This window comes from Megalopta genalis, chromosome 15 (assembly GCF_051020955.1).
Source record: "Megalopta genalis isolate 19385.01 chromosome 15, iyMegGena1_principal, whole genome shotgun sequence".
NCBI classification, from domain to species: domain Eukaryota; kingdom Metazoa; phylum Arthropoda; class Insecta; order Hymenoptera; family Halictidae; genus Megalopta; species Megalopta genalis.
The window spans coordinates 1610236-1867931 of NC_135027.1; the positions used below are offsets into that span (position 1 = coordinate 1610236).

Genomic DNA, 257696 nt, shown 5'->3' on the forward strand with positions numbered 1-257696 from the left:
CGGTCCCGAACCTGCCAAGGACTCGGTTAGACCGTGAGCCCTAGAACGCCGATCATTGTAATAGATTCAAGGTCCGTTGATCGGCGATGTACCCGTGACAGCCCGGAGGAACCAGGAATCTTCTCGTACGATTCATTTGATCGTAATTAAAACACCCACGCTGATTTGATCGGCGGCCAGAGAGATTCCAGAGGTGCCCAAGCACCGTCGGGAATTGCGAGCTGACACCGCGGCGGTGACCTTTCGCATCAAGGCCAAGGGACATGTTGATGAGGCATTCCGCGCGATCGAATTGTCCGAAACATCGGGATAGCTTCTATCGGTATCCGGATCATCCAATCTTTCCGCGCCGGAAGAAATGTTGTTCTTCGAGTTCCAGGTGTTCACCGTGCTTCACGGATTCCGATTTTCTCCCATTCACGCTTCTCGTTTCGTTTCGATTGCAGTCGTCGACGCGAAACGTTCTGCGCGCCTCTGAATTTTAATCGATGCCCGATCTTTCACGGACGCTTACTCGTTTGACAGACTTCGGAGGAAATGCAGTTCGTTTAAATTTGTTTAATGATCGATTTGTATGTAAATTTGAAATTTATAAATGAAGTTACGGAACAGTTTGTAATGCGATTGTAGAAGCTTTTAATTTAAAATAACGTCTGTGTAATTATATATAGAAGTATGCAGAAAGGTAACTTTTTATTAAAACGATAAAATAAGTTGGATTTCATTCTCATGAATTTTCTGCACAATATTCTGTTAGAGTATAATAAATTCTCCCTAATTGACGCTCAGATTGTGCACAAAAAAAAAATGGACGATTTGGAAAGAGGAGATTCGATTATTCGAGATCGCGGTTAAGTATTTATAGTTATTAACAATCGTTAACTATAAAAACAGGATACAAATTCTTTTTCCAAATTGTCTATTTTTGTGTGTTGCAATCTGAGCGTCAATTAGGCAGAATTTACTCTATTGTTGAACTATATTTACTGTACAAAGTTGGACCACGTGTTCGCCACAATAATCAAAGGCTTTTCAAAACGAAATAATCGTCTCGAAATTGCAACAAATGAGATAAATCTTCTCCGAGATGATAGAGGGACTAGTTCAACAAATTTTTATTGCTAACGTTTTTCTTTTTATTTCCGACCGGGTGTTAAAATCTTCAGATTTCTTAGATTTATAGAAAAAAACCACGATTTTCAACGATTTTTCAATGCTCGTAAACGATGCTGTCACGTTCTATTCAGAGCTTGTAACGTCACCTAAAAACAGTTAATCACCGCAAACGATTTGCAGCAACGTGAGCGGCATTTAAATTCTTAAGAATCGTAGGACACAAAAACTATCGCAAAGAGTTTTTAGACCCATCGTCCAAATGTTATTTGTTCTATTGGATTTCGCGTGATTTATCGCCATCTGTATCAATACCCTTCTGACGTATAGATTACGGGACAATGAACGTGTTAGCACGGGGTTTTGTAAGTTCTGACGTTGATTTATCCTTGCCCATCTCCCCGTCCACCTCGACATCAATTTATTACTCTATACGGCAAATAGTTCCTTTCAATCGTTTATAAAGTCGCACCTGTAATGAACAATTTCAAGCATCGTCCGGTGAAAAATTACGCCGGGTATTGAAAAATACGTTCCACGACGGCGGCGCACGTTTTCTCAAAACGTTCGGATCTGTAGACTTATTCATAGTTGGGAACCGTTCGACAGATTGAATTTATGGATGTAATAATCCCTATTGCGAGCCGATACTTTTCGTCGCTCTTTCGTCGGGGAAACTTCTTACACAACGCGGTCCCGTCCCCGCGGAACGTGTCCGAAACCGTGATTCACCGAGGGAACAATAAACAGGCATACTAAGTTTAGCTTGCCCACGCAGTGTACACGAAAGACCTAAATTCGGGAGCAAGAGTCAACACCTGGTAATCTCCGAGACGACCCTTGTTCCTCGAACCGTTCGAGTTTTAATGGCAGTCTGGTAAGTGGAGTTGTTCTTATATTTTCAGATAGGAATGTATAATATACATGTATGTGAACATTTCGAACATTCATTGTTTTTTATTTGGAGTGAAACGTGGCGTAACGGTCAAGCTCGAATTAAGAATAAATTGCAATCGTGATTTATACTATTATTTCTTGGTTGGGTTGAGGCTAATGGACGCTTTTAAGACGAACATTTTTGTTGTTGTAAAATAACGAGATAAATAGACAATAATGCGATTATGCGAACGTGTGATGCTGAAGAATATAATCTACGATGACGGAATTGTGCAATTTATGTTACAAAAAATTGCAGTGCGAGGAGATGAAGTTTAATAATTGATATCACACCGAGAAATGAAATCGATAATAATAAAATTGATAGATAAATAATAGAATAGATAATAATGCGATTATGCGAACGTGTGATGCTGAAGAATATGATCTACGATGACAGAATCGTGCAATTTATGTTACAAAAAATTGCAGTGCGAGGAGATGAAGTTTAATAATTGACATCGCCGAGAAATGAAATCGACAATGATAAAATTGTATAATTTAGGTTGTAGAGAAATGTAATCGATGATGATAAAGTTGTTTAATTGATGACGTAGAGAAATGGTAAACGACGATGATAAGATTGTCTAATTTACCTTGGGGAAAAAAACGATTCTTTCTAACAATATAGATAATGTATTATAGAATTATTATAATATTATTATGATATTATTATATTAATCATTATCGTATAATAGTAAAATTACTATAAAATTATTATATTAATTATTATGATATAATATTCAAAATATTACAAAATTATTATAGAATTATTGTAGAATAATTATTATATTAATTATTTTGATATAATATTCAAAATATTACAAAATTATTATAGAATTATTATAGAATAATTATTATAGAATTATTATAGAATAATTATTATAGAATTATTATAGAATAATTATAGAGAACGTATGACCGAATCATCGCAGAACGATTACAGAATATTATCATTTAAATTATAAATTTAATAAATTACCAAACAATTCAGTCAAAAAGCGATTGAAAGTCGAGCAGAAAGCAACCGAATACTTTTCGCCAGAAAATTGTCGTCGCAGTTCGTTCTCGGTAAGCTGGGACAGTGGAAATTAAACGAAATTCGGTCGTGCCATTGAGCGCGATTTTCCATCGACCGTGGCGGCGATAAGTATCGCGGAAGAACTCGGCTGAAGAAGAAAGGGTCGAAGGGGTGCAGGCGAAGGGCGGTGTCGCGCTCAGGAAAGCAGCGTCACGGGGTCGTTGTGTGCGATGTGTGCTAATTCTTCGGAAGGCCCTCATAAGAGGCCGAATAAATCATCGGTAAATGGGTTAGGTTGTAATTGTTCCACCCACACGTCGGGCCACCGTGTCGGAGGATGTCAGGGACGCTCGCTGCGAGAACCACGGGACGCTGCAACTACATCGTGTAAAACACATGTGCCGCGATCTCTATTAGACCGCGGTAATTTTCATAAACATCCAGGATTTCCATTTACGGTTGGCCGAGTTTTTGCTATCGCGGGATGTTTGTTATTAAATGGAAACGCGCCGGCCAGGTCCGAGGCGACGTCTGTAATTTTTCATCGAGCTTCGCTCGCCCCGGGAACCGTGTTTCGCAGGTCTTATTTGCCGGTCAGCTGTTAGGTGTTTGACGAGTACACTCGCGTCACGGAGAAGCGGCAGTAGTTTCTGTCGCGACGAGTATACTCGTCGGACGTTAAAAGTGGCGACCATTGGCTATTTAATTTGTAATTCTAGTGAAAACAAATACATATTCTGAAATTTGGCTTTGTTTAGAATATCTTGAGGCCGATCCTACACGAAGGTGTTCACATTGTTATAAAAATATGATTAAAAAAAGATCACGAGATCGATTCTCTAAAGCAGCATTTTGAATTTTTAACTTTTACAAGTATTTGATTTTTCCTGTGTTTGTTCATGTTCTATTTTATTATGTATATAGTATATGTTAACGATAAGGGAATAAGTAAATGTTAGTAATAAAATTGTTAATTTTATGAAATGAATCTCCGTCTCTTTGATCCAATATATCGTCACCGCTTGATTCTCGCGACACATATAAATGCGCGCTCTAAAAAGTAGGCGCCACAGTTAACTGGTTAACGCGACGATTGACTAGATATTCAAGTAAAATAACGCAGAGTTTATATAAATTAATTAACCATAACACGTGTAAACTATTCGCGTATCTTAAATGCGCCTAAAACAATCGCATGCGATCGCTGACAGTGAAATGGATTCTTAATCGACTGCAATCGACCGAGGAATTGCTGCAATTCCCGCGTAATAACTTACCCGTGTAAGTTATTAACTTTCAAGAGTTAATTTAGACTGGAAGAAGCGGGGGAGACGCTCTTACACGATTGCTTGGCTTCCATCGTTTTAAGAACTCCGAAGTTTTTCTGCCCGGGCCGGGACCGCGCGCGGGCCAAAAAGTTTCGGAACCGGTGCCGGGTGGAACAGTTATGCGGAAAAAAGTCCGTGCTCTCTCGCCGGGATCGTCGTTCCTCGGATCGTAAATCATCTGCGAGGTGCAAGGGAAACGATATCGCCGAGGCGACATTCAACGCGGATATCACGGCGCGGCTAGTAATTGCGTAGAGATTGGATGCGAATGTGATTTATCGCGATCGATACGACGAAACGTTGAATGGGGAATACTTAAGCGTTCGAGAACTTTTTGACTCGGCGTTAAAGAGCAGTTCCGGTTATAAATTCGGCTGCCTCTGTTTCGACGTTGACGCGCGGCTGCGAAGAACTGCGCTCGTAAAATAAACAGCGTTTTATTCCCGCGTGTGTGTGTGTGTAAACGTTTTACTCGCGAAAGAATTCATTCGAATAAGATTTCGTTCGAACAACGATTTGTTCGTACAGGAATTCAGAAAATAATTGATTTCAATAAAAATGACGGAATATAAAGTGTTCTTTAAGAATTTGTCGATTTATTTCTTCCGTATTACCTTTTCGAATTGTTCGAATTATTCGAATAAAGAATTATTCGAATAAGGAATAATTCGAATAAAGAATTATTCGAATAAAGAATTGTTCGAGTAAAGAATTATTCGAGTCAAGAATTTATTCGAACAAAAAATTATTCGAATAAAGAATTATTGGAATAAAAAATTATTCGAATAAAGAATTATTGGAATAAAAAATTATTCGAATAAAGAATTATTGGAATAAAAAATTATTCGAATAAAGAATTATTGGAATAAAAAATTATTCGAATAAAGAATTATTGGAATAAAAAATTATTCGAATAAAGAATTATTGGAATAAAAAATTATTCGAATAAAGAATTATTCGAATTGTTCGAATTATTGGAATAAAAAATTATTCGAATAAAGAATTATTCGAATTGTTCGAATTATTGGAATAAAAAATTATTGGAATAAAGAATTATTCGAATAAAAAGTTATTATATATAGAATAAAGAATAATTCAATGAACAATTTATCACAATGGACTATTAAATAAGCTTCTGGCATTTAATGACCGGCCTGTGAATTTTGTGGATTCAACGTTGATTCGCTGTTGTCGTATTCTAAGTAAAAAAGACTCAATCAACAGGTAAGTCGGTCACAATGCGCAAATAATTTGCCTGTTGTCGGGGATGTTCCTTGCGGAATGGATCCGAAGCGGAGCGCGAGGAGACAAAAGACGGCTGTCCTTCGTGATAAAAGGAACGAAGATCCTTGAAAGGAAGAGGCAGTGACGAGGCAGAATGTATTTTCTGCGACCATTTGTTCCCTGAAGCCGCAGAAGGATGGATTAGGTGTTTAGAATGTCAAGATTGGGCTCACGTACGCGAGCTGGGGGGCGGTGCCGAGGACAATGAAATCGCTTACGTGTGCGCGACATGTGTAAATAATTGCACCCCGTCACGCCTCGTCCATGGGACGAGACGTCACCCTCATATTCGGAATTGTTTCCCCTGCCTTTTTCATTTATCTTGCCACTTGATTTTCTTACAGATTGATGGGGACGTGTCGGCGCTGTTTCCGCAGTATTATTTGTAAAAGCGTCGCTAATAAATATAATTGCTTTGGGAGTAATACTTTCGGGAGTAACATTGTCTGCAACGTGCTTTACGTATGAGACATATTTATGTTTAAAACGATCTTATTCGTTTAAAATAAATTCGTTAAAATTAAATTCATTAGAAAAATAAATATTCGTTTAACCAGTCAGCTGTTTCAAAATTAAAATATTGGATAAAAAAATATATTTTAAGACATGTTTTTGTTTTCACTAAAATTACAATTTAAATATGGTCATTCGGTTATGGTCATTTTATGGTTATTTGATAAATCCTGATTAATTGACGGATGAATATTTTCTATTCTGTTTGTTCCACCTGCTGCAAATCGGCGAGAGGGATGAAACCGCACAAGATAATCTGCTCGGACGATGGAACAATGAATGAACAACGAACCGGTAGAACCTTCAAATAATTTCTTCATTTTTCAGCGCAGAATATCCGACATAAACGAGACATCGACCATTCGAACCACTTCAAACTCGCAGCGTTCGAGTGATCGTGCCGTCGAGCATTATGAACGCATGCCTCAGTTCTCTTCCGAGAAACGGCGCAGCACTTTCGCGAAACTACAGCGCTCGGATAACAGGTTGAAGAACGTGTTCCAGCGGTTGGAACGGCCGTGGACAAATCGAATTATCGGACAGTTAATAAGAACGGCGCGAGGTGTCGACCGGTTTCAAAGGAGGACGATTAACGGGCGGCCTTGACCCTGAAGCCGGCATCCCCCGGGATTCCTGGCGACTGATATTGGTGAGCGATTGCACTTTCACGCAAAATCGTGGAAAGCGCGGGCCGGGGGCGGGGGTAGGGTACGGCCGGCGGAAGCGCGAGGGGACGAAAAGGAAGGGCGAAAAGGAGGGTGGAGCAGCTGATGGAAAAGTCGGAAGCCCGCCCTTGCTCCCGTCACGGAATAAGTAGCTAATATTTCACCGGAGTATTCGAATAACGGCCGGGGAAGACGGCATCTTGCAAACCGAGACGATGTCGTCGAACACGTGCCGCTTGAAGAAGGTTGCAACCTTCAATTTGATCTCGAAGACGCTCGAAATCCTCCGCGGCTTAATATCTCCGCTTCTCCTTGGGTTCGAGGAGATCGACTCGAACCGGGTCTGAAGAGCCCGTTGAATTTTTTATTGAGCCGCGTTCTTCCGCTCCATCGATCTTTCGACGACCACCGGAATTGATTCTAGCGTCGTCGACGTCCCCCGCGAAATCGCGGCGAGCTAATTGTTGATCGACGATAGGTCAACCGTTCTCGGAACGGCCGAGTACGTAACTCGAGCGCGCGCGCGGGGAAACGCGACACAGTAATGTCTCTCTAATTGACGCTCAAATTGTCCACAGAAATAGACGATTTGGGAAGAGGAGATACGATTATTCGAGCCTTGCAACTCGTTTTTATAGTTACCGATTTTCAACAATTATTAAAACGAGCCGCGAGGCTCGAATAATTTGGGAAGGGGAGATATGATCATTCGAGCCTTGCGACTCGTTTTTATAGTTACCGATTTTCAATTATTATAAAAACGAGCCGCGAAGCTCGAATAATTTGGGAAGGGGAGATACGATTATTCGAGCCTTGCGACTCGTTTTTATAGTTACCGATTTTCAACAATTATTAAAACGAGCCGCGAGGCTCGAATAATTTGGGAAGGGGGGATACGATTATTCTAGCCTTGCGACTCGTTTTTATAGTTACCGATTTTCAACAATTATAAAAACGAGCCGCGAGGCTCGAATAATTTGGGAGAGGGAGATATGATTATTCGAGCCTTGCGATTCGTTTCTATAGTTACCGATTTTCAACAATTATAAAAACGAGCCGCAATTTGTCCATTTTTGTGCACAATCTGAGCGTCAGTTAGGGAGACATTATTGTAATATGCCGCGTAAGAACGTCCCCTTCGCGCGACGGAAGCCGGTCGGGCTCGATGCTTCTCTCTCTCGGATGACAGCGTGCTTTTAGGAAATTGGCGACGCCAATGGGCTTTCGACGTTGTCCGATTTCCGAGGCAACAGCAGCGAGAAACGAATCGAGCGATCTCGACGTGCCGGCGAAGTGGACGTTGACCTTTACTACTTCGACGGAATGGACTAGATCGCAGATCGGGAAAGGTATTTGACATTTCATTGTGTTCAGAGGCTATTTGCGAACTGTATCATTAAGTGACACTTTAATCTGGCATTTAATTCCAGCCGAACGAAACGAGAGAGTTCGTGCACTTTTCAATGTTAATGTCTGCAGTAGCAAGGTGATCGTATACTTCATGGTTTACATGCACCGATATACTTGTGCAGGTGTGAACTGCACACGCATACGTGCACAGGGCTAAAGCTCGCCTACGAATCGATTTTGATCCCCGTTAAATCACCGCGAAGCTGTAGTGCTCTTTTCGATCATAAAATTGTATTCGATTCTGTGAAACGTGTAATTAATTTTTCAATTCTAACGAGACGCTTGGCTAAACGAAGAATATTAGTAATATTATTTACACGAATAATATTATTCGAAAAATATTGTATAATAATATTATATAATACGCATATTATTCGAATAATATTATATATGAATATTATATAATACGCATATTATTCGAATAATATTATATAATAATGTTATATAATACGCATATTATTCGAATAATATTATATACGAATAATATTGTATAATACGCATATTATTATACAATAAACTAACAATATTATAATTATAATTATATAATAAACGACTAATATTATTTACAGAGAGGGTAGATCAGAGGTTATGTCAAATATTAATCGAACTATGTGCTACACGTTTGAGGAAGCTGCGCCAATCGAGTACGATCGATTGGCTCGCGATTCATCGATACAAATCGGTAATCCTCTGTCGAACAATTTAGGAAACGTATGGAAAACTATTTCGTGCGTTTCCGGCACCTGTTGCGTTCGACGTTTGTGTGCTGTGATCAGTTTGATTAAAATTAAAAAAGAAGCGCGTCGTTTGTTCAGATATTGTGTCACCTTCCCGCTGTAAATGTAAGTACTGCTATTTCTGTTGTTATAAATTTACTTTCTGTTTAAATCGTTTTAGCGGCAATATTAGTATCAGTATTTTGCGGAAGAGGTTACGCCAAGAATATGTAATTAATTGTCAAGGATCAATCGATCAATTTATGAAGATTAAACGGGGTTTGTATCGCGTGAATATATTTCAACCATCGAATATTTAGAAAAATGAAAAACGAAGCGGATAGTTCAATCGGTTTTTAACAATTAAACGGTTTATAGCTCGAATATATTTTTCGAAGAATGAAGGACAAAGGTGGTTAAATCAATCTACAACAATTAAACGGTAGAAAAATGAAGAGAACGGAGCAAATATCGACGCGTTAGAGCGACAGAATGGGCAAATTTGTATCCGGCACAAAGGAATCCGCGTACAATGGTGCGCAGAAGTACGGAGACGTTGACAAAGTACAAATGGAATAAATAACAACAGGACTGCGAGAGGGACGAAGCGAACAGAGAGACAATGATGGCCGCGGCAGCGTAGGAAGTAGCGGCCATAAGATTAAAAATTGTTAGTAAGTCGTAACTTTCGAGGACAGCACACATCCGCAGCTGCGACCCCCCCGTAATAACCGGATCCCGGCGAAATTTTTAAAACGGGCCCGGAAACCAGGACAATGGACACCTATTACGGTGATCCTCCGGCTGCCATTATTTCACGGTGTCCTCGCCGGCAAACCTTAACCTTCGCCTCCCCGTTAAAACTGTACACGCTGTACCTTCTTTGCCCGCGAACTTCGCCGCAAAAAATTCCGTTTTCGAAGATTACGGGGATGACCCGCGGCGCGCCAAGGCTTCCTCTCCCGCGCGATGTTTGCAAAGTTTTCCGCCGTAATTCCGGAATGCGTTCCGCGGGGGCGCGAGCTGTTTCATTAGCGGAACAAGGGACGACAGTTCGCCGGGGCGACTAACAAAATTGTTTGATCCATTAAACCTTGCCGCGATAGTAAAAACTTTCCGTGTAACGTTTCTTTTTATTCGTCGGACCTTCGGGTGCATGGTTCTTGGCCTTAAACTATAAATGACCCTTCCGGAAAATATTCAAAATGCTCGAGTGGATGCTGAAAGAGTTGTTTCGCAATCGGCGCGTTAAAAAATCATTTTTGTCGTAATATATTGGAAGAAAATGCATTTTAGTGCGATTTTTGGGGGTTGATTTTCGCCACTTATTCCTTATTTTTATATCTGTAATTAATTATATCTGTATTACAATCGTAATCTTCGGAATTAAAGCAGCGGCAAGGTTACAGTGTAATTGAATTACATAATTTAAATCTTTCAGCTGATTCAGTTGTTAATTATTTTAATTACGAGTGGAGTTTAAATAGGAAGCAACTGAAAAATCCGTAATTAATGTTATTCAATTACTTGGTATCAATATACTTGCAATAAATTCGTGCTTCAAATGCAATTACGAATTACGTTGCAATTAAATTGAACCGAGTTCTGAATTACGAATTGCAACTTGATCGAATTCCAATATAATTGAATTACAATGCGATCGAATGAAATGCAACTGAACTACAATGCGATTGAATCGAACGCGATCGAATCGCGTCGCAATTATAATTCCCCGAGTAATTCAATTTGGTAATTCTTCTTAATTGTGAAGCTGGAACGATCGGTTTTCTCCCTCGCAGAGTCAAATTCGCCCGGGACGGAAATCGTTTCGAGAAACAATTTCTCCGGCATCGAATTATCACTCATTATTCTGCCCCGAAAGATTCTCCACATCGTAATCATCGGAATCGAATTATTTTCATACGGTGAATCTCGAACGCCCGGGCTATTAATAATCAGTCAATCACCGTGTACAACGGTAACGGGAGTGGGGGGAGGGGGTGCCGGTCAGGCGGAAACGGTATTCGAGGGATCGTAAAATTAAACGAAGTTAATTTTTAAAGATGTCAAGGATGCTCGAAGATCGCGGGACACTTTCTTTCTTCACTTCGGTTCATTCTTGGCCGTGGACCGGCGCGGGCGGCGCGGGAGAACCGGGTGAAAAGGCGCGAGGAGGTGCGGGGGATGGGGAATGGGGGGCGGCGGCGGCGAAATTGAAACCAGCGCAATCGAAACGAGATACCTCGCCGTCTAGTGTAAATCTATCTTCAAATGGAACAAGAGCGGAGACCAGGTTGTCGCGAACTCTCGATGTCCCCGAGGTAAAATCGAAGGCTGCAGCCTTGCCTCTGTATTAAAGCAAAACGATCCCGTTCGTTCGGCTCCGCCATCCTCAGATTATTCAAATATCCGCTATTATTTAGAAGTCTTTGGGCAACGGATTAGAGGCGAACCGGACCCGATTGTCGCGGCTCGAATCAATTTCGCCGGCCAGCTTTTCCCAGATCAATGTTTCACGGAGAAATGATTGCCCGGATTTTACGTTCGCTGCATTCGCTTCCGATTTTGCTTTCTTTCCATTTTGTAATCTACTTTTTGTCGCGATGGAAAAGGACAAAATCGGAAACGGTCTGCAGATTTTGTGCGTCTATTAGATGATCTTACTGTGAAATTCAGATCATTTTCCAAAGTATATTGTTCAAATGGAAGCAAAAGCTTGATCCCATAAAGCAGGGGTGTCAAACTCGCGGCCCGAGATGAACATTTCTGATGTCAAACATCAGGACGTAAACAATAATTCAACTTTATATATGTTTATTACAATGTACTAGTCAAAATAAAAATATTTGTTTCTATGAACATTGATTTCTTTTTTTTGCGGCCCAACTAAAGTTAAGCATTGTTTACTTGGCCCAAGTTAGCTTTTGAGTTTGACACCCCTGCCATAAAGTGTCCAATAATAGATCATTTTTTATTGCTCCCTTTATTACTGTTATAATAAAAACACCAGGGATCTTCGTGCAAAATAAAAGTATATTCCATATCAATTGCATCAAGTAAAAATATACAAAGTAATATTTCATCACGATTAATTCCATTCAATCTCCTCGCCATTTTGAATCGCACATGCTCGATTTTTTCATCAGTGCATAAAATCCGATTATTCTAAGAGAGATATATTGTTTGAAGATTTTTGTATCTGTATTAGTCGCACAGGTTTCTAGGAAAGCTTCTATAAGGCCCCGAGTTTCTATAAAAAACGAGCCGGTTTCAACTTCGACCTGCGAACATTTCTGGGAGAAATTACAGTGCTTCCAAAGTCGCGAATCCATTTTGCGATGGGCGCTGGCACGGGGTGCGCAAAGGAGAAAATCTAACCCGGTGAACTCTCGGTTCGGTCGAACGAGAAAATAATCGAACAGCGATCGCATCACCTTGAGACATACACGCGGCCTTCTCGCGAGACACAAAGCTCGTATAATTTTACTTAAGCACGCTATTTCCAGGGGCGTGTATTACCGTTCAAATAATAATGCCGGCAGAGATAGCTCGGATAGAGGACATCCATAATGCGCATAATGCAGAAGTCGCGGACGTTTACTTTCATCAGCGACCGTCCAGCGCGTTTCAGATAATTTTCTTATAGCAAGCTCATACTCGTTCGCGAGTTGCTCCACTTTCATCTCATGCCTTCTCTATGCCTGTTCCATTTTTCTTCAGGCACCCCGTGTAAACAATGAACGGGGCTACGAGAAAGAAATCGGCGCGGTGAAAACATTCTACGGTCAAAGTTCCGCGGCAAATAATTGTCGGTGATTTGCTGTGCTCTCGATTCATCTGCTACTTTCTCTTTTGTTATTATTATACGTATCGTTGCCTTCGTTGAATTAATTGATAACAGAACAATTGGTGGTTAAAAATGTATATCAAAAAGCATGTCGCTGGCTGCACGCGACAGAGATGATTTAGATGACTGTTGCGTTTAGGGGAGGCATCGTTCGACGATATTACACCGAATGATGTTCTATTAAGAAAAAAAAAGTGGTCGCTGCGTGGAGCAGAAGTTACCACTACAATTTTAACAATTGTTACCTCGCGACGGAATACAGGTCGTGAGTACGGTATGCGAAATTAAAGGTGTGCAGCGCACGGTACGATCAAACGTATTCCATGTATACTTTATCGTTCCGGATCTATGCACCTTGATAACCGACCTTCTCCGCGATCTACTCGTAAGTTGTTTTGCATTCGTGGAAACGAGCCATGGGGCATTAGTATTAAAAGATTTCCCATCGACCGCCGTCCTAATTGCTTCTTTACTTATTAACGTCCGAGCTTCGTTCACCGTTTTTTACGTAGTCGTGCACAGCGTCGCTGAGAAAAGCTCTTGGATGCTCTGCTCCATCAGTCTATTAAATAATCAAGATTTGTCAAGCATTAATAACTGATACTATTTCGCATAGAAGTTGCATAAAAGGTTTTCTCAATTAAAATCTCTAGTTGCTCTAGTTGCATTGATTGAAGGACAAAAATAAATTTTGTAAGTAATCAATCGTTCTTTTTAAACACTGTCTCGTCTTTTTTAATTGTTTTTTCATGCATTTGGTACTACTATGTTGTTTGTAAATTCTATATTTAATTATTATCGCTAGAGAGAAGTGTCAGATCAATGTAATGAGATTTTATATATGTTAGTGTAAAATGCAAATATACATTTGTTGAGATTCTAATTATATTTTATTGGAGTCTGTGAATGAATAAATGAATCGAATTGCATTCTCGCAGAAGCAATTTTATGTAATTAATGGATCGCGGCTCTTTGCGCGAAATAGAAATTGTTTGCAACAATTGCAAGGCGCAAGAGCCAAGTGCACCCTTCTTGTCTTTTCAAAATAATTTTGACGAGTTCGAATATTATATAATAATTTATATAATATTTATTTATATAATATATTTATTATATATTATTATTATATTTTTATATTTTATATATTATTATTATTATTATTATTATTATTATTATTATATAATATATATAATTTATATAATATTTATATATTTTATAATAATTATAATCAACATTTTTAGCATCTTCTAATCGGTTCGCTGCTTTATTTTTCACCTACCTAATTTTATCATAAATGCATAGAATCCGCAGTCTAATAACGAATAATCTAGTAACAATAATTAATAAGCGAAACAATCTCTCCAATAATGATCGTTTCGACATCTCCGGTGATTCATAGTGTTAGTTTTCGATTATGTAAAAAGACCGTTCGAAGATTATTTGCGCAACGAGCAAATTATTCTTCAATTATTCGGTTCATTATAATTTGCTATATTATAGTCGCGAGTTCTATTAATTCCTGCGACACAGTAATTAGTCGTTGAAATTCCATTTCCTCGTTCGAATAAAGCGAACCGGCACGGCCGTGACAAAGAAGTCCTTAGTCTCCTTGTCACCCCCTGTGACCTTGCACTCTCGCGCTTCTTCGTAAGTCCGCGATTAAAAGGCGATTAATTCGCGTCGGAAAGAATCGGCTGGCCGCAAGAAACGCTTATCCGCGAGGGCGGATTGTTGGAATCTCGGCGTAAAATTAAAATTGAAATTCTTCGCTGAAAGTTTGTGCTCTCGGGCTCCGGCTATGGCCAATTATTCGACGTTGCGGGGAGCTATTATTAGGATCATTAGGGCGTGCAACAGAGACATTAAATTAAATTGTTTCCTCGGGGGAAAAAACGTAATACCGTTCGAACATTGGGAATACCGGCGTTGTCCTCACGATGTACCGAGGTTCGCTGTTTTCTATCGGCGAAATAATTAATAAATTTAACAACGTGGCAAGATCATCAATCTCCCCTTGTACGATGATCACGGGTTGTCCTATCTCGTCACTATAGTCGTTTTATTGTTTCACGATTATAAACGAAATTCTTGCTGGTCGAGCTTTTCAGTCATATTGTTAATTTCTCCAGCAGTGATTGAATATTACACTTAAAAAAAGAATAAACGAACATAATGTTTTGAAAATTTTCACCATTTAACTTTATACACCTTACAGAATTTTATTAAATATGAGAAAAATATTAATTTTTAGTATTTAAGATCTTTTGCTTCGATAAATATTATATTATTATTACTATATTATTACTTATTATTACTTATAGTAGTATTATAGTATTAGTAGTATTAGTATTATAGTATTAGTAGTATTAGTATTATAGTATTAGTAGTATTAGTATTATAATATTAGTATAGTAGTATACTAGTATTATATTATTATTACTATATTATTACTTATTATTACTTACACTATTATTTAGATATTTAGTATCTAAATGTTTCTATACAATTTTGAATTCGCGGTTTAGTCTGCGAAAATTAATAGCACTAATTGATTTAATTTTAAATCGTGACTGTGCAACTGCAACTGCATCTGCTGCAAAAAGGAGACAGAAACAGATTTTTTTTTAAATAATTTCAAAGTACCTTCGTTTCTGTCACAAATGCGTCAAATCTGCAATCTATTTTCAAATAAATGGAAAACAATAAACATATAAAAATCTCCATCGCGTTTGAGAGCTTATGGCAACTGTGTCTATTGTAGTAAATGAAGGACCGTTAATTGCTCGTTCCGTAGCGAAGGACAGCCACGAACGGTAACATTGTCTGTCTCATTAACTCAAAAATCGAAGCTGTTGCGAGCCAATCGACGGGAAAGTTGCGGTCGTCCGGAGGCGTTCGTATTAGTCGATCGGAAGAATTCGATTGCTGGCAGAGGAGCCGGTCGACGATGCATCGACGGCTCTTCGAGATTTATGGTCTCGATCGAACTCTCTGTGCAACGTTTCTTGTCATCGTCGCCTTGAAGTGTCACGGCTGGGCTGTCGGCCACGCTTTGTAAAGCCCTCGCCGCTGCGACTTTCGGGTGTAAGCTTTCCCGCAAAAAATTGTCTAATGGTCCGTGTAACGTTACAGGTGGTTCTATACACCTGCTGGATCTGATCTCCGCCGATCCACGTTCTTTTTTCTTTATATTAGGACGTTGACTGAACAATTTGTTCATTTTTACAAATCATTGTCGTCCCCCGAACCTAATTTGATTAAATTTTATAAGACAGAGATAGATTGAAACGATGTGATGAATTTTATCGGCTTGAACAGCATTAAATAAATCTATTGTTAAATAATTTTTGTTATAATTGCATGCAAAATAAATTTTCGTGATTTTCTCATTCGGGTTTTGACTAATTTCTGTCATAATCGCGGAAGAAATAAATTCCTGTAATTTTGTCGCTCGATTTTGATTGATTTCTGTTATTATAAAAAATAAATTCTTTCGATTTTCCCAATCGTTTTTGACTAATCTTTGCCAAGAACCCATAAAATCCACAATTTATCCATATCATCTGATAAAATTCATTTTATTAAAATATGTATAAGAACATATAATAGATACAGATGTATTCATAACGCAAATACAATTCTTAAAAAGAACAATAGATGAACAAGTATCTACCTCGTCCATAGCTCGACTTTTGTCATAGTAAATTTTTCGCACCTGCAATGCTGCACTTTACTTAATTGCTAGCAGCACAACTAATTGATGCCGCAGCATAAGCATTTCAACGAGAGTTACACAAACTTTCGTCCGAACAATCCGTACGAAATTAGTTTAATAGAGTCCACATGGAGCTGCATCGGCAGCCATAATCCGGAGAATGGTGAAATCGAAGGGAAAATGGTGGCGCCGCGATCGTGGGCGCTAATTATTTGGTCAGAATCGATTGGGGGACCCCCGGTGTGTTCGCGCTGTTGAATATTAATTAGTCGACCGGTCGAATCGGTGCATTCATTTGAATGCCACCTACGTTAAGATACGCTAAATGCCTCGAGCCCGAGCATTTGCCAGAGATTCGTGGGAACGGAGGCGTCAGAAGAACAATCGAACAAAGCGCACAATTGTAATTGTAACTGTACTTAGGCGTTCCTTCGTGTCGCAGCGAAAGACAAGCGAATTTCAAAATCAGGTCCGCTAATTGATATCGAAATCCGATAGCTATCGAACGTCGTAAAACGTGCACACCGATCATAAACATATATTCATACGCTGCACATTGACTTGCAGCGAGAGGATGTTCCAGTTTTCAAAGTAAAAGTTTTTGCACTTCGAGATCAGACCCGTTCGAGTTTAATCTTATTAAATTTCCATCGTGGCGCTCACGTGTTGCATATAAAGTCGTTCCGATGCATCGCGGCTCCTCATAAAATGCAATCGCGATATTTATCTTCGGCGGGAGAGAACGATTTCATTAATTATTTCATTATCTCATTATCGAAATGCCTGAAGCTTTTCACTCGTTCCGGTAATGGTACAGTGCTTAATACGAAACCATAAAGCCAATAGGAGAGCTCAAGAACATTGCTTACGCTATCTTCGCCTGTAAATAAATGATAATAATAATAAAAATAGTAATAATAAAAATAATAGCAATAACATTATAATAGTAGTAGTAATAATAATATAATAATAGTAGTAATAATATATATACTAATATAATATAATAATATAATATAATAATATAATATATATACTAATATACTAATAATAGTAGTAATAATATTTGCATTATGATGATATATGCACTCGTGATGAAATGACAGACAAGCTCTATTTAAACGGAATAAAAATGTTTAAAGCGAGCTCGTTTTCTTATTTGATTCGAAACGTTTCGAACGATCGCACGCGATGAATTTTCGAGCGCCAAATATTTCTGCGCGGACGTTTCAATCGCTGAGAAAGTGAGAAGATCGCGGGGGCCGACGAAACGAGCAGAAACCAGCGACGTTGCACGATTAGGGAATTGGTTGGCAGACTGTCAAAATACCGGGGAACCAGCGTCCGCGATCGTTTAGCGATGCTCGGATGCGTATATCGCCGCGATGCATGGGTTCCGGACAATTTGATCGAAAGAAATTTAATGGATCGTATCGGGAATCCGCGTTTCCACCGGCAGACGTAACGGACGTACACCATTACCCAAGCAAATGCTGACAGCCGGCGAGAAATGAAGCATTTACAGTGACGTCGAGCGAAAGAACTGTTGCGAGCGAGATAAACCGTCCTTAACTTACTCCAAGGCTGGTCTCCAGTCGAAAGAAATCTGCTGACTGATGAGATCGCGCGGGAGAAACCCTAAAAGAAATTTATCTTATTACGGTTTATCGAATAAAAATTAGCCGGTCGTTGCCCAACATTCGTCTTCGCGATCTATCAAACTGCGAAAACAAATACTTGTCGGCGAACTTTTCTCTACTGTTACATTTTTCTCTACCGCAAGCTACTTTCACGTTGTAACCTCGCGACCGGACTTTCGGATTTTATGCATTCGAGAATGCATTTGTGATATTTGTGACGTTAGAAGAATTTTTTAACGATATTCTTGCATTGCTTTCAATTCATGAGAGTTATTAAAAGATGAAGAAAATAATTTCATCAATTTCGACACCATTTACTTTGCATAAAGATTGCATACACGATTGCACCGTATTTTTCGGATCGAAAATTGCATTATTACAATGTAGGATCCTCGATATGGATGCTTTTAGATCAATCACCCTGCACGATATGTCAGTATATGTGTATGAAATGCATATAACGTTCTATGATAAAATTTCATAAAACGTTTAAAAACCGTACGATACCTTCGAGCACAACGCTACGACATTTCTTTGTACGATTATAAAATAACAGGCCTTGGGCGATCCATTCTCCCCCGTGAACGTATTATAGGATAATAAAACGGCTTTCATCAGAGCGTTCGGTTTCATTGAATAACGCGAATTCAACTTACACGTATTTTTCTATCGGGCCGAATATTACCATTCGCATTCACTTACTATCGTTGAACGGATTTCTGATCGTTTCAGATTTAAGAAATCGCGACAAAGAAAAGGTTTTCACGACTGAGCGCGCGTCGGGTGGGAAGAACGACAAGGTCGAGGCCGAAAGGGGGTGCAAGCGAGAGAGAGAGAGAGAGAGAGAGAGAGAGAGAGAGAGAAATAGAGAGAGAAATAGAGAGAGAGAGAGAGAGAGAGAGAGAGAGAGTGGGAGAGTGAGAGAGAGAGAGAAATAGAGAGAGAGTGGGAGAGTGAGAGAGAGAGAGAGAGAAATAGAGCGAGTGGGTGAGTCAGAGGGTTGGGAGAGTGGGAGGCTGGGTGGGTGCAGGGGTGGCGAGGGTGTGAGAAACTAATCGAGATTCTAATTGAGTTGCCACTGTAATCGCATCTTCGTCGATAATTCCATACCAAATAGAATATGTCCACAATTTGGTATCTCATATCCGTTAATTAAACTGAAAACTTCCGAACGAGAGACGACGCGAGCGTGCTGGTCGCTTTTAGGCGATCAAGGCTGTCGCGGCCGACCGGTGGCGCGCGACGGGCGAACGCAAGAAAAAAAGAAAGAAAAATCACGGGAAATAGAATTATCTGCAAGCAGGAAATTGAAACAGAAATAATTGAGTGTATAGAGCGACGGGGGCGTTTGGGCGGACGTGCCGGGAGGAAAATATCAAGGGTGCGGGGATAAGTAAACGATGAGCGGAACTTTATCGAAAATTGTTGGGATCATCCCGAAGCAAATATGGTATTAAAACAATTTTCCCTGAACAGAAGTTTTAATGGGAAAGAGATAAAAAAAAGGGGGGGAAGAGAGTATTCGTGAAGTTGAACCGCAGGTTTTATTAAGCGTTTAATTGAGACTCGCCTGATTTTGGTGAACGTATGGGATGATTTTAAAACGCTGATAAACTGATGAACAGTCGGAAAATGTTGTGAAATATTCCGTCGAAAATTGTCCGCGTTTCTCGCTTGATATTAAGTGTTCAACGTTTTGTAAAGCAGTCCGCTGTTAGGGGACTACATTTTCTTCGATCTGCTTCGCTTCGCTCTCTCTCTCTCTCTCTTTCTCTGCATTTTTAAAATCCCGAGGAAGCTCTTGTTCTATCATTTTCTCAGTATCTCATTCGGATGTATGTTATCGATCTAAACGATCCTTTCACGACATATAATTTGTTTATTGAACAGATGTATTATTCAGTTGCAGTTGTACTCTGAACGACAGGTGTGGACGTACTGGATGCATTATTAACATTATCCTAATTATTACAATTCACAGAGGGCATTTAAAACGGACAAATATTTTTAGAGATACTTATATTATAATTTTAAAAAATATTTATATATAATTGCAGTGTCGATTAAAATTCATCGCGTACAGTTCTTTCATATTTCTCACTTCACGAAATTACCAGCAAAGAAAATACAATTTCACTTCAACTCTCGCGTTCGTTAAGACTTCCTATCTTACTTAATAGTCCATTAATTAGCAGTCGCTGAACCATTAAAATGCCTTTCGTTGAACGAATTGTTTTCGTAATTATTTGATTACAGTTTAAAGATGTACAATGGAACAGATGATGGACGTGATATCCGGGAGGTGGAAAAAATGAGCGAAGCATCACCTTTCACTTTCACCAGCCGAAAAAGAAACAGGTGATAAATCCAGAAGCCGGGAATAGCACTTTGTCAATACTTGACGGAGTTGTATCCACTCATTTGACGATTTATCCCCTGGATAAATCAGAAATTCTTGGACAGCTATCGGCGTTCGTTCTTACGTGACTGGGAGAAGTGGGTGCTTCCACGGGCCAAAGCGTGGGTGGCTCGGTAAGAAAAGTAGTAACAAAGTCGACCAACAACTCGGGGGAGGGAAAAACAACATTACGGTCGCGAGATATATCATGCGATCTCTCAGAACGTAGCGTATAATGTACGAGGTTCAAATGTAGAAGGTAAAACAGACTGTAATTATTAGTTGAACTGCTCAATAAATTTATACAATAATCTACTAGGACAATAAAACTCAACTTCAACGGTGGAACAAATAATCAACTTCTTAAAAAGCCATTAAAAAGCCCCTAAGAACCTTGACGTTTCACATTTAAGAAATTATAGAAAAACGACGATAAACATTTAAGAAATTATAGAAAATATAGAGAAAAATTGTTTTAAAAAACTGAATTAAAAGACGCCATCTTTTGTGCAGTTTAAATTACAAATGCGAACACAATTTTCTCTGAGAATAATTTAACCTTGTCACCCAGGGTTTTTTGCAATGTAATTTGCAAAAATCCCTGACGGAGCTGCTGTTATAAACAATGACTATAAAATCATATTTAATTATACGAAACGTAAACTTTCCAACGCTGAACATTTTCGACACGCAATTTGCAAAGATCCCTGCCAAAGATCGCGTTACAAACGACGAACACGAAAATCCTATTTAATTGCAAGAAAAATAGGAAGTCGCGTAATCGTTCGCCGGGGCATCGATACGCAAACTTTTAGCGATCCGTCTAAACGTTTGGTTTGCCAGTGAAACGAAACGCGGAGGTGGAAACACCGAATGATTCCGCTTTCCGATTCTTAGTCCACGGCCGCGCTTCTCTCTTTGCCGAACTTCCGACGAGTTTGTAATTCGTTTTGCACAACCCATCGCGGATACCTAACTCATTTTACTTGAGTCCTGAGTCGCAAGCTCGGAAAGATTTCGTTATAGTTTGACTGCCAGTGTCCGTGAAATATCCCGGCTTCCATACTTCCCGTCTCCACGAGCGAACTCCTTATTTTTCCGGGATCCCCGGCGAACATCGGAACGTGCTTTTCGTTTCCGGCTACCAGAATCCACTTTCCGGGCGTCCTAATTAATTGCTTTTATTGGCCGAACTTCTCGAGCATTTCCATTAACATTTCCATAGCGTATGACTTATTCATTTTTATTTTCGCCGAGTTTACTCCGCGGATAACAATTCCGGCTATCGTTCAACGGCACGGCGAGTAGCACCGCGAAACATGCATTGCAGATTTTGATTGCCTTGGAACTGAGAATACCTTGTATTTTACTATACATTCTTTTTTTTTACTTTATATTCTCTTATGTTACTCTCTATGAAACTTATTCTCATTTTTTTAAGGGACGACACGATTTTTACTGCCTCGGCGTTAAAACGTTTTGCAAGTATTTATGGCTACACATTACTTGTAATTTATATCGATCGATTTTCAAGTTGATCTTTTACTTCTTCGCTGCTAAAAAATGTTCGTTTATTCACACATTTAGTGAGAAAATATTCACGGATACATTCTACTTATGTATGATCTTCTACTTGTAATTTATGTCAATCAACTTCCAAGTTGCTTCCCACGAAACCGATACTCGCTGTCAGTCGCAACGATCGGGAGAATAATTTTACTTGTTCGCTGCCTGAAATATTTCTGTTTCACTCGCAAATTTGGCACTTTATAGCGAACGTCCAGCAACGTCGAAATATCCATGGATACACTTTGCTCGCAATTTATGCGAATCAGAATTGCGCTCAGTATTCGCGAAACGATGCTTGCTGTCAGCTCGAAGGGGTGAGAATACTTTTCCTGCACCACCGGCGAAGTATTTCTGCAATATCCACATATCTCAGGTTTTATAGAGGGACCGGGCCGCGTGTCGGAATAGTTGCGAAAGCCAGTGTATAAGCTCCGAGGAGCTGTCCATCGGTCAAGCACGGAATTCGATCGCGGCCAGAGACAAATCGGCCAGACTATGGCTTCGGGCGATTTCACGCGGCGTCAAACTTCCGAATCGAGTTGCTCGGGAATGTGGCCGAGTATGCGGGCCGTTGCACCTTCCAGACAATTCATTCAAAGGTGTAGAAGTTCCCCTGCATTGCGGGCTTTTATTTACAGTCGGCCGAACGTCCCGCGAGCACGTGCCTCCTGATCGATCTTGCGTATTTCCCAGGAATCACGAAACGCAGCCCGAGAGAGAGGGAGAGAGGGAGAGAGAGAGAGAGAGCTTCCTCCTTTCTGCGCCGGCAAAAACTTCTTCGTTTTGCCTCGGCCCGTCAAAAGAGAAGAGAGTATCCTCGAGCGAGCGAGACCGATCATGCTCGCCGATCGATCTCAAGCGCTACGCCAAATTCAATTCGAACCCTCCTGTCCGAGGAATCCGCCGATGTTCATTCCCGAATTTTTATTCGCCCCGGGGAAACTCTCCGCGCGTCGCTAACACACTTCGTTATCGAAATTTTCGAAATTTTCGAGCACCTTTCATAACGGAGTTCCTCATATATTCGGAAAATGGCGAAATATCGGGTGTTTTTTTTACGTTGAATAATGTCTTTTCGATTTTTACAGGAAGCATTTCATGTTTTGAACGTCTTCCTAATTTTTTAAACAGGTATTTCGTATCTTGAGTGTCTTTCTAATTTTTTAAAGATGTATTCTGAATATTTTCGAATATTTTTCTAATTTTTTTAAGGAATTATCTTATGTCTCGAATGTCCTGATTTTTCTAAAAAAATATCTCGTGTCATGAATGTCTTTCTAAGTTTTTAAAGATGTATTTCATGTCTTGAATATTTCCCTAATTTATTTAAAGTATTATTTTATTGCTCGAATGTCCTTTTGGTTTTTCTAAAACTGTATCTCCTATATTGAATATCTTTATAATTTTTTAAAGATGTACTGTGTGTCTTGAATATCTTTCTAATTTATTTAAAGCATTATTTTATTGCTCGACTGTCCGCATTTTTCTAAAAAGTGTCTCATATCTCGAAAGTCCGTGATCGTCTTTTTTAAAGACACGATTAAATCACAACAAATCACAAATAAATACAAGTCGGAATATCGCCCACAATCTACTCAGTCGCGTATTTTTTCAACGACGTCGATCGTTGTTTCGTTCTTAAATTCGCCGACAGAAAGACTCCGCTCGACCATGAGAGGAATAATGAAAAAATGATGATCCATTACGATTCCATCGAGAAGACCTGGTTTTTCAAACGAGCGAGCTCGGAATCTGTTTGCTTCCATGCACGATGAATTATGAATCGAAACGAATGTGCCTCTTTCACATTCGAGACGCGGCTAAATATTTGACTACTTGTTTCATATATTACAAAATCTATTAACGAGCGATGTAGCTACTGGGTGATCACGACACACGGAGTTGAATAAATATTTAATCAGGTGTGAGGGAAGTTGCGGGTGTACGTTTCGCGTGCAAATGTATGCGCCGCACAAAGCCGTGTTTCGGAACGGAATTTCATCGGCGCAAAGGCAACGGTTGCGGGGCGATTGATACGAATTTCTGCGTCGAATTGTCGACGATTCTTAACCTTTTAGGTACGACTGAATTCTGCGCGAGGCTATTTCTCTGGATGGCAGAGTCTGATGTGTACTGTACAGAGTCTGATACTGTATATACAGGGTGTCCCAAACATGTCTCGCAATCCGAAAGTGGAGGGTTCCTCAGGCCATTTGAAGCAACTTTTTCCTTTACAAAAATTTTCTCCGAGGCACCGTTAACGAGTTATTAACGAAAAATAGTGACCAATGAGAGGCGAGCTCAGCTGGCGCGAGGCGATCGAGCCAATGAGCGGAACTGGGCTTCGTGCGCTGGTTGGCTGGGCCGCCCGCGTCAGCCGTACTCGATTCTTATTGGTCACTGTTTTTCGTTGATAACTCGTTAACGGTGCCTCGGAGAAAATTTTTGTAAAGGAAGAAGTTGCTTCAAATGATCCGAGGAACCCGCCATTTCCGGATTGCGAGACATTTTTGGGACACCCAGTAGATTGTTGTAAATCGATGTGAAGACAAAAGAAGTGTGAAACAATGCATATGAAGACGATTATTTGGTTGGAATGATGAGCGAGTGAGCTACTAGAGCAAGCCACTATAGTGGCGCGTTGTCCAGAGAGATGACATCCGCGAAAGCTACTATAGTGGCGTGTCGTTCTGAAAGATGATATCCGCGGAAGCCACTATAGTGGCGCGTCGGGCCTAAAAGTTTAAACGTGATTCACGCGACGATAACGGACGCGGCCGTTTCGGCGTGGAACCGCCGATAATTATCGAAATAGGCCTCCGTTACCGTGTAATCCTCGGATTACCGGGAACTGTACCCCCCGCGAGCATAACTTGACTGTAATCCTGGGATTTCTTGCCGCCTCCCAGAGTACAAATCAACTGTAGCGGGTTCAGCAATCGTACGACCGGGATTCACGGTCCCGAAAGGGGTAGTTCTTTCGAAGTTCCGCGCCTTTGAAATTGTTCGGCCACCCTCGTTCTACTTTCTTTACAGAAGTTTAAAAATTATTGTTCCGGCGTGCCCGGTATGCTTTATTCAAGACCAACACCGTCATTCCTGCGCGCTCCCTTTGATTTAGTGTCCAAGAAACGATCATGGGTTTTGGACTCTAAATTAACCCATTTGTAGATTAGGTCGCCTTTTTTTATGCGAATCGTATCCTTTTTCAGTGATCACTTTCTTCTGACTCGAATTCTTTTCTATGTCATGATCACCTTTTTGTGACCATGTTTATTTATTTTTATTTTTGTTTTGTTACATAGTTAAATGTTTGTTCAAGATTCTGGCGAGAGTACCAATTAGTGGACAATTAAATTATACAATTAATTTAGTGGACAATGGACATCGTAATCGAGATCACGGTGAGGACTTTTCATAATTAAGATTATGAACATCGTAAATAATCAACAACGAATAAACGATGAGACGCGTTTCAAATGAAAACGTTTCACGTAAATGTTTCAACAAGAAAGGCTACATTTCGCGGCGTAGAACCTGAAAGAAGTCGGTATAGAAATTCTAATACTTCGGATGGCTCTGTTTGAATTAATTTAAAAAAAGCATGTGCCTACGTAGCTGCAGTGATTTGAAAAGAAAATACTCGTTAATAAGTGCACGTGCCTCGACTCGTATTTACTTACAAATTAGTATGTCCATGCAATCATATCGAATTAACATACTTACTGTAACATCTGCATCACAATGCATTCTATGCAGTTACGAACACATAGATGACAGCACACTCGTTTTTGCAGCTTTATTCTAACAATAAGGCCAGTCATTTTCTCGTTTCAAAAATGTAAAGCCGTTGGAATTTCAACGTTTCCGCGATACTTCAAATTGTTTCGTAGACACGAGCCACGCGTATTTTATGTATAATTAATAAATCGTATGTATATAATAATATTTATAAGTCGTTGTATATATAAATTGTTATTACTGAATCGTTATCATAATAAATCGTTATTATATGTCGTTACATATAAAAATTATTACGTTATTATTAAATTATCGTTATTTACGAATCGTTATATATCAATCGATATTTATAAAAATCGTTATTTACGAATCGTTATATATCAATCGATATTTAGAAAAATCGTTATTTACGAATCATTATATATCAATCGATATTTATGAATCGTTCTGTATAAATCATTATGTATAAATCGTTATATTTCAATCGTTATTTATAAACCGTTATTTATAAACCGTTAGATATAAATCGTTATATTTCAATCGTGATTTATAAACCGTCATTTATACACCGTTATGTATAAATCGTTAGGTATAAATCATTATGTATAAATCGTTATTTATAAATCATTATATATAAATCGTTACGTATAAATCGTTATACATATATAAATCATTATGTATAAATCGTTATACATAAATCGTTATATATAAATTGTTACGAATAAATCATTATGTATAAATCGTTGCGAATAAATCGTTACGAACGAATCGTTATTAACAAATTGTTACTTATAAATCAATGTGAACGGTGTCAACGGAATCATCGATCCAGCAAATGAAGTGGATACTCGAAGTCCGGCAAAGAGACTCGAAAACCAATGACGCGATCATCGACGAAGCGTACAGTGATCGACGGTCCTCGTTCGTCAGCTGCACGTGGACATCGGCGATCGAGTGGACGAAGGCATTTGGTTACCGGGATCCGAAACAGGATTTCGTGGAGGGAACGTCGGGCGATCTCGGGGGTTTCCCCGTTCTCCCTGGCTGGCAGTCTGCGTCGCCCCGATCTCGCTTCTCCATCGCACATCGCATGCGGGTGCATGTGCCGGTGGATGTTGCGCGTGCGCTCGTCCGTCGGCTCGCGGCAGACAGCCCGCCGCTACGGGTGCATCTCGCGGCAGTTCGCAGTCGTCTTCTAAAGCAAGCTCATTAGTCGCTCAGCATTCGGCCGGGACACATTTTCGTGGGTCCCACTCGTTGCTCGCAGAGAACCCAGTCGCTATCCACCGAACGACACCTACCTCTCTCTCCCTCCCTCCCTCTCTCTTTCTCTATCGCCACCCTCTGTTCAATCCCTCCACGTTCTATCGCACCATCCACTCATCGGGCACCGCACTATTTTCTACCTAAAACCACCCCGGAAACACAAACGTCACGAGTTAGAAAAACGTACGAAACTTCGCGCGAGAGAGCAAACGAGCGAGGAGCAGTTGATCGTGTCCAGCGAGAAGAAGGAAGAGGAGGCGGAGGAGGAGGAGGTGGTGGAGAAGGAGGTGGAGAAGGTGGCAGACGTCCCGCGAGACAGGGGATGCAACTGAACTCGATGGGCTCCTGTGCACGTGCCAGCTGACTCTCTCTCGAGGAGCGTCGAACTTGCAACGACCGCGCGGCTCCCACCCTTCTTCGTCCTCTCACGGTGGAAATCCCCGTGTGATTCATCGGCGACCTCGAGGCCAGTTCACCTAAACCAGAAAGCAGGAATAGAATCATCTCGGAGCGCGGGATGAGAACGAGTTCCGTCCGAGTTCTCCGGTTCGCGTGAAGATCGAACGATCGGGGCGCCGTTCCCCGACGAGGTTGTCCAGCAGATCCCGGCGAAGAGGATCCGAACGGAGGCCAGCCTGCAAGGTAGACCGCGAAGTCGGTCGTGCCCGGGGTCGTCGACACGACGACGCTGACGACGGAGACGGCGAGGAAGACGCCGTATAGCAAACGCGAAGTGGTCCCTATCGAGCGGCACGGCCCATGGTCGAAACCACTTCGATCCAGCGCGTCACGATCAAGCTCCCCATGCTGCAGCCACCGTCTCCCCTCCTGGAGATGGCATCGTTGCGTCTGCCGGACTCCGAAGAGTTCGACGTCGACCCACGTCGTCGCAGCAATAATGCCAACGTGCCGCCCACGACTGTCGCGGCCGTTCCACCGACCACTGGCACGCTCCTGCAGATGAGGGACTTCGGAAACATTCTGAACAACCTGATCGCCGAGGCCATCACCGTGAACCCGAGGACCACCATGGAGGAGCACAGCGGGCTGCTGAACGCCAGCAAAACCGTGAACCTCTCCACCGCCGAACAGATTCCCGATCGATTGTACAGGCACAGCATGGCGATGTCCGCGGTCTACTGTGTCGCCTACGTCCTCGTATTCGTCGTCGGCCTGATCGGCAACAGTTTCGTCATCGCCGTGGTGTACCGGTCACCACGTATGAGGACTGTCACGAACTTCTTCATCGTCAACCTCGCGGTCGCCGACGTCCTCGTCATCGTGTTCTGCCTGCCGGCCACCCTGATGAGCAACATCTTTGTCCGTGAGTACCCTGGACAAGTCTTCTTTCGATCTAGTCGAGCGGAAAGAAAGTCGAGCACAGCTTCTATTATTATAGAAGCGAGCAGGCGAATTTTCTCTTTCCAGTCGGCTAGCGTTCAATTAGCTTCTACGATCGCTTCGCGGGTATATCGGCCCTCCGAAAGATCCTCGGAGGCCGTGCAGAAAAGTCTGAACTTCCGCCGCGCGTTCGTTTCCGCCAGCAGCATCGTCTGTTTCCGATCGGGGGATTTGCGGGACTAACACCCTCGAACGGCACCGGTTACAGTGACACGCCGCGCGGTTCGATATCTTGCTCGCGCCCCGTCGCAGTTCCCATCGATTTTACGCTCGAATTCTGTCCCGTCCGTAATCTCGTATACTGACCGGCCGAATCGTGGCACCGACACAGTCCGCGGCGCGGCCATAAAACGTTTGATAGCGTCCGAAGCAGCGGACGATGCTGAACGGAAGCCAACTTTCACCTGGAGTTCGGCTGTTGTGAAAGAGAAGAGGAGAAAAAATATGACGGAGTCGGTCGGGATCGACGGAGCATTGTGAATAGCGAAAGAAACGAAAGGGTTCGCTTCTGCTTTTTTTGCGCGGGGCATCGAATTATCAATCTCTCCTCTTCCCGGAGGAAACGAATGGCGAAAGTTTTCGCGAGGGCCAAAAAAAACGGCGCAGACGACGGAATCGATCGGCCGTTATTGATCATGCGTGGCCGGCAGCGGCGGGGGGGACTTGAAAACAGGAAAATTGGATCGCGGACGATTAAACGGGCGCGCAGGCCGCGAGCGGGATCCGTTCGCCGTCGATTTTCGCCGTTGCAGGGCCTCCGTTCCAGTCCTCGGCCGACCTCGAAGGGAGGTCGGAGGCAGGGCCGGCCGGAGGGGCTCCCTTGGTACTACGGAATCGATCCCCTTTCGCGATTCTCTCTCTCCCCGGCTCGGCTCCGCTCGGCGCGGCGCGGCTCGCCGCTGCAACGCGCGCTGTTCACGCTCGATGCACCGGGCGTATCGCGATCCCGTTTTCAGGGGGGGCCCCGACAGCTTCATCTCGGCTAACTGCAGATAAATTATTCGATAATGGAATCGCGTGATACCTACCCTCCGCGGAAGTGCGGAAGAGCCCTGCCGCGGATTCTTTTCAATTTCTGAACGCGATTGCCACCGGGACCGACCCGGGACGATTCCGGGGGATTTCAATCGATCCGCGGCAACCGAACGCTCTCCAAGTTAAATTACTTTATCCTATTTACGGTACACGAGGATTTCACCAGCTTCGCGCTTTGTTGTTAACAGGCCGCGGATTTTTCCTGCGAAATAAAAGACGAGCGGGGAGCGGGGAGGGCAATGCTGTCCGCATTAATTGCTAGATCCAGCTGCTGCGTACACGCTTTTCGCTTTTTTTGTTTTTTTTTTCTTTTAATCAGTCGAAGGGATTGCGTTTGAACAGTAAATGGATTTACCGTTTTTCGCATTTGAACTGCCGGTTCTGCTTGTACACGCGTGAATATACCCGGTTTGGTTATATTAATCGTTTCCCGGTGTGAACGGAGTTACGTTTATCGTAAAAATTCTGCGGCTTTCACGAGGGAAATACGTTTTCCTTCGGTTAGTGCGATTTGGGATGCTTGTATTTGTCAGAACTGTGCGAAATCGCAAGTTTTTCGAGAGGTGTTTTGATGTACAGGGTGTTCGAATTCATGATGAAATGTTCGAAAATGCTTTATCGAAGAGTTATAAGCTCTCGAAGATATTTACGATTTATCGTAAAAGTTGTAAAAAAACGTTCGAAAATTCCTTCGCCTGCAGGAATGCAGGCTTTCGTTCGTCGAATTAGCGATTGTCGTACTCTTTCAAATGTTCAGTTTGCATTGGGAACAACGGTAAATGCATCTTCTATCGTATTTTCATAATTAATATTAACCCTTTGCACTCGAGTGGCGACTCTGAGGCATCACTAAAATTTGTTACATCACGTTTTAAGATAATTTTTACACTAACAAAGTTTAGCTTTAAAAAATTTGTTAAGAGCGTAACTGTTGTGTGGGTCCCAAGAGTCAATTTCATATGCGTAAAATGCATTTGAGCCGTTTATTTTGAAAGTGGCCTAAAAAAGTCCATTTATTCGAAAATCCAGATATTTAAGGTTTTTACGTTTTAATAAATTTAAAAATATTGCTAATTGATAACATGGTGGTATAATGTTTTTGTGTTCCTAAGGGTCACTGCGTTCTTTCAGCTTCGCTGACATGAAATCATATGTATAACGTAGAAATGTGAATATTAAAATAGCTAGCTCGGTGTTTTTGAAAAATGACTTAGGCCACTTTCAAAATAAACGGCTCATTTTGTCATATAAAATAAAAATACTATAAGTTAGAAAAACGAGTTTATATTTACAGTTAAAATAGCTTCGAGTGCAAAGGGTTAAGTGTTCATTTTGATCATAATTTTCTTGTCAACGAAGCGCGTAGGAAAAGCATCAGTTGAAACGTCCGGATTGGTTTAAACAAACGCCCGCACTCCGGAGAGAGTTTTAGGACGGCATCGAGTCGTTTAATTAGGTCTGGCAAGGCTATAAATTGTTACGAGAGGTCTGTGAAAGGTTCTTTCGAAGGGCGCTGGTATCGGTGATACCGATATCAGTCAGCGGCAGGGAAGAGACTATAATAAGTACAGGGATGTAAATGACCAATTCAATGACGATTAATTAAATGGGTCAGCTAATTCCGATAATACCAAAGGATAACGAGGTGTATGGCGGACAAATATGAATTTGTCGGCGGGAGGATGCGCAATTAAGCAGAGATCGTTACGTGTGCAGCGTGTACGCGATGTAACATCCATCTAATTACGATAGACGCGCCGCTATAGAGAGTGCAGCCGGTAAATCGAGTTTGGAAATTTCACGAGAATTTTACGCGACAATGCATTGTTTCCCTGTTTTCGCGTCGTAACGATTCCGGTTTCCGGGTTCCAAAGTTTCTGGGCCTTTTCGTTCGTCGCATTTTTTTATATTTCTCCAGCTTCTTCGAACAACTTTACGTTAGTTCGCTGTTTCGTCGTCGTCGGAGTTTGATCAAATTGCATGTTCGCCGTCGATGCGTTCGCAGCACTCGATCGAAAATCGAGAACCATCTCTTTCCGCTGTTGAAACGGCAGCGAACTAGCAAAGGGCTCGTCAGGACCGTTTTATGGGATCGCGTTCCGATACCGATTTCCATTTTTTTTTTCGTCTCCGTTGAACGAACGGACGCAAATTGCGGCTCAGAGGCATCTAAATAAAACCAACTCCGATATGGATCGCATACTTCCTGTCTTCCCCCTTCCAGGCGACTGCACCCATTTGTCTCGGTTGTTTTGACTTTAATGCTAGGCATTTGGCGAAATAAACGACGGTGCCTCGTCCCATCTTCCTTTTAACGATTCCCAATGCACTCGAGTTCGTGCTTCGACAAGAGCACAAATTCGATCCGACAGATTCACAGTTTCATTCCGTTCATTTCATTGAATAATAATAATTTCCCGAAATTCGTAAAATTTTCATTCTACTCGGAAGCGACGCGCGATTTCCTCGATAAGCAACAAAGCAACAAATTGCATTAAAATCGCACGGACAGTTGAACGTTTCTCGTAAATTACAAGAAAGTGGCAGCGATTATTAATACGAATTTTCCGCGATGTTTTCTTGCGTTCTCTTCGCGCACGCGCGCGCGCGCGTTAGAAAGAAAACTATGATTTTCTCATAAATAACACGCTCGACCCGCCAGAAAATTAATTCTCCTTCCTCAGGTGAAACTCTCGAGCTGAAATTTTACAAGCTGAATGTCATTATTTATGTAGAGTGAAATATCTCTCTTGAATTCGAAATCATTGGAAAATGTGTAGGTCAAGGACAATGGTGTTGAACAGGGATCTCTCTTCCACCAAGGTCATGTCTCCGGAGATGTCAAGGTCACCGGGGTATTTCTAAATATTTCTCTATCTTCGCCATCGCGCATTACAACCGCGAACGCGCATCAACGAGAGCCGCATCTAGGAATTAAATTTATTATCGACTTGCGAGAAAAAATGCCGCTCGAAGTGCAGCCGTCCGTCGAGAACAGATAGCGGGTTCGTAGGTGATTCTACGACATTGTAGACAGTGACGGAATACTTTCGTGCGATACATCGAAACTTTTTGTTTGATTCAGATTTTTCTGAAACGCGTTAATTGAAGACGTTTGCTTTTCATCGATCGCAATAATTGAACAGTTGGACGATTCGTGTGTTGTGGAATTGTGAATTTTTCGAAGCTTCCTAAAATTACAACGACGCCGTGTGATTTTTATTTTATTTGTGCGAGACAAGAAAAACTTGGTGTTGATGAAAAAATATGAAAAAAGAATATACGAAATAATGAAACTCATTATTTCTCCTAGTGTAACGTTAAATAACATTTTCTAATCCACTTGTAAACGAACCTAAAAGTGAGCCGTTTATTTTGAAAGTGGCACAAGTCACTTTACCGTAATGAAAAGTGGTGATTTTTTAATGTTTATACGAAATTATTTATATTGAGAAAAATATCAGTATCCTGAGATAACAAATACAGATAAATCTTCTCGAAAGTTAGCATCCATATTTTTAAACGTGTTAAAACGCAAACCCTTAAATATATCGACTTAAAAACAAAGTGACTTATGCCACTTTCAAAATAAACGGCTCATATATGTAACCAGCTTTCACTGTTGAATCGAAACTAAATAATCCGAACGTTAATTAGGACTGATTCAGTGCTCGACGATGTATTACAGGAATGGCACGTGAACGTTCCGTGAATCGGGTCAAAGTCGTCGTCGCGAATTAAAGGAATACAATACAATTAAAAAAGGAGAATTCACTTTTGGGTCAGATTGACATCTGGGTCATTTTCATATTCTGCCTAGGTGGCCATGAATCGCGCTCTATATGCATGAGATTCACGGCCCGCGACTATCGTTCTGTCTAATGAACGATCATTCGATCGGCGTTTAATAAACGATTTATTCAACCGGCCCGGGAATTGAAAAAGGTTGCCGCGGCCGCGTGGCAAGAAAAAAGAAAAACACAGAAGCACACGACCGTGAGACTCCAGACTCCTTCGAGCTGCCAATTGTCAACGGACGTCGCATGACTAACGACGTCATTAACACGCACTCGCACTCGTTTATGTTTTTCGTAAAGAACTCAAGTGGCCCAGACTCGTCTAGAGCCCACGAGCTCATTCCGCATGCAAAATATCGTCGGCGACGGCGACGCCGTCGCCGCCTCTGCTGCATTTTCATCTTGCGAAACGTTAGAATTTCTCTGGGTCTTAGCTGTCTCGGCGACACCCTCGTTTAGAATACTCGGACAATTAATATTTAGAATCAAACGATCGTCGAGCAAACTTTCAATTTAATATTGGAACCTTATTTCCGGGCTAAATCGAAATTTTTTTACGAAATCACTGATTCAAGCGATCTCGATGCGACATTTACAAAAATTATTTAACTATTTTCGTAACACTTGAAACAATGGGATGATCGAAATTTTTTCACAGTTTCAACAAAGGCTTTGCAACGTGTTTTGTATTTGATGTGAAAATTCAATTTTACATCTGGTACGTGGAAAATATGATACTTCGTAGAAAGTAGGTCAAAGGTTAACAGTTAAAATTGATCATCTGACTCGGTCAATGTTTCTTTGAATCGACAAAGTTCGCTTTCGCGTTTATCAAAAATTATATTTTCGACTAATCGTATGACAATTAACTCTCTCTCTTGCTGTACAATTTCATTTAATACTACAACGATTAATCGTTCCCTGCAAGAAAAATGTGAAAATTTATATTCGCATGCGTCGCACTGCCTAAAAATACGAATAACAGAAGAGCAAAATTTTGTTAGAAACTTGCAACACGATTAAACAGAGACGAATAAAACGAATGTTTAGTTGATACTGTTTGGAATTTTCGTCGCGGATCCGACTCGCGGTGTTACATGGCGAACGGTTAATTAAATGACACGCGTCTCTTTCGCGAAAGTGCAGCTATGATGTTGCGAGATAAAATTATGAAATATCGCTCGCATTGAAATTTACATTTATGACTTATTGAAAAATACAATTACACGTTTGTGCGCCTAATGATCGCTACGATTCGCGTGATAACATTTTCTCTTGAAACCAACATAAAACGTATTCCTCTAAAACGCGACAAATCATAATTAATCAACGTAAAATGTATTTCTTTAATAGACGACCGTATAAATCGGTCACAATTTATCAATTTAAAGCGCGAAGCAAGAATGAATGGAGTGCTACCCCCGAAATCAATTATGCAACTATTCCGCGAGGGTGAGGGTTAAGTATAGTTGAGAACTGTCACGCGTACAGCCCCGAAAAGGGGCGGCGTTCGTTCCCTTGAGAAGCGAATCCAAGCATAATTAAAGCCCGAAGAAGCACGTCGGTTAATTGCTTTGAAACTGGTTGCGAGCGACAGGACCTCGCCAGGTTTTACGTCGGCCAATCCACCCCGCTCTTTGTTCGCCTAATTACCGAAACAGGGTTCTAGATCGCCGCGGCATTGTCTCACACTATACCCGCCTAACTGTTTTACCACGCCGCGCGCGGCCACAACATTTCCGCTATTGTTTTTCCGCAGATGGATTATCGTCGCACGACGTCCGATCGACGTACAGTAATGTCTCTCTAATTGACGCACAGATTGTCCACGAAAATGGACAATTTCGGGAGAAGAGAGACGATTATTCGATCCTTGCGGTTCATTTTTATAGTCACGAGCTATATACTATATTATAGTATACTATTGTATATAGTATAGTAGTATAGTATAGTATAGTATATTACTATACTATAATATATATATATATTATTATATTATATTATATATTATATATACGTATTATTATATATATAATATATATAACTATACTATAATAGTATTGTATTATAGTATAGTATAGTATAGTATAGTATAGTATAGTATAGTATAGTATAGTATATTATAGTATATTACTATACTATAAAATACTATAAAATAAATACTATAATATAACGAACTATACTATATATTATACTATATACTATGTCAACAACTATAAAAACGAGCTGCAAGGCTCGAACAATGGTATCTCCTGTTCCGAAATTGTCCACTTTTTGTGGACAATCTGAGCGTCAGTTAGGGAGACATTACTGTATAGCGTGCTCCGTTCTCGCGCGTCCGATCCACGACGACGAACGGATTGTCTTCGACAAAATTGAAGTAGTCCGAGGTGTCGTCATGTGTCTGCTATCCTGTAAAGCAGAAAGAAGTGAAGAAAGAAGTCGCGCTGAGTGATTACTAGCAGGCAGGAAAGAGGTTCATCCCTTCTAGATTGACTTTTCCCCAGGGAATCCCGAGTGGTGTTTAATTAATTCCTCTTAGCTTTCGTCGCATTCCTTTTTTTACTTTTTTCTGTTTTTTTCTTCTTTTTTTTTTAATTAAAACCGCCCGTCGAACTTGTATTCGATTCGGTTGACACGGGGACAAGATTTTCCATGGAAGTCTGCTTCCAATATTATTCTGCTTCCTGATATTATGCTTAATTTTTTATATTTGTTCGATTGCCACGATATTTGAAATGGTATGGCAATTTATGAACAAATACGTAAACAAATGAACGCAAACATTACAAATGCTCATTTATTCAATTTTAAACTTTGATAGATAAAACAAAAGAAATGATTCATATAGAATAATCGCCAAATTATGGCGATTAATCATTAAGGCATAATTATTATGGCAAACGATTCATGGCAATTTTGCCCTCGATGTCATTTGAAGGTTATCACGTAGCAGGTCGTTGAATTCGTCCCGAGGTCGCCTGTAACGCTGTGAATTTAAAATTACCTAGTTTTATTTAAAAATATAACGGCGGCCTTGATTTTTTTGTCGAGAATCAATTTGTTTTTAGATTGAAATGACTGCAATTTCTTGTCGAGGTTAAGTACTAATTAACTCTGTGGTGGGAAACATTTTTCTATGAGACCATCGGAAGGGGCTGAAAAAAGGGACCAATTTTTTACTCACCCTGTACACATATATTAATTGATCTATTTTATTACCAATAATCGTAACGTATGTTTCCAACCGAATTTATCCCCGTTAAATCGACGATATGAAAAATCACTGTAATAAAACCAACACAATTTCGCAACTATTTCTGATACGACGCGAGGGGTAGCATCACGGCAACGAAATTCTGCGCATCGTTGGCGAACGATGAACCGGCAAACACTTTTTGCATTATAAACGAAATTGTTCAGTCACGTTGCCGCAAGGGACGAAGATTAAACTGCAAAATTTGATCGACCGGGGAACGCGAGGCATTTCTCCCGATCCCTTCCTCCGAGTACGTTTCATCGTGTAATTATGCACCGATCGCTAGTCAAAGGCATAAGATGGTCGGCGTGTCTGCAACGTAATCGCGCGGGCGCGCGCGCGCGCTCTCTCTCGCTTGCGCTCGCGCGGTTACTCTCGTTTTACGTTTCGGCATAACATCGTGCCGCGTCGGAACGCCGGTCTAACGTAATTACGCGAGTTCCCGAGAGTTTGCGTGATTTTCTGAAATCGGAGAGTTCAAGGGGAGCGACGGCGCGGCGGGCGGGAGGGAGGAGCGGGGATGGGAAGTTAGCCGAGGTTTAAAATTGCTCTTGAGCTACACTTCCGGCGACCGGTCACTCACCGGTTTGAAGAGCAGTTGCTGGAAGTCCTAACACTTTGTTCGGAACGTTCAGGAAATGTTTTGGAAAGCGGCCGAGGTTCCTTTCTGCGAGAGAGAGAGAGAGAAAGAGAGAGAGAGAGAGAGAGGGATCACGAGCGCCGCAAACGGGAAAGCTTTTATGAAGCGACCGAAAGCTTTCCCCAAAGAGTCGAGCGCGAAGCTGTCGTCTGACGACTGTCTCCGATTCGACGGTTCCCCTTGTTTCGGCAAATGGCCCGAACGGATTCTCCGCGGAGCCGGTTGTGCCTTCGGAAAAAAAAACGACGGGAAACAATCGCGGAATTGTTAACGGTCTGTCGGTCGTTTAATTGCCCTTTCAATGGCGGGTCTTGACGGATAACCGTTGTGATACACAGCCGTCTCGAAAAGTACGTTAACACCGTTTCAAACGGAATGATTTTTTTTTTTTTTGAAATTGCTCCGGATGACTCGAATTTGTTTCGAGATGTTAGACCGACTAGTTTTCTAGAGAATGAAGTGAAAACGAGTGTACAACAATTTGGGTGGAATAACGAAAATAGTCCTTTGAATCGCGTTTTCTAACATCTCAAAAATATTCAACTCGTTTGTGGTCCAGTTTCGATTAAAAAAGTTTCTTCGTCTGGAAACGGTGTGACTGAAAATAGAAATGTATTGCGTTATGGGTGGTTACTAATTTTTATGTAGCTTTTGCAATGCGTTTTTGTCGTGTTGAACAAACCGATTGCCAGCAGGATTTTGAATACAAGAATATAGCACCGAAAATATATAAATATATATAAATGTATTTAAATATATCAATATATAAATATACAGTACAAAAGAGACAAATAACATTTTCCCACGTGAAATTTTCATATTCCAGCTTCCAATTGATCGATTAAACGAGCTTCGATATCGCGGAAATTCGCGGATTTCTGTCGGACAGAAACGCGTCGTCGACGCTCCGAATCGCGCGCGCGCCGTATCGCAAAATCGAAAAGCCAGAACAGAAGATCCGCAGTCGAGCAATATTCTTTTGTAAATCGTGTCAAGGTGATTTTCTTCGGAGGATTTTTGAAATTTAGATTATCGCGGCGCGATTTTACATAACGCCGTCGCGAACAAAGAGCGGCGGGGTGGAGGGGGGGGGGAGGGGGTGAAGAAAAGGCGTTATTGACTTTCTCCTATCGTTATTAATCCGAAAGATAAAAAGTTTAATGAAGCTCCGAGAAGTTTCTATTTCATTTGGAACTTAACCGGATTCTTAATGCCGCGGCAAACTTTCTGTCTCGTTCTAATTAAAAGCGAATCCTCTATGGGTAACTCCGTTAGCTCGATCGTTTTTCAATTAGCCGATGCTCTTTTCCGAAATCTTAGTCTTCTTTCGAGCGTCGCTGCCTATTCGTCGCCTGTCGCTCCTTTGGTTTCGAGAGTAACGAGGTATCGTCCGAAGATGAGCAAATATTGAATTAGAAACGTTCTGGAGCTGCGAACACAGCGCACGATCGCTCGCCTGCACGCTCGAAGACGACATTAAACGTCTAGACAGGCTTGTTTACGTTCGCATTACGCTTCTTCCTTATTAAAGTCATCGTTCTCTCTCTCCCCCCGCCTCTCTCTCTCTCTCTCTCTCTCTCTCTCTCTCTCTCTCTCTCTGTGTATGTCTCTCTCTATCGAACCATCGCGTCTCCGCGCTCGCGAAACGGCAGATGATAACCAGACCTCCGCCGAGCGGAGGAAACCATCGCGACGGAAATTCTCCGGCTCGCCTGATACCTCTTTGACAGCGATTTTAGATCAACGGGGGCACATTCGACGCGCTGAAACAAAATTCTGCACGTAATATCCGCCGGAATTACCTGTCGATCTTCCTCCATCCTCTCGAACGAGATTTCTCCTCTTCCGAAATCGTCTCTCGCGGCGCTCCATTCTTCCGGGCAACGCGCAACCCTTCTTTCGTTATCTCTTTACCGTTGCGTGATTCGATCAAGCTTGTATCGATAGCTTGCGACAGCTCGCGTCCGTGCGAGATAAATTGTTACGTTTATTATTTCATACGTCTTCGTAACAAAAATCGTATTATTCCTCGTCGAGATTGAGTTCGGCCGCGGTGAATTCGCGCGGGGATCGCGAAACGAATAACTTCGAAGTCGAACGTGGACTAAAATTGCAGTTAAATTCGAGTTAAACTCGGTCGGCTCGTATGTCCGCAGCCTCTGGATCGAGTTGGTGACGTAATCGATACGTCGAAATTCGCGTTCAATAGGTCGGAGCAACGAAATTCGACGCCAGACGCGCGGCGTTCCAGCGAGAATCGCGGCGCGAGTTGGAATCCGTCCGCGTGCTATACGGAGCGGTACGAGGCGGACCCGCGGCCCGCCGCGGGTTCGCAGCTGTTCATGCGGGTAAATATTTGAAAAGCCTCTCGCGCGCGGCCATTAACGCGTCGCTGGAAATGGTTGGGCGCTGCTAAACGGACGCGAAACGATGGTATCAGCCCCGTTGCGGCGCCGCGGTCCGATGATCGACTTTGAACGCGAGTAATTTGATTTGCCGTGTCGTTAGTCTAGAATCCCGAGATCGCTGCCAATTTCCATTTCAAAGCAAACGAGGGACGCAAGCCGCGCGCCGCGCGGTCATGGGGCGCGCGGCCGCCGCGCACCCTGGAAAACAAGGACCTCGGGTCGCCTCGTGTTCAAGGATGAATAGTCCGAGAATAGTCCGGAGGGACCGTTTTCCTCCCTATTGGGAAAGTCGGCCTATTTTAGTCGCGCAGCCTATTTTACTTCCTCGATTTTGTTTCTCCGTCCAGCCGGGTTCCTGCGGATTTCGGACCCGCCGATCGGAAATCGCGTGGGCGAGCTTGCCGAATGCGTGTCGGTGGCCTAAATCGTGCCCCTTGAATTGATCCTTTGACAGGCGGAGACCTCGCCGGTCTCGTTTAGCCAAATATTTGCATTAAAAGGATTATTCAAGCGAATAATTCTTCGTCGTTTGGAAGTTTGAGTAAAAGGCAAGAACGATTACTTGTTATTTGTACTAGATCTTAGTAAATTATTTACAGTAATAAACTTGATTTGTTATTTATAAATACAGTTTCAATTGTTATTGATTATCATTAAATTGCTTGTTATTTATTATTTATTCGGCACGCGTCGCGGTCAGGAAACAATTCAATCGCTCTGAACGATATAATATTTATTACACCATAAAGAAAAAAACAACGAAATATGCTTTTCATTTGCTTATAAAATTGAATGAAAGGCAACGAAATATACTTTTCATTTGCTTCTAATGTTGAACAAAAGACAACAAAATATACTTTCCGTTTGCTTCTAAAATTGAATAAAAGACAACAAAATATACCTTTCATTTGCTTCTAAATTTGAATAAATTTGAATAATAAGGATTTCATTTGTGATACTAACGTATGAAATGTCCACGTATAATACGCAATTGACGAGAGGAATGATTTTTATATTGCATAAAAATTCGCAGTCTGAAAGTGAACGCGTCATACGACATTATATTCTTAATATTTTAATATTTTGATATTGAATTATGTACGTAGCGGGGCGAAAGAAGCGTTGAAACAGTGGAACGACCATTATCGGAAATAATTGAATGCGCTGGCAGCGTGTATGTAATTAGAATCCTCCGCGCTAAAACACATTTTCGCGTCGATAAGTTTTTATCGCCGTGGTTGATCGAGTTTTAATTGTGTCAGTGTTACACGGCGGTATTCGATAGAGTCGTCGCTTTTCAGCGAACACGGCGCAATTTGTCGCGGCTTATTCAAGAAGCACGTTTCAGTAATTGTTCGGGAAGAAGAAGAGGCGACATCCTTATTAATCAAAGTCACCTTCACGGTCGGTTGTCGCTTATCTTCCGGATTTACCGGGAGCCCTGTTCGGATAGGAGCGCCGCAGATCCGCAAGATTATTTGAAAATCCGGAATTGCATTTAAATAAGACCGTACCGCCGATTGCGGACATAAATAACTGCACAACAGGATTTTATAGAATTCTATTCAGCTTGATAAATAGCTTGATAAACTTAACAAGCTCCGAGATCGGTTCAGCAATCGTAAAATGTTCGCGAATATTCTTTTACCGTTTCTTAACACGGTTGTACGAGAATAAAATTGAAATTGGCAAGGTTGATAAATCATTGAAAAATCAATTTGCAATATTCAGCAGTTGCGTTACTTCGATACGTTTATGTCTGATTAATTTGAACGCGTGAATATATTTATACAGTCTCTTAGTGCTAAAATATTACACCGATAATCGTAAACAATTTTAACGTAGTTTCCAATAAACTCGAATCGAGTATTTCATTTCGAATTATTCACAATTTCATGCTAACCGTTATTTTAACATTTAAACGTAGCACTTATTTCCTAATTATTGAAATCGTAAAGCTGTTTCAACCGGACATTGTCGAATATATTTCTTCATTCGGGCACACGGTGTTACAAAAATTCTGTGGATAATTCGAATTTAAAATTCAATCTTATAATTTTTACGAGACATCGAGTCGCTCTTAGACCTCGCCGCGTTTACCGTTTTTCATCCGAAATACGGATGAACTTGCATTTCTCCCCATTAAAGTATCACTAGGATTTGCCGGCGATCCTCGAAACGCTCTCCAGGCCGCAGCCACTTTCAGATTACAAATCGTTTCAATAAAATGCAGCAAACAGCTCCACCGGCGGCTACTTTGCTTTCATTAATCAAGACCGTTTTTGCAGCTTCTTCGCTGACCACCAAATAGTCCTTCCAGGGTTGCCCGGCATTTCGCACGGATTTAAGGGTTGCCGATGAATCGCGGCGGCCGGTGCACGTTTGTTGGAAATTTCACGCGCAACAGTTATTGCAAATTCATTGTCAGCCTTACCTTATATCGGTCCTGCGTTACTGGGATTATTTCTATAGAGAAGAGAGAGGACTTTCCATTATGATAATACAACTTTAAATCGATTTTATACCTTGCATCTTATTTTTCCACTTGTTATTTTATTATTCGTTTGATTCTCTTACATTTAGATCATGAAAAATAACAATTAAAAAGAAATGCCACTTTGGCATGAATAGGGTTAATTATTAAGTATTTTAAAGTGCGCGTTGGTGTACATAATTTTACTTCATTGATTCGAGAAGCGGCGATTTTTCTCTCGCGACGGAACGATTCAAATCCTATTCTCCCTTGTTAATTAAAATTAAAATCTTGAGAAATCCAATTTACAAACGGGCGAATTCGCGTTTAATTGCCACTGCATTTGAAAGATTTCGCCTCCCTCCGGCCAGCCGGCATTGCGAATTGATGCTCGCCCAGAGAAATTCAGGGCACGGTAAATATATTTAAGGAGGAAGTTTAGAGGTCCAAGTCGCGAACCAATCAGAGCTTTTTGCACGTTCGCCAGAAGCGTTCGCCGTTCGAGGATTAAACGGTGAATATTTCATTAATTCCTGCCAGTCACCCGCAGACGCGGCCGGGGGTGTTTCGAGGGGTCCACGAGCCCGCCGGGAACTTCTTGGGAACCGTTTTTCGTACGACATTTTCTATCTAGAGCGGATATCTTTTAAGCTCAACCCCTTTTATTTCCGGCAGCGACGGGCCGCAAAAAAGCACGAAAAATCGGGACGGCAGATGGAAAAAGAACGCCGCGCCGGCCAGAGGTACTGGAAGACCGCGCGGGACTAATTGTTACGATCGATGCGCCGATAATTAGGTCGTGGGATCGCCGATGAACTGTCGCTGCGAACGAAACGCGAGAAGCGGGCCGGAACTACCGGCGATCATGCGAAATGGAAACGCGTCTTCGACGCGCTAAATATCTTTTTGTCTTTCGTTGCGCTCAGATTGTGCGGATCTTCGTGCATTTTTGTCAACAAAAGGACGATTCCTCTTTCGTACGATAATCTCGGTTGTATTAAAACGCGCTGGAACAGCGTTGAATTTGATTAAGTCTTTTGCTCGATCATTTTCCCGGCGGTTTTTGTTGCGCCGCGAACGCAGGAAGTTCCGCAGTCTAGCAATTAACGCCGCGACGCATTTGCATCTACAGTACTTTTTCTGGTCGTTGAAGGGACAATTAACGACATATAGAACAGAATAATTGCGTGGGAACACCGTTGAAAGTGTCTGATACCTTTTAGAACTCCCGTTCGAATAATCTCGTTCCTAAATGCCAGAAAATAATGAATCTGAGACACGTGAAATTCTAAAACCGGGCGGCACGAAATAATACGGGAAAAGAATTTAATATATCATTCGAACAAAGAGCTCTCTTTTACGGCATTTTACGTGACTGAATTTTTATCCCGGCCTCACAATTTTGCCTGAAAAAGACGATATAAATCGTGCGGACGTAAATTTTTGACGGACTCGCGATAGAAGAGGTTTGTTAAAATCGTTCATTCTTTTAATGAGCCTTCTGTAAACATTGATTAAATATTGTTTCAACAATGTTAAGGTCTTTCTCAGCTGGAGCTAGAAAACTTAAACAAAATACTTTATAAAATACCTGAAAGAAACCTTATAAAAAAAACCTTAAATACCCTAAAGATTACCTTTTCGGTATGAAATTAGCATTTACAAATTCGGGAACCGTGAATTAATTCCGCCTTGCGCCATATTTGCGAGCATAGATCCCAAAAATCTGAATTCCGATAAAAGTAAAGTTTGCAATAAAATTATTTAACGCGTTACGTGGCAAACATCGAGCCCAAAAATCGCTGCAAAGACGAGGTGATTTAAACCAACGAACGCGCTCGGGATTTCAAAACTTTCGCGTTCCGAAAGTCCAGCAAAGCAAATTCAGTTTGCGCGCGAACACATTCTAACGAAAGTTAATTTTGAGGGCTAGCCGAAAATTGATCGAGCCCTCGAAATACTTGTTCGACAACTTTTTCCGGCCGCGTATTTCGGAACATGCAGCGATCCGGTCGCTCGGACAATTTCGTTAGCGACCTCGCGTTACCGGAACGGGACGGTTAAAAAATCGTTGTTAGCTAAAGGGTGGACTCGTTAAATGGAACTGTGGTGCAAAAAAGAGAGGAAAAAAAAATATGCGAAATCAGCCCTCCGGTCAGCAGCCTCTATAGGTGCGGCCGCGCACGGCAGACTGTGGGTCGTCGGTTGCAGGCAGCGGGACGCCGTTCGAGTTCAACGTATACGTACGCCCCCGCACACGCAACAGAGGGTGAGTGTATCAAGTGCGCTGGCTGCACAGGGTGAACGGCCGGAGGTGACCGCATCCCGCACCCTCCAACCTGCATCGCTTCTGAGAGTCTCCTTCGGAAACTGGGGCTCGGTTCCACTATGCCAGGCAGCCGCTCTTCGATCCTTCCCTCCACCACCGAGATGACCTCACCTAGACGGTTCCTGACACCCACCGCGCCGGACTGTTAACGCTCGCTGTTTATCAACAATCCAAACGCCAGACCCTCCGACCGCGGTAATTTTCATCGAACGGCCCGATTTTTACGATCTTCCTCCGCCGTTGCGCATGCGACAAAAAGTTCGCGAGAAAATGATTCGACGCGTCGCGAGAAAATCGAGCCCAAAAATGGCTGCGAAGGCGATGCGATTTAACTAATTAATGTGGGCGGGATTTTGACACGTTTGCATTGCAAAAGTCCCAGTGGAATTCAGTTTGCACGAATATATTGTAACGAAAGTTTATTTTGAGGACTAAGTCGAAAATTAGCGTCGCACAGTTTTTGATGATTGGGTGGTAAAGTAATCTGATTAATAATTAACGATTGCGACTCGTTGGTTATTATAAATTGTTATAAATTGGTCGTGATAAATATCGAGTTGAAATTGGATTATTTTTTGCCCAACTCTGCATCCGAACTTAACGAATTTAATTTTTATAAAAATATTTAAGCAATTTAGATACAAATTATGCATATTAAAAAATAGATGTATTCTATGCTGAATATAAAAAAGTATAAAAAAATACATTATATATTTTGTTGAAGGGAGAAGTAAATGTTTACACAGCTTTTTTTGCAAACGTTGGAGAACTTTTTTATTCCATGTAGAAATCCGCAATCGGATAATGAGTAGACTGCGGATCTTCATGCAGATACTGATTTTTTTGTGTTGTAGAAACTCCAAAGTAGAATCTAGTTAAATGGCAATACTTACCTTGTATCATTTTGTATCATTTTGTATCATTTTGTATAGTCGAAATTTTTAAAAATGCACGAAAATAGGTTTTCCCGAGGATTAGTCAGAGCTTTGAATTTTGTATCGCGTTCAGTAATTTTTGGGACACAGTCGAAATACCCTAGCAGTTGCAGCCGAAAGTGGATGTACCCGAACGAAAGGATCGATACGTATGTGGCGAATCCACACAGGCCTAAAATATTCTCGCTTGTATAAACACGAAATCCTGTCGTTCGAGGTGCAACATTTCGCCAAATTTTTTATACTTTTAACACCGGATTCGCGGAGCACTAAAAACAGCTTCTCTCTGTTAATTCATAATAGTAACAATGAGACGTTCATCCAGATTTTTAACGAGTGTCGTTGCAATATTTCGTAATATTTTATTTTATTGTGTAATATTTTGTAAATTAAAAAAAGTACGCAAGCACACTGTTTGGTAATCGTGTTTATCGGCGGGGTTTGTTATTAATGTTATTAATAAATCTGTGAACTAGATTATAGAAAAAAAAGGATATTTCGATGACAGATCTACGGTCGTGTCAATGTGTAACATTGACAGCAACAATTTATTAAATACGAAAGCGAGAACGCTGCAGAAATATTACTTCACCTTGGACAATGCGTTCCATCGCGAAAAGATTATCAAAACCTAACACCGTGTAAAGGAGTTACAGCCTTTATACTTAATCGAACGGAAGCTTCACCTTGAATGGGAAAATGGGACAGAATCTAGGCCGCGTGTCATTTTGTACACCGGTGAATGTTTTTTTTGAGATCGAATCGTCTCGGCGCAAGGTGAATACATTTAATATTGACGGATAACATAATTTTCGAAAAATATAGATTGTGCTACAAGTTTGGGACATTTCGGTCACCGCAGCGGCAAGGTGTTTCTTCAAGTATAAAATTTCATTCCAAAACGTTCCACGATGAACAGTAAGCACCCCGCTGTTATTTTTCAATCTTATTTACCGCGATATTCCTCCAGCGATGAGTTTCCTTTCAAAGCGACCGCGGAGGATCGTTCATTCGAAAATCCGCATTGTCACATCATTCCGCAAGATTCGACGAATCCGGCTTTCCTGTTCTCACAAATGAATTCTAATTCTAATTACTAATTTCGCTGACGAACTATTCGAATATCAGACGAACACTGATACTATAAATATTCTGTGCGTGGTTGAACAATATTCTAATTTAATCAAGTTAAACATGTCGCTGAACGTGGACATTTCCAGTGCATCCAGTGCATGGAAATGTGTGCTGATCACTAGAGAGTGTCCCATAATTATGTTAACACCTGGAAGAGGGAGATTCCTGAGATCATTTGAAGTAACTTTTTCCTCAACGAAAATGCAATCCGCGGCTTCGTTTACGAGTTATTAGCGAAAAACGGTGACCAATGAGAGGCGAGCTCGGCTGGCTCGGTCGACGCCCAGTTCCGCTCATTGGCTCGGCCGCCTCGCGTCAGCTGATCTCGCGAGCCGAGCTCGCCTCTCATTGGTCACTGTTTTTCTTTAATAACTCGTAAACGAAGCCGCGGATTGCATTTTCGCTAAGGAAAAAGTTACTTCAAATCACCTCAGGAATCACCCCTTTCCGGGAGCAAACGTCATGGAACATCCTGTATACAAAACTCGCGATAATTATGAAGGACCCACGATCATGATATCGAACTCACGATCCAGAGTTAAACATTATCCGAATAAATTTTTCGAGTATAATTTTAGTCCGAATAAAATTGTATTCGAATAACATATATCGAATAAAAAATACTCCGAGTGAAGTCTTATTCGAACAATGCATCGAACGAATTCCACGAATAAAGTCTTATTCGAACAATACATCGAACGAATTCCACGAATAAAATTAGTAGTATTATTAGTAGTATTTATTGTTCGAACAAAAATACGCCACTCTATGCGTGTTCCGCGATCGCTACATATGCAAGAGTTAAAATTACTATACGGGATTCCCGATGCACTCGCGGGAATCGCGTCGACGGCATCCACGGGGCCGGGACATTATTTTTCAATCAGCCCCGCAATTAAAGGGAAAGGTTCTGCGCGCGGGTCGGCCGGCCCGCCAGCTAGAATCCCGTGATAAATCATCGACCCTGACACATATCGCGGCGACATACGGGAATATGTGTCAGCGCACATGAACGGGCACGGTCATGGATGCATTCGAATAGGTTTGCAATACAGGCACCGCGGCGCACGCACCCACACCGCCCCGCCGATCGCCTGTACCGGTTGAATATGTCTATTCAGTCTGCCTTTGTCACGGCGTTGCTAACCGTCACATGCTTTGTGCACACTTAATTACACGTTATTGCGCTCCGGAGGACGCCGCTAAGTTTTCCCTCTTGCGACCGCGCCGGGAGCCGATGCACGGCCACCACATTCGGCCACCGTGTTCACACCGTTGTCCCACCCATCGGTATTTTACGCCCTGACCCTGCCACCTGGGTCGCAACGCGCATTTTCGAAACATTTGACTCTATTTTTCCGCTTGAAAGAGCCGTTTATTTTGAAAGTGGCATAAGTCACTTTGTTTTTAAGTCGATGTATTTAAGGGTTTGCGTTTTAACACGTTTAAAAATATGGATGCTAACGTTCGAGAAGATTTACTTGTATTTGTTATCTCATGATACCAATATCTTTTCATTATGGTGAAGTGGCTTATGCCACTTTTAAAATAAACGGCTCAGATATCCGCGACAAATTCTCCCTAATTGTCGCTCAGCTTGGAAACGAAGGAGGACAATTTGGGAAGAGGAGATACGATTATTCGAGCCGCATAGCTCTTTTTTATAGTCTTTTATACTCTTTTATAGTCTTATATACTCTTATATACTTTTATATACTTTTCACAAATTGTCTATTTTTTGTACAAACCGAGCGTCAATTAGGGAGAATTGGCAGACCGATATTTGACAGGCCGATTCCACTTTCGACGCATCGTTCAAGTCATTTTTGCTCGGAAACGCGATCTTAAATAAAAAAATGTTACTCTTTTTCATCGACTTATTTTTACACGCAGAACATCCGCCGTTCCAATAGTACGATCAGTCAATAACTATCCTCTGTAACGTCGCCTTAGAATAACGTCTACTGCGAGACGTGCACAGACAACAGAAAACTGCGACAATCGGGGTTCTACTTTGCTAAATAAAATAAAGGCAGCGGCACTAAACAATGACTACCATATAGTACCAATGAAAATTTTACGAATCTCGGATGTACCTACCTTTGCCCGTGTATCGATCACGACAGCACGGATTATTCGATGGTTGATTAATTGATCAACTGTCCGTCTCGGTGCATTATTCAATAGAAGACGACGGCGAACGGAGCAAGTGATCAAATATTTTCGCGTTCGCGGAACCGAGACGCGTCGAGACGCCGAGTTGGTTTTCGCATCGGCGGTCCCGCGAGAGCATTGTCCCGTTAGTAACGCGTTTTCAATTATTTGTCGACGCGGATTCGCGCGTACATTTGTGTACACGCCTCGGTCGCACCTGACGAAACACGTCGTCGAGCAGTCGAGTCGGAGACGCGGCCGTCTGGCTGTGATAAACTGGTCGACGACGACGGAGAAACGGGGAAAAACCGAGAGAGAGAAAGAGAGAGAGAGAGCGAGAGAGCGGGAGATCCGGAGAGCGAGAGATCGGGAGAGCGAATGAGCGGGAGAGCGAGAGCGAGAGCGAGAGCGAGAGCGAGAGCGAGAGCGAGAGCGAGAGCGAGAGCGAGAGCGCGGGAGAGCGAGAGATCGGGAAAACGAGAGATCGGAGCGCGAGAGAGAGCGTGAGAGTGAGAGAGCGAGAGAGCGGGAGAGCGAGAGCGAGAGCGAGAGAGCAGGAGAGCGAGAGATCGGGAGAGCGAGAGATCGGAGCGCGAGAGAGAGAGCGGGAGAGCGAGAGAGCGAGAGCGGGAGCGGGAGAGTGAGACGTCGGGAGAGAGTGAGATGACGAGAGAGAGCGAGACGACGAGAGAGAGCGAGGGCGAGAGCGAAAGAGAGCGAGAGCGAGAAAGAGAAAAAGAGAACGAGAGTCGTCGTCTAATGAGAAAACTTGGTCGCTAGAAAACGAATTTGAACCGATCCGAATCGAAAGTAAAGCCCGAAGTTTCGGAGCATATTCACCGGAAGCGGCCGTAATGATGTCGTTCTTGACCATACACTCTCCGCGAAGTATCCGCCGTTCTCTTACCCGGGACAGGCCGGTAAACGAGAAAACTTGCTGCTCGATTAATTCGGGAATGATGACAACGATAAACTCGCTTCCTCCGTAATAACTTCCATTATTCTCTAAGCGGCTCGTAGTTGCTGCTGTATTTCGTTATCAGTCGTTCTGCCCCGCGTCGCATCTTATTTTCCCTCTTCCTGCAAGAGGTAATTGGAAACTCCTTCGACGCGATGTTTTCCGCAATTTTTAATGCGATGTTTTAGGCCGTTTGGAAAATTAGCTGGCTCGTGAACTTGGTAAACGTGCAGTGCAGGAGGAAGAAATGTGTTTAAATGCGGACTATTTCTGCAATAGCACTGATTTTTCCAACAATTCGTTTTCATCTTTTAAACGATTCACTGCTATTTATAATTATTATTGTTGTTGTTGTTAATATAGTTCTTTTATTATTATCAGCAATTTTTCTTTTTTCGTATTTCTCTTGTCTTGCCATTTTATTTAGGCTTATTATCATTGTTATTTTTACTTTTGCATTTCTTTTATACTGTATTTTTCGCTCCTCTGTCGTTCATTTGTAAATGTTCTTAAACATTTTGTTACAAAGGAGTTTTCTCCGTTCATGCATCACGATAAATATTTTTTTTATTATTATTGTTATAAGATGGTACAAGTTTAATTAAAGAAGTTTTCTTCTGTCCTCAAGAGAAGTCGATCTTTTTCAGCTGTCGGTCGAAGAGTCTTACCGCATCTTTCAAGATTCAACGAGAAATCATATTTCGTTGAACTCGGTTTTCTAGATTGTTCAGAATATTTTCCGACGAGGACGTTCTATTTTCTCCATCTGTCTTCGCCTGTCTAAAAATATACTTCTGAATAATTTCGAACCGGGAAGAAGCGAAAGGTCTCTCTCCCCCTATCTCTGACACACGTCCGAAGCCATTAAAATTTAGCAATCACTTGCAGCACACTACAACGAGAAAACTCCGAATCGACGTACATACACTAATCAGTGATTCCCCTCGTTTCTGTTTACTAGAATCCAATTCGCAATCAGCCGAGTAGATGCGAACTAAAATCCCAATGAAACGCATGGCTCGTTCGACGCCGAACCCGCCCACGCGTTCGTGTAATAGAAAACGTGATCGAACTCCCCCGAAATTTGCGATTCATGAAAGGGGGTGCCTGATATATAACCCTATGGAAACATTCTTCCAAAGACGTTTAATGAAATTCGGAGAATTTAGGCGATATATATCGTGCCTAGTTCGAATCTAATTCGATGCCCGCGAAAACTAGGTTAAGTTTCATTCGATTCTAAAATACGAGATAATTTTGTTGTATGAACTTTATGTGAATGTTTAGATTAAAGTCTTTAAAGTCTTAAAGTCATTAAGTCATTATTATCATTATATCATTATATCATATTATCATATCATATTATTATATCATATATATATTATATCATATATCATATTATATCATATTATTATATCATATATATATATATATATTATATCATATATCATATTATATCATATTATTATATCATTATTATCATTATATATTATCATCATTAAAGTCATTCGTCAGTTTTTGGATTGGATCTGATGTACTTAGAATAACCTGTGAATTGCTATGATGAGTCAAACGTTCGTTTAGGATAACGCTTCGCGAGAAAATAAAAATAAGAGAAAAGATAGTGCAATATCGTTTCTTTAAAATTGTACATATATCTTACACAAGATTTTTAACATCTCTTTTGCCGAGATCTAAAAAAAGACTGACGAGCGTTTTCCTATAAAAATCGTGATACTTAATTCATTAAAAAATTTCTCACAATTCTCGTAATAGTGAATGCCCGATTAAATAAAAATACAGTCACTCGTAACAACGTCAACCGATCGTCAAAATCTACAGAATACATTTTTTAAATTATCATTATAGCCTCTGATAAAAAATGTTTGAGAAACCAGAGTATCCCATTTTCTTCTGTCATTCCAAGTGTAATAGTAAAATTTCAAAAAAAGCATATTAGTCTCTCCATCATTCAAAAATATTCAATTCATTTACTGCAATTTTTAAAAAAGTGATGCCGTTTCAAAGGGTGTCAACATACATTACTCCCCGATGGTACATTCAATGTTCAATGACAGCAGTTCTTTACGATTTCGCTAACGATCATCGAATAAAAATTCCGGGACCGATTATTAGACCCGAAACGGCAGGTCTGTCGCTAAAATCCTGTCTCGGGCAGTTTTCGGTGCCGAGCACTCGACCGTGCGTGGTGCACGCATCGTCGGTAATAGCGCAGAGGGTGCACCCCGGTCAGGCCGCGAACTATTCGATTATTATCGATGCATTATTCGTCTCGCGGCGGAACGTCGGCGCAATATCATCCTTGGTGGCAGCGCGCCGGTAAAAAGTGGGAGAGGGGATCCCTGTTGATATAACCTTGACACGAGTCGCGCCAAAAATCAAGCGCGCCGCGGATCGTTAAAAGCGGGGCACGGGGGGGTGGCCGGTGGGCGGGCCTCGAAATGAAATTCAGCGGCGCGATCAAAGTTTTTTCTCGCGGGCAGGCGGGCAGGCGGGAGGGCGAGCAGGTGCGCGGCGCGGTGCGCAATCGATAGGCCGGCTCGTCAATTAATTAATCGGCTTTATTTAATTCCAGCCGAGCGGGCACGCAGCGGAGCCCCGATGTCCGGCGCGGGTTGTCGATATCGAATGCGGGGGGAGCGTGTGTTCGTGGGGGGGTTTAGGGGAGGTCAATATTAATCGGTTGTCGGCTCGCGATAGAAAATCGCCGAGGTCTGGGTTAGGTGCGGCTGCACGTATGGATGACCGCCTCGTAGAATTTCAAGAGTTCCGCGCGCATCGGTAACCTGACCCAAACCCGAGATCCATATAACCTGTGTTTGTGTCAAGGCGAAAGGGGCCAACACTCTCGACTGACCTACATCGGCCGATCACACTCCTGCCCCCAGGCTGCGACCCCGTTTGCGACCCGGCATCCCACCTGCACTCTTCGCCGAGCCTCCGCTCCGCGTTCCGCTGCGACCGGGATTTTCTTCCTGCATCTAGATGAAGATCAGAAAATCTGCCGCCCGCCTGTTGCTTGATCCCTCAATGCTCAGGCTTTGATCCGAGTAATTGTCGGAGGAACGAGCGCGTTTGTTAATCCTCCCTCAGTGTCGGAGCACAAACGGTTGACACCCATTGCGCACGCGTCACACCTCCGACACACGTAGCGACTCTCTTTTCTATTTTTTACTTCTTTTTTGGGGGGGTGGAGCTCCTTTCTCGTTCGTCACTCGACACAGGAACGATCTTTCGATGGTTCTGCGAGATCGGCTTATTAGGATTTAGGCTGATTTTTTGCGATTTCGACGGTGTTAGTTTGTCACGGCTCGCTTGGTGCTCGAAAATCGAACAAACTAGAATCGATGAATGTTGAACTTCGGGGGTGAGATCGAAGAGATATCGATCACCAGACTGCGGATCTTTATATGCAATTTTGACGCATTGACTTCATTAATTTCGGGAAAAGGGAATTGACTAAATCAAGTGATCACGAGTATACTTATCAAACACACTGTTAAAATATGGGATCAAAAAGATCCAATTATTAAAGATACAAGATTATTTTATAAAATTAAAATCTATTTTAAGATATGCCTTTGTGTTCATTAAAATTACAATTTAAACAGCCAATGGCCACCACTTTGAACTGCTTAATAGTTCCCGAACGCTTCTTCATTGCATCGTAAACATTTCTGAGAACCTTTTTAATCGTTTTCATAACCTCATAACCGCGTTTAAATTTACAATAAATAGTTACTGCTGCGCATGATAACCTGCTACCATAGTTTACTTAACTAAGAATCTTCAAAGCAGAATACAGTATAAATTCTGCCTAATTCGCGCACAGATTGCTCTCAAAAATAGACAATTTAAAAAGAGAAGATACGATCATCCTTGCGTCTCGTTTTCATAATTGTTGACAATCGATAATTATAAGAACGAGCCGCGAGGCTCGAATAATCGTATCTCCACTCCCCAAATTGTCCATCTTTGCGCGCAGTCTGTGCCCGAATTAGAGAAAAATTACTGCACATCGAGCATTCTCTTGTGCAGTAGTATTCTATTTGTGCATCAGAAAGTTCGGAAGGAATTAGGTGAATGGCACAGATTCGGTATCGAAAGGCCGAAGATGGAAACGCGACGTATAAATAGCAACAATGTCGAGTCCCAGCGGGTCCCGCAAAAATAACTTCCAGAGCATTATACAGTCGCAGCCTGTGTACACTTGCCGGTGAATTATGTTGTAGACCGTCTTTGCACAGCGGCGGCATAAAGCCGCGACGCGTCTTCTTATAGTCCCGAGTGAACTCTAAGAACGCGAAGGGGCTGCGCGCAGCATGTAAAACGTCTCCAGCCAGTTTGTCAAGCTTCTTTCGCCACTGGCAATCCTTTACGGTCGGAGTTCGCCGATTTGTCGTTCGATCGCCGTTCTCCGCTTACAACGATCGCGCAGGTTTCACCCTTTCTGTCAATTATGTTCGCGCGCGCATGGTATCGGTCGTGCCGAGAGAATCCGCGTAAACGTAGGAAGCCTCGCGACGTCGAGCTTTCAATTTCCGTTGGCCTTTCGGCAGAATTTGATCGATCTTTTTTCAAGAGGCGCCATCGTGCCCCGACGTTCGGCCGGCTTCCGAACAAGATTAATGCCTGCCCTCAAGAAAAATTCAATACATTTTAATCTTCTTACACGTGTAAATCTTCTTTAGCGAAATACTTAATTACCCGGGCTTACGGCCTCGTCGGTATTAAGTATTTGTATCGGTTATCGATGATTTTATCCCTTCTCGATATCCCAGTTGTCGACGCTCCGCGAACATAATCCCCGGGGAGGCTTTACCCTGTCTGGCAAACGTTTGCCACAGATATTCGGCGATCGGGCGAACTTTTACAAAAATTTACCGTCACGCGACTTTTTCTGTTCAACCGGGTCTTGGATCGAATTTACGCGAAATGTTTCTTCGTTGACTTCGCAAGCTCGCGCCTCGCTTCTCCTGCAATCGACGCGGAGAATTTTTGGCTAAACTTTTCCCTCGGGAATCTCTATTTTTTTTCGATTTTCCAGCGTTCGTACCGATGGTTCTCGTCGAGAAAAGGGCTGAACTTTTCCTTCGGGGGGGGTTATGCCAAGGTTATGTCAAGTTTATGTCAAGGTTGGAACCACGTCGAAAGGTTAACAAGGTTAAATCCGCGTCCGTGAACCGAGTACGCATCGAATGTGTCGCGCTCGGCTGTCGATAACGCTCCGCAAAATTCGTCAACTTTCGGCACGCGTAACTTTTTAACAAACGAATTCGCGACCCAGTTTAATTGCATTCCTAGTTCCGGGACTTCGATTCTTGGACTTTTCTCGACAAAATCCATTGAAATATACCTCAGAAAGTAAAAAGAAAAAAAGAAATATAAATCCCCAAGGAAAAGTTCAACCGAATTTTTATTTCGCCCAAAGTCTAGTCGTCCGAAAAAAAATATTGAAATCACTTAGTCCAATTATTTGAGCCGTTTATTTTGAAAGTGGCATAAGTCACTTTTTCAAAAAAATCGAGTTAATGGTAACACTAATTTTGAAAGTGGCATAAGTCACTTTTTCAAAAAAACCGAGTTAATGGTGACACTAATTTTGAAAGTGGCATAAGTCACTTTTTCAATAAAATCGAGTTAATGGTAACACTAATTACAATTGAACGGTATCTTTTCATTTAAAAAAAAAAGAAAAAATGACTTATGCCAGTTTCAAAATAAACGGCTCATTTACAAAAAGCTAGATCGTTTATAAAGAGCGTCCACGAATGTCCCGGACTGCACGGCAGCGTGAAAATCAATTTTCAAATTAAGAATTCGGTGGAAGCGCTAACGGATGCTACCGCAGACAGAAAAATAATGAACAGGGGTGGCGGAGCACTCGATCGTTTGCCGGTACGTAAACATCTGGTCGAGGCGAGCTTCCGATCGGACCACAATTGATCCGCTGAACTGGAGCAAGAGGATCAGCAATCAAGGTAACCAAACTACGCGGCGAGGCGAGGCGAGGCGAGGCGAGTCGCGGCGGGGTGAAACGGGGCGAGTCGGGTGCAGCAACGGCGTGTGCGTGACGGTGTCCTTAGTTCCGCGGGGTCCGATAAGGAATTATTCGAAAGGCGTCATTTACAAAGGGATTACGTTGCGTGTGCGATGGAATTGCGGCCCGTTCCGTGGATTGGATAGCTAGAGCGCGTCGTTCGTCGGCGCGGCATGGCGGCGCGGAGCGGCGTGGCCCGACGTCCGCGGACACGGGAGTGTTGGCACTGTTTCTACAGGTGTATTAACTGGGTCAGCGTTCCAGTTGTCGGGGGTGGCTTGGGGTCGCAGGGACGGTGGTCACCGGGGCGAGTTCACCTGAGCCGCGGACCGTGTGCGTCGGCCGGAGAGCGCGTATAACGTATAACGTTTTTCGATCGAGCGAACATCTTCCTGAAAGATGTCCGTTTCGAACGTCGTCGATGTACATCCGACGACCTACAAAATCGAGCTGCTGAAATCCTACTGCCGCGAACTTCCACCTAGAAATTCGATCGTTCGACGACGTTCACTTTCCTCGGCCGAGAAATTCGTCGCTTTCCTTCGTCGCGATTTTCGCGTCGCGGTTTATGGAACGCTCGAAGCAACTGTGTTGCATTCTTTGTGCACGGTGTACAGAATGATCGAGATCGGATTTATTCTATATGTCATTGTAGTGAGCCTTATACCGGGTGAAATAGACGAAAAATGTTCGTACGAATCTGGGTCCGGAAATGCCTCGTTGAAATGATATATAAGCGTTCGAAATTTATGTGAGGGTTGTTTGGGGAAAATATGATAGAGACGGAAGATCTATTTTGGAACAGAGATTGCATTTGAGGCAATTTGTATTTGATACAATTTTATTCGATTCAATTTTTTTTTCTACTCGAAATGCATTTATTATTATTTCCGATACAGATGGAATATTTGAAAGAGTTCGACAATTCACTAGTTCGCCTCGTTTCTTGGTTGCGAGCGACTTTTGGGACAGCCTGTACTTCGAGGAAATGTATATTTACGATCTCGATAATTACAAAATTTTTAACCATTGGTCATTTTATCGCTAAACCTATCATGCCGATTAAAACAACCGGTTTCGCATATTTTATCACCAAATCGTTGAAATTACAGCATTCGTTCCTCAAGAAACGATTTAATAAATTCCTTCATTCGAGCTCGCATTGTAATAAAAATGGCGAGAAGTCTGAATAAACGTTAGACTTCGATTTAATAAGTTGTATTTAATAACGAGTCGTTGCAAAATCAATTTCGCTTGTCCGAATAGAAACAAAAATACTCTTGGAACAATCAAATAAAAACCTATTCTTCGACTCTTCAGTCTTCACAGCTTCGCATTCGACTTAATTACATTTCCAAATCTTCGATCAAAAAATCTCAATCAAAATTGCACGGAATCCGCAGGCCATTTTATTTTAAATGGCGCTCTCGAAAGTGAGTCAGAATTTTCTCGGTTGCGAACTTCTTCGATTTTCTTCGTCTCGATTAATTCATCGACGATAAAAGGGGATGGGGGATGGGAGCTAGGCTAGGTGGCAGCTATCTCGCGAGGCTTGCCGGGACTTCGGCAACTGCATTAAAATCTCGGAGCCGGCAGACAGAGAACGAGAAAGAGAGAGAGAGAGAGAGAGAGAGAGAGGGACAGCACTCGGCATGTAATTAAAAAAGCGACGGCTGGGTATTTCGAATCTCCATTAAAGCGGATTAATTAAATTATCCCCCGGCGATCCTTGAAAATTATGACATATTATTCCCGGACAGATGACGCTTCCGAGTGTAACCGATCTCTTCCCTGCGGCCGGGACTTAAAAGATTCTTCAGAGAGTCTTAAAGCGGCTGCCCGAGAGGGCGAAGGAGGAACGAGGCTGGCAGAAAAGGGGTTGGGGGCGGTGGACGGGCAGGTAACTTTATGTACGAAGTAAAACTGGCAGACAGAGACATGGCCCAGTTCGGACTTGGCCCGTCCAAGGTCGTGCCTCGCGAAAAGATAATTACGTATTTAGGTCAGACAGACGGATATCTGCACGGTTCGGCCATGATACAGATAGTAGGCAGAGGCGGCTACGTGCATGTACCATTCGCCTATTAATTCTGATACTGAATATTTTCCGCCGGTTTCCTTCCAGGTCGTGCACTTCGGCCGCGATTGAAGCCGCGATTTATTAGCGAAATCACGCGAGTCGTTAGGTCGATGGAACCAGGCCTGAAAGGATACCGGCCATGAGTTATGAGAGCTGCGGAATCGCGAGCGATATCGCTGGATGGGTTAGCGGATTCTATTGTAGCCCAAACTGCCCCATTAATTGTCCCGCGATCTCCCCAAATAATTTCACGGTTCTCTCACCTGTTCTCCTTTCACCCTTTCGCCGTCTATTCGCATCTTAATCGTGCTCCCCAGTCGTTAGCTCGTGTTTTAATGTACGAAAGTTCGTACAATCACGGAGACGTGATTTTACGGGAACAGAAACTTCGCTGTTCGTATATTTCATTTTTCAGTCACGAACAAAAAACAAAAACTAATAGAAAAATCAACGCTTTCGGTGACATTTCACATTTTTATGAAGCGCGGAATGAGAGAAAAGATGTTCAGTCCGCGACGATGCTCGCAATTTTAGACGTTAAAATGAAATTAAATAGTCTGAGTTTTAAAGTGTTAGTTGAAAATAATAGGACCACGGTATTGTACCGATTTTCGCAGCGTTTTTGTTCAACGATCGTGTCGATAAATTTCGCCGACGCGGAATTTACCTTGAGACAGCGCGAGAGGGCCGGTTTAACTTTTCAGTTCCTTCCCATGACCCGTTTATTTGAAAAATTCTGCGGCCCGCTGTTCGGCAATTCGTCCGCGATAAGGAAAGTTGATAATCAGGCGCCGAATTGTCTGGAAAATGTCAAGGATAATGGTTACTTCGACGCGGATCTAACGGCATGCAAATTAGCTTCCATATGTATAACGTCGCCTCGTACGAAACGCGTTTGTTTGCCTCGCGTTTCTGCTCCGTTCGAAATTACAAGCTCGACACACCTGTTAGGTTTCCTGCGCGACTCAATGATTTCCAGTAGGTCATTATCACCGAGGGTTGCTCTCCCTCCGGCGCCCTCCGTCGCATTCATTGGCTATTCGTTTGTTCGGAATTTATGCTTGTCACGCGCGAATATTCGCGCGCGGTCCGAACATTAGTTGCTTCGAGTTTACGAATCCGATTAGTGTCGCCGGCCAGAGCGATTTATTTGCCAATTGTTTCTGCTGTAACTAGATCAATGAATTTTACGCGAGATAACAATTTCCTGCATCGATAGTAAAGAAAATAGTAACAGCATGAATATTTGAGCCGTTTATTTTGAAAGTGGCATAAGTCACTTTACCGTAATGAAAAGTGGTGATTTTTTAATGTTTATACGAAATTATTTATACTGAGAAAAATATCAGCATCCTGAGATAACGAATACAAGTAAATCTTCTCGAATGTTAGCATCCGTATTTTTAAACGTGTTAAAACGCAAACCCTTAAATATATCGACTTAAAAACAAAGTGACTTATGCCACTTTCAAAATAAACGGCTCATCTATTCTGCGAATTATTTTAATACGAATATATTGTTACGAATTTCCGGCATTTATATTCGGCGATAAAGTCTGCAATTTAAACGTAACAATTGCAGCTTAAATAGAAAGCTTCTCAATTAGGTTCTGCAATATCGATTTCACCGATTCTACAAATTGCCTGATTCTTCATTCGATTTTATTTCGACCCATAAATCCTTCCTCCGAAGTTCATGCTTTTTACTTGCGCCAATTGGCCGTCCATCGTTTTGTTCGGAAAAACAACGAATATTTGTCGAGATTCGAGAAGCAACGTTCGTCCTAATAGAACAATTCATAAATCTTTCGGTAGCGACACCCTCGCAAGATTGTTTTTTCGTACGAAGTCGTCACGGAATGACGAATTTGGCAATGTAATTTCAACATTCTAGAACATCTCGTTTTCTTTATTAGAACTCGATATCTCTTCTCCAAGTGTATTGAATTCATTGTTAAATTCAATCAACTCGCGACAGTGCCACTTTTTCAAAAAAAGAAATGAAATATGCCAGTGTTCGACCCAGGGCGACAGCGAAGGGTTAAGGACGTTCGATTTTGTGATATTTTCGGGAACATTGCTTACTGACCAAATTTATTGTTAAGATAATTCAGAGTTAAGTTAATTTAGAATTAAATGAATAATCGACTTCCCTTGTACATTTAGCATTTCGGCACGTATAGATCGCGTTTTCAGCAAAAATATTCGAACTCGTGATTACACAGTTATAATTCTAACTCAATTAGTAACATTTATAATAATAATAATTCCAATTCTGAAGGCGGAGAGTTAAGGACGTTCGAATTTGTGATATTTTCAAGAACATTGCTTATCGACCAAATTTATTTTTAAGGTAATTCAAAGTTAATTTAGAATTAAATGAATAATCGACTTCCCTTGTACATTTAACATTTCGGCACGTATAGATCGCGTTTTCAGCAAAAATATTCGAACTCGTGATTACACCGTTATAATCATAACTCAATCTATAACATTTATAATAATAATAATAATAATTCGATTCTGTTGTACCAAGTATCGCGAATTTATTGTTCTCGGCCGGTATCGATCCAACCGCCGGACGTTAATTTCGCCCCGAAGTAATCTCCTTCGAAGAATAATGATATTGATTAGGCCAGGTCCGCGCGGTTGATCTCTCATTACCGGGAACAAGGCGGGCCGGGACGCGGATTAACGAGCCTAATTTTCGCCGGCGAAAACGACAAGAGCGGCGGGTGAGAAAAGTATCATCGGGGGCGGCAGTTGCGACAGTTCCGGCTGTGGGAGCCGACTACGGCTCGAAACCGCAATGTAATTTCCCGTCGAAGCCTCCCCCGTTCGTCTTCGGTGGTTGCGTTCAAGGTCGGCCGGCGTTGTAGTTTCGTTGCTCGGCCGGAACCGGAGGTCGCTGGGCCGCACTTCCCCGGGAAAATTCACGGAAACCGTGTCGCGCCCGCGCCCCCCGCCTGCCCGCCCCGCGTTCGTTCCCATCGGCGATTTAAGTGGACAAACCATCGGCGATTTTCGCAGCCGGGTCAAGTGTCCGATTGGTCTACGGATCCACGCTGCGACCCGACAACGGGCCAACTCCATTGTTCCGGAATTCAACCCCCGATGCTCCCGCGCCGCCGACCGTCCAGGCTGTTGTTGGTCAAGGACGCGTATAAATCCGTTCAGGCCGGCACACCGGACTGCGCCAATAAACTAAATTTTCGGACTCATTGAAGACAGATGTATCAGTTTCCGCGTTGCTTGCCGCCTCCCGGGCAAACGGCGACCGATACATCGATTTACAGGATCGTCCTGTATCGGCCGCAGACATCGCTGCGACGATTTCCCCCGGCGTTCTCGTCGAACATCGATGTCCATTGGATGCTCCTTATTTTTCGATTTTCTGTGCTTGTTTCTAATTTTCTAATCTTATCCTATATCGCGACATTTCGCTGAGAAACGATGCGCGCAAAATTTGGAAGCAATGTAATTGAATCAACGATGCTTCATTTGCCATACGATTTTGCACTTGATCTAGCATGCCGGTCATTTTGACCGGTTCCATATTCTTTAGTTAGAGATTGTTCGCGTTACAAAAGATTTCAATTAAATATTTTTATCTTATTAGAGTTATTAAAGAAAGCTTGGAATTTTTAAGTAACTTTTGCTTCTTGGATTCTTGCTTGCGGATCATTTTTCTTTTGCATAAGGATGTAATTATTATTGTCATATTATTGCAGTCTAATTATTATCGTCATTTATTTAGTATTCGTGGGTCAAAATTCTATGTTACGATAATAAAGAAAATACAATGAATTCGTAATATTGCTGCTTAAACAAGAGTCAAATAAGAGTATGATACAATCATTCTTATTTTATTTTATAAATATTTATGACTTGAATTATTATTGTCATATTATTGCAGTCTAATTATTATTATCGTTTACTTAGTATTCGTGGCTCAAAACTCTATGTCACAATAATAAAGAAAATACAATGAATTTGTAATATTGCTGTTTAAACAAGTGTCAAATGAGAGTATGATACAATCATTCTTATTTTATTTTATAAATATTTATATGACTTGAACTATTATTGTCATATTATTGCAGTCTAATTATTATTGTCATTTACTTAGCATTCTTGGGTCAAAACTCTATGTCACAATAATAAAGAAAAAATACAATGAATTCGTAATTACTACTTAAACAAGAGTCAAATAAGAGTAAGATGCAATCATTTTTATCGTATTTTATTTTATAAATATTTATTTGACTCGATTGACTGATATTCGATGGAATAGCAGAACAATTTGCGTCAGTTATTTTTATTCCTTGTCGGGTTTAGCGTTAACCCATTAGAAGGGTAGCTCGTGACAGTGACGGAATAATAAAGAAAACGAAGCGCATGCAGTTGTCACAGCGGAAGTCGGCTTACTTCCTTGATAGGTTCACAGTCAAGGTTTGTTTCTGTAACACCTACCCGGCGTATTTGCCACGCTTTCCGCGGGAAGCGTTAATCAATTTTTAACAATCATCGAGCGACGTCCGAAGGCTTTTGAAGGTCGCTTAGGACGGTGACTTCGACGACAACTTCGAGAACGCTGGAACAACTTTGACAACACTGGAACGACTTTCCTTTTTTCGTGTCTGTTGTAAACAGATGCTGGACCAAATTCGGCTAGCCTTGGATGTAAAAGAAATATGCAACGAGAGAGCGAATTTCACGGTGTTAAGAAGAAATTACGATGGACGTCGAGAAAACATTATGCCGTTTAATTCTCGTACGGCGGGGCATTTTCAGAACAATGCATTAATTTTTCGTGTCATATTTTTTTAGAGATCTTCCATGGAGACTTATTAGTCTTTCTGTCGTTCCTAGTAAAAAAAAGCAATCGATTTAATCCAGCGAAAATTGAATAATTGCGCGACGATTTACGCGCTGGGTCAAAATATCAAAATAACCCTGCAATCGCAGTTCGAGAATTAATTAATATTGAAACGTGAAATGCCATGTCGTAAATCAGTGAAAATAAACACGTTATAAATCATTTGTTTGTGGTTACTATATGTGCACATATATGAGCCGTTTATTTTGAAAGTGGCTTAAGTCACTTTACCGTAATGAAAAGTGGTGATTTTTTAATGTTTATACGAAATTATTTATACTGAGAAAAATATCAGTATCCTGAGAGATAACGAATACAAATAAATCTTCTCGAAAGTTATCCATATTTTTAAACGTGTTAAAACGCAAATCCTTAAATATATCGACTTAAAAACAAAGTGACTTATGCCACTTTCAAAATAAACGGCTCATATATGCGAAAATAAGAGAAATTTTGTTAGAAATTTTGTTAGAATTGTCGAGAAATGTCTGTAAGAAATACTGGAACCTCGTACGTTCCTTTACGTTCATACCAAAACAGCGCATTTCGCTCATCGAAGGAAAAATTATGGCTCAACGAATCGCTCGATATTTCCGTCTACAGACTAATCAAATTACAGTACCATCGGCACCTCCAGGTATCCAAGCATCGCTCATTCAAAACAACGTCCAAAGGCGCCAAACATTATAGCGCGCTCCACATGTCGTCTTCCACCTGTGCCACGGCAAGTTCATTAATTGCGAGCGCCTAACGTGAATACGAAATCAGTCGAGAAGTCGCCGGCCAGTTTCCAGCATTTACTTCTGACATTCTTCTGGCCAACTAAGTTCGCGCGTTTGTTCGAGCGAATTACAACACCACTTAGCGATTCTTGTTTCGCAAGTCATTCCGCTCGAACTTCCCTTGTTAGAGCATCGCGGCGCGAGGTATCGCGGATCCCGGCAAAGAGTTCGTTCTAACTGGCGAAACTTCTGGAAGCCTATCCGGCGATCGGGGCGGAGGGGGGGGAGGCGTTCATTAATTTTCAATAACGCGTTCGGAGAAACGTCGGGCTCCGCGTTCTTAACACTTCTCTGAACGACGCAACAGGTAGACGAGTCACCGGCGACTCGGTTTTTCTTTCGATATCGCGAATTATTCTCGATCGGTCGACGGCAGCTGCACGCGGCGCGCTCATTCCCATCATCTAAATAGGCGAGCTTATTATTTATCGGCGAGTCCGGGGAACTCGTTCTCGTTCGACGACAGCGGGACAAGGATTCGTTCGGACCCGAAACGGTTCAACGTCGGCAAAACGCTTTTGCTTGTTTCCATGCTAAAAAGTGGTCTGAAAGGCGATTTTGGCTGAGCAACGTTATTATTGTTTTTATTAACACTGCTCGACGAAGTTACAGCATGGAAAAATTTTCGATAAAAATCGACGTATCTTCGAAGCGTTATTGAAAGTGAACAATGAAAGAACAGAAAAATTGATTTTGCCAAAGTTCTAAACCGGAACCTATCTTTAACACGTTCGCGACTGGTAAAAATTTGAATGAGCCGCAAAAATGGGCGAATGATCTAAAACTGATAGTGATATCCAAATTTTAATCAGCCACATTTTGTCCGAGCGCTTAGAATATCGCAGTTTAATATTTATGTTTTTTATACATAAAGATATATAAAAGAAATAATATATATAATATATAAATATAATATAAAGAAATATATAATATATAATAATTTCAAAAAATAAGTACTATATAGTAATATAGCGCATGATACATAATACATACAGTAATGTCTCTCTAATTGACGCTCAGATTGTCCACAAAAATGGACAATTTAGGAAGAGGAGATACGATATTATTCTATCCTTGTTTCTCATTTTAAAATAGTCACGAATTGTCAACAACTATTAAAACGAGCCGCAAGGCTCGAATAATCGTATCTGCTCTCCCCAAATTGTCCAACTTCGTGCACAATCTGAGCGTGAATTAGAGAGACATTTCTGTACATACATACGTATTATATATAATACATATAATACTAATATAGTTGCCCATAAATTTGAATAATATTTGATGAGACATTTCGCATCGGAATAAAACCGAATGCTACAGCGTTCAGGTCCGCGGGGGTGTTAAGGGAGCCGGCCCGGGATACTTAGCCCGGCCACACCGGGATTGTCTCTCATAATCGCGCGCTTCCAAGTAATCTGCTAAAGGCCTAGAGCACACCTTCGACCGGTCTACTTCGAACCGGTTCGCCATTACGTGGAGTTATCGTTGCATAACTGCGCGCGATCAGGTTACAGCCGGCCGACGACCCGGCGCCACCCCTGCACACTGGAATCCCCTTTGAAACGTAGCCCTGTTATCAGTCGCGTGTTCCTGTCCTGTATCGAGCGGCCGGGCAGGGGAGGCCACCCCGCCGATATCGAAAGATCGATGGCATTTCCGTTTTGTGCATCCCTCGGGACCACATAGCTCTTTCTCGACCGCCACCCCCGCCGCGAACGGCATCGTATTTGAAGCCACGGACTGCCTCGAAGAGGGTAGAGGCCAGTGGGACACACACCACACCTGTACAGCGCCGGTATTCGGGTCATGCATCTCGGCCACTTAGACTAGGTCACTACCTCCCTCGTTCGTCCCGACTCATCCCTCTCTCACCCCCTCTCTCTCTCGCGCCCTCTCTCTCTCTCTCTCACTCCCTCTCTTTCTCTTTCTCTTTCTCGCGCTCTCCCCCTCTGTCTCCCTCTGTCCCGCTCTGTCTCGCTCTTGCGCGCGCTTTCTCCTTCTCTTGTCCTCCCCCTACCCCTTCGACCTCCGCTCCCCTCCGCGCTCTTGCCGCCCCCAGGAAAATATTATATTCCTTCCTCACCCTCCTGCCCGACCCAACGCCTCCTTCTCCGACTAGCCCCTTTCTTCTTTTCTTTGTGCTGCTGCCAATACGCGAAGAAAGGAACGATCGTGGAGACACGCGATTGTCATTGATTCTACGGTTCCCGTCTTAAGCTGGGTCTGCACTTCGGAGGCCGGGGCTGAGTGATTGCGGAGGAACGAGGCGAGCGGAATCCGCCGGGTAGTTCAGGGCTGATTTGATGGTGTTCGATGATACTGCGGTTTGCTGGTGGGAATTGTTTGAGGACGTTGTAGGGGAGTTTCGGGGGAAATCGGGGTTGTTTGTGTATTTATTATGTATTTATGTATTTAGTTTGTGTTAATATGTGTTTATTGGTTTTTTAACGTTGATAGGCTTTGCACGAATAATACGGAACTGCGTTTTGTACGTTTTAAACGCGGAATGGAATCTGATACGGTTGAAGCACGGATTGGTATTCTGCACGTTTTTGATACAGAATTGTATTTTACACGTTTTAAATACAGAATTGTATCTTACATATTTTAAATACAGAATTGTATCTTAGATATTTTAAATACACAGAATTGTATCTTAGATATTTTAAATACAGAATTGTATCTTAGACATTTTAAATACAGAATTGTATCTTAGATATTTTAAATACAGAATTGTATCTTAGACATTTTAAATACAGAATTGTATCTTAGACAATTTAAATACAGAATAGTATCTTGCACATTTTAAATACAGAATTGTATCTTAGATATTTTAAATACAGAATTGTATCTTAGATATTTTAAATACAGAATTGTATCTTAGATATTTTAAATACAGAATTGTATCTTAGACATTTTAAATACAGAATTGTATCTTACATATTTTAAATACAGAATTGTATCTTAGACATTTTAAATACAGAATAGTATCTTGCACATTTTAAATACAGAATTGTGTATCTTACATATTTTAAATACAGAATTATATCTTAGACATTTTAAATACAGAATAGTATCTTGCACATTTTAAATACCAAATATATAGTATCTTAGACATCTTAAATAGAATATGACGCCTTACACATTTTAGATACAAACTGATATCTTACACATTTTAGATACAAACTGATATCTTACACATTTCAAATGCAGAACAGTATCTGAAACAGTTTAAATAGAAAATCTGAACGTTCTTGAATTGTTCTAATATCGTCGCAGTTTTATATTTCACCAACTCGGTTTTGTCACTTATTCCTTATCTCCCTAACCAAATATTTAAGAGCGTACTAAATTGTTAAAAAGTTAACATTGTTCGTTCAAATGTTCTCGATAAATTTTGATATCGTACTTCACAAAAATAGAAAATGGCTGAATGTTAAACAATATTTAAATAGCGTATTACAATTTGGAAATCGTTATGGAATAATTTTACATGCTAGAGAATAATTTTACACTATTTTATTAACATTCTATGAGAAGAACATAAAATATGTCGCACTTTCAACGAACAAGAGACTTCGTTTTCGGGAACAATGAGACAGAGATACAATAAGTAGAATCAGCCGTTCATAGTCAGACGCGGCAGCCAATTTCCAATCTAATATTCCGCGCAAACGAAGCCTCGAATGGAAAAGCTTTGTTCTATATTTTCGACTTATATTTTCACGCGGAATCGATCCGATCGGTTGCGCCAACAGTTGTCGATCACCCTGGCAATATTCCTGAACGAACGAATCGCCTTTAAAACACCAACAATATACATATTTCACGTTTCGTCGATTCTGAAATAATGAATCTCGTTGGCTCAAGAGTTCGAAGTTAAGTTTCAAAGAAACACTTGCATAAAAAACGACAAAATCAATTCCGGCTTGTCACTCCAATAAAGCAATTAATTCTTTCGAAATTACTGTAACTCTATAAACTTCATCAGAGGAAACGATACAATAAATTTCTCAATTCAAGCATAGATTCCGACGCAAACGTCGATAAGCCTAAACAAATTCATTTCGTTATTTCAACGGAGCAACGTAATCGTAGATTAATATCCGATTTGAATTATTTTCCGTCGCGTTGCGATCGACGTAGAACATTTTCATTTTGCATAAAGATCCGCAGCGTGCACACGAGCCGCCTCGTTTGCTGTAAGTTCGGCGCTGGGAGGGCTGGGAGCGGCGCGGGGCGGAGGAGTTTTCGCAGGAGCGAAGCGAACGCTTCCGGTGCATCGACGCACCTGGATGCACGCTACGCCGGGAAAAGAGGGTTTGCATGGTGGAGCCGCGGGACCTTGAAGGTACTCGAAACCGGGGCAGTGTCCCGAAGAGAGATCCACGCAGTCGCAGATCGTCGACCGTCTATACCGTGAGGTAAAGCCAGGTTGCCCTAGATCGGGGCTGCTCCACCGCTAAACACGGCGTTCACACCCGACGAATCTAGAACAGAAGCCGACCGGTTCAATTCCCCCAAGAGGTTCCCCGCCCGTTACACCGGCGACGACGTTTTCTATAAATCTTTATTAAACATGACTAACACTTATTGTCGCCGATACCGGCGCGCTCGTCCCGCACCGCGGCTAGAACCGCGAGCGGTTTTTTATTCGCTGCAAGGTCGAAGGATGCTATTTTATTTAGTCCGCTGCCGGCACCCCTCCCTCCCCCGCTCGGATGCCGTACCTACAAGCTGGTCGAGACATTTTCTGCGAAAATCATTTCTACTTCGCGCGTCCAATGCGACCGGCTCGCGAGCCTCGATACTTTCCGGATCGGTCGAATAAAATTGCAGCAGTTTGTTATCGAAGTTTTGTCACACTTTTAAAAACGCGATTTTATATAAATATATTTGTAGTAATTGGACGACTGACTTGACGCATTTGCGACAAGAATTAGTAATTCAAATGCTAAACAATAGATTTATGGATAGCTCGTTTTACATCGTATAGATAATTCATTTTAAATAATAATTTTAAGAAGATAATAGAAAGATATTTTTCAGTTGTTTTAACGTCTTCGCGGTTCTGTTCTTGACCTAGTTATTTTTGTCCGAAATACATGAAATTCGCAGTCTAATTTTTACAATTAGGAAGTTGTTTTATTTGAAATCGCACTCTTGGAAGTGAGCTGGAATTATTAGAAACAATCAAATTATATATAATATATACAGAAATATTCTATTTATTTGATTTGATTATCTTGTCGTTCTCAACGATCAAATATTGCTTATAATACATCAATATTTCTCTTTTAGGTAATCCAAATAATTTCTTACTTGTTGTATCGTATACAGAATGAAAATCTGTCTTCAACTTTTAATTCCAGCAGGATTGTACAGTTTAACGTCGTCGAAAGAGTGTCCCACGCAAACGACGAACGATTAACTTTATAACCGCAGTAAAACCGTGGAACATGTAAATGGAATCTGCATCGAGTTCAAGTTTAATTTTCATTTCATTAAACAGTTTGCTAACACAATTTCCGCCGGATTATGCTATCCAGTGAGTAACGTGAAACTTTCTACTTCGCAGGGCGTAAAGTAATTTCATGATAACACAATCAAAGAATCCAGTCCCGTGTTTCCTGAGATTTGGAACTGGCAATACGAGCGAATTTCTTGAACGAGGCAACGCTACGATTTTGCTTTCGAAAGATTTCCGTTTACGATTCTTCATTCTTTGCGTTTAGTAATAAAAGACAGTGAAAGAGGACAATTTTTATTGTCCTGTTATTAAGTTTAGGACAATTTTACTAGAATAATCGAAATCGTGTCCTTTTAATCTTTCATTGTCTCAATTGAATACATTAACCTGGCAAAGTAGAAATTAATAAAAATATAATATAACATAATTTTAGGAACGAATTTGTTTTTAAAAGGCAACTGAAAAAGAATAGATTCGATATGCATAGCTAAATTCGTTTACAGTCTCTTCCTATTATTTGTCTATTTATTTAAATACAATATTTATATTTATTTATTTTATTATTATTATATATATTATTATATTATTATTATATATATTATTATATTATTATTATATATTATTATATTATTATTATATATTATTATATTATTATTATATATTATTATATTATTTTATTAATTATTTTATATTTATATTTATATATCTGCAATTCTTCTCAAAACAAGCCACGCGATGTAAACGTTATCGCGTGACAATACGTCTAAAGAAGATTAAACACTCTACATTTCGCTTTACATTTCGCTCATTCCGTGATGCAAGCGTCATATTGGCAGACACAAAGACCCAATCGAGGAGAAAGTCGAGCGTTTAACGAAGCGTTTTCAGGGATGAAAAATCTGTTTACCGGCGGTGTTTAGTGAAATGCATTTCTTGACAGCGGTTGATGGATTAGTGCGGCGGAACAATGGCTTTTGTACATCCGGTGCATAGAAATAAATCGCCGGCGGCGGCCCAGCCCGGCCCGGCCCGGCCCGGCCCGGTCCGTGTCGCCGAGGACAAGTCTCTTAATTTCTTTCGAGCCTCGGACCGCGCCTCGGAGATCCGCGCGAGTGCATGACGAGACAAAAGCTATGACAGATGCGCCGGTCGACGTCGACGACGACGACGACGACGACGACGGTGAGAGACGAAACCGTCTGTTCTTATTCGGCCTGATAATCCGACGAATTCAAACGAGCGACGGGGCTGAAGGCATTCATCGAATAACGAGACGCGAAAGGAGAAAATTGGAGCGAGCCGACGATAATTCTCTCTCCCTTAGAAAAATCGAGACTCGCGGAGCTTAAAGAACACGGTTTAACCGAGGCTTATTAACGGAGTCTCTTCTCGGCCGAGAGAATCTTTTCTTCGCTCTTTCTTCCCCTCCGCATGATTAACGATCTCATGGAAATTACGCTCGGAACGGGAACCGGCGGAGGAAGGCGACTGTCGTGGACGTGGCACTCGGAATATTTCGATGGTGTATCACAAAAGACGTCTCGACGATCTTCGTGAAAGGGATGATTGCTCGTGGAAAAAGCACGACGAGACTCTCGAATGAAGTTTTTACGTGTTCGGCGTCTTTTCGATCGTCGAAATTAACTTCCACGAGGGATTATATTCTTCTCGGAATTTAATAATATATTATTAATAATGATAATATATATTATTCTATTATTTTTCGATAGAAAGGGGCTGGTTAATTTATTTAAGACAGTGAAGCCGATTAGTGTGACCAATTAACTTTATATTTATCAAATAACACGTAATAAATTTTTCTATTCTTCTATATTCTTTATTTCTGAATATAACCATTTTTTAATTCCTCTATTTTGTTCATTATAATGCCAAAATTGTTGTATTCTTTTACCTTGTTTATCTTTCAATACGACAATAATTTTATTCTTTTCTTTTATTCATCTTTTAACACCACAATATTCTTATTCTTTTATTGCGTTTACTTCTGAGTGAAAAAGTCATTCGATTCTTTCATTCTGTTTTTCTTTTAATCAAAAATATGTGACATACTCTTACTCGATAAATATATAGTCAAACTGCGCACAGTAACCGGCTCAGCTACCTGATTGCTTTCCATCGAAGTCCTATTTCGAAGATAGACTTATGCCAGTTCGCCGCACAATGGCCGATATTTTTGGGACGCTGTTAGTCCCGCGATCGCGACAAAATGGCGCGGGTCGCCGACGAATTTCGCCATTCACGCAGCACCGTATTGTGGTTCCCCGGCGAGTTTTTCGCGAACTGTCTGCGTATATATGTACGTATATATATCTATGTATATATACATATATACGTATCATTGTGCGGACCAAGGCCGACACTTTTCACCGTTAATCTCTTTCACGGTCCATCGATAATAATTCGAAAACCCGTTCCTTTGCTCGCAGCTGGTTGCCAGCTCGGTCGCCGGGCCATTATCACATTTCGCTCTTTTTAGCGGGGGAATCCGATACGGTAATTAATTGGAATAATAGCGACGAAGCGGGCAGGCCCTCGGCGGTGAAGTCTTCGGGCGAAAGAGAGACCCGCCGCGTCGCGATTCAATCGTCTGTGAATTGGCTCGTAGCTGCGACACATTGCTTCCAAATAAAATATTGATAGCGGCCGCTGGCCTTCAATCGCAGCTGTTTCAAAAATTCCTTCGAATTCCGCGACGGCGATAACAGCTTCATTGGCGCGTCGAGTGCTGAAGACGAATCCCGGAATTTCTTACAATATCGAAGTAATTTAATCGATGAAACCCAGAAAATTAAAATTTATTATGTAGGACGTTATTTAAACATTTTCGCATTCTAAAGGTCCTAGCAAGATTTCCTGATATTACCAAATTAATTTATCAAATACTTTACTGATTAAGAAAAATGATTTATTAAATTCTTCGATGATAGGATCGAAAGATTTAATCAATGAAACTAGAAAATTAAAATTTATCCCTATTATTCAGGGACGTTATTTAAACATTGTCGCATTCTAAACGTCCTAATAAAATTTCTTAACATTATCAAATCAATTTATCAAATACTTTACTGAGAACCTTGAAGAAAAATTATTTATTCTTTGATAATAAATTCGAAGGAAAGTTTTCGTTAAACGAAACAAAATTAAATAGTCTACTATCGCTTCAAAACAATTGGATAAAGTAAGAGTTCGAGCGTGAAATTCTACGAACACAAAAGTTCCCGCGACTCCATAACAGCTGCAGGCGGCAATGCAATCCAGCGCGCGATTACGCTCGCGCGTTTAAATTGAATTCTCATTGTTCGCGAAATAATTATGCGCATATTCGCGTTCCGATTACAGCGAGATCAGAGACGGCACCTTTTCCGCTGTAAATGATCCGCGTTCCGAAAGCTTCGCGAGGAGGAGATTGAGAAGCTCGAAGAGAGACGGCGGCGCCGGCACTCGTTTATGATCGTGCCGACAAAAGTCCGACCGAGGACCGAGATCCAAGAAGCGCAAACAGTCCTAACGGTTTATCCGGCGAGCTGGCCGCGATAAAGTTATCGAAACTTTCCATGCAGCTTTAAGTTAATCAGGAAACAACAAGTTCCATTGCAACTGCTACTGTTCGAGAAGTTGCGGGACTCGCAGCCCAGTAAAGGAATCGCCATCGAGCGATCGCGAGTGCAGACAGTGGAAGATGACTTTTCGCGAGCTAATAAGCCGCGGAATTGTTCGGGAATAAATTACGTCGCGTATTTATTACGAATTCATCGTGTCAGAAACGACGTTCCAGTGTTCATTCGAAATCGACGATTTCGATTTCGTATAAGAGTTTTGTGCTTTGCATGGCAGAAAAATAATTTCGGAAATGCTCTGACATAGTTTCAACTAAACATAGTTTAATCAGCATGATTTTCTTAAGAATATAGAAAACGTTCGAACATTCACGTGGCAGAAATTAATGCGAATTTTTATGGGATCGTTCGACTCGAGCGTTCGCGTCGCCGCTCGCGTTCGGCGTTCGCCGCGAGAGAAAAATTTCCCAGGAAGCATGGCTCTATTGTTGAAACGTTTAACAGATGAACGATACCGCCGACAATGAGTGGAGCACACGCGTGTAGATGGCTCGAGGTGGCCTTCGAACGTTTCGAGTACAAACGACACCGAAACACCGACCGTCAAACGCGCTGATAAAGCTGTTTGCAGAGCGTCATAATGGCATTCACGGTGTGCGCACGACGCCGATGGCGTCTGGCTGGGACGATTGTGAAGCCGTTCGCATCCTTTGCACTCTTTCGCCTCTCTTTGTGCCCTTCCCACCGAATTTTCCGGCGGCCATGACGGATCGCGATAAGAACAATATCGCGGATCGTTTTATCGGAAGCTGTCGACGTTACATAAATTCTGCATTTCGGCGGACCGACGGCAACTCTCAACGGTAGCGCCCTTTCTGCCATTCGCCATAAAAATCGGAAATCCTGTCTCTCCTCGAAGATAGCTTTTATTACCGGGTCGTTACGGCATTGTTTCAGCAACGAAAAGCTATGTGGCAACGCCTCGACGAAGCTTCGAGGATTTATTTTCAATAGGAGCGCAAAATGTCCGTTGATCTGCGCTGGAAAATAATGATAACTCAAATACGATATTTCATACTGAATTGAACAAAGTTCTAATTCGTAGCGTTTAGCATTCAAACGGCGGGTTTATTTGTTAACACTTCCACGGCCGCGCTAGAAACCTCAAAAATGTTCATAAAATTAAAATATTTCATTCGATTAAACAAAAATTATGAAGCAAACTTATATGGCATCAATTATTTCTTCAGCGTTCGTACTTCTTGCAAATCTTAATAAAATTAAGTAATCATTTTTAATTTTTCATTAATCATCAATTCGGTCGTCAATCGACTGAATTTAAAACGGGAAGATCTCCCCGTTCGGTTGGCTAAGTGTTAAATTGTGAAAATTCTTAGTTAAATATATCAAGTTTCTGGCAACGGATTTAAATCGTTACGCGTGTCTAAGATCTATAGAAAAAAAAAACGTTTCTAAGACTACATTAAAAATTGTATTGTATCGAATATTGTGTATTAAAAATTGTACTGGAATTTGCGAAACGAGCCTGAGCAAACTCGATTTCATACATTGCTCCGAAAGAACCTCCGACCGACTGAAGTTTTTTTACATCGCAAGTCCTTCCGTGCGTGTAGCAAGTTCCATAAAACTCGAATTCCATAGGAAACGTTGCAGATAAGCGTAAAGACAGGCTCACTCGCGGTCTGCAAACACGCTAATTGGACTGAATTCTTATCGGATTCCAGTTTTCCAGTTCCGATCGCCGAAACCGCAAATTTGCATGACCGCCGGGCTCTATTTATCACGCAACTAACAATCACCGGCGTGATTGCCGTTCACCAAGCCGTAACCAATAACCACGGTCATAATAACAACGGCAGGTTTCTGGTGAATTTTTTCGCGTCGCGAACGCGCCGAACTCTCTCGTAGTAATTATCTCTCGGAATAAATGTGATCAACACTTGATAAATACCCGCGTACGCATGACGGAATTTCTTGTATACTTAATCCAGTTGTGTAGGTTGATTCGATTGTGAAAAAGGACGGATCGAATTTTCTTGAAAAATATTCTACGTTTAATTGAACAGCGTCGCTTTCAAATACAAATGAAATCATTAATTACACGAAATTCTCGAGAATTCGTTGTGTCGCTCGAAATCGTCGAACTGTACGAATAAATTGTGAGTTAGGTGCTTCTTAAAGTCGCGATAATGAAATTAAAGTGTCACGCGGGTTTCAGTGGTTTAGAAAGACAAGTGACATAAATTATAAAGTTATTCGGACATCTAAAGAATTTCCTAAAATTAATTCTTGGACACGTTCGAAATTCTTCAATTTGTGATCATTGAAATGGTTGAAATTCGCTTGCTTTATTGGGCAATATTATAGTAGAATAAAAATCGCTGAAAATCTGAATAAATATATGCTTGTTATTTGAATAAAGTGACACAAAGTAGCTGCAATTGTCCCTCAGCTTGTTAACAAAAATTGGCAATTTCGAAGGATTATTCGATTATTCGATGCGATTATTCGAGCGTTGCGGCTCGTTTTTACGGTTCTTGACAATCGGCGACCATAAAAACGAGTCGCGAGGCTCGAACAATCGCATCACCTCTTCCCGAATTGTCCATTTTCGTTCTCAAGCAGAGGGACGATTGCAGAGAATTAAATTTGCTGGCACGCCGGGCGAAGCGTCAGGTATAAAGCGACGAGTTAAAAGGATTGATTTAATAATCGGGAGCCGGGCCAGCGCGCGCGACGCGAATATTCGGAGATCACCGTGATTTATTACGCCCGGCGAAGAACTTAATCTCTGCAAGTTTGATCCAGCGATGCTTCATGGGATTTCCGTCGAATTCGATTGGAAGGCAGCTCTCGTGGCCGGGCAGATAGCTCGTCGCTGATACTCCTCCGCTCGCAGTCGCTACACAGTGATTACCGGCGTCGTCTGTTTACACTGCTCTCTCCGTTCAGATTTTCAATGTCGGGAGGGTAATTCCTTCAATACCCGCAAACCGTTGCCTCTGTGAATACCGGTCGCCGGCGGAATACACGGCTGAAGAACTCGCCGTGGATGCAAACAGAAACTGTCAACAGGACTTTCGTTCTTAGTACACACGTCGCGGTATAGTTAGGGGAAAATCACCGAGCAGATCAGAACAATCCCTATTGACAGACTTTCTCGGCGTTAAACGCCGCTATTTAGAAAAGTTCCCAGCCCTCCCTCCGTGTCGAACGGTTGCAATACGCGCGGTACTCGCTGGTAAAACGATTCCGATAATGGAAGACGATAGCTGCGAATGCTTCGCGGATGTTCCGTTTACTCGAATCGTTTAGAACACTGGGGGATACGTTTGCACCGACCTTTCGAGAACGGATGTCGACGTATCGACGACATCGGGACCGTAGATCTCGTTCCAGAGGGTACAAGCACCGTACAGTCGGCGTAAAAAATATTCGACGCCTACTTTTTTTTTTAAACCGGCGTAACTTTTTTCACACTATCAAACCATTTTTTCTTTTATAATCCCAGAAAATGTAACAATGTTTTGTCAGAAATTTTTATATGCGTTTTTTCGTTTAAGTATATGTTATAATAAAAATCGCAGGAAGCTTAAATAAATTCGATCTCGTCGTTGTTATAAAGCAATGTACATCGATACAAATAAAAGTGGACGAAATGACAGGTTTAAGCAATGAGCCTGCATAACTTCAAATCTCAAGTCATCTCTGTCACATTTTTAAATAGGAGAAATGTAAATATGACATTTTTTAAAGTAATCATCTTTAATGTGAACTTTTCAATGACTATTATTGTATTAAACTTTTTTTATATAATATAAAATTGATGAAAGTATATTAAGTGCTAAATTTGTATTGTGCACAGTTATCGAGGCTCGGTATTCAGGAAGAGTGCACAGTAACTGAGGCACAGTAACTGATTTTTGTAGACCATAAGCACACAGTAACTGGTTCCAGAACGTTTGTTTCTTCCTCCCAATATTCGAAGAAGACTTGATACTTGTTTCATGGAAAAATTTACATCGATCAAAAAACTTTGAAATTGATTTTCAAGTCCAAGTTAAATCGCAATGTTGTTTTAAGCAGCGAAAACTCCCGGAGTCCGCAAACAGGGCACAGTAATTGGGCCCCACTACCCTGCTCCCCGAACATCGAAACAGAGAAACTCGTGCTTCCGTTCTTATCGAAGCGATCGGGAATTAACGGTCGTTGAGCGCGACCGGTGTTTTTGACGCGGCGGTCGCGATCGGATCGTGCAAATTGTATCGGCCAATCGACAATTCATTTGGACGGCAATTCGTACGCGATTTTCGCGGCGGAGAGGGAGCAGAACGGGACACGTCGATTATCTCCTAAGTCGGCCGTACCCTGGCCACGTGCATCGCGCGAAACGAACAGCTCCGGCACACGCTGCACTTTCGAGCAACCGGATCATATCGTGCGCATGGAAACAGCCTAACATGCACCGCGTAGCCCCTCCCCTCTGCACCCCTTTGTGCCCGTAATGCGAAAACTCCTGGGCGTCACGCGACGTTGCGCACCGATTTGCCTCTATTTTCCTTACCCTATATGTCCCTGCGCCTTTCGCAACCCTTCGGCCAATCGAACGGTGTCCGTTTATAGCGGCACCGATTTCACCGGGTATAATGACGTTCTTAACACTTTTTTAATGGCCGGTGTCACGTGTGCGCGGACACCCTTGACCGACGGCTATCGGCCGGTGTCACGCGAACGTGACTTCTCGTTAATCGCAGAGAAGCGTTATACGAAGTGCTCTAATCGATCGGAAATATTTGTTCAGCTCTATACGATGGGTGCTTTCGAAGATACATTTTTTTAACACATTTATCGTATGTAATTCCTCTAGTCTTGATTTTCTTATCGAATTTAATGGTTACGACGGGCTCCTGGAAAATCAGAGGTTTGTTCCAAAGGAATGATTTCGTAGATTCCGAACAAAAGTTTCATGATTTGGAAAATGCCATAACGCGATTCATCGTGATAGTATTTTCTAATTAAAAATAATGAAAATAGTAGAAATAAGGAATAGATTGAATTATTAGAGAAAAGAAGTGTAATTTGTGGAGCAAAGAAATGAAGAACAATTTAAATGACTAAAAAATTGAGGTACAGATCGAATAACTAGAAGAGTGAAGAATAATTCGATGCTAGAAAAATGAAGAACAATTTGAGCGACTAGAGAAACGAGGAGCAGTTTGAACGGCTGGAAAAATTACGAACATATTGAATGATCCGAGAAAGCGAAGACCGGTTTGCCAATCGCATCGAACTAATCTCGATAAATTCAGAGTGCCGCGTAATCGAGAAATATATGAATATTAATACCAGTAAATTGTAGTATCAGAAATGTCACTAAACACTCGATCGAGACGTCGCGTAGCGGGAATCGGGTTATGGAGGGCATGAAAAGTCGACTGTCCTTGCGTAGTGCAACTAGAAATTACACTTCACCGATCACTTCACACGGTCGGCGGCTCCGAAAGGGTGATCGCGGACCGAAAATCTGCAATGCACACATGCACACATACATACGTACACACATACACACACAGATAGACAGCCGGCTTGCGAAACGAATACATTCAAAGTACATGTTAAATCGAGTTTTTCTTGTCGACTTAGTCTTATTGCTGCCGTTTCAAGTATCCGGGTCGGCCGTTCAGTGCCGTAGAAAGACTACGCGGACCTACAAGTTCGCTGCTAATGACATCAAACTCCAGCCAAGTCCACTTGCTAATTGAGTCAGGCCGGTAATCAAACAGGATTTCCTCCGAATTCGATGCTCGACGGAAGGATCGAGCTGTGCGAGCACTTGATTCATTCGAATTCGTTGTGCCGCTCGAAATCGTCGAACTGTACGAATAAATTGTGAGTTAGGTGCTTCTAAAAGTCGCGATAATGAAATTAAAGTGTCACGCGGGTTTCAGTGGTTTAGAAAGACAAGTGACATAAATTATAAAGTTATTCGCGGACATCTAAAGAATTTCCTAAAATTAATTCTTGGACACGTTCGAAATTCTTCAATTTGTGATCATTGAAATGGTTGAAATTCGCTTGCTTTATTGGGCAATATTATAGTAGAATAAAAATCGCTGAAAGTCTGAGTAAATATATGCTTGTTATTTCAATAAAGTGACACAAAGTAGCTGTAATTGTCCCTCAGCTTGTTAACGAAAATTGACAATTTGGAAGGATTATTCGATTATTCGATGCGATGATTCGAGCGTTGCGGCTCGTTTTTATGGTTCTTGACAATCGGCGACCATAAAAACGAGCCGCGAGGCTCGAACAATCGCATCACCTCTTCTCGAATTGTCCATTTTCGTTCTCAAGCAGAGGGACGATTGCAGAGAATTTACTGTAGATGGGCAGTCGAAGCGTTAAGAAAGGAACGAGGTTCGAAACGGACATGCTGTAGGTGAGAAACGAGCTCTGTGATTGGAAGAAAGGGAGAGAGAGAGTGAGAGAGAGGAGCGGTGCCGAGGACAAAACATCGATGGCCCGTCGATCGTGAATCGGACCCGACGACGACGACGACGATTGAAAATACTTTCGGTGGAACCGGTGCCTGCGACTTGATCCGCAGCAATTGAAGTGTCCCTCAAGAGGACAGGAAAATGAACGGGCAGTCGTCGATTCTCGCCGTTAAATTGAAATTCAAACTAGCCGCGCTTGAACCTTTAAGGAGTCTCCGTGGAGTGGTCTTCGATCTCGCCGGAGGAAAAAGTGGCTTCGTCGGGGCTTTTTCTCCTTCTCGCATTTAGACCAGCCGCTTTTTCATCCTCCCGTTACCGCGGCGAATTTTCTGTTTTTACTGGCACTCGTTATTCGTCGCTTTCCCGTCGAAAAACGGTATCCCGTAAATTGCGTTTAATCTTTCGCCCGTGGAAGAAACGAACGGTTCACCTAACGGGAGCTTATTACCCCTCGACGGTGCCCTCGCGCCCATTTCGAATCGTAATTAGACGATTTTTCCCGGGATTAATGGGATTTTCATGGTAACTCGTGCTCGTAATTAACAGCCGACCTGTCGTGCCGGTCAAAATGACTAATTTCGCGTTGTTTCTTCGGAGATCGTTGCAACTATAACAACACTTTCGTAGCAAATGATTGCATAAATTTGTTTATTCGAGCGTACATTGTTGGACAGCGATTTTTATTGCACTGATCGGACAAATGAGTGAACATTTGCGAGGAAAATGTGCGAATATTTGTATGATTAAAAATACTATTATATTATTTTTATGTTAGTACATTTATTAATAAAGTATGTCTGTATTTCCATTCGATTTCTGTTTATTGCAATCGAGGGAGACTATTTTTATTTTGCATGAAGATCCGCTGTCCATACATTATGAAACAATCGATTTTAATATGGCTGTCCATACATTATAAAACAATCAATTTTAGTATGACTTTTTTTTAAAACTATTCATACATCAAGCGAGATATTTCATCTTAGAACGAAGACGTTATCATCGTCGGTGGAATCATTGTTGCCTTCGTTGACCGTATAAATGGAGAAACTGCAATATTCGCCATTTATGCTAATTTATTGACTGTAGGAATCGGAGAAACTCATTACTGTCGGCTGTTTATTTAGTATTATACAGTTGCTTAAGCGCGGTCGGCGTAATTATACCGAACAATCGATCGTTATCACGTTTAATGATTTGTGCGGCGTCAAAAGCGAAATAGAAAGTATAAATCAAACATTCGTAACGCCTGATATGGTAACGTGATAAATTCGGCTGTATGCGAAATTTATTTGCACGTGATTGCCAAACGCGGCGAACATATTATACAACAAAGGGTCGATAAAGGTAGCCTGCATTTAAAGAGTTCCATTAATTACACTGTATGCAACATAGTATGCAATTGAGTTGTCGAAGGGAATACAATAGCTCCGCGGATTAATTGATATCTTGCTGCGAGAATTCTATCCTCAACTGGTACAACGATTAAAAAAAAAAGAGAGTAAATAGTATATTGGAATCATGATAGACCGTAAATAAAAAGAGCAGAAACATACCGTGGATTTATTCCTAAACAAACGATCCATTGTATTCCATTTTTAGCAGTCGCATAAAATAACGTAACGTGGCAAATGAAACTCTGATTACAAAATAGAATAGAAATACGATGTTGGGGTCACTCGCGACCCTGGCGTAGTTCCACGCTTTTACGTTTAAAAGTTAATTACCGCGGTTAATTTCGTGAAATTTCCAATCGTTCGCAATTTCTTAAATAATTCCCGCTTCCAGCGACCGCTATCTTTCATTTCACGCCGCCGTTGAGGCCTCGTTGCACAATCGCGAGGCTAACATTATCTTTAATTGCTTCTTACGTTCACTGATATCGGATCCCGACGAACCCGTTACCGCGCGATATATATATATATATATATATATATATATATATATATATATATATATATATATATGTAGGTGGAAAAAACAATATTGCAACCGCCGAAATATTTTAATTAACACGCCACGGTATTCAATGGATATTACGTATAAAATTTCACTTAATTAATTCCCGGCCAGCGCCTACGTACACAATATCGTTGCGATTAAAAAAAATTCTGATGAAACACGAGACTGTACGAAGCGTGCCGTAAAATTAAACAGCATGAAATTTTTATCCAATTAAGGATACACGGCGCCGCACGAAAGTTTCGTACCATTCGGAACGAAGGTTTACAGGCGACAGTTTCCGTGTTAGTTCTGCAACGAGCACAATTTTTAATATCGAATCGCAGCGGCGGGCTCGAATTGATGCAAAAAGTTGTTCAACTTCGAGAACAATCGTGCACGCGAACGGGGACCTATCCTATTAGCATTCTATTAGCACTAGTTTTCTGGTTACTTTATGCATCGTTGGATGTCATTGTACCTATTATTAGGTATATATATAATAACAATAATAATAACAATAACAATAATAATAATAATAATAATAATAACAATAATAATAATATATAATATATATATATGATATATAATATATATAATAGAAAAATCGTGATTTTTGTTTTACATTCTTGACTAACACGTATACTTAGATTTTGTATTTTCAATGATGCCGCATTTGTCGCCATTTCTTCATCAGAGATTACACTTTCCTTTTCTTAATTTCTGCCGTCATCGTTTCAATAAAAGCAATTATGTTCGTTCCTTAATTTTTATTACATCTTTAAAGTACACTTATCACATTAAAGATTTAATAAAAATTAAGGCGTGCACGCCGCCCGAGGCTGTGTTTCGTCGCCGGAGGTACTATAATCAATTTTTTAGTAGCACTGACAATTTTACTTTTTGCTGTGACAGTCGTTGAGAAAGAAGTTGAAGCATTATATTATGTGATAAATGTACTTAATATAATGCTTCAACTTCTTTCTCAACGACTGTCACAGCAAAAAGTAAAATTGTCAGTGCTACTAAAAAATTGATTATAGTACCTCCGGCGACGAAACACAGCCTCGGGCGGCGTGCACGAATTATGCCAAGTTTTATTGGGAACAAATTGGATCAATTCGAGCCGTCCACGTGTGTACGGTCGGCGGCCATAATTTATCGGCGTATCGTGTACCCAATTAATCGAGATAATTTCTTTTCGGTAGACGGCATTAGCTAATTAAGCGGCAGTTGCGTAATGCGTAACGGTTCGGACAAACGTTAAGACTGAGATCGTACGTGGCGACCATCATTGACACGCGAAGCCCTTAAAAGCCCTGCCCGGTCCTCTGTAATCAGGGTCGAGAACTGGTCCACAACTACCCGACAGCCGTTCATTAAGTTTCTCTTAAAGCGGACACAGGCTTCGTTGGTCATTATGTCCGGCGACTATTTGTCTCAATTACCATGTAACGGGCTCGCAATTAAACTTACGGTTATGAGTGCGAGGATGTTTTCGACGAAATTCGAAATGACTGATATCGCTGCTACGAGTAACAATCACATTTCTACAAAAATCGGTCTGCCTTTGTTAATCGAAACGACGTACAGCTAATTCTCAGTAATTCTCTACAGTAATTTTTCTTCTGCTTGTAAATAAAACTGGTGAATTTTGGAAGAGTGGACACGGTTATTCGAGCCCTGCACCACATTTTTATAATTCTTGACGATCGGCAATTGTAAAAGCAACTGTAAAAGCAACTTTGAGTCGCGAAGCTCGAATAATCGTATCTCCTCTTTCCAAATTGCACATTTTTGTTCACAAGCTGAAGGAAAATTAGGGAGAATTTACTGTAATTCGAGATACTTGTCCGCCGAATTTCTTTTCGTAACGTTTAGGTCCAGTTAATAATTTTCCACTGACTTCAGAATCGCTGAAACCGTACAAATATTTTCACCAGAAACAGTCGTCAAATTGTTGGCTACGATTAAAATCGTAGAAGAATCTGATCAACTTAAACGTAACCATTTCTGCGAAACAATGTCCAGCAGACACGATATAAAACAATGTGTCCGACGTGGAACACGAGAATACATTGCCAATAAATGGACTCAATTTATCAATAAATCACTGTCTTGAATAGGTGCATAAAATCGGCAGTTCGTCGATCAATTTCGCAATACGGACTACATTATAATTAAACTGCAGATTGATGGATTTATGGCATCGGTGAACGGGCGAAAGAGAAAACGCTGGAAAAATTCCGAGACACTGCCACGTTCCGTTCTTTCGACGGAACTTTTATTAAGAAAACGAACAAATCTCTACGCGATCGTTGTTTAAAATTCTTCCACGAGAATTCTCGTTCTATTTGCGACGCGTGAATTGGGGATGCGATTACCTTCGACCGATTCCGAGCTCATCATTACACCGAGAATTCAATCGCAAAATAAATATTGCACCAATTTGCACTATATTTCTACTCTTTATAATTTGAACAGAGGTTCAGACTAATACAACAATACCGCTGAAATCGTAAAATGTGTCCATTGTTCCACGTGCAGTCTGCTAATTACTGCCACAAATACATGATATGCTAAAAAGCAGTGAATTTCGAAGATTCCCGTTCTATTTACAAACGCATAAATCGAAGATGCGTCACAATTACCTTCGACAGATTCCGAGTTCATCATTACACCGAGAATTCAATCGCAAAATAAAAATTGCACCAATTTGCACTATATTTCTACTCTCTATAATCTGAACAGAGTTTCAAAGTAATACAACAATACCGCTGAAATCGTATAATGTGTCCATTGTTCCACAGTCCGCTAATTACTGTCGCAAATGCGTGGCATGCTAAAAAGCCAACGAATTTCCAGATGTTCCCCAGTGGTCGCACGTTTGGTTCGGCACTGGTAAGGAACGTTCGATTCGGCCGACGGTCGTGAAAACGAGTTTCGACTGCGGCCAGATTGTCGATCCGTGGCGCAGCGGGACAGTGGCCGCCAATTCGAGCCCATTCTCTGTGGATTTTCCTTTATTCGAGCCGGGCTCTTTATTCATGCGGCTCGAGGAACAGTGCGTACGTTACGCGGCCACCGCCTGTCCGCCGGAGCGCGGATAGTGAAAGTAATATGCGAAACGTTCGAGAGAATCGTCCGTGAAGCCTGTGTGTGTACGTGAGAACGCGTACGAAACGTGGCCGGGTGTGTATAGACCGGCGATTGGAAAATTTTGACATTTAGCGGCGAACGTGACTCTGCCCTTTCGCTCCGGTCTGTTCGTTAGCGTTATACCGTGCCGAGAGCCGTTATTCTTCCTTCCTTCGGCTCTTTTTTCGATGAGTCGATAGGGGCCAGCTTGTTCCACGCGACCTGAAATCGTCACGTCCGCGATATTCCGCGCGCGCGGAACACGGCCCGTCGCGTTCGCTCTCGGCCCGCCGTCCCGACAATTCCGCGAATATTGCTCGGAGACTAGACAACGGGAGCTGTCCGTTAGATGCCCAAATCATTTCCGCCGACGCCGACTAATTGTGACAACGCGGTTGTCGTTTTATTGACTCGCGGCTCGGGCCGACTGACACGTGGCAACAAGTCGTTGGCGGGCGATCGCTTATAAATTGATTAACTCGACGACCGAAAATTGGCCAACCGAAACGGGAATTATTTAGGACTCGACGCGACACGGTGACCATGCTCGAATCGTCGACTTTTTCTTCTTTATGCGAAATAACACGGATCGCAATTGTGTTCGAAATGGAGGGCGAAGAGAAATTGAATTCGTTCCTTAATTGCAATTCGAATGCATCCGAAATGCAGTTCCGTTAATCGAGGTTCTGCTGTACATTCGTTCGTAGACGATAGCACGTTGACATTCTTAAATTCGATCAATTGATTCGCAGCTGTGATTTTTGCCTGCTCATTTTTGTCGTAAATACACAAAATTCACAGTCTAATAAAATTCTAGGACCGAAATGCGATATCAAAAAATAGCCAGTTTAATCTGGAACGTCTTCTTCGCACTTTATCGAAGTACACGAAGCTATAAATTAGAGTTTTTAATCAGGTAAAAAAGGATTTCCTGACATTAATAGGTTGTTTGTAATATTTAAATTTGTATAATTGTTTTACGTTCGCTATATGTCGATAAAAATGGATTAATTAATGACGTTGCGAACGGATGCGCGCATTTTGGAATCTACAGGCTGGAAAAACTGTGGTCGTTCATTTTTCAAGTTACTATTATCACGTAGCACGTGCGCATGTAAACGACTAGAAACGAGAAACAAAAACATCTTAGCATCTACGCGTTAATATGGCTGATTACGTTTCCTCGAAGCACGTAATAAGATCGATCAGTCGAACGAATCCAACTAATTGAGATCGAGCACTGGAACGAGTGTTACATGATTTAATAAATTCATGACTGATGGATCACGTTCGTAGCAGTTCTACATTATCCATGTTTTCGCAAAGAAACGCGACGAAACCGTTAACAATGTACAAATTGCTAATCCTATATTTTTACTTACCGATTTATTGAATTCTCGTCATTCAGTGTGCACAGAAATTCATTGTACACGTTCAATTTCATTTTTCGTGTTTGATTATGAATTTCAAGCTTATTATTGCTATATAATTTGTACACCCTGTATATATTTTATGTGTCCACTTTGCATTACGTTCATTTTGCAACGAGCTCACGCTATGCGTTAGGCTCAATGATACAGAAATGCTCGACGGAAAAATGACTAACGTCATCGAAAATATGCAGCGATGCATTCTATGTTGTGCATCATGAATAGACAGCGGATTTTTATGCGAAATAGAATATTTATTTATTTTCTAATTTTGCTGAGTTGCCGGTAATGCAATAATATTTAAAATCACCATTATTATTATTTATTAATTTACAGCAGATGCAAATCTTTATTTCATTCTTCTTTTTCTTCTCTAGCTTCGTTAACCAACTTACAATGTTTAACTTAGGGTACCCTTAATCTTCGTTCTCTAAACTATTTAAATTCGCATTTATCCAGTCTTCTAAAAAATAATAATATCTAATAAACATTTGTGTTTAATTTGCATTCGATCTACAAATTTCTGTCGCAAATGCATAAAATCTGATCAACGATCGCGTTTGCTTTATTATTTCCGGTCGAAACGAAAAAAAGTGTTGCCGAAGCGAACAAAGCGGTTTTAGCAGCGGCGTCGAGTTCAAGGAACCCTAATAGCGCGAGTCTGTAATAACGGGCTCTCCGAGATAAAGTAACACGGAACTTGAAACGGTAGCAAGGTTCGAGCACGAACGCTCGGGCTACTACGGCCTAGACTTACACGCGAAACTCTCTCGGAGCCCGTCAATACGAATCGGCGGGGCTGTCATTAAAATTTTCAAGAATACGTCCCCGTGCTGTTTCGCAAGAAGCCGCCGCGCGCCGGCGGTGTTCGCGGCGAGCCGGCAAGTACCATTCGCGAGGCGAGCGAGGCAGGGATTAATGCGGGTGTTGTAATAACCTTCTCTCCGATTGTATCTCGTAAAATGACCGTGGCTAGGAGGTTCGCTCCATTACTCGGCTATCCGCGCCTTTAACCGTGGCATTTAACATTAACGGCCGATAGTATTTCTCGTTAATCGACCGGCGAACGCGCAAAAAGCCGCGCCACCTCTCTTTCGCCGTTTACGCGCAAACAGACTAAACAAATTATCCGCTCCGTAAATTATGCCCTTCGCAGAAACCGCTCTGTAATTTACGACCTTGCCCACCCCGTTCGCTTTTATCCGTTCGCGCACCGCCGCCGTTGTTCCAACGTTTCCAAGTTGCCGTTGGATTCGAACGATCTCGTCGCGTGTCCCACGATTAATCGGATTCGACGATTAAGTTTAATCGCATGCGAGGCCTTTGTCGGAACGCCGAAGAAGCGCCCGGCGATTAATGCTCGCCACTCGCCTAAATGGGAAAACGTGTGGGATCCCAGAAATCGCTCGGATCGGGGATCAACGTTGCGGTTCCATCAGGCGAAATTGTCTAGTAAACAAAAACATTGACTCTCTTGAAAATAGCTGGAGGATCCCGGCAATAAGTGAAGTGTTCTCCGATAGAGTGCACGATACTTCAACTTCCTCAAAGGTCTGCACGCTCAGCGGAATATAGTTAACTCGTGTACGTGGTTTTTTACCCGGCTGCTTTGCCGCCCCCGTCCGCCGCAGCCGTGAATTCCTCCAGAATCTGAAGCAAATGAATTTCAGTTTAGACAATAATTGCTCTGATGTTTCGCTCGAAATAGTCTAGAATATTTAATTCTTCCTTTATTCATTAATTGACGGCGGATTTGTCTGTAAAACAGAAATTAACTGCATCGATTATCGCTTCTTTTGATAAACTCTTTAAAATTAAGAGTGATTTTAAACGTTTTTATTGTTTTACTGTTTATAGTATATGCCTAAAATCTGCTATTTATTGATGACATGTTTCTGAAATATTGTCTATTTAATAACATATTTAATAAAACATTTACTAAAACATATCGTCTTCAAACAGAAATTATTTAAAGATCTGTTTCCTTTTTTCTCCATTAAGTTTAATTATTCGAAAGCGATATGCCGAAGCAGTATCGACTAATCGAATCGAGAATGTCCGATCCATTTTACCAGCGTCGAATAATCGTCCCCCGTGCCTCGCTATCTTCAGCGTAAACATTTCCCGGGCCAAGAACTTCCTGCGCCTCGACTTTTTATTACGCTAACTTTAGAACTGCAGTTTTCTCCTCTCGCAATCGCGCGCGGTCGATCCCCTTGTAATGGCAGCGGCAACCCATCGTTTTATGGGTCTCTCGTTCCTAAAGATACGCTTATCACTATCCTTAGCCCCGTCGACAAGGCGAGCTTGGTCGGCCAATGTAACGATCGCTAAATCGAATCCACCGCTCTTTTATAACCGCTTCGATCTTCACGTATTTTTCGCGAACTTTCCAATCTATTTCCACCCTGCCTACCCTCCCCCCCTCGACCCTAGACGATTTCATCTTCACGGCTCTTCCGTGTCTTCAATTTTTCCACCTACACGAATCCCTGCAACCCTCCCCCTTTCTTCGGCCATTTCCTGTTTCCGATGTGCTCTCTGAAGAATCGCTTAAGCTTGTGTGTCTTGCTATCATTCCTGCTGATCGTGCCCTCACGTGTCCGCACTCTTCTTTTGTCGCTCGAATATTTTCGGTTCGATTATTTTTACGTAAACTGACATTCTATTCCATCGGTGGTATTGTCTGTTTAATTTTTATTGTAAACTTTGGTCATCACAGATTTTTATGGAAGCTTAAATTTTGGTAGATTCCTCATAGGAATTGATATGTTAATTTTTTTTGTAATCAATTTTCGACAGATATCTAAATTGAAATTAATTTTGTATAGAGGTGAAATTGATGGTTGTAGATGTTTTATGTAAATTTTAATGATTACGAATTTTTCTTGTAAATGTGAATTTAATGGATTTTTGATAGGAACCTAGATTGTAATTAATTTGAAGTAGGAGAGAAATGTAATATTGTAACATGTGTCTGAAATAAAATATTTATAACGTGTGAACTGCGATCCTGTATTAATTTTTCGCCCGCGTGGACCGGTCCTGATTTAATTTCGGCCAGATTAAGAGTCGAAATATCGAAAATTCGTTGACAAAAGCGACCGGCTTTAATTCCTTCACAATATATAGAATTCCCTGTTTCATTGATTTTCGACGCGGCGCCGTTTTAAAGTCTCCGAGGAGGCTTTCCAAACTTTCATCCGAAGTATCCTCGCCTCGCGTCTCCGTTCCCGAGACTTATTCAGCGGAAAACTCCCGAAATCTCCTATCGCGACTGATATAGAGTGACTTAGGTATTCCGACTGCTTTCGCGGCAGTTTCGAGCTTCGTTTCGATCCCGATTCCGCTCGAGGAGCACACGTCTCAGACGAAAATCATCGCGCGGCGTTGAATGAAAATTGTGTCGCCATCTTGTCGCCCAATATTCGCGAAAATCCTGTCGGTAGCCGCCTCGCGGATAAAAGAAATACGTGCGCCTTTGTCTGTCGTGCGAAATGCTCCTAGAAGACGCTGAAACAATTCGTGATTTATTATTTTTTGCAGGGCGTTTCGTCGATATCACTGCATTTGACTCCGAAGTTCGTTATAAATTTACTATAAGTTTATCGTAAATTTCTATGCCAATCTAAATTTTAATATAAATTTATTTAGTTTTAGTTCATTCCTATACTTTTATTTATAAATCTTAAATTTATATACTACTTTATTATAAATTTATAAATCTTAAATTTATATACTACTTTATTATAAATTTATAAATCTTAAATTTATATACTACTTTATTATAAATTTATAAATCTTAAATTTATATACTACTTTATTATAAATTTATACAAATAAATTTATAACTAGATTTGACTTTAAAGTTTATTATAAACTTATTGTAAATTTGTATGTCACAATCTAAATTTGATTATAAATTTATTTAATTTTAGTTAATTCCTGTACTTTTATTCATAAATCTCAATATTATTTTATTATAAATCTCTACAAATAAATTTATAAGTAGATTTGACTCTGAACTTCATTATAAATTTGTATGTCAATCTAAATTTTGTTATAAATTTATTTAATTTTAGTTCATTCCTATACTCTCTTATATTCATAAATCTCAAATTTATATATTATTTTATTCTAAATCTCTACAAATAAATTTATAACTAGATTTGACTCTGAAGTTCGTTATAAATTTATTATAAATTTGTATGTCAATCTAAATTTTATTATAAATTTATTTAATTTTAGTTCATTCCTATACTTTCGTTTATAAATCTCAAATTTATATATTATTTTATTCTACATCTCCATAAATAAATTTATAACAAATGCTAATCTACATAACTATTTAAGGAATCAACGGATACCTTTTTGCCGCGATTCCCGGTTCACTTAAATAAACTCACTTATATAAAATCCAACAGTTTCTTCGAGCGGATCGTGCAATTCCCACGTCCGCTCTAAATTATGAGATTACTCGTGGTCACAGTATTTTCGCAATTCCGCGAAGAATGTCGAAAAACGCGACGGAAAAATCAGTCGACCGACCTTGTACGTTGCACTGCGCTCCAGAGAACGACGCACTCTATTCTGACAAAATCGACTCGTTGTTTTTTCGTGTAAAAACACCGGTGCTTCACACTGAATGCTCGGGGTGGCGATCGGATTGATCGCGTCGCGCGTATCGTCCGGCGATGGCGCGATTGATTTTCCATAAATTGCGAGGCATGCCGGCATTCGTCACGGGGATCGGACACATTAGCGTCGGCTCGAAATCTACGAACACTGAAACGCACCCAAATTATCCAACCGAACCGATCAAAACGATCGTAAAGCGATTCCTGAACTTTCCACGACGCCGAGGGAGCGACCGTGCGCAAGCACGCCTTCGCGGCGGATTATTATTCCGTGGAAGTGGATTTTGACACACGCTACGCAACTTATCGGTGCCGGCCGCATACGTATTCGATCGAATAAATAATTATTCGCGCAACACTTGATCTACGGCCTACGGGAAGTTCCTTTCTAGTCGGTCGCGCGGGAACCCTTCACTTCACTTCGCACAATACTTTCGGTAATACGCTGACTGCCGATGCAAACGGCACCTATACAGGGTGGTTCGCCAGCAGCAACTTCCAGCCGGCTCTAGCCCTTGACTTTTCGAACGATTTTCCCCGATAAATATATTCCGCGACTTTCTAAAACGCGGACGAAATTATTTGTCCAGATCGAACGATGAATTCTCGTGCCAAAATTTGAGCAGTGTTGAAAAATGAAAAATTGATACGGTATTCGATGTCGCGTATCTTCGCGTCTCGTTCTTTATTTCATGATGAAGTTGCTTCGATTTTGTAGAATTTTTGTTGACAGATACTGTGATGTCTCTCTAATTGACGCTCAGATTGTCCACCGAACATGGACAATTTGGGAAAAGGAGATACGATTATTCGAGCCTTGCGGTTCGTTTTTATAGTCGTTGACAGTTATAGTATCTCCCTTTCCTAATTTGTCCATTTTTGTGGACAATCTGGGCGTCAATTAGAGAGACATTGCTGTAGAATCGTAGATATCGCGAACAGTTTTCCAGCTTTCGTAAAATTTGCTTCGAACTTCCATGCTCGAGAAAATGCGATTCGAAACGTTGAAGAAATATTTGTTAGTCAATTATGATAGAAATTATTGGAATATCGATTGTAATAATTATTTGCACGTTTCCGAAAATATTTGTCAATGGATTGTACGGTGTTATTAATCCTATTTGCGGAACAATTTTTATCGTTGCATTTTGAAAGTTCTGTTTCAGCAAATTTTCGATAAAAAGATTTTCGTACTTTTTCCAGTGTTTCAACGTATCTGCTAGTTGATTGATGTCGAAACGACGGGGACTGGTGTTAACCTGATTGGGCATGGTTCGATAAATATGCATGATGAAATATAAAACATAATTTCATCAACTGTTTTGTCTAGTTACGAGCGTAGAATGCCGTATGAATTTCTAAGTTGGCACCCCGAGCTTTTATAGAGGCACGAAAACATCGAAATTTAATATCGGAATTTGATCTGAGGTATTTTTGATACGAGCTATAACGATATTAGATATTGAAAAACCAATTTAGTTCATAAAGGCACACGTGCTGCCTGAATAGCTGACGGCTGACGCGTCTGTTCATGGCTTACCTTTTCTACTTCGTTCTTCGAAGCGAAGTCTCGCGAGGAAAAATGTTATTCTACGCTTCTCTGACATATTTTCGCGTAGAATCATTTCCGGCCTTGTTGCGCCGCGAATACTGGGACATCCTGTGTACATGATTCTATAAATTGTACGAAATCAGGCAAAAATTTGTAGATCGTTAATAGTTGTGATTATGCTCTGCGTATTTCAGCCTTTAATAATGTGAATTAAAATTCAGTAAAAAAAGTAGAAGTTCATCGAAAAATGAGAGAATGTTTATAAATTATAAATTATAAATTATAAATTAAATTAAATTAAATTAAATTAAATTAAATTAAATTAAATTAAATTAAATAAATAATTTACGAACGAATAATACGATCAAGTAATTATGTTACATTGCTGCTATGAATCTGAAGACATTTTTTGCTCCACGAAGTTAATCACAAAATGATTAGTTATGAAATTAAGTGCAATGACAGTCGATGGACTAAGAAATCACGTAATAAAGATTATGCTTGCGAGCCTAGCAAGGCGGTAAGTAGTGTGGTAATGAGCATTATTATCTCAGAAATTCGCAGCCTATCAATTGATGACTCACTAATGAATAAACGTGACTTTCTAACGCAACGCGCTCGAAGGATAGTAAATTGAAAGCGAAACGCTTTGATCAGGTTTGCGTGTGTGTGAACGGCACGATGTGTTCATAGTGCAATGACAATAAAAATACTACTGTTATGCAACTCGATCGACACGTGCCACGGGGTATTGTTTTATTGATCTGTTGTGTCAAGGGTACGGTACCACGTGGATGTTTGAAATTAATTGACACTAGATGACGATCATTTATTTGCGACATAATTACTACACCGAAAATCTTTGTGCAAAATAAAAATTCTCTGCTTCGATTTTAGAAGTCAAGCGCACAACTTTTTTCTTCTGATAAAAATTTTAATAATGGTACATCAGATAGTACATCAAGATTTTCTAATTTCTTTTAATATTTTTATTGTTTTAAATTATACCTGCTCATTTTTTTACCATAATTGCACAAAATCCGCAGTCCAATAATATATATATAATAATAATAATAATAATAATATATAATAATATATATATATATATATATATATAATATTTAGCTTTGGCTTTGTCTACAATAAAATACAAGAAACGCATATGTTTGTGATTTATGTCTTACAAAAATATTTGACGATTGATAAAAATGAATATTTTTAATAGGTAGCATGCTCATTAAGTACACTAACGAGTAAATTGATGTACTTTCAATGCAGTGTTGCTGAATGGAACATATTATTTCCATGGCAACGAATACTGAATTTTTGTCTGAAACTATATATAATAATTGTTTTTATACATACACATATTATCTACAAACAGTACACGTCCCTACAGAATGTTAATTGAATCATTTCGTCGTATGATTGCTTTGTGGCCGGAATTTCTATGTAAATATCCCGGGAGAAGCGATCCCCGTGTTACGAAACAATGATAAAACTAGCAACGCGGCTGAACAGAAGTTTTAATTCATACGCTGTACGAACATTGTATAATACACGCGGGTATTTGTTATTCATAAGACACTGTAAGTGCTTCAGCTACTTTTCCCATTTATATGCTCCAATCGAACTTCTCGGATAATCGATACTGACTGGGAAACAGATAAATATGTATATTGAAACATGATTTTTTCATCGCGTGCGAGTAACAAAAGCATGACTGGGAGAAGGTGTTTCGTACGTTGAAAAAAAAGATTGCAAAATATATTTAATAAAATTGTCTGCTTCCGTAGTAATTAATCGTCTTTAACGATCAAGAAGTTGCGAAGGAATTTTCTGAACGGTTGTATCCACGTTAAAAATTAATACTCGCGTGCTCTCAATAACACGTAAATTACTTTGAAATTACAATTAACACTAAACCTACCGCGGTCAAAGTGACCGCTTTCTTATTTTGCAATTCTGCTAAGTTCCGAGACACTTTCGTGGAAAACGCTTGAATAAGTTATATTATTGGAGCAAGTTTTATAATAAAAACTTTACAAATTCTAAATAAATTCGGTCTTCTCACTTTTGTGAAGCAGTACATGCCAGTTAGTATTGCTGCTTGGTAGATTTAGTGTTAACCTTTAATAACTTTAACATCATATTTACTCGAACCTTTTAATTTTGAATTAGGATTCAAATTGAATCCGAAAGCAAGCTATTGCTTTTCTGGACAAAAATGATCAGATTCCGCTCGTATGAAAGCGATACAATATTCTCAAAACGGAGGAGCAAGTTTGTACACGAATGCGTGAACACTATAGTCGAGAGTTAATTTATTTAAATAAAAAACGAGGCATGCCCTTTCGCAGATTTTCTACGTCGGACAGCCCGAAACACTATACCGTGGACTTCTGTTTCAGCATGGTTCCTGGGATGGTTCATGTGCAAAGCCGTCGCTTATATACAGGGCGTTTCCGTGGCGGCCTCTGTTTACAGCCTTGTTGCGGTTTCCTTGGACAGGTACGTGTGTCAGTGTGTGCATTGAACTTTTCAAAGAACCATTACGTCGGCCAGGCCTAGGTGGCGGCAATCACCCGAGACACGAATTCGTGCTCATTATCGAGAACACCGTGCGCGAACGATCACCGTGTCTCGCTTTCGACAATTTCGCTTGTCCGTCCATCCTGAATAAATTAGCTCGCTGATCGAGTCGAGAACCCTGGCGCATCATACGGAAATACAGTAACGTCTCCCTAATTGACGCTCAGATTGTCCACAAAAATAATGGACAATTTCGGAAAAGGAGATACAATTGTTCGAGCCTTGCGGCTCGTTTTTTTTATGGCTATCGATCGTCAACGACTATAAAAACGAGGTTGCAAGGCTCGAATAATCGTATCTCCTCTTCCCGAATTGTCCATTTTAGTGGACAATCTGAGCGTCAGTAAGGGAGACATTACTGTATTCCGATTCGGCCATTTGGGAAACCACGCGGCAGTCGAACGAAGGACAAAATCGAGACGCTGTAATCGACGAGTAGACGATTATCTTCAATTTTTGAAGGTCTACAGCAATGTCTCTCTAATTGACGCCCAGATCGACCACAAAAATGGACAATTTGGGAGGAGGAGGTACGATTATTCGAGCCTTGCGGTTTATTTTTGTAGTTATAAATTGTCCACAATTATAAAAACGAGCCGCAAGGCTCGAATAATCGTATCTCCTCTTCCCGAATTGTCCATTTTAGTGGACAATCTGAGCGTCAGTAAGGAAGACATTACTGTACTCGTCTCAATGTTCGTTGAAACTCGTTGAAAGTCGGTGAAATTCGTTGGCCGAAACGATTCCTCGCGACGAAAGTATTACATTTGCTTTCCTTAATATAGAAGTTCCTCCAAAAACTTCTCATTGCATAGTAAACCAGCCTCCCTAACGTCTCGAAAGAATTCAAATCGTTTCGGTGCAATTTTATAAAAGTTGTTCCATTTTAAAAGGTGTTCGTACACTTTTACTCAATTATTTTCATTAAGTATAAAAATTCGCTGTTTTGTTGTTCACGTCGCGGTTGATTTGATTTTTCCAGCAACAAACCGACAGAGAAAGTGGTACAACTACTTCTCCACATATTAAATAGTTTTAATTGATCTTCCAGTAATTTTCCGAAGACGATGTTCTTAAAAAGTGGAACAAGTCACGCTTTGTTAAGAAAAGAAAACAGAGCGTTCTTTGAAAGTATTCCCTTACAACGAGCGGTACTTTAATTAATTTGTCAACTTCAGCAATTTGTTCCGTTTCAAAAGCTACGAAAATTACAAGCATAATCGTTTCTAATGTTATTAAAACGCGATACAGAAGTGCTTCGACGACGACGACGATGACGGGGCACTTCGACGATTCAAAGTGCACAAGCTGCGCTCGAAACACGAAGTTCGAGCAAATCGGATGCGAAATCGGCCCGTGACATATTTATCAGCGGCTCCGTAGGAGCGCGCCTCGTTTCGACTCGACGTCTAACAATGGCTCAATCACGACAACAACAACTCAATTATCAAAATAGCCGTGGTTGCGCAACACCTTTCATCGTCCGCGGCCCATGAATCAATCGAACGTGAGAACCCGTTGATGCGATATGACTATAACAGCGAGCACCGGTCTACGGAATGCGTTGGAAACGAAGAAAACGGACAATTCATGCTGTATTACATGTTTTGCGAAATCACGGTGCGCCGGCTTGCGACACGCGATCGACGTATATTCCTCATCGGCGCGTACGTTTCGCATCTGCATACCGATCTTGCTCTCCGTCCCTCGTAACAATTACGAGAGTCGCGTTACACGAGCGTCTCCGTGTGTCCGCTTCACCGTCACGTTCCAGATGCGTCTAACGGACGCCTGCGTTGACAGATAATAGGAGCAAGGTGAGCACCGCATCGTCGAATCGGTAACCGGTTCACCGTAAACGGCGAAGAGACGTCGACGCGACGACGTCGGCGAACGAAACGTTCGCGACGTTCGCGCGAATTAAACGGAACGCTTGGATTGCGCGTCGACCTAATAATACCATCGCCTGCTGATTTACTTTAATTAGCGTCTCATTTTGCGACAGCTTTTTAATGGCTCTTTCAAAGTTAAACAGCTCCAGTCGGGAATTTTCTAAAAAATGCGTCTACACACCTTTTTGGTTTAATATAATTTATTATTATCTGAAAGAAAATTTCGAAGCTTCTTTTACAGCTCCATTATTAAAACGTTTATTGCAAACGTTTATTCATAATTAGAATGTTTGATATGCTGTTGAATTGTCGATTTTTCTGTACATTACATTTATTTTATACTTTATTTTATACTTTATTTTATACTTTATTTTATTTTATTTTATATCAATTTATTTTAATTTATTTTAATTTATTTTACTTTATTTTACTTTAACTTATCGACGGGAGAACGCGAGAAGAAATAATTCTAAGACGAGTTTTATCGACGCCACGTTGCCAGTAATATCGAGAGAAGCGACGTTGCCGTCGGAGCGATCCGATGCAGAGCTTGATAATGGTTCGCGGAGGTTTTACTTTTCGTCTTGACCCAGTAAAGAGATTCATCGAAGCAATAAGTTGCTATATAATCCCATTTATTTTCATGAATTATTCGAAGGGGACAAGAGCCGTCGCAACGACGAAAGCCGGGGCGCTCGGCGTTCAGTTTCCTTTATTTCATATTCCGCTTTAGAGCGCAACAATTACAATCGAGCTCCCTGGTTGTTCCCGAGCAGCTTGAAAATCGAGCGATCGGCGATGCCGATCGAAAAGCGCGGCCGCGAAATCGTTGCCGATCGAAGCGTAAAACTTCGCGACGCCGATGCAAATTTCTACTGACTCATCATATTGTTTGTTCTGCGTTTTCGCGTACCGACGAGTCGACGGTGTGTGTGTGTGTTTCTTTCGCGGCGCGATATCCCTGTCTTCCACGATTTCGTAAAGAACTGTACGCCGTCGGGGTGACGATACGGTTCGAACTTTCTAATTTATGAGCGCTAACCCACGGTCGGTTTGTTTGCGTTAATCGGCGGTAATCGAAGAGCGAACGCGAACGAAGAAACGCGGGCATCGTAAATGATTTTTATGGAACCGATGGAGAAATCCCGGCGGAAACTGGAGAGCGATGAGAACAAGACGAGAGGAATTTAGGTTTAAGTTCGAGAGAATGTCGATTAAAATGAGCAAAAAAATATAGCAGAAGATGTGTCTACTTTTTACTCATTAAATTTATACATTATTTTAATGATTTTATATCAGACTCGTATTTCGATCATATTTATATCATAAACTGTATGAAGATCGTGTCGAAAAAAAATCTTTGAAGACATTAGAAGAATTCGAGAATATTTTTGGATCATTTACTAAAATGATTAAAACAGGAAAGACATTTTTATCCGACAGAAATCTCTTACAATTAACTCGGACAATTTTTATTTCTTATAAAAATCCGCATCGTTTAGTCAAAACGATTAGACATTTTTCGATTGTAATTTCCTCGAAGAAAAAGACGATCCACATCTATCGGGCAAACGCAGAATTTTTTTAAGAGGTGTAACATTCATACATCAAAGAAAATTATTACCAAAAATCGCGATAACAACGTGAAACAAACATTGAAGAAACCGTCGAGAAAAGTTTCGGCTCCGAGATCGTGCGAACGCAGGAGCTTATCGGGCGAATAAACGGCACGATAATTATTTGCCACGGTCGCATTATCCGGCAAAAATTGTTTCCTCGATTATTATAATGATCCGGATGGCGCGTTGCCAGCGGAGAGGGTGCGCCCGCGAAAATCGTCCCGCGGAACTCGATCCTTTTTTCAGCCGGAGCCCTCGCATCCCGGATAACTTGGCATCGTTCGCAAATCCTGGCGTCGTTCGCAAACTATGACGGCGTGTCCCTCGAACGGCAACAAGGTCGCCCATCATCCCTTTGAAAGCCCGAAACTCCGGGACCATGTTTCAAGCAAGTGTCCCGGACAGAGTGGTCTCGGGCTCTCGGAGAGTCGGCCGTGCCCGAAACTGGTTACAGTCGTTTTTCCCGGCCGATATTTGTCTCGCAGTGTCGCAATAAAACTGACGTACGCGCGTAACCGATGCCAAGATTACCTAGAGTTTCACCTTCGCCGTATGTTCCCGCTTCGTTTTGCTGCTTCGATTTTCGCAACACACGCCGACTGTCGCTTTTCCATCGACCGATCGGTTGCGAAACGTTCGCCGAAAATCCGCGCGCGCGCAATCCGGACGCGATTTCGCGCGCTCATTTCGGGCCCCGTGGCCAGCGCGCTGCGATTCGTTCGTTCTGCTCGATAAACCCCAATAAAGTAGCGGGTGTACGTTCCGAAACGCGCGGACGCAACCGTTCTGTTCGGTAGAGTGAAAAGCTAATGAAAAGTTCGCGGGAACGCTTCTGGCATTCGGCGGCATTCCCGCGAGCCCATCAATCTGCTTAGAAATGAAATCGACGAGGTACCCGAGCTTTTACGTGCTGGACGTTACTACGTAGTCGTCGGTGGACTATTTTCAATTTGTTCGAGCTGTTAAACGACGAGGGACATGTTTATTTAATGTGTCGTTTGAATTTAATTTACAAGGGGATGCTTTATTATACTTGAGCATTGTAATACTTTGTTTGCATGAAATTGTAAGTGTGTCCTCGTAAAATTTTATTCAATTTGTATATAATTCTGTAGATACTGCGTAAAGTTGTAAATTTATTGCGACAAAATTGTTGGTATAATTTGTGTACATTTTATAAACTTGATATAAATTGTATAGTTGTATTAAACTAATTTGATAAAATTATTTTAGTATTTGTGTAAGTTTCATGGATTTTAGAACATTTTTTTATATACCGATACACTCGTAAATATATTTATGGATTGTATATAAATTCTATATAATTTTATGAAAATTTTCTTCTAATTTTATACAATTTATATAAAGTGTATACAATTTCTATAAAATTTGTACAATTTATATAAAACGTGTACAATTTATATACCAGCCAATTTATTATTTATACTTATCATACAATTCATATAAAATTTGTACAGTTTATATAAAACGAATTCAATTTATATAAAATTTGTACAATTTATATAAAATTTGTACAATTTATATAAAACGTGTACAATTTATATACCATCCAATTTATTATTTATACTAACCATACAATTTATATAAAATCTGTACAATTTATATAGCAGTCAATTTATTATTTATACTAACCATACAATTTATATAAAATTTGTACAATTTATATAAAATTTGTACAATTTATATAAAATCTCTTCTCACCCGAAATAAAATATCAAATTTGGTTAAAACACACGGTGTTTCACATCGCAAAAGCAGAGGGCAACCATCGGCCGCATAGTTGTAACATTCGGCGACATTAAACAGCCAATAACTGCGGCCTCGTTAGGGGTCGTAGAGGCCCGGTTGCGGCGCATATCGAGTGCCGCATTACTTGCAAGATGGCCGGCCAGATTATTCGCGGAAGAATACCACGCCAGATGGTATGGATGGAATCGGATGGTTACGATAGGACTGGATATCCTATCGATAAATGATTTCCTATGAATCTCGCGTTAGACGGTCTCCGGCTACCGTCTCCGCGGGCCAGCAAAATAGTTTTATAGGATGCTCGGAAGCGGTCGATCGATCTCGTTGAAATTGGCTGGCGAAAAGGGATCGCCGGGTGACTCGGAATTGTCTTAGCCACCGTCCGAGACGACGGATCGCTCTCTCTCTCTCTCTCTCTCTCTCTCTCTCTCTCTCTCTCTCTCTCTCTCTCTCTCTCTCGGATCGACACTTTTTCCGGCACGGCGTATTGCCGCCGCCGGAAATACATAGATCTTCCTCGTGTATTCTGGTCTCTCGGACACTTCGGGCCAAAGTTAACGCTGACCTAGCTCAACCGTCGTGCCGGATCGTTCGGAGTCCTTTGCGGACTTACCGGAGAGGGTCCGTAGCACACTCCTCGAGGACACATGTTTCGAGCATTGTTATGGCGATTCGATGCGCCGGTTCGCCGGGGGATGAAATTCAATTCAGCAGACTTTTCCGCGCCGCTGGGACTGCTTTTCTTTTTGGACCGGAGACTTTCGATGCCGAAACGTCTCTGCGAAGAACGACGATTCCGGCTGCCCCCTATCCCCCTTCCCCTCCCGCGCTTTGCCAACAGGATTTCACGGGCACGTGTCGCATTGTGGCCGGGGATTCGCGTTTCAATGCGCTCCTTTGCTCCGGGGCTCTTCGTAGATTTACGAGCAGATAATTGTATTTGGGAATAGCCGATTGATTCTTTTCGGGGATACATGTGCCGACACTGCGGACTTTTGTGCGATAGAAATGTTCTCGGTCGGTTGTCACTACGGACTGAAATCGAGAGAATCCGTCCGCGCGTGGTTGAAAAATATTGTACAATTTTTACAATGCGTGTTTATTCGGAACTTTGCGCACGCGTTATCGAAGAACCGGAACATTTGTAGAAATTTGTTCGGTGGACGAATGAGAAATAAGAATTACCGAAATAGAATTTCATTCGAATGATCACGATCTCGTTTACGATTCGATTACGATTTATTCGAATAAAAATACATCCAAATAAGAAGCCGATTTGAAGCGAAATTAAAGACTGTACTATTTTTCCATAGTTTTTCATTTGTGCATCGAATCTATAAAATTCGTAATTCGCTCATTTGGATTTGTGATCACCAAATTGCGGATTTTATGCATTTATGATAAAAACGAGTAGATCAAATTTGAAGCAACGAATTAAAAGAATTAAAGGTATATTACTTTACATTATATTACTTTCAAATTCACTACAATTTTGTAAAAGAAGGAACTTAATTGAAAGAAGAATACCTGACAATCGGTTACTGCAGTTCGCAAATACAATTTTCATTTTGCATAAAGATCTGCGGTTTAGCAATCACTATGACCAATTTCAATTTCTCTGTATCGATTTGATTCGAATTCTATGCGAGATATTTTTCAAAAATACAGATCTTATTTCTATGAAATGGACTGTGAACCTTAAAGTAGAACCTAAACGGATCCGCGATTAACTGTCTCGGGGCGAGTTTCGCCGTCGTAATGAAAAATGGACGATCGGGAATACACGGAGCTCGGGACCGACATGTTATCGTGACACATATACGAATTTGATAGCACCGAGCGGGTGAACAGCACCGTTTATTTTTACTCGCCGATACCAGCCCGTGATGTAAGAGCGTCGCCGGCTGCCACATATCAACCCACATTTTGCACCTATCGAAAGTCGTTTTCAGGACTTCCGTGTGGTCGATATACGATACCATGGTCGCCACTTGCTGCACGTCTCGGCGTTCCGCGGCTATTGTGATCTACGTTACAGCACCGCCCCGCGCTTCCTAATATGGCGTAATCTGACCGGTGCCGTGTCGAAGATTAAGAACGCGGATTGAATTACATAGGCCGACGGAAGCTGACATAACGTCAAACACCGATACATACTTTCTTCGCGAAACGTACGACTGTTGCGGACGAGGCTGGCTTTTTTCTGTATTCTGAAGTATACTGAAGAGAAGTATACTGAAGTATACTGAAGTATACTGAAGAGAAGTATACTGAATTATATTGAAGAGAAGTATACTGAATTATACTGAAGTATACTGAATTATACTGAAGTATACTGAATTATACTGAAGTATACTGAATTATACTGAAGTATACTGAACTATACTGAAGTATACTGAATTATACTGAAGTATACTGAATTATACTGAAGTATACTGAATTATACTGAAGTATACTGAATTATACTGAAGAGAAGTATACTGAATTATACTGAAGTATACTGAACTATACTGAAGTATACTGAATTATACTGAAGTATACTGAATTATACTGAAGTATACTGAATTATACTGAAGTATACTGAATTATACTGAAGAGAAGTATACTGAATTATACTGAAGTATACTGAACTATACTGAAGTATACTGAATTATACTGAAGAGAAGTATACTGAAGTATACTGGATTATACTGAAGAGAAGTATACTGAAGTATACTGAAGAGAAGTATACTGAAATATACTGAAGTATGATAGTGTCAGAAGTATAATAAAGTACGGTGGAGATAGTGGTACAACGAAGTACAGTAAATGAATCGAGCTTAGTTTTTAAATGTGAAAACTTGTCCTTCGAGTCCATTGTTCTGGAATTTGGACACTTGCACTTCGAGAATTAAATTGGACCACGATATTCGATTTAAAAAATAGTCGAATTCTTAATGTATGAATCGAATTCTTGTGTATTCTTAGGTATGTTTACTATGTAAGCAATTTACCCAAATTTATCGATGTTTAATTAACTTACGGCAAGCAGATTTTTCGAAAAGTTCGTCCCTTAGGACAGAGATTACCATTAAGAACACAATTTACGTTCGACATGATTAAAAATTTCTTATGTTAAAAATTATTATAAGAACTATTATAATTATATTATTATAATATATTATAATTAAGATTATAGTATAATATTATAAGTTCGTCTCTTAGGACAGAGATTACCATTAAGAACACAATTTACATTCGACACGATTACAAATTTCTTATGTTAAGAATTATTCTAAAAATTATTATAATTATTATACTATATTATAATTAAAATTATTTTAAGCATTTCGCAGATCTCTCAAACTTTCTTTTACAGAAAAAAGATATTCTTCGATGAAACTTGCGAAACGTTTTAAGTTAATAACTGCAACTCCTCGAGTATGTAGCTCTCTCTCTCTCTCTCTCTCTCTCTCTCTCTCTCGTTGAAAATGATACCGAGTATACATATATTTCTCGTCGCTGCGAATATGCACAGCAAGTGGCCACGACTTTCCTTTAACTCTTACTAGTCCTTGTATCGGTCGACGATTTTGCAAATCCTGGCAAGCACGATCTAGGTTGTTTTGCCAGGCATTAAGTTACTTGACGATTCTAATTGTACGTGACCGTGATCGATCGGGTTTTTAACTGGGCATTCTGTTGATTAAGCAATCGCTCACCGGTTTCTTATTGTTGAAAGCGTGAATGGAAAAGAAGAAAATCTTTCTTCCCCGCGTTTATCTCGAACACTATGAAACGCAGATTACTGTTCCGTGGCCAGCTTTAACTGGAAATAAATCGCTCGTTATAGAAACGGCTCCGCGAGGATCTGTGTTCAATAATAATCGAATTTTAACATGTACTTGTCACACAATTGTCATTAAATCTTAATCGAGCTGCTGACTGATGAACTACTGATTTTCATTCGGATGCGAATCGATGCTTCACTTTTTTCAATACCTCGATAATGAAATATACAATTATTTACAAAATAATACAAATTTCATAAAAAGAAACTAATTTCATTCAATTTTTAAATTTAATACGAATTTATACATTTATTTACAAAGTAATACAAATTTTATTACAAAGAACCGATCTGCAATAATTGTTAAAACTTTATTGAAGTTTCAAATTTAATACAAATTTGTACATTTATTTTGAAAATAATACAAATTTCATTGCAAGGAACCGATCTGCAATAATTATTAAAACTTTATCGAAGTTTTGAATTTAATACAAATTTATACATTTATTTCCGAAATAGTACAAATTTTATTACGAAGAACCGATCTGCAATAATTACTAAAACTTCATCGAAGTTTCAAATTTAATAAAAATTTGTACATTTATTTCCAAAATTATACAAATTTTATTGGAACCAACTAATCTGCCACAATTACAGATAAAACTCGACTCAACGTTTAAATTTAACACGAATTTCACCACGAACAATTTCTGCCTTTGAATAAGTCCCGCGAAAGGGTTAATTTCGCGCGGGGAAATAGATGAATACGATCCGCTGAATTTCCATTTTCGCGAAAACGAGCCCCGCGCCGCGCATTACGAAAATCAATCAATTTGCCCAACATTTCAATCCGACGCCCGTTAAAGGTGAAAACCCGCGGAAGGGCTTGAAAACAAAGGCGTCTCATCAAACAAAGGACCCACGGGTTGAAATTTAAAAATCGCCGAGAGTATCCTGGGCGAACAAAGCTCAGCAATCATCGCGGCTCTATCCTCGAAAGGTCCGACCAACGAAAGTGGTAAGATGGTTCCGGGGCATCGATCGTCGCCGGCATTAAGCCCGAGTGGAAGAGGAGGACGGAGGAAAGAAGAAGAAGAAAAAGATGGAGACGGAGAGAACGAAAGAAAAAAAGCGAGCCGGGGACGACGTTTCTGTTCTCGAGTTACGTCTCCGATCGTCGTGAAATCGGATTTAATAATCGTGTTTTCACCCCTGTTCGACGGCGGTCGGGCACCCTCTGCACGTCCCGCGGTTTCCCCGATTTCCACGGGTTTTCCGGCAAGAAATCTCCGCAAGTGCGAACGATTTTGTCGGCTTGTACAAACGGTACTGCCGGTATTCCGGTAATCAAGCTGTGCCGAAACCGATGCAATAGCGAAATCGTAGCAGTACCGAGACGTATATGAACAACGAAATCGTAATGAATATCTTATCGGTTTTTCTTTCGGCGACGCAGCAGATATTTTATTCATAAGATATTAGATAGATATTAAATAGATATTTTATATAATTTAATAATTATATAATATGATACTTATATAATTATATAATACAATATAATAATTATATAATTACATATATCATAATTTAATAATTAATATTAAATAATACGTTTGCAAACCTCTTCGATTTTAATCATAAAAATACATACTGGCATAATGTTGCACCCTCGTGTAAAAATATGAATACATTTTAGTATGATTGAATATAGGGTGAGATGGGCATAATATTTCTTGCGAAATTAGCCATTGTTATCCAATTATATGACAATATATTACCCAATTATATTATATTATATATTATATTATCCAATATTATCCAATTATCCATTATGGAGATGGGCATAATATTTCTTGTTCTCTACTGTAATTGTAACATTGTATTTTCGTGCGCACAGTATAGATAGAAGTTTCAGTGTAATTAATAATAAAATAATACTGGTAACTAGCGTATGTTGCTTTATAACGACTTAAACGTTATATATACATAATTATAAAAACCCTATCATATATATAGAAAATAATTGAAGAAACTTCTATGCATAAAAGTAAATAAAGTTCAATACATAGACCTTCTACATACATATTTGTATCTCTTTGCCATTTTTATTACAACCTGTGCTTATATGTTCATATATATTTGAAACTTGTTGCAGATTCTATTATAACCTGTGCTTTATGAAGAAGATTCTTCAATCATTTTCTATAACAAGGTTTTTATAATTATGGCAACCAAAAAATAAAAAATGTGAAATTTTGACTGTCTCAGTAAATATTAAAATTATGTAAGAAAGAGAAACAGTTGCACTTAGCAGCATTAATGCACCCAATCTTTATTACGCAGAAAAATCCGCAGCCTCGTTATATTATTATATTACAATTGGTAATCTGAAAAAAAACGGCCTCGTTATATTACAGTAGAACAAGAAAATCGAAAAAATAACCAATCAGTACGACTAAATATACCTCTATTTTTTTCTCGCAGCATGACGTCATATATATGCCAGTATTCTCGTGACTCGATTTTGATAAGGGTTTCGATGATACAGCCAAAAAAATACCGGTATTTTACATTTCGCTGGAGAAGTCCCTGTAGCGAAACACAAAAATTGAAAAAAAATTCCCAATAAACACCGACACTTACATACAACATATCCGGCGTCTCCAAGGGTTTCGGTACCACCGAGAAATACCGTGATAGCGGCGTTACAGTACCGGTATTCTCCATTTCGATAGAAATCCCTGATTCGCAGGCAGTCTCCCCGGGGCGGTCGGCGATCTTAAGAATCTCCGTGGAAAGATTCCCGTCGTTGTCCTGTCGCTGAAAAGGCTCCGTCGAGCCTACGTTGTTCGCCGTTCGTCGGACGAGCAAGGCCGTAACGGAAGGAAGACCTTGGCTGCGTTTTTACGAAATGAGTTTGCATTTAGAGCGTGTATGCCCGGTCGCCCGTTTATTTTTCACAGTTCCGCCCGTTCCACCTACCCCGGGTCCCCCGTTGTTTCAGCGCTGTGTGCGAGAGTATCACCCACACACGGACGGGCCGTCACCGGCGCACACCGGCGCGCGGCGAGCGATTGAACTATTTCCACATAAAGTGTCTTAACCCAATTCCCCGGAACCGATCATGAGGGGTTGAAAGCCCGCGATTGGCTGCCCCGGCGCTGTTTCCTCCCGTTGAAGCGCCGCGATTGGCCGAGCCGCGCCCCACTACGTCCTGCGAACGGCTGACTCAACCGGCGGTCGCATAACGTCATACTGTCAAACGGCGGGCCACGTGATCAAATTTATAGTGATTTTTTAAAATCGGCTTTTGTATAAAAGGCCGCCGGCTCGGACATGGAGCATAAGCTTTCTTACTTTCGAGTAGCAAACAAGCAACCCACAACCCACTCTCAACATGTTCAAGTTGGTAAGAAGAACTTGCTCACTTGCTGCTTACTTTTCGTTATTTCGTCTCGCCGCTCTTGTGCATTACTTGTGCTTTGCCGCGTGTCCGGTCTTTTGCCGGCTCGAATCGAACCAATTGACTTGCTAATATTTTATCGACACTCGCACAACTGGAAACCGTACGAACGTACGCCGCTCTCGTTTCAGTCCGACGTAACCGTATCGCTATCAACGTTTACATATGTTCGATCATTCAGTTCCGGTCGCTCGACTTTTCGCCGATCGGTCCTTGGCTTTTCCGCGTCGACTGCACCTTACAATTAGCTCGGGAACCACCGGATCAACGTTAATTTCGAGTTCGTTACGTCACGATCGCTCGGAACACGGCTTCGTCGTTGCTCGAGTCGGATACGGTGTCATCCGATACGCGCTTTTAACATCTGCGAGATGCATAAAATCTGTAATTTTACTGCTGCACTTACGTGTGCAGTCGTTGTTAACTCTTGATCGGCAAAAATCGTTGATTCGAAGTTCGATAGTTTACTAACATTTTGGAAATATTTGCACGGCATTGAAAATCGGTATTTACTAACTTATTGTTTGTTTATTTTGTAAGTACTGGACGAAGAGAAATTGTTTAATTTACGTGGACAACGATAACTGAGACAGTAACTGAGATTGTAACTGGTACAGTAATTGGGTCAGTAACTGAGACTGTAACTGGTACAGTAATTGGGTCAGTAACTGAGACTGTAACTGGTACAGTAATTGGGCCAGTAACTGAGACTGTAACTGGTACAGTAATTGGGTCAGTAACCGAAATTGTAACTGGTACAGTAATTGGGACAGTAACTGAGACTGTAACTGGTACAGTAATTAGGACAGTAACCGAGACTGTAACTGATACAGTAATTGGGACAGTAACTGAAGCAGTATCAAAATTGTAAACGTCGCCTTTTAGTATTGTTTGTTCATTATTGTTCGAGTAAATGATCCTCACCAAAACTGAAAGAACGTACTGTTACACGCAATCGGACTTAAATCGTCTCAGATCGAAGAGCTCTTAAAAGAATTTCAAAGAATTTCAAAGAATTTTGAACGAATTTGTGATTAATTTTGAACAAGTTTTCATCTGTCTACTTTCATCTACTAATTGTGCTAAAATCTACCCTTTAGAATTGATCATAAATCGGTACAGCTTGTAATATCCGCAGCTCACTCGTCTACACTTATAGTACATCAATTAATTAGTTCGCAAATTGCAACAAAAATCTCATCGAGCCTCGAGCTCGAACTAGCTGTTCAAAAATGTTCAAAATTCGAATCCGTAGAATACAAACTTTCTGATTTCAACGGATCGAAGCTCGACGGACATTTCATTCTTCCTTGAATAATTTCAATTAGTGTATCGATGCCCTTCAACGATCTTCCACTATCTGAAAACGAACCTATAAATGCACTGAAATCGGTACTGATCACTATAGATTCGTCTCCCGAGACTTTCTCGAGGTCGATTGAAATTCCCTTATCGTTAATCGGTTTTCTCGGCCGCGAACGCACGCGTCACACGCGGCCAATCTCCGAGCGATTCTCGGCGCGGTAATTGTCGGAATCGGCCAGTCGGATCGCTGGGAAAATTCCCGGAGCTGGTCGATCCGGCCGATCGATAAGCCGATATTCCCGGCTCGGCGCGGCTTGGCGCGGCTTGGCGCGGCTCGGCGCGGGAAAGACACGTAACGCGGTTCTCTCTTCGCGACGGTGACCTTTCCTTCGCGTCTACCATATGCACGCCCGTGCACGGACCCTTACGTTCACTCGAACGGACACCGAGTTTCCATCCGGTCACAAAAATCCTCGAGCGAGCGCGCGACCACTGAAGCATGCACATTGTTAGCCAACATCGGCTGCCGGCTAAAGCAGTCGTGAGTCAAACGGCGAACGCACGCCGCTAACACGGAATGCAGTCCGCTTTGCACACTTTTCTCTCGCCTCCTCTGTTCCCGGGTCCCGGGAACGAGCCCGAGTTTTCCGCCGGCCCGATTATTATGCCGGCCGAGGAACGCCACTTGCTTCGCGTCCTGTTCACGCGATACCAACACCGGTTCCCACCGCGGGGTCGCCTAACGCGTTCCATCGTTATTAACCGCTTCCGAAGATGACAGATTCGCCGGTCGACTCCGTTGCACGTGGCTGTGACATCGTTTCGAGTCTTTTTATCCTCGAGGTGGCTTCCCCAATCTCTGTCGCAACGACGTTAGGCGACCGTGTATGTTCCCCGCGATTATTTCTCGCCGCGTGCATAGGATGAAAGTGCATCGTTGCTAGGATCGATTAGGTTTAACACTGGAATTACACGCAGAATTACCGAGGCCTAAATTCAACTGATCTCTATTGCTTTATAGCATCGACGAGATTGTCTTTAATTAAATTTCGTACGATTCCTGTGATAACAGATGGCTGATTAAAGAAGTTCGTCTGAAAATTTCTCGTAGAAACATTTTCATTGTATCAGCAATCGTAAAAGAATAGGCCAGAGACCAGTCGTTTCGACTGATCTGGCAATTATAGTGTCACAAGCAGCTATATTAACTCATAAAAGCAAAAATACGACATTTATTCCGATCTTTGAAGAGTCTTATTGTAATATTTGCCGCAAATAAAGCACAGATAGAATAAATAACTCACAAATGCATCTTTACAGTCTGAATAATCGTAAAAGTGACCAGTCGTTTCGTCGGGTTCCGTAAAGCTGGTGCTAATATTTGCAGAGTTTTACAAACGATGCGCGTAAGAAGGGACAGCAAATCGATAGGAGAACGCTAAATAATCACACGTCGCGTCGATAATCATCCATCGAGAATCGAACGTCGATGCTCGGACGTTCTTCACAAAAGATCGGGCGCTTAGCTCCGGAGCTTCGGGCACACTTGGCCCAGAAAGACGAAGCTCCTCGGGTCCACGAAATAATACGAGTACACAGATGTCGGGGAACCGAGCTCGAGGACGCGTTAATATTCCGAAAGTTATTCGACCGTTCAAAGTGCATTATCCGGCGCTGAACGAAAGTTTCGGTGAAAAGATGTTGGTATGTTAATTCCGCGATTCCGCGATACCGGCAGCCTTATGAAGCTTCCGGCGGAAGCCGGACAGGCTGGACCGGCACTTAAGACTTTAATCGCTGAAAGATTAATACCGTCCGTGGGAAAATCTACGTGAGCCATCTTTCGAAGGCCGCGCGTTGCAAGCAGGAGGACGACGCGATACGATACGATACGAGACGCGACGAGAGGCGACGAGAGGCGACACGCCTGCGACGATTAACCGTGGGATCGGGACCGAGCGTGCACCACCGTTCTCTGCTAAGTTTGCAAATGCTGGTGTTCCCACAGGCTGTCCTCGCTGCCCTTTTGGCTGTCGCTGTTGCCGCTCCTGGTGGTCTCACCGGAATCGTCGCCGACCATGGAGTTGGCCCGATCACGGCTCCCCTGCTCGTCGGACACGCTGCGCCCTTGGTCTCCGCCCATGTGATTGCCCAGCCCGTCTCCCCCATTGTCCGCACCGCACCGATCGTCACCAAGTCCGTCCTGACCGCCGCTCCCCTGCCCCTTCTCTCCGTTCACGGCCATTAAATGACAGTCGATTCTACGTTACAACCAACAACTCACGACGAGACAACCCCCTAGAAAAAGTACCCCCCTTACTCCTCGTAAATCGTCCCCTCGAAACCATCCAAGAACAAGGGAAGGACTGTCGCCAGAAGACACAAGCTAAAAGTACCAAGAAGATCACATGGAACCACCACTTCACCCTGCCAATCTATCCATCAAGATGACGCCCGGACAACCGGTCACGGGCCACCAGGAATCGGCTGGTCCCACTCCTTTTTGTGCATTCGCAACTTTTTGATCATCAATGTAATTCGGACGTTCATTCATTTGCACCATCATCCAGGACCCCTCCCTTTCGGTCATATGGAATTTTAATAAAATTTTATTTAAAAAAAAAGCTTTCTTTCTCGTTGTTGTTGTTGTTGTTGTCACCTTGCCTGCCGGCTCGCAATTTCGCTCTATCGATTGCAGCATCTTCGAGGGCTCACCTTATTCGATCTCCTATCAGGAGCATAGCATAACTCGTTCATCAATGCAAAATATTTCGTCGATTTGTATAGCGTATACATTAATTGGAGCAGGACATTGAATCCGTGGGTGCAGATTGCATGTGCCTGGATTTTCGGAATGTAACATCTTTATAAAGGGTCGAAACTGCTCGATAAAAAGGAGATCGAAGACGAAGGACGCGCACGAGATGCAATCAACGATTCGTTGCAGCATTCGTTAACCTACACGCATCGATTGCACCGCATAAATTAATCGCGCCTCAGCCGTCGGATTCCAAGTCCGATCTGGTTTTATGTTAATGCTCTATTTACTGCGAGCCTATTAATAGAAGTCTCGGCGATCGCATCGCGCCAGCGCGACGAGCTCGGAAATATCCTTCTAAATAATAATCCTAAAAACGCGGCGCTCCTAGTAATCCTATACCGTATAGAAACTGCATAATCCTGCGATAAAGACCGTAAATGACTCCGCCGCAAGTTGGAACTCGTCGCCGATCGCTCGGTTCCATAAAACGGCCAACAAAATGATATATCCCAGGCTTTGTGATATCTTCGCGAAGCCTCCGAGGAAATTGTCCGACGTTTTCAAAGGCGCTCGAATGTCCGGCACATTCGGGACAGAGAGAACGTGTTTCCCCCGTTGGACCAGCCGAGTGGTTCGAGGATAACGAAAGCGCACTCGAAAAATAGCGTGCAATCCCGGTATTTTATGTGCGGCTGGAAGAGCCCGCTTTCATCGCAGCCGGCACGGCCGGGAAGCCAGAAAATATTACCGAACCCCCCCGCGTGTGATCCCTCTTCCGGCGAAGTTTCCGGCCCGATCGCCGAAGGAAAGAGTTGTTAACAGAGGCGGAGAGCACTCGAGGGTCCCGAGTCCGTTTGCGACTTTATCTCGGTACGTTCACCCCGAGAGCAGCGGCGTATCCATGCGTCTTCGAGGACAGCCGAAACTGTGGCACGTGTAACGATGGTATCCGTGACAGACGAACGTTCGCTGTCGGATATAACCGACCGTTCGCATACGGTCGCGTATAAGCGACGCGCATATTCGGCGACGTATCTTTTCCGTCGAGCACGAGTACGCCGGTCTTCGGAAAGATTCCGTTCGCTTTTACGCGGTAGCGGACGAAATGTACATTCGAATGGAACGAAAGAAGCCGGCACTCTGTTCGCAAATTGTCCGCGCGACGACGTCTTGCGTAGCGCAATGCGTCGGACGAAATACGATTGAACCTCGCGATTTGTCCGACGACGATATCTTTGCCTTTAGAACCCGACTTGATCGATGTTCAAGAGCCTTGGCAGGCGCGAGTTAAATTTTTGTAGACCTTTGGCACTCGGTGGTCCTTTCTTACAAAAGTCTTTTTGACAACGAATTTCTGTACTCTTTTTGACGGAAGTATAACCGAGCATGCATAGAATCGTGTATTATTATACTTATCATTGTTCTTCAACATATTTTATATAGCAATCCTTCTAAATTCGTCAATTTTTTAGTGCCCCCTTCCCCCCGCCATTAGAACGCCTTATTTCCTTTTCGAATTAATTTAATTTAATTGTATTGTATTGTATTATTGCATTATATTAATTTTAATAATATAATATAATATTATAAAATATATATAATATATTATATTATTATTATATTATATTATATTATATTATTATATATATTATAATATTATAATATATGTAATAAATATAATAATATATATATTACGTCTCTTTGTTAAAATTAATATAATGCAATAGTACAATATAGACGTTTCTATATTATTATCGATAATCGTCACTTCTTACTGGGAATCCATGAGCAGCCCACGTGGGAATTTTTTAAGAAGGCGAGGTTAAAAAAGTATACCATCCATCGACAGATTTCGAAACGAAATAAATAACTAGCGGCGTACAATTAGCGATTGAAACTCATCCTATTAAATCTATGACCGCTATTCTATCTTCGTCGAAATTATTCCACCCTTTCCCTCGATAGCGTTCCAAAAAGCCTGTCTTTTGCTGTACGAGGCTGGTCCCTTGTGTCGTTATCGCGCACTATTCTCGACCCCGTGGAAGACAACGTCGCGAGACTTTCTAACGGTTGGCAACCGTCTCGCGGATTTTACTGCCGGCATAAAGGACCGGTTCCTTTGGCGAAATTAACCGGGCAACGGGGAGCGAGGAACGATGAAGTCGACTCTCGACTGCAGTTAGCCGCGAGCTTTATTTTAAATGCATGTCATAACGGTACAAAATTGTTTGGCGAAAGAGCCTCGTTCAACTGGCTCTGCCTGTGGTATGCCCTGTGTGTGTGTGTGTGCGTGAGTTCCGGCGGAGGCGTCTGCGGTGTCAGTAGAGATACGAAGAACCTGGGTAGAACCATTTGTATCCGTATCCGTTGCTGTAGGACAGAGGGTAGGTCGCGGTGTGCAGCGGCAGCACCTTCACGTACGGCTGCGAATAGACCAACGGGTGGCTGATCAGTGGTGGCACCGGAGCTGGCTCAGCGGAAACCGCCACCAAGGCTACGGCCAGCAACACAATCTGTCGAAAATTCAGAATCGCATTTAGTCCTGATTTGTTAACCATCGTCCGTCCGTCCACCGTCGCCTGGACATCCGCTTTCTCTGGTCGAAATTCAATTTCTTTGGTTCAAAGTGTTTTTCCATAGTTTTCGATTTATTTATTCTATATTAACCTTCCGAATTGTTCGAATTATTTGAATTATTTGAACTATTTGGATTATTCGAATTATTTGAATTATTCGAATTATTCGGATTATTTGAATTACTTGAATTATTCGAATTATTAGGATTATTTGAATGATTCGAATTATTTGAATTATTTCAATTATTCGAAATATTCGAATTATTCGTATTATTTGAATGATTCGAATTATTTGAATTATTTGAATTATTCGAATTATTTCAATTATTCGAATTGTTCACAAATGAATAAATATAATGGAATAGATGGAACAATTTACGACGAATAATGAATGAATCGAATGAAATCTTTGGAAGAACGAGTTTGAAAGAACGACGAGAGAAACGTTTCGAGGAGGAATCTTTCGATTTTTGCGTCGATTTTGGATATTTCACAGACTCTGGAATTGGAAAAATTGCGTTTCGTTCGGTACGAATCGGTCGAGTGGATCTTGAGATATCGTGGCGACCAATTTAACAAACGCAGTATCGACAGAAATGCGATTGAAATATCGAAGCCATTGACCGAAATTCGAATACCGTACGTTCGTATTCAGAAATGAATAATAACCGTTTCTTTACGCAGATCTCTATTTTTACGAACATGTGTCATTGTATCTATTTACGCGAATCTCCGACATACCGGTCGTGTCAAAGGTTATTCCGTGATTGTCAATTGCTTTAGAAAAAAGACAAATGACGCGCGAACGAGCCTGATCACGGAGAACCGCGGTTTTGTACGGTTGTACGTCCATCGATCGTAATCCGTGACTGATCATACGAATCGAACGTTACGTGCCTATCGATTATTCAATTAACTCCGAGCTGATGGCAGATTTACGAGGCTGATTCTGCTACGCGAGCCGTTATTTGCGTATTTGACGATCTTCGCGCGATCGGTATGTAAATTGGCAAGGAGATCGAACGCGGTCGTCTGAGACACGATAATTACAGAATCTCCGCCGTGTGTTCCATATTCCAGAAACGTTACATAAAGTCTAATGGGCGATAAAGTACGCCGAGTTAGCGTAATAGCACTTCAGCGCGAATATACACGTTGTTAATTGCACAGTTCTATGTCTGCTTTGTCTATCTTGTCTAATGAGCACCGGAGAAACACATCATACCTTTCGAAATATGTGTATCTTTAATGAAATTCAACATTTCAACGAACATTAATAAACGACGAATTTAACGCACTCACGGCAACAGCGAGTAGTTTAAATATAAAATTGCGAGGACGCGAGAAGGATTTAATGACACTGTTACACCGTCCTCGGGTTAACGGAATTATTAGTAGAAACAATTTATTTTTATATCGTTTCTGCTCCTTGCGATCGATGTGGAATTAAACTGCGAACGTTTGCGCAACAGAAAGCAGAATCGAAGTTTCCAAATAAATTCAATCACTGCTAATGTAAGAACCGATATATTAATATTCACGAAATTTTCTACACCATCCATTGTTTCAAGTTTCACCGACACGTTACAAATGCATAAAATCCGCCGCCCACGCATAAAACGTACGGCGCACAGCGAACGAACGGCGGGTTAAAAAAATGTCAAAGACTAATCGATGTTATTCAGACAGGGAACAGGTTCTTAACAGCTGCACATTTAAAGCCGCAGATCCCGCTGAGATAATTTTTCAATCTGCAAGTCAATTACGTTTCGAGCTGCTGAACATTTCGCGTTAATACCGTACGTTACTTTACGTCCACTATGGAAATACCTCTGGTCGAAAAAAAACCTGGCAATCTGCAAGTTTCAGATTGCAAGCTGTTATCCAGCAGTCTTTGAAATAACAAAGTAAAACCCGAACGGTATATAACGCGGCGAATAATTGTTTAGAAAGGAATCACTCGATCGCCATGCTTCGATTAATTCAATCGCCGACTTCTCGACGATCGAATGCTTTTAATCGTTCCGCGCGTCACGCGACAGAATTTTCTACGGCCACAAATACGATCGCGGCTCGAAGCATCGAAACCGATTTATCAGATTTCTCGCGATTCAGTTCCCGGTCCACCGCGTTCCAGGATTCATGAAACATCCGTATGGACAACAAGCTTCGTTCTCGAACTTCTCCCGGTTTCGCGGCACCGCGCGCCCTCCTCGTGCACGCGCACAAAACGCGCGGAAACGCGCAGGACGAACGAACGTAAGTAATCGCGTACGACAGCTATACTTGCCAGCTTGAACATGTTAAACGTTTTATCGGCTTTTCCGTTCGCAAACACGAAGGGACGGTCGCAAATGGATACTGCAGTTGCCGCTACTGAAATCGAACTCTTTATATATACGGTCTGTGTCATCTTCATTGTTTGCCGGGGCTCTGCAGGGGAACCATGGTCAGCCTCGATCGTTCCGCGATAATCCGTGTCCGCGAGCCGACCGATTTTTTTCCGTCCTTCCCGGCAGCATCTTCGAGGTAACGCGCGCGGACAGGTGGTGCGGTTTGTTGTCATAAATATGCAACGACGCGGAGCGCGCGGACCACTAGGAAATCGTTCCCGCTAATGTTATCGTAGATCAGTATCGTTCCCATTGATTTATAGAAGGACTTTGCGCCGCCGACAATGTTCCCGCGACGGACGCGCGAATCGAAGGACAATCTCGTCCATTGCGGAGCTTCGATTCCGAAAGAAACGTACGGCGTGTTGCTAAAATGTGCCAATCGAACGGCGACGATTCCATGCGAAGACGGTTCTTCCTTGGCGAAAATAGTTCGTTAACTCGTTGCCCTGTAATACCGCGTCGTGCTGAAGATTTTGAGCGCGTTCTACAAAATATGGGTATTAACACTATGCCGTCCGGTGGCACCACGCTGGTGCCACGCAAAAACTATCTGTTGTGTGCCGGTGGCACCACTTTGGTGCCATTTTAAAAAACTGATACAACATTTGAACTATATTTCTTCGGCGTTAAAAGGCAGCGAACTAACTATTGCATTGTGCTTATTTAACTAAGAATTAAGTACGAAAATTCTTGGACGACGTGTCTTAATTTTAGGAATTTATATTACCGGCATCTTCGAAATCTTTTTTAAGATCTAAAATTTCCAAGCTGTCATGCCGGCGTCAAACAAAAGAATCATATCTAAGATCTGCGGACGGCATAGTGTTAAAATGATAATAATAATAATAATAATTTTATTCGCGCGCATGAATAAAGAGAGCCTTTGTTACCGAGAAATAGACGAAACAAAGATCAGACGAATAGAGTAAAAAATAAATATATGTGTTGATACAATAAAAAAGTAAGAAATAGTGTAGTCTACGCATATAATAAATATATACTAGATACAATAAACATGTATAGTAAAGAAAATGTAAACAAATGAAAGATTGTCAGACATGCAAGTAACACCTCTGTGAAAATAAGAGTACCAAAAAATGATTATCATAAACCTAGGAGAAATTAGGTTGCAGAATGGTGAACAGTAACCGAAACAATGGCGGAGTGTCTGAGCTTGGCGAACAATAACTATAAACAGACAAATATTAATAATAAATACAATATAATATCAGACAAATATTGATCAACGCAGCTGTGAAAAATATCCTAATGCAAAGGGTTAACAAGTTATTAACGAAAAGCACCGACCAATCAGCGGTCGAGTCTTGGAACGATTTCAGGAAATAGCCATAGATCACTTGATTCGAATAACTTTTGGGACACCCTGTGTAGAGGCGCAGGGAAAAAGGATTAACTTCCACGGGGGGGAAACGCGAAACCTTCGCAAGCCACGGAATGTATAAAAGACAAATCTGCTTGGTAATGGTCTTGGAACGTTCTCTTGATCGTCCGTCGGCCAATGGGAACGTGCTACACGAACTGGAGGACGAGCCGTGACGAAACGTTTAATTAACGAGCGGACCGGGGAAAGCGTCTTTAAGCTTTCGTTTCTTTGCTATGCATCCGCGACGCAGCTTCTTTTGCATCGTAAAGAGATATCTGCATGCTTGCCGGTACGCCCGAGTTCCCGGAGCCTTTACTTTAGAACTTTAAGAACTTTAAGAGAACTTTACGAGGTGGAAGGGAGGGCGAGCGATTATTTCGGAGTACAATCGCAGACGTTGTTAATCCTTCTAACGGTGTCTCGGATCACCGTGACCCATAACCGTGTATTAGCGTCGCTTTTTTTCAGGTACCATCTTACTCGAGTCATTGTCCAATCGTGCAAATAAATTTATACTTTCTTCTGCGTTGTCAAGGTTAAATTGTTATATATTGGGTTGGCAACTAAGTAATTGCCGATTTCAGTTATAGATGTCTCTCACTCCCATTTTTATGATATCCGTAAATGTTATATTATAAAATTATTATTATCATTATTATGTTATTTTTTATTATTCGTGAATGTTAGCAACTGGACAAATTGAATGTAGTGGTCAAGGAAAAGCGACCAAAATTAGTTAATCGTAAAGATGTCATTTTCCAGCAGGACAATGCTAGGCCGCACACGTCTTTGTTCACTCGGCAAAAATTGATGGATATTGGTTGGGAATTGATGTTACACCCACCATACAGCCCTGATCTCGCGCCATCGGATTTCCACTTATTTCGATCCCTGGACAACTCCCTTCGTGGTAAAATTTTTAATGATGATGACGCTGTAAAATCTCACTTAGTTTTTGGCCGAAAAGGATCAGACTTTCTACGAGCGTGGAATTTTCAAGTTGTCAGAGAGATGGCAAAAGGGCATCGAACAAAATGGAAAATACATTACAGATTAAACTTAATTCCAAGGAAAAAAAATTGTTTACTTCATTGAACAAATCGGCAATTACTTAGTTGCCAACCCAATAGATACTTTTATATCGTGTGGCCAAAAATATTGGAGGAATAAACAGGGGGGAAAAATGTGTCAAAGCAGTCGGAACAAGAGGAAAACCGTGTGGCCGGCTAACAAAGGAAATGATTAATAACGCGCAAAGCGTGCCGAGGAATAATCGTTGGGGCAACAAACAAAGGGTGGATAAACAGACGAAAACATTGGAAAACGCGGATTTTTAGAACTGCATCGTTTATTGAAATCATTGACGGTAGAAATGAAGTTTCATTTTTAACGATACCTGTGAATACTTTTTTCGACGTAGCAGTTTATCTCAACGAGATAGATATCCTCGTATCGAACAACTGGGACTTTCTGGAAAATCTGGTTTTTCAGAAAACCGTGTAACATACATTCTCGGTAATCATTTCCTTTTTATTACCTCTTTATACAGAGAAATCGTGCACAAGCAAGTCCGTGAAAACGTGTTCCGTAAAAGCGGCCGTCACTCGGCCACTGTACCAGATTTCGCGACAAAAAAATTACCATTAGCTACACAAATCACACATGCTTCTAAACAGAGTTGGGCAACGAATTAATCGACGGCCGAAGTAGAACTTTGATGGAATTACTATATCGACGTATCCTTTAAATTCCATTAGAAAGTCAACGATTATCGATTGTCTCCTTCGATCGGCGATCGACGATTTATTTCATCGGTCGATTAATTCCATTGTCCATTCTTTCGATGATTAATGCGTTTAATGAACAAGCGACGACCGCATCGATCAATCGGCTAATTCGATCGTCCATTCTTCTGATGATTAATAGCTTTAATCAACAAGCGACGACCGCATCGATCAATCGACTAATTCGATCGTCCTTTCTTTCGATGATTAATGCGTTTAATCAACGAGCGACGACCACATTAATCAATCGACTAATTCGATCGTCCTTTCTTTCGACGATTAATGGCTTTAATCAACAAGCGACGACCGCATCGATCAATCGGCTAATTCGATCATCCATTCTTTCGATGATTAATGGTTTTAATCAACAAGCGACGACCGCATCGATCAATCGGCTAATTCGATCGTCCATTCTTTCGATGATTAATGGCTTTAATCAACGAGCGACGACCGCATCGATCAATCGGCTAATTCGATCGTCCATTCTATCGATGATTAATGACTTTAATCAACGACCGACGATTGCATTCGTCGACCGGTTAATTGAATCGTCGATTGTTCGACGATCAATGCCTTTAATCGTTCCCATCGATCAAACTCGATCATAATCTCCCTCCGTAACGGTCCAGAAAAGATCCCGTTTTCCTACGCATTGTCAACTTAACCCTTTAACGAGCGTTGCTCAAGAAATTCGCCGCGATCGGCGCCTTATCGGGGCAAGTACGCGCGCACGTACGAAGCGAGCTCGCCTCGCGATACGTGAATGTCTGTCCGCCATCGCGTCGCTTTAAAAGAGACCTCGGCTGTGTTTGCAGTAACGCGGCTCCTGTGTCCGCCGATGCGGAACCGAGCCGAGTCTCTTTCGAAATCGCAGATAGAATACACGTTTACATAACGAAGGCATGCAAAGAAACGAGCGAACGTTTTATGCTGTACGGTTCCGCCGCGCCGTTGCGTAGGTGTTTACCCGTAACTCGTACCTTTATTCCACGATCGTAAAATCGCGGCCGCCTATGCATTCCCGATAAACAATATCGCTCTGCTCGCCGGCTCTACGCGCGCACACATTTACACGCGTGGGTGTACGTACGTGTACGTATACCAGAACGCAGAACAATCCGTGGTGTCTCTCTGGCGCCGATTTTTTTTTGTTTTCCGAACGTTCCACGCTTTCCCCGGTACGCGCTGTCCGATTTAAACGCGTTTTCCACTCGCTAATCTGTACCTTAACGCCTTGACGCGTTGATTACCTTACCACGTGTCGACCGTGTCAGTGATGCAACACATCGCTGCTACGATTTTGCAGGACATTAGCTCGAACTCTCCAAATTGAGTTCGCGAATTTACTGCAGCCGAAATTCGGCATCATTCGAATTCTTTATCTTGTCCAAGATCGTTATTTTTAGGCGAATATTTTATGTTCGAATCACGATTATTCATTATTCGCCGTAAATCGATGCTTCCATTTATTAAAGCATTATTCGAATATATAATCAAATATAATAAAGCATTATTCGGATAAATTATTCGAGTAACAATTATTATTCTTCTTATTATTATTCGTTACAAATCAATCTATCTGATAAAGAATTATTCGAATAATTTATATGACAAATAATAATAATAATAATAATAATGATAATAATTGTTATTCAAATAATTTATTCGAATAAGTAGGTAGAATAATTCATGACAAATAATAATAATAATAATGATAATAATTGTTATTCGAATAATTTTCGAAGAAGACAATGTATTCGACCGAATTACTCGAAAAGAGATTCTATAGTTATTCGATGCAAATAATACTCGACTGCTTCCATTTTTCTGCAATTTTATAAGAATGTCGAAATTTAGTCTAGCCTTTCGTTTGTCCGATGATTGTTAAACGGAATCGTATTCTCGGGCTTTCAACGATCGCGTTAAACGCGTGCGCGGAATATGTTCGATGCTTCGGACGAGGTTAGATTAAATCCGGCCGAAATTGAAATGCAATTTGTCGTAAATGGGTTTAATAACGGCCCCAGGAATCCTTAATCCGCGAGGAAATAATGGAAACGGCGCCCGACGAAAAATGCGAACCATCGATCAACCGAGTCGGGTTAATTAGCCACCGCGGGAGGGTTACGCTCGAATTTTATCGCGCCCTGTCGGTCGCTGTCGGTAATCGATCCGGCAAAACATTGTTATTTAGCTGCGTGTACCAGTTATCGGCGTTTCTCATTATACGTCGGTTTATCCGCGCTCCGGACGAGCATTCATCCGCACGTAAATGTCGATAACCGGCGAAACGATTTATCGCTTATTTATCGTCTCTGCTAATTGATTTTTCACAGGCTGTCTATTCGTGTATTCTAATCGACTGGTATGGCAGTTGTTTTATTATACATCTAGATCGCGGTGTTACGTAAAATTAAATTTACATAATATTTACAATGCACCGTTTTATCACGGTTTATACATCGACATTCTTCGAAGATCTTTATGCTTTCTAAAGAGAGTATTTTATTGTGTAAAGTATCTCACGATTCTGTCGAAATAGCCTTGACAACCAGGCCGTAACGCATCTAACTATAATTACGCCTCTACCGTAATTGCGCTTCGATGCCTCTAATTGCATGAAACGTCACAAGCTTTTTCTACGAATCCGCGGTAGACGTCGAAGTGATCTTCTTTTTACCGGCGTAGAACCGACATTTCTAGGACAACGTGTAAGATGACAAAAAGAGTGTCATAACAGTTTTCAATGACACAATGTATTAATAACTTCTTGCTGGAACAGCAATCATAATTACTTGTAACTTCTCTATTTAGCATCAACGATCGAGCGGCGGCTGTTTTCGACAAAAAATACAATTCGATAGGCTTAGGACAGTTTTCTTAGCTTAGGCATAACAGTTTTCAATGACACAATTTATTAATAACTTCTTGCTGGAACAACAATCATAATTACTTGTAACTTCTCTCTTTAGCATCAACGATCGAGCGGCGGCTGTTTTCGACAAAAGATACAATTCGATAGGCTTAGGATAATTTTCTTAGCTTAGGCATAACAGTTTTCAATGACACAATTTATTAATAACTTCTTGCTGGAACAACAATCATAATTACTTGTAACTTCTCTCTTTAGCATCAACATTTTCGACAAAAATACAATTCGATAGGCTTAGGATTATTATTCACAAATTCACGTAAATATAACAATACAACTATGCTATAAATCTGAAGGAAACACGTGAAAATGTAAATCAATGGTTAAAGATGCTTCACGCTATAATACGGCTCACCCTGTACATGCTTTCTTCTGCAGCCGTTATGGCGTCATAGAGGGTAAACGTCGTAACATAAATCACAGTAGATCCATCTAGATAAAGTGTATAAAGTTAAACTACTCCGCGCGTGGATGTGAACATGGTCGCGTCATTTCCACGTAATCCAACAGTTCGGTATACGATTACAATACGAGATAAAATAAAATAGTGAAAAGTTTCTGGAGAATTACAAAAAAACAGAAAAGAACAAGACCGTAATTCTACGTAAAAAAATATAACTGAACGAAATAATCGTACAACAAATCTGGACGAAATAACGAATACATTTTCTTCATTCGAGCCATATAATCGATACTACTCGACTGCCGCGTCTGATCATAACAAACCGGTTCTACTTACTTCGCGTAAATCTTCAAACTTCGTTTCCTCGCCAACTATTCTACATTCTCGACCTATTCTTTAACAGGTTAACTACCGTGTCACCTGTATATGGACGACGGAAGCATTTGCTCGGATTAGAAAATTAAATTTCACGCCAATCGATTACTATTTCTTTATTTGAAACGTAACTTAAAACAAAATTGATGTACGACTTGACTTTTCGATTACAATTTGATTAAATGAAACGCTTCGCCGAGTTCTATCATCTACGGTAAATTCTCCCTAATTGACGCTCAGGTTATATACAAAAATGGACAATTTGGGAAGAGGAGATACGATTATTAAATAACCTTGCAGCACGTTTTTATAGCTGTCGACAATCGGTAACTATAAAAAGGAGTCTCGAGGCTCGAACAATCGCGTCTCCTCTTCCCACATTGACGAGTATACTCGTCGAAACCAGCTTTAATTGCTTAAGAAAAATACATACTTATTAAATCACATATTTAATAAAAATCTATTTTACACAGTATAAATATAATAACAGTAAAAAGATAATAACACTTTCAAAGAATGCTGTTGCATTATTTCCAACCTATTAGACAAGCTATTAAAAAAGAAACCAAACTACCAATTAACCTTAGACTGTCGCACTCGATCTAGACAAACTCAATTTTGCCTAAAGATCCACAGTCTAACAATTACATCACTTGCACACCTCTCGAAAAGGTTGCAACAGCTTAATTAAACCAACCAGAGCTCCCTGAAATAACCCGAAAATTCTCGCTACCGTATACTAACACCCGTCCCTCGGTTTCCAGGTTCCTGGCAATCTGGTGGCCGCTGAAGTGTCAGATCACGAAGAAGCGAGCCCGCATGATGATCGTGGTGATCTGGTTCATCGCGTTGACGACGACCTCGCCGTGGCTGTTGTTCTTCGACCTGGTGGCGATCTACGACGACGATCCAGACCTGAGACTGTGCCTGGAGGTGTGGCCGCATCCGGCGGACGGCACCCTGTTCTTCCTGATCGGCAACCTGACCCTGTGCTACGTGCTGCCCACGATTCTGATCTCCGTCTGCTACATACTGATCTGGATCAAGGTGTGGCGGCGGAACATCCCGACGGACACGAAGGACGCGCAGATGGAGAGGATACAGCAGAAGTCGAAGGTGAAGGTGGTGAAGATGCTGGTGGTTGTCGTGATCCTGTTCGTTCTGTCCTGGCTGCCTCTGTACGTGATCTTCGCGGTGATCAAGCTCGGCGGGGACTCGGCTGACCGGGAGGACGAGATCCTGCCGATCGCCACGCCGATCGCGCAATGGCTGGGCGCCAGTAACTCCTGCATCAACCCGATCCTGTACGCGTTCTTCAACAAGAAGTACCGGCGCGGCTTCGTCGCGATCATGAAGAGCGGCCGCTGCTGCGGCAAGATCAGGTACTACGAGACGGTGGCGATCATGTCCTCCTCGACCAGCATGAGGAAGTCCTCCTACTACGTGAACAACAACAACTCGTCGACGAGGCGGGCCTGCCACGGGCCGCCGGTCCACCAGGACAGCAACGTCTCCTACATATTCAACCACACCGGCGTCTAGGCGATCCGTTGGTCCCACCGTACGGAGAAGAGATTTTGATGTTCGGCTATTTCCGAGGCTGGCTGCCCACCGGCGGCTTTCAAAACCGAGGCCGGTCCGAGGCTCATGGTCACGCCAAGATGTCGTGTTCGGCATCGCAACCGATTGTCGCTCGGACCGGAGGATGTCGCCGATTCGACGGAACACCGGAACGGAACGGCCGACGCCCGATTTTTTCAACACGAAAACGACCTGGCTATTTGTTCGCTCGGGGCCGGCGATCGGTCGGTGACCCTTGTTTGTCGACGACGCGATGGAAACAAACAAACAAAGAAACAAACCAACCAACAAACAAACAGACGGACACCTACTACACTGGAACACACGTACACGCAGTCCAGACAGCAGGAGAACAGCGACACACAGAGAGACATATGTACAGACACAGACACACGGACACACGAGTTTCACGATTTGGATCCGTCATTTTGTATTTTCACCGCGCGATAATGTATTTTGTTAAGCAGAACGGAAAACCGAGGCGGGAAAAAAAACGATGCCAGATCTGTAGGAGGGGGGGGGGGAGCAAGCTTCCGGCTCTTGTCTCGCCGTTGTCATGGATCCCTTGCTCCGACATATCCGGACGTCTCCCATGGACGCCGCCCGCCGACCGGACGGGGCTCCGAGGCTGCCGGATACTTTCGGAGGCTTCCTCCTTCTTTTCCACGATCGTCTTTTTAGATTTCTAAGGAATCCACAAGGGAACGAAGGGACCGAGTTCGCCAGCTTGTAATTAGCGTTGATGCGTGACAGCGGCGAGTTCGAGGCGCGATTCGGTCGGCAGCGGGGTAGGGTGCGCTGATCCAGGGTTTTGGGGATCGGCCGCGGGCGGCGGGTGGTCCCGTGCATCTTGTTGTCTCTCGACGGTACACGCACGCACACTGCCACGAGACGCAATTAAGCTGCGCCCGGCGACGCGCCGCGGGTGTAATTAATCCGGAGCAGCTGGCCGCGCGCGACGCCCGCGCGCCGATTCCAATGGGACGGGTGTCGCGCCCGAGATGAGGAACCGCCCGAAAGAAGATGAGGAGTCTCGCTCGAGAAGAGAGGAATCTCCGCCGATCAGCGAACGGCGATACGATCTCGAGCCGATCACGTTTTTCGGTCCTTAGGATTACCTAACACGCCGGCTAATCCCCGTGCGTTGCATGCTGCGAGTTCAGTGACAGTAATTGCATAACACCTAACCGTTACCTTCACACACTATCGGCGTAGCATGTTGCCAGCGTGTCGGAGAGCTAGCAGGCCAGAGAGCGTGGGAGCGAGAGAGAGATAGAGAGAGAGAGTGAGAGAGAGAGAGAGAGAACGACTGGGGGAGAGACAGAGTGCGCAAGACAGAGAGATCGAACCGTTCGATTAAACGTTACCTCCGCACACGAATGAAACAGGATTAAATAGGTATTCTACTTGTACTTATCTTAGCACGGTCGGCTCGAACAGGTATATATACACATATATATTTTCTTATCGGAACGTTAGACGATCTAGTCTTTTTGGGATTTCTTAAGGTGCCATACATATTACGTACGCCTATATAACAATTCTTATCGAGATTATTATATACTAAGACAACACCAGAGAACAATGGACGGTCCTATCGAGACCGATCCACCAAGCAAGACAGATTTAACGATTCTCGCGCTCTCGTCTTTGCCGCGTTATCAACGTTGCCTCCCTCGTCCTTCCAGTTCCCATCACCGTCCGTCCCTGATCACCCCAGTCTCCTCCCTCTCCTCCTCCTCCTCCTTCTCTTCTGGTCCCTTTCCTCCCACACCACGTCACCATCTCTAGCTTGCCCACCGTTCCCCGGAGAAAGGCGGAAGTGACCGACTTACCGTTTTGTCTCGAATTATACTCAATCGATTGCATGTGCGACGAATTAACGCGGTCACTGGCGACAATAACGACCTTTTACGCTCCGGGAGGGCAGACTCCTGTCACGAGCTAGTTCAGAGACCATGATTGTGTACTCGGTGGCCGCCTGGTCGACGACGAGACCGCCGTTTTACGCTCTCGGCTCGGCGAGGGCGACGGGGCCTCGATCCTCGTCCAACGCGAGCGTTTGCCACGACCCGTGCCTCAGCGCGCGGACCTTTTTTTAGAGCCGGAGCTCTTCGACCGAGTCGTAGGGCGAGACCACGCGGCGATCATTCCCGCGACAGTCGCCACCACGACCGACCCCTCGGCATGGAACAACCTCGCCTTGCATGACAATTGAGCGCGACACCGAGCGCCGCCGATCGGTCCTCGATCTTGGCCAGCCGGGGCCCTTGGGAACGGCGGACGCGTTCGCTTCGAAAGAGCAACGCGGGGCGTCTGGTTTGGTCCGCCAAGACTGGAAGCGGAATGTCCGAAGCGTGCTAAGAGTGGACATCAGCGGACAGAAGGTAGCGTTTCGTCCTGGGCCTGCCGGTGGACCCGTCAAAGGGCCTACCGAGCAGACTCTGCCTTAGACGCAGGGAAGGAATGCGTTCCTCCGCGATGCCGGAGCAAAGTCCGCGGGCCGAGAGGCCGGCGAAACAGTCGATACGCTTGCGCGAGACGAGGTCGCGCGACCCGAACAGCCACGCCCCGCGACGCGGCGCTCCGCCATTGGCCGCAGCGGCCGGCGGGGACGTTCCCACCCAACTGGATCCTCCTACCGTTCAGCCGTCGAGGTGCCAAGCACGCGACAGCTGACCAACGTCCACTCGACCCAGATCCACTCCGACTAAGATCCATCCTAGCTGGATTGCCCTCCGATTAAACTTGCCGAGCGTGACGCAGTCGCAGACTTGGTTGGCCAAACCTTCACCTTCCGCCGAGCCGTTCGACGACCGACCGGAGGCGAACGGGGCCCGACGCTCGTTCCGTTCCATGCTGACGGGACCGTCGAGAGTTCCGGCGACCTTCTACGAGACTTTTATCGGGAATTTTACGCAGCGCGCCCCCCTCGATTGCCAGAGGGCGGCGCTCCGTCGATCGGCAATGGATCGTTGTCCGCGAGAATCGCGCGCGCCACGGGACCGGCCGTCGGCGACGACCAAGCTGGGTCCCGTCCTCGCTCGATTTCCGGCGAAGTCGACGCGCCGGGTCAACGGCGACCCCGTTACGGGCGAGTCGCGACCGGTCGCGTGAACGCGAACGGAACGAGTCTCGCGGTGGACCGAGACACCGTGTGCAACAAGATGTGGCACGTTGCGTGGAGCCGCGGGATTTTATGATAGAGCAACTATTTTCGTAAGGTTTTTATACGTGGCGAGAGACAAGGATGTTAGATGTAACGAACAAAACACACGCGAGGCGTAACTGTGTAGAGAGACGGTCGCGAGGATACACCTTTATTCATATCTATTGTGGCTCAACGACGAGACGCCGGCGTGATTGTTGCGTGACGTTTTTCTTTTTTCTTTTTTTTTCGTAGGCGTGGACAAGGACACCGTTTAGGGCCACGCGAGAGCAACATTACGTATGTGAATTACATGTATCGTTGGCACGGGAAACTCGTCGAACGGAGGGCCCACGTTGAGGGGATATTACGAAATCTCGAGAAAAGAGCGACTGTATACGCACTAAACGTGACTAAGCATTTAAGATTACACGATTACGATTGCAATGTTTATATATATATCTATTATATGTATATATATATTTATAAATTATATATATATATGAAATATATATGTACATATAGATATTACACAGAAAACTAAACGTCTATCCGCTGTCTCTATGTAAACATGTAAACTTATTGTATATGTAAGTATGTATATCGTTGCGATGTTGTAATTATACATATATGTATATACATATATATACACCGCCGTTACCTCCAGTCTTTATTCGTTGTCTCAGCGGGAAACCTCACGTCTCATTGATTTGTCGTCGGTGCGAACGGAGCGTGATCGTTCGCCGTTCATCGTTCTCACCGATCATTTTCCTACGCACAGCCGAAAGAGAAAGAAAGGGGAACGAAAGAATCACTGTTGTTGGAAAGGCCCTCGCATTGTCCGGCAATAGAATGTACACGGCACGGTCGGTTTGTACAGAGTGGCACCGAACCGAGGGCCCCGGAAAATTGGAGGTCTGGATGATGCTCAGGAAGATCCACGAAAACGATTCGGTTAATACGCCTGGTGGCTCTCTAACGAGCGAACGGTCCTTTTTTTAACGGTGTATCAAGCGGGCGGGACGCGGACAAGTAGTTTTACGCATTTATGGGATAACCGAGTGAGTAGGGAAGAATTCGATCGGGATCTGGACAGCTCTTTTGTTCCGTTTCTTTTCGTTAATTGGCCGATCGGACGCGAAAGGAATTTCTTGCTTCTATTCTCGCGGCCATTTGTCGCGCGTCTGTTGAATACCGATTTCTAGAAATTATAGTAAAATTTGATGATATAGTCGGAGCACAGCTCTTTTGTTCCGTTTCTTTTTGTTAATTAGCCAGTCGGTCGGCGAAAGGAATTTTTTGTTTCTATTCGCGCGGAGATTTGTCGCGAGTTGTTGAATACCGATTTCTAGAAATTATAGTGATCGATTTATAATATAGTCGGAGCACAGCTCTTTTGTTCCGTTTCTTTTCGTTAATTCGCCGGTCGGCGAAAGGAATTTTTTGCTTCTATTCTCGCGACCATTTGTCGCGAGTTGTTGAATACCGATTTCTAGAAATTATAGTGATCGATTTATGATACAGTCGGAGCACAGCTTTTGTTCCGCTTCTTTTCGTTAATTCGTCGGTCGGTCGGCGAAAGGAATTTTTTGCTTCTGTTCTCGCGGCGATTTGTCGCGAGTTGTTGAATACCGATTTCTAGAAATTATAGTGATCGATTTATGATGTAGTCGTAGATACGATCGGTCACCATATTCCCAACTATCAGTCGCAAATGATGAAACTTATCTTATCGGTTCGTCTATTAAATTGAGATCCGCTATGATTTTCTAATTAACGCTGGCGCGTAGAATCGATCGGATCAAAACGAAATTAGTTCGGTTTCGATTAATCTCGAGATCCCGTATCGAGGGGGGAGCATAGTCTAAGGTGAAACTATAGGGGTTAGAATAACGAAATCGTTGAATGCATCTGTTCGATGATCAGAGTTTCTAGAGTCTAATCAATTTTGTTACTATTATACTGATTCTTATTAACTGACTGTTGTTAATTGATACTGTAACTTGTATAATCTTCGCTGTTACCACACGTAGCGGAGGGGGGGGGGGCTTCATCCCCCCCGGCCTCCTTGAACGGATGGCAAGCTCTGTTCCAATTTATCAGTTACATTTGTAATTGTTTTTACATAAAGTCTCTCTTTACCGGATATAAAGATTATATGGAAATATTACATTGTAAATACTATCTATAAAAAGAATATATATATAAATACATATAAATACATATACATATATATATACACGTAAATATATGTATGTATAAATATATGAATAATAAATATATATATATATATGTGTAATCTTAAGCATAATTTGTATGTTTATAAAATGGAACTTACGTATTGAGATACATTTATATTATAAGTATAATCTTTATTCTTGTATATTCAGAACGGATCGAATCGTGGTTTGTCTATTCGACACGACACGGCCGGTTCACGTTGACTTCTATTAACCTGAAAGACTTTTTGTACGTGTTTCTAATTATCATGCAGCTCTGAATTCTTTGGCTCCGTGTTCGGGTCGCTCTGTATGGAACGTCTACGTCGAACGAACCCCACGACCCCACGACCCCGCCCCTGCCCCGGTGTTTTAAAACGTAATCGATAAGATTTGTGAATAACTTAGGTAAGGATTTGTCGGTCATCTTGATACTTCGATACTTTGGCAAACAATATTATCAGTAGTAGATATCTCGAGCTATTTTGATATTTCAAATATTGTGAATATCACTTGGCAACGATGTTATTCACCGTTTACCCGGTACACAAGCGCTACGCGAATAATATCGTTGGCGTATGGAAATATTTTTGTATTTCGCGTGTTACCATTAAATACTCTTTACAAAACGACGGATACTTGGCACTGTTAGGACCTTTCTAACGCTCTCGTAATTACTCGTGTATAAAAAGAAAATAGGAACATTGTAAAACTCTCGTAGTTGTCGACTGTTGTCTCTGCGTGATGCTTAGAGTTCGCCAGGCCACTTTTTTTACAGCAACACACGCATACTATAATTGTACGAGAGAGGGATACTTTTGACAAATTATTTTCATACAGGTGTACAGAGTGATTCTAAAGTAGATTATTCGGCATTGGGACTGTATCGCGATCTCCTCTACGACCAGAGACCGCTTAATTATCTGCCCAGCGAACGCTTATAATTATTCACGTCGAAAATGATTCAACGATCTACGAAGCTCTCACGAAGAGGTTCTTGATGCGATTAAATATCGTTGTACTGTTCTGCGGTGATTTCTATTTTTATTTGATCGTTCGATCGTGGACGCGCGACAACGATTGCTCTCTCCCTCGCCGAACCCGTAACAGCTTGATTAGGCTCTCGAAAGCACCGTTATCGGCTCGCATGTGCAACAAACCTTCGGCGTTAGGTTAAATCTCATTACGCGAACGCACTCTGCTTTAACGCACGTTCGTTTCGAGTATTATCGGATCGCTCGTACTTATCGGGACACGCGTTATTGCACCGCTAAACCATCCTGATCACGACAAACGATCGCTGTCGTTAATTCGAGAACTCGCGAACCGAGTCCGAGTCGCGAAAGCTCGGGTCGCGCGCCTACGTTGATTCGCGCGCGATAGCAAATCGATTGGTTCGCATTGGAATGCCCGACGATCCAATTCGCTCGCGAGACGTCGTCTCTCGATCGCCGAGATGGCCGAGATACACTCCCAAATGTTAAATCCAAATGGTGTCCACGTGTCGAGCTAGATTTAGAGAAGAGTATGCGCGCGAACTATGAAGTTTGCGAAGCGACGTTGAGAGGGCGATTAATCATTTCGTATATCGTACTATACACACACACACGTATTTATTACGAACTCCGTAAAAAAGAAAGATCACTATGTTCGATTCTATCGCACACCACCACATCCGTTCGCATAATCTCTCACTTACTTTTCTCGCGGAGTCAAGCTGGGTCGAAGCTTTATTAAATATTGTAATAAGAAGACGCGTTGATCAACGACGAGAAACGTCGCGACTCTGCGGCGGTGATGCGCGTGCAATTCGATGGATGAACGATCGGATCGATCAATGTGATCCGGTGTTCTTCGATCTTACAACGTGGCCGGCGATTTCTTTTAGAATGCTCGTCCGTTCCTCTTCGCTATCAACGATAGGATAAGCGCATAAATCGGACGCCATTGCTGGACCAATCCGTCTGCCGGATTAGATCCGAATGATCCATAATGCGTTTCCGTGGCGGTGCGGTGTCCGTTTCGTGCGTTTCTCTCTCTCGTTGCAAACTGCGAAATATGAATTTCGTTGCGAATTTCTAAATCGAAAAAATTCGATTCTCGCAAGAAACGAAAATCGTCTCGTTTCATCGCGGATCGAGGACGAACGAGTGCTTAAATGAACGGAATTGTCGAAGAAATCGCGGCGCGATGGTTCGAAAGCGCGCGTTTACGAAACACGTCGTTTACAAGAATTTATTAGAAATTCGTAGCAGCAAATACAATTTGATTCGAAACGGGCGTAGAATTAAACAAAAAAAATCACGAGAATCGCGTGAATTCTCGGTGAACGCTCTCGTGTTCCGTTATAAATTGCAGTGCGACGAGCGTAAAATGTTAGATTAAGAAGCCACGTATCTGTTACCTGTGCAACCTGTTTTCTGCGAGAATTCTGACTAGTCGTTGCGATTGTTGAATTGTGTTTGAACCGAGTACAGTGATGTCTCCCTTACCGACGCTCAGAATGTCCACAAAAATGGATAATTTCGGAAGAGGAGACACGATTATTCGAGCCTTGCGGCTCGTTTCTATAATTGTTTATATATTATTATTATATATATATATATAATAATATAATAATAATAATATAATATAATATAATATAATACTAATTAGTATTATATATATATAATATATATAATACTAATAAATATAATTATTAATTATATATATTATATATATTATTTATATATAGTATATATATTAAGTTATATATTATAATTTATAACTATAAAAATAAACCGTGAGGCTCGAATAATCGAACCTCCTCTTCCCAAATCGACCACTTCTGTGCGCGATCTGGGCGTCAATTAGAGAGACATTACTGTCTACATATTGTTTATACGCGCCGCGCGTTAAGCACGCGGCGCAAAGGATTATCGAAGTGAGAACGTAGAAACGAAGTTGGCGAGAATGTTATCTCTTCGGGAAGAATATATACGTTAACGGGGAGAATGTCGGCGATTCTCGATTGGCTCGCAAATGAAACGTAAACACGAACGGATCGTTTACGATCCGACGACTCAGCATTCCGATCCTTGTTCTGTTACGCGCGCCGCACTTGGTATTGCCCACTCTGTTATTTATACGTGCACAATACACACACACACAACCGACAACATTGAAATATCGATTGTAAAAACAACAACAACAATAAGTTTAAGAGCCGAACGTTGATTTAACGAACTTCGTGTTTTTCATGTTTGTGATAATAACCGAGAGACCAACACGACGGTCTTTGTACAGTAAAGATAGTTGTTCACGCGGTTTACGTTTCGGTCCGACATTGTAAATATCATGTTCGTTTCCGTGATCACTTGGTTTATTCACGATTCTCGGGGGTGAGTGAAAATGCCGTATACAGGAACAACAAGCATCCGGGGAGAAAATTATGGTCGAAAGATTTATATCATTGTTCGACGTGTAACGCGTTCGTTGCGAGCAGGCTGCGGATTTTATGCACTTTACGACGAGAATTAGCGTCCGCAGCTCGAATCAGCGGCGAGGTTAAACACATTTAACCCTTTGTACTCGAAGCCATTTCAATTCTAAATGAGTTTCTCAGATCTTATTTCTATTTCGCACGCGTTAACGCAGTTTATGCATTTGAAATCGAGTCTTGTAACTCGTACAACAGGTATCGTTTTAACAGTCTCTCGAATATAAACGAACGTGACAATGTAAAAATTACTTTGTAACACTGTATAACGATTTCGTCGAACCACTCGAGTGCAAAGGTTAAATAACGACGCTGTGCTGCTTTCGACCTAGCAAAATGATTGCAGAAAGAATGCAAGCTTCCGAGTCACTTTCGCCGACAATTCTGACGTCGCATAAAGATCCGCGGCCTGGTCGCGACGGCTATTAATTTCGAAGAAGGGAGAAATCGTTGCTGGTATACGAGAAACAAAACTGTTCATTGTCCAAAGGGAACAGACACGGTCCTTGCATAGCAAGATACGAAAATGCTTGGTGAACTCGCTTGCTATTCAGATTATTTGCGCGTTCCAGCGAAAACTGAAGGTTCGGAGCACGAAAGCTCTTCGATGGCTGATACAACGAGGGCTGCGCTCGCAATGATTGTTACAGCTTACAAATGCCCTAGAATATGACAAACCGTATTTCGGTTCACGATGTTCACGTGCAACAACAGCGTCTCGACGCGTTGTTACATCTTCGGTCATCGAGGCAACCGACCTTCCGCGTGTAGACACGCCGCACACATCGATGACATCCGTTCGTCTGAAAGACACAAAAAAAAACGTTGCACAAAAGTCGACAAGCTCGTTGCAGTTATCGATACACGTTCAGAGATTTTCTAATCCGAGGCACCGCGGTGCCCCGCCGTTAATCTAGGCGATTCAGGATCTAAGGAGCCCGTATCATCGATCTTTGAATCTCTTCGCACATTGTACGCGGATTTCGGAACGGCACAAAATTCACGGCGTTCGCGAACTTGCCGGGAACGTAGCCGTTCCCGGATTATTGTACACAGCAATATAATACGTAATATTCGATAAAGATTTAAGGCGAACACTTTTAAGCGTAATTTATTATCGTTGTCGTCGGGAAAAGAGCAGAACGAACCGGCGGTTCGTTCGAACGCGTTACGTCTAAGTAGATGATTTCCGAATTGATTGATTAATAATCGAGGGCGCACACGTACACCGACTCACACCGACACGGACACACGGCGTACCACGCGTGAATTACGCTCTCTGAATTACGCGATTCTGTTCACGGTCTCTACGGACGATTAAGAGACATGTAACGCCGATCAGGATCGAACGGTGATTTGATCGATTACGTTGTTTTCCGAACGAAGTCGAATTTGTTGCTCGCGATCGGCCTTTACGAACTTTTATGGAAATCGATGCGTTGCTTTCGAACGGTTTGCCGGGTTTCCATTGTGCACACCTGCGAAATTCATACCTATTACGCCGGTACAATCTCGGCTAGATTGTTACAATGTAATTTATTGCGAACACCTGTTGTCAGCAGTCCGTTACTTTGCGGGAAAACTTTTACTTTGTCCTGTGCGATCGTCAAATATTTTTCTAATCGTTTGATAAAATACGCACGCGAATTTCTAAGGAAATTACAGTCACAAATCGAGTCTCTTTCTGGTTTTGTAAACTCAAGACGAATTCGCAGGATATTTGTTTCTATTCGTCGCGATGTAAAATTGCAGAATTTCGTGGACGGTTTTTTATTCATCGAGTAACGTTTCGAAGTAATTTGTTTTCAAATATTTATGATGTATGTTAAAGTTAATGTTTATGAAATTTCATTGTCTCGGTAGAACGGTTTTGAAGAAAGTGAACGATAACAGTGCAACTTAACAAAACAACTGAAAGAAGATTTCACAAATCAGGTTTATCTGTCAAACAAATCATTGATTCTTTGGAGAACATAGTTTCTTATAGTCTGGTACACTCCACCTGTTGCAGACGACTTGTGCACCACTTGTCTGACTAAAAACGGACCTTCTACTTGCCGAACTATAGCCGAGTTTCACTTATCAGACCAAAGCCGAACTGCAATTTGCTCGCAGCAGGTCGAGGGCGAATTAAAATCTGAAAGATACGAGTGCAATTAGAAACTTCGAAGTTCGTTCGAATAAGTCAAATGTTCATTTGAATGAAATATTTCAAATATTTTACTAATTTCTTACGTTCGTGTCCTGAAATATAAAAATATACATACTTTCAATAAATAATAAAGAAATCAATTGAAAGCGAAACGTGCCAGTTTCGATTTTACAGAACACGCCGACACTTTGGTGAATCATTTCTTGCAAAATTTGTTTAAATGTATCCGTCGATGTTTCTAGTAACATTTCAAAATCCGAGAATTTGAACGACAGCGACGAGTCAACAGCGATCACACAAAAAAACGCACCGAACACGACCGTTTCCAAAACAGCATAAACATAATTTTGCTCCGCGTTTTGGGCCTCCGGCATGGCAAAAGGTACGAGAACTGAGAACGACAGCACAAGGAGAAAAATACAATCCAAATGGAACGCATCACACACGAAAACTCAACTACCGCTCTCGTCTCTTCCTTTTTTTCCGAGTGCAATACATTCGATACACGCGCGCAAGCGTGCAAACCTGTAAAGTAGCGACACCCACAAATTTTAGAGCATAGTCGCAACGGGTCGCTTTCCAACAACTTAGACTAGACGATCGATCAACGATCCGCTGCAATGTGGCGATCGACGACGTCGTTCGAGCAACGATCGCCGAAGAGAGCCGAAGGAAATTGTAATTTGCATTGATTGCACTAGGCGCGCGCGCGTTTGCTTCCGGCGAAATCAGTTGTCAGAAATCGGGAGAAGAAAGGAGCCGCGTGAAGAAACGGGAAAGAAAAAACGTAATTGGCGCGAGAATACGATCGCGAGCTGCGAACAGAGGCCGGTTCAAGGATCGACAGAACGAGCCTGCCGATGTGGAAACGCTTCAGCTTCTAATTAGGCGGGAGGAAACTGTATCCGAGAATATCGATACCCCGTGTAATGACATTAATGTAAGAATCCTCGATAAAAAAAAACGAACCTTTAAAACTAGCGACCGAGATCGAAAGATGGGCCCGTGCCCGACTCACCGGCGAACACGGACACGTTTCAGTTAACGTTTTCTGTTGCTTTGATGGTTACACGTGTTATGTGGATAAACGGCATTATCCGACTAACAATGAAATAATAGAAACATACTAGGTAAGGACATGTATGCAAATGAAATTGATAAGTGTTTTACTATTGTATCAACGGTGTACGTACCAAAGCGGAGGAAGCCGGAAAAATGTGAACGCGTTACCAATGTCGACGCCTCTTGTCCCCGCCCCCCTCCTCCCCCGCCGCAAGAAAACTAAACCGCTCCCTACCCCCACCTCTCCCAATCACCACCCGATTTGATTCACTGTAAACGATAATGGTACACTTAAGGCTCCAATACGTAAGCACTGCGGGAGGTAGTTCTTCGTTTGTTGTACCACGTTTCGCGCGTAGAGCGCCAGAACAATTGTTGTGTGTCGGCAATTCAGTGTCGGTCGGCCTCCAACGTTTTCGTCCAACCGAATAAAAAGAAAAGAAAAACAAAAAAAAAAGATAAAAGAAAAGAAACGAACAAAGCGACTAAAAAAGTAAAATAAACAAGCAGAACGGGAGAAAATGAGAACACGAAGAAAACGGAGAAAAAGAAAACGAAACGTTCGCCTGTCTGTGGAAGTAGCAATAAATTATCATTTTCGATCATTCTCTGTCCCTCCACCCCCCACCCAACCCACCGCCCGGTACAACCATTGTCTGTTCGAGACTTTTACGATCGAGGCGACCGAAGCCCTGAATCGTGTCCCACGAGAATTAATGAGTTGCGAATAAGTATATGTATTTTCTCAAAGAAAATGATAAAGCCGATATACATATATATAGGGATATAAGTGAGACATATATTTATATATATGTATATTAATTATATATATAATAAAATACTTCCACTGTAAAATCCTGACTTCTTTGTTCCTTCATTCGTTCGTTTCTTCGCGCGTTCATTGCCCAGCAGAAGACGCGACGCTAAAACGGAAAGCACAGAAACATTTTCGAGTTGTGAATTTTGTTTTACAAAATTATACCTCACTCAGTATCGAAATGTTCGTTCTATTTGCATAAATTATTTCCATCGAAATGATCGTCTCATTCGAAAAGAATAATGTTCTATTCCTGCTCGATTATTAATTTCAAGGCGCAAATATCATTTATTAAGTATGGTACCGCTATACGAGTATAGTATTTATGGTGTTTATGGTACTTACGGTATTTATTTCACGTTTATTTGATATAATTAACCGGCGCACGTTATTTCGTCGCAAATTTATATAAACCGGACGATCATTCCGATGCGAAGGAAGTAATTAAAATGCAATTCGCGCTAATCATTTCGGCGCTGCACTCGACGCACTTGCCAAGAAAAACTTCGCAACTCTCTCCTTACCTTCGCGATGCAATCTCGATCTTCGGGCAACATTGTCGATCAGAATTCTATCGAGAGCTGACTACTACTCCCACATCGTTAGCACTCTGTTCCAATAGACACTGACAGTCGGCGGATCGGAAGGGGCCGAGGAATAGTCACACCCCTTAGACACCTTGCATAATAGATCAATGGAACGTTTGCTTCTTCATCTGGTTTTTATGCTATCACGCAGCCGTGCATATCGAAGCTCTCGCTGATACGCGGCTGTCCACGGTTGATCAAAGCAATGTCAGACGAAATAAGCACTCCTGGCCGATGCTCGACGGTCGATTGAAACTTTGCCGCAGCTCTGGTCTTCGCTTAGAAATCCCTATGAGGAAAAAAGACATTTCCATTCCCGTGTCGTGTTTCCTTATGAAGTGTTCAGGATGTTGGATGGCGAACACCGATTGGGAGAGGAGACTGAGAACGCTCACCGTGGCCTACACGTTCGTCATGCTGTTCTTCGGCGTGTACATCGACCTCTCCGACATTTATCACAGCTTGGACGACATCGACGTGAGTGCAACCGTTTCGCAAGTCGCGATCGTCGCCTATCGAAACAGGTCCCGAACGGTTCCGTGTTAGTTCCGCGTTCGTTTGGAAATCTTCGTGATTGGACACTTCCTGAAATTCAGAAATTTAATTTCTGCGGACCGATTTGTTTCCTCCGAACGAAAACTCTGAGCGAAATGCATTCGATGTCGACGAACATTTTCCGAGAACTGATCAGTATACTGCGATCATGCCCAAATTGAAAGTGCAACAAGATGAGATCTAATTTCGAATAAACGATCCATTGTGTTTTATTTTTATCGCGCAAAGTACCGGAAACGGGAAAAATTAAGCTTTTGCTGTGACACTGTTGGGGTCATGATCCCCGTGACCTCAGCACACCGGTCAAGGTTTAAGAGATTTTGAAAATTGCGTAACGCGATTTGATCCAGAAAAAGTGCCGAAATTATGCTGAATTTTGACGATAAAAGGAAACAAAGATGCACAGCTCCAGTTCACCAGAGATTCCGCGTTCGTTCACAAGCCAATGATCATTACCACTCTATTTAGTGATCGATTACATGAAAATTTAGGCAGCATTGCATTGTTAATATTTGTCCAATTCCAGTATGTCCTTTATATAACTGCTAGCTTTCTAATTACCTCCGTCGGGTGCTTGAAGCACGTCCTGTTGTGCCTGAACAAACCGAGATTTATGAAGTTAGCGATGTACATGAGAGCGAATTTCTGGGACATCGAGTACGACGAAGACGAGGAGGTGTACATAGAGTCGACCAGAAAATCTTTCACTTATGTCGTCGCGATCACGTGCAGCTGTATGGTATGCATTGTGCTTGGTTACACGTGTATACCAATTTATGGTGAGTGAACGGAATTAAACGCGAACGAGTAGGAATCGTAGTGTTCTGCGTCATTCTTTCTAGATGACGAAATTCAAGACGATCTCGCGATTTTTTTTAGGACGTTTACACTGCGAAATAGCACTCGTATCGATCGATTTACAATTGCTTATCGTCACCTATGCTGTATCATGCTTGTTGCACCTTTACGATCTTGATTCTTCTCACGTGCATTCTAGAGACCGTCTCGGGAAACGCATCAGTAAGAGCGCTTCCGATTAGGATGTGGCCGGTTCTGGGCCACAGTATGTACGACACGCCGTATTTTGAAATTCTATTCGTCATGCAGGTATTGCACGTATCCGTCTGTAGAAGAGGAACATTCGTTAGTAAAAATTAAGAGGAGAATGTTGAAACGTTCGCGTGAAATCCTAGGAGACGGTTGTCAAACGCGTTGCCGATCGCGATATAATTTTCAAAATCACCGAATTCGATCCAATTAATCCTATTCAATCAAGCTTACGTTGCAACAACGATGGCAAAAGGTCTAGACAAAATTCGATTCTATTATGCTTACATGGCAGCACATGTTAATCGCTTTTAGAGCTCGGTAGGTTTAGCGATAAAAATGTCTGAATTGTTCCTTGCACATTAGTGTAATACATTTATTGATCTAACAGCCTTCTTAAGCTAAGAAATCATCGCGTACATTCACAGGCATTGTGTTGTCTGCAAGTCGGCGTGACCTTTATATCTCTCGACAACTTTCTGATCCTCGTCAACACACACGTAGCCTGTCAGTTCCAAATACTGCAACACAGGTTTTCGAATTTGTTCGACACTAGCAGCAAACTGATCGGACAGTCTGATTACGCTGATAAATGTTACAAAGACCTGAAGGAATATATTCGACAGCATCAAGCGCTTATCGAGTACTGCAACAGATCGGAGGCTGTCTTTTCATTGAATATTTTATCGTATGTGTTGGTATTCAGTGTGGGAACTTGTTTGAGCTTGTATCAGGCGCTTCTAGTAAGTCGAAATATATATTAATTGTATATAATAATTCTTACAGTAAATCGTTTTGCATATGTCTCGCCTTAGATCGTGCAGATTTCATGACAAACTTGTACGAACCGTAAAGAATTCTAAATATTGGAGATCCGGAGAGTCGAGGTTCCACTGTACTAGTATTTGCGATGACCTAAAATTACGATATTTCCGGGAAATGATGGGTTCCTGAGGCGATTCGAAGCAACTTTTTCCTTTACAAAAATTTTCTCCGAGGCACCGTTAACGAATTATTAACGAAAAACACTGACCAATCAGGGGCGAACTCGCTTGGCGCTAGGCGGCCCAGCCAATAAAGCCGAACTGTGGTTCGCGCACTTGTTGGCATGGCCACCGCGCGCCTGCCGAGCTCGCCTCTGATAGGTCACTGTTTTTCGTTAATAACTCGTTAACGATGCCTCGGAGAAGATTTTTGTAAAGGAAAAAGTTGCTTCGAGTGACTTCAGGAATCTCTAATTTCCTGGAAATACCATAATTTTGGGACATCCTGTAGAATCTTCTGTGAAATATTACACGGATCACAGGATAACGAAATTGTTAGGAAATCTTGCACGAACTCTAACGAAACAATGAATTTTTCAAGGATAATCTAGCTACTCTGAATTCTAATTGATTTTCAATGCTCTGGTGGAAGGTAATAGTAACGTATTCGATGCAAACTGATGAAGTTCATACAGACGATTTGATGAATTCCCTAATCTCCATACCGAATGATCTTTTCAGGGTGATGTAACTATTGAACGACGGATGTGTTTCATGTGCTATGTAGGTGGTATTCTATTTCAATTGGTACTGATTACTCATTCCTGCGGCTCATTGATCACTGAAAGCATGAACATTGGACCGGTGGTATACGCAACTTTGTGGCCCGCTTTGTCGACGAATAGATCCGGCAGAATGCTGAGAAGAGACGTACACATGATCATACTGAGATCACAGAAACCCTGTCAGTTAACTGCTGGTGGATTCTTTCCTGTGTCCTTGGAGACCTCTACTAAGGTAGCTGATTATGGTTATTCGATTTGGAAACATCTATCCATGCGGATTTTTATGCATTCACGCCACGTGCGGATTTTTAAGATGGAAGAAATATAAATTAACGAGGTCTGATAGAATTTTTCTATTTTTGGAACGAGCAATCTTATCGTTGACTGAGGAAACCTTTCTCTATTTTTAATTTTCGTAAAGTGTCCTGTGAAAATGAAAATTTGCACGAGTATCCACGGTGTAGTAATGAAACGAATAGACTGTATTATGTTTACTTTTTCGAATGATGCAGTCAACTGCATAATGAAATAGTTATCGAGCTATGCCACATTTGTTAATAGAAGCATTTATTTCCGAGACAATTCGATCATGACAATATTGTGTTTTGCAGCTCGTCAGTACCGCAGTGTCTTACTTCACTCTGCTGAAGCAGTCATCGGAATCCTAATTACCCGTACGCACGTGAATTGCAATTCATTTCATGGAGCAGGAAGCTGCCATGAAAATTAGTATCCATGGGCATTGATAGAACTACCATAGAGGTAATAATTAGCAGAAGATCGTACATTTATTGATATATCGCGCGACATTAAAATTGCATTAAAATAATTTTTAAACAATCTTACAGAATGTAAAACGTTGATATCTACGCTGATAACTACCACGGAGTTACAACGATGTAACGATAAGACGACCTATGCAATGATGACTGAAGGGAAACGCTGATAACTCACGAAATCAACGAAATACCTAATAAATATAGTAAACGATATGTGACCCCTATCTTTCAATAGTATTCTACATGAACAAATAGATATTTTCGATACAAGTATTAACATCATGATAACTTTTATTATCACTGTATTTTCAAGATAAAAGTCCGGTGGAATGAAACAGATTTCTCGTCTCAATCATTTTCCCTCATGAAAACCAACAATTTGAATACATTCTGCTGCAATAATCGTGATCAGTTCAATCGTAAATGTGCGGAGTTGACAATTCATGAGTGACCAGAGGATTTTATGAATTTGGGAGAGCAATGCGACGATCATACTAAAAATGAGTGAGAATTTAAAAAGAAATTTAACAATATTATTATGTTCATTATTTCTACGTTCTGTTTAGAAACTTTTATTTACTACTATTCGTCCCCAAATGATTGCTCGCAGTATAATATTAATGGAAGACGTGCTGGAAAAAGAGAAGATGAAGATCACTTACTTGCGCGTTGCGTCATCAAATACAGATGAATATATTATTATATTATCAATTATAGCGCGATGACTTGTACGTGACATACTTGTACGATGAGAACTCGCATTGTTTTCCGGGCCAGGTATTTAGGCTATTCTCGGTATCTCAGTTCTCTGACTGAATAGCGTGTAATATTAACGGTAGAACGCGTTATAGTGACAATGATCCGTGCGAAAAAACCAAAGAGAGTACACTAACTTCACTGAAGACTTTCCAGGAACGACTGGGAAGCTCCCGGATATATTATCGACCCGGTTCGCAGCCGATGGAAAGAAAAATAAAATGTAAAATACTGTTCGGAACGTAACAGGTGTTTGGACCATGAATAATACACTTTCGACAGGTAACTTCGGGGCGCGTTTCATGCGTGACGGAAGGTGCGAAGAGCGGAAGATAACGTGTTTGAAGTTAAAAAGAATCGATAAGTGGACGGGTTGACAGGTAGAAATAGCGTTCGAGTGTCATCAGGGCCCAGCTGACACCGAGGAAATCAATAGAAAAGCTCCTGCCGAATACGGGAACAAATGTTTCTCGGTATTCGAAGTCAGTCATGCGGCTGATACAGAGTAGAGACATTTCGATCGACTGGACATGCCTGTTGATGAAATTTGTTGGCATATGGCTCGCGGCCGATCAGGCCGAACAACGACGAAGAAACGCGGCGCTTATCTACACGATCAACGCGATGTGCATCATCACGTGCGTCGCGTTCAGAGATATCTATTTCTCCTGGGGGAACGTTGGCGTGAGTATGCACTTCCGAAAACTTTTCTAAGCCGTTGTTATCGCATTATTGCGTTGCATCACCTATTCGTGAGTTTTGAGGCACTTAAGAAGTGGTCCTAAACTTCAGGCGACGGATTCTAATTTTAGTTAATCTTCGATTTGAAATAATTGCACCTGGGCTGTGCGCGTGCAGTTTTAACTGTGATTGTTGCATTTTTCTAGGACTGCGTTTTCATTATGTGCAACATTTCATACCTCATGATCGTGTTATTTAAGATCGCCGTTTTGTATACGAATCGAATGGAATTCTTTGAACTAGTCCGATACACGCAAAAGAATTTCTGGCATTCGAACTACGACTTTGAGGAATCCATGATTCTGGACAATTGCAGAAGGATATCCGGAATTTTCGTCATTACACTTAGCTTTTGCACCCAGGGCACTTGTGCTGGATACATGGTGACACCACTAGTAGGTAACTGGATCCAACTCTTACTAAAATTATCAATTTTTTTTTTAGTTTGATTCTAAATGTCATATCATGTATGCATCATTTGTTATAACATTTATCTTTTTCCTGGTCGCTATATTACTATACTATATTACTATACTATATTATCGTATTCTTGTATTGCATAACGAAAGGTTCATCCCATTAAAAGTATAAACATTACTATTATTGCCATTACGAACGTCTTAGTAAAAATTAATTTGCACGTTCGACCGTATTTCTGCGAAATGTAACTCCAATAATAAATATTACGTCGTTCGTAAAACAAACTGGGCAATAATTTCAATCAAAATTTAAATAGACGGTGTCTCTCCAGAAAATTATATTTTTCCATTTCTGCATGCTTGTCCGCGCTGCGAAAAACGCTGTAAAACTTCGCGCGCTCGTGATGTAATTTCGAAACACCTTCGATAAAACGACAAAAATTCAAGTAACACTTGCGGAAACGGTCCTCGAGATTAGATCGTGCGCCAATAAAAACGTGGTACCGACGTTCCAGAAAATATCGGAAAAAACGAAACCGACAGGATTTTACCGTTCAACATGTGGGTCAGTTTTCCCGTGGAGAAGTCGCCATACTTCGAGGCGCTGTTCACGATGCAGGTATTGTTTCTTGTATTTATCGAATGCAACATCGATGACAGCATTGACTTTCTCGCAGATCCTGTGCGTGTATCACGTCGGTATCTGTTATATTTCTTTCGATAATTTCTTCTGCCTCTTGAACCTGCAAGTAGCTAGTCAATTTCGCATACTGCAACACAGGCTGAATAATTTGAACAGCATCGTCGAGGTGGAAGCCGACAGCAACGAAAGCTTAACCAGATACGCGAGAACCTATCAAGCGATGTTGGCGAATTGCGTTCGACAACATCAGGCGCTTATCGAATACTGTAAACACATTGAGAATATATTTACAAGGATCATACTCGGGCAGATGCTGTTTCTGAGCTTGATTATGTGCCTCGTGGGATACCAGCTGTTTTTGGTAAGCAACCGCTTGTTAGTCGACGAAACTGAGCAAATCAAAGGAAGAACACTTTCAACTACTAAAAATGTCTACTTAAACTTGACGAATTCGTACGGTGGCAACTGGATATTATACTTCGCTTAACGACAATACGTTTTCGAATTTATTACGTTCTAAAACATTTTCCGAAATCGCTCTGGATGATTGTTTTTGCTATGCTGTATAAAATGATAGGTCACAATAATGTTTTATGGATAAGATTTCAAGTGTCAAAGCTGAGACAATTGCATTACGAACAATTGTTGTATCTCTGCAGATGTTAATTTACTAACTGCATCGATTTATAAATGTCTAACTCTGTGGAACGTCTAATCAAACGTTCCTAATGATCCCATAGTATTTATGCAAAGTAAGTGTCCCGAAAATGTCTCGCAATCCGGAAATGGGAGGTTCCTGAGGTCATTTGAAGCAACTTTTTCGTTTGCGAAAATTTTCTCCGAGGCTTCGTTTACGAGTTATTAACGAAAAGCACTGACCAATAAGAGGCGAGCTCGGCTGGCGCGCGGCGGCCCAGCCAACGAGTGCACGGAGCCCAGTTCCGCTCATTGGCTCGGCCGTCTCGCGCCGAATGATCTCGCCTCTGATTGGTCACTGTTTTTCGTTAATAACACGTAAACGAAGCCGCGAATTGCATTTTCGCTAAGGAAAAAGTTGCTTCAAATGACCTTAGGAATCCCCTACTTTCGGATTGCGAGACATTTCTGGGACACCCTGTATAATAGAACGATGACGAAACGGTAACTTACGAATGTCGTTTTCTGATTTGATTAAAATTTCTGCAGGCAGATACGCCTCCATCTCGTAGCGTCGGTCTGTTCCTAAATTTGTTCGGTACACTGGTGCAACTCTTGATGTTCACGTACAGTTGCGATGGCATAATACGTCAAAGCCTGAACGTCAGCAAAGCGATACTGTCCGGACCGTGGCCGAAGTTGCCAATGAACAGACTTGGCAGAATTCTGCGGAAGAACATATTATTCATGATTTTACGGGCGAACCAACATTGTTGCGTCACAGCTAGCGGTTTTTTCCCGGTATCGTTAGAAACGTTCACTCGGGTAAGAAAAATTGTCTTCACGCGCCGCTTTCAATATTATTTATGTAAAAGGCACAATGAGTGGACGCTATGTGGTCGCACGAGTAGCTACATCTTCGTTTATTTGTTCACCTGCATAATTTTAATAAGATTCCAGTAACGCGATTCCACTAAAAATAAATATATTTCATAATATGTTTCAACGTTTTCGAAATTTTACATTTGATCAATTAATTTCTCTCATAAATGCACAAAATTCGTGGGTTCAATGAGTCTCTCTAACGGTTGAATCATTTGTTTCAGGTTCTCAGCACCGCGATGTCATATTTTACCTTACTGAGACAACAAACTCTCGATAAAGTGTGAGTGTACCGGGAAAGTAATCACTGATGTATCTGCAAGCGAACATCGAAACTTCGTGTACCGTGCGTGCAAGTATCCCGTAACTGAGCGTGTAGAAAACCTCTATTAGTAATAACACATCGATGTAAAGCATTGAATCAAGTTTTATATCTTTAACCCTTTGCGAACTAATTCAGCGTGCGAGCGGAGGAGATCAATGACTTCTCTTTGTCCGTGACTTCGTTTTATTTGAAGCTGACGGGGCTTCGGTCAGCGATAAACCCGACCGAGGAACGCGAAGAAACGCGCATCGCGTTAGAAAAGCATTTTCGTGAGAAACGGGACTAAGAACGTGACTGTACGAGCATTTTCGACGATGTCGCGTACGTCATTTCTTCGCGAAGAATGTGATTTTTCAAATGACGCCTAGAAAAACGCCTAAAAAGCTACAGTCACGGCCTAAATTACGAGCGGAAACTATTATAATTTATGAAGCAGGATTCGATAATTGCCACGTCGGCTATCTGGCAGTGGATGCGACATTAAACCGGGCAACAGAAGAAGAGATTTCGATTTTTGAAAGCGTAAAATAGCGATTGTTATTACTATTATTATAATTATAATTATAATTAATAAGAACGACGGCAATTATCTAGCAGAAGTTGCGTCGCTAAATCGGAAATCGAAGGATCATTTTCGAGTTATCTAAGTGCCATCAAATATTGGAAATCCAGTTTGCGATAATGCTCCCGGTGCTGCGTTTGACGCACTTGCCAAGGAATAGTTTGCTCTCTCTCCTTACCTTATTGATGCCATTGCAACGTTTAGACCCCAGTGTCGAACAGGATATCTTCGGGAACTGACTGGTTCGGCTGACATCGCGAGCACTGTGTTGCAATCGACAATGACAGTCAGCGGATCGGAAGCGACCGAGCAATAGTCACACCCCTCAGACACCTTGCATAATAGATCAATGAAACGTTTGCTTCTACATCTGGTTTTTATGCTACCACGCAGCCGTGCATATCGAAACTCTCGCTGATACGCGGCTGTCCACGGTTGATCAAAGCAATGTCAGACGAAATAAGCACTCCTAGCCGATGCTCGACGGTCGGATGAAATTTTGTGACTCTGGTCATCGTTTTGCAATTCCTATGACGAAAAAAGACATTTCCATTACTCTGTCGGCTTTTTTCATGAAGTTGATAGGTTGTTGGCTGGTGAGAACCGATGGGGAACGAAGGTTGAGAACGCTCGCCGTGGTCTACACGTTCTTTATACTGTGTTTCAGCATATACATCTTCATAACTGACATGTACCATAGTTTGGACGACATCGACGTGAGTGAAACCATTTCACCAGTCTCGATCGTCGCCTATCGAAGCAGGTTCCGAACGGTTTGGTTTAGTTGCGCGTCAGTTTGGAAATCTTCGTGATTGGTCACTTCCTGAAATTCTGAAATTAACTATCCGTAGACCGATTTCTTTTTAAATCTGAACAAAATGCATTTAATATTAGCGAACATTTTCCGAAAATTGATCGGTACACCGCGGTCACGCCCAAATTGAAATTGCAACAAGATAAGATATTCTAATTCCGAATAAACGATCCATTGTGTTTTATCTTTAATTAGTGCGCGGGAAAAATTAAGCTTTTGCTACGACATTGTTGGGGTCATGGCGCCGGGACGCCAACAACCCGGTCAAGGTTCAAGAGTTTATGAAAAATGCGTAACGCGACTTAATTCCGAGAAACTGCCAAAACTATGTCAAATTCTGACGGCAGAATGAAGCAAAGTCGCTCACGTTTATAGAGGGTTAATCAGACATTAGGTGAACACGTTTACAAGACAATGACAATTAACAATTTATTTACCGATACATAATGAAAATTCAGCAAACATTGTAAATATTTGTCCAATTACAGAATTTTCTTTATGTAGCTGCACACTTTCTAATGTCCATCACATCATTGTTGAAGTGCAGCCTGTTGTACCGAAACAAACAAAGATTTTTAAAGTTGATGATCTACACGAGGACGCATTTCTGGGACATCGAGTACAACGAAGACGAGCAAGTATACGTAGAGTCCGCTCGAAAATATATCACTTTTGTCGTCATGATCACGTACGGCTGTGTGTCGTACATTGCGATAGGTTACATCTGTATACCAATTTATGGTGAGTGTACGAAATTAATCGCGGATGCGAGAACAGTGCCGTTCTACGGTACCGGCTCGTAGACGAAATTCTCGCGATTCTTAAGACACTTTACGGGATAGTATTCGTATCAACGATTTACAATTACTTATTTTTACCATCTCTGTTGCATCGTGCCTGTTGCACTTCCGCAATCTTGATTTTTTCCACACGCATTTCAGAGACCGTCTCGGGAAACGCAACAGTAATTGTGCTTCCATTCAGGATGTGGCCGGTTCTGGGCATACCAATTTACGACACGCCTTATTTCGAAATACTATTCATCGTCCAGGTATTGCACGTATCTATATGTATAGAGATCACATTTGTTAATAAATTGGGCGCAGAATATTGATAAAGAACTCAATGCAATTCAAACAATCCACCGATTTTACAGGCGTTCTGCTGTTTCCAAATCGGCCTGTCCTTCGTATCTCTCGACAACTTTCTCATTCTCATCAATACGCACACAGCCTGCCAATTCCAGATACTGCAACACAGATTTTCGAATTTGTTCGACACTAGCAGCAAATTGATCGAACAGCCTGATTATGCGGATAGATGTTACAAAAACCTCAAGGCGTGTATTCAACAGCATCAAGCGCTTATCGAATACTGCATCAGAGCGGAGGCTGTCTTTTCATTTAATATCTTAATTTATGTGGTGGTATTCGGCGTGGGAACCTGTTTGTGCATGTATCAGGCGCTTCTAGTAAGTTGAAATATTATCTACAGTGGAACGGCGATTTTCCGAATCAAGTAATCGTCCAGATAATCAATCAGTTTTTTAGTTAGCTACGGTGCAAGATTTGATAATCTCTATCAATTCGTATATTAAATCGTTTTGCATACGTGTTGCTTTAGATTGTGCAGATTTCATGTCAAATGTATACTGATCTTAGAGGATTCTAATATAGGAGAACCGGATAATCAAGGTTCCATTATACTATTAAAGATTCTTCTATGAAATATTGCAAGCATCAAAGCATAATGAATATGTTAGGGAATCTTGCACGAATACTGACGAAACAATTAAATTGGTAGACGCTGATAGTAATGTACGATGCGAACAGATGAAGTTCGTATCTATGATTTGACGAATTGCCGCTCTAATCTTCATACCAAATGATCTTTTACAGGGCGATATATCTGTTGAACGACGAGTGTGTTTCATATTGTACGTAGGTGGTATTATACTTCAATTGCTACTGATTACGCATTCTTGCGGTATATTGATAACTGAAAGCACGAACATTGGATCGGTTGTGTACGCAACTTTGTGGCCCGTTTTGTCAACGAATAGATCCGGCAGAATGCTGAGAAGACACATACATATGATCATACTGAGATCACAGAAACCCTGTCAGTTAACTGCTGGCGGATTCTTCCCTGTGTCCTTACAGACCTCTACTAAGGTAGCTGATTATGGTTATTCGATTTGGAAACATCTATACACGCGGATTTTTATGCATTCACGCCACGTGTGAATTTTTAAGATGGAAGAAGTATAAATTAACGAGGTCTGATAGAATTTTTCTATTTTTGGAACGAGCAATCTTATCGTTGACTGAGGAAACCTTTCTCTATTTTTAATTTTCGTAAAGTGTCCTGTGAAAATGAAAATTTGCACGAGTATCCACGGTGTAGTAATGAAACGAATAGACTGTATTATGTTTACTTTTTCGAATGATGCAGTCAATTGCATAATGAAATAGTTATCGAGCTGTGCGACATTTGATAATAGGAGCATTTATTTTCGAGACAATTCGATCATGACAATATTGTGTTTTACAGCTCGTCAGTACCGCAGTGTCTTACTTCACTCTGCTGAAGCAGTCATCGGAATCCTAATTACCCGTATGCACGTGAATTGCAATTCATTTCATGGAGCAGGAAGCTGCCATGAAAATTAATATCCATGGACATTGATAGAACTGTCATAGAGGTAATAATTAGCAGAAGATCGTACATTGATTGATCGTGCGATATTTAAATTGCGTTAAAATATTTTTCAAACAATCTTACAGAATGTAAAACGTTGATATCTACGCTGGTAACCACCGTAGAGTTACAACGATGCAACAATGAGATGACCTATGCAGTAATGGTTAAAGCGAAACGCTGATAACCCACGAAATTAACGAAATACCTAATAAATGTAGTAAACGATATATGATCCCTATCTTTCAATATTGTTCTACATGATTAAATAGATATTTTCTGTACGAATATTATGAATATAGAACATACGAACAATATACACTTGCCAAGGAACAGTTCGCACTCTCTCCTTACCTTATTGGTGCCATTGCAACGTTCAGACACCATTATCGGACAGAATCGCATCGGGAACTGGCTGGTTCGGCTGACATCGCGGGCACTGTGTTTCAATAGACACTGGCAGTCGGCAGATCGGAAGCGACCGAGCAATAGTCACACCCCTCAGACACCTTGCATAATAGATCAATGGAACGTTTGCTTCTACATCTGGTTTTTATGCTAGCACGCAGCCGTGCATATCGAAGCTCTCGCTGATGCGCGGCTGTCCCCGGTTGATCAAAGCAATGTCAGACGAAATAAGCACTCCTAGCCGATGCTCGACGGCGGCATGAAATTTCGCGACTCTGGTCATCGTTTAGCAATTCCTATGACGAAAAAAGATATTTCCATTACTCTGTCGACTCTTTTTATGAAGTTGATAGGTTGTTGGCTGGTGAGAACCGATGGGGAACGAAGGTTGAGGACTCTCGCCATGGTCTACACGATTGTCATGCTGTTTTTCAGCATATACGTTTACGTAACTGACATGTATCATAGTTTGGACGACATCGACGTGAGTGCAACCGTTTCGCCAGTCTCGATCGTCGGTTATACTATCAGGTTCTGTACGGTCCCGTTTAATTCCGCGTCAGTTTGGAAATTTTCGTGATTGGTCACTTTCTGAAATTCAGAAGTTAACAATTCGTACACCGATTTGTTTTCAAGTTTGAGCGAAATGCATTTGATATTAGCGAACATTTTCCGAAAATTGATTACTATACTGCGGTCATACTCAAGTTGAAAGTGCAACGAGATCAGATATTCTAATTCCGAGTAAACGATCCATTGTGTTTTATTTTCAACTAGTGCGCAAAATACTGGAAACTAAAATCTTTTACTACGATACTGCCGCGGTCATGAAACCGTGACTCCAGGGTATCGATTAAGGTTCAAGAGTTTTTGGAAAACACATAACGCGACTTGATTCCGAGAAACTGCCAAAACTATTTCAAATTCTGACGGCAGAATGAAGCAAAGTCGCTCACGTTTATAAAGGGTTAATCAGGCATTCGGGAAACGTTTACAAGTCAATGTTAAATTAACGATTTATTTACCGATACATTATGATAATTCAGCGAACATTGTAAATATTTGTCCAATTGCAGAATTTTCTTTATCTATCTGCTAACGTTCTAATGTCCATCACATCGTTGTTGAAGTGCAGCCTGTTGTACCGAATCAAACTGAGATTTTTAAAGTTGGTGATCTACACGAGAACGCATTTCTGGGACATCGAGTACAACGAAGACGAGCAAGTATACATAGAGTCCGCTCGAAAATATTTCACTTTTGTCGTCATGATCACGTACGGCTGTGTGTCGTACATTGTGTTAGGTTACATCTGTATACCAATTTATGGTGAGTGTACGAAATTAATCGCGGATGCGAGAACATGCCGTTCTACGGTACCGGCTGGTAGACGAAATTCTCGCGATTATTAAGGCACTTTACGGGATAGTATTCGTATCAACGATTTACAATTACTTATTTTTACCATCTCTGTTGCATCGTGCCTGTTGCACTTCTACGATCTTGATTTTTTTCCACGCGCATTCCAGAGACCGTCTCGGGAAACGCATCCGTAAGAGTGCTTCCATTGAGGATGTGGCCGATTCTGGGCATGCCAATTTACGACACGCCATATTTCGAAATTCTATTCATCGTTCAGGTATTGCACGTATCTTTGTAGAGGGCAGATTTGTTAGCAAAGTTGTGTGGAGAATATTCAAGCATCGGTACGATATCCCAGGGGACCGTAAACGATTCGATGCAATTAAAACGATACTCTGATTTCACAGGCATTCTGCTGTTTCCAAATCGGCCTGTCCTTCGTAGCACTCGACAACTTTCTCATTCTCATCAATACGCACGCAGCCTGCCAATTCCAAATACTGCAACTCAGGTTTACTAATTTGTTCGACGCTGACAGCAAATTGATCGAACAGCCTGATTATGCGGATAGATGTTACAAAAACCTCAAGGCGTGTATTCAACAGCATCAAGCGCTTATCGAATACTGCATCAGAGCGGAGGCTGTCTTTTCATTTAATATCTTAATTTATGTGGTGGTATTCGGCGTGGGAACCTGTTTGTGCATGTATCAGGCGCTTCTAGTAAGTTGAAATATTATATACAGTGGAATACGCGATTTTCCGGGTCAAGTAATCGTCCGGATAATCAATCAGTTTTTTAATTAACTGCGGTGCAAGATTTAATAATCTTTATCAATTCGTATAGTAAATCGTTTTGCATACGTGTCGCTTTAGATTGTGCAGATTTCATGTCAAATGTATACTGACCTTAGAGAATTCTAATATCGGAGAACCGGATAATCAAGGTTCCATTGTACTATTAAAGAATCTTCTGTGAAATATTGCAAGCATCAAAGCATAATGTATATGTTAGGGAATCTTGCACGAATACTGACGAAACAATTAATTTGGTAGACGCTGATAGTAATGTACGATGCAAACAGATGAAGTTTGTATCTATGATTTGACGAATTGCCTAATCTTCATACCGAATGATCTTTCACAGGGCGATATATCTGTTGAACGGCGAGTGTGTTTCATATTGTACGTAGGTGGTATTATACTTCAATTGCTACTGATTACGCATTCTTGCGGTATATTGATAACTGAAAGCACGAACATTGGATCGGTTGTGTACGCAACTTTGTGGCCCGTTTTGTCAACGAATAGATCCGGCAGAATGCTGAGAAGACACATACATATGATCATACTGAGATCACAGAAACCCTGTCAGTTAACTGCTGGCGGATTCTTCCCTGTGTCCTTACAGACCTCTACTAAGGTAGCTGATTATGGTTATTCGATTTGGAAACATCTATACACGCGGATTTTTATGCATTCACGCCACGTGTGAATTTTTAAGATGGAAGAAGTATAAATTAACGAGGTCTGATAGAATTTTTCTATTTTTGGAACGAGCAATCTTATCGTTGACTGAGGAAACCTTTCTCTATTTTTAATTTTTGTAAAGTGTCCTGTGAAAATGAAAATTTGCACGAGTATCCACGGTGTAGTAATGAAACGAATAGACTGTATTATGTTTACTTTTTCGAATGATGCAGTCAATTGCATAATGAAATAGTTATCGAGCTATGCGACATTTGATAATAGAAGCATTCATTTTCGAGTCAATTCGATGATAAAAATATTGTGTTTTGCAGCTCGTCAGTACCGCAGTGTCTTATTTCACCCTGCTGAAGCAATCATCGGAGTCGTAATTACCCGTGTGCACGTGAAATTAATTTATTAATTTCATGGAGCAGCAAGCAGTCACGGAAACTATTATTCATGGGCATCGATAGAATTATCATATAGGCAATAATAAGCAGAAGATCGTGCACATTTTTCGAACGTGCGATATTTAAATTGCATTAAAGATATTTGTGAAACAATCTTGCAGAATGTAAAACATTGATATCTGCACTGGTAACTACCACGGAGTTACAGCGATGTACCAACGAGTCGGTCTATGCAGTAGTGATTAAAACAAAACGCGTTAGTAATGAAATTAAGAAAATACGTAATAAATGTAGTAAGTCAAATGTAACCGCATTCTTTCGATGTGATTCTACACGATCGATTTGATACGTTCAATACAGGTAACAGTATGCTAATATTTATTGTCACTGTATTTGCAAGATAAAATGGTCCGATGGCGTAAAAACAATTTTTATCGTCTCTATCATTTTCCCGAGAAAAAAAACCCTCACTTCCAGCATACTCTGATGCAATAATTCTAAGCAGAGTGATCGCAAATTGCGCAGATTTTTGATAATTCATAAGTTGATATCGGATTTTATGTATTTAGAACAGTAACGCGACGACTGAATTGAAAACAGTGGGGACATTAAATGAATTTCAACAGTATCAACGTGTATATTATTTCTGAGTTCTATTTAGATATTTCTATTTACCCCCGTATGTACCATATGATCCTATATATATTATATATAGATATAATATAATAAACTATAATATACTATATAATATATTTATAATATAATTTAATAATTATATATATATATATATATAATTATTACTATTATATATATATAATGATATATAAAATCTGCAGTGTGCTCCCGAGAATATAGTATCTTCTTTTGGCAGTTCACATGAATGCAAGAAAATGACAAAGACGGTTCTCGGAATAAAGTCTTCCACCATTCGACAAACCATAGTCGAGACCATCAGATAACACTTGACATAAAATGGTTACGAATCCTAATCGAGACGAAGGTTTTCGCCTTTCGAATCCGAAAAGACTGAATACAAAATAGAGGTAAAAGTAAATACGAACAAAACATCGGAAAGTATTATACGATATCATTTGAAAAAAGAGAACAGTCCACTTAACGAACATTGTTGACCATCGGATAGCGCGTCCTTCGATGCGCCAGCAACGGTTGCCGCACGTGTTCTTCGGTGCAGCAAACAAGAGCAACTGAATAGCAGAGGTAGAACCATGAATAGACGCCCTTTCGTCTCGCATTTCTTGACGCGTTCGTTTCACGCGTGGCAGAAGGTGCGAGGGGCGAAAGATACGTATTTGAAGTTAAAGAGAATCGATAAGTGGACGAGTTGACAGGTGGAAAAAAGGCGCGAGTGCTATCGGGGCCCAGCTGACATCAAGGAAATCAATTGAAGTGTTCCTGCAGGCGGCGGGCACGAATGTTTCTCGGTATTCGAAGTTAGCCATGCGGCTGATGCAGAGTAGAGACATTTCGATCGACTGGACATGCCTGTTGATGAAATCCGTTGGCATATGGCACGCGGCCGACCAGACCGAGCAACGACGAAGAAACGCGGCGCTGATCTACACGATCAACGCGATCTCGATCGCCACGTGCATCGCGTTCAGAGATATCTATTTCTCCTGGGGGAACGTTAGCGTGAGTATGCACTCCCGAAAACTTTTCTAAACTGTTGTCATCGCATCGTCGCGTTGCATTACCTATCGGTGAGTTTCGAAGCACTTAAGAAGTGCTCCTGAACTTCAGGCGGCGGATTCTGATTTTAGTTAATCTTCGATTTGAAAAAACTGCAGCTGGTCTGTGCGCGTGCAATTTTAACTGTGACTGTTGCATTTTTCTAGAACTGCGTTTTCATTATGTGCAACATGTTATACCTCATGATCGTCCTCTTCAAGATCGCCGTCCTGTATGTGAACAGATCCGAATTCTTTGAACTAGTCCGATACACGCAACAGAATTTCTGGCATTCGAACTACGACTTTGAGGAATCCATGATTCTGGACAATTGCAGAAGGGTGTCTGGAATCTTCATCATTGTACTTAGCTTTTGCACTCAGGGCACTTGCGCTGGGTACATGGTGACGCCTCTAATAGGTAACTTGAACGAGATTAAAAATTTGTCATTGTAAAGTACAATCTTACTCCCGATTAAAATTATCAATGCTTTTCTTTATATATGTTTAATTCTAAATATAGAATTTAAAATTCTAATGATAGTAATTCTAAATGTAGAATTTGGAGTTCTAATAATAATAATTCTAAATATGGAATTTGGAATTCTAATAATATTAGTTCTAAATATAGCATTTAGAATTCTAATAATATTAATTCTAAATGTAGAATTTAGAATTCTAGTAACAGTAATTCTAAATATAGAATATAGAATTCTAATAATATTAATTCTAAATATAGAATATAGAATTCTAGTAATAATAATTCTAAATATAGAATTTAGAATTCTAATAATATTAATTCTAAATATAGAACATAGAATTCTAGTAATAATAATTCTAAATATAGAATTTAGAATTCTAATAATATTAGTTCTAAATATAGAATTTAGAATTCTAATAATATGAATTCTAAATATAGAACTTACAATTCTAATAATAACAATTCTAAATATAATACATCATTCGTTATAACATTTATCTTTTTCCTAGTCGCACTATTTGATCGTTATCGTATTCTTGTGTTGCATAATGGAAGGTTCATCCCATTAAAAGCATAAACATTACTATTATTGTTATTACGAACGTCTCAGTAAAAATTAATTTGTACGTTCGACCGTGTTTCTGCGAAATGTAATTCCAATAATAAATATTACGTCGTTCGTAAAACAAACTGGGCAATAATTTCAATCAAAATTCAAATAGACGGTGTCTCCTGAAAATGATATTTTTCCATTTCTGCATACTTGTCCGCGCTGCGAAGAACGCTGTAAAACTTCGCGTGCTCGTGATATAATTTCGAAACACCTCCGATAAAATGACAAAAATTCAAGTAACACTTGCGGAAACGGTCCTCGAGATTAGATCGTGCGCCAATAAGAACGTGGCACTGACGTTCCAGAAAATATCGGAAGAAACGAAACCGACAGGATTTTACCGTTCAACATGTGGGTCAGCTATCCCACAGGAAAGTCGCCGTACTTCGAGGCGTTGTTCACGATACAGGTACTGTTAGTTTCATTTAACAAATGCAACACCAATGACGGCAGTTACTCCTGTGCAGATCCTGTGCGTGTATCACGTTGGTATCTGTTACATTTGTTTCGATAATTTCTTGTGCCTCGTGAACTTACAAGTAGCTAGTCAATTTCGCATATTGCAAAACAGGCTGAATAATTTGAACAGCATCGCTGAGGCACAAGCCGATAACGAGGAAAGCCTGGCCAGATACGCGAGAATCTATCAAGCGAAGCTGGCGAGCTGCGTTCGACAGCATCAGGCGCTTGCCGAATACTGCAAGCACGTTGAGAATATATTTACGATGATCATACTCGGACAGGTGATGTTTCTGAGCTTGATAATGTGCCTCGTGGGCTACCAGCTGTTTTTGGTAAGCAAACATTTTTTTAGTGAACTTTATATTTTATAGATTCGTGACTAGACTGAGTGGATCAAATGAGAAACTCTTTCAACTATTAACCCTTTGCACTCGAGGCCATTTTAATTGTAAATCTAATTTAATTTTTCCGACTTATGGTATTTCCATTTTATATAACAAAGTGCATTTTATCCATATGAAATTTATAGTCTTGCGACTCGTACAACAGTTAGACTTTTAACAATTTTTCTACGTCTAGACTTTTATAATATAAAAATTATCTTGGAACGTGATGTAACAATTTTAGTGGTGCCTCAAAGTCACCACTCGAGTGCAAAGGGTTAAAAACGTCTGTTTTTAAGCTCGATGAAAACGTATGTTGGAAACTGCGTATTATACTTCAGTCGACAGTAATTCTTTTTGCAATTTATTATGATCTAAACAGATCTCGAAATTGCTCTGAACGTTTGCTCATTGTATGCTATAAAAAAAATTGTAGGTTTATCACTTATCCATACTTAATTAAATTATGGCAACCAGATCACAATGAATATTTTACTTGTTGTTGATAGCGTGTCTGGTTTTTTTGCTATTTCAAGATCAACGATGTCTGAACTCATTGTATTCTAGATCATGAATTAGATCTTCAGGTGCTAAGACAAAATAATAAAAATATAAATACATATTCTCATTTAAAAAATATAAATGTCATTAAAAGTAATATTAAAGTAATATTATCGAGAAGAAGTAAAACATTCAAAATGACTAAGTTACTTCGTTCACCCAGTATATGAATAAATTAATAATTCACGAGAATTAGATAACGAACAATTATTGTTTCTCTGAAGAAATTAATACATCGCGTACATCAATTTAAAAATGTCCACTCCTGAAACGTATAAATAAAAGTTCCCAACGATGATCCTACATATAGAATTTATGCAAAAGAATACAGAACTATGAAGAAACATCTAACTTACACATGTCATTTTCTCACGAGATTAACATTTCCGCAGGCAGATACACCTCCATCTCGTAACGTCAGTCTGATCCTGAATTTGATGGGCACACTGTGTCAACTCTTGATGATCACGTATAGTTGCGACGGCATAATACGTCAAAGCTCGAATGTCAGCAAAGCGATACTATTCGGACCGTGGCCGAAGCTGCCAATGAACGGAGTTGGCAGAATTCTGCGGAAGAACATATTATTCATGATTTTACGGTCGAGCCGACATTGTTGTCTGACGGCCAGCGGATTCTTTCCAGTGTCATTAGAAACGTACACTGGGGTAAGATATTGCCATTATGAGATATTTTAGCATTTTTTATTACCATTTTCAACATTAATTATGTATAAAAAAAGGCATAATATAATAATATAGGCATAATATAATATAATATTTTCAAACAGTGTTCCATCGTTTCTGAAAATTTCCATTCGATGTATTAATTGTGTCTCGTAAGCGCGTCAAATCCGCGGTTCAATAATTCCCTAATGATTAGAATAACTGTTTTAGGTTCTCAGCACTGCGATGTCATATTTTACCTTACTACGACAACAGACTCTCGACAAGGTGTGATTGAACGAGCAAAGTGATCGGGCAGATATCGAAACTTCATGTTTTCGTGCGTGAAAATTTTGCGTAAGCCAAGCCGTGTGTATAATCCTCCATCAGTATTATTACGTCGATGGGAAGCATAAAGTTTTATATCATTAAAAACGCTTTTGTCGAACGAAGTTCCATTTCACTCGTAATCAAGAAAACTTCCGCAACTTCCCTTCGCGTCGTACCTTCGTAAACAGAGCAGATTTCTCACTTGATTCGAAAGAACACTAGAACGTTCACGATGTTCGAAAACGTATTGCTGCAGTTAGGTCAGTCTGTCTCACATAGTTCTCAGCTAACATCGTCCAGTACATAGAACCCTTGTCACAGTGACAGCGAGCCGCGAATTGATTGACTATCCGTCCGCGGTGCTAAAGAATCACCCCCCTTTGAATCGTGCATATTGCATCAATGGAACGATCTATGCCCATTTTGCACCCCACGGGTGACAATTACGCAACAAGTAAACTCGAGGCGATGCAGCGACACTCGCCATCTCAACAAAGGCTAGAAGCAGATCAAAGCGATAGATCAAGCGAGGCCTCTCGGCTGTCATATTCTTGATTATACAGAAGCACAGGTTCCCAGACAAAGTTCGAATCCGATCGGTCTGTGCATTCGAAATTCAGCATGCGCGTGGAGGAGACCAATGACTTCTCACTGACAGTGACGTCGTTTTATTTGAAGCTGACAGGGCTTTGGACAGCGGAGAACCCGGCCGAGGAACGCGAAAGAAAAAAAGCGTTCGGTATAACGATCACAGTTATGTTGTTCGGCTTGTTCATCGAAGTGAGAGATGTGTACTACGCCTTGAGCAGATCGTTCGAAGTGAGTGTAGTATAGGCAAACTATATGAAATTGTCAGAATCCGTATCCGAATCCAAACTGAGAGACCGATTCGGTTTTCAATTGGAGTACAGCTAATTTCAGATTGGTAAGAGAACTCAGCGATCGATGATTGACTCGCAATGTTCGACAATTTCTTCTGTCTTCAATAAGTAATCGCATGTTGCGAGATGATTTTTTGAAATTAAATATCTATATTCTATTATTCTATATTATATCTAATATATAATAATATAATATATAATATATAATATATAATATATAATATATAATATATAATATATAATATATAATATATAATATATAATATATAATATATAATATATAATATATAATATATAATATATAATATATAATATATAATATATAATATATAATATATAATATATAATATATAATATATAATATATAATATAGAATATAGAATATATAATATAGAATATATAATATAGAATATAGAATATAGAATATACAATATACAATATATAATATATAATATACAATATATAATATATAATATATAATATAATATAATCTATATTATATAATATATAATATAATATAATCTATATTATATTCTATTATGTTGACTCAATGTTGTGTGCTGCCTAGTAACACTTTATCTACCGAAATTATTGACTGTAAATTGCAGATTTTCAAAGATCGTGAAATCATCGCCGGTAAACAATGCTTTAACGCTAGAGTTTCATTAAAACCATCGTTACTGATTTAAGCATCAAATATTTGGCATTTTTTTCACGGCGATTCCAGGACACCATCTTCACACTGTGCAATATCGTGACAGTGCTGATAATCGTGTGCAAGACGAGCATACTGTACGTTAAAAAGGAGCAGTTTACCGAGTTGCTCGCGTACTCGGAGAACAATTTTTGGCACACCAATTACGATGCCAGCGAGGCAGTTCTTGTGAAGAAGTGCAAAAAGCTGTGCACAATAATAATCTGTTTGTTCAATTTCTTCGCACAAACCACCTCGTTCAGCTACATAATAGAACCACTCGTCGGTAAGAGACAATCGACCGGTTCCCGTATTATTTTATCAGAGACAGTGGAACGATGCGACATTAAATTCTACAGAAATACTAATTCAACGTTTGCCATTGTTCGTAGAGTATTTCGATAAGAGCGTGTCGGTTCGAAAGCTGCCGCTTAACATGGACATGGATTTTCTTCTGGAACCGTACATTTATGAGCTAACATTTCTGTTTCAGGTACATTGCAAACGATTGGATCGTTGGCTAGATCGAAATATTCGCGATATTGTAACAAATTAACGCTAAACCTATCGCGGTTGAAATATTCGTTCTCTTATTTTGCAATACTGCTAACCTTTCGAATCACTTTCACGGAAAATGCGTGAACAAATTGAATATTATTGGAGCATGTTTAAACATGAAAACTTTACAAGATCTAAATAAATTCAATCTTCTCATTTTTATGCGGCGATGCACGCCAGTTACTATTACTGCTGCGTCGGTTTAGCGTTAATATCGGATAACACTCGAACGAAATTATTTCGAACGAATATAATTTTTTGCTGCTTCACGTTTTCGTAGGTAGGATGCTTGACTGCATACGGCATCGGCTACCTCTGCGTGGACAATGTCATGTACATCACGAACTATCATACTGCCGCACAGTTCCGTATATTACAGTACAGAATTTCGAACATAACAGGCCTGATCAACATTGAGGAACTCAGCGCTGCATCGGTATCGGTACCAGACTGTATTGCAGACCAATGTTATACAAAATTTAAGGAGTGCATTAAGCAACACCAGAAGCTTCTCACGTATTACCATAAGGTGGACAAAGTGTTCGCGATAATCGTATTTATACAAATATTACTATTCAGCATAATGTTATGCCTCGATGGCTATTTAATGCTTCTGGTTAGTATAGATCACTTTTTTCTAACATCTCAGTTAATAGTAGCACGGTCCATGTCATGAAACAATAATTTCGTAAATAAGTAGGCAAGAATCTATTCAAAATTGAAATTTAGTGGATTAGAAATATTACATTGGCATTTTTAAACTCTTTTAATCTTTGCACTATTTTAAATCGTTAGTACACAATTTCTTCATAAATACGATATGCAAATGAGTGATTATCTTCCGAATATAGCTTCAAATACGAATGGAAACCCTAAAGATATTATTTATTGTTCCAATTTATATATATATATATATATATATATATATATATATATATATATATATATATATATATGGTATAAATATTAGCTATTTTGCAGACGATGAATGAAATTTTATTTAATAAATAAGTAGATTGCGTCTTTGTTTGTCTGCTAAGCTTCTGATTCTGTGTGTCTCGTAGGACGACGCATCGCCCTACAGACGTATGGTTTTCACGATTCATTTATTCGGTTGCATTTTTCAACTACTGATGTTCACCTACAGCTGCGATTGCGTGCTCCAGGAGAGCATGCAAGTCGCTCAGTCCTTTTATTCCATTCAGTGGACAGTTCTACCGATGAATAACAGCGGGGAAATGTTGAGGACCGACATGCGGCTGGTCCTAATGAGGTCAAGCAAACCTTGTTGTCTGTCGGCTGGCGGATTTTTTACGGTGTCCCTAGAGACGTATACGAAGGTGCCAAACATTTATCAATTTACATGCAATGTACCAACTCTCCTATAATATTTCGGAAAAAATTTATTTATTACAGGTTCTGAGTACAGCCGTGTCGTACTTCACGCTTCTGAGAGACTACTAATGATCCAAAGAAGAAAAATTCAATTTTTTAAGTGCCATTTCAATGACGCAGATGGAAGTCTTATAATGCAACCCGCGTACGAGCATAGTATTTATGTACAGTAAGATATAGTTTACAATAAAAATATTAGATTTACGCCGTTGGTATTAACATCTATGTAACCGACATTCCGAATGGCGTTCAATAAGTTTGGAGTCTATACTTCGAACCATTATCATTAATTCTGTAGGATTCGATGGACGAGCCAGTGCGTGTATGCGTGTACATGCGTGATTACTACTTGAGTGCGAGAGTTTACATTTGTATTTTATTAGATCATGGCAACCTGATCGCTTCAAATATTTTACTTGCTTTTGATAGAGTAAAAAATGTCGAAGTAAAACATTTTTCAATTTGTACGAACACAAATCAACACAATAATTTCCTCGACATCGCATATTTTGTTACTTTCGGATCATACATGTCTACATATTTTGTATCGAAAGTCACGCGAAGTACACGATATTATAGATCATTGGTTAGATCTTGAGATATTGTGTCATAATAATAAAAATATTAGTGGAAAGAAGTAAAACATCTGTAATAGTTGAGTCGTTTTTTTCACTCGGTATGTGAACATTCGTAATTGAATATACAGATATTTCCACAATTAAATTACGAGGAATTGTTGTTTCTCTGCAGAAATTAATTTACCACGTACATCGATTTAAAAATGTCTACTCTGAAAGTTCCAATCGAATATTTCAAACGATCCCATAGAATTTATGCAAAATAATATAGAACGACGACGAAACAGTAACTTACACGTGTCATTTTCTCATGAGATTAACGTTTCTGCAGGTAGATACATCTCCATTTCGTAACATCAGTTTCATCACGAATTTAATGGGCACACTGCATCAACTCTTAATATGTTCACGTACAGTTGCGATGGCATAATACGTCGAAGCTCGGATGTCAACAAAGCGATACTATTCGGACCGTAGCCTAAGTTGCCAATGAACGGAGTTGGTAGAATTCTGTGGAAAAGAACATTGTTAATGATTTTACGGTCGAGACGACATTGTTGTATTGTTAGAAACGTATACTGCGGTAAGAAATTGCCATTATGCACCATTTTCAACATTAATTATGTATGAAAAAACCATAACGTAATATTTTCAAATTCTTTTAACGTTTCCGAAATTTTCCATTCGATCTATTAATTTTTATCGTAAATGTATAAAATCCGCGATTTAATCAGATTCTAACCTTTAGAATAATTATTTTAGGTTCTCAGCAAGCGGTGACATATTTTAATTTTTCCAAGACAACAAGCTCTCGATAAGGCGTGATTGAACGAGCGAAATTGATCACGACAATATCATCAGGCGAATATGCATTAGTATCAACAATCGATGTAAAGTATAAAGTTTTATATCTTTGAAACAGCTTTCGTTGAACGAAGTTCCATTTCACTCGTAATCAAGAAAACTTCCGCCGCTTCCCTTCGCGTAGTACTTTCGTAAACAGGGCAGATTTCTGAATCGATTCAAAAGAACACTAGAACGTTTGCGATGTTCGAAAGCGGATTGCGACTGCCAGTCCACTGTTCATCGCATAGTCCTGAGCTAACATCAAACAGTACAAAAAACTCCACTGACCGTGACAGCCAGCCGCGGGCTGATTGACGAACCGTCCGCGGTGCTGAATCATCGTCCCCTTTGAATCATGCATACTGTATCGATGCAACGATCTATGCCCATTTCGCGCCACAGAGTAACAATTACCAGCAAGTAGACTCGAGGCGATGCAGCGACACCCGCCATCTCAACAAAGGGTAGAAGCAGATCAAAGTCGTAGGTCAAGCGAGGCCCCTCGGTTGACATATTCTTAATTATTCAGAAGCAGGTTCTCAGACAAAGTTCGAATCCGATCGGTCCGTTCATTCGAAATTCAGCATGCGCGCGGAGGAGACCAATGACTTCTCTCTGACCGTGACATCGTTTTATTTGAAGCTGACAGGACTATGGCCAGCGGTGAACCTGGCCGAGCAACGCGAGAGAAGGATAGCGTTCGGTATAACGATCTCAGTTATGTTGTCCGGCTTGTTGATCGTATCGAGAGAATTGTACTTTAGCATAGGGATATCATTCGAAGTGAGTGTAGTATTCGCAAACTATGTGACATTGTCAGAATCCGTATGATTCAAACTATCAGACTGATTCGATTTTCAATTGGTGTACAGCTAATTTGAGATTGGTAAGAGAATCCAGCGATTAATCATTGACTCGCATCCGATGAAATTTCTTGCGCGGTTTTAATTAATAAATAATCGTATGTTCAGAGACGAATTTAAAGATGGTAATCTATTTTCTATCGTTCGGAATACGAAATTTTTATGTTGACACAATATTGCCGCGTACTGCAACGATAGCGTTAACGTATGATCAGCCGAAATAATTCACTCTAATGTGTAAACTCGTAATTGCAAATAGCGAATTTTCAAAAACTGCGAAATCATCGCCGGTAGACATTGTGCTAACGCCAGAGTTTTACTTAAATCGTCGTCGCTGATAAAACATCGAGTATTTTGCATTTCGTGTGGCTATTCCAGGACACTATGTTCGCAATGTGCAATATGGTGACAGTATTGATAGTCCTATGCAAGGCGTGCGTACTGCATATTAAAAAAAAGCAATTCACCGAGTTGCTCGCGTACTCGGAGAACCATTTCTGGCACACCAATTACGACGCTTGCGAGACAGTTTTCTTGGAGGAGTGCAAGAAGCTGTGCACAGCAATAATATGTTTATTCAATTTCCTCGCACAATCTACCTCGTTCAGCTATATAATAGAACCAATCGTTGGTAAGACAACAGACTCGATTCCGCATTATTTGATCAGTCGCGGAGCAACAATGTGACACTAAATTCTACATGGACTAATTCAATGTTTTTCATTCTTCGTAGTCTATTTTGATACGAATGCGTCGGTTCGAAAACTCCCGATCAACATGTACATGGATTTTTTACTGAAGCCGTACATTTATGAGCTAACATTTTTGTTTCAGGTACATTGCAAACTACTGGATCGTTGGCTAGTTCGCAATATTCGCGATATTGATACAAATTAACGCTACACCTACCGTGGTCGAAATAATCGTTCTCTTATTTTGCAATACTGCTAACCTTTCGAATCCCTTTCATGGAAAATGCGTGAACAAATTGAATTATTGGAGCATGTTTAAGAATGAAAACTTTACAAGATCTAAATAAATTCAATATTCTCATTTTTATGCGGCGATGCACGCCAGTTACTATTATTGCTGCGTAGGTTTAGCGTTAATATCGAATAACACTTGAACGAAATTATTTCGAACGAATATAATTTTTTGCTCCTTCACGTTTTCGCAGACAGTAAGCTTGGCTGCGTACGGCATCGGCTACCTCTGCGTGGACAATGTCATGTACATCACGAATTATCATGCTGCCGCACAGTTCCGTATATTACAATACAGAATTTCATGCATAACGGACCTGATAAACACTGAGAAATTCAGCGCTGCATCAGGATCAGTACCGGACTGTACCGCAGATCACTGTTATACAAAATTTAAAGAGTGTATTAGGCAACATCAGATGCTCATCGTGTATTACAATAAGGTGGACCAATTCTTCGCGATAATCGTATTTGTACAAATATTACTGTTCAGCTTAATGTTATGCCTCGACGGATATTTAATGCTTCAGGTTGGTGTACAAAGTATCGTAACAATTAATTTGTATGTAAGTAGACTTTATGCGAAATAACAATTCTGCTCATCGATTGGAAGAAAGTGAAACGCGATTGAAACTGCTTTCTTCCTTCAATCGTTAATCTTGCGATCATATTAATGGATTAAAAATAATACATTAATAGCTTCGAACACTTTTAATCTTTCTACTATTTTAAATTATTAGTACTAAATTTTATTATAAATGCGATACGCAAACGAGAATATTGCTTCAAACGGAGACCCAAAAACTGTACAAGATATTTATTGTGCCAATTTCTGGTAAATATGTTTGCTATTTTGCAGACGACTAAAAAAATGTTAATGAATAAATGAGTCGATGACATTTTTGTTCAGAAATTCTGGGTACTTATCTAAACGCAATATTCATAAATTCGTCGTCGGCATGCTTTTTGGAAGTCTACTCGAGCATCCGATTCTGTGTGTCTTGCAGGACGGCGGATCGCCGTACAGACGAATGGTTTTCACGATTCATATATCTGGTTGTATTTTTCAACTACTGATGTTCACCTACAGCTGCGATTGCGTGCTGCAGGAGAGCATGCAAGTCGCCGAGTCCTTTTATTCGATTCAGTGGCCAGTTCTACCGATGAATAACAGTGGGGAAATGTTGAGGACCGACATGCGGCTGGCCCTAATAAGGGCAAGGGTACCTTGTTGTCTGACAGCTGGCGGATTTTTTACGGTGTCCCTGGAGACGTATACGAAGGTGCCAAACATTTATCAATTTTTATGCAATGCCATCTCTCCTACTCGTTTCTACATAGACCTTTGTGATGGATGACTGAATACACCACGGATGGTTAAAGTTCCGGAAAAAAATTTGTTTATTACAGGTTCTGAGTACAGCCGTGTCGTACTTCACGCTTCTGAGAGACTATTAATGCGCCAACGAAGAGAAATTCTATTTTCTAAATGCCGTTTGAATGACACAGATGAAAGCCTTATTTTGCAACCAGCGTACGAGCATAGTATTTATGTACAGTAAGATATAGTTTACAATAAAAATATTAGATTTACGCTGTTGGTATTAACATCTATGTAACCGACATACCGAATGGCGTTCAATAAGTTCGGAGTCTATACTTCGAACCATTATCATTAATACTGTAAGATTCGATGGACGAGCGAGTGAGTGTATACGTGTACATACGTGATTACAACTTGAGCGCGAGAGTTTACATTTGTATTTTATTAGATTATGGCAAGCTGATTGCTTCAAATATTTTACTTGCTTTTGATAGTGTAAAAATGTCGAAGTGAAACATTTTTCAATTTGTACGAACAAATCAACACAACAATTTCCTCTACATAGCATATTTTGTTACTTTCGGATCATGCATGTCTACATATTTTGTATCGAAAGTCACGCGAAGTTAGATATTGTGTCATAATAATAAAAATATTAGTGAAAAGAAGTAAAACATCTGTAATAGCTGAGTTGTTTTGTTCACTCGGTATGTGAACATTCGTAATTGAATATACAGATATTTCCACAATTAAATTACGAAGAATTGTTGTTTCTCTGCAGAAATTAATTTACCACGTACATCGATTTAAAAATGTCTACTCTGAAACGTCTAATCGAATATTTCAAACGATCCCATAGAATTTATGCAAAATAATATAGAACGACGACGAAACAGTAACTTACACGTGTCATTTTCTCATGAGATTAACGTTTCTGCAGGCAGATACATCTCCATTTCGCAACATCAGTTTCATCACGAATTTAATGGGCACACTGCTTCAACTATTAATATGTTCACGTACAGTTGCGATGGCATAATACGTCGAAGCTCGGATGTCAACAAAGCGATACTATTCGGACCGTGGCCTAAGTTGCCAATGAACGGAGTTGGCAGAATTCTGTGGAAGAAAAATTGTTAATGATTTTACGGTCGAGACGACATTGTTGTATTGTTAGAAACGTATACTGCGGTAAGAAATTGCCATTATGCACCATTTTCAACATTAATTATGTATGAAAAAACCATAACGTAATATTTTCAAATTCTTTTAACGTTTCCGAAATTTTCCATTCGATCTATTAATTTTTATCGTAAATGTATAAAATCCGCGATTTAATCAGATTCTAACCTTTAGAATAATTATTTTAGGTTCTCAGCAAGCGGTGACATATTTTAATTTTTCCAAGACAACAAGCTCTCGATAAGGCGTGATTGAACGAGCGAAATTGATCACGACAATATCATCGGGCGAATATGCATTAGTATCAACAATCGATGTAAAGTATAAAGTTTTATATCTTTGAAACAGCTTTCGTGTTGAACGAAGTTCCATTTCACTCGTAATCAAGAAAACTTCCGCCGCTTCCCTTCGCGTAGTACTTTCGTAAACAGAGCAGATTTCTGAATCGATTCAAAAGAACACTAGAACGTTCGTGATGTTCGAAAGCGGATTGCGACTGCCAGTCCACTGTTCATCGCATAGTCCTGAGCTAACATCAAACAGTACAAAAAACTCCACTGACCGTGACAGCCAGCCGCGGGCTGATTGACGAACCGTCCGCGGTGCTGAACCATCGTCCCCTTTGAATCATGTATACTGTATCGATGCAACGATCTATGCCCATTTCGCGCCACAGAGTAACAATTACCAGCAAGTAGACTCGAGGCGATGCAGCGACACCCGCCATCTCAACAAAGGGTAGAAGCAGATCAAAGCGGTAGATCAAGCGAGGCCCCTCGGCTGTCATATCCTTGATAATTCAGAAGCAGATTCCCAGACAAAGTTCGAACCCGATCGGTCCGTTCATTCGAAATTCAGCATGCGCGCGGAGGAGACCAATGACTTCTCACTGACCGTGACTTCGTTTTATTTGAAGCTGACAGGACTTTGGTCAGCGGTGAACCCGACCGAGGAACGCGAAAGAAGGAAAGCGTTTAGTGTGACGATTGTAGTGATGTTGATCGGCTTGTTCATCGAAGTGAGAGATTTCTACCACTCCATTAGCACATCGTTCGAAGTGAGTGTAGTATTCGAAAACTATGTGAAATTGTCAGAATCCGTATAATTCGAACTATCAGATTGATTCGATTTTCAATTGGTGTACAGCTATTTTGAAATTGGTAAGAGAATCCAGCGATTAATCATTGACTCGCTTCCTATGAAATTTCTTGCGCGGTTTTAATTAATAAATAATCGTATGCTCAAAGACGAATTTAAAGATGGAAATCTATTTTCTATCGTTCGGAATACGAAATTTATGTTGACACAATGTTGCCGCGTACTGCAACGATAGCGTTAACGTATGATCAGCCGAAATAATTCACTCTAATGTGTAAACTCGTAATTGTAAATTGCGAATTTTCAAAAACTGCGAAATCATCGCCGGTAGACATTGTGTTAACGTCAGAGTTTTATTTAAATCGTCGTTACTGATAAAGCATCGAATATTTTGCATTTTGTGTGGCGATTCCAGGACACTATTTTCGCACTGTGCAATATCGTGACAGTGCTGATAGTCCTATGCAAGACGTGCGTACTGTACATTAAAAAGAGTCAATTCTCCGAGTTGCTCGTGTACTCGGAGAAACATTTTTGGCACACCAATTACGACGCCTGCGAGACAGTTTTGATAAAGGAGTGCAAAAGGCTGTGCATAATAATAACCTGTTTATTCAATCTCTTCGCACAATCCATCTCGTTCAGCTACATATTAGAACCACTCGTCGGTAAGACAATCGACTCGATTACACATTATTTGATCAGACACAGAGCAACAACGTGACACTAAATTCTACATTTACTAATTCAATGTTTTTCATTCCTCGTAGATTATTTTGATAAGAATGTGTCGGTTCGAAAACTCCCGTTCAACATGTACATGGATTTGCTTCTGAAGCCTTACTTTTATGAGCTAACATTTTTGATTCAGGTATATTGCAAACGATTGGCTCGTTGAAAACGTTTCGGCAATATTTGCGATACAGATAGAAATTAATATCTTGATAATACGTCGACGATACTTCGAGCGAATAGAATTTTCTGCTGTTTCTCACGTTTTCGCAGACAGTAAGCTTGGCTGCGTACGGCATCGGCTACCTCTGCGTGGACAATATCATGTACATCACGAACTATCATGCTGCCGCACAGTTTCGCATATTACAGTACAGAATTTCAAACATAACGAGCCTGATCAACATTAAGAAACGCAGCGCTGCCTCAGAATCAGTACCAAACTGTACCGCAGACCGCTGTTATACCAAGTTCAAGGAGTGCATTAGGCAACACCAGAAGCTTCTCGCTTATTACCGGAAGGTGGACGAATTGTTCGCGATAATCGTGTTTGAAGAAATATTGCTGTTCAGCATAATGTTATGCCTCGATGGCTATTTAATGCTTCTGGTTAGTACGAAACACATTGTCGAAGAAAAGTGCATTTTCCTTATTTTTTCTTCAGCTTTGCAAACAAAAATGTACAATTTGGTACGATGAGATGCGATTATTCGAGCCTTGGCAATCGTCAACTATAAAAACATGCCGTAAGGCTCGAATAATTACATCTCCTCTTCCCAAATGAGAGGTTCCTGGGGTCATTTGTAGCAACTTTTTCCTTAGCGAAAATGTTCTACGAGGCTTTGTTTACGAGTTATTAACGAAAAACGCTGACGAATCAAAGACGAGCTCGGTTAGCGCAAGGCAGCCGAGCCAATCAGCGAGTCTGGGCTTCGACCGCTCGTTGGCTCGGCTGCCTCGCGCTAATCGATTGGTCAGACGAGCTCGCCTCTCATTGGTCACTGTTTTTCGTTAATAACTCGTGAACGGAGCCTCGTAGAATATTTTCGCTAAGGAAACAGTTGCTTCAAATAATCTCACGAACCCCTCAGTTCCCGGAAATACCATAATTTTGGGACACTCTGCACATATGGATCGCACTTTTGTTTGCAAATTCAAAGATAAGCGGATGCTTATATCAACACAATGCACATAAATCCGACGTTGGCCCGCTTTTTCTCGAAACTTTTCAAGCTTCCGATTCTCGGTGCCCCGTAGGGTAACTCATCGCCCTACAGACGCGCGGTTTTCACGATTCATTTAGCTGGCTGCGTCTCCGAGCTGCTGATGTTCACCTACAGCTGCAATTGCGTGCTGCAGGAAAGCACGCAAGTCGCCGAGTCCTTTTACTCCATTCAGTGGCCAGTTCTGCCGATGAACAACAGCGGGAAAATGTTGAGGACCGACATGCGGCTGATCCTAATGCGGTCAAGAGTGCCTTGTTGCCTGACAGCTGGCGGATTTTTTACGGTGTCGCTGGAGACGTATACGAAGGTAGCAAACATTTGAGCCGTTTATTTTGAAAGTGGCATAAGTTACTTTACCGCAATGAAAAGTGGTGATTTTTTAATGTTTGTACAAAATTATTTATACTGAGAACAATATCAGTATCCTGAGATAACAAATACAAGTAAATCTTCTCGAAAGTTAGCATCCATATTTTTAAACGTGTTAAAACGCAAACCCTTAAATATATCGATTTAAAAACAAAGTGACTTATGCCACTTTCAAAATAAACGGCTCATTTATCAGTTTATATGCAACGTCAATTTTCTGCTCGTCCACGGGCACTGAATCTTTGTGATTAATGAACGAATGTATACACCGCGGACGGTTAATATTCCGAAAAAGAACTTGTTTATTACAGGTTCTGAGTACAGCTGTGTCGTACTTCACGCTTCTGAGAGAGTACTAGTTGATCCGACGAAGAGAAATTCTATTTTCTAATTGCCGTTCGAATGATGCGGACGAATGCCTTTGTATGCAACTCGCGTACTGGCATAGTATTTATGTACAGTGAGATTGTAGTTTCCAATAAAAGATATTATATTTACGCTGCTGTTGCTGGTAATTTCTATTTAAGCGACGTTTCGAGTGGCTGTAAAGTGATTCGACGCTATGATTTAAAACTATAGCAATGTCTCTCTAATTGACGCTTAGATTATCCACGATAAATGGACAATTTAGGAAGAGGAGATACGATTATTCGATTCTTGCGGTTCATTTTTATGATTATGAATTGTCAACAACTATAAAAACGAGCTGCAAGGCTCGAACAATCGTATCTCCTCTTCCCAAATTGTCCATTTTCGTTTCCAAGCTGAGGGTCAATCGGAGAGAATTTACTGCACAGTGAATTATTAACTTAAATATTATTATATTATTATATAATATTATTAACTTAAATTTACTCTGGACAACCTGAGCGCCAATTAGAGAGACATTACTGTATTGTGATTGAAAACTACAGTGATTTAAAATTTCTACTTTGCTTCAAATTTACGCGGACAGCGCATAATTTATAATATAGAACAAATTCTTATCGTCCCACAGCAGCAAATGAATGCACATAGGTATCGAGAGAAATGTTTCACCATGCTGTGGCACTTCGAGATCCCAGCTGCTTGGAAGCAAGCATGAAGACACCTTATGGAATTTTGTGCCTGACTGACGTACCGACTGGATTAGTTATTTAATTGTTAAATTATTTGTTTATAAGCGTATACTGCTTACGATAATTTCGTTTCTTGGATACTTTGGATTCTTTGGATACTTTGCCTCTCTGCTGATTTGTTATTAAAAATAAATAATGAAGCTCGAGATATCGAATAGCTTTTATTGCACGATTATGTTTTAAATTACTTTGGATTCTTTGGATACTTTGCCTGCCGAGATTTGTTATTAAAAATAAATAATGAAGCTCGAGATGTCGAATAGCTTTTATTGCATGATTATGTTATAAATTAAATTATGAATTTATTGTTCTTAGCTTTTTAGCATTTACAATCATTTCTGTAGTCAACGATGCTGTCAAAGGCTCGATTGAAAGATAATGTTTCGCGCATCGTTCATTTAACTTTTCATTTTTCAATTTAAGATTCATTTACGCTCTCGCGTGTGTCTTTCGATTTTGAATACAGAGTAACTTCGATGCATGATTCTGCAACTTATCGTTGTCCAGAAAAGATGGACTCTGCAGACAGGTGTAAAGTCGATAAAGCAGTCGGGACCGAGCCACGAGAAGACCGCAAGGTACAATGTGCTACAGTAAATTCTCCCTAATCGACGCTCAGCTTGGAAACAAAAATGTATTCGAGCCTCGATTATTCGATCCTCGCGGCTTATTTTTATAGTCGTTGACAATCGGCGACTTATAAAAACGAGTCATAAGGCTCGAATAATCGTATCTCCTCTTCTCAAAGTATTCAGTTTTCTTTATAAGCTGAAGGAAATTTGGTATTTCTAATTTACCGTACTTCTATACCTCGTCTGTGGCAATATTCATTTTTACAGCTATTTTTGTACTCATGCTACTATCATTTATCGAGTATCATCTGCGGGTACATTCATAAAACGACGAGGTTTCTCTACCAGCTTCGGCGTTTTATCACGGATGGTGCGACCTGCTTGAATTGCAGGCATTACTATTTAAATTATTGTTAAATGATAATCTATCTTTACCATAGAATCATTTAAACTTCGTTAACCAACTTCGTTAGACGACACTGTCTGAGGATATTTGCGTAGTCCTGATATCTAAGGATATCATTAAATAATAATATATTAACACGTTCCGTGCCGAGCTTTTTTTACTCGAATCTTCACACTTTGATATATTACTAAAACTTGATGTATTACGTGCAATTATTAATTCTCGTACACATAACAACGTAACAAAAACTTATCAACGCCCATTCTTGCGGTGGAAATTGATTCTTCGGTTCTAAATTTCTTGTAAACAATTTGTTCAGTTCACTAAGTAAACATGCAAGCGTGTACCATGGATGGTACACGTGGCACGGAACGTGTTAAATAATAACTTATTCATTATTCAATATCTAAATTTACTCAATATTTTCATTTCAAATTTATTGCCAACGATTTCCGGAATTTCTCGAGTGAATACAATGAAAATTATTCGCTCGATTCCGCGTTCTTCGAGTCCTCGATGAATTTCTTCAACAGCATCAACCCTTCGCCATTAGCTTTGCGATATCCCGGCGCGGACATCTTCATTTTCTCCATCCATCTAGTTACATTTGGGTAATCCACCGTGTCAAAGCCGAAAGCCTGCACGAAACGTATTCACATAGCTTTTAAAAATATGTTTTCTGCATTTTTAATCATTCGAGATTAAATTCGCTGTGTGTGCTTGAAATTTTGTTTACTTTACGTTCGTTTAATATTTTACCTCTGCCGTGGACACCGACGCAACCAATGCTAGATCGGCGATAGTAAAATACCGGCCTGCGGTGAAATCCTGCCCTTCGAGGAATATATTCAAAATTTCGAACGCTGCTTGTACTTTCGCGTGCAATTCTGGATCGTAATCGCCTGCTTTGCCGAATGCAACAGGGAACTGCAAACAAAATTGTTTATCATATCAAAATTATTATTTATATATTATTATTATTATTATTATTATTATTATTATTATTATTATTATTATTATTATTATACTAAGATCTTTTTAGACATGATTTCGTCAAACAGAAGCATTTAACAGCTCTTGACCAGTGAATGAATTTTATTCAAGAAGCGAGTCTGTCAACGAGTCTGCCATTTCCACCTCAAAAAATGCAATTAGTCACGCGAAAATACTGCGCGGAAATTGATGACACGATTATAATTATTACAAGAATATTACCGACATTATTTATAGGTGTATCGATGCAATTACAAACGCGAGGGATTGTCAAGCAATATTATTCGCGACGTGTAACAAATCGCGGAAAGAATTCGCAAGCCGTCAAAGCAGAGTCGTTTCGAGCCGTTAATTGAAGTCCGCTGGACACAGCAATTCGGAAAATTACAGAATGTTCTGAAAACGTTGGAATACTTGCGTAGTAGTCAACTATGCTCTGGTAGAGAGTGCCGAGATCGAAATGCAATCGGTGATTGACCAAAGCCCGGCCGTTCGGCGTTTGCGGGTTCAATCTAGGGTTTTTCCCGTACTCGTCCACCAAGTATGACATGATAGCCCGGCTGCAACATGAACAGACCGAGAAATGAACCCGCGGAGCCCCGCGATTTCTCATTCCGTTTGACATTGTTTACGCCAAATGATTAAATAGCGTGCGACCCGGGAATCATTTATCACGGACCTCTCGGTGAGCTTAAAGTCGCCGTCCACAAGGAAAGGAACCGTTTTCTGTGGATTCATCTGTAACAGATTATTTCGAAATTTAGTTAATTACACCGTCGGGCCGCGGATCTCGTTCGTAATCCGTGTAACCGACACAGAGAAACGAACCGGAAAATATGGGAGTTCGGTCCACGGATTTCGGATTACGATAAATTCTGCCTAATCGACGGGCAGCAAATTGTAGCCAAAAATGGGCAATTTTCGAAGAGGAGATACGATTATTAAATAACCTTGCAGCTCGTTTTTGTGATTACCGATTGTCAACAATTATAAGAAACGAAGCGCGAGGCTCGGATAACCGTATCTGCTCGTCCAAAATTATTCATTTTCGTGCACGAAAGCGCAAAAAGCGTCAATTAGGAAGAACGTGCCGAAATTCTTATCTCATCCGTTTTTCTAAAATTAATATTTGCCACCGGAGCTTATTAACAAATTGGCAACAGCGTTTACTGTGACATCGAATTCGCTTCTCTTCTCGCAAACAAATATTGTCCGCTGTAAAACCCTTCGCCATTCGCGCTCGGTCTGCGGCATCCTTCCCAGCGGAGACTTATTTGCAGAAACGTAGATTAAACAGAACGCGAGTGTCTGACATGAAAAAATTCTGTCAGGCGACACCGGAATGGCATCGCAACGTTTACGTTCGTCGTTAGCTCGCCGCGCAAATAATTGCCGAATTGAGGTGTCAATTTTAATTTGCCCGTACAAATACAAACACGAATTTCGCAATATTGCCGAGAAGAGGCGAGTCCTCCGGCGAATAAATTCTTCGTCGAACCGCGGATTTTATGCGTTTACGGGACAAATGGGTGAAGGAAGTGCGAAACTGTGAAAATAGCAGGAAGATTGGCGACTATTTTTGCTATTTTGCCGTTGTCGAAATCGTTGAGAAAGGTTATGTCAAGGTTATATTCATTTTATATAAAATGCGTTCACATTTTTATTGAGTCCGCACCTTTCGGAATCGATGTTAACAATATTGATAGATAATCGAACTTTTATTTCGCATAAAAATCTTCTATAAATCCTTTAAACGACGATAAATCGCGAGAAATCATCTTTTTATTAGTTCCTTTCATAGGAGACCCTTTGTCGCTAATAATGTTATAAATATATATAAATATATATAAATATATATAAATATATATAAATATATATAAATATATATAAATATATATAAATATATATAAATATATATAAATATATATAAATATATATAAATATAAATGTTATAAAAAAATGTTATAAATTCGTCGACTGCGAATCTTTCGTTCGACGTTCAAACGTTGAAGAGACGCGATTATTTATTTGAAAACCGGGAATACGTAACTTCGAGGTCCATATTCCGCAGATCATGCTGTGAACAACCATAACGAATCCGACAGAATTTTACAACGAGTTAATATTGAAAAGATTTAATCGGATCACGGTACGTTTTCGCTTCGCGGGGGAACGAACGAACGTCGTGAAACATTGAAAGCGGAAAGCATTCGCAGAGATCGGTAGAAGCGAATTCGTGCGTTACACGCGGGCATAACGTACGAGCGTATACGAACAACGGTTCGTTCCGAGAAAGGTTACAGCGACGGGAAACCACAATTATTTGTTCACCGAGCCGATATTTCGCCGAGTCTTTCAGCGTCTTCGAATGCCACAACCGCATAAACGTTCGCCGTTGATTCACGTTTAACTTGCAATTCAGCCGCGCGCTCCTTTCACGATGGAATCCCGATAGAAACGAAACCTACAAAAATCTCTGTTTATACCAACCTGCTCATATTCCGGCTTCAAATGGTCGCCGGCCGTCAAATCGATTTCCTTCAGGTTTAAAGGGAAACCAATCGCTTCCGCGGTTAGAAGGACCGCTCTGCAAGGCGAACTCATTGGTGTGTAATATAAATCCACCGCCATTATTAGGACGAGAGACCCGTGGTACGGTTTCGTGAAACAGTCGCCGGATGCCCTGTGATCCGGAACGGGAACCCGAACATCAACAATACACCTGGCGAACAGCGTTCGAACACCTTTCAACGGCGCGGTAACTTCTTCGAAACTGATCTGTCCGACTCGAATAATTTTTCAAATCTTTCTTTAATCTTTTAGGTACGGCTGAATTCTGCGCGAGGCTATTTCCCTGGACGGCAGAGTCTGATGTGTACTGTACAGGGTGTACCAAAATGTCTCGCAATTCGAAAGTGGCGGGTTCCTCAGGCCATGTGTTGGTATTCAGCGTGGGAACTTGTTTGAGCTTGTATCAGGCACTTCTAGTAAGTCGAAATATATAATAATTATATATAATAATTCCTACAGTAAATCGTTTTGCATATGTCTCGCCTTAGATCGTGCAGATTTCATGACAAACTTATACGAACCGTAAAGAATTTTAAATGTTGGAGGGCCGGAGAATCGAGGTTCCATTGTAGTAGTATACAGGTTGTCCCAAAATTATGGTATTTCCGGGAAATGGGTTCCTGAGGCGATTCGAAGCAACTTTTTCCTTTACAAAAATTTTCTCCGAGGCACCGTTAACGAGTTATTAACGAGAAACAGTGACAAATGAGAGGCGAGCTCGGCTGGCGCGAGGCGATCGAGCCAATGAGCGGAACTGGGCTTCGTGCGCTGGTTGGCTGGGCCGCCTCGCGTCAGCCGTACTCGATTCTTATTGGTCACTATTTTTCGCTAATAACTCGTTAACGGTGCCTCGGAGAAAATTTTTGTAAAGGAAGAAGTTGCTTCAAATGATCCGAGGAATCGGATTTACCGATTGCGAGACATTTTTGGGACACCCTGTAGACTGTTGTAAATCGATGTGAAGACAAAAGAAGTGTGAAACAACGCATATGAAGACGATTATTTGGTTCAAACGATGAGCGAGTGAGCTACTAGAGCAAGCCACTATAGTGGCGCGTCGTCCAGAGAGATGACATCCGCGAAAGCCACTATAGTGGCGTGTCGTTCTAAAAGATGATATCCGCGGAAGCTACACACGCGTTTCTCGTTTCGGCCAATCTTTTGTCGGCGCCGAGCATGGAACGAAAACTGAACAAATGAATTATCCTGCGAGCACGCGCATTCGTCTGTGCACATCGTATTTCCTTAATTACTTCCGAAGTTTAAAGGAACATTTTGGAAAATTTCGTGCGATTCAACGTGCGGTCTATTGTTTCGACGAATTTTTCGAAACGCGCGTATTTTATACGCGAAGCAACGTCGGTTTTTAAACGTGATTCAACCGTGAAAATAGGAGCGCGGAAATTCTTGGTATTCTTATTATTATACTGTTGTTCTACAATTTTTGATTTCCGCGTAGTACGTGAGAAATTCTGCAGACCCTGCCCCGGGACAGCGGATACTCCCCGAATCCATAAACATCGATTTTATTGAAAATTGTTCGAGACGAGAACGACGTAGTTCAAAGGGCTGACCGTAAAATATACCATTTGCCATTCCGTTCTACCATACTTTTCGACCTCGTTACTTTCGATTGAAACACATAAATCCATCGCGTACAATGAATTCATCTTAAACGAAATATATGCCAGCAATGTTAACAGGTTACATAGAAAATGTGAAATTAAAGATATTAATGCGTTTGTATGTTCAATTTTCAGTACCGAGGTATGCGAAGTATTTTATCGAACGAAGCACATTTTAGCACTGCGTTTCACAGAACTTTTGTTCGACGTTATCACAAGAATAATTTCTGCGAATAATTATGTTAACTTTAATGCGCGGAATTTTATTATATCGCTGTTATTTCGTTCATATAAATAACAAGAAAAATAGTAGTAGTCTAATAACTACTACTATAATAAATAAATAACGAGAAAAATAGTAGTAATACCGTACTACTATAATAAATAAATAACAAGAAAAATAGTAGTAGTCTAATAACTACTACTATAATAAATAATCAACAAGAAAAATAGTAGTAGTCTAATAACTACTACTATAATAAATAAATAACAAGAAAAATAGTAATAGTCTAATGCAGAATAATAACGAAAATTAATGCGAATAAAGCGAGTGTGCTTCTTGTCATTATTTCACAACGAACGCAACGAGGAATATAATAGAAAAATGTGCGATTAGAAATATCGATTGAAGTTACGACTCGCACCCATTTCTACACCGGCCGTTTAGCAAACAATCGATACGTGAGAATAAAATATTGAATCAGGCCACTCGAAAGAAACTGCAATGTACTGTAGCTGCAATCTGGTAATCACAACCTTGGCTTTATTAAAGGATCAACTTCAATGAAAATTTCTATTTTATCTGGTGAAGAATTGACGCAAAGAAAAGAAGCGTTTGAAAGTGAAATGATTAAAAATCTTACAATTAACTTACAATTAACGATAGCGGGCACGGCGGCGATTACGAGACGGGATTATAATTACGAAATTATAATTTTTCGTGGCGACAAAATGCGACACGTTCGCGCTGTTCCGCATTTGGAGTTGAACTACGGACAGACCTAACGTGACCTGATCGCGAGACCTTCAACGTTTCTGCTGATATATACAATAAACATGATCTATACCGTCGACACTATTCAATGTAGTAGTAGAGATAACATGGGGGGTGGGTCCACCCCGGTTACTATACTGTACGTCATTTTTCTTCGCCCTATACCGTGGGAGAATATTGTGCGGTAGCATACCTACGATATTCTGAAAGCAATTCGATATTGTCAGCCTCAAATAATACTTTTATCTTAAAAATTTCATATAGTTTCTTTGTTGCGCGTCGTACAATGGGAATGGCGAATAAAATTCTTGGTTAAAAAAGAGGGGAAGGTCAACTCATTAAATCTATGGTTATGTGAACATGTTGGTAATTCGATGATAATTATTATATTATATTATTATATGTTATTATACACATTATTATATTATTATTTTATATATATATTATATATATTATTATAATATTACTATATATATATTATTATATTATTATTATATACATTATTATATTATTATTATATATATTATTATATTATTATTATACGTAGTACATATATTATGTTATAAAACAGTATATTGAATCAATTTATCTTAAACATCATTTTTAAACCAAAATTGTTGCTTTGCAAGTACAAAATTTTAGACGATGGCTTAAGAAAGATATTGTGCATATATGTCGAGATGCATAGTACACATAATTATGGGATTAATAGCGTACGCGTGTATAAGATTAATAGTACACGCATTTCTAAAATTAGTAGTGTACATATCTCTAAAATTATCAATGCACGTATTTATGAGATTAATAATGTACATATTTATGATCACATAATCGTTCCACCAGTTTTCTCGCTCATCGTCACGGTACGACGATATCATCTGTAAAAATAAAATTATAAATTCCAAAGTGAAATGGAGAATGGCATAATATAGGGGAAGATCGTGGCACAATAGGAACAATCCCAGATCGCGATGCAACGTTTAAAATAACGCAAGAGATTTCGTATCCAGGGAGAATCTCTTTTTTTTGTGGCTTCATAAAAAGGAGCGCGCCGATTAAAAGCTTGTGCATGCCGGGTATTCCGTGGGCAATTAAAACGCTTGTAAAACCAAGGATTCGAAGTAATTAGCAAATGAGCACCGAGTCAGAAAGACGACTATCGCCGAAGTAAATTGGCCGCATACCGAAGAACACAAGGCCGCTATAATTACAGGGTTAATTAGTTCGTAATCAATAGGAATTTCACTATTACGAGTCGTATGAGAGTTTTGCCTCGAGTAAAATCAAAACAGTTGTTCCTTACCGAAACGCTAATTTTTTCCAAATTCATCTCAAATCCAATTAAAGGATAGAATTTCGAACAATAAAATCACGATCGCGTTATTCTTTTTTTTTTAAATTTGATTAGTAGTTGCCTTATATTTCACTTTTAGTGCATCGCTTGCACAATTTTTTTGTTGGTAATACATTTCATCTTATTCTCGAGTTAACCAGATTTAAGGTTATTTTTCAGTGGCTCTTTTTCTGCGATTCTCTTCTTACGATTAAAAACTTTTGTATGCTATTAATTTATATCATACTACGACTACACATTTGACCGCTGATCATTTGAGCACCGATCACTTGATCAGTGACCATTTGATCAGTGACCACTTACCACTGGTCACAGACCACTTGACTATATATCGATTAATCTTTGCACTCCCTTTAAAAAGTTATCAAGACACTCAGATCGAAAAAGTGTAGTACTTATGATTATTGTCTCGAACGCCCATAAGATCGCATCACCGCGCGCCGTGCCATAAATAACCATCCCCGGTAATCTCCGCCGTGTACAAACTTCGTAGAAGAAAATCCGGCCGAAAATAGAGTCAGCAGATACGCCGATCTTCCCCGAAAAGTGCATAATTTCCGAGCGGCCCGGGGCGAACGAGAATCGCGGTCGATTCGTAGCCGTACGAAAACGGCATTTAACCCTGTGCACCGGGAACGATCGCTCCTCCGTTTTATTTTTTCGGCGGGCTGTTCGTCTTTGTCGCGTCACGCTCGCCGAAAAAAGGCGAATAAATGCGGCAGGATTAATGGCTCGGTCCCATCACGGTTCGTATAATATTCGCGTGCGCGATGAGTTATAGAGGGCACGCCCGAAGAAGTGCACACCGAAATGCACGCGGAATGGATAAGCGGGGGCGACACGAACGCTCTATTTGGAGGTGTATTTAAACTTCTGGGTGAGTCGGCCGCTTCCATTCCGCGCCGGCCCGATTGTGTATCGCATTAATAATTGTCGACTACGCGCACGTGAGGCCGTTGCACCCGGATCTATGAGCCGAGCGGTTCTCATTTGTCATAGGACGCTGAAGAACCTTCTGTTACATAAAAGATTCGCCGACTCTCTCGGCCGGTTACCTAATGCGCTCTGCAACGGGGACGCTAATTATCATTACCGCGCCGCGTTCTTTTCTCCTAATTTCTCCCTATGGTCGCCGATGATCCCGGGCTCGCAGGAAATCTTGGTTTGCCAGCGGGTAGGGAGTTGCTGACCTCCTGGGGCCTGTGTTTGTTAACCCTTGACTTAGGTACACGAGATGTCTGACACGCCATGAATCTTTTCAAGCGAATGATAATGTGGCCACTCGATTAAGGATCCCTGCGCTGAATAAGAACTGCTCCGCGTTAATTGCTAGCAACGGAGTCGAGTCGAAATTTATCGTATTCTATAATCAGCAAACGATAGATTGATGCTATTGAATCGTTTAACGTTCGCTGCATTTTTGTCCTCATTTTTGTCACAGACGCGTCGAATCTGCAGTCTAAAGTGGTTAAATGTTTTCGAAACGAGTTTTCAAGAAAATGCGTGCATTAACAAAGACGAACGGCCATCGGGTCCGGTGAAAGATAATTTTAATGAAGCCGCTGCTGTCGTTCGCACGAGGAAATAACCGTAGCGACTGTTCATTAACTCCGGTGTTAATAACTGAAACGACGACGAGTGCAACAGTTATAATTGTAACGACCGGTAAAGCGATTATATATTTAGTTGCATATATACGTGCATACAAACGAGCCAAGTTCAATCTCCCGATGTGTGGCCGAAATTAATACTAATCAAAATGTATGGAATAAACGCGCCCCGCGTACCCTCGAAGAATTAAATTTGTATGTTGAAGTGTGAACTGTTTGCAGAGGTATTACAATAGATATGACCGTAGCGCAAATATACAACGTTAATTCACGCTCGATTTGTTTGTAATGATCATTTGTTGCGTAGAATAGTTCGGCGAATCATGTACACTCGAGATCGTCAAATGCGACGAGAGAGGCGTGTCGAACCACGAAATCTGTTTTCATAGTTTCCATAATGTTGCGACAAGGACGCGCGCGTCTTCGTCCAAAGACGTATTGTTTATCGTGTAATTAATTTACATTTTATTCGGTATCGTACAAAATTCAAGTTTGCGACGTACAACTAAGCTTTTATCTTCGAGTGAAATTATGTTCTATATGGGACGGTGATAAAAGAAGAGTGAGAATAGAACGTTCTGAAATCTTCTCGTTGCCACTGACAAGCGCAGATGGACGAGCTATCTTATCGGCGGGCTCCTCATTTCTGTGTCATCTGTGCAACGATCTTTTTGAACTCCGCCACACCGGCCCCGTTGGTTTCTTCGTATTTTGGCGCCGTTGTTTTCATTTTGGCGAGCCACCTGTTCACGTTCTTGTACTTGCTCAGGTCGTAGCCTAATGCCTGTCGCAAAAGTTAACGGGTTATCGGTTTATAATAACATCGATGCGACGTGTCGAATGTTCACTGTCTTCGAAAACTGTCGTCGCTGGACTGCGGATCTTTACGCGAAATAAACATTGCTTTCGTTAACCGATTGACCGCTCCAATCTCTTTGGAAAGTGTGTGTGCGAATCATTGTAATTATAAAATATATAATTTAATCAAAAATATCAAAGTATAGATCCTTTTCAACCAGTTAGCTGTTTCCGACGAGTATACTCGTCGAAAAAACATGGGAACATTTTGTGTCACGATGAGTATACTCGTCGTAAAGAAATGGCATCATTTTGTGTCACGACGAGTATACTCGTCGCAAAGAAATGTCATCATTTTGTGTCACGACGAGTATACTCGTCGCAAAGAAATGGCGATATTTTCTGTCACGACGAGTATATTCGTCGCAAAGAAATGGCAAGATCTTCTGTCACGACGAGTATACTCGTCGCAAAGAAATGGTGGCATTTTCTGTCACAACGAGTATACTCGTTGTAAAGAAATAGCAACATTTTGTGTCACGACGAGTATATTCGTCGCAAAGAAATGTCAAGATTTTCTGTCATGACGTGTATACTCGTTCTAAAGGAATGGCGATATTTTCAGTCACGACGAGTATACTCGTCAAACACCGCCAACACGGTCAATCGCAAGCAATAAGCATTAAGTCACATTCTTTAATACTTTCATTAAGATTGAAACAATATATCGATGTTCTTAAATGTTTCAAAATCTTTCCTGGTTTTATATTTTACCTACTCATTTAGATAAAGAATTGCATTTAGGTCAGAATTGCACAAAATCCACAGTCTAGCAACCACCATAAGATCACGGTAATTTTCGTACTTCAATCATTTCGAAAAAACTTACGGTAAACGTAGTAATGGTGGCGACCAGAGTTAAGTCAGCGACGGTCATGGTCTTTCCGGCAAAAAATTCACTATCCTCCAGGAACTTTTCGGCAAAAGTTAAAGCTGTTCCAATCGCTTCGTATTTCTGCTTGTCCGCGGGCGCTTTCGCGAAAAGAATGGGGTACTGCAACAGAGATATTATTATATTAATAAAGATTAATTTATCGTCTGAAACTACGGAAACGTAAATTGAACTAGTAAATGCACGTCATTACCGACAGCGTGGAGAGTAATTCTACTGTACATTTTTCTTGCGAAGTCTGCTTTTATGGAAGACAATTAGCGAGTGGCATACGTTTGTATGCCCACTCCCATGGTCTGATGTCAAGAGGCGCTTGCTCGTGCCTTCGACGATGGAAAAATTCTTATATCGTTGATAAAATTTCGTTTTCGCACTGCTAATAGTATCCGACTACTTCAATTAACTTAAATAAGATGATTGTCTCAGAAACGTATCGAAACTAATTCGTAATTAAATATCTTAAAAAATAAAATCATGAAATAAAGAAGCTCAGAATTACTTTTAAAAAACAGACAACTGGAGACAAACTATAGAATTAAAAAAGCAATAGACAAAACATGTACGTATTTAAATATTTTGGACTGACTTATTCCCTTTAAAAAATGCAGAGATGCAATAGAAAAAGCATCGATACGTTCAAATATTTTAGACGAATTAATTGTTCAAAAGATTTACAGAGAAACAATAGACAGTAGACTAATACATCTAAATGTATACTTAATTATATAAAAAACGTTTGCAAAGGTACGTTATAAACGAAGACAAAATTTTCGTAAATTTCACGACGAATTAAAAGAAGAAGAAGAATTAATTTGAACAGCGACGCTTGAGATTATTCGCGTCAGATGAGATAAAGTCGGTTCAAAATTAATAACTCTATGCTGTTTTTTTTTTGTTCACTGTAATCGATACACGTTTAACTCTCGAACAGACGTGTTTGTGTTATCTTCGAGACGCGGTGATAATTTACTTAGCGAATTGACGACTTACGTAATAATCGGCAAGCGATTTGTAGAGGGTGCAGGCGTCGAAGAACAGTCTCTGATTAATGACCGCGCGTTTCTTCGGATCCTTCGGGTATAATGAGTCATCCTTGGCATACTGTTCCACGAGGTACAACATAATAGCTCGGCTGCAAAAGAATGAATGAACCGTACAGTATTTATTCTTCTTCGTCTCATTGTCACACCTTTCTGACGCAATAAAATCTCCATTAAGGAACGGCGAGATCATTAAATGAGGAATGCCTCTGAGGAGCGTTAATTTGCGAGAAGGGAATACGAGATTTGATTTACGCTCTCGCCCAACGCAGGGGATCTTTGAACGTGGCATAGTCATTGTACGAATATAGACCATGAACAAATTTAGAACTATATACAGGGTGTCGCAAATACGTCTCGCAATCCGGAAATAATGGGTTCCTGAGATCGTTTGAAGTAACTTTTTCCTTAGCAAAAATGCAATCCGCGGCTTTGTTTACGAGTTATTAACGAAAGACACTGACCAATGAGAGGCGAGCTCGACTGGCGCTAGGCGGTGCGAGCCAATGAGCGCGCGAAGCCCAGTTCCGCTCATTGGCTCGGCCACCTCGCGTCAGCTAATTTCGCCAGTCGAGCTTTCCTCTCATTGGTTAGCGTTTTTTGTTAATAACTCGTAAACGAAGCCGCGGATCGCATTTTCGCAAAGCAAAAAGTTACTTGAAATGACCTCAGGAACCTTCTATTTCCGGATTACGTGACATTTCTGGGACACCATAAATTTACAAAGGGGCTAATTATAAAATACTGGAAGTAAATATCGCATCTAAATTATTTAGATATTAAACATTATAATTAAATGGTATAATTCATACTCCTTTGAAGTATAATTTATTCTGTTTCGCGTATCTGTATTCGCGTTCATTTATTATCGATTTTCAATGCGCATAAATGTTTGAAAAATTCAACATCACCACTCTATCATTTTCATAATTGCCTCGACGGTAACAAACCGAAACAATGTACGTCTTTGCATCGGCAAATTAGACGTTACCGCGGAATTAGACTCACCTTTCGCCCATGTAGAAGCCATTGTCGTCGATCGTGGGAATCGTGTGTTGGGGATTCATCTGCACGGAAAAGAATGTTAATTACACCGGTTACATTGCGCAACGCGGCACGGCCGCCATGGTAGACAGCGGTTTCATACAATCCGATGCTCTTACCTTCAAAAACTCGGGTTTCATCTGTTCGCCGGCCATCAAGTTCACTAATTTCGGGTTCAGCGGAACTCCGACTGCGGCAGCTGTCAGCGCAACAGCGCGGCACGGCGCGCTTCCGGGTGCTTGATAAAAATCGATCGTCATTTCTGGTTCTGCAACCAAACGTGAAATATTAGTACAGAACAGTTGAACCATCCAAATCAAGTTTTCTAGCAATTTATACGACGCATAGGCGTGCAAAAATTCCGGATTCGCCGGGCGAACATTTTTCTGCTAAAAAGCTAGGCACGTTTAGTTAAATTACAGTTCGCGTCTTAAATTGCGATTGCTATCGCGATCGAGGTGAAATGTAATTCCAAATAAGCCGGTTGAGCTGCCAAAACAATCGTTTTCCGGTTCAATGTTCCTGCACTGATGTCTTCGGTGAAAAACCAAATCGTTCGCGTAATGTTTCGCGTATTACTTCGACGATTTGGCACGGACTAAGAAAAACGCGTACCGGCACGGTTGTGTCGTAACAGCGTGTCTAACCGTGAACGCAATTGGAAGATTGTAAGGCAATTGAAAACGAGCTTGCCAAGGACGTATACATGGTCGCATGCTTGATATTATCGTTTCTGAAATAAACCCGCTGGTGATCTTTGACCGCGAAATTGCTAATTAAGCTAAACGAATGTATACAACTAGTAACAGAACCGACTAAGCAGATGCTGTACTATGGAAACCATTATTCCTTATCGAAAAATACGCTTGTCACGGTGGAATCACGTGACGCTTGTCGTTGTACAAGATAATATTGGTACTAGAAAATATTGGTAGCACAAAATATTAGTGGTACAAAATATTAGTGGTACAAAATATTAGTACTGCAAAATATTAGGGCTTCAAAATATTAGGGCTACAAAATATTAGGGCTACAAAATATATTAGGGCTACAAAATATTACTACTATAATATATTATTCCTACAATATATCAGTGCTACAAGATATTAGTACTAGGACATATTAGTACTACAAAATATTAGTCAAATATTAGTACTACGAAATATTAGTGCTACAAAATATTAGTCAAATATTAGTACTACGAAATATTAGTGCTACAAAATATTAGCACAAAAAAAATTAGTACTACAAAATATTATTGCTACATAATATTAGTACTACAATATATTATTACTACAATATATCAGTGCTACAAAATTTTAGTACTAGGACATATTAGTACTACAAAATATTAGTGCTATCAAATATTAGTACTACGAAATATTAGTGCTACAAAATATTAGTACTAAAAAATATTAGCACTAAAAAAATTAGTACTACAAAATATTAGTACTACAAAATATTAGTGCTATCAAATATTAGTACTAAGAAATATTAGTGCTACAAAATATTAGTACTACGAAATATTAGTGCTACAAAATATTAGTACCAAAAAATATTAGTATTACAAAACATTAGCACTAAAAAGAATTAGAACCACAAAATATTAGTATCACAAAATATTAGTACTACAAAATATTAGTACTACAATATATTAGTACAACAAAATATTAGTACACTGAACCATCAAAGTAACACGCGATATTAATACGTCTAATACGTCTAATAAACTCGTTTCTCTCTGGAAACAAAAATGCCGCACGTTCAAATGATCGACTCTGTTACGACATACGTTCGATCATTACCAAATTCAACGTAAGTCGCGCTATGAAGTAAATCGATAACCGCGCTGCCAAACAACATATCAGAACGCGATTAATCGAACGGAACACACTCGACGAAGGATCATTCGCGCGGCGTCGATCGATAGATCCTGCGGCAGGCAACTGGGTAGCACAACCGGCGTACACACATAATCCCGGCGCAGGCACGAAACGGGACGCGGCAACAGGATAATTTACGGCCGATTCATCAGGAAGATCAAAATGTGAAGAAAATATGGGGCCACGTACTGTTTGTTCTCACGCTACGGTATCAATCGGTGACAGCCGTCTAAACGAGTTAGTCCTCGAATCTCTTTGCAAATGCTACGCTATTCGCTACGCAACCTCCTTTTTAAGCGGCCTGGCGTACGACACTGCGCAGGCTCGTCGATGCACACAACCTGTTACTAGCACGGAGGCGTTGCTTCCTCCGTTTCTCCGAGAGCCGATTCTGCTGAATCATTCGCAACGAGAAGAACTCCGTCGAGTCATCCGTGAACGCGAAAACCCATTGGGGTCGACGTCTCCGCGAGGCCGAAACCTAGTGCTCGCGTTAAACCTGGCTGCGAGCACGCCGGATCCGGATCCGGATAGTTGGAACTATCGGAATGAATCATCATAACTGATTTTATTTTATAATTAGAAACGTAGCGAGGCATCTGACCAACCGCTAAATAGACCGTAATCTTCATTCACTTCTGTTTCTAACCCGGTAGCCGCTAATCGTCGGTTAGATCGCGGATGCTAATGCGAAACGCATCGTGACATTTACGCACGGAAATACGCAAGACGCATGAGACGTTCTTCTGCAAATAAATATGCAAGTTGTGCACGGTATTTAACGTTCGAACGCAAAATACGCGAAATAAGAAATTCATGTCTCGAATCGCCTGGTCATCGCATCAATTTTCTGTCCGGGTCTCGTCGATCTATTTTGATCAGGTTTTTACTCCTTCTATCCGAGCTAACAGAAATTAAGAAGATTCTCCAACGTCGATTTTGAGTCTCGATGACCGGCAGACGATTCGCATAGATTTTATAGATCGTCGATCTATGCTTCGTCATTTCTTTTCTCATATTTTGTTTCCCGATGAACGCTGTTAATCGAATACTTGTTCTCGGATAATTGCACTCGATGATTTCACACGTTTTCAAAGTATGGTGATTGATTTATGAAATTGAACGATCGGAAGATCGATGCTGTGATATGCGCGTGTCAAATAACACGTTAAATATCTACACATATTATACAAGCTTGCGAGATAGGCTTATCTTTGCTTTGCGTAACGACAATAAATAGGGTGATTAGATAACCATTCCTCTTCGTCAACATCGAGCATACAACATAGTCATTCGCAGATGAATCAGTGTATCTTTGCTGTATCATTTACTCTTTACGAAGTAAGCTGTGAGTGGACAGAAAAGTGTGCAGTCATGTCGACAAAACTTTATCGGGCTATTTTGTTTACCGAGGAAATCAATCGTTTATCCGAATGATTAAGCAAAAACAACGGCAAACAGCAAACCTAATCGACGCTCAGATATTGCGGAAAAATCGACAATTTGGGAAGAGATTTTGCGACTCGTTTTCATAGTTAAATAGTCAAATTGTCGATTTTTGTGCACAATCTGAGTGTCAATTAGGGAGAATTTATTGTATTCCGTTTTTCGCGTGACATAAATTAATTTTCATTGTTTCTCGTTATTTCTCATTATTTTCACTTAATTTTAATTAATTTTACAGCTAGCTTTTTACTGTTCCATTTAATAATTGTTGGATCTACATTCTGTAATCAGAGAAGAACCATATTCAAACTACAGTAATGTCTCCCTAATTGACGCTCAGATTGTGCACAAAAATAGACAATTTGGGAAGAGGAGATACGATTATTCGAGCCTTGCAGCTCGTTTTTATAATTATTGAAAATCGGTAACTATAGAAACGAGTCGCAAGGCTCGAGTAATCGTATCTCCCCTTCCCAAATAATTCGAGCCTCGCGGCTCGTTTTTATAATTGTTGAAAATCCGTAACTATAAAAACGAGTCGCAAGGCTCGAGTAATCGTATCTCCCCTTCCCAAATAATTCGAGCCTCGCGGCTCGTTTTTATAATTGTTGAAAATCCGTAACTATAAAAACGAGTCGCAAGGCTCGAATAATCGTATCTCCTCTTCCCAAATTGGTCCCTTTTTGTGCATAATCTGAGCGTCAATTAGAGAGACATTACTGTATTCGCCTTTTCAAAATCGTGCAGAACACCTAAATCCTCTGTTGCATAATTTTACAGTATTTCTAAACGCCTTGCGATCAGAGAAATGGAAGTAATTGTAACTTATTTGTACAACGGGATCACGTTTTTCAATGTATAATACTCGAGTCGTACGCCCGCGGTGAAAGTACCAAGGTTTTCCATTCAGCATTTAGTGGGAATTCCAAGGACTGAGGAGCAAGGATTGCCATTAATCGCAGCGTTGAACTGGAGTAAGCAATGCTCATCGAACCGGATCGAACTGTAGACTCTATTTCGTACAATAGCTAATGTCTGTAATCTCTGTCTAAACCGAATGACATAGCAGCATTTCAAGCCGGCGTACAATCTTTACGGATGTGAAAAATTGATATTGTAGATTAAATGCGTAGAACTGTACAATTTTATTTCATTTATTATGGCATTTATTATTGCAGTTAATTAATACAAATAACACAAATAAACGTAAATCAGGAGCAACTAAAATTAATATTACGATCTTCTAGAGACTATTAAAGTCTTTTGAGACTATTAAACATTGCACTCGTGCATTATTTAATATAAAATTTTATAACATTGACATAACCGAGTGACATAGCAAAATATCAAGCATTTATTTTACGAATGTAAAATATTGATATTATAAATTTTAAAAAAAGAATGCACAGAATTATACGATTTTATTTTATTTATTATGGCATGTATCATTGCAGTTAATTAATACAAATAACACAAATAAACGTAAATCAGGAGCAACTAAAATTAATATTACGATCTTCTAGAGACTATTAAAGTCTCTTGAGACTATTAAACATTGCACTCGCGCATTATTTAATATAAAATTTTATAACATTGACATAACCGAGTGACATAGCAAAATATCAAGCATTTATTTTACGAATGTAAAATATTGATATTATAAATTTTAAAAAAAGAATGCATAGAATTATACGATTTTATTTAATTTATTATGGCATGTATCATCGCAGTGAATTAATACAAATAATACGAATAAACATAAATCAGGAGCAACTAAAATTAACATCACGATCTTCTACAGTTCGGAGACTATTAAACATTACAATCGTCCATTGTTTAATTCGAAATTTTATCAATCGAAAGCACTTATGTTCGTTCTCGAGTTCGTTCTCGCGAATTTTCGAGCAGGAAAAAGCACTATAAATTCGCCGTCGGTTCCACGTTGACTTTAAAAATTCGTTATTATTCATAAGCAGAAAATAATATTTTCGTTCAATTAACGCGGGAGAAATTCGCGCGCCGGAACTTTCGGTTCCGTTTATTTTTATTACGTCCAATTGCGAAGCGTTGTTCACCGCGTGTGCCTGACTCGGCGCTATAAGACACAGCAGAGAGCCGGGCGTTAGTAGAGCAGACTGACGACGATACTTCGACGAGCAATTTAAAAATCTACATGCGCGGGAACGAGGATTCTCGGATTGTCGGGGCCGATGTGTTCCGTGAAAAGAATCCAGGTCGGTTTTTCTTTATCAGTAGATCTCTAAATAAGTTCCCTCGTTTTCGCGGAAAAGAGTCCAATACGCGATTCCGCTGCTTCATAAAACCTGAATCTATTGTGGCCTTCTAAGCGCGCGCTGCGACCCATTTTTCTAAAAAAAAAAGAAGAACAAAAACGGTACACACATACGCGCATTTCAGCCGAAAACACTTTCGCGGGTCTTGTCCCGATAGGAGCCGGGAAATCCCAGGAGACCGCAAATCCTTTGATTTAACGTCAGCCTGCGCGCTTATGCCACCGGAAATGTAGTTCTAATCACCTGCGGTTACAGCCATGGAAAGACGCTTGCTTGGAATATAGATTAATTACGACCGCACCGCGGCGTCCGCCCCGCTCGAATTCTACTGGAATTATCAATTCGTGGAAGGCCTGGAAATTTGCATATCGTTGTTTCAATTCCAACGAACGTTCCTTAATGCATCCGATCGGAATGCATTCACTCGAGCAGACAAAAATCACTGGGAAACTATATTTTTCCATCGACGGTTCTGTGAAGGAATTTATAATGAGTCGACCGTTCCATTAAACGGAATTTAGTAATTTATCAAAACATGGCGTCAAATATGAAGTAAAAACATTATATATACTATATATATATTGATATAATACAATATAATTTATACACTTATATATATATATTAATATATAATAATAATAATAAAAAATAAAAATATATAATAATAATATAATAATAATACGTATAATTATATACGTTATGTTTTTGTTATTTATCACTTGTTATATATTATTATTTTGTTATGTTTATTACTATACATATTATATACGTAAATATTATATAATAATAATAATAATAATAATAATAATAATGATAATAACAGTAGTAATAATAATAATAATAATAATAATAATAATTATAATAATAATAATATTAATAATAATAAAATTACACTAGAAGTTCGACTTAAAGCAAACCTAAGTTTCGAATTTAATCCCCTGCATTTCGAATTTCGTATATTCATTTAATTCATATTATTCATGTCAGCCTATTATAATTTACACATTCTTTTTCGTAACTTCTGTTCTCGTAAACAATTTAAGTTCGGCTTGTTAAAATGTGCGTGTCGCTTTAATTTCCGTTCAAGTCCTTCGAGTCGTTCGAATGATACCGTCATAGTAATTCGCAACGGTAAGTGAGTCAAGGTTCGCAGCGAGTTTACAGAGTTTCGCCGGCCAACATTGTACAATAAAAATTGTCTTACCTCGTAAGGATCCGTCTTTGTTCCGGCCAGCTTCCTGCACACGGGGTTCGGGCGAACATGTTGCTCTCCTAAATCGATTTTCCACATTTTTCCGCGAAACAAGTTTTCGTTCGCCGCTTGTCCAGTAATTCGCCGTTCCTGTTCTCCGCCCGAAATCAATAACCCTTCCATTTTTCTCAGGTTTACGAGCATCAGTTTGTAGGATGTTTTCGTATACGATGTACAATCAACGGTCGACACGAATATTTTCCATTGTGCTCGCCGACGTGCCGCAACGCGGCGGGAGGCTTCGCGTAACAATGCTAATTGTTGAAAATGTAGGATCGAATTTTATGCGCTCGACTAGTTTCGTCGGAATCATCGTAGCCTGAATTTATCGTTAAGAGAATTCGGAGTTCAATTAATTCACGGAAACTTTATACGTAGCTCGTTTCGCTTTATTCGCTGATATTTTGCACAGTGGAACGTTACATTTTAAGACGCGAGACGAACTTTTCGAAAGTTACTTACGCCGCTACGATTCTAATTAATTCGTTTGCGAAATCTGCCGCAGGCGTTCATTTTCATTGTCCAACAATAACGGAGATGTTTCTGGAACGAAAATATGGATTATAGGTAACGTGGAAGCACAGTGAATTGTGTCTAATTGGCGCTCGGACTGTGCACAAAAATTGATGATTTGGAAAGCGAAGATGCGATTATTATTTATTTTTTTATTTACTTTTATAGTGACCGATTGCCAACAACTATTGAAAGGAGCCGCAATAATCCGCTCGAATATTAATAATATATTAATAATATTCTTTATATTAATATAAATTATTCGAACCAAATACAAATATATAATAATAAATATAATAATAAATACAAAAAAATATATATATATATTAATAATATTCTTTATATTAATATAAATTATTCGAACCGCTCGAATAATCGTTTCTCCTCCTCCCAAATTGTCCATTCTCGTGCACAATCGGAGCGTCGATTAGGGAGAATTCGGCGAGAGAATGTAAAACAAGAGAATCTAATTCGGCGAGAGAAATAACACGAGGAGAAAGTGAAAAAAAACCAGGCGCAGATTGTGTAATGGAATTACATATTATGTACACCTGATCGGAGATATCAAAGCGGCACTGATAAATGTATGTTTCTATGGATTTTCGCATTTTATCGCCGCAGATATATGCACAAACACTCGATAACGTATCAGCGGACTGATAAATTTCGGTTTCGACCGTTTCATCGGCGGACTTTCCAAAATGTTGCTACACGGTTCCACCGCGCGCAGTTAATCTTTCTTTTACATTTATCCCGGTTCCAAAAAAAAAAACACGCGGGAAAATGGTGTAGCATTTGTAAAAGTCTGTTTCGTAATCCGAACAAAAAACAACATGGCCGAACTGAGAAACAGAATATCTACACCACATTTTCCATGCGGCGCATCCGCGACGAAAGAAATTTTTAATTACGGTCTACGTTCTGGTTATTTAAATTTTTGCTTCTTGGTTTTCGCATTCGCCATTCGCAGCTGGGATCTCCGCCGGATTGCAAAATAGCGGTGTATTCATCGGCACGTTTACCGGTATTTTGTTGTTGTTAAATACTCATATTTCATTGCAATTTTCAAAGTATTTTTAATCCTTGTCGGACTCGGATAAAATCATCCTAGCCGAACGTATAATGTCACGTGTTACGCGACATATGTACGATAAGGGTTAAAAGCACGCACGTAGAACCGGTATTACTTTACTGTCAATATTGTGTTAACAAATACCGAAACTGCTGTGCAGTACCGAAGTTGCTATGGTGCCGAGGTAACAGTAAATACGAGCATGTTTATGATAATGTACATATTTACTGCGTTCTTTCATGGAAAAGAATACGATATTATAAAACTATAATACTATAACTTTGTAATATGTATTTACTATATATATTAATCAATACTATATTAATTAATATCTTACTATTAATTAATAGTAATACTAATATAGTACCATTAAATATAGTATTATTTTTTAATTAATACTATAATAATATATAACTATAATACTATAATTCTGTAATATTATTATAGTATTAATTAATAATACTATATTTAATAGTACTATTAAATATACAATAATAATAATACTAATATAGTACTATTAAATACAGTATTATTAATTAATACTAATATAGTACTATTAAATATAGTATTATTAATTAATACTATAATAATATATAATTATAATACTATAATTCTGTAATATTATTATAGTATTAATTAATAATACTATATTTAATAGTACTATATTAGTATTAGTATTAATTAATATAGTATTATTATTGTATATTAATTAATACTAATACTAATATAGTACTATTAAATACAGTATTATTTTTTAATTAATACTATAATAATATATAACTATAATACCATAATTCTGTAATATGTATTTACTATTATATGATATGTATTTATTACACATATAATATTTATGTATACAATTATATAACGTATTTATAAAATACATTCACATGAAATATGTCGTGTTAGTAACATCTGCCACGTCACCGGAACGAAAACCGAGAGATACCGGTTCACTAAAGACTCTCCTATCTGAAGGTTCATTCTTGTAATATCGCGACACGAAAATGTTCTATTACATAAAAATGTCATTCGAGTTGTTTGCTAGGCGATAATCTATCCAGATAATACAATGATTAGATAACAGTAGGTTTGCATATCGGAATGTTACAAAACCGAATTGTTCGTTGCTCGTTTTCGATATCGTTAACGATTTCGTTGTTACGTCCGAGTTCGCCGCGCGTAACCGTGCTATTAAAATACCGGTATCAGAGTGACGCGCGGCCGGTTCCAAAGCGACTGATTAACAGCAATTTTATTCCCGTGGCTGGGGCTAGCACGCCATGAAACGGAGACAAATATTGTGCCCAGTTTCCCTGTTGAACGAGCCGCAATTACATTGTAGCCGTCGCGGTAACGGCGCCCGTTAAAATTCACTTTCTTCGCGGAACAGTAGCTAAATAACAGAACGAAACGGAACGGAACGGTACGGAACGGAACGGAACGGAACGGAATAGAAGGAAAACCGGGATGAAATTTAATTCTGCCGAATTCCCCCGCGTAAAAACCGGCGGCTTCCTCCCTCCCCTCCCCCTCTTCCTTCCCCTCCCGGATAGAATGTGATAAAATAAAATCCGAGAAACGGGAAGAAGAATAACGGTCGAGGGGGTTCTCAAAACCGGGATACAGAAAGTAATCCGAATTCACGACACAGACGGAAGGGAAAATTCGCGCTGGCTCACTCTCCGCGTCGCAAAAGTTCTCGAGCGAACGTTCTCAATTTCCCCTGTAAAAACATTATCTTCCCCTCAATGATTCCTCGAGGGCGATCCACGGAGCCCGGGTCTTCTAAATGGACTGTGGGTTAATTAAATTCAGGAACGGAGAATGCCGTAGACCGGCGGACAGGAATTCCGGGAACGGAAGTAACGGGTTTTTCAGGCCGCGGTCGAGCTGGTTGCTGTGAACCGGCAGCAGATTCTGCTGCATCATCATCGAACAACGACAGAGGAATTGCTGTTCGTTGCGCAACCCTTGGTCCGGTCGTTCTCTCCTCCATACACACGTACATGAACGCGCGCGCGCGCGCACGTGTATAGAGAGCGCATACACCGTTGGAACCGAAATAAACAAAAATAATCCGGCGACGACGACACGACGGAGAGCCTTTCTTCGTCCCAACGTTTCCGGCGTGCTCGCCATTCTGTCGCTAAATAATGCAGGCGTCCAACTTTTCATTCGATACAAAACTGCTCCGCGAACGTTCGAGGTTCGGCGGACCGAACTTCGCGGAATGCGAGGCGTCTTCGATGCGGTTGCGATGACACGTTGAAACGGCGAAAGTCAGCTCACGGAAATTCCCGCAAATTTGAAGGGTAATTCGACGAACGAAATTCGATGGAAAGTTCAATGAAATTTACGGTTGCAATTGGTATCTTATCTCGATGGCAACTTAACCCATTATCCGCCAGTGTCCCATTTTTGGGAGACTATTTTTAATTTTTTTCTTTTAAAAACTGCAACTTCTAAAGAAAATACACGCGTTTAAATAGTAAGAACATATCACGTGCTCCATGAAAGTATTAAGAACTCCCGCTATTTCCTTTTAAATCATTATAAACTTCAAGTCTCAATTTAATTCTTTTTTTTCGTATTTTTGAATTGCGGCGAGTAATAGGTTAAATAAAAATACTTGTAAACGAATGAAATATTTATTTACATTGTAGACCAACATTCTCAACAGTAACTAATATATTTTATATTTATATTATAGTGAGAACATATCACGTGCTCCATGAAAGTATTAAGAACTCTCGCTATTTCCTTTTAAATCATTATAAACTTCAAGTCTCAATTTAATCCTTCTTTTTTGTATTTTTGAATTGCGGCGAGTAATAGGTTAAATAAAAATACTTGTAAACGAACGAAATATTTATTCAGATTGTACACCAACATTCTCAACAGTAACTAATATATTTTTCATATGACTCGGTTGGCGAGAAAAATTGTTTACGCCGCAGTCCAACACCGTCCAACAATAAACTCATAAATAATTCTTCAAACTTTCTAAATATTTCCACGGAAATGTTAAAGTGCTCCCAACGCAACCGTGTAACATTCAGAAGACAATTACTATTTTCTAGCTTGGAAACAGTGCAATTATCGTTTAATAGCATTTCCAAGTTACATAGATTAGTATCGTTTCTTTAGCAGCAGAGACGAACATCGTCGCCGAAAAAATTCATTTCCGAAGCAGTCGCATTTCTTTCGTGATCATAAAAAGCTCGAGACCGCGGATCGGGTAGCATTGAATTTCAACTTGAACGCACGACGACGATATAAAACATCCTCCGCTGTAAATTCGCTTTCGAACGAGACACTTCGGCCGCGCGAGTTCCGAGTTTCGCGTTTAATCTCGATCACCGGCGAACTATATTTATCGATCTATTCTGCTTCTACAATTACGATATATTCTGCTGATACAACTCGGTAAACATTTTTATTCCTTCGGCGTGCACTTCCTCGAACCCGAATTTATCGAGCTGCTCCTTGCAACGGTTGTACCACGCCGCTACGTTGTCATACCTGCCGATATCGAAGTTGAAACACTGCGAAACAAATATCTGTATCAGTTTGTTGCTATGCCAGAGATCGTGACAGGGATGCTTCCGGCTTCTCCCTTGCTCACGGTGGCCCCGAAGCTCTCGTGGCAAATGGCGAATTAATAGCGCGAAGCTTGCCGGACGTAAATATTGGGTTGGCAACTAAGTAATTGCCGATTTGTTCAATGAAATAAAAAATTTTTTTTACTTGGAACGAAGTTTAATCTGTAATGTATTTTCCATTTTGTTCGATGACCTTTTGCCATCTCTCTGACAACTTGAAAATTCCACGCTCGTAGAAAGCCTGATCCTTTTCGGCCAAAAACTGAGTTAAGTGAGATTTTACAGCGTCATCATCGTTAAAAGTTTTACCACGAAGGGAGTTGTCCAGGGATCGAAATAAGTGGTAATCCGATGGCGCGAGATCGGGGCTATATGGTGGGTGTAACATCAATTCCCAAGCAATATCCATCAATTTTTGCCGAGTGGACAAAGACGTGTGCGGCCCTAGCATTGTCCTGCTGGAAAATGACACCTTTACGATTGACCAATTCTGGTCGCTTTTCCTTGACCGCTGCATTCGATTTGTCCAGTTGCTAACATTCACGGATAATAAAAAATAACATAATAATAATAATAATAATTTTATAATATAACATTTACGGATATCATAAAAATGGGAGCGAGAGACATCTATAACCGAAATCGGCATTTACTTAGTTGTCAACCCAATAGAACGTGCGATAGCGTACGATTGAGTCAGACGATTCTTGGTATCTCAAACATTTCGAATATATGATATTTGATCGGATAATTATTTTCCGTTCGCCGCTTATTAAAGACACGCTCTATCAGCACGTTCCGCGGATATCCTTGCCAATAATTGCTTTGCTTAATTTCATAAAAGTTATCGCATCGCAGCTGTATGCGGCCGCGCGACGCTCGAACGGGTTAATCTTCGTTCTCGAAATTTTATAAATACATGAAACGGCGTTTTATTTTCCCGCACCAACGCGGTAAAATCGCGAGGAAGGTCGCGGAGAGAACCTTTTCTTAACGAGGATAGATACAGCGTCAATTAGGCTGAAAAAATTGGAGCAAGTCGCGCGCGGTCTCATGCTCGCCGCGTGTATGCGGTTCAGAAGTAAATGAAAGGAAACGTGGACAGATGCATGCCCACACGCTTGCACCGGTCGCTGCGTCCAACTCTAATAAAGGAAATTTACTCCGCCGTTAGTTGATGCGTTTTGTTCAGTGTTTCGCGAAATATACGAATTATAATTGTCACGACGAGCAACATATGTTACCGAAATTTCCGGTATCCTACTGCTTTGACTTCGAGTCATTCTAATTTCACGTTTACTCATTTTCATCATTTCATCATTTTTTACAGTTGTTTCTCTTTAATTGACTTTCAGCTTGGAAACGAAAATGGACAATTTGTGAAGAGGAGACACGATTGTTCGAGCCTTGCGTCTCGTTTTTATAGTTGTTGACAATCGGTAACTATAAAAACGAGCCGTGCAGTAAATTTAAGTTAATAATATTATGTAATAATATAATAATATTTAAGTTAGTAATTCACTGTGCAGTAAATTCTCCCTGATTGACCCTCAGCTTGGAAACGAAAATGGACAATTTGGGAGGAGTTGACACGATTGTTCGAGCCTTCGCATAATATTCGTTCGCATAATGTTTGATTCGCTCTCGATAATCACCTCTATTAAACAACAAAGCGAAAAATAAACAGTTCGATTCTACACAGTTGTCGGAGAACATTCTGCATTCTTCAGAAGTATTTTTCTTTCGGCCATAGAGCTTGCAGGCGTTCCGCGGGTATTTTTACAGCGACAATATCTTATCGATCGGTCGAAGCCATACATTCCTTTGTTCTGTCACCTCTCGACGCATTACTCACCTGTAGAACGCAAATGGTTGTGCTGATGGCAAAATCAGCAATCGTTAACGTATCTCCCGCAACGAACTCGCCGTCTTCGAGGAAGGTATTCAATAATTCGCAGGCTCTCTCGGTTGCTTGTACACCGTTCTCGTCGATGACATTCGTTAAACCAAATATCACAGGAATCTACAACACCATCGATAATCATTCGTTGAGGCATATTGACCATGAGTACTCTAATTAAGATAAAATGATTAAGATAAAAGATATATCAGATGTGTCGCGCAAATATTTTTGCTGCGAGGCAATAACATATCACGTAGTTATTAACAATAGTTAAACAGTTAATAGTAATATCATAATAATATTGTAATAATAGTAACAATAGTTAATAATAGTAATTAATAATAGTAATTTAATAGTAGTTAATAATAGTAATAGAAAGTATTGACAGAATTTAAGAATCATCAATATCAAAATAATCGCGAGTCGGAAATACATTTTTATTTAATTTCTATTTCTTAAAATCGATGTGGAAAATTTGTGTTTTTGCTCATAAACATTCGCAATCATAATCATCTTATTTTTCCTTTAACTCGAAATTCATGAAAGATCGGAAGCTGTTTGAGATTTCTAAATGAAACATGCGTCTTCCTAATGGATATACGGAGTTTTATGGCCAGTATATTATTTATTAACAATTGGAATGCGATACGAACTTCGATGTAAAAGGATATTTCGTGTTGCTGTGATAAAACGATGAGATCCATTATCTATAAAGATAAATAATGTAGCGCGATGATCGATAAATTTTCTATTTACGAAATGAACGAGAGCTTGTCGCATTGTTACAACAATAATATACTCTGTACGCCTGTGTCTGCAGTCCGCAGATGCACAAATAAATTCTTTATTTCGTCTCTGTATTTTTATTCGGCCATTTTTCCAGCGTTGTTGCGCAGAGTCAACCTTTTTTCTCACAAAAGGTACTCGGATTAAGAAACTGTTTATTTTCCTAGCGAGAGCGTAACGAAAAAACATGGCTGCGTTTTTCGTTCGTAATTCTGCCCTGTCAGTTCATCCCGTTCCCATTTTTCTAGCTTAACAATGGCTACTACTATTGATCAGTCATACAAATTGGATCTTTTTTCCCCGGTTCGATCCCCGCTTTCGCAAGTTTCTCCGACAGCAAGTTTCTCTGCAACTACCAGAATCATTTCTATTACAGATTTTTACAATTGTACCGTAATGTTTTTCGTCAACAAAAAGATTCTTGCTTGTCTGTAAATAATTCTGACAAGTTAGCAGCGCGATGCGACACCGTCATCGAAAGCAACAATTATTTTCCAATATAATATAACACTTTCGTCTTTTCAACTGATCGTTAAATGGTCCAATTGCTTCTGTAAATAATATTCATCGTGGAGCATTTCTAAAGCAATTGTTATCGAATTTAACAACAATTTACGAATTGTTCGGTGCAGGAAACGTTCCACAATGCCGTCGCAATTTTCATTTCCGCGCGGTTCCACGTATTCGTTAGCAATGTAAATGATCAGGAAACTATTCATTAAACGATCCACGAAAAAACGACGTTCATCCTTAAATACGATAAATTCTCTTTAATTGACCTGCAAACAAAAACAGACGATTTGGGAAGAGGAGATCATTGAATAACCTTGCGACTTCTTTTTATAATTCCTGTAATTCTTGTATTCCTTTATAATTCTTTTAAAAACGAGTCGCAAGGCTCGGACAATCGTATCTGCTCTTCCCAAATCGTCCATTTTCGTGTACAAACCGAGAGTCAATTGCAGAGAATTTCTCGTAATCGTTAAGCTTCTCTTCCTCCGGCCGCCAAAATCGAATGAAAACGAACGAAAACACGTACGTAATACTTCATCACGTTCCGGAAAAGTGTCCCATGATCGAAATACAGCATCTGGTCCACTTTCGCCCTCTTCTTGGAGTCCCTCGGGTACAGGGAGTCATTTTTCGCATACTTGCTGACCAGGTATCCCATAATCGGTCGGCTGTGAACGGGCACCGCCAATTAAAAAATAGAAAGTCGATCGAGCCCGGTTGCGTAACGCACCTTTCGCACAAAATGAATCCGTTGTCGTCTATGGTCGGTATATTGTGCTGCGGGTTCATCTGAAAGACAGGCATTTCCGTGAGAAGAGATTATTCGGGGGAACGTGCGCGTTCGAACGAGTCGCGCGGTACGTTCCGTTCAGAAACGTGCTCCGTCATTAGGCTCGAGAGGACGCCGCTGCGTCTATATCTGGAAAATGGCCTTGTGCACGGTCGAATGCGTAAAACACATGCTACGGATACCGCGCGAGCAACCAGCGACGCATGCTGCTATAACATGACTCGTTCGCTCCGGCATCCTGTCGATCGCTTTTCTTAGTCACCTGCCGCATCGGCATGATTGCCATGAGCTAACAGACAACGTAACCTGACGCACCTCTCTGTGTGTAACAACGAAAGCAATTTTGTTGCTTCGAAAGCAATATTGTATTTGTTGTTGATTTTCTGCATAGCTTCTTTGAATACAATTTTATGAAATTTATAAGTCAATGAAGAATATCGAGGTGTTTCGTTTTAACCAGTCAGCTGTTCTCGACGAGTATACTCGTCGTGAAGAAAAGACAAAATTCTCTATTGCAACGAGTATTAGAGCAAAGACAGAATATTACAGGATTTTTTTACTAGAAGTTACAGGAGTTTTACCATTTGCACTCGATTGAGGCGACTCTGAGGCGACACTAAAAATTGCTGTACCTTTTTTTAAAACAATTTACACATTACTAAAGTTTACACTGAATAAATAGTTAAAAAATAGATGCCTTCTATAAGCAAACAGGTTAAACTTCCAATTCATACAATAAACACAACCATCGCGAATGGAAATACTGTAACTTGAAACAAATGCTTTCATTTTGTAGTTCAAATAGCCAAAGGGTTAACACTAAAACCACTGGTTTCCGATTTTTTCTCCTAAAATGTCCGATACTGCAACAAAGTCTCCATCAGAAATTTTAATGTTAATCGAAGCACGTATCATAATAAAAATCGTAGAAAGTTCAAACAAATCCAATCTTGTCATTGCTATGAAACGATATACATAATCGCGTTTAGGGTATAATTCTAGCGTTAAGTATCATCGATCTCGTTCCTCATAATTTCGCGAGAATTGTTACTTTGTACTTCGACGGTGAACAATTCGATAATTTCGTGGAACAACGCGGAACGATTACGTTCGAATAACACGTCGCTTTATCAGTCGTTCTAAAATTGATTAAAAAAAAAAATGGTATCGAAACGCGGGAACGCGAGTGTCTGTTTTATTTTACGGCGCGGCATAACAGAGGAAAGAGTATGGCAATAATTTTCAGGAGGATGTTTACGAGAAGGTAGTTCGAGTGTTCCGCGGGTATTCGTAAAAATTTAAAGCGCGGATACCTTGCATCTACATAGCGGACCTTTAAATAAGACGGCTTCCTGGTCTCTCCCTTCATCACGTTGATCGTCTTCAGGTTCAGGTGAACACCGATCGTTCTTGCTAGCAGCATCACCGACCGGCACGGTGGACTGGGCGGGAAGTAGTAAAAATCAATCGGCATCTTGCGGTTCCTGGTGCCGGTTTCACCGTTTTCCTCAACGTCTTCCTCTTCTCCTCGTTCCCGTAACGTTGCTGTGCAAACGAGATTTTTATACAGCAGCCCGCAACCAAGGGAAAACTTTCGAATCTCTAGGCTTTGCATCTGCGTGTACGTTGTTCGCATACAAATTTACCTCACCGGTGTGTTTGGGATCCTATGGATTGGAAGATCATCGGCTAGGACTACGGACTTTTACGGGAACCGCCTTCCACGGAGTATGGCCGATCGAAGCCTGTCGACAAACTACCCGTCATTCGAACCAGAAACGCGTTACTTTCGAGCGATGCCGATTTTGCGAGTCGCGCGGTTCTCCGCGAATCCTAGACGGACGACGCCGCGATTAGCAGTTTCATCGGCGCGTCGCGCGAAAATTTATTCTCGATTTTAATACGTATGCAGTAACGCGTAATACGGTAAATTCTCTGCAATTTTCCTTCAGCTTGTAAACGAAAATCGTCAACAATTATAAAAACGAAGTGCGAGGTTTGTATGATCGTGTCTTCTCTTCCCAAATTGTCTATTCTCTTTTACAAGCTGAAGGAAAATTAGGGAGAATTTACTGCAATTAGTTACGTCTGCCTAACAGTTACGTCCACACAGCGGATTTTAAGCATTTTAGGCAACAATTAATTAGTCGATTACAGAACCGAAGAGATGTTCGAGGTGTTTGAGGATATTTTTGCGCTATTTTCGAAACTTCGATTTACTGCAAGAGGAAACATGTTTCCGTCGAATTCATATCTTTTAGAATTAACTTCTGTAACTTTTATTTGTTAATATGAACTATAATTTAGTTTTTGATAACTATAGTTTTCCGTAATCATGGATCTGTAACGTAAGACATCGTCGAGAAATTTGAATTACGAGAATGTGTCCGACGCGCGTGAAACCAAAATCGTCGAATACAGAACAATTTTCCCTAATCTTCCTTCAGCTGGCAGACAAGACCGAATAATTTGTGAAGATAAATAAGAATTATTATCGATCGGGAACTACAAAAATGAGCCGCGAGGCTCGGATAATCGTATCTCCTCTTCCCGAATTATCCATTTTTGTTTATACAGGCCGACGGAAAATCGGGGAGTATTTACAACAGTACGTTGCGGACTGCGGGCCACCATCTTTTTCGCAGCGAAAATGAAGTTTGCGCTATACTATAATTTATAATTACCCCCGCAACGGCACCGTTGTTATCGAACGCCCATTAATTATGATACAAACGCGGATTTCCGATTGTTCGTTCAGCAGCCCGAAAAGTACAAATTACAAAACTCATCCGTCGGCCGTGGTGGATGCACGGTTGTGTACAAAAATTCCTGGTTAAAATCGCCACGAGAAAGGTAAGTGTAACGAGCTCATTGAAACAAAAAAAAAAAAGAAAAGAAGAAAAAAAGTACGAGTTCCTCGCCGCGATAATTCAACGGCGGACGGAGTGGGAGGCGGGGACTGTCAAACGCAGAATACGACCGGCCGCACTTATACCTGGTCGATTTCATTATTTTTAATTAATTAGAATTTCGTCGCGGGCGCGATGGCGATTCTTCACGTGTCGGAGTCAATTTTCAACGAATACGCGACGCGACGGTAAGATACAAATTGAAATTATTTGTACGTGAGTACGCTGCAAATACGGGAATATTTTTATCATGTTTAATTTCATTGATAAAGATAGCAGTCTAGAGTTGAAACGATATCATCCTTCAATGTTTGATAGCACAATCGCGAGTTTAATAAAATTTTAGAAGCATCTGATACGCGCGTCCCCGGCGATTATGGTCTGAAATACAATGCTCTGCAATGTTTGACACTTCGATCGTTGCCAAAAATGGAAAAACTGAAACTGATTTGTCGATATAATCATAAAAAAATTGAAAATAATTTGTTGATATCAATCTCGTGCCAACGATTATTACTGTACAACGAATTTTATGGATTAATTATTATTGATATAACATAATATAATATAACACATTAATATATTATTACAATATAACATATTGATATAACATTTTGTTATTAATATAACAAAAATTATGTTATTTTCAACTTATTACTAGACTGCGGATTTTATGCATTTACGATAAAAATAGATAAGCGAAACACAGTGCAATGAATATGCAAGAAAAATGTAAGAATATTACGCTACTTCTACTCTGCTAAAATTATTAAAAGAACAAATGCAATCATGTCTTCTATTTTTCCTTTTGTTATCGATGAAGAAACGTTTTATTTTCCATAAAGATCCGCAACCTATTCATAGTAATTATTTAATACGTTGAGCGCCGCGTCGATCACCTATGAACGACACTAATTCTTCTCCAATTTTGGACATTCATTTTCATTGTAATATATTCGAAAAAATTGAATTTGCCTACGACATTTCAGATGCGAAAGAGTTCTAACGTCATCCACTACGATAAATTTTAACATTCTAATTCCGGTTCAATTAATTAAATTGCTTCGACTTTGCGGGAATTTTATTGGTCGATTGTCGGCGCATGAACGCGTTAAAGAGTCAAGATATGTTGATCGAGCTAATATTTCTCGCATTGAAACCCGGACAATCCAGATCTCGCATAAACAATTATTATTCCTGCGTTAATTATTCCTATCACCTGTGCTGTCGCTGCAGCCAGCTCTGCAGTCTCGAACGAAAAACGCTTTCGGGCTGCGGGAGACGGCGGTGCGCGACGTAATCACTGGGGAATCTGCGAGTAAATCGTGAGACGCATCGCAGCGAGCATACGGAACACAGGAATACGATTTTCCAATCAACGGGAGAGCGCCGATCGCGGAACTTCGGTTGAAAATGCAGGCAACGGCGGCGGCGGCGGTGGCGGTGGCGGCGCGTACACACAAGCTGGTTCGCCTCGAAGCGAGGCGAATGCATGGTCGAATAGTACATCAAGTTGCCATAGCGATACGGTAATGCCAAACATAAGCATCAAAGTGTAACGATGACATTGTCCGACGCGTTTCGAAGGGTTCGCGCGGGAAAGCGCGACGCGGACGCGGACGGATCGATATGAAAACAACCCCTTGGGCGGTCTCGCGATCGGGACACCACCACGGGAAGTTGCCCAGCGCCGGTTGCCAGCTTGGAACCTGCGCGTGCAACCTGCGACGAGCGGCGACGGGCCACGTTTGATGGATAGACAGGGAGAAATCGTATTAATCTCGGGGACAACGCAGACGCTGCCGCGGCCGCGGCCGCCGACGACGACTCGTTGCCGGCGTCGTTCACCGTTTCGAACTGAAAACGCCGGGCGCAGTTAACAATAAACGGTTGATGGGAATCGTAACGAATGCAGAAGCGAGCGCGGGATTGTTCGGCGGGTCTTTATCGCGGAAAAAAAGGCCGTGAGCGCGCTCTCTGGAAATTATTGCGCCGGTGCACGCTCGCGAGCGGGTAGTCCGAGCCGAGTGAATTAATACCGCCGCCGCGCCGCTAACCTTGGTGCGCTTTTCAATGCGTACCATCGAGCGTTTTCTAGTGGTTCTTTGCGGGCTTATTAACAGGGATCAATCGCTTTCACGGGGAACAACCACGGAAAAATCGTACCGAAGATGCCTGTGCGTTACTTTATTACGGATATCCGACTCGCACTCCGGTGAAATCCGGATGATAGGGATGCGCGTTTCTGAAGAGATTTTCTGCGGAATCGATTTTCCAGGGTTCGATTCTTTGTCGCTGCGATTCGATACGGATGTTTTCACAGGAATCTATTTTGTTCGGATCAGGATTAACGCTGAAACTGCCGAGCGTAAGTGGAGTGATTTTCCTTTGAAAAATGAGATGATTGGGTTTATTTAGATCTCGAGCGATCTTCGTTGGTAAGTATGCTCGAATAGAGAAATTTATTGCATCATTTCCGATGGAAACGTCTCTGCGATTTCAATGATTGTTAAACGAAAAATATTGGGTCATTTGATGCCGTTTTTTAACATCCGCGTTAAGTAGTCGCAGCTTTTCTAAATTTTCTACACCGAGTACGAGCTGTACGTTCAATCCAAAAATTTTGATTCGATTTATATAAATATAATGTTAAAATTATAAATATAAAGTTGTATAAATATGAAGTTAATCGATAAATATAAATATAATTCTAAATATGATATAAAGTTAATGGTTATATAAATATAAAGTTTGAATATAAAGTTAATATAATATAAAGACAAATATAATCGATATATATATATATAGTTACTACAACATAAAGATAAATATAATTGCTAAATTTCGAGTTAATATAACATAAAGATAAATATAATCGATAAACGTAAACTTAATCGTGACCGAAACCGAACGAAGTCGCGCCGAAAAAGTGATCGATCGGTTCGCGCTTCCGTAACTTCGAACAAAAAAATCGCACGATACTCTGCCCATGCTTATTTCGATGGGTGAAATCTCCGCATTCGCAAGCCTCGACTTCGGTTCTCCTAAAAAATTCATTCCCGTTACGAAACGTAACGCGAAGTCGAAGCTGATTCGCGAAACGTCGCTTTTCGAATTAACGTAATTCGAACGCATCCACGTATCCTAAGAAATTTTTCTCCGCATTTATCTTCGCCCGACCTTGTAGACGGAAGTCTCCTCTTCTCGACGACCTCTCAAAAGTTGAGCTGCGACTTTTTGTCACGGTTTTATTGCAGTTTAAATAAAAAGTGTTCCACCCAGCAGAGGGGAGTTTCCCGGATGGGTGGTCTTCTGTTCCTAAGCGTTTCCGGGGCCATCGTTTATAGTAGACAAAAATCGCACGCTGCCTTCGGACCCTCCCCCAGATGGTCGAAAGCGTTTTTCGAAGATTCCGCCCTCGTAAAAGGAAAAGGTCCCTGAGAGATAGGGATGGAAATGTTCGAGAGAAATTTTTCGTTCTCGAAATTTTCCAAGTATTAATTCTGATTTTCTTCCTGCATGGCCACGAAGATTGCTGAACAATTCGGATCCAGAAACGATAAACTAGACTCATTATGTTTAAAATTTGATCGAAGGTAATCGGAACAAAGTGTACGTACGCTTGCTGTTAATATTTATTGATGTAAAGATGCTCATTTCGTTATCGAATTTCTGTCTATATTTTCGTGTCTTATATTATATTAATCATTCGTATACATATATAATTACATATAATTGTACGCATATAATTATGTATAAAACCTGTATTTATCCTAAAAATTTAATCGAAATTAAAACAGCTCACAAATTAGTAAATACATCAGGTTCTTCGGAAAGTTGTTTCCTTCTTTCACAAGAAAACTAAAGACAGTCGTTTAATGTTTCGAGACAATGATGTACCGTTACATTCCGACATCTTTCCGATCATTTGGAAATTTGATACTCGCAAAAGTCCAATTTCTTCATTTTCAAAATACCGAATCAACTGCTTCTTTAACGCGCTCGCGAAACGGAATTTTTTAAATGGAAAACCAAGCAACTTCCCGAGCAAGCCAATAATTACCAAAGCAAAAGAAATCGTGCCTGGGAAGACAATGAATAATGGTACCGGCGAAACGAGTGCCTCCAAATAATCAGCTTCGATTAAACTTCGAACGTGAAACCGCGGGCATAAAGAAAAGCGGAAACGAAGGCACGAAAAGAAAAAAGATATATCGAGCGAAAAGGAGACTTCCGAGGGGTCGAGTTGACAGCGACCGGTCTCGAACCGGCGAAGGATAATTGCACCACCGTGAACGAAGACGAGAGGACACGGGTCGCAAAATATTCGCGCAAAACGTCCGAGTTCTCTGGAATCGCTTTTCGACGTCCTGGGAACGCGCGAATAAAGAGGAAGTATTTCACGAAGATGTGAGACCTAAGTAAGCCGGGCGGCGACTGCACGGCCGTCGGGCCGTCGAACAATAAATTTCCATTCGGGCCGATTGCACGGCTGCGAAAATACAACGCCGCCGGCGAAACAAGTTCGAATTTGATAATCTTTCTCGCTGGAACCTTTCAATATTCTTGCGCGGAGTGATATTAAACGGGGGGAGGAACGGGGGGGGGGCCGTCGATGCCGTGATAGACGGAATTGTCGCGAGCTTCCATTAACGGCGCCGGCCATTCATCTCAATAAATTTCTTTCATTACTGTCGCCACCTGGAAGCGCGCGGCCCGCGATCTCATTTCCCCGGACAATTACATGTGACTTGTTACTGCGATATAATTTTAATTGGCTGCGAAAATACATCGCGGCCGCGCGTAAGATAACCGCGCGCAACGCGCCCGTCCCATTGTAACGGCGAGTTGTTCATAAATTCATAGTGTAACGGCGACGCTCCGCTCCACCCCCGCTTTCCACACACCGCGCACATACACATATAAACACACAGAGACAGAGACAGAGATGCAGAGAAAGAGAGAGAGAGAGAGAGAGAGAGAGAGAGGGAGAGGGAGAGAGAAAGTGAGAGAGAGAGAAAGTGAGAGAGAGAGAGAGAGAGGGAGAGGGAGAGAGAGAGAAAGTGAGAGAGAGAGAGAGAGAAAGTGAGAGAGGGAGAGAGAGAGAGAGAGAGACGCAAAGCCACGTATCTGCACATGCACGCGTACACGTGCACCGCCCGCGTTCATAGCGCCGGCCTGGACATAGTATTCCACCAATTATTCCTACGTTCAACATCAGCAAAACGCGTCGTTTTAACGGTGTCACGGGCAACTAGAAGCATCGATTATTCGACGGACTAGAATGCAATTTGAACCGGAATGAATGTTGCCAAAACGTGTCGCCATGCCGCGCGACCCCGCGCAACCGCCCCACCCTCTTCAATTTATTTATCGGCGGACCCCCCCTCCCCCACACACGCCCCGGTTGTTTAAACGGTTTCATTACTCAACTCGCGATTAGAGTGCCTTGTAATACACGGCGTGCTCGTGGAAAGCCCTTTTTTCATTCGCAGAGATGATGATTCTGTCGAATGGAACTTTGCACCGCGCCCACTGAACCAAATGTAGTTCCATGATTCTTTTATGGTTGTTTCGGGAATTATTTGATGCTGGAACTGTTTGACTGGTTCGATACTATATTTCGGATCTTTGGCTCCAGGCTTGTCGAAGACGTGAAAATTGTCCAGTAGATTGAGCCGTTTGTGATCAGACCGCTGTGAAAATCTATCGAAGTCTTAGTAAATGCTTTTTTAATTTTTTTAATTTATATAATTGAAGCAAATCTGGTTGTTTTTGGTCACTATTATTGGAAATATCTGACCTTGATTTATTAATTTGGATTTTTGGGTCCGAGCTTGTCGAAGACGTATAAAAGTGGAGATCTGTCTAATAAATTAATCCATTTGTGATCAGATCACTATGAAAGTTGGTCAAAGCCTAAATATAAATGCTCTGTTTTAAATTATATTATTAAAGTAAGGCCAGTTGTTTTTTGCTCACTATTATTGGAAATATCTGACCCTTGCCTATTAATTTGAACCTTTGGGTCCGAGCTTATCAGAAACGTATAAAAGTGAAGATCTGTCTAATAAATCCATGATCCATTTGTGATCAGACCGCTATGAAAGTCGATCAAAGTCTAAATAAACGCTTCGTTTTAATTCATATAATTCAAGCAAATCCAGTTGATTCCCTGATCACTGTTATTAAAAATGAAGAGAGAGAGAGCCGAGGTTAAATTTATTCGCATTTACGAAAACGATCTGCAAAAGTCATGAGGAACTTTCGGGGAATATTTTCGAGACGTCAACCTGGGAACATAAATAGTAATTATGCATTGTATATTAATGCGCTCGTGTGGAATAATTTATGGAAGCTAAAGATTTCAGGAATTCGAAAATAACATCGAATCCTCATTAATACCGTGCGCACTTTATGCATTCATTTTTGCTTGTTGATTATAGTAGCGTTATAGGTTGCGTTAAAATTCTTCTTTGAGTTTATTGCTGTATTTTATTGTTGATCAATATGCAAGAATTCGTAGTTGATTGGACAACTCGTTGTGAATCGATTCATGCCGTAGAACCATTTGTGAAATGAAAATTGTTTGTCGTGTTACTCACGAATAACAATGAATAAACGAATGAATAACGAAATTGACAAATAAAGGAATAACTAAATGAATAACTAAATGAATAACGAAATGGACAAATAAAGGAATAACTAAATGGATAACTAATTGAATAACGAAATGGACAAATAAAGGAATAACTAAATGGATAACTAAATGAATAACGAAATGGACAAATAAAGAAATAACTAAATGGATAATTAAATGAATAACGAAATGGACAAATAAAGGAATAACTAAATGGATAACTAAATGGGTAACGAAATGGACAAATAAAGGAATAACTAAATGGATAACTAAATGGATAACTAAATGGATAACTAAATGAATAACGAAATAGACAAATAAAGGAATAACTAAATGGATAACTAAATGGATAACTAAATGGATAACGAAATGGACAAATAAAGGAATAACTAAATGGACAACTAAATGAATAACGAAATGAATAAATAAACGAATAACTAAATGGATAACTAAATGAATAACTAAACGGACAAATAAAGGAATAACTAAATGGATAACTAAATGAATAACTAAATGAACAACTAAATGGACGGATAAATGAAAAACTAAATGAATAACGAAATGGACAAATAAAGCAATAACTAAATGGACGCCTAAATGAATAACTAAATGAATAACGAAATGAACAAATAAAGGAATAACTAAATGGATAACTAATTGAATAACTAAAGGAATAACTAAACGATCAGATAAAGGAATAACTAAATGGATAACTAAATGAATAACTAAATGAACGACTAAATGGACGGATAAATGAATAACTACATGAATAACGAAATGGACAGATAAAAGAATAACTAAATAGATCCCCAAACCGTGCAAATAAATGAATCAAATTCTAATTCAATTCGGGCGAATATTAACGGGCCAGGTCAAGAAGCAAAGCCGCGAATCGCAGCAGCCTGCAGCTATCAGCATCCTCCGACAGATGAGGATCCATCAGGAAGTTAGCAGAGCAGTGTTCCGAAGTGGCAGTGACTCGCGTCTCTCGACGGTGCGCGCGGCCTCAAAGTCAGAACGTAGCAGCTGGTAAAATCCCAATCGTCCTATTAACCGTGGTCCAGTCCAATCGCCTGTAATGTGCCTCGGCTGCTGCCAGACTTCATCAATTATTTGCTCGTCACAATTCGAACGGCTAATGAATGCCGTGGGGAGCGGAACGGTCGGTGAATCGCGCTCGCGATTGATAGAGAAAGGAGAGAGGCGGGCTGCTCGGATTCGTAGAGAGCGTAACGAGACGGAACGAACGATAAAGCCGGGATTGTTGCGTGGGATCCGACGATACCAACCGTTGGTATCCGACGATGGCTGTTGTTCGATCGGGATTAGGAGGCTGCGCGAGAACCGGCGATCTTCCGGCTGGATCGCGCGGGCACGGAGTTTCGGGCTCGCGGAAACTTCGCTGGGGCCGAAATCCTCGGGCCGGGGCGGCGCGCCGCTCGAAACGCTCGGCACTCGGCGTTCGAGCTCGCGGGATAATGCCGCAACAATGTATCTCGATAGCCGGTCGATTGACTCCGCGGGAGGCCGGCCGGCCGCCGATTCCTCCAGTTTCGTCCTGCGTGTCCCATTAAATCTGCGGAATGGCACTGATAACTATTATCGCGTCTGGCCAACCGTCGATAACGTCGCGAAGTGATTTTGCATCTGGTCGTCTGGCCGGCTGGGCCGTGTTCGGTCCGGGCCGGGCCGGGCCGTGTTCGGGCCGGTTCTCGGTGACCGAGTTATCGCGCGCGCGGTGGGTGTGTCCGCGCTATAACTATCGATTAGGCGAAGCCGATCCACTCGGATGGAAAATGGAATAGCCGCGATCGTTCTCGGCTCATCGGCGCCGTCATGGAAATGCAGGATCCGACCGAGATAGCCGCCGTTTTGTTTCGACACGCGTCCCTTCCTCCGCCCATCCGCCGCGAAAATTACCGAGCCCCGCGCCCCGCGCCGCGCCGCGCCGCTACTCTCCGTAGCGCCGCCTAATAAATTTCTCCATCGTTTCGAGCGGAGAGTTACGTAGCACCCGCTGTACCCGGGTACTATCTTCGGACATCCAGGATACACTCGGATACACCAGGATACACCTCCTTTATTTGTCCATTTCGTTATTCATTCGTTTACTCACTGTTATTCGCGAGTAACACGTCGAACAATTTTCATTTCGCAAATGGTTCCACGGCATGGATCGATTCACAACGAGTTGTCCAGTCAACTACGAATTCTTGCATATTGATCAACAATAAAATATAGCAATAAAATCGAAGAAGAATTTTAACGCAACCTATAACGCTACTATAATCAACAAGCAAAAATGAATGCATAAAGTGCGCACGGTATTAATGAGGATTCGATGTTATTTTCGAATTCCTGAAATCTTTAGCAAAAATAACTATCTCGTGAGACGGTCGAGCAACTGAGCGTCTCTCGTAAATAAGGTTTTTCAACCGGCCAACGGAGTTGTCATTATTTTAACGCTATTTACCGATTCCTCTCATTTCTAAACGATGCCCGCGGAGACCCGCCGAACTGTTTTCTCGGCTGGAACCAGACTTTTTGCTGGCTTTCGCGAAACAGGGTCGCCAGGTCGGAATAACCGTGGATCCGTGCGCGGGTAAGAAGCTTCTGAAATGTTCCCGTAGCGGAATTATAATATTTCGTGATTTTGTTACGTGAAACGAAGTGCACGCGTGGGAATATTAATTCGTGGGAAAAAGGATGAGCGATGCGAAAGAATTCATTCATCTATGTATCTTTTTAATAGATCAGATCTCATTGCATTTCATTTCATTGTAATAGAGTAATGGTATAATATAGCGATGATGATAATAGTAAATAGAATAAGTTTGAATACAATCGATTAATCACATCATTGACCATCTCTAAAAAATTCAAGGACATCGTTCGGATATTCTTCTCATTGCTTTCATCCGAATATCGATCCGAGAATACGTTCCCCGAATTCTGCTGACGAGAACATTTCCTGCGTTTAAATTCTTTCAAAGCCTCGCACTCGAACGAGTCAAACGATGATTTTAAACATAATGATTTCGTACACGCGAATGTCATTTTATTTTATTGCAAATTATTACAGATTCGTAATACAGTAATGTCTCCCTAACCGACGCTCAAATTGCGCACAAAAATGGACAATTCGGGAAGAGGAGATATGATTGTTTGAGCCTTGTAGCCCGTTTTGATAATCGTTGAGAATCAATGACCATAAAAACGCTCGAATATTCGTATCTCCTCTTCCCAAATTGTCCATTTTCGTGGACAATCCGAGCGTCAACTAGAGAGACATTACTGTGATACGATTTAATTCAAATGGAAAATCTATCTAATTTTACGCGCGAATGATAAAAAAATTCGCGAGAATAAAAACATGAAACAATAAGAATACCAAAGACAAATTCGAGAATGTCGACGCATTAAATTGAACCTAATTGCAACCGTTCGACGAGGAAGGGAATTTCTATACGATTTCTCCGTTCCTATAAAAACGATGGAGACGATTACAAAAATATAACTTATCTATCTACCTAATTTTACGCGCGAATGATAAAAAAATTCGCGAGAATAAGAACATGAAACAATAAGAATACCAAAGACAAATTCGAGAATGTCGACGCATTAAATTGAACCTAATTGCAACCGTTCGACGAGGAAGGAAATTTCTATACGATTTCTCCGTTCCTATAAAAACGATGGAGACCGTTTTTATTTTGCATAAAGATCGGCCATCCACTTACGAGATACGGTGCTAGCCGAGTTGTTCTCGTCGACCCGAGTAACTCACGCGCGTCGCGGTTCCCCGTGTATCTCATAAGTCACGGCTCTAGTTCCGATCCTCTCGTCCTTGTTCGCCCTCCTTTTTGTTTCGCCCTCTGTGCCGTTCTCGCGTCGCTGTCACAGAATGCAGTAACGACAGGAGATGATGGATACCCGGCGGAGCGATATCCGCGCGGAATCCTATGGCCCGGCGACGATGCTTCATCCGCGAAATAGGCGGATCGCTTCGGATACGTCCGCGTCCGCGACGAATGAAATTTCGAAATTTATTTTTCGAAGTGCGGGTCCCACGAAGAGCCGGCGACCGTTGCGGCCCGTTCGCCGCGGAACCGCGAAAAATCGGCGCGTGTAACCCGTGTCCGCGACCGCTGAAACTTAACTACTGGCGGCAGGATATTGTTGGGAATCCCGCACAATAGCCTGAATATTTCACTCGTAGGTATAGCTTTGTTCGGTAGGTTTGTGAATAATTTCGCCGGCCCAATGGAGAGGCGGGCTTGATTTTTTATGAGACCCGCCGCCGCGGCAAGGATTTGTTTAGCAATATTATGGGAACACCGCGACCTCCGATTTAAGCATCGCTGTGCTACATAAGCATCTCGGTGATGATTCTTTTCGGTTCTGCTATTTACATGTATTTGTTAACGTCGGATTCGCGGGTATCGATTGCACACCGATTGCATCGATTTTCATCGCAAGGTAGCATTATCGACGGCTGAATTAAAGTGCGAGCTTATATTGATCTTTTCATTAATAGTCGCGTTATTTTTGGAATTGAGTGATCTCCAAGATAACAGAGGCAAATATGAAGTTATTAATAACATGAGCGATATATTTAACTCAGATGATGGTATAAAGAATCTAATTATTTTTGGAAGATGTCAATGTATACCCTAAAATTTGATTAAAAGAAAAAGGAAAACTGATCTATAGTCGCTCATGACCTGAGCTATTAAGCGCGACAAAAAAATATTAAAAATTGATACATTACGCCTCAAAATGATTTTGACATTATTAAATTGATTAATATATAGAAAGCGAGACTGTTGCACGAGTCGCAAGACCCTATTTAACACTAGATTTACGGAAGCCGACAAAATGGCGGGTCACTAATCTTTTAACTCACGATTATCCATATAGTAAAGACACATTTCTGAGTTATCTATTCAATTTATATGTTACTTAGAAATGTTACAACAGCACCAGTTAAAGATCGGAATAAACGTCTCATTGTTACTTTTATAAAACTACTATGAAACAGCTGTTCTTTCCGCTTCGTAAATCTAGCGTTAAAAACGGCTTCGTGGGCGCGAAGGGTTACAGTTATTTTCAGGAAGAGCATCGTAGCCCGTGTTGCAGCGTTGTATAGTGTTGACAGCAATGCTTTCCGTCGTTTAAATATGTAACATTCGAGGCGGATTGCTCTTTAAAGCGTTTACTTTCTTGTCCAGCACTTATCGGGCCACTTTGTGCACGCCGTTCGGCCGTACCTTAAAACGCAATGATAATAAGTATCCGGCAATGTGTAAAAATGGCGCGCGGGCTAAGAAAACGTGCGCGGAGAACCGCGGTGCGGAATTTTTGTAAACAGTCGACGCGGAACGGCGGACCGGGACGACGTCGCGTCGGTGTCCTGTGAATTTTATTTCGGGGTCCGCGCAGATGAATTGGGAGACGAAGTTTTCCACGGGAACGCTCGCGATAAAAAGTTTCCGAATTTTCGAAGAGAAAGAAACAGATCGGAACGTTTAACTCCGCGTCCCCATTGTAGATCGCGCGCTGGCCGCCGAAAGTTTTGTCAGTTCGACATTCGGCAAAGAAAGACGTCCGGCCGAGACAACAACGGAAACAACAAGAAATCAAAGTGGTCGCCATCGGCCATCGTCCGCGGTACAAACCAGCGCAATCGATAACGACGCTGTTAAACGTTTTCTCGAAGCGTCCGTACAGCCCGTACCTAATTCCTCTTCCGGCTTTGTGTGCCCGTAATTCTTTAGCATCGAGAGGGGTCGTCGTTCAACGTTCAACGCCGAAACGGCGACGAAGCCCGGAAAAGTGGTGAATTTAAATCGAAGAAATCGCTGGAAAACTTGGATGACAATGTCTCTCCGTAACTCGCGACTCGTGCTCAAGAGAATTAACCTCGAATACGCCGCATATTTTTAATTTGATTCGCGATATTTCCGCGAATAGACGAATTTGGTGGACGACTGTAATTATTAGACTGCGGATTATTGTGCGAAATTCTCTGCTAAGTTGTCTCTATTAATTGCAAGAAGCTCGTGTCGCGCACAGAATTATTTTTCTTCTTTTACTATAAAGAAACTCATTATATTTTTGGTTAACGTTAGATCAGAATAGCACTGGATTTTCCTGAAAATGATCCTTACAATTTATAATTTTAAAAACTAGTTTAACATCTCAAAAAGATTCAAGTCGTTTACTTCGATTTAGGAACAATTATTCCGTCTAAAACGATGTCAAGGTTATATACATTCAGCAGCGACTGTTGCGACAGATATCGACCAACGCCCAGCGGTTGCCGGGTCATTTTGACCCAGAGCGTTTAAATCGTCCACTAAATTACTCGATGTTCAAATGAAATATAATTACAGTTGCATTGGTTACAACAGAAAGGCTTAGTAGCCTTTTTTATTTACTATTATTTTCTTTTTTATTTATTATTATATCTTTTTATTATTTATATTTACTACTACTACTATATTTAATACTATATTTATTATTAAATATATATTAATAATATAATATAAATATAAAAATATAATAATAATATAATATATTTATTATTATATTTAACTGCTACTATATTTATTATTATATATTTACTACTACTTTCTTGCTTCTTATTTATTATTCCGCGAGAAGTATTTTCAAGAATATGTTTGGAAAAATGAACGAACGAAGCTGAGGATTGTCACGTGTGTCCGATTAATAAGGATCGGCGGACTTTTTCAGCGAACGAGGAGCCAAATTCGTCGACACGGAGCTCGGCTCGCGGCGGCGAAGGTGTTAAATACAATTAAGCCCGGCGACGCGAGGTTATTCGATGGAAAAGTTGAAAGTGAGTTCGGTTAGAACTGATTAGCCGGGCAAATGGTCCAATTCTTGGCCGGTTTCCTTATCTGGAAGTTCTATTAATTACATATTGCGCGCGGAGGGGGCCGCGGCCGGGGAAGTTCCGAGCCGGCTGCGCGCTCTTGCATGACATCCCCCGGTTCAAAGACTTTCGGCGGCCGGCTCGCGGATCAAAGTAGCACGCGGGCGATATTTCAAAAGCTTATGAAATTCCGTCAGGCCCCTTTTGTCTGCGACTGGCGGCGGCGGACTCCTCTCGCCCGAACGTTAACGAGCGAATCCGTGACTTTCACTTTGTGCTACCCCCAATTAAGTGGCGCTCGAATTCCCCGGACCGTTCGAATATTTTTCGTTCTCGCGTGCCGGAAACGCGCGGCTAGGATCGCGACTTGGAGAAGAAATCGGTACACGATGGGACAAAAAGATCTGAGAGATTGTTTCAGAGAATATCGGCGATTTTTAATCCGCCGAATATCGCAGTAAATTCTGAATGGACAATTTTGGAACAGGAGATACGATTATTTCAGCCTTGCATCTCGTTCTTATGATCGTTGACAGTCGGCTACAAAAATGATACAAAATGATATAAAATGATATAAAAATGAAACCATAAAAATGAGCCGCGAGGCTCGAATAATCGTTAATTTTTGTTCAGAAGCTAAAGGAAAATTGAGGAGAATTTACTGTTCTATATATATTTACATATTTACTATTCTATTTCTACTATAAATTTACTAAATCTACTCTGCAAAAATAAACAAAACTACGAATGTCGACGCATTAATTTGAGCTCATTAAGCAAGAAAAAGGGGCTCGCCTGTCGTGTCCCGCGATCGGTGCAGCCGATTATCATTTTGCACAAAGATCCGCAGTCCAGTAATCACCGATAAAACAAGAGAACTGCGTGTTTGCGTGTGAGATTATTTGATGGAGAATCGAGATCATGATAGAGATATTAATCGTCGACATTTCTGCCACGAACGCATCAAATCCTGAATCCAGTAATAACCGAGAAAATGAAAAGTTTCGACTTGCCAACCGCGTTTGAGATTTGACAGAATCGTATCGCGGGCACAGACAGGAATGTTTAGCATGCGAAGAAAAATCAAAAATAGCGTGGGTGGTCCCCATGCTCGTTCTGCCAGGCCCTTTCGAGTCAGGTGAGAGAGAGAGAGAGAGAGAGAGAGAGAGAGAGAGAGAGAGAGCGGGAGAAATTTTTTTTCTCGGCGAAACGTTCGGGGAACAGGCGAGTAAACGGATCAACGGCGCCCGGTCGACGAGCGAACGTTTCGCGGATCCACCTTCGAGCTTTAAACCGGCAGCTTAAAATTCTACGAGCCCCGATACCAGTCTCCGGCGGATACGGAATGACAAGCGTGTCTCGTAACAACCAATTCCCTCGGCGGCACCTTGAGAAAGCAGACGGAAACTAACGCGTTCACTGGAAGACGGTTCGCAGTAACTCTCTGGAACTCGTTGGAACTCGTAATATCTTTGCTACTTCTCGAGTGACAACGAAGGGAACAGGTTGGAAATGTATACAGCGAGATAAAGCTATCTTCCTCTGGGTGCTTTCATTCGTATATATCGTCGCCGTCCTGGTGGTGGTCGCGCCCGTAGTGGTTGTTGTCGTGTCGACATCCTCGTCGCCCTCGTCGCTCTCGTCGTCCTCGTCCTCGTCCTCGTCGTCGTCGTCGTCGTCTCGTGGTCTCTAGTCACTGAAAGCCTTTGATCTTTTACCATCTCTGTCCATATCGGCTGTACACCCTCGCCTACCGAACTCTGATGCTGAATACTGGGCCGGGTACTACAGTCGCCATTTTTATCTCGACGCCTCTGATTTGATTAGCCCGCAGCCACTCGCCGTGCCAAGCACGGGCTTCTCCACGGTTTACGAATCGGACGATACACAAATCCGAACCGAGAACGCGATTTTTTTGGCGCGGCCTTCTACCTGGATCAACAGCTGCCTGCGCTTCAAATTCTTCTTTTTTTTTTGTCCACGGTTTTCCGTGCGCTGTTGGATTTCCGATCGACGATCCGTCGCTTCGTTTCTCGTTGATCGTTTAATTTATGGTCGCGCGTCGACTTTTTAGACGGTCACGACCTCGTCAGAAATTGATGCGCGCGGCTATCAAAAATTACATTGCGCGCAAGTTACATTAGAATTTATGGGTTTTCTCTGCCCGCTGCGTGCACAGTTTTCCCGACGCTGTTGGCTTTTGAAGGTTTTAAAAATATTTAAAAGCACACTTTTGCTTGTTATTTTCTTCATTTTATATTTTATTTTAATTTTAGGATATTTGATATACTATTTTTGGGATATTTGATATCCTATTTTTGGGATATTTAAAGTTTTAAATTTCTCGAGGTTTCCTTTTTTTTCTGTCGACAGTATGCATAAATTATGTTTTAATTTAGCGATCTTTTCCCTCTGTCATGTATTACAGCGATTTGCTGCAAGGTGACGACTGCATTAAGATTTGATGTATGCGAGCGTAGAAGGTTACATTATGCATAAACTATCATACATTTGAATTTGTGTTTTACGTCCAGCTTTCTTAGCAGCCTCAACTGATGTTAGATATACAGCGTTTATCTGGTCGATTGTAACGGTCTCGTTACCTTCGTAGATAAAAGGCAATGCTTTCACGATTATCATGATTCATGGATATTTCCTTCGATGTCGCGTGTACAAGCTTTCGAGGCTGTCGGCGACTTTTCCTTGGTAATGATTGGACTGTGGACCTTTTTTCATGCATTCGTGGTATGCGCGCGAGTTTGCAAAATACAAGCAAAATTGCATATCAGCGAAACTACATCGAATCTTTGTTCTGAGTTCAACGGGAGGAATTTTCTATTCGGTGCACGAGATTTTGTCCCTTTTAAGATTCTTCTGAAATCATTCTGGAAGATGAGAATTTTTCTAAAAATCCGTTGTCTTCTAATATTTATTTATTTATACATTTATTTATGCTTGAAACCAGATGGTTTATTCAACAAATACAGGATTATTGCATGTACAGTCTTCTAATGATAAATGTTTGACGTTGCACGCAGCTGGATAAAAAATAGATTTTGAACACGAAGATTTGATCACCTCAAAATGGACTTGTAACATTAAAAAAAAGATCCGAGTAATTTTTGCCAAACGTTTTAAAATTTATACCGCGCTGAAGAGCGCAAGAATATTTCCGCGATCGAACGTACAGTAATTTCTCCCTAATTCGCGCTCAGATTGCGCACAAAAATGGACAATTCGGGAAACGGAGATACGATTGTTCGAGCTTCATGGCTCCTTTTAACAGTTCCCAATTGTCAACAACCATAAAAAACGAGACCTCTCCTCTTCCCAAATTGTCTACTTTCGCGCGCAATCTTAACACGAATCAGGAAGAAATCACTATATCTCCAAATCTGATGATCCCGAGTCACCGTTGATCCGCGATTCGGACCTAATAAAAACAGCCATTAATTTCCACTGACTGCTTCAGAGTCTGAGGGAACTCGCGACGAGTGTAAACCACGGATTTGAATGGATCCGAACGCTTCATCGCCGGGTTATTAAACTTCGATCAAATTAGACGAGGGTCGAAGATCGCCGCCGCTTACCGAGCGGCGAATACATACTTGGAACGGTTAACTATCGCGGTCATTTTGATCCCGACACCTCTAATTCGATTAGCTGGAAGCCCGGAGCCAAGCCAGGCAACCCGGTCTTCGACGGGTAGAGCCTGCGAATCGGCCGATACACAAATCTTGCTCGAATCGTCGAATTTTTGGCGCGGCCAACCCGGCAATAATCCCGGGTAAAGCAGCCGGGCTAGGGGCCGCCGGTGGAGAAGCATGGTTATATAATCGACATTCGGTCGGTTTTAAATTTATCACTTTTGGCTTGAACCCGCGGTCGTAAAATACATCTGCCCTTAACGAGATATCGATGAAAGCGATCGCTGGTTTTCGAGAACGCCGGTTCAACGCCGGGGATATAAACCCTACACCGGTTCTCGCCCGTTCCCCCGTCCCCCCCGCGCGGCTCCCCATGGAATGCGTTATGAAGTGGATCAATTAAGGCGCGGAACGATGGAAATTTAGCTGTTAATTAACTCACGGCCTGGAATATAGATGATGTTTAAATGCGGCCGCGAATTAATGCGGCGAATCATTGCTTTCCGCTTTGCCGGCGGGAAAGAATCGCGCGCGCGCTCCTTGCCGACGCGATGTCGCGCGCGCGATTCCGCCTGTAATTTATGCGATTATGATTACGTTAATCTCGCGATCAAGCGGCCGTTCTAACGTAAATTGCGTTTTTGTTGAACTTTCTATCGGGAATTCTGTGTTTCTACGGAGAACACCGTTTGTAGTCGTATTCGCGAGAGTTCGTATTGTTTGCACGAATTAATAGCATTTAAACATCGTTTCAGTTAAATTGACGAGAGGATTATTATAACAAGAGGCTGTTCTGGTTCATTTGTTCCGCGGACAATTGTTAAATGTAAGGATTACATTATCCGTTTTCGTAATTAATCGGAGGAATATTGTTTGCAATTATTAGACTGCGGGCTCCTATGGGAAATAAAAGTTGCCCGCATTAATTGCGAGAAGCTAAGTAATTTTCACGGGTTAAAAATTATACATTGACATTTTCCGATTCTTTCAATCTCTTTGCTGCTTTGAACCGCAGAAGTTCGTCGAATTACATGTCAATTTGATAAATTACGTGTCAACTTCGCCGAGATTAACTGCAAATTAAAGGCTTCTTGAAACGCCGCCAGTTCGCGCAAAATATATTTCGTTCAGAATCTACGAAGAAATAATTTGTCATCCAAATCGTTAAAAAGCGATGCTGAAGAATTATATTATCAATTTCGCGAACGTCTCCGCGAGACGTTCTCGACAAGAATAAAGCCTGCGAGATCGTCGGTGATAAATAAACCGCGGATTTTATTGTACACGCCGGGGACACGAAAATATCGGAAGCACGTTGAAGGTAACAATGAGACATTTATTCTGAGTTTTAACCAGTGTTACCGTAATATTTGCCGCGAGCAACGCGTATCGCATCGAATAAATAGCTCGTGATAAAATAGCTGGTATCCATGGAATCTGAATAATCGTAAACGAAAGAATTAATGACCGGCCATTTTCGCGGGTCGGCCGAGCCTAGCGTTCAAAAATATTGCACGATTGAATTCCCCTAAATAATCCCGTAGAAAATACGTGTAATAATCCGCGATCGGGACGAGTGTACAGAAACAAGAGCCGACTATAATTAATCACATTGACGGTCATTAATAATGCACAAACACTTTCACGGTACGCCGCTCGATGCGTACTGCATAATTATCGACTTGCTCATAAAGTCTCCCCACTATCTCCGGAAATAAATTTCGCCGGTGTAAAATAGAATTCTAAAGGCGACTCCTCCGGGTTTTTGACTTTTTCTTGGTTTTTTTTCTTTTCTTTTTCTTTCTCTTTCCCCTCCCCCCCTTTTTTTATCTCGCAGCCCGTCTTCGTTCCGCGACGATTCAAATGGAAAAGTGTATCACTGCCGGAAACGGAATACGAAATGACGAAGTGAAATATAACTCGATTCCCCGGGCGACAAAGAAAACAAAAAAAGAAAAGACTGATGAGCCGCGCGACCCGGCCAAACAAATAAATGTTTTCTGATAAATACGTAATAATAAATAACGCCCGTTCTAAATCAACTTTATCCATTTTTACGTCGCATTTACATCCCGCGAAGACTGTATTTATGTACGGCGCGCGGCGTTTGATCCAGAGAGAGAGAGAGAACGAGAGAGAGAGGATGAGAGAGAAAGAGACTAAGAGAGAACGAGAGAGAGAGAGAGAGAGGGAGAGAAAGAGAACACGCGAATACATAAGAGTCGGAAAATTATTAACGCGTCCGTCGCGCAAAAACACAGTTCGTCGATGGAATATTTATACGTGCAGTCGTCCCGAAATAAATTTGCAATCCCGTATCGGCAAATGCTTTATCTTCTTTCTTCGTTCGTGAAGGCAAAAACTATGCTAGCACGCCAGGGAAAGACAGAAACGTATCGCGGCTCTTCTGGAATATGCATGCACCTTTGCGCGCGTATGAAAATATGCGCCGTTCTCGGTCAAAAGACGTAAATAATATACCGACTTCGACGAGGGGGGAGGGGGAAAGAACTTTCGGGGGAAAATCCTTTCAAGAAGGAAGATTAAATGGCGTCGTGCTCGATACTGGCACCGTGCATTGGCAGAGATCGATGAAGTAACACACGAAACATTTTAATCAACGATCACGGGCGATAGCGTTCGAGACTCCGCGCGCTCATTGTCGGATGCACACGGAGCCGGGTAAAGGATTCCTATAAAAAGCAGATATGAGTTTTCCTATCTGGGTCACGGTATCACGCGAATCATTTATATTTAAATGATTGACAGTCCAATTTTTCCTTTAAGTTGTCATCCGTGTTGACGTCAACGTGTTTTAAGCAGAGTCGAAGATGGATGACGGGAAACGCTATTCCGTCCAGCCAGGATTTATGATAGAGTCTTACTGCACGTGCCGTTCCAAGGGGCTGCCCGATTTTTAGATTAAACAGAGCTGTCGTCGGACTACGATTATTTAATTACGATCGTTGACCTGCCGTCCGCCTACGTCATTGTACTTTCTCTGGACTTAACAAGGGAGCTTTCCAGAGCGAATCGTGCTCGTTCGAGAATCTGTGAGACACTTTCGGAGAAGCTGTAATCCTTTTACAGAAATCTCGAAGATCAATTTTTCTCATCTCGTTGGAAATTCGTTGCCCGTAAATTGCTTTTTCTGTTTTTAAATACCGCAGGTATTTCTGGTTTCGAACCTGCGAACAATCAATCTTCTCGCTTTCGCTTAAAGTTAATGGCACTGTAGAAAATGATCGCGGAATAATTTCCACGAATTCGTAAAAAAAATCTTGACATTATAAATGTTCGACAAGGAAAACTTTTGACACGTTCCGCTCGAAACCGGAGTTTTTAGAAACGGCTGACACGGCATCTCAAGTATTAACTGATCAATTTTCGACTTAACACATTTCTAGAGCATGCTCGGAACATCTCTCGTTACAACGTGAACCGAAACTTTTAAAATATATCGCCCTTTTTTGACAAACATTTCGAGCATGCCAATTGGGAAGAATATTTAAGAGATCTTCCAAATGATGCATTTTGCAAATAATGAAGGTCATAGCCAGATTCATACTGAAGAAGACGATCTCTCATTTCATTCAGTTATGGCAACAGTGAACGCAATTTTTGCAAGTCGCTCTCAACGAAGCAGACTTTGTTACATAACTTACATAACTTTTTTGGTTTCTCTTTTCACCAAAAGCTGAAGCGAAAGGTCTAACATCAAAAAAGAATTTCTAAAAATTGTTTGAAAAATGGCATTCGATTACAACGCTCTCTTAATTATGCAAGAGCAAAATTTATCCGCCAAGAGAAGCTTATAATTTGCAAAATATGCTATTAAAAAGTTTATAACGTAACGTTGGTAGATAATAATTATTTCGTCCGTCTACTATCATTACACCGGACAGCTTGTTAGTTAATTCGACGGGTTCGCAGGTCGAAAGTATAGCTACTAATTAACGTGCACTTTATTAAGCTCTTATTGGACACGCTGTTATCGAAATGATATTGGAAAGTATTCGAACTGCTCTCGGCGCGGAAACTTTTCAACGGAATAATAGGAGACCCTTTGTCTTTCGAGGGAAATCGAGGAAAAGAGTCGTCTGAGGAGACTTCGTGCTTTTATTATCATCGCCGTATTGTGACATCAATATTACTGCCCCGTAAAATGGTTTTCGCTGCTGAAAGAGGCGAGAACATTATTGTCTGGAAATTATTGTAGACGGTGTAATGCAGTTTGAACGCGGACAATATCGTTCTATTGCTTACGCATTCGTCCTTACCCGCGCTGGAATAGTAATTAGAACGCTAACAAAGAAACGCTCGCGCGCGGGGCTCATTTGCAACGATTCTTGCGAACATTTCGCTCTTTCGCGAATATTTTTCCGCGAAAATGTTCGCCGTGACCTACGTTCGACGCGCGATAAAAAGTGTCGAATAAATTTTGCTTCGTATCATTCTGTCATTCGAATTGCATTATCGACGCTTGAGATCGATGTTCGACGTTTAAGAGTTCCGTAAAAAAATTGTTCAGAGACTGCAATAACGTCAACCGCGAGCGAAGTAACGATTCAAATTAATTATATAGATTAACAAGTTCCCTCGAGGTTATTGTTTAAACAAAAATCATCGATCTTCTCTTGTGAATAAAACATCATTCTCCTCCGATGAATAAAACATGAAAATTACAATTCAGGGTCCGACGTTTAAAAAATCAATTCGAAGAAACCGATGCTGAACGGTGCTTTTTTTCCCTCGAACATTATCAACCGGTCGAGAATGATCCAACTCGTTAAACCCATTTTGTCGTTCGTGCACGAAAGGAGATTCACTCGACAAGAGTGATCAGCCACCCGTTAATTCGGCGGAACATCGAGCGTATTATCAATCGGTCGGAGCAGTTTCGCCGGCATTAACAGTCGAAGAAGAGAAACAGGAATTTGTTAACAATTTCTGTCGCCCCGGCGAAACTTCGACAATATAATATCCAACCCAATGCACGATGTGGGCTGTACCCGAAACTCATGGTAAGTCCATTGTGTGTGAGATTACCGCGGACCATTAGGAACTGCCGCTAACGCTATAGTTACAGCAGGTGCGTCTTCCGGCGAATATGCTCGAAACTCGTGATAGAACAAACTATTAAACGGATATTCTTACCGAACTCTTCTTCAACGACGTAGGCCACCCTAAACACGCCCTAAGCGTAACTGTAATCCTGACTCTCCCGAAACCATTGCATTCGCGACGAATCCCGCGATTCTACCAGCGCGTTTCATTTTTCATTCCGACACGATTCATTTCTATTATCTATTTATTATAAATGTTCGAAATTTGTACTTCTGAGATTTTGATTCGCGACGATAATTCGTGTTCACCGAACTGACATGTTTGTCACAGATTTGTTTGCCAATATAGTATGATGATTTGCAACTCAGAGTAAACTAACGAATTGGTCAAACTTTTGCAAATCATTTCCACTTCGTTTTGCCAACAATTTGTTCTAGAGCTACGTTAATAATTTTGATTCAGAACGAACAGCTTTTCAATGTTTGTCAAACTAACATTTGCAAGTCCAACTTGATGATTAATTAACTTGGATTATTGTTGATCATCTCTTCCGTTGTTAGCTGAAGTACTATTTGCCAATCCAGTCTGGTGATTCGCAACATAGATAAACCTTCAGACTTGGCCAAACCATAGCAAACCATTTCCTCCGAGTATTGTAGACCTATGTTGAGCGCCCAATTTACTCCAGACCTACTTCAGTAACCTTGACTAAAGCTTTGACTGAAGCTCCCTAAAGATAAAAGCTTCCCTGATGTTTGTCAAACCATCATTTGCAATTCCGACCTGACGATTCGCAACACAGCAGAACCCAACTAATAGGTCAAACCCCATCAGGTCATAACTCCCACAGCAATATGGATCACAATTGAACATCTCTTCCGTTGTTAATCAACATAGAGAAACCTCGCGACTTGGTCAAACCTTAGCAAACCATTTCCTCCGAGTACTCTAGACCTCTGCGCCAAACAAATATTTCCTCTCCCAACTGGACGATTCGCAACGCAGCAGAACCCAACAAAATCGTCAAACGCCATTATGTCATCGCTCCAACAGCAACTTGGATCCCAATTGAACATCTCTTCCGTTGTTAATGAAAGTACAGTTTGCATATCCAGCCTGATGATTCGCAACATAGACAAACCTTCTAACTTGGTCAAACCATAGCAAACCATTTCCCCCGAGTATCGTAGACCTATATACGCCCAATTTGCTCTATACCTCTATTTGCGCCAAACAAATATTTCCTACTCCAACCGGACGATTCGCAACGCAGCAGAACCCAACTAATTGGTCAAACGTCATCATGTCATCGCTCCAACAGCAACTTGGATCGCAATTGAACATCTTCCCCGACGTTGGTCGAAGTTTGGTTCTGAAATCCGGCCGGCCGAATCGCGTATCACAGCGAAACCTCGCGGCTCGGTGAAGCCCGAACAGGCCATTTACTCAATGAAACACCGAATCCCCGGGGCACCGTCCGTTTTCGCGCTGTTTGCCGTAAACCGCGCCGATCCGCCGGACGATGCGCGAGATCCGCGGGCATTAACCATAGGATAGGATCGCTTGGCGTTCTCCATTAATGGTGATTCATCAGCAACCGTGTTGCATAATACGACAATGGGCTGTAATCATCTTAGTTGCTTCTCTGATTATCCGTATCGGCGTCGTCCACGCCGGCGGCCATTAGCATTTACCTATCGTCGTTGCGTATCAATCCGGCGTGGTGGGAAGCGGCGTCGTTGTTCCGCCCGCGGACCGCTCAACGGCCGCGCTTATTCTTAAGCGGCGAGGGAGCCGGCCGCGCTCTCGTGGGAATCGGATGTGTTTTCAGCCCCGGATATAGACACGCCCGGTACGTATGAATCGGCATTAATTCCGGCCAACGGTTCGCGCTGCCTAAAACCCGGTCGCGCGGCACGGGCCGCGCGTCAAATTGCGGCGAGGCGTGCGGATGCGGCACAAAACGCGCGGCAAACACGGCACGCCAGCCCGCGCGCGGGATATCATGCGGCACGTAGCGTCGCGACGCCCCGCGTAGCCTCGCGACCCTCGTAACCCTCTCCGAGAGTGTTTGCGGGGCTGCTCGCAGTTTCGGCGTTTCGGCGCGCGCCCAACCCGCGCCCTCGGCAGACGGCGGCGAGGAGGAATCAGCGAATCTGGAAAGATTATACGTGCGTGGTATGTCAAGTTCCGTCGCGGCGCGGCGCGGGCCTCGGGGAGACGGCGACGGGAATTTCGGGGTTGAAATTCGGGGGCAGGGACGCGACGGGAGGCAAAGAGGGAGTGGAACTGAGTGATGGAGGAAACGAGGTGGAGAGAAATCAAGAGAGAGAGAGAGAGAGAGAGAGAGAGGCGCGATGAGAGGCAAAAGGATTCAGTGGGAGAGCAAGGAAACGAGAGGGACGAATAAAGAGAGAAAGTGAGAAAGAGAGAAAGTTCGAGTAAGAGAAAAAAAAGAGGAAGAGAGGCGCGATGAGAGGCAAGATGATTCAAAAGGAGAGCAAGAAAACGAAAGAGACGAATAAAGAGAGAAAGTTTGAGTAAAAGAAAAAATGAGAAAACGGAACACGATAAGAGTTAAGAGGATTCAAAAAGAGAGTAAGAAAACGAAAAAGACGAATAAAGAGAGTAAATGAGGAAGAGAGAAAGTTTGAGTAAGAGAAAAGTGAGAAAGAGAGACACGATGAGAGGCGAGAGGATTTAAAAAGGGAGCAAGAAAACGAGAGAGACGAAAAAAGAGAGTGCGTGAGAAAGAGAGAAAGTTTGAACAAGGGAAAAAGTGAGAGAGACACAATGAGAGGCAAAAGAATTCAAAACGAGAGCGTGGAAACGAGAGAGATGAAAAAAGAGGGAGCCTGAGAAACAGAGAAAGTTTGAGCAAGAGAAAAAATGAGAGACACGATGAAAGGTAAAAGAATTCAAAACGGGAGTGAGGAAACGAGAAAGACGAAAAAAGAGAGTGCGTGAGAAAGAGAGAAAGTTTGAGCAAGAGAAAAAATGAGAGAGACACGATGAGAGGTAAAAGAATTCAAAACGAGAGCAAAGAAACGAGAGAGATGAAAAAAGGGAGTGCATGAGAAAGAGGAAAAATATGAGTAAGTAAAAAAATGTGAAAGAGAGGCCAAAAGGGGGGCCAAAGCGCTCAAAGGGGGAGTGAAAAAAGGAGAAATGAAAAGAGAGAGTGTATGAGAAATAAAGACAGTTTGAGAAGCAGAGACAGTTTGAGAAACAGAAAGAAAGAGAGAGAGTATAAGAAAAACAGTCTAAAAAATATATGTATAGAAAAAAAGAGACCCAATCAGAGAATGTCAGACAAAGAGAGAAAGAAGAGAGAAGGAGATAGAGGCTCGCACGAGTTTATCCAAGAGTTTTCAGATCTGCAATCGGATCCTCGGCGTCGAAAATGCCGCGCGTTCGCCGCATCCCCGGCCACCAGGCGTGTAATAATATTCGCATAAATAAGGGCCGCGGGTCCCGCGTTCCGGGAGAGCCGACCGGCGAGACAAACGCGCCCGGAAAATGAATAAAGATCACGGGATATTAATTTCGACCTGGTCCCAGGCGAGGGATGCGTTTGCTCTATTTATCGTGCGCCCCTCGCGTTGTCTTCGGCGCTGCGCTATGTCCGCGAGGATGCGAGAGTTACGCAATGCTAGCTAATAGGTGGCTGCGGATCTTTCGTGGGTGTACAACGTTTCGTACGGAAATTGCAGAAAACGTCGAAGATCGAAGGGAATTCATTTCTTTCTTTCATTGGATGAAGCGAAGGCTGCGAAAATGGAGAACAGAGCAGTTGACCTTTGTATCGCGCAGCATTTATATAAATAAATGTATATACAGGGTGGATTCGATATAACGGAGTATAGGAAGTCGAAGATTTTTATCTGTTTATTTTGCACATGGTACTGCAGTTTCTTAAATGATTTGCTACTGTTTAGAAGCGATTATTGGAAACAGCAGAATTTAGCGACGTGAGAATATTTTATTCAGTTATTAAGATTACTGAATGAAAAACTAGATAAATTTTTACCCCATCAGTCTCTTACAATTGATGTAAATCATTTCTATTTTGCTAAGGAAGTGCAACGTAGTTCTGAATGCATAAAAATCCGCAGCGCAGTCGAAGGAACCTAAAATTCAGATAATCAACTTCAGAATTGTAACTTGATATAAATCGCATAAATAATTAATAATCTCCATTCATTTCATTGTCTCTGCAGTTTTCTCTGCACGAATGCGTACAATTAATTAATCCCTTGAACATAAACGTTTCATTTAATATGGATGTTTGTCAAATTGTTATAGGATTCCAGGATACAATATCGCAGGAGAGACAATCCCCATGAAGATGTCATCTCAATATGGCTGCGTCCTGTAATTTGATTCTCTGACTGTTTCCTTCGTCGCCTTCTTATGGTAAGTGCCTCGCCAGCAATTAATTGAGAACGGAAAGTGCTCCAATTCTGGCTATTTTCTTTTTTTGCATGCAGATTTTCGAAGCGTCATATGCAACTTTCCAGCGTGATAAGCATGATAACTTGGACTGCGCGATGACAATTTTAATGAGCTTCAATCTCAATTCCTGGGACGTCGTCGTGCTCAGGCTACTGATCATACTGTTGGTAGCTAAAGTATTATCTTCAATTTTCAACAACAGACGAATCTTTTTCATATTATTGTAACAACAATCACCGTGACATACTGCGATATCTGTATAAAAATCAAATGTGTTTAAATACGGGCACACGAAGAGCTCGTAGCGAGATAACGAGAGAGAAATATATATATTGGAATAAATGGAAATTTTAATATTATAGTTCAATATTATGTTACAATCATTTCTTGGTAATATTACGGAAATACTTGTCGCGAAGCTTTTGACCCTGCAATTATTATTTCCACTGTTTCGTTGCGCGAGGCTGGTCTACACCGATTGTCCGAGAACACGTCTCGATGTATGCGAGGCCACCATAGCGAACCAAACACAACTGATGCATTATTCATCCCTTAGCATAGGTAGGATCACTCAGGAAGCCCAATATGTGTGTATGTGTATGTGTGTGTATGCTTTTTTTAAAGGCACTCAATAATTGTTTGGAAGTACACGGCCGGCGATTTTTCTGGCTGCTTTGTTATTAATTCGAACAAGCTGTTGCAGAAAAAGGAAAAACCCGGCTGTAATAGCTTTTGCAAAAAATTCCACGAAGCCGCGGCGGCCTTTCGCGCTTTCCGCAAACTGATCGGCTTGTGCCGAAACAATTTATCTCCCCTTTCTAAAAAGCTACGTAAATGCCGAAAGAATAAATATCTGCCCCCATCGAGAATAAATTTACTGAATTTTACGATTAACGTCGCGTCGTTTCTAGCTGATTAGTATACAAAATAAAAATTGTCTGCATTAATTACACGATTAATTACAGCAGCTTCGTAGACGTTGATTTCGATCATTTCAATGTGTCGGATATGACGCAATAATATTTAAAAATATTTCTTTATACGTAATAATTAATAGAAGCGAGTTTAAATGATATTAAATGTGAACAGTTTAAATCCATTAAAATCATTTACTTGAAACTGATAATCTTATTCGATCAGCTGTAACAACGCCGTCCACTTCTCGTGCAAAATTAACGTATAATCCTATCGGACCTTTGTAATTCGACAAATTATACACTACGTATATCCATCCCGTTGTAAAGCTTATTTATATTAACGTATTTACATGTCATTCGTGTTAATCCCATAAAACACGCGGTGGCTAACAACGTCGCAGTTAACGTGACCGCATTAAAATAAACTATGAATAAATAAATGAACACGTTGCTTATCACTCGTTGATTTTCCGCTGCCGCTGACAATGAACGACCACAATCGACCGCTACCGCTCACAAACATTTCGCTGTAAACAGGGTGTCCCAAAAATATATCTCGCAAACCGGAAATGAGAAGTTCCTGGAATCATTTGAAGTAACGTTTTCCTTGGCGAAAGTGCAACCCGTGGCTTCGTTTACGAATTATTAACGAAAAACACTGACCAATGAGAGGCGAGCTCGCTCAGCGCTTGGCGGCCGAGCCAATGAGCGCGCGAAGCCCAGTTCCGCTCATTGGCTCGGTCGCCATGCGCCAGCATATCTCACCTCTCATTGGTCACTCTTTTCCGTTAATAACTTGTAAACAAAGCCGTGGATTGCATTTTCGCCAAGGACAAACTTACTTCAAATTACCTCAGGAACTTCCCATTTTCGGATTGCGAGACATTTTTGCGACACCCTGCATAATGCACACCAGCTTCTCGAACAGCTAATAAGCAAGTCAGTCATGATGTTTACACGGTCACAGAGACAACTTATATCTATTAAACTCGTTGAACAATCAACGGTGAGTGAAACGAGCTTAATTTATAATCCACCGTGAGCGGCACGGCGAGCTGAACCATCGATCAATTAAACCTCAGGTTTTAGCTCTCGTTGTTCCCTTGAAACTCTTCGAGCACTATTCGCGTTTATTGATAATTCCCGTTCGAATACAAATCGTAGCAACGTTGGCAACTGAACCGAGCGAAACGCAGCCCGAAATGCACTTCCTAAGCTGCTACCGTCGCTTGGACGCAATCCGGTCGCCTCATTAATTCGCGCGAATTTCTTCGGCTCCCTCTTCGAAGGGCAAAACAATTCCAGCTGTTGCCGGCGTTATGATACTTCTGTCGCGTAAACGCGCAATTAGTCTAACGACGATCTCAATGATTCGCCGTTGACGCGCGTCCCTAAAGCGACGACGGAAATTGGCTACCCTTCACCGAGCATGATTCGTCGCGTCACCAATGATTCGCTGTTCAAAAAGCCGTCGCACGCAGCTGAAATTTTCAAATGTCTTACTTCTCGTTCTAGAACCACGGCTTCCCAACGTTCGCTCGTATATCGTCGGCTGTAATTTCACCGCGAATTCGTAGGTACAAGTGCGCGCCTCGCTTCGCATCGATTAAAGGGCAACATTATGGGGAGTTATTAATAATGAAGGGACCCTTGCGAGTCTGGCCACGAAATAAATCATGCCGCCGGGGATTAGACTGTCGTCCATTGTGAATAAGGGAGGACAATATTTTTGTTTCTTTGCCCGAGAATGAATATTACAGGGGACAAGCTGTTACAGATTGCACCTTCGTAATCTTCGCGCGGTTTTAAGTGTCTCCGATTCATCGTTCAGGCTTCTGTCTTCATCGTAAATTTCGTTTTTTTGCAGTAAATCGCGCCGCGGAATAATATCTGATGTTAAAGAATTTCTTTTATTTAATTTAATGAAAGTGAGGTCTATGAAGCGATGCGTTCTCGTTGAAAATTCTTTTAATCTCATTTTCTTTCGCGCATGAATTCGTCTTGAAACGAGCTACGATAATATTAAGTCAAAAATTAAATAAAATAGCATGCAATTTAAAAAAAATGAAGGAGTCCTCGATCTTTTCGAACAGAACATTCTTTCTGAAATTGTTTACAACGCAATCCGTAGCTGACGAAAAACTGATCAACTCTTGTTAGAAGCATTTTCATGTCACACTGTATTTTTCTTAAAGAGTTCCCCTCGGGACGAACGTTTACGGAATCGTAAAGCTATCTAAAATGCCGAAAGCACGTCAGAGAAAAGAATTCCTAAGTTGTCCAGCACAATAGAGTACGGTCATCGAACACCTCGTACATAGATCGAGCGCGAAACGTTGCCTGGAGTCGTAATTGCTTCTGAATAGTTGGCACATCTTTTCGGCCGCAGAGTGATACAGTTAAGAGGAACTGTTAGAAGGCGAAGAATTGATAGCTCGAAAACGCACGGTCGAGCCATTACAAAGTTGTACCGGCGTCCCCGAGTGTCGTTCGAGTTAGTCGGCCGAAAGGTTCCGGGCACAGAATCTAGCAAATGAAATTCCTCCGATCTCACGTCAAGTGACTTTGATTTCTACATGGTTTGGCCGGTTCTATAAGGAGACCGATTCAGTTGGCTGCAATTCCACCAGGAATTCGCACGTTTAACGTGATTCCTTTCCCGTTCCCGGCGTTCCCCGGGAATAGAACCGGTCGCAGCGGAAAATAATTAGAAACACCGTGACTGACAACGTTGTCGGGACTATTAGCCGCGTCAACGGGGAAATCGAACTAACCGCGGCTGTTTTGGGCGAAGTATGATCTCAAGTAAATGCACAGATATGATCGCCAAGGATCTCCGTATTCGACTTTGCTTCGTAGAAGGCGATCGCTTTATCGGACCTCTTCCACACGACGGTGCTTAATTGTATCAGTGTCGTGACGAACGGGATTATTATTATCCTCTTATCGACGACCTGTTAAACCATGGCCTTTGGATGACCTCGGCGCGAAAAAAAATGACATAAATGATGCGATGCTGCTTCGGATGTTCCAAACTTCGAATTGGTGCAGTGTGAACTAGAACAATTTTCAACGACTATCACTTCACTTGCGACTTCATTTTTATTATGTGAATTCTTTAATATCAAATTTTATGATTAACAATTGCGTTTGCAATGAAGAGTCGTGATGAAAGTTAAGTTGAAGTAACGTTTCGATAAATCGAAAAAGAAAACAAACGTTTAGATCGCTCTGCTGATGTGTCTTTAAGCCGAGGAACACCAAGAGAACGTTTCTCTAGCCCGTCAGCTACTAAAACGGTAAGAGAACGATTTATTTTCTTCCGTCGTTTCAAAGTGTACATATTATATTTGGTTTACACAAAATGTTATTTCTCGAAGGATGTAGCAAAGTATTTTCCTGTTAGTTTTCCTGTGGAAATATAGACTCTTTTTGCTGTAAGTTCGTGCAGGAAAACACACACAAATATGCAATGTAAATTAAGAAAAAAAAACGCAACGATACGAATCACTGCAATTGCATTTTTCTCAGCAGTATCTTTTTATTTCGTAGTATCTCTAGTATCTCCCTTCGAATTATTGTTAGTATAATATTCAATGAAAATATTCTACACGGACCGTTCTCTCGGCTCCAGTATTTCCCAAGACATTCGGCTAAATCTATTTCTCACCCCCAATCTCGGGAATTGTTTTTACCCCCCCCCCCTCCTCCCCCGACACGCGTATCGACGAATAAGAAGCAATACTCGTCAAATATTTTTATGAAAATCATTTTCCGCCACGGACGCCTCGGAACTGTCGCGATAAATGAATTGTGCAGAATCGAATATATCTAGGAGACACTGTTTATAAAATTCATAAAGCTTTCTTTTTCTTAAACGTTTAAACGATTAGTATGTCCAAGTGGAGAAGATGAACAAATTATGTAAATGGAATATTCTTGAATTTCAATCTTTTTCATAGATTTTCCAGGTATTTCGTAGGGTTGTGCGCCGGTTATTATAGGGTGATTAATTATTTGTATTTTTGGTTTGTTATCGGGCATAATTAACACTTGATTTACGAAGCATAAAAAGCAGCTCTTCTCTATTAGTTTATAAAAGTAAGGGTAATAGATTTCTTGGTTCGACTAGTCACACACAATTATTATCCACTATTGCACTATTCAATTATTGTCCAATATTCCACTATTCATTTATTATCCGCTATTCCACTATTCAATTATTATCGGATATTCGACCATTCAATTGTTATTCGCTATTCCACTATCAAATTATTATCCACTATTCCACTATTCAATTATTATCCACTATTCCACTATTCAATTACTATTCACTATCAATTACCTTACGAATCGCCACTTTCCATTTCTCCATACCATTTCTATATTTTCAACACCTTTAAATAACCACCCTCGCATAGCTCTCACTAATAAACAACAAATTCCAACGATAAATAATTTATTTCAAGTTTATTCGGAAGAATTAATCGACCAACAATTATTATCCACTTATACAATTATTATCCATTATTCCATTATCATCAATATTCAATTATCATCCCCTATTGAATTATTATCCACTATTCCACTATACAATTATTATCCCCCCTATTCCACTATTCAATAATTATCCACTATTCCGCTATTCAATCACTATTCACTATCAATTACCTTACGAATCTCCACTTTCCATTTCTCCATACTATTTCAATATTTTCAACACCTTTAAATAACCACACAAAACAGCTAAATCCAAGAAAACAGCTAATTCCGAGAAATCAGCTAAATCCAAGAAATCAGCTAAATCCAAGAAATCAGCTAAATCCAAGAAAACAGCTTAATCCAAGAAAACAGCTAAATACAAGAAAACAGCTAAATCCAAGAAATCAGCTAAATCCAAGAAAACAGCTAAATCCAAGAAAACAGCTAAATCCAAGAAAACAGCTAAATCCGAGAAATCAGCTAAATCCAAGAAAACAGCTAAATCCGAGAAATCAGCTAAATCCGAGAAAACAGCTAAATCCAAGAAATCAGCTAAATCCAAGAAAACAGCTAAATCCGAGAAATCAGCTAAATCTGAAAAATGAACTAAATCCGAGAAATCAGCTAAATCCAAGAAAACAGCTAAATCCAAGAAATCAGCTAAATCTGAAAAATCAGCTAAATCCAAGAAAACAGCTAAATCCAAGAAATCAGCTAAATCCGAGAAATCAGCTAAATCCAAGAAATCATCTAAATCCAAGAAAACAGCTAAATCCGAGAAATCAGCTAAATCCAAGAAATCAGCTAAATCCGAGAAATCAGCTAAATCTGAAAAATCAGCTAAATCCAAGAAAAAAGGTAAATCCAAGAAAACGCCTAAATCCATCAAAACAGCTAAATCCGGGATTTATATACATATAGCCAGTGTCGAGGTGAATTCAATGACCTACTATATCATGATGTCAACCTTGTCATAACGCTAAAATGATCTTGGACAGGATGAGCGATTTTGAAGTAACGTGGAACCACCGTGGATGAAGTAACGTAAAATAATGAAGTCAAATTGGCTATCATGGACGTTAATTGATCCGAGCGGAGTCGATTGCGAGAAATTATTAATACGACAGAAGTCTTCGGGCTCTGATAGATCCGTCTGATGGGCGAGCTTGGTTGATTTAGCGGCGATGATGCACGCTCGAAGATTATGATGGAAGCAAGGAAAGGATTTGCGGTGGTAGATATCGCGCGATTGTCGGTACGATGATTCAAGAAAACTCGTGTTCGAACGGTTTTCCCTTTTCGCGGGAACAGTACCTTGCCGGAACCGTGCGCCCGCAATAAGTGAAAAGAAAACAGCTAAATCCGAGAAAACAGCTAAATCCGAGAAATCAGCTAAATCCAAGAAAACAGCTAAATCCAAGAAAACAGCTAAATCCAAGAAATCAGCTAAATCCAAGAAAACAGCTAAATCCGAGAAATCAGCTAAATCCAAGAAATCAGCTAAATCCGAGAAATCAGCTAAATCCAAGAAATCAGCTAAATCCAAGAAAACAGCCAAATCCAAGAAATCAGCTAAATCCAAGAAAACAGCTAAATCCAAGAAATCAGCTAAATCCGAGAAATCAGCTAAATCCAAGAAATCAGCTAAATCCAAGAAATCAGCTAAATCCAAGAAAACAGCTAAATCCAAGAAATCAGCTAAATCCAAGAAACCAGCTAAATCCAAGAAAACAGCTAAATCCAAGAAATCAGCTAAACCCAAGAAAACAGTTAAATCCAAGAAAACAGCTAAATCCGAGAAAACAGCTAAATCTGAGAAATCAGCTAAATCCCAGAAATCAGCTAAATCCAAGAAAACAGCTAAATCCGAGAAAACAGCTAAATCTGAGAAATCAGCTAAATCCCAGAAATCAGCTAAATCCAAGAAAACAGCTAAATCCGAGAAATCAGCTAAATCTGAAAAATGAACTAAATCCGAGAAATCAGCTAAATCCAAGAAATCAGCTAAATCCGAGAAATCAGCTAAATCTGAAAAATCAGCTAAATCCAAGAAAACAGCTAAATCCAAGAAATCAGCTAAATCTGAAAAATGAACTAAATCCGAGAAATCAGCTAAATCCAAGAAATCAGCTAAATCCGAGAAATCAGCTAAATCTGAAAAATCATCTAAATCCAAGAAAACAGCTAAATCCAAGAAATCAGCTAAATCCGAGAAATCAGCTAAATCCAAGAAATCATCTAAATCCAAGAAAACAGCTAAATCCGAGAAATCAGCTAAATCCGAGAAATCAGCTAAATCCAAGAAATCAGCTAAATCCAAGAAATCAGCTAAATCCAAGAAAACAGCTAAATCCAAGAAATCAGCTAAATCCAAGAAATCAGCTAAATCCAAGAAAACAGCTAAATCCAAGAAATCAGCTAAACCCAAGAAAACAGTTAAATCCAAGAAAACAGCTAAATCCGAGAAAACAGCTAAATCTGAGAAATCAGCTAAATCCCAGAAATCAGCTAAATCCAAGAAAACAGCTAAATCCGAGAAATCAGCTAAATCTGAAAAATGAACTAAATCCGAGAAATCAGCTAAATCCAAGAAATCAGCTAAATCCGAGAAATCAGCTAAATCTGAAAAATCAGCTAAATCCAAGAAAACAGCTAAATCCAAGAAATCAGCTAAATCTGAAAAATGAACTAAATCCGAGAAATCAGCTAAATCCAAGAAATCAGCTAAATCCGAGAAATCAGCTAAATCCGAGAAATCAGCTAAATCTGAAAAATCAGCTAAGTCCAAGAAAAAAGGTAAATCCAAGAAAACGCCTAAATCCATCAAAACAGCTAAATCCGGGATTTATATACATGTAGCCAGTGTCGAGGTGAATTCAATGACCTACTATATCATGATGTCAACCTTGTCATAACGCTAAAATGATCTTGGACAGGATGAGCGATTTTGAAGTAACGTGGAACCACCGTGGATGAAGTAACGTAAAATAATGAAGTCAAATTGGCTATCATGGACGTTAATTGATCCGAGCGGAGTCGATTGCGAGAAATTATTAATACGACAGAAGTCTTCGGGCTCTGATAGATCCGTCTGATGGGCGAGCTTGGTTGATTTAGCGGCGATGATGCACGCTCGAAGATTATGATGGAAGCAAGGAAAGGATTTGCGGTGGTAGATATCGCGCGATTGTCGGTACGATGATTCAAGAAAACTCGTGTTCGAACGGTTTTCCTATTTCGCGGGAACAGTACCTTGCCGGAACCGTGCGCCCGTAATAAGTGAAAAGAAAACAGCTAAATCCGAGAAAACAGCTAAATCCGAGAAATCAGCTAAATCCAAGAAAACAGCTAAATCCAAGAAAACAGCTAAATCCAAGAAATCAGCTAAATCCAAGAAAACAGCTAAATCCGAGAAATCAGCTAAATCCAAGAAATCAGCTAAATCCGAGAAATCAGCTAAATCCAAGAAATCAGCTAAATCCAAGAAAACAGCCAAATCCAAGAAATCAGCTAAATCCAAGAAAACAGCTAAATCCAAGAAATCAGCTAAATCCGAGAAATCAGCTAAATCCAAGAAATCAGCTAAATCCAAGAAATCAGCTAAATCCAAGAAAACAGCTAAATCCAAGAAATCAGCTAAATCCAAGAAATCAGCTAAATCCAAGAAAACAGCTAAATCCAAGAAATCAGCTAAACCCAAGAAAACAGTTAAATCCCAGAAAACAGCTAAATCCGAGAAAACAGCTAAATCCGAGAAATCAGCTAAATCCCAGAAATCAGCTAAATCCAAGAAAACAGCTAAATCCGAGAAATCAGCTAAATCTGAAAAATGAACTAAATCCGAGAAATCAGCTAAATCCAAGAAATCAGCTAAATCCGAGAAATCAGCTAAATCTGAAAAATCAGCTAAATCCAAGAAAACAGCTAAATCCAAGAAATCAGCTAAATCCGAGAAATCAGCTAAATCCAAGAAATCATCTAAATCCAAGAAAACAGCTAAATCCGAGAAATCAGCTAAATCCAAGAAATCAGCTAAATCCGAGAAATCAGCAAAATCCGAGAAATCAGCTAAATCCAAGAAAAAAGGTAAATCCAAGAAAACGCCTAAATCCATCAAAACAGCTAAATCCGGGATTTATATACATATAGCCAGTGTCGAGGTGAATTCAATGACCTACTATATCATGATGTCAACCTTGTCATAACGCTAAAATGATCTTGGACAGGATGAGCGATTTTGAAGTAACGTGGAACCACCGTGGATGAAGTAACGTAAAATAATGAAGTCAAATTGGCTATCATGGACGTTAATTGATCCGAGCGGAGTCGATTGCGAGAAATTATTAATACGACAGAAGTCTTCGGGCTCTGATAGATTTCTTGGATTTAGCTGATTTCTCGGATTTACCTGTTTTCTTGGATTTAGCAGTTTTCTTGGATTTAGCTGATTTCTCGGATTTAGCTGTTTGATTGGATTTAGCTGATTTTTCAGATTTAGCTGTTTTCTTGGATTTAGCTGTTTTCCCGGATTTAGCTGATTTCTTGGATTTAGCTGTTTTCTTGGATTTAGCTGATATGGGCAGATATGGGCAGATATGGGCAGGTTCGGGCAGATTCGGGCAGATTGGGGCAGATATGGGCAGATATTGGCAGATATGGGCAGGTTCGGGCAGATTCGGGCAGATATGGGCAGATTGGGGCAGATATGGGCAGATATTGGCAGATATGGGCAGATTCGGGCAGATTCGGGCAGGACGGGCAGATTCGGGCAGATTCGGGCAGGTCGGGCAGATTCGGGCATGTCGGGCAGATTCGGGCAGATTCGGGCAGATTCGGGCAGATTCGGGCAGATTCGGGCAGGTCGGGCAGTTTCGGGCAGGTCGGGCAGATCTGGGCAGGTCGGGGCAGATTGGGGCAGATAGGGACACACAGGGACAGATTCGGGCAGTTTCGGGCAGATTCGGGCAGATTCGGGCAGTTTCGGGCAGATTCGGGCAGTTTCGGGCAGATTCGGGCAGATTCGGGCAGATTGGGGCAGATTGGGGCAGATAGGGACAGATTCAGACACACAGGGACAGATTCGGGCAGATTGGGGCAGATTGGGGCTGATTCGGGCAGATATGGGCAGATATGGGCAGGTCGGGCAGGTTCGGACAGATTCGGGCAGGTCGGGCAGTTTCGGGCAGATTCGGGCAGATTCGGGCAGATTCGGGCAGATTCGGTCAGATAGGGGCAGGTCGGGCAGATTCGGGCAGGTCGGGCAGATATGGGCAGGTTCGTGCTGATTCGGGCAGATTCGGGCAGATATGGGCAGATATGGGCAGGTCGGGCAGGTTCGGGCAGATTCGGGCAGATTCGGGCAGATTCGGGCAGATATGGGCAGATATGGGCATGTCGGGCAGATTCGGGCAGATTCGAGCAGGTCGGGCAGATTCGGGCAGATTCGGGCAGGTCGGGCAGATTCGGGCAGATTCGGGCAAGTCGGGCAGATTCGGGCAGATATAAGAAGATAGGGGCAGATTCCGTCAGATTCGGGCAGATATGGGCAGATATGGGCAGGTTCGTGCTGATTCGGGCAGATTCGGGCAGATATGGGCAGATATGGGCAGGTCGGGCAGATATAAGAAGATAGGGGCAGATTCGGGCAGATTCGGGCAGATTCGGGCAGAATCCGTCAGATTCGGGCAGATATGGGCAGATATGGGCAGGTTCGTGCTGATTCGGGCAGGTCGGGCAGATTCGAGCAGATTCGGGCAGGTCGGGCAGATTCGGGCAGATATGAGAAGATAGGGGCAGATACGGGCAGAGTCGGGCAGATTCGGGCAGATTCGGGCAGATTCGGGCAGATCGGGCAGGTCGGGCAGATTCGGGCAGATTCGGGCAGGTCGGGCAGATTCGGGCAGGTCGGGCAGGTTCGGGCAGATTCGTGAAGGTTCGGGCAGATTCGGGCAGGTCGGGCAGATTCGGGCAGATTCGGGCAGATTCGGGCAGATTCGGGCAGATTCGGGCAGATTCGGGCAGGTCGGGCAGATTCGGGCAAGTCGGGCAGATTCGGGCAGATTCGGGCAGATATGGACAGATTCGGGCAGATTCGGGCAGGTCGGGCAGATTCGGGCAGATTCGGGCAGATCGGGCAGATTCGGGCAGATATGGGCAGATATGGGCATGTCGGGCAGGTCGGGCAGATACGGGCAGATCCGGGCAGATTCGGGCAAGTCGGGCAGATTCGGGCAAGTCGGGCAGATTCGGGCAGGTCGGGCAGATTCGTGCTGATTCGGGCAGATTCGGGCAGATATGGGCAGATTCGGGCAGGTCGGGCAGATATAAGAAGATAGGGGCAGATTCGGGCAGGTCGGGCAGATTCGGGCAGATCGGGCAGATTCGGGCAGATATGGGCAGATATGGGCATGTCGGGCAGGTCGGGCAGATTCGGGCAGATCCGGGCAGATTCGGGCAGATTCGGGCAGACATGGGCAGATATGGGCAGATGCGGGCAGGTCGGGCAGATTCGGGCAGGTCGGGCAGATTCGGGCAGTTTCGGGCAGGTCGGGCAGATTCGGGCAGATTCGGGCAAGTCGGGCAGATTCGGGCAGGTCGGGCAGTTTCGGGCAGATTCGGGCAGGTCGGGCAGATTCGGGCAGATTCGGGCAGATCGGGCAGATTCGGGCAGATATGGGCAGATATGGGCATGTCGGGCAGGTCGGGCAGATTCGGGCAGATTCGGGCAGATTCGGGCAGATTCGGGCAGATATGGGCAGATATGGGCATGTCGGGCAGGTCGGGCAGATTCGGGCAGATTCGGGCAGATTCGGGCAGATATAAGAAGATAGGGGCAGATTCGGGCAGATTCGGGCAGATTCGTGCAGATTCGGTCAGATAGGGGCAGGTCGGGCAGATTCGGGCAGTTTCGGGCAGGTCGGGCAGATTCGGGCAGATATAAGAAGATAGGGGCAGATTCGGGCAGATTCGGGCAGATATGGGCAGATATGGGCAGGTTCGTGCTGATTCGGGCAGATTCGGGCAGATATGGGCAGATATGGGCAGGTCGGGCAGGTTCGGGCAGATTCGGGCAGTTTCGGGCAGATTCGGGCAGATTCGGGCAGATTCGGGCAGATTCGGTCAGATAGGGGCAGGTCGGGCAGATTCGGGCAGGTCGGGCAGGTCGGGCAGGTCGGGCAGGTCGGGCAGATTCGGGCAGATTCGGGCAGATTCGGGCAGATATGGGCAGATATGGGCATGTCGGGCAGGTCGTGCAGATTCGGGCAGGTCGGGCAGGACGGGCAGATTCGGGCAGATTCGGGCAGATTCGGGCAGATTCGGGCAGATTCGGGCAGATATGGGCAGGTCGGGCAGATTCGGGCAGATATGGGCAGATATGGGCATGTCGGGCAGGTCGGGCAGATTCGGGCAGGTCGGGCAGGTCGGGCAGATTCGGGCAGATTCGGGCAGATTCGGGCAGATTCGGGCAGATATGGGCAGATATGGGCATGTCGGGCAGGTCGGGCAGATTCGGGCAGATTCGGGAAGATTCGGGCAGATATAAGAAGATAGGGGCAGATTCGGGCAGATTCGGGCAGATTCGGGCAGATTCCGTCAGATTCGGGCAGATTCGGGCAGATTCGGGCAGGTCGGGCAGATTCGGGCAGGTCGGGCAGATTCGGGCAGATTCGGGCAGATTCGGGCAGATTCGGGCAGATCGGGCAGATTCGGGCAGATTCGGGCAAGTCGGGCAGATTCGGGCAGGTCGGGCAGGTCGGGCAGATTCGGGCAGATTCGGGCAGATTCGGGCAGATTCGGGCAGATATGGGCAGATATGGGCATGTCGGGCAGGTCGGGCAGATTCGGGCAGATTCGGGCAGATTCGGGCAGATATAAGAAGATAGGGGCAGATTCGGGCAGATTCGGGCAGATTCGGGCAGATTCGTGCAGATTCGGGCAGGTCGGGCAGATTCGGGCAGGTCGGGCAGATTCGGGCAGATTCGGGCAGGTCGGGCAGATTCGGGCAGGTCGGGCAGATTCGGGCAGGTCGGGCAGGTCGGGCAGATTCGGGCAGATTCGGGCAGATATAAGAAGATAGGGGCAGATTCGGGCAGATTCGGGCAGATTCGGGCAGATTCGGGCAGATATGGGCAGGTCGGGCAGATTCGGGCAGATATGGGCAGATATGGGCATGTCGGGCAGGTCGGGCAGATTCGGGCAGGTCGGGCAGGTCGGGCAGATTCGGGCAGGTCGGGCAGGTCGGGCAGGTCGGGCAGGTCGGGCAGATTCGGGCAGATTCGGGCAGATTCGGGCAGATATGGGCAGATATGGGCATGTCGGGCAGGTCGGGCAGATTCGGGCAGATTCGGGCAGATTCGGGCAGATATAAGAAGATAGGGGCAGATTCGGGCAGATTCGGGCAGATTCGGGCAGATTCCGTCAGATTCGGGCAGATTCGGGCAGATTCGGGCAGGTCGGGCAGATTCGGGCAGGTCGGGCAGATTCGGGCAGATTCGGGCAGATTCGGGCAGATTCGGGCAGATCGGGCAGATTCCGTCAGATTCGGGCAGATTCGGGCAGATTCGGGCAGGTCGGGCAGATTCGGGCAGGTCGGGCAGATTCGGGCAGATTCGGGCAGATTCGGGCAGATTCGGGCAGATCGGGCAGATTCGGGCAGATTCGGGCAGGTCGGGCAGGTCGGGCAGATTCGGGCAGATTCGGGCAGATTCGGGCAGGTCGGGCAGATTCGGGCAGGTCGGGCAGGTCGGGCAGATTCGGGCAGATTCGGGCAGATATAAGAAGATAGGGGCAGGTCGGGCAGATTCGGGCAGATTCGGGCAGATATGGGCAGATATGGGCAGGTCGGGCAGGTCGGGCAGATTCGGGCAGATTCGGGCAGATTCGGGCAGATATGGGCAGATATGGGCATGTCGGGCAGGTCGGGCAGATTCGGGCAGATTCGGGCAGATATAAGAAGATAGGGGCAGATTCGGGCAGATTCGGGCAGATTCGGGCAGATTCCGTCAGATTCGGGCAGATTCGGGCTGATTCGTGCAGATCGGGCAGATTCGGGCAGATTCGGGCAAGTCGGGCAGATTCGGGCAGGTCGGGCAGGTCGGGCAGATTCGGGCAGATTCGGGCAGATTCGGGCAGATTCGGGCAGGTCGGGCAGATTCGGGCAGATTCGGGCAGTTTCGGGCAGATTCGGGCAGTTTCGGGCAGATTCGGGCAGATTCGGGCAGATTGGGGCAGATTGGGGCAGATAGGGACAGATTCAGACACACAGGGACAGATTCGGGCAGATTGGGGCAGATTGGGGCTGATTCGGGCAGATATGGGCAGATATGGGCAGGTCGGGCAGGTTCGGGCAGATTCGGGTAGGTCGGGCAGTTTCGGGCAGATTCGGGCAGATATGGGCAGATATGGGCAGGTCGGGCAGATTCGGGCAGATTCGGGCAGATCGGGCAAGTCGGGCAGATTCGGATCCCATATCCCATATCCCGGATCCCATATCCCATATCCCATATCCCGGATCCCATATCCCATATCCCATATCCCATATCCCATATCCCGGATCCCATATCCCGGATCCCATATCACATATCCCGGATCCCGGATCCCATATCCCATATCCCGGATCCCATATCCCATATCCCGGATCCCATATCCCGGATCCCATATCCCGTATCCCATATCCCGGATCCCATATCCCATATCCCATATCCCATAACCCATATCCCGGATCCCATATCACATATCCCGGATCACGGATCCCATATCCCATATCCCATATCCGGGATCCCATATCACATATCCCGGATCCCGGATCCCATATCCCATATCCCATATCCCATATCCCGGATCCCATATCCCGGATCCCATATCCCATATACCATATCCCATATCCCATATCCCGGATCCCATATCCCATATCCCATATCCCGGATCCCATATCCCGGATCCCATATCCCATATCCCGGATCCCATATCCTGGATCCCGGATCCAGATATGGACAGATTCGGGCAGCTTCGGGCAGGTCGGGCAGATTCGGGCAGATTCGGGCAGATATGGACAGATTCGGGCAGATATGGACAGATTCGGGCAGATTCGGGCAGGTCGGGCAGATTCGGGCAGGTCGGGCAGATTCGGGCAGGTCGGGCAGATTCGGGCAGTTCGGGCAGATTCGGGCAGGTCGGGCAGATTCGGGCAGTTCGGGCAGATTCGGGCAGGTCGGGCAGATTCGGGCAGATTCGGGCAGATTCGGGCAGATTCGGGCAGATTCGGGCAAGTCGGGCAGATTCGGGCAGGTCGGGCAGATTCGGGCAGGTCGGGCAGGTCGGGCAGATTCGGGCAGTTCGGGCAGATTCGGGCAGATTCGGGCAGGTCGGGCAGATTCGGGCAGATTCGGGCAGATTCGGGCAGATTCGGGCAGATTCGGGCAAGTCGGGCAGATTCGGGCAGATTCGGGCAGGTCGGGCAGATTCGGGCAGGTCGGGCAGATTCGGGCAGATTCGGGCAGGTCGGGCAGATTCGGGCAGATTCGGGCAGATTCGGGCAGACATGGGCAGATATGGGCAGATTCGGGCAGGTCGGGCAGATTCGGGCAGATTCGTTTAAGTCGGGCAGATTCGGGCAGGTCGGGCAGTTTCGGGCAGATTCGGGCAGGTCGGGCAGATTCGGGCAGATTCGGGCAGGTCGGGCAGATTCGGGCAGATTCGGGCAGGTCGGGCAGATTCGGGCAGATTCGGGCAAGTCGGGCAGATTCGGATCCCATATCCCATATCCCGGATCCCATATCCCATATCCCATATCCCGGATCCCATATCCCATATCCCATATCCCATAACCCATATCCCGGATCCCATACCCCATAACCCATATCCCATATCCCATATCCCGGATCCCATATCACATATCCCGGATCCCGGATCCCATATCCCATATCCCGGATCCCATATCCCGGATCCCATATCCCATATCCCATATACCATATCCCATATCCCATATCCCGGATCCCATATCCCATATCCCATATCCCATATACCATATCCCATATCCCATATCCCGGATCCCATATCCCATATCCCATATCCCGGATCCCATATCCCATATCACGGATCCCATATCCCGGATCCCATATCCCATATCCCATATCCCGGATCCCATATCCCATATCCCATATACCATATCCCATATCCCATATCCCGGATCCCATATCCTGGATCCCGGATCCAGATATGGACAGATTCGGGCAGCTTCGGGCAGGTCGGGCAGATTCGGGCAGGTCGGGCAGATTCGGGCAGATTCGGGCAGGTCGGGCAGATTCGGGCAGATTCGGGCAGGTCGGGCAGATTCGGGCAGATTCGGGCAAGTCGGGCAGATTCGGGCAGATTCGGGCAGGTCGGGCAGGTCGGGCAGATTCGGGCAGATTCGGGCAGGTCGGGCAGATTCGGGCAGGTTCAGGCAGGTTCGGGCAGATTCGTGAAGGTTCGGGTCAATTCGGGCAGATATGGGCAGATTCGGGCAGGTCGGGCAGATTCGGGCAGATTCGGGCAGATTGGGGCAGATTGGGGCAGATATGGCCAGATTCGGGCAGATAGGGGCAGATAGCGGCAGATTCGGGCAGATTCGGGCAGTTTCGGGCAGATATGGGCAGATATGGGGAGATTCGTGCAGATTCAGGCAGTTTTGGGCAGGTCGGGCAGGTTCGGGCAGATTCGTGAAGGTTCGGGCAGATTCGGGCAGATATGGGCAGATATGAGCAGATTCGGGCAGGTCGGGCAGATTCGGGCAGATTCGGGCAGGTCGGGCAGATTCGGGCAGATTCGGGCAGATTCGGGCAGATTCGGGCAAGTCGGGCAGATTCGGGCAAGTCGGGCAGATTCGGGCAGATTCGGGCAGGTCGGGCAGATTCGGGCAGATTCGGGCAGGTCGGGCAGATTCGGGCAGATTCGGGCAGGTCGGGCAGATTCGGGCAGGTTCAGGCAGGTTCGGGCAGATTCGTGAAGGTTCGGGTAAATTCGTGAAGGTTCGGGTAAATTCGGGCAGATTCGTGAAGGTTCGGGTAAATTCGGGCAGATATGGGCAGATTCGGGCAGGTCGGGCAGATTCGGGCAGATTCGGGCAGATTGGGGCAGATTGAGGCAGATATGGCCAGATTCGGGCAGATAGGGGCAGATAGCGGCAGATTCGGGCAGTTTCGGGCAGATATGGGCAGATATGGGGAGATTCGTGCAGATTCAGGCAGTTTTGGGCAGGTCGGGCAGGTTCGGGCAGATTCGTGAAGGTTCGGGCAGATTCGGGCAGGTCGGGCAGATTCGGGCAGATTCGGGCAGGTCGGGCAGATTCGGGCAGGTCGGGCAGATTCGGGCAGATTCGGGCAGGTCGGGCAGATTCGGGCAGGTCGGGCAGGTTCGGGCAGATTCGGGCAGATTCGGGCAGATTCGGGCAGATCGGCAGATTCGGGCAGATTCGGGCAAGTCGGGCAGATTCGGGCAGGTCGGGCAGATTCGGGCAGATTCGGGCAAGTCGGGCAGATTCGGGCAGGTCGGGCAGATTCGGGCAGATTCGGGCAGGTCGGGCAGATTCGGGCAGATTCGGGCAGGTCGGGCAGATTCGGGCAGGTTCAGGCAGGTTCGGGCAGATTCGTGAAGGTTCGGGTAAATTCGTGAAGGTTCGGGTAAATTCGGGCAGATTCGTGAAGGTTCGGGTAAATTCGGGCAGATATGGGCAGATTCGGGCAGGTCGGGCAGATTCGGGCAGATTCGGGCAGATTGGGGCAGATTGAGGCAGATATGGCCAGATTCGGGCAGATAGGGGCAGATAGCGGCAGATTCGGGCAGATTCGGGCAGTTTCGGGCAGATATGGGCAGATATGGGGAGATTCGTGCAGATTCAGGCAGTTTTGGGCAGGTCGGGCAGGTTCGGGCAGATTCGTGAAGGTTCGGGCAGATTCGGGCAGGTCGGGCAGATTCGGGCAGATTCGGGCAGATTCGGGCAAGTCGGGCAGATTCGGGCAGATTCGGGCAGGTCGGGCAGATTCGGGCAGATTCGGGCAGGTCGGGCAGATTCGGGCAGATTCGGGCAGGTCGGGCAGATTCGGGCAGGTTCAGGCAGGTTCGGGCAGATTCGTGAAGGTTCGGGTAAATTCGTGAAGGTTCGGGTAAATTCGGGCAGATTCGTGAAGGTTCGGGTAAATTCGGGCAGATATGGGCAGATTCGGGCAGGTCGGGCAGATTCGGGCAGATTCGGGCAGATTGGGGCAGATTGAGGCAGATATGGCCAGATTCGGGCAGATAGGGGCAGATAGCGGCAGATTCGGGCAGATTCGGGCAGTTTCGGGCAGATATGGGCAGATATGGGGAGATTCGTGCAGATTCAGGCAGTTTTGGGCAGGTCGGGCAGGTTCGGGCAGATTCGTGAAGGTTCGGGCAGATTCGGGCAGGTCGGGCAGATTCGGGCAGATTCGGGCAGGTCGGGCAGATTCGGGCAGGTCGGGCAGATTCGGGCAGATTCGGGCAGGTCGGGCAGATTCGGGAGGGTCGGGCAGGTTCGGGCAGATTCGGGCAGATTCGGGCAGATTCGGGCAGATCGGCAGATTCGGGCAGATTCGGGCAAGTCGGGTAGATTCGGGCAGGTCGGGCAGATTCGGGCAGATTCGGGCAAGTCGGGCAGATTCGGGCAGGTCGGGCAGATTTGGGCAGGTCGGGCAGATTCGGGCAGATTCGGGCAGGTCGGGCAGATTCGGGCAGATTCGGGCAGGTCGGGCAGATTCGGGCAGGTTCAGGCAGGTTCGGGCAGATTCGTGAAGGTTCGGGTAAATTCGGGCAGATATGGGCAGATTCGGGCAGGTCGGGCAGGTTCGGGCAGATTCGTGAAGGTTCGGGCAGATTCGGGCAGATATGGGCAGATATGAGCAGATTCGGGCAGGTCGGGCAGATTCGGGCAGATTCGGGCAGGCCGGGCAGATTCGGGCAGATTCGGGCAGATTCGGGCAGATTCGGGCAAGTCGGGCAGATTCGGGCAGATTCGGGCAGGTCGGGCAGATTCGGGCAGATTCGGGCAGGTCGGGCAGATTCGGGCAGATTCGGGCAGGTCGGGCAGATTCGGGCAGGTTCAGGCAGGTTCGGGCAGATTCGTGAACGTTCGGGTAAATTCGTGAAGGTTCGGGTAAATTCGGGCAGATTCGTGAAGGTTCGGGTAAATTCGGGCAGATATGGGCAGATTCGGGCAGGTCGGGCAGATTCGGGCAGATTCGGGCAGATTGGGGCAGATTGAGGCAGATATGGCCAGATTCGGGCAGATAGGGGCAGATAGCGGCAGATTCGGGCAGATTCGGGCAGTTTCGGGCAGATATGGGCAGATATGGGGAGATTCGTGCAGATTCAGGCAGTTTTGGGCAGGTCGGGCAGGTTCGGGCAGATTCGTGAAGGTTCGGGCAGATTCGGGCAGGTCGGGCAGATTCGGGCAGATTCGGGCAGGTCGGGCAGATTCGGGCAGGTCGGGCAGATTCGGGCAGATTCGGGCAGGTCGGGCAGATTCGGGCAGGTCGGGCAGGTTCGGGCAGATTCGGGCAGATTCGGGCAGATTCGGGCAGATCGGCAGATTCGGGCAGATTCGGGCAAGTCGGGCAGATTCGGGCAGGTCGGGCAGATTCGGGCAGATTCGGGCAAGTCGGGCAGATTCGGGCAGGTCGGGCAGATTTGGGCAGGTCGGGCAGATTCGGGCAGATTCGGGCAGGTCGGGCAGATTCGGGCAGATTCGGGCAGGTCGGGCAGATTCGGGCAGGTTCAGGCAGGTTCGGGCAGATTCGTGAAGGTTCGGGTAAATTCGGGCAGATATGGGCAGATTCGGGCAGGTCGGGCAGATTCGGGCAGATTCGGGCAGATTGGGGCAGATTGGGGCAGATATGGCCAGATTCGGGCAGATAGGGGCAGATAGCGGCAGATTCGGGCAGATTCGGGCAGTTTCGGGCAGATATGGGCAGATATGGGGAGATTCGTGCAGATTCAGGCAGTTTTGGGCAGGTCGGGCAGGTTCGGGCAGGTTCGGGCAGATTCTTGAAGGTTCGGGCAGATTCGGGCAGACATGGGCAGATATGGGCAGATTCGGGCAGGTTGGGCAGATTCGGGCAGGTCGGGCAGATTCGGGCAGATTCGGGCAGATATGGGCAGATATGGGCATGTCGGGCAGGTCGGGCAGATTCGGGCAGATTCGGGCAGATTCGGGCAGATATAAGAAGATAGGGGCAGATTCGGGCAGATTCGGGCAGATTCGGGCAGATTCGGGCAGATTCGGGCAGACATGGGCAGATATGGGCAGATTCGGGCAGGTCGGGCAGATTCGGGCAGATTCGGGCAAGTCGGGCAGATTCGGGCAGGTCGGGCAGATTCGGGCAGGTCGGGCAGATTCGGGCAGGTCGGGCAGATTCGGGCAGGTCGGGCAGATTCGGGCAGATCGGGCAGATTCGGGCAGATTCGGGCAAGTCGGGCAGATTCGGATCCCATATCCCATATCCCATATCCCGGATCCCATATCCCGGATCCCATATCACATATCCCATATCCCGGATCCCATATCCCGGATCCCATATCCCGGATCCCATATCCCATATCCCATATCCCGGATCCCATATCCCGGATCCCATATCCCATATCCCATATACCATATCCCATATCCCATATCCCGGATCCCATATCCTGGATCCCGGATCCAGATATGGACAGATTCGGGCAGCTTCGGGCAGGTCGGGCAGATTCGGGCAGGTCGGGCAGATTCGGGCAGATTCGGGCAGATATGGACAGATTCGGGCAGATTCGGGCAGATTCGAGCAGATTCGGGCAGATTCGGGCAGATTCGGGCAGACATGGGCAGATATGGGCAGATTCGGGCAGGTCGGGCAGATTCGGGCAGATTCGGGCAGATTGGGGCAGATTGGGGCAGATATGGCCAGATTCGGGCAGATAGGGGCAGATAGCGGCAGATTCGGGCAGATTCGGGCAGTTTCGGGCAGATATGGGCAGATATGGGGAGATTCGTGCAGATTCAGGCAGTTTTGGGCAGGTCGGGCAGGTTCGGGCATATTCGTGAAGGTTCGGGCAGATTCGGGCAGATATGGGCAGATATGGGCATGTCGGGCAGGTCGGGCAGATTCGGGCAGATTCGGGCAGACATGGGCAGATATGGGCAGATTCGGGCAGGTCGGGCAGATTCGGGTAGGTCGGGCAGATTCGGGCAGATTCGGGCAGATTCGGGCAGATTCGGGCAGATCGGGCAGATTCGGGCAGATTCGGGCAAGTCGGGCAGATCCGGATCCCATATCCCATATCCCGGATCCCATATCCCGTATCCCATATCCCGGATCCCATATCCCATATCCCATATCCCATAACCCATATCCCGGATCCCATATCCCGGATCCCATATCACATATCCCGGATCACGGATCCCATATCCCATATCCCATATCCGGGATCCCATATCACATATCCCGGATCCCGGATCCCATATCCCATATCCCATATCCCATATCCCGGATCCCATATCCCGGATCCCATATCCCATATCCCATATACCATATCCCATATCCCATATCCCGGAACCCATATCCCATATCCCATATCCCGGATCCCATATCCCGGATCCCATATCCCATATCCCGGATCCCATATCCCGGATCCCATATCCCATATCCCGGATCCCATATCCTGGATCCCGGATCCAGATATGGACAGATTCGGGCAGCTTCGGGCAGGTCGGGCAGATTCGGGCAGATTCGGGCAGATATGGACAGATTCGGGCAGGTCGGGCAGATTCGGGCAGATTCGGGCAGGTCGGGCAGATTCGGGCAGGTCGGGCAGATTCGGGCAGGTCGGGCAGATTCGGGCAAGTCGGGCAGATTCGGGCAGTTCGGGCAGATTCGGGCAGATTCGGGCAGGTCGGGCAGATTCGGGCAGATACGGGCAGATTCGGGCAGGTCGGGCAGATTCGGGCAAGTCGGGCAGATTCGGGCAGGTCGGGCAGATTCGGGCAGGTCGGGCAGATTCGGGCAAGTCGGGCAGATTCGGGCAGGTCGGGCAGATTCGGGCAGTTCGGGCAGATTCGGGCAGCTTCGGGCAGGTCGGGCAGATTCGGGCAGATTCGGGCAGATTCGGGCAGATTCGGGCAGATTCGGGCAGGTCGGGCAGATTCGGCCAGATTCGGGCAAGTCGGGCAGATTCGGGCAAGTCGGGCAGAGTCGGGCAGATTCGGGCAGGTCGGGCAGATTCGGGCAGATTCGGGCAAGTCGGGCAGATTCGGGCAGGTCGGGCAGATTCGGGCAGGTCGGGCAGATTCGGGCAGATTCGGGCAGGTCGGGCAGATTCGGGCAGGTCGGGCAGATTCGGGCAGATTCGGGCAGGTCGGGCAGATTCGGGCAGATTCGGGCAAGTCGGGCAGATTCGGATCCCATATCCCATATCCCGGATCCCATATCCCATATCCCATATCCCGGATCCCATATCCCATATCCCATATCCCATATCCCATATCCCGGATCCCATATCCCGGATCCCATATCACATATCCCGGATCCCGGATCCCATATCCCATATCCCGGATCCCATATCCCGGATCCCATATCCCATATCCCATATCTCGGATCCCATATCCCATATCCCATATACCATATCCCATATCCCATATCCCGGATCCCATATCCTGGATCCCGGATCCAGATATGGACAGATTCGGGTAGCTTCGGGCAGGTCGGGCAGATTCGGGCAGATATGGACAGATTCGGGCAGATTCGGGCAGATTCGGGCAGATTCGGGCAGGTCGGGCAGATTCGGGCAAGTCGGGCAGATTCGGGCAGATTCGGGCAGATTCGGGCAGATCGGGCAGATTCGGGCAGATTCGGGCAGATCGGGCAGATTCGGTCAGATTCGGGCAAGTCGGGCAGATTCGGATCCCATATCCCATATCCCGGATCCCATATCCCATATCCCATATCCCGGATCCCATATCCCATATCCCATATCCCGGATCCCATATCCCATATCCCATATCCCATATCCCGGATCCCATATCCCATATCCCATATACCATATCCCATATCCCATATCCCGGATCCTATATCCCATATCCCGGATCCCATATCCCATATCCCGTTCCCATATCCTGGATCCCGGATCCAGATATGGACAGATTCGGGCAGCTTCGTGCAGGTCGGGCAGATTCGGGCAGGTCGGGCAGATTCGGGCAGATTCGGGCAGGTCGGGCAGATTCGGGCAGATTCGGGCAGATTCGGGCAGGTCGGGCAGATTCGGGCAGATTCGGGCAAGTCGGGCAGATTCGGGCAGATTCGGGCAGGTCGGGCAGGTCGGGCAGATTCGTGAAGGTTCGGGCAGATTCGGGCAGACATGGGCAGATATGGGCAGATTCGGGCAGGTCGGGCAGATTCGGGCAGATTCGGGCAGGTCGGGCAGATTCGGGCAGATTCGGGCAGGTCGGGCAGATTCGGGCAGGTCGGGCAGATTCGGGCAAATCGGGCAGATTCGGGCAGGTCGGGCAGATTCGGGCAGATTCGGGCAGGTCGGGCAGATTCGGGCAGATTCGGGCAGACATGGGCAGATATGGGCAGGTCGGGCAGATTCGGGCAGGTCGGGCAGATTCGGGCAGATTCGGGCAGGTGGGGCAGATTCGGACGGATTCGGGCAAGTCGGGCAGATTCGGGCAGGTCGGGCAGATTCGGGCAGGTCGGGCAGATTCGGGCAGTTTCGGGCAGATATGGGCAGATATGGGGAGATTCGTGCAGATTCAGGCAGTTTTGGGCAGGTCGGGCGGGTTCGGGCAGATTCGTGAAGGTTCGGGCAGATTCGGGCAGACATGGGCAGATATGGGCAGATTCGGGCAGATTCGGGCAGATTCGGGCAAGTCGGGCAGATTCGGGCAGATTCGGGCAGGTCGGGCAGATTCGGGCAGATTCGGGCAAGTCGGGCAGATTCGGGCAGATTCGGGCAGGTTCAGGCAGGTTCGGGCAGATTCGTGAAGGTTCGGGTAAATTCGGGCAGATTCGTGAAGGTTCGGGTAAATTCGGGCAGATATGGGCAGATTCGGGAAGGTCGGGCAGATTCGGGCAGATTCGGGCAGATTGGGGCAGATTGGGGCAGATATGGCCAGATTCGGGCAGATAGGGGCAGATAGCGGCAGATTCGGGCAGATTCGGGCAGTTTCGGGCAGATATGGGCAGATATGGGGAGATTCGTGCAGATTCAGGCAGTTTTGGGCAGGTCGGGCAGGTTCGGGCAGATTCGTGAAGGTTCGGGCAGATTCGGGCAGGTCGGGCAGACTCGGGCAGATTCGGGCAGGTCGGGCAGATTCGGGCAAGTCGGGCAGATTGGGATCCCATATCCCATATCCCGGATCCCGGATCCCATATCCCATATCCCATATCCCATATCCCGGATCCCATATCCCGGATCCCATATCCCATATCCCATATACCATATCCCATATCCCATATCCCGGATCCCATATCCCATATCCCATATCCCGGATCCCATATCCCGGATCCCATATCCCATATCCCGGATCCCATATCCCATATCCCATATCCCGGATCCCATATCCCATATCCCGGATCCCATATCCCGGATCCCATATCCCATATCCCATATCCCGGATCCCATATCCCGGATCCCATATCCCATATCCCATATACCATATCCCATATCCCATATCCCGGATCCCATATCCTGGATCCCGGATCCAGATATGGACAGATTCGGCAGCTTCGGGCAGGTCGGG

The 257696-nt window shown here is 42.0% G+C and overlaps 13 protein-coding genes and 4 long non-coding RNA genes across 32 annotated transcripts; 11 read left to right on the forward strand and 6 right to left on the reverse strand.

The window, feature by feature from the left end:
- The first annotated feature begins 26666 nt into the window (after positions 1–26666).
- On the forward strand, positions 26667–137264 carry SIFR (SIFamide receptor). Its single transcript, XM_033485731.2, has 3 exons — positions 26667–28483; positions 94160–94259; positions 123534–137264. The coding sequence occupies exons 1-3, from the start codon at positions 27919–27921 to the stop codon at positions 124309–124311; spliced, it is 1443 nt and encodes a 480-aa protein (XP_033341622.1). The 5' UTR covers positions 26667–27918; the 3' UTR covers positions 124312–137264.
- LOC117229314 (uncharacterized) lies at positions 85857–91844 on the reverse strand. Its single transcript, XR_013034874.1, has 2 exons — positions 91737–91844; positions 85857–87209 (listed from the first exon to the last, which is right to left on the reverse strand). It is a non-coding gene; the product is annotated as an uncharacterized LOC117229314 (long non-coding RNA).
- On the reverse strand, positions 104999–106652 carry LOC117229313 (uncharacterized). Of its 3 annotated transcripts, XR_013034871.1 has the most exons (4): positions 106373–106652; positions 106034–106286; positions 105856–105979; positions 104999–105777 (listed from the first exon to the last, which is right to left on the reverse strand). It is a non-coding gene; the product is annotated as an uncharacterized LOC117229313 (long non-coding RNA). The 3 variants fall into 3 exon arrangements; XR_013034870.1 differs by having other exon boundaries at positions 106034–106652; XR_013034872.1 differs by having other exon boundaries at positions 106038–106645.
- Positions 106698–110782, forward strand: LOC117229312 (uncharacterized). Its single transcript, XM_033485732.2, has 2 exons — positions 106698–106799; positions 110167–110782. The coding sequence occupies exons 1-2, from the start codon at positions 106788–106790 to the stop codon at positions 110404–110406; spliced, it is 252 nt and encodes an 83-aa protein (XP_033341623.1). The 5' UTR covers positions 106698–106787; the 3' UTR covers positions 110407–110782.
- On the reverse strand, positions 113094–115938 carry LOC143260592 (uncharacterized). Its single transcript, XM_076526583.1, has 2 exons — positions 115786–115938; positions 113094–113432 (listed from the first exon to the last, which is right to left on the reverse strand). The coding sequence occupies exons 1-2, from the start codon at positions 115912–115914 to the stop codon at positions 113238–113240; spliced, it is 324 nt and encodes a 107-aa protein (XP_076382698.1). The 5' UTR covers positions 115915–115938; the 3' UTR covers positions 113094–113237.
- A 467-nt stretch (positions 137265–137731) lies between the features above and the next one.
- On the forward strand, positions 137732–142082 carry LOC117229353 (odorant receptor 13a-like). Its single transcript, XM_033485791.2, has 7 exons — positions 137732–138290; positions 138895–139147; positions 139366–139475; positions 139844–140158; positions 140921–141196; positions 141576–141726; positions 141813–142082. Exons 1-6 carry the CDS (start codon positions 138048–138050, stop codon positions 141630–141632), a joined length of 1254 nt encoding a protein of 417 aa, XP_033341682.2. The 5' UTR covers positions 137732–138047; the 3' UTR covers positions 141633–141726; positions 141813–142082.
- On the forward strand, positions 141829–146241 carry LOC117229354 (odorant receptor 10-like). 2 transcript variants are annotated; one of them, XM_076526573.1, is made up of 7 exons: positions 142220–142520; positions 142595–143183; positions 143387–143639; positions 144175–144278; positions 144337–144663; positions 145488–145763; positions 146045–146241. In XM_076526573.1, the coding sequence occupies exons 2-7, from the start codon at positions 142989–142991 to the stop codon at positions 146105–146107; spliced, it is 1218 nt and encodes a 405-aa protein (XP_076382688.1). In that variant the 5' UTR covers positions 142220–142520; positions 142595–142988; the 3' UTR covers positions 146108–146241. The 2 variants fall into 2 exon arrangements, with proteins under 2 accessions (XP_076382689.1, XP_076382688.1); XM_076526574.1 differs by lacking the exon at positions 145488–145763 and having other exon boundaries at positions 141829–142520.
- A 1038-nt stretch (positions 146242–147279) lies between these two features.
- Positions 147280–150131, forward strand: LOC117229355 (odorant receptor Or2-like). The gene is made up of 6 exons (XM_076526640.1): positions 147280–147423; positions 148010–148262; positions 148463–148572; positions 148678–148992; positions 149420–149695; positions 150075–150131. Exons 1-6 carry the CDS (start codon positions 147280–147282, stop codon positions 150129–150131), a joined length of 1155 nt encoding a protein of 384 aa, XP_076382755.1.
- A 783-nt stretch (positions 150132–150914) lies between these two features.
- Positions 150915–154298, forward strand: LOC117229356 (odorant receptor 13a-like). Its single transcript, XM_033485795.2, has 7 exons — positions 150915–151113; positions 151706–151958; positions 152159–152268; positions 152399–152713; positions 153138–153413; positions 153793–153946; positions 154032–154298. Exons 1-6 carry the CDS (start codon positions 150928–150930, stop codon positions 153847–153849), a joined length of 1197 nt encoding a protein of 398 aa, XP_033341686.2. The 5' UTR covers positions 150915–150927; the 3' UTR covers positions 153850–153946; positions 154032–154298.
- Positions 154299–155328: 1030 nt separating this feature from the next.
- Positions 155329–159175, forward strand: LOC143260617 (odorant receptor 49b-like). Its single transcript, XM_076526641.1, has 6 exons — positions 155329–155523; positions 155727–155979; positions 156958–157061; positions 157120–157446; positions 158451–158726; positions 158955–159175. The coding sequence occupies exons 1-6, from the start codon at positions 155329–155331 to the stop codon at positions 159015–159017; spliced, it is 1218 nt and encodes a 405-aa protein (XP_076382756.1). The 3' UTR covers positions 159018–159175.
- Positions 159176–159537: 362 nt separating this feature from the next.
- On the forward strand, positions 159538–163224 carry LOC143260589 (odorant receptor 13a-like). Its single transcript, XM_076526575.1, has 6 exons — positions 159538–159872; positions 160662–160914; positions 161021–161121; positions 161467–161802; positions 162251–162526; positions 162603–163224. The coding sequence occupies exons 1-6, from the start codon at positions 159675–159677 to the stop codon at positions 162648–162650; spliced, it is 1212 nt and encodes a 403-aa protein (XP_076382690.1). The 5' UTR covers positions 159538–159674; the 3' UTR covers positions 162651–163224.
- Positions 163225–163455: 231 nt separating this feature from the next.
- LOC143260590 (odorant receptor 13a-like) lies at positions 163456–168256 on the forward strand. 5 transcript variants are annotated; one of them, XM_076526576.1, is made up of 8 exons: positions 163456–163742; positions 163922–164788; positions 165247–165499; positions 165602–165702; positions 166046–166381; positions 166859–167134; positions 167262–167409; positions 168116–168256. In XM_076526576.1, the coding sequence occupies exons 2-7, from the start codon at positions 164591–164593 to the stop codon at positions 167307–167309; spliced, it is 1212 nt and encodes a 403-aa protein (XP_076382691.1). In that variant the 5' UTR covers positions 163456–163742; positions 163922–164590; the 3' UTR covers positions 167310–167409; positions 168116–168256. The 5 variants fall into 5 exon arrangements, with proteins under 5 accessions (XP_076382691.1, XP_076382693.1, XP_076382694.1 ...); XM_076526578.1 differs by having other exon boundaries at positions 167262–167385; XM_076526579.1 differs by having other exon boundaries at positions 163922–164049.
- A 294-nt stretch (positions 168257–168550) lies between these two features.
- Positions 168551–172279, forward strand: LOC143260588 (odorant receptor 13a-like). 5 transcript variants are annotated; one of them, XM_076526572.1, is made up of 7 exons: positions 168551–168673; positions 169274–169414; positions 169871–170123; positions 170226–170326; positions 170461–170796; positions 171445–171720; positions 172078–172279. In XM_076526572.1, exons 2-7 carry the CDS (start codon positions 169352–169354, stop codon positions 172171–172173), a joined length of 1125 nt encoding a protein of 374 aa, XP_076382687.1. In that variant the 5' UTR covers positions 168551–168673; positions 169274–169351; the 3' UTR covers positions 172174–172279. The 5 variants fall into 5 exon arrangements, with proteins under 5 accessions (XP_076382687.1, XP_076382685.1, XP_076382686.1 ...); XM_076526571.1 differs by lacking the exon at positions 168551–168673 and adding an exon at positions 168752–169194; XM_076526570.1 differs by lacking the exon at positions 168551–168673 and having other exon boundaries at positions 168742–169414; positions 171547–171720.
- A 2019-nt stretch (positions 172280–174298) lies between these two features.
- LOC117229317 (uncharacterized) lies at positions 174299–187127 on the reverse strand. Its single transcript, XM_033485735.2, has 10 exons — positions 186979–187127; positions 186824–186882; positions 185766–185907; positions 184713–184877; positions 183669–183809; positions 177362–177667; positions 175551–175609; positions 175290–175431; positions 174638–174805; positions 174299–174516 (listed from the first exon to the last, which is right to left on the reverse strand). Exons 1-10 carry the CDS (start codon positions 187117–187119, stop codon positions 174361–174363), a joined length of 1479 nt encoding a protein of 492 aa, XP_033341626.2. The 5' UTR covers positions 187120–187127; the 3' UTR covers positions 174299–174360.
- A 4748-nt stretch (positions 187128–191875) lies between these two features.
- On the reverse strand, positions 191876–195735 carry LOC143260593 (uncharacterized). The gene is made up of 2 exons (XR_013034873.1): positions 192726–195735; positions 191876–192557 (listed from the first exon to the last, which is right to left on the reverse strand). It is a non-coding gene; the product is annotated as an uncharacterized LOC143260593 (long non-coding RNA).
- Positions 195736–198172: 2437 nt separating this feature from the next.
- LOC117229319 (glutathione S-transferase 1) lies at positions 198173–207185 on the reverse strand. Of its 5 annotated transcripts, none has more exons than XM_033485738.2 (7): positions 207045–207185; positions 204568–204661; positions 204250–204461; positions 202857–202915; positions 202653–202794; positions 200780–200947; positions 198173–198867 (listed from the first exon to the last, which is right to left on the reverse strand). In XM_033485738.2, exons 3-7 carry the CDS (start codon positions 204388–204390, stop codon positions 198721–198723), a joined length of 657 nt encoding a protein of 218 aa, XP_033341629.1. In that variant the 5' UTR covers positions 204391–204461; positions 204568–204661; positions 207045–207185; the 3' UTR covers positions 198173–198720. The 5 variants fall into 5 exon arrangements, with proteins under 5 accessions (XP_033341629.1, XP_033341627.1, XP_076382697.1 ...); XM_033485736.2 differs by having other exon boundaries at positions 204563–204661; XM_076526582.1 differs by having other exon boundaries at positions 204568–204672.
- Positions 207186–229777: 22592 nt separating this feature from the next.
- On the forward strand, positions 229778–232899 carry LOC117228551 (uncharacterized). The gene is made up of 3 exons (XR_004492337.2): positions 229778–229929; positions 232383–232493; positions 232568–232899. It is a non-coding gene; the product is annotated as an uncharacterized LOC117228551 (long non-coding RNA).
- The last annotated feature ends 24797 nt before the right edge of the window (positions 232900–257696 follow it).

What these genes read in the sequence shown, in the direction of transcription:
- SIFR (XM_033485731.2), top strand. Translation starts at nt 27,919, where the DNA reads ATGGTCGAAACCACTTCGATCCAGCGCGTCACGATCAAGCTCCCCATG. An exon ending in GATGAGCAACATCTTTGTCC is followed by an intron (nt 28,484 to 94,159) that starts GTGAGTACCCTG and finishes CTTCTGTTTCAG; the next exon opens with CATGGTTCCTGGGATGGTTC. An exon ending in GTTGCGGTTTCCTTGGACAG is followed by an intron (nt 94,260 to 123,533) that starts GTACGTGTGTCA and finishes CTCGGTTTCCAG; the next exon opens with GTTCCTGGCAATCTGGTGGC.
- LOC117229317 (XM_033485735.2), bottom strand. Translation starts at nt 187,119, where the DNA reads ATGACGATCGATTTTTATCAAGCACCCGGAAGCGCGCCGTGCCGCGCT. An exon ending in TGAAACCCGAGTTTTTGAAG is followed by an intron (nt 186,883 to 186,978) that starts GTAAGAGCATCG and finishes TTTTCCGTGCAG; the next exon opens with ATGAATCCCCAACACACGAT. An exon ending in CGTCGGTGTCCACGGCAGAG is followed by an intron (nt 174,517 to 174,637) that starts GTAAAATATTAA and finishes CGTTTCGTGCAG; the next exon opens with GCTTTCGGCTTTGACACGGT.
- LOC117229355 (XM_076526640.1), top strand. Translation starts at nt 147,280, where the DNA reads ATGAAGTTGATAGGTTGTTGGCTGGTGAGAACCGATGGGGAACGAAGG. An exon ending in GCATGTATCAGGCGCTTCTA is followed by an intron (nt 148,993 to 149,419) that starts GTAAGTTGAAAT and finishes GATCTTTTACAG; the next exon opens with GGCGATATATCTGTTGAACG. An exon ending in CCTTACAGACCTCTACTAAG is followed by an intron (nt 149,696 to 150,074) that starts GTAGCTGATTAT and finishes TGTGTTTTACAG; the next exon opens with CTCGTCAGTACCGCAGTGTC.
- LOC117229354 (XM_076526573.1), top strand. Translation starts at nt 142,989, where the DNA reads ATGCGGCTGATACAGAGTAGAGACATTTCGATCGACTGGACATGCCTG. An exon ending in TCTCCTGGGGGAACGTTGGC is followed by an intron (nt 143,184 to 143,386) that starts GTGAGTATGCAC and finishes GCATTTTTCTAG; the next exon opens with GACTGCGTTTTCATTATGTG. An exon ending in AGGCGCTGTTCACGATGCAG is followed by an intron (nt 144,279 to 144,336) that starts GTATTGTTTCTT and finishes ACTTTCTCGCAG; the next exon opens with ATCCTGTGCGTGTATCACGT.
- LOC117229356 (XM_033485795.2), top strand. Translation starts at nt 150,928, where the DNA reads ATGACGAAAAAAGATATTTCCATTACTCTGTCGACTCTTTTTATGAAG. An exon ending in ATAGTTTGGACGACATCGAC is followed by an intron (nt 151,114 to 151,705) that starts GTGAGTGCAACC and finishes GTCCAATTGCAG; the next exon opens with AATTTTCTTTATCTATCTGC. An exon ending in AAATTCTATTCATCGTTCAG is followed by an intron (nt 152,269 to 152,398) that starts GTATTGCACGTA and finishes CTGATTTCACAG; the next exon opens with GCATTCTGCTGTTTCCAAAT.
- LOC143260617 (XM_076526641.1), top strand. Translation starts at nt 155,329, where the DNA reads ATGCGGCTGATGCAGAGTAGAGACATTTCGATCGACTGGACATGCCTG. An exon ending in TGGGCTACCAGCTGTTTTTG is followed by an intron (nt 157,447 to 158,450) that starts GTAAGCAAACAT and finishes ACATTTCCGCAG; the next exon opens with GCAGATACACCTCCATCTCG. An exon ending in CATTAGAAACGTACACTGGG is followed by an intron (nt 158,727 to 158,954) that starts GTAAGATATTGC and finishes TAACTGTTTTAG; the next exon opens with GTTCTCAGCACTGCGATGTC.
- LOC143260590 (XM_076526576.1), top strand. Translation starts at nt 164,591, where the DNA reads ATGCGCGCGGAGGAGACCAATGACTTCTCTCTGACCGTGACATCGTTT. An exon ending in AGCTAACATTTTTGTTTCAG is followed by an intron (nt 165,703 to 166,045) that starts GTACATTGCAAA and finishes ACGTTTTCGCAG; the next exon opens with ACAGTAAGCTTGGCTGCGTA. An exon ending in CCCTGGAGACGTATACGAAG is followed by an intron (nt 167,135 to 167,261) that starts GTGCCAAACATT and finishes TGTTTATTACAG; the next exon opens with GTTCTGAGTACAGCCGTGTC.
- LOC117229353 (XM_033485791.2), top strand. Translation starts at nt 138,048, where the DNA reads ATGCTCGACGGTCGATTGAAACTTTGCCGCAGCTCTGGTCTTCGCTTA. An exon ending in ACAGCTTGGACGACATCGAC is followed by an intron (nt 138,291 to 138,894) that starts GTGAGTGCAACC and finishes GTCCAATTCCAG; the next exon opens with TATGTCCTTTATATAACTGC. An exon ending in AAATTCTATTCGTCATGCAG is followed by an intron (nt 139,476 to 139,843) that starts GTATTGCACGTA and finishes GTACATTCACAG; the next exon opens with GCATTGTGTTGTCTGCAAGT.
- LOC143260592 (XM_076526583.1), bottom strand. Translation starts at nt 115,914, where the DNA reads ATGAAGATGACACAGACCGTATATATAAAGAGTTCGATTTCAGTAGCG. An exon ending in CGTTTAACATGTTCAAGCTG is followed by an intron (nt 113,433 to 115,785) that starts GCAAGTATAGCT and finishes AATTTTCGACAG; the next exon opens with ATTGTGTTGCTGGCCGTAGC.
- LOC117229319 (XM_033485738.2), bottom strand. Translation starts at nt 204,390, where the DNA reads ATGCCGATTGATTTTTACTACTTCCCGCCCAGTCCACCGTGCCGGTCG. An exon ending in GGATTCATTTTGTGCGAAAG is followed by an intron (nt 202,795 to 202,856) that starts GTGCGTTACGCA and finishes GCCCGTTCACAG; the next exon opens with CCGACCGATTATGGGATACC. An exon ending in GGAACGTGATGAAGTATTAC is followed by an intron (nt 200,948 to 202,652) that starts GTACGTGTTTTC and finishes ATGGTGTTGTAG; the next exon opens with ATTCCTGTGATATTTGGTTT.
- LOC143260588 (XM_076526568.1), top strand. Translation starts at nt 169,217, where the DNA reads ATGCGCGCGGAGGAGACCAATGACTTCTCACTGACCGTGACTTCGTTT. An exon ending in CATATTAGAACCACTCGTCG is followed by an intron (nt 170,124 to 170,225) that starts GTAAGACAATCG and finishes CATTCCTCGTAG; the next exon opens with ATTATTTTGATAAGAATGTG. An exon ending in AGCTAACATTTTTGATTCAG is followed by an intron (nt 170,327 to 170,460) that starts GTATATTGCAAA and finishes ACGTTTTCGCAG; the next exon opens with ACAGTAAGCTTGGCTGCGTA.
- LOC143260589 (XM_076526575.1), top strand. Translation starts at nt 159,675, where the DNA reads ATGCGCGTGGAGGAGACCAATGACTTCTCACTGACAGTGACGTCGTTT. An exon ending in ATGGCTATTTAATGCTTCTG is followed by an intron (nt 161,803 to 162,250) that starts GTTAGTATAGAT and finishes TGTGTCTCGTAG; the next exon opens with GACGACGCATCGCCCTACAG. An exon ending in CCCTAGAGACGTATACGAAG is followed by an intron (nt 162,527 to 162,602) that starts GTGCCAAACATT and finishes TATTTATTACAG; the next exon opens with GTTCTGAGTACAGCCGTGTC.